This window comes from Rhinatrema bivittatum, chromosome 15, assembly GCF_901001135.1.
Source record: "Rhinatrema bivittatum chromosome 15, aRhiBiv1.1, whole genome shotgun sequence".
NCBI classification, from domain to species: Eukaryota; Metazoa; Chordata; class Amphibia; order Gymnophiona; family Rhinatrematidae; genus Rhinatrema; species Rhinatrema bivittatum.
The window spans coordinates 69,790,005-70,046,441 of NC_042629.1; the positions used below are offsets into that span (position 1 = coordinate 69,790,005).

The window sequence follows — 256,437 nt, forward strand, 5'->3', positions numbered from 1 at the left end:
AATATAAATATATTCCGGGGCTTGCTCAGAGGGTATTTAATTCTGTTACACAAAGATTTGCTCCTGTGCATAATCGCTTTGCTTTCCTTTGAATTTTATAGAATAAATGCCTTTCTTCCAGCCAATCAGATGACTTGAAATCAAGCTAGCCATCCTGTTTAACTTACACTGTAACAGCACACATTTTCAATTTTTCTTTTGATCTGTGTGTTCGTGCCGTTTCCTGAACATTCTCAAAATTACTTGGAGGGGGGAAAAAAAAAAGTCCATATTTTTTAAGGGAACATTTACTGCTCTGGGTGGATTATACCCAATGAAGCAGAAACAGCAATAATATTTGTTGTATAATATTTCAAAGCAGTAATTGCAGAGCAAAATAATGTAAATAATGCAGATGCATAGTATATGCAGATTAAATGCTGATAGTCACGCAAAGCAATAATTTACAGTAAAATACTGCAGACAGCTCATGCTCATCATGTAATTATGGTCTGTGCAACTTACGGTATTTGTTTTTAAGAGACTGCAGCTATCACAAGCACATTTCTATTATCAAGGGTGAAAACACAATATATGCAGCTTACTAATTACAAACCTTTTTTTTGACAACAGTTCTAAGAATTCCATTTTCGCTTCAAGCAATTGGTGGCACCCGAGCCAGGAAAAGAGACACGAAGAGACATTCAATAAAAGGCGTTCCCAGATCATTTCTCGGAGAAATAATAGTTGAAATTAAGTAAATTCCAGCCGCTTATCATCAAATTAAATTGTATTATTATAAAGAAAGAGCTGCAGATTGCACTGGGGGGGGGGGGGGGGGGGGGAAGGAAGCAGCCATGGCACCATCCCAAAACCCTTCCCCTCTGCTCTTCCTGTTTGGTCTACTGAACGAAGGCCAGTGAAGGAAACAACTGGAGGGAGAGGAGAGAGCAAACGCAGCAACCACTTCAAAGAGTCCCTCCCCTCCCATGGTGGATGATGGGGACAAAGTTGGGTTGGTGGATGGGGGATGGAGGGGGGGAGGGATAAGCTTGTAACGTGTCATACATATGAGGGACTTGGTATAGTGATTGTGGTTATGTGTTTTAAGGCCAGAGATTTTTATTACAAAGTGTACTTGTGAGTATTTGTGTGTGCGGGGAAGGGAGGGGCTATGTAGAGGTGCACGCTTCCTAGGAAAACCCCAGGCACTCAATGGCTGAGGGGTACTGGAGTTCTCTGTACAGGTCAGGACTTACCTCTGGTTTCCAGCTCAGTGTGCTAACCGATAAGCCAGCTTTCCGCTGTCCTGCTCCCAGTCACACGTTACACAACGTAACTATGCACTGTTTCCTTCCTTACAAATACAAGTTAATACAATAGTTTCAATGCAGGAAACTTGTTGAGAAGCGTGCATTTGCTGCTCGATAGCTCATGATGATACCTTATGTCACAATAAACGTAACATAGCAAATGATGCAGATGAAAGACCAAAATGGTCCATCTAGTCTGCCCAGCAAGATGTTAAGAGACGTAACTTCTGCTCCTTGCGGGTTACCCCCTTGCCTTCTGTTTAGGACTATAATAGTCATTATGTGCATTTTAACCCCATGCAGAAATGTTATACCAAAGTTACTACAGGTTACCTTAGTTCTTCCTTTCTCTAGCCACTAGGGAACCTTTGAATTTATTTGATGCCCTTTTGAGTTGTGACCATACTGGCCTTCACCAGCTCTTCTTGGAAGGTATTCCAAGCATCCACCATCCCTTCTGTGAAAGGTATTTCCTGATTTTGCTCCTCCCCCTTGTCGCTTCATATCGTGAGTCCTAGTCCTACAATTCCTTCCTACTGGAAGAGGTTTGATTCACCTACATCATTAGTACCTTTCAGGTATTTAAAAGTCTGTATCATATCCCCAGCCCCACCTCTCCTCTCCGGTAATATATTTAGGTCTTCAAGACTAATAATGTCTTTCGGTGCAGACCCTGCACCATTTTGGTGGCCTCTCTCAGGACTTCTTCTATCCTATTTCTATTCTTTTTGAGATAAGGCCTCTAGAACTACGGCACTCTAGGTGAGGCCTCACCAATGACCTATACAGTGGCTGTGGCACTGTGTCTGCCACTTCTAAAGCTTTTTCCAAATCGAGCCCAGGGTGCTGACAGACCGATTCCACAGTGGCCTGTTGGGCCCATCCAGGAACTGTTCCAGAAGCACCTGGTTGGCTACATCGAGACCGGTCTTTGCCTTGGTTTGCAGCCATTTCCTACTGGCATCTTTCAGTCAGTGGAATGGGGTTCAGGGACTTTCCCCAGGTTGTATCTTGCCCCACCGGAACAGTTGTCAGAAGGTTTCCTGCCCTTTCTAGGATGGCGGTCTTCACTTCTGCATAGGTGGCCCTCCCTTTCGGATTGTCCACTTGAAAGGCTGCTTGTTTTTTTGCCAGCAAGCAAACTTGCCAGGTATATGTGCTGGCCACCCGTCATGTGGGCAGTCTTTTCAGAGTCAGAGAAGAGGTCAAGGGAGAGACAAGACTAGGAGAAGGACTGGAACAGAGAGCAACACGCACTCCAGGCAGCAAGGCATGGCAGGAGGACCTATTGTTGCGGCACCGGCTGGGATCGCGGCTGGGGTTTAAATGTACGTGCATGCACCTAAGGGTGGCATGCAGGAACATAATGGCGGCGTCCCTGCTGCAGGTGAGGCTCGCAGCATCCAAGGTGAGGGAGGCCGGTTGTGGGGGGCCATTCCGCAACCGGACCAATTTTTATAGGCAGCTGCTGTCTCTGGGCCTCAGGAAACAGGCAAAAAAAGTGTTTTCTTCTATTTGGCGTGGGTTTCTGGCTGTACAAGCTTAGCCCAGAGATCCTCGAACTGACACCATACGTGGTACTGTGCACAGTCAGAATGGCCAGAGAATAGACGCAAGCTGGGCTCTGGCTGGATATTCACTAATTCACAACAGACAAACAACACTGCGTGTCTGTGCAGCTTATAAACAAAGAAGTAGTAACATAAATTACAGCCTCTCGCTACGGGCCTTTCCTAAGGTTCCTCCTGTTCCCTCCTAGATATGCACCTTCCCAGGGGCCTCTGCCCAGACCAGGATTCCCTGTTGTCTGGGGCTTAAGGTGGACCAGGCCAGATCTCTGGATCCGGTCCTTTAAGGTACTCTGGGGTTTTCTTGTGCAGACCCCTTCATGGTGGCATTACCACTTCCTTTTCCTTGCTGATGATGCCTCTTTCTATGCAGCCCAGCATCCTCTGGCCCTTAACTCCCAATAACTCAAACTTGCATCACTTTTGCAGATATCTGTGGATCGCTGTATGTCTGTTTTTCCATACATTGCTGCTTCTGGCATGTTATTTACTTAATAACATAACAGTAATTTTAGGATAATTGTACTGCAATGAAGTAACAGTAGGGGTCTGTGCAGTTAGTTGAGAATTAAAAAAAAGCATTTAGAGATTCAGCTTCTGCAAAGATTTATCATCTTAATATTGAGTATTTACAATTAAAGAAGCTCATCAATTTATGCTCTGGGATAAGTTAATAACAGTTGTTAATATCCAGCAAAATTAAAATAGTGCTATCGTCTTGTGCACCGAATTCATTAGTGGTGAGCAGTGAACCATGTGCGCAAATGGTAAGCATGAGCTGGAGAAGTTATTCTAATGTGACAGTAACTGATTGCCTCTCCGTGTATGGTACCTCAAAGGTGTCCTGCTTACTGTGGAGTCTCGTGCATTTTTCAAGAAAATGTGTTCACTTTCCAGGATCTCACAACAACAGCCCGCTTTAGAGGTAGTAAACAACATTAATTATACCTTAAAGCAACAGGATATGGACAGAATCTTCTGGAGCAAATAAGAGACTTTAAGGGCTTCATTTTCAAAGTGACTTACGCACATAAAACCCCATTTTATTCAGGCAAGTGGTGATTTGAAAATTACTTGGTTGTGAGCGTGCGTGTAAAAGTGTGCGTGTAAAAGTGTGCATGAAACCCCATTTCACATGTGCTTTTACCCCGGAGGGTGGAGTCAGGTCAGGGAAAAGCATTTACGTGCAGACTTCCTATTTTCAAAAGTGTGCGCATAAATGTACACACCATTAAGTGTGGGGAGCAGGCGCAACTTTCTGCGCGTACGTGGACACGCACACTGAACAACCCATAGATTTTGAAAGCACTCACACACAGTACCTGCAGACCTTAGCTCTATGAGGGCTGTTACAAAATTATCCTCTAAAAATGTGTCCCCTCCCAGAGCGTTTTGTACTGATTATACAACAGTCTAAGTCTCTAGTCTTTAAAACACAAAGAAGTGTAACGATAACCAACTCGTGTGACATCTAAATCGCATTGCAATTAAAACTGGAAGGAGATACTGAAGGAGGCGGGCGTGGAACTGCAGGTTAAGACGTCGAGGGTAAGATTTAAGGCAAAAAGAATGCAAAACGCCTGCAGGTTCCTTTGCTTGCACCGTATCTAAATAGCAACTGCTCTTTTGCCCCAAAGTCTAATTTCCTGCAGCTTCTAGACGAGATGAAATTCCACAGAGAGAGCGAGAGGGAAAAAAAATACATAATTGTGATGGCTAACACTTTCACAAAAAGCCCTGCATCAGTAACCCAGAAGATGCGCAGATAGTGGAGTTTACTTGACTAATGTAAGTTTAATAACTAGCAGATAAACAATTTGAATTTATGTCAGTCGTATAAGAAAGTAACTAATCTAACATTCGTGTTTTAATCCATCTGCATTTCTTTGCTTAAATTACGCTCCTTGGAGAGAGCTAATTGCTGGATTCTCCTGCATCATTTCTCTTCTCTCCTACCGAGGGCTTCTAGACGTGAAGCTGACTTTACAGAGGCTGCATTAAACCTTCCTGAGTTTAACATCTGGGATCACATCTCGCATCAAACGTTAAAGAATTGATTAGCATGCACTTGTATCCTATCAACCCATTAACATGGATGTTAATATTCATGCTAATACCAATATAATGCATATCCACTGCATTTTCCACGCATTAATGCCTTGAATTAGAGCTGCATGGTTTAGTACCTAGCCCCTAATTATTAAAAAGGGCATCAAAAACCATGACCCCTAAACAAGCAGTTTGCCAGTAAAATAGCATGAAAACCGTTTTCCATAGCTGTTGGGCAATCCATATGGAACTCAAAAGCAAGACAATGGATGATGGCTCATTCGTTCATCTTGGCAGAAAGGGTAAGCCATGTCGCCAACATGTCTTGCTGTTGGACATGAGATGATTACACCCAGGAGCTGAGGAAGACAATTTTCATGCTAGCTTACTGGCAAATAACTTTTTAGGCATTCTTTACCATATATATTATGGTAAAGAATGCCTTTTTAGGCATATGAATGTGTGCATATATAAATGTATATATTACACAAACACACATATACATTTATATATGCACACATACATATACATACTCATTACAGAACTGCCTATGTGCCTTGTCTTTTTTTCAGTTTGTTTTATTTTTCAACAATGCATGCACAGAAACTTACACACCTAACTTTGAAAGCTTGGCTCTTTACTTTGATAGCTACAAACACAAGCTGAAAGTTATGCACACACCTTGAAAAAGGACATGGCACTGACATACAAAAAACCTTCAGAAACCGGCCCTTGAGGTAAAGAACACCTTTTAAAACATTGAGTACTCTGCAGACTCAACCTTCCTTGCGCTTTGCAACCGGCATCCAGTGATGGAGACTCTCGCTCCTGACTGGACACTAGAGTTGCCCGTTGAACCAATTAGACAATAGTACTGCCCACTAAAAAGACAGGACCGCTGCTCTTTAAGAACAAGTACTTAAAAATAATCAGCAGTAATTCATGAAACCTTTAAATGAAAATATCTATTTCCCATCAGCATAGCTTTAGTGTCTTCCTAGCTTTCATTTTGAAATACCATGAAAATGACATTAAAAAGACCCTCTGGGTATATGCAGGTCCTAACATTTCCTGTTATTCCAAATGAATTTGAAATGCATTCCAGTCTAGTAAACACGTTTTTAAATTAAAATGGCCCCAGAACATCCCTATCCTGCCTTCTTAGCCAGCCAAATTTAGGTCGGGTAATGACCAAGTGAAAGGGGTGGAAAACTCAAATATCAGGATTTGTGCAGTTAACTATTAAAGTTACCTAGATAGACCCTTTTGTAATATATTTTCTCTGTATTTGCACAAACAGCAGGTACAAAGCTTGCAGACACTGTTGGCACACGTACTCTCTGTTAGCCAGTCTTCAAATGGAAAATACCTGGGTAACTATGGGTACTACAGACTCTGCAACTTCATGAGTTGGTTAAAAATTGCCACCACCCGCACCTCCCCCCCCCCCCCCTTAAGTGATTTGCCCAAGGTTGCACAGGACAATCGGTGGCAGAGGTGAGTTGAGAATGCATTTTTCAAGAAAGGAACTGAACCACACTGCGGGGGTCCAACTACTAAGTAACCTTTTCCTTCTAGAGCTAGAGATGTCTTCAGTTCACACGTAACAGTACGTAAAAGTTGCAGAAAAGTTACTGACCGAGTAGAATTGTAGGTACATAAGAACATAAGAAATTGCCATACTGGGTCAGACCAAGGGTCCATCAAGCCCAGCATCCTGTGTCCAACAGCGGCCAAACCAGGCCATAACAACCTGGCAATTACCCAACACTAAGAAGGTCCCATTCTACTGATGCAATTAATAGCAGTGGCTATTCCCTAAGTAAACTTGATTAATAGCCGTTAATGAACTTCTCCTCCAAGAACTTATCCAAACCTTTTCTAAACCCAGCTATACTAACTGCACCAACCACATCCTTTGGTAACATTGTCAAAAAGACAGAGAAGAGCAAATAGAGCCTGTCTAAGGGAGGGCAGCTACTAAACTGATAAATGGTCATCATAAAGCACGTGGGTACAGACTAAAAGATCTAAACATACACTCTCTAGAAAAGAGGAGAGATAGGACCGACACACTTAAATACCCCTAAGGAATAAATGCAGAGGAGGCAGTCACTTTCAACAGACAGAAGAAAGCTCTGGGGTGAGCGTGAAAGACGGCAGACCCAGGAGCAATCTAAGAAAATATTTCTTTAGGGAGACGGTAGTGGGTGCATGGAAGAGCCTCTTGGTGGAGATAACGAGACAAAGACTGAATTCAAGAAATCATGGGAGAAATACAGGAGTTCGCTGATGGACTGGAAGGGCTTATAGAGCTGAGCAATTGGTGTGGATGAGCAGTCTAGATAGACTGCATGGCCTCCTTCTGCTGGCGTGTTCTGGAATGCCTCTCCCTACTGTGGGTAAAAGTATGCGCGAAAGGGTTTAATGCTCATAAAAGTGCTCTAAAAATCAAGTCCAAAATGAAATTATTTCCTTAAGAGAGTCACTGGATTTCAAGAGTCCTTCTGAGATCAGACCAAAGCCGACTGACCTCTGTGACATTTTCAGAACGACGAGGTAAAGAAAATTAGCGGCAGGGCATAAAGGCAGGAATGGTCCTCTTCCTGGCAATACTAACGAAGGGTCAGGCCTGCTGTCCTGGCAGGAACCAGAAAGCAAAGAGGGGTTTTAAAATACTCCTGTCTGATTCAACAAGTTGCACTTGACCTAGGGACTGCCATATGGTGCCAAATGCTTCTTCTGAGGGATTTATCACCAGACCCAGATTTGTATCCACTGTCACCTACCACCTCGTTGATTGGGCGAGCAGAAACCCGACAGGGCTGGCTGCCGTATTTAGCAGCTTCTTTGCTTCCTGGTTCCTGGAAATATGCATTACCTGCCTCCTGTTTCCTCCTCCCCCCCCCCCCCCATTTCCTGCATGGACATATATTGATCCTGTCGCCTAGGAAGGACCTCTCAGACTTTGCTTTTTGACTCGGTTGGATATAGGGACCGTGTGTAGTCCACCTTCGCTTCGGCCTTTGTGTAACAGGGAAGAGATCCTTCAGCTCGCTTGTGACAAGTTCATAGGGTGGTACAGGAGGCCTTTAGGCACTGCAGAATACTTCACTGAACATAAGCTTTCCAGGATTGCAGGGAAAATCCAAAGTGTATCTCCCTTTTGAAAAAAAACAAACAAACAACAAAACCCTCAGGATGCTGATTTCGTTCTTCCTTTGCAAGAAAACACAACTTTCTGCATTGTTTATGCTTTGTGAAAGTAGAACTTGAATACTTTTTCTACATAAAAATCCTTTGCACAGAAAGCATAATGGGAAGATGGCAGTCATTTTACATCATTTTCCCATTATGCTAATGCACATCTGTTGAATGTCTCATTTTCATTATAAATTCAAGCAAGTCCTTTGCAGGAAATGTGAATTACTTCAGTCCCCCTTTTCCTTACAAAAGATTTAGAGAAATAAATTATGTGGGGTTTTTGGCTCAGTCCTAGTATTTGTAGATGTTTTATGGAAAAAAAACAACTGTCCTTACTAAGCTTGAACAAAATGAACAAACAGAGAATAAACAAATATGGAACTAAATTGCATTGATTTGCCATATTTTTTTTTCTAAAAACAAACAAATAAGAAACACTTCTAAAAAGATCTATGCAGATACTTCTCTTCCTCTTTTTTTTTTTTTTAGCAAGCCATATGTCTAGTTTGTTGCTTGTTTGTTTTTTTTGTTACAAGGAGCAGCTATGGTTTAGTGAGAAGCTGGTGGATACCTGGTAATTGCCTCCTAGCAGAGGTGATAGCAACCAAAACAGAAACATACCCAGGCCGGATCCAGAGGGCAGTGAGAAACGCGAGGCAGGCAGATAGCAAGAGATCAACTAGGGTGTGCGATGGCACGCTGGAGAAGAGCAACGGGGCAGATTAGGTGGACCAAGAGGTCCTTATTATTTGGCAACAATTAAGATATATACATGTAGTGGTTAAAAAGAAAAAGGGCAAGTCATGATTCAGGAAATCTCTTGCAACTATCAAGCTCTTTCCCATTTCTTTATAGACAAGTCAGTGTATTTTGCTGTTCCCTGAATGTAATCGAATGGTAGTAATGACAGCTATTAAATTTTTTTTTTTTTTTTAAATCACTGAGCTTGATATTAGAATTCTGCGTCGGTAACAGACAGAGAGACAGGACAACGTTAAATTTTCAACCTTTAAAACACTTTCCCTCCAGGAAAATATGAAGTTACCTGCCCAGGCTGTCCATATGCACACAATGTGCATGCAGAATTTCACTGTTTGCAATTTGGTATGCCCGGAAAAGAGGCATTCTGAAGGGAGGGGAGGCGTGCGAAAGAGTTATGCATGCAACAGAAGCTTTTAAAACTGTTATTTCTTAAAATCCAAGCACAATGATGAAAAGGAAAAGAGCAGTCGCTGGGTCATCTGGCAGGCTGCAAGTTAAGGGCTTGACCCGGTGTATTAATCAACTAGACTTGGTCTGTGTAGAATCAACAATGGCAAACCACAACACACAGAAATGTAATCTGACGTCTGCTCCTTATTGATCACGGTTACATTTGCCACAAGTCCCCAGAGACTGTCCGGGTTGGTGGCAATGGGGCTTTGTTCATGCAGGCAATGAGGATCTAGGAGGCCAGATGTTTGGCCACAGCCGCACTATTACTGGTGGCCGGTTAGATTGTTAAAGTGGTTAGACCTGGGAAGGAAGGAAGGGACGCTGCAGGGGGATCTTAGATACATGACGGCAGAAAAAGACCACACGGCCTATCTAGTCTACCCAGCCACCCACATCAACTATTCAACTTTAAAATTCCTGACACTCCCCGAGATCCTCTGGGTTTATCTCAGAATCTGTCCTCATTTCCATTACCTCTCTGTAAAGAAATATTTCCATAGACTACTCCTGAGTCTACCCCCTTTCATCCTCATTACACGGCCCCCCTCGTTCTAGATCCTCTTTTCTGTTCAAAGTGGCCCCCCTTCTGTGCATGAAAACCTTGGAGGTTTTAAATGACTCTATCCTATCTCCCCCATCCCTCTTTTCTTCTAAGGCGTACATGTTTACATCTCTAAGTCTGTACCCATATGCTTTACAATGAAGATCACTGATCATTTTAGTAGCCGCCCTCTGGAAGAACCCCCTGCTTGGATACCAAATGATGGATTTCTTTGCTTCGGTGTTTACTGAAGAGGATGTTGGGGAGGTACCCGTAATGGAGAAGGTTTTCATGGGTAATGATTCAGATGGACTGAATCAAATCACGGTGAACCTAGAAGATGTGGTAGGCCTGATTGACAAACTGAAGAGTAGTAAATCACCTGGACCGGATGGTATACACCCCAGAGTTCTGAAGGAACTAAAAAATGAAATTTCAGACCTATTAGTAAAAATTTGTAACTTATCATTAAAATCATCCATTGTACCTGAAGACTGGAGGATAGCAAATGTAACCCCAATATTTAAAAAGGGCTCCAGGGGCGATCCGGGAAACTACAGACCGGTTAGCCTGACTTCAGTGCCAGGAAAAATAGTGGAAAGTGTTCTAAACATCAAAATCACAGAACATATAGAAAGACATGGTTTAATGGAACAAAGTCAGCATGGCTTTACCCAGGGCAAGTCTTGCCTCACAAATCTGCTTCACTTTTTTGAAGGAGTTAATAAACATGTGGATAAAGGTGAACTGGTAGATATAGTATACTTGGATTTTCAGAAGGCGTTTGACAAAGTTCCTCATGAGAGGCTTCTAGGAAAAGTAAAAAGTCATGGGATAGGTGGCGATGTCCTTTCGTGGATTGCAAACTGGCTAAAAGACAGGAAACAGAGAGTAGGATTAAATGGGCAATTTTCTCAGTGGAAGGGAGTGGACAGTGGAGTGCCTCAGGGATCTGTATTGGGACCCTTACTGTTCAATATATTTATAAATGATCTGGAAAGAAATACGACGAGTAAGATAATCAAATTTGCAGATGACACAAAATTGTTCAGAGTAGTTAAATCACAAGCAGATTGTGATAAATTGCAGGAAGACCTTGTGAGACTGGAAAATTGGGCATCCAAATGGGAGATGAAATTTAATGTGGATAAGTGCAAGGTGATGCATATAGGGAAAAATAACCCATGCTATAATTACACGATGTTGGGTTCCATATTAGGTGCTACAACCCAAGAAAGAGATCTAGGTGTCATAGTGGATAACACATTGAAATCGTCGGTTCAGTGTGCTGCGGCAGTCAAAAAAGCAAACAGAATGTTGGGAATTATTAGAAAAGGAATGATGAATAAAACGGAAAATGTCATAATGCCTCTGTATCGCTCCATGGTGAGACCGCACCTTGAATACTGTGTACAATTCTGGTCGCCGCATCTCAAAAAGATAGAATTGCGATGGAGAAGGTACAGAGAAGGGCTACCAAAATGATAAGGGGAATGGAACAACTCCCCTATGAGGAAAGACTAAAGAGGTTAGGACTTTTCAGCTTGGAGAAGAGACGACTGAGGGGGGATATGATAGAGGTGTTTAAAATCATGAGAGGTCTAGAACGGGTAGATGTGAATCGGTTATTTACTCTTTCGGATAGTAGAAAGACTAGGGGGCACTCCATGAAGTTAGCATGTGGCACATTTAAAACTAATCGGAGAAAGTTCTTTTTCACTCAACGCACAATTAAACTCTGGAATTTGTTGCCAGAGAATGTGGTTCGTGCAGTTAGTTATAACTGTGTTTAAAAAAGGATTGGATAAGCTCTTGGAGGAGAAGTCCATTACCTGCTATTAAGTTCACTTAGAGAATAGCCACTGCCATTAGCAATGGTTACATGGAATAGACTTAGTTTTGGGTACTTGCCAGGTTCTTATGGCCTGGATTGGCCACTGTTGGAAACAGGATGCTGGGCTTGATGGACCCTTGGTCTGACCCAGTATGGCATTTTCTTATGTTCTTAGATATGAGAGAGATCAAACTCCTTCTACCTGGTGCTGATACGCCGCAGTAGCGCAGAGATGAATTTTGAAGAGTGGCTGAGGCCTGAGGCTGAGAGGAAAAATATAGACTAAAGCAAGCCCCATCCATACGGCTGGCCCCACGGCAAAGCTGACGACCACTTCCACCCGAAACTACAGGATCTTCTGCTGGATCACGGTTTTGACCTTGCGCTTGGAAATCAAGGGGCTTCTGTGCATGCTTCAAAGTGCACGCATAAATCTGTGGCTGCCCATGTTCCTGAAAATTCGAGCTTAATTGTAGAGCATGCACAAGCTTTATTACTTACAATGAAGCAAATTACTGAGACACTAATACTAATTAAGAGTCTAAAGACATTCAATAATTTAAGGTACAATGCCTATCACAGTAATATATCTCTCTGTGGTCAGTAATGTGTGCCCATTTTGTGAATAATTAGTAGATTTAATTAATTTACAGCATGACAGACAGGAGCGGAATGCAGAGAAATGGATTTTTTTTTTATCAAATCATACGCTCTTTTTGTTAAGTCCCCAGAACGTCGTATTTTATGTTTTGTTTTTGTAAAAGCATTTTCCTTTCCAATGGCCTCTTTTACTAGTGAGAGAAGGAAACGTTACTTCTTCTTTTCATCGGCAAAATGAAATGGCATTTACAATTTTATGAATTTTGAGTGCGGCATGGCTGGTCCCCTGCTGTTTATGTCAGTTTTCTACTTGCGTGTCAGAACATAAAGATTTTCCCATGGCAAGTGATCAATTTACTGTGGAGAACCCTGTATTTTTATTAGAGAAGGAAGGGCAGATGGGGGTCTGGGGGATATGAGAAGAACAAATATTTAATAGGTTTCTATTAATTGCAGAAAAGGTGAAATATTCCATAAGCAAAGGACATTCAAGGATGGAGGGAGGGGGGGGGTCATGATATGAACTTGAAAGGATGAAAGTGAAGGAAGGAAACGATGAGAAAATTCTTCTTTAATGAGAGGGCGGTAGATGCCTTGTGTAACCTACTAGCAGAGGCGGAAGCCAAAGCACGGCCGGGAGAGACATGGACAGTGGTAGAACAGGGTTCAGGAGATGGCGGAATTGTAAACAACCCACCCTTTGCAATTTTCAGAGCAAATGGAAGAGGTGATAAGAAAGCAAAGGTCAAGTTAAAGAAGCACAACCTAGCAAACGTTACAGGCCACGGGGGTAACCTGGTTGGAATTTGCTGGCTACAACCGACCAGAAATCAACTGGCTCAATGCCAGTAGGTTGGTGGCAGCCGAATACCATTCAACAAGGTCACGGGACATAGGGGGCCAGATGTTCTGGCAACAGCCTCACTAGTTTTGTTAGATGTTTAGATTATTACAAGATATTAGGAGGCGGAAGAGGCGGCGTTGGATCTGGTATGGGAACTTGCATGCTTATCTATCCATCTAGGTAGCAAATCAGAGGAATAAAACAAAAATGGCTCTGGATAAGGACTGATATCCTACAAGCAGTCAAACTTCTTTGGCTGGCACCTGAGATATATCTTTAGCACTGTAGACCAGAATAAATGGAGAAACGGAATAGGCCAAAGATCTTTTACTACCATCATCTACTAATATACCTGGTAGAAGGAAATTTTCAAGCAAGGACAAGTGCTCTAACTTTTAGCACTGGACTAATGGGGTAGGCGAAGGCCTGGATCAAGACTCACCTTTGACACTGACTGGGTGACCTTGGGTAAGTCACTGTTTCTTTTTCTTTCAGGATCCAGTTACAGACATAAGTTCCTATTAAAGCATGGTATCATATACAAGCCATCAGGTTAAACCATTATTAAAGTGGACTTGGAGAAATCCACTGCTTATCCTTGGGACAAGCAGCTTGGAAACTATCAACCTTTTGGAATCCTGCCAGGTATCTGTGGCCTGCATTGGCCTCTGCTGGAAATAGGATACTGGGCTTGATGGGTCTGTAATCTGACCTAGTATGGCCAATCTTATGTTCACTTTTCAGTATTAGTTTCAACTTTCAACATTCTGTAGTCTTCAAAAACAAATCCTCCCTTAGGTGAGAATGCACCTGCGAAGAAATGTATATAACGCTTTAACCATACACCTTCTGGAATTTGTTGCCAGAGGATGTGGTTAGTGCAGTTAGTGTAGCTGGGTTCAAAAAAGGTTTGGATAAGTTCTTGGAAGAGAAGTCCATTAACTGCTATTAATCAAGTTTACTTAGGGAATAGTCACTGCTATTAATTGCATCAGTAGCATGGGATCTTCTAGGTGTTTGGGTAATTGCCAGGTTCTTGTGGCCTGGTTTGGCCTCTGTTGGAAACAGGATGCTGGGCTTGATGGACCCTTGGTCTGACCCAGCATGGCAATTTCTTATGTTCTTATGTTCTTATGTTCTTCCAAGCAGTTGTGAGACCTTTCTCCGGGAATGAGACCTGCTGCTTGCTACAGGGAAAATATTGCACACAAACCGGTCAACAAGCATGAGTTACACCAATTTTCAAAGAGGACTTGTGCACATAAGTCTGCTATGAAAATTATCTCACACAACTATAGCTCTCAATTTTGCCTGATATTTGGTGTGCAAAGTTCTGCTGACAGAATTTGTGTGCATACTTCGTCAAATCAGAAAATATGCGCATAAATCCCAACCCACCTCTCTGAAATGCTTCTCTCCATGTGTGTAAAGGTGCATGCACACCAGGGTGAATTTTCCAAAGGTTTGCATGCGTAAAATTGGACGCTACGCACTAGGATGCTCATGCATGGCTAGTATTTTGAAAATGCCCGATGCACACACGTACTAGCAGCGTCGAGTGCAAATGTGAAAGGCGAAAAAAAGAGAGGAGCTTCAGGGGTGTTCTCGGGCAGGGTTCCGAGGTTCGCGCACAAGTTGCTGTCTTGTAAGTGGGATACGCACACGCATTACTGAACTTGCCCCTAGGTTTTCACGCCTGCTACTTGACTCGCACTTGTCCATCTATGGTCTGGAGTTTTTGGATGGAAGGTGTGGGTGAAATGGCTGGAGCTCAGGGTGAAGTGCTGGAGGGTCTAGGGCAAGCATGGCGAACTCCAGTCCCCAAGTGCCACAAACAGGCCATTTTTTCAGGATATCCACAATGAATATGCATGAGAAAGATTTGCATCCAATGGAGGAGGTGCATGCGGATCTTTCTCATGCATATTCATTGTGGATATCCTGAAAACCTGGCCTGTTTGTGGCCCTCGAAGACTGGAGTTCCTCATCCCTGGTCTAGGGGAACTGATGGGCTGGATAATCTTTATCTGCCATGTCATGTTCTGTTTCTACAAAAAAAAAAAAAAAAAATCTGGCCTTACTTTCCCCCCCCCAGTCACTAATTAGCTACCAGCAAGAGAAAATGCTCTTACCGTAAATACCATCTTTTCAGAGTCCTTTTGAAATGATTATCCGAACCCATGGCCAGGCTGAAAATTGGTTAAGTTTGAAGTCAGCACGGAAATCTTCAAACCATTGGGTACTGAACCCAAATCTCCAAGCTTGCATATGAATTTCTATTGTTCTGTTAGATTGTAAACCGATATGATTTGTCAATTGTACAAGAATGTCGGTAAGAATTCTAAATAAATAAATAAATAAATAAATAAATAAATAAATAAATTTCTTTTGGGTGTTATAGATTTCCCTAAACCAGAGAACTTTACTACAAATGATATACAGCTACAATAAGTCACTACTCCCAGAGAACACACTCTAAAGGGCCTATTTACTAAAGCACATACGGGCCGATTCAGTAAAAGTTGTGGGAGAGCGGGCGAGCACCCACTCTCCTGTGTACGCAATTCAGGGGGGGAAGAAGATGCAAATTAGGGCCCATGGTAAAAAGAGGCACTAGGGACACTAGCGCGTCCCTAGTGCCTCCTTTTTGACAGGAGCGGCGGCTGTCAGTGGGTTTGACAGCCAACGCTCAATTTTTCTGGTGTTAGTTCTCGAGCCCGCTGACAGCCACAAGTTCGGAAAACGGACACCGGCAAAATTGAGTGTCTGTCTTCCGACCCGTGGGCCACTGGCCGATTTAAATTTTTTTTTTTTTTTTTAATTTTTATTTACTTTTGGGGCCTCCGACTTAATATTGCTATGATATTAAGTCGGAGGGTGTACAGAAAAGCAGTTTTTTCTGCTTTTCTGTACACTGTGCTGGCCGAAATTAATGCCTGCCTTTGGGCAGGTGTTAATTTTTGAAAGTAAAACGTGCAGCTTGGTTGCACGTTTTACTTACTGAATCATGTGGGAATAACTAATAGGGCCATCAACATGCATTTGCATGTTGTGGGCGCTATTAGTTTCAGGGGGGTTGGCTGCGCATTTTTGACGCGCTATTACCCCTTACTGTATAAGGCAAGTGATTAGTGGAGCGCCAGGCTATTTTCCATACACCACAATGTAACCTTAGGTCAGCTAATAAAGCATTATTAAGTGTACCATTGATAAAAAAAAGCGCTCATCTCAGTGAAGTGAGAGATAAGGCCTTTTCCACTGTGGGACCCAAATTATGGAATGCAGTGCCAAACAAATTACGAGTACAAAGTGATTTTAAACATTTAAGAAAAAGACTTAAAAACGTGATCATTTAAGTTAGCTTTTGATCAATAGTTCTGCGAGAGATAATTAAAAGTCAAACTTTTGAAATTCTCAAATTGGATTAGGGATATGGATGCACTATTATTGTATTGTAGTTTTTGTGTTTATAAGACTGTTCTAAATTTGTGTAAGTTTGTTAGCACAGATATATTAATGTATTTTAACTTGTCAACCACCACGACTGTACGCCAGAACAACGGTATATAAATAAAGTAAAATAAAATAAATAAATACACGTTAGTAGAGCACCTTTCCCAAGGGGCGGAAAGCCATTAGTCAATACTGTATCAAGATGGGTTTGTCATGGCAGGCAGGGCAGATAATTTCGCAGGCTGCACCATTGCATGCCAATCCCTCTGATGACTGTGGCCCAGTGTCCCCCACGAGCTGATGCAAGGTTCTCTCAGTCCCGAAGGCCCCTCTTCCACTCAAAAGGTGAAGAAGGAGCTCGCCACCCCGAAGAACCGCTCTCTCCTCCCACATCGAGTGGCGAAAAGGAAGCTCCATGAGTGGTGAAAGAGTCCCCATGCCCTAACCCCCCCCCCCCCCCTTCGACGAAGGAAAGGCACGTTTAGGGAAGGAAGGATCGCCGCTCTCTCCTGTCCTATCAATTCCGCAGATGAAAATGGCTCCGGTGGACCCAGCGCTCTTCTCCTGCACCACGCGTGCATACGGTTTTGAAACTTTAAAACGTGCGAGGTTTTCAGCTCTACCTCTCAAACCCTTCCCAGCCTTCCGCCACCTGGAGCGCCTCTCTTTAATGCGGTCGAAAGTCTGCTGTTGTGAAAGTAGGTAAGGACTTTTAGAGAGCGGAAAATCCACTTATTCAACAAGTCTACTTGCAAAAATCCCCGATTTTACCCACGGAGAACCTGGCTACGGGTTCTAGGTACGAAACATTCTTTCTACCGAGGCAAAATGAAAGCAAACCCTTAGTACATGGGTCTCTAAGCCTTTGAAAATTTACTCATACCCAATGTACAAAGATTCACACACACACACACAGTTCTCATCAGCATTTTCTCTTATTCCTTCACAAGGATAGTTATATTTTTTTTCCCAACTAAGAGTAAACCGGCATAAATCGGGGGGGGGGGGGGGGGGGGGGGGGGAAAGGCTGGCATATTTTGCCCCTACCTAAGTGCTTAGGAAATCTGGAAGCAAAACAGAAAGCAATCAGGCCCTAACTAAAGTGTGACCGCTCCCGAGCTCCTCAAGTTAGCTTTCCAGTTGTTGTTATTTATGAGGTTACAGGTTCATTACTCTACCTTTCAATATTTTGCAATCCCTGGTGGTTTTTCAAATTGGCTGAAACTGATGACTGCCACAGGGGCAGCCGGCTGAGCATGTGAAAAATGGACTTAAAGTGCCGCGGTCCACGGGAGCACGCCCTCGCCTGGCATTCACAGAGGGACCAGAGTGCATGACCTCCATTAGACTGGAGGGCGCTCTTCTGGGTAACGCAGAAAACCTTTACCGGATGTTTGCTTCCTCTGCACTTTCAGCCCTTGGTCAGGCTACATGAAGCTGTATTTTTGGAGTTTATAATTAATTAGCAACAAACAGAGACATGCATAAAGTCTAATCAAACCGCTAGCTTCTCGTTTACGTTTGACTGTATGAAAAGTAAAAAAAAAATGTAAGAAAGTCATTGATGGAAGCATAGTCTGCAAAGGCAGATAAGGACGTATAGGCCCATCTAGAGTGCTCAATTTACTTCATTACTAATAAAACATTTTTATAGAGCTAATGGGGGTAATATTCAGTCATTGGCCAGATTGCAAAGTTCGCCGGCTAAGCTTATGCAGCGAACTTTGGAGGAATATTCAGTGGTGCAGCCACACCAGGGGGCGGATTCCCGATGATGACCGGCCCGGGGATTCGCCGCCCAGGCCGGCCCAGGAGATACCACGTGGTCTGCCGAGCGCGGCTCTGTCACAGCCGCACTCGGCAGACCACGTGACTAGAGCGACCGGTTCACCGGGGGATGCCCAATCCCCCGATAGGGCAATCCGCCCCTGATCTGCACTACTGAATCTGGCCAGCTGTCTTAAAAATAGGAGGATAAGTTTATCTGGCTATCTTTAGGACTATTCTATGGCACTTCTACATTTAGCTGGAGAAGTTATTTGACTAGCTTAAGTCTGCCCCCAGAATGCCCTAAGTTATCCAGCTGAACTTTAGCCAGATAAGCAGGGGAGATATTGAAAAATCAGCATCTGGCCGGATATCTTGTGAGTTATCCGGCCAAATACCACAGAATACTGACCCTCTAAAGTGCTAAGACCTTTCCCTAAAGAGCTTACAATCAAAGTAGGTGTCTGAGATGATGGGATATAAGGTAATTTAGCAAAGGTCAGCAGGAGTATCGATGGGTTGCCCTGGTTCCCAGCCTACAAACCATTAGGCCACGCTCTCTCTTAAAATGCCATAGGTTCCTGTCAATCCCTGGCTTCTCCTTCAGTTTTTCTCAAATAAGGATCCTCTGTGCTTACTCCACCCAGAAGGAAATCCAGCATATTTAATGAAAGCATAGGCTACCAGAAAGAATCAAATGCCCTGTCGTGTGTAACTTCTGGGGGGCCTGTTCCTCTGGGCTCCCAGCTCAGTTGGAAATGGTGTCTATCTAATGGGCTTAGGGTTATCTGAACCTGGGAATTTTTCATGCAAAGTGCGACCGGGATGTTTGAGTAACTCAAGAATATGTTGAATTAAAGTAAGCATGGAAAGTAGTGAAGCGAGTGCATAGAAGCGGTGACTGGGTCCCTGAAACGTGTGGCAGAACCTGTGAGCAGGAAATGGAAGAGAGCCCACGCCCTCCTGCTCTGAAAGTACCTGGAAGTGTACTGGAAGGTGACCGCCCGCTGGGTGGGGCGAGAAGGATAAAAGAGCCAAGTCGAGGGCAGGATGAGATCCCTGGAAGACGAGCTCTTCAGAGGAGGGACAAAGGTGTTCCAAAGAGTCAAACAAGAGCCCGAAACGGAGGAGACCTAGGAGAAAGCCTGCGTGGGAATTTGGCAGGGTGAAAGGGAACTAGGAGAAGCTTGCAGAAAAGCTCCAGGAATATTCTGGGACGGGCAAAGAGTGGATCCTCCAGTGCATGCTGCAGTACGGTAGCTTTTCTGACTGCTCAAGCAGGAGGTTGGCTTTTTCTCCTTTGTTTTTTTATTAAAGCTTCACTGTGTTTAAAGAATCGCTGGCCAGGTTTAGAAAGAAGAATAAACTGCTAATTTTTTGTGAGGTTACCAGTTGTGGGTTCCAGAACGGGATAAATAAACGTGAAGAGGAAGGTGCATACACATACATGTTTCATACTAGTTTTCTTTCTATCCCCGCGACCTCCTGAGTCCGAAAGCTCTTATCAGCTTCGCCGCATTATATGCAAAGTGAGAGAACAAAGGGGAATCCGCAGCGCATAGGCTATCTTTCAGCAAATCCCTTCAGCCGTCATCAGCATGACGACGCGTTTCTTTAACGAGCGGTCACCCTCATTGCGGTGTTAGGAAAACGTATCCGTCCTTCTGATCACACACACTTGTACAAGCCAAGGGACACAAAAGAAACAAATTTAAGCAACTCTTTCTTGCTTTAACCTATTTTTATCTCACAAGGCCCCCTGACAGTATCTGTGTCTTTCACGCTGACAGGGCTAGGATACCAAATCAACTTCACTGAGCGCTGAGGGGCAACTAGTAGGCACGGCGCATCACATAACATAAAATACAGGCATTTGTTGATTGGGAAAGTCAATGCCTTGGTTTTCTCCTGGGTCCTGGAAGAAATACAGCGAGTGAGGGGGGTAGACAAAGACTCCCTCAAACCACCCTAAAAACACGGGCTAGAGCCATCTGCCCCAGTCCCCCTTAAGGTGGGGGGCCACAAAGGATTCTGGGACCCGGGAGGATCCCTACCTAACAGTAATAAAGGATCAGGGACCAGAAGGGTTAAGGAGGCCCCGAGGAGCTGCTTCAAGCCCATGGAATGCCAGTGCCGAGTGCGTCTGAACTGTTTTGAAATTTTTAAGTGAGGGTGACCTACTGTTTGAAACTCCTGTAAATAAACCTTTTGTTCCTGTCCTGAACAGTCAAGTCTTGCTGTGTTTCTTGGCTGTTCTAAGCACTGTGGCCGGCCAGCCCAGTGCTACCTAGTGACTTAAGACATAGGTCAAGAGAGGCGGAGGAAGATGGGAGACCCAGGACCCCTCCTCACAGACTGACCCACTAGATCCTTTGCAAGGCAATAATAGTAGAACCACTCTTCTCATTATGTTGAAACTGGCAAGAAAAAAACCACTCCTGTCTGTGACAGGCCAGACCTGTGAGGGCACCTCGCTCGGAGACATCACACCCCCTCACTACACCAACGCTTCTTTACTGCAGGTCGGCGAATCCCGCTGTATTTTTTGCGGCGGTAAAATACCACCAGGAAAAAAGTACAAGTTAGTTGATCCCGTGAAATGCTACGTGATGACAGCCCCACATCCCTGGATTCCCTCCCTTACAGAGCATCAAAATCAACAGGGGGATCTCAAGACCCCCCCCCCTCTACCACTCCCTCTGCTGCAAGACTTACGTGAATAAAATGTTAATTTGTTTTTAAGTGCTTGTGCAGTAGGTCCTCTCTCCTCAAGCCCCTCTCTTTGTTCTTAAAAAATTGATCCTGCCGTCCCCCACCCCCTGGTATCCCAAATCCACTTGCAGCCCTAGTGGTGATGGATATAGGATCACTGAGGCACAAGGGGCCGGTAACCTTATTTTTTTAAATGGCGCCAGACTCAGGGACCCCGTTGTCCCTTTGTTTCATTTTATCTGTACAAGCAAAATTGGTTTTAGTATGCACTACAATGCAGAAATGAAACAAAATGAAAATATATATATATATATATAACGAAAACAGAAAGCAAAAAAAAAAAAAGGAAACGTTTTTTCCATGCACTACAATAATAAAAGTTATCCAGAGTCGATGCTGCATGCATGCTTCGGAGACCACCTCTGAGGGAGAGACCAGTTTTTCTTTAAAGTTCATGAACATCATCACCTGGGCGATCATAACGTAGAGCCCTAACATCTATTACAGCAAAAAAATGTATTTCTTTTGCATATTAATTTTTTAAAAATACTAGGTAAAATATGAAATGTACCATCATACACTGTCAACGAATTCTTCTGCTGGCAATCTCATAGCTCCGTTTTCTGACATGTGTATCACTAACCCACCAGACAGACAGGGCATAAGAACATAAGAACATAAGAAAATGCCATACTGGGTCAGACCAAGGGTCCATCAAGTCCAGCATCCTGTTTCCAACAGTGGCCAATCCAGGCCATAAGAACCTGGCACGTACCCAAAAACTAAGTCTATTCCATGTAACCATTGCTAATGGCAGTGGCTATTCTCTAAGTGAACTTAATAGCAGGTAATGGATTTCTCCTCCAAGAACTTATCCAATCTTTTTTTAAACACAGCTATACTAACTGCACTAACCACATTCTCTGGCAACAAATTCCAGAGTTTAATTGTGCATTGAGTAAAAAAGAACTTTCTCCGATTAGTTTTAAATGTGCCCCATGCTAACTTCATGGAGTGCCCCCTAGTCTTTCTACTATCCGAAAGAGTAAATAACTGATTCACATCTACCCGTTCTAGACCTCTCATGATTTTAAACACCTCTATCATATCCCCCCTCAGTCGTCTCTTCTCCAAGTTGAAAAGTCCTAACCTCTTTAGTCTTTCCTCATAGGGGAGTTGTTCCATTCCCCTTATTTTGGTAGCCCTTCTCTGTACCTTCTCCATCGCAATTATATCTTTTTTGAGATGCGGCGACCAGAATTGTACATGAGGGAGAGAAAGGCAACGCGCTATCTTTGCTTTCCTACATCGCTTCCTGCGTAATTCTTCTTACCGGTAGACTACGCAAGGCCAAATCATAACTGCCGAGTCAACAAGTCTACTTCTTTTCAACTGAAGATGTGGCTTTTTTTTTTAACACAGAATTTTTCATTGATTAAGGGTTATTTCACTGATACTCACCTCTGCATTCAGCTGGTTTACAGGGGATATACAAAGATTTACAGAGGATGTACGCTGAGGTTTATATAAACAGCCGTAAGAAGTATAATTTCATCTTGCTGTCAGTAACACTTTGCCCCAGTTCTTAACATGCTTTCCAGCCATTACACTTTGCATTATTTTAAGCAGAGTATTGTACTAGAGGAGTCCGTCCTGGTTAAACCTGTTGTATGCAATTGTTGGCCATGCTAATGCATTGCTATGTGTTATTTTCCAAATGAGCAAGCCACTGGATGCTGGATTATTGGGTCCACTAATGCATATACCTTCTCTAAAATCATCATCACTTGTCCTGATATAGCCCGGACATGGAGTCCTGAAGTTGGTAATGCAGCACCTGAGTGTCTAGCAGGTGGTTTTTCTGCTTGTCCGACTGGAAAATTATTAATTCAGCTACTCTAGCGAGCAACAGATCTAAACTGAAAACCGCTGGGCAAATAAACTGTGGCACACCAAGAGATACGCAGAGAACCTACAGACTGACGGGTGCACTGAATAATTCAAACAGCCAAATCAGATAACCCCAGTTTAATTCAAGCCATTCGGCACATCCCTCACTCCCTGCAGCCTGGATGTCTTATACGCTCTTATCATCTCGCTCTTTTGATGTATTCCACAGCAGAGAGAGTAGGCAGCATACACAGTAATAACGTTACAGCAAGAAGGATAGTTGCTAGTCACTGGTACAGACCTACTGAATTCTCCTGCAGAAGCTCGGATACAATTGCTATGGAATACATATTCACTGAAACAGCTGGCTGAAACATACTGCAGCGTTCGTGAATTTAAAAAAATGAATTAGTTCTGTTCTTTTCTTCATAAACAATCTGAATATAGCATCCCTATCTGTTGCAAAAACAAAACTAACATGTAGGGTAGTTCTATCCTCAATTTTTGATTCTAATGTCATTTCTAACACTTCTGATAAATTTAATGACAATCCCTCCTCTTTCTTTCCCTCAGCTGTATTACTCTTAATATCCACATAGTATATTTTAGATATAGTAGGCATTGATTTCTCAGGCCATTTCAATATGCATGATAAATATTCCTTAAACATGTCCAAGGGTGAGACTAGATTGAGCTTAGGGAAATTGAGTACTCTTAAGTTTAAGTACTTTTGTTGATTCTCAATCATCTCTAATCTCTTGTTGTGTAATATCTCTGTTTTTGTAAACCTTTGATGGCAGGTTTCAAGCGCATTCAATCTTAGTTCCACTCCTTGTTTTTCCTTGTTCATTTTTTCTAATGAAGATTCCAAATTTTTTGTTTGCAGATTTGCATCTGTAGTTTGTTGTGTTAGTTTTATTATTGCAGTTTCAAGAGAGACAATAGCAGACCATAGGGAATCAAGTGTTATTTCGTTTGGTTTAGGTGGTAAAACTTTCAAATCTATTCCTGTTCCTGATTCTTCTTTCCCTTTATTAGCCAGGACCTCTCCATTGCCTTCAGTTAAAGATAAGGAAACTTTTGATACTTCTAAAGAATTTACTTGTGGCTGTGGAGGGGTACACGGAGCTCCGGGGCTCAAAGATGTTTCGGTCGGTAGATTAAGCGCCCGCTCAGTGCTTTGATCTACAATGACCACTTCCTCCGGCTCTATTCTAGGGGTGGATGAAAAGAATGCTGGTATCTGAGATTGATGTGGCTCAGATAGAGAGGGTGTTGTTGCCTCTCTTATCTTTGCCTTTCTTTTTGTATGCGGCATTTTATTAAGAATTGTATATAGTGATACCAGATATTACTTTTCTCCAAGTCTTCTCCAATTTAAAACTCTAACCTGGGCGGGTTGGGAGCAGGGAGAAAATATAAAGTGATTACTCACTTTACTTGTGTCCAATGAAGCCCAAAAATTCCCTGGTAGCGACACGCGCCGGGACGGCGACAAGCGCCGAGGGAGACTGGCTTTTAAACTCCAGCCCAGCTGTTAACGTCGACGTGCTGTTCAGTGGGCGTCACCCTTCAGGAACCAGGAAGCAAACAAACAGTCTTTACCTTCTCCAGGAAAGTTCAGGCTCAGACGAGAGGTAATTGTTACAAAGAAACTCTTCCACGGTGGAAAGATCTGGGTTTACCCAGATCTTTCCAGAACAACTCAATTAAGGAGAACAACTCAACAACAACTCAACAACAACTCAATTAAGGAGAAAAAATTCCTAGAATTAAGAACAGACGTGGAAAGTAAAGGTGGGAAAATGATTGTAAAATATCCATGTAGGTGTGAAGTTTGGAGAAATGGTCAAAAATATGTTTATTTTGAGATAACACAGTTAAAAAAGTTTCTTGAATCTTCCCCCCCGTGAAAATTAGCAACAGGAACGAAGCAGAAAAAAAAATATATCTAGGTTTGTCTTTTCCTTTTTCAATTGTAAAAGGTATTCCTGTTTTCCTTAAACCGCTCAGATTTCCTTCTCAATCCTGGAGCATTACCTCTTACATTTCTTACTGCAGATTAGAGATGTATACCTCAGTTATTATTGATAACAGTATGGAAAATCTGTAACCAATTGTTTATTTTCTTCTATGTAAGATTGTTAAAATCAGCATAAATAAAAAATTAAAAAAAAAAAAAAAATGAATTAGGAAATTATTTTTGGAATGGAAGAAGATGCTGGGAGTTTCTGTCCAGCCTGATTTGAGTACGGTTCCTCCGGATCAAGGTTTTCAGAATAAGTGTACAGTCATTTCAGGAATTTTAATTTGTCATTAATTTTATTTAATGTATTTATTATTTGATACGGATTTCTCTTCCAGCTTATTGCTGAGGAGGGTGGGAGAGGGTGATCGTGTCATATTTTGATTTATTGGTTAACTGTTCTGCTGACATGTTCTGTTCTTTGCTATTATAAATTGAAATTCAATAAACATTCTTTCAAAAATTACGAATAAAAAATGGAGGCCAACATGAAATTCTCAATATTTCTTTTAATTAGCACTTTTTTTTTTTTTTTTTTAGATTCCTCTCTCTCTACATATTTTTTTGCACTGTGCATCCCTTACCTCGGACGCATGCCTGGGCAGCAAGGGTGCACACAGGAAAAAGTTCCATTTTTTGTTAGTGATTTCATTTAGCTTAATTTATTTAAAATGAAATAAATGAAGAGAAAATGACAAAGAGAAAAGAAAAACAAAATGATGCGGAGGGCAATACTGAAAAGTGTTTGTCCAGGTAACTTCTCTGGACAAACCCCTTGATTTAAATTCCCTGCCCTACTGACAGATACAATTTTACTCAGGTAAAATGTAGCCATATAAAAAGAGGGGTGGTATGGGATGCAGCCTATATTTATCTGGGTAGTGCTAATATTCAGTGCTATCCAGATAAATTTAGCAAGATAAGTCAGGTTGAGGAAATCACTGTCCTAATGTTACCCAAGTAACTTTAGGAGGGTATAAGTCACTGGCAGACTTAACTGAGTAAGTCCTGATGAATATCCCAGTTACAAGTTACCCAGTTAATTTCCTTCTCACTACACCATACTGTATGGTCCCCTCCTCTCCCCCTGCTCCCCTACTGCCAGCCCAACATGTACAAATAAACTGTCCCCTCAGCCCATTGGGTTCCAGGTCTCCCTCTTACCCCATCCGTGGGTTTAAACTGGTTAGGAGCGAGCACCAGTTGCTCCTGCCCCACTGGTGTCCTATTCCAAAATGGCACTGGTTGATCTGGGGCCCAGGTCATTTTGGAGTATGTCAGTCTTGGGTCAGCTGCTTTACCTCAGAATACAGCACAAGGTCAGTCAATGGAAGACGCACGAATTGAACCCTGGCTTCCCTGGTTCTCAGCCCCTTGCTCCAAGCATTAGGCTACTCATCCTCCCATGCCATTGTTGGTCCTGCTTTGGCACTCTTGGTGCCTTGGGATGTTCACGTCATGATTGGTGCTGCTTTGCCCCTTCATGTTACCATAAGTTGTTCATGCCACTGTTGGTACCATTTTGCTCCTCTCAAGGTGCCTTAGGCTATTCATGACACTGTTGGTGTCACCTTTCCTCTCTTACAGGCCAATGCCACGTGGTTGGATGAGCGTTTTGGACGAGCTAAAATAACTCCTCATGCAAGAATGGGATTAGTGCGTCCAAAACGCATGTCGAAACCAGTGTGTAGCTAATAGCGCTCATCACATCACCTCATCAAGGTGCCATTAGATGAGGCTATTGGCTATTACCCCTGTGCAAAACATTACCGTGTGCTGGAGCAAAAAATGACCAAGTACCCTGGAGCTGGTGTAAGACTTGAGGCACACCAAGCCTTCACAAAAAAGAAAAATATACTGCTTTTCTGTGGTTCCTCCTACTTAATACTGTCACAATACTAAATAGAAGGAACCACAGAAAGCAGCATCAGGAAAAAAAAAGACTTGATGGTGGTCAGGTTAGGAAAACAGATACTCAATTTACAGGCGTCCGTTTTCCTATCCCATGGCTGTGCGCAGGTTAGGAAAACAGATGCTCGTAAATTGAGCATCTGATCCCTAGCGTGTCCTTTTTAGCGCAGCACCTCATTAACATATTGAATTGTGCGTCCAGGAAAGGTGGATGGGTGCACGTTCGGAAAACGGGCGCTCAATCCGGATGCCCGTTTTCTACGCGCTTGTGTTGCACCGGCCCCTGTGTGTATTGGAGTGCTGTTTCCTTTGCTGCTGATGCCTGCCTGCAAATCTCATTAAGTCTGCATGGAAAACCCTAATATTAGAGGCCAAAATAGGATGCATTGTTCTGAAATAGAAACCACAATGAGCAAAAGAAACAAAATATGGCAATCGAATCGAAATAAACTAAGTCAAAAGTTTTCCTGTGCAAATGCCTAATGATTATAGAAAACTAAAATTTAAGACTAATACAAAAGTAATTTTCTCCTACATGCAACCCACGATTACAATGCTAATTATCTTGCAAATTACTGTCTTTCATAAATATTGCTTTGTGAAGATGTGACAAAAAAAGCAACAGGGAGCATAATGAAGTTAATAAAATTCATCTTCAGAGTTTTGCAAATGTGAAAAACAAGCTTGTTTTCAAGGTAGCAATATTTTTGATACTTCAACTCCTCATGGAAACAAACAAACCCCCCCCCCCCCCCCAAAACAAAATGATTTGGAAATAATATTTTAATCCTGTGGGCCATCAATACATTTTTCTCCTATGGAAGAATTTTCAAGTTGTTGTACTTCTTGTTATTGAGGTTGGTTTACAACTGCAGTATAATTGAAAAAAACAGTTGTAGCAAGGGAACAAGATGGTTCTGTGGATTTCACAGTGTGATAGAAAGGCTGGCCTGGAAGCATCTGAACTTATTAGATCTCGGAAGCTGAGCAGGGTCAGGGCTTGCTAGTACCTGAATAAGGAATCACCAAGGAAGACCAAATAATGCAAATGGCAATGGCAAACATCTGTGGCATTTTACATAGAAGTGACGGCAGAAAGGGACCTTATGACCCATCCAGTCTGTCCAGCAAGCTCCCAGAGTTATCAGTTTCCCATACTTATCAGTTACTCAGACCGCCAAGGTCAAGGCTCTTGTTGGTTACTGTTTGAAAAAAAAACGTCAGAGGCGCCATGGTGGGAATGCAATTGTCTAATGTTTGACACCCGGAAATGGGTAGGAAGAGGGTAGGAAAAACAAGCAAGTAAACTAAGTCTTTCATCTCTGTCTCACCAGTTCAAATCCAATTTAGGCTGGAAGTAAATAGGGACCAAAAGTCATTACTGCCCAAAAGTGAAGTGGTTTCAGTCCAAGTTTCCAGCGTAGACAAGTCTTCGCATCATTAAAAGCTACAATCGTAATTCAGCGCTGTTAACAGTTTCAACAGCACCCAAACCGAATGGGCGCAGAAATTGAACTGCTTTCTCATCCTTAGAAGTGGTCTCTCCAGAGTGGGGTTGAAGTATGTTAGAATGGTGTACGGGAGAAGTCTGCATTGCCTCTGCCTAGATTGTACCCATTGTGTGGGTAAATGGAGAGTGTCTGTTTACCATTGCTTTCACTCTGGTGTCCTTCCCAAGAAATTTGTTCACCAGGAAAATTCAACTTTTAATTCAAAAAGTTTAGTTGCTAATCAATGCTCCTTGGCTTTATGAAGCAGAAAGAGTGGTTTTAAGAAACGCTATCATTTCCTAGCTTTGCTCTATATTGAAGTATTTAAGAAAAGCCTCACTGAGTATGTTTCCCGCAACTGGAGACATTTCCATTTAAATAGGCCACAGCATCGATCAGGCAAAACAACTATCATAAAATGTTTTAGAATTTTTTTTCAATCTTTCCTCTAGAGTATCCCACATCTCATTTTGTGAACCTTGGTGCACATTGGAGAATTTTCACTTGTCCCTCAAAGTGTTTACAAGTATAATGCATTCCTTGCTGAAATGTGAGTCATAAAGGACAATCTGGGGAAAATGCTTCTAAGCTTTCAGGAGAGACTAATAAAATTTACTGCTGCATTTTCCATTTGAAATAACATACATAAAAAAAATAAATAAAAGATATTTCATTTTGTTGGTGCACATCAAATGGTTTTAGCGTGTCGTACAATGCAGAAATGAAATTAGAAAAAAAAAAAAACAACCCATAAACCTTAAATGTTTCTTGCCCACATTATAACACATGCTGCAAAGTGCATACAAAATATTTTTGTTTTCCCTAGCACCACTATAGCTACCAACATCTACAAAAACTCAAAGCAATGGCTGTTAAAAGTCAAAACTGACCTAAAGTCTTAAGTCATGGATCTCAAGTAGTTAAATCTCAAGCGGATTGTGATAAACTACAGGAGGACCTTGTGAGACTGGAAGATTGGGCTTCCAAATGGCAGATGAAATTTAATGTGGATAAGTGCAAGGTGATGCATATAGGGAAAAATAACCCTTGCTGTAGTTACTCAATGTTAGGTTCCATATTAGGAGCTACCACCCAGGAAAGAGATCTAGGTGTCATAGTGGATAATACTTTAAAATCGTCGGCTCAGTGTGCTGTGGCGATCAAAACCGAGGCAGGCTGCAAACGGTTCCCAGGTCTTATTTGAGACTTTTTCCAAATATAGTAGGCAGAATCCTCCCCCCCCCACCCCCGACGCATGCAAAGTCTGGGAATAAGTACTGGTTATAACGGGCTGCTCCAATTCTGCCTTCTCTCTACAGACCTCTTTGTCTTCACAATAGGCCTTTTCATGTCTCCACCGGTAGGTCATCGGGAAGGATCCCTATAATCACTTTAAAAGCTCTTTCAAAGGCTCTCTGCATTTTACATGAACTGCATATATTTTGCTATGCTGAACAGATAATGCTAAGTAATGCCTTGCATTTCTCTGTATTTTATGGCATGAAAAACAAAATAGGGCAATTTCGGCCTTAATAGTGGATAAAATACATTTTCTGAAACATCATGAAGCATAAAAAAAAAAGAATACTCCACACAAAATGTACTGGAAATTGTCTGCACTTTTAAGAAGTCAAATTCCTTAAGCATCTTTTTTCATTTAGTCTCCCTTTCCTTTTTTAGTGATGATCCCAAAAAAGCACGAGTCTTGTATAACGAAGCAAGACAACAGGTGCTGTGCAAAATCTAGGTTATTTTGCAGTTAAACACATTTAGCAAGAGGACCATGAGATGAGTTAAAACAAAAAAACCCCTTACAAATATATTACTCTTAATATTAGGATATGCACAGACATTTTTGTGTTTCATTTTGTGCTTTTTTGCTTTTCTCATTCTGTTTCCTGTTTTTTGTTTTATTTGAAATTTAAAAAAAATTTGAAAAAATTACCAAAACAAAAAATGGTCCAAAACCTGTCAGGCTACTTCTGCAGAAACATTTCCCATGCCTCTCATCTGCCCCTGAACCCAACTGTGTCCATATTTCAGTTTAAATGTTCATGGGGAAGAGGCGATCCCCAAACATGTCTATTACGATTCAGCCATCACTGCTAATGATGCTGGTAAAGGCTGGTGCAAGTTTTCATTTTTTTCTGTATAAAAATCAGTGAATCGGTTATTTACTCTTTTGGATAATACAAAGACTAGGCGTCACTCCATGAAGTTAGCGGGTAGCACATTTAAAACAAATAGGAGAAAATTAAGCTCTGGAATTCATTGCCAGAGGATGTGGTTAAGGCAGTTAGTGTAGTTGGGTTTAAAAAAGGTTTGGATAAGTTCCTGGAGGAGAAGTCCATTACCGGCTATTAATCAATAGGGAAAAGCCACTGCTTGCTGCCAGCATTAGTAACATGGGATCAGTTCAATGTCTGGGTACTTGCCAGGTACTTTCTGACTTTGATCCTGGTGGAAACAGGATACTGGGCTTGATGGACCTCTAGTATGGCACATCTTATGTTCCTAAATGTTACTGGCTTTATTCTACTGGCATGATTTGTAAATGTGACTGTGGTGAGGCAGCAGTGACTGGGGATTGCTCCTGAAATCATCTCTGGGGACGAACATCTGGGGACAGCTGGCAGGGAGGAACAGGAGAAGGGTGCAGGGACTGAGATTTTTTTTTTTGTAGCAGCAGTAGCAGGGCTCAGCCTTTAATTTTATAATTAAAAGGAAAACAAAATCTCATCTGTTTATCTTTGGTTTCAAAAGTGAAAGTGTTAAAATTCCCCATTTAATGTGGGACTCGGCTTATTATAAGGAAGTAAGGAGCCTGCATTAGCCCCTTTGAAAGCTGATGTGTCAGTTCTTCTCCAGGCGCCTAAGGTTAACTTCTTAAAAAATGATCGGCTATGGGGGCAGAATTAGAGCAGGGAAAAAATATTGGGGACCTAGCGCTGGTTTTCAGCGCTAGGCAGCTAATGCCCTAATTCCAGGCAAATGAATAGCAGGCCAAAAATATAGGCCCATAAGCTCCCGTGCCATTGAATCGCTCATCCAGGTTACCCAGATAGCTTATCTTGACTGCCCACAGCTGAACGTGGACCTCAGACTTTTAGCGCTGCTATACTCTTGTATGCATTCCACGACACTGCTGTTTTTTTTCCTAATTATTTGTCTTGTGGGGTAAGTCATCCCCCTTGGGTCATTTCAGCTTTAAAAGTCTCTTGATCAATGCTAGTCTGTTCTCCCAATTTTATCTTACCTCCTTATCTCTCTCTCTCAGCCTCCTCCGGCATTTCCTCTTTAATAGAAATGAGCAAAGAACTTGAAAAAAAAAACAGAATTTCTCCATTTGCTGTCTTAAACACATCAGTATTGGCTGCTCCGTTCCTAATATTAAATCTTGGCTTATACATAGCTCTGAAAAATAAACTGTGGCATGATGGATGGCAGGGCTCTGGGTTCCTGTCATGTTGTGCTGCATTTTCCCATACTTCAACCGGTGGCAGATGGCTGAGCCCTTAAACTGCGGGGAAACTCTTAAAAATATTGCAGCCTCTTAGATAAGGGATCTTTCATTATACTGGTTCTGTATGCAGCGCATCCTACTGCAGTCTTCAACGGTACTGAATCTCATATAAAAACTATTTTCAATGCCATGTTCCAAAATCCTAATCGACGTGGTGTTAAATCACGGCCAGATCCTGTAGTTTGAATTCTGAATCTGATTTTTATCCAGCATTTCCTTCTGTTCTGTGCCTCTGTTGGGGGGAGAGCCTTTGATAAACCTAGCAATGCACATCTGCTTCTTCCTTTCTGTGGATCCCTAAAGGCTGCAGGATGGAAATGAGGAAAAGAGTGCATGGGGGTAACTTGTTGGTGCGGCGGTTACTACCCTTAACCAATAAGCCTTCATACTTCTGATGCAACTTCATCATTTCTCTCTGCTTTCACAGCAGGGGGAAGAGAGGAAAAGTGGACTTGAATTCAGACAGCAGCCAATGAGGACCCTGGCTTTTACGGTCTGGGGAAACAGATAAACATGGGGGTAACTTGCCTATGTGGCTGTTATTACCCTTAACCAATAAGCCTGAGACTTTTGATGCAGCTCCAGCATTGCTCTCTCTTCAGTGGCAGGGGTAACGGGGAATTGGACTCAGACAGCGACCAAAAAGGGCCCTGACCTTTACGATCTGGGAAACTGTGATAAGTATGAGGGTGACCTGTACAGCGCGTCAGATACTACCATAAGCTTGCTGGGAAGACTGGATGGACCGTTTGGTCCTTCTCTGCTGTCATTTCTATGTTTCTATGTTTAATCGATGACAAAATCAGCAGGTAAGCTTATTTGGACAACATCCTAGCCCCGACCCATAACCATTAGGCTATGTTTGGTTTTTACACAACTTACAAGATTGTGCCAGTTACTTACCAAATGGACAGGGGTTTTGCCTGTTCATAACAACTGGCAATTACCCTTTTATTTTTTTTAACCCATCAGAAATTTTGAAGACTTTGAGCTCATGCCATAAGCATTAACATTTAGATATAAGACTTCTGAGACTCTGTGTTATTGAATATAAATGGCCTTGACAGTCTTTTCATTTTTTTTTTTGGTGAATAAAGGCAATGAGGTTGAGCTTACCTCTTCTCCCTGCTGAACAGAATAATGAGCAAAGGTTTTACACAATGCATTCTGATATACGAGAACTCAGGAGTTTTGTAAGCAAGAGCTTATAGAGCACAGGGGGTGCAGCACCTTGGTACTTCAGAGCCAATTAACTTGGTTCTCCAGTCAAATGCACATTGCATGCATGCACGCCTGTTGAATATACACTGTGGAAATCCTGAAAACTATGTTCGGCCTTTAAGACCAGGGTTGTGCATCTCTGCATGGAGTTTTCTTAAATTCAAATTTAAATAAAAAATTTAAACCAAGAGAGCCCAACTTTCAGCCTATCCACAGTACATTTGCATGCTTCAGTGGATGTAGGAAGGTTTATGCTAGCATTTTATAACCTTTGCAGCTGGAGCGGTATATTTCATTTTATTTTATTTATTTGTTTTTTTTTTATACCGACATTCGATTGAGATATCACATCGGTTCACATATAACTGAACATAAATAAGACATTGGCTGCTTATTTTCACATTGTAACTTATAGAATAAATTAGATAGGTTAACTTACATAATAACTTTGAAATGTTAACATTTTAGCATGTGACTTGGTGAAAAATAAAATAAAAATGACATAGAGATGTAACTATTTATAGTGACTTTTTACAATTGGATCATCTAGGGAAGTTGACTGGGGACTGGGTGTTATCGGGATGTCAGGGAAACATGTGTTTTTTGGATGAAGGTAAAAGAGTGACAGGGTGATGTGCATTTTACAATATGGTATGGATTTACAGGGAAATTTGGGGCAAAGAGTGGGGTTAGCGGGGAAATGGTTGATATATTTGTGCTGGTAGTGTTCAATGTTTGGTGGGAGATGCATTTATCGGGGTGCAATCATGGCGGGAAAAGATGATTCACTTCACTTTATACTACTGCATATTTTTGCTTCAAAAGCATGCACATATGTTTCTGTGCACCCGTATATTTCCAATGCAAGAAGAATCGCGCACTCTCGCTACTCATTTTATAAAAATACACACATACATTTTACATATGAAATAATTATGATACTGTGTGAATGAACGCCAAGAACTAAATGTGGAGGTGGGAATTTAAAAAAAGCGGGTACATCTACCATTTTGAAAACCCTTGGAATAACCAGATCCCAGATACGTCCACCATTTCAAGCAGATCCTCTACCACTTCACCCTGAACCCTTATCGGGTTAGCTGCAGTTTTTGGGTTGGCACTCTGGGTAACACACAAGTCTGATTTCAGTTGCGCAAATCACTCAGCAGGTGTAAAAGCGTACAAATGTTCGGTGATGTATACATGTCGCTCTCTTTTACAAAATAGCAACTACTGTGCGTACTTCTGAACTCAACTCCGCAATGCCCCTAGGACTGGCCCTTTATTTCCCCTGTAAAATGTACTCTCGACATTCATAAAATTGCATATATGTACGTGCATGCTATTTTTATGGTAGAACTCCTCTGAAAATTCACTACAAAATGTCTCCAATTTAGTAACTGCAGAGAAGTGGCTCATTCCTGAGGGATCATTTTAGTGTCGATTAACCCTTTGTGCAAAGAATATTTATACAGGCTAGATATTCTGTTGGTGACAGTCTCCTTCTTTGCAACGAATTTTACTTTACAGATTACAAAATATAAGCAAGCAGAATGAGGTTAAATAAAAATTAGGAGATGGGATAAAGTATAGGAAAAAAAAAACCCACAGGAACGGCAAGAGCCATAAGCAGGCAGGCTAGAAGAGTGTCTCTTAGGTAGGCACTCAAGGACCTCATGAGCAGTCTGGTCTTCAGGACACCCACCATTGCATACGCATGAGATACATTTACATACAGTAGAGGCAGTGCATATGAATACATCTCATTCGTAGTCATTATAGACATCCTGAAAACTCAACTGACCAGGTGGTCCTTGAGGACTGGGTCGCTCGACATCAGAAACAGCGAAACACATTTTAAGTTTTGAGCAAGTGACGAATGGCTTAGGCTATTTCAAGCTGGAAGTTGCAGAAGTGCTACCATTTCAGAAAACGAGTCAGAGAAGCGCTCCTGAATGAGAAGTGCCGGGTAAGCCCCTTAGGATAAGGTGTGTGCGTGCGCATTGGGGGAGGGAGGGGAGCCATGGTCTGCAATGCATGGCAAACCTTATTCCTCCAAGCTCACCCAGGCACCCACCTCCCGCATTCCCACTGCTGGGCTTGCAGCTATTGCCTCAAATTTTGAACCGTGCTGGGCAGGCTGTTGCCATCCGAGTCACACGGTACCCGCACCTGCCTCATGCAATTCAAACCACGGCTGAACATGGGCAGCGTAGAGAGCACTGGGGGCAGGGGCATGACATCCCTCATGCTATCACGGTCCGGTTGGTGGGGGAGTGGTAACGTGCAGCATGCACACTCAATAGTTAACATCCCGTCCAAGGCAGGTATGAACTCTCAGACCTTGCTGGGCATGCACAAAACTGCATATGAAGAAAAGGAACCATATTATTTTGCATGCATCTACTAAAGTCACATTTGCATATGAAGTTCCCTAATGTAAATGGAAATATGCCTTAATTTTGGTGTGTACCTGCGAGGGGTGGACAGGACCCATTTGGCTTGCATAGGAAACCATGAATAGCCTTAGCGGACAAGGTTAAAGTTTTAGGCTTGGATTTTCCAAACTTTTCACATGCAAAAATTAGCATAAACGCACATAAGTAACCTCTACTTGTGTATTCCACATTTAATACAAGTTGAAATTCGTGTATATTTTCACTTTCATGTGCACACATACAAACATAACAAAGGGCAGTCAAGGAGGGTTCCAGGGTGGAACTCATGCATAAGCTGCTATTTTACAAGACATTTGCAGGCAAACATTTGCCAAGCTACTTGCATATTTTTACTCTTGCTAATTATCTGATGGAAGTTATATCAAACATGCTTATTGTGTTGCACTGACTGGGAAGGAGGGCTGGGTGAACTGGGAAGAGTTCAGGCTGAAGAACCAGGAAGGTCTCGATGACCTGGAGAAGGACTGGGCAAATCTGTGGACTAACTGTTAAATTCGTTAATTTCATTTACACAAGCATATTTTGAAATCATCTGACTTATGCAAGTCCTCCTTTACTTTTGCGTATAAAATAGATAGAAAACGTACGCCTGTTCATTGCATTGCATGTAGCTGTGCATAAGCCTAGATTCAGGCGCATGCTGCAGGGTATAAAATGCACGTTTATGTGGGATCTAAAATACTTGGGTATATTTGATTGCGGCCATATACGTGTCTATGCGTCGCCGTGTGCATGTTCGAAACTTATCCTCAGTGCAGAAACCCCTAAATGTACTGCTCATTTGACAAGCTTTCCTACTGCCAGAATGATTAACTATTCTTTTAGTAATGCTATAGATAAAAAAAAAAAAAATCAAGTTTTAAATTGTGCATAAAACATTTAAAAAAAACATTAATTTTAACAAGCTGATCCAGAATTATTTAACGATTAACATTATGGTTCATATAAAAAAGTGGGTACTAAACTATTAATGGCAAGTAAGAAATGTTTAAAACATGCTTAATTAACTTTAAAATTTCACCTACCTTTGCCATCAGGTGAAGATTTTGCTTCATTACATTTCTGAAGACGTTCCAACCTCGCCATTAATAGCTGTGGTGGTATATTATTACCCTGTAAAACTGCCGTGTGGATTTCTATCCTTTTCATATTGTTTCCAAAACGGCGACATTGGGCAAGGTGTCAGTTTACTGAACAATGTCTGTATGACCTGAAAATCAGTTGTTTGAAAACAAGAAGATATCAGTGTATGTTGTACTATTTCAAGTTGTTTCAAATGAACAAAAGAAATGCTTGTTTCTTGTCGTTTTTGTTTAGTGTAAATAATTTAATGTGCACCAAGTTGTTTTGGCTTTGACCAAATGGCTTTAGCACAAACTAAAACCCTCAATCTACATGAAATTAAAATATAAAGCAAAACAAGCAAAATAAAACCAAATGCAAAATGAATGTTTTTGCCATGCACAACCCTATCCGAACAGTTTAATTCAGAAAGGACAATTTCTAAATTTAAAAAAGCACCCAAAATTTTTTGTAACTTTTGTTTGTTTTTTTTTAAGCTGACTCAGCAGTCTCATCCTGTTTACGGAATAGATGACCCTGCAGCATTTTGGGGCAATATGCCCCATAGGATCCCTTATCGACGCTTCCTGTGTCCCATTCCATTTTTCCTTTTAATATTAAATGATTCGGAGAAGGGTATCCACTAAGGATACCATTTAAAAAGGAAAGCTGTTAGACAAGGCACCGACCGGAGAAAGGGACCACCCAACACTGACAAGCCGAAAAACAGGGGAAAAAAAAGTTTGAGAAAAAAGTCCAGATATTACATCTTCAAAAGAGACTTTTGCTATCTGAGTCTCCCCCTGTATTTGCCAGAGGTGTCTGCTGCGTGTTAGGACACCTTCATCACACCGACCAGAAGGGCTGGCCTGCTGTTAGGGTTAGAGTGGGTGGTCCCTGAGTGGGTTGCTCCCGAAGGGGCAAATCCAAAGAGGATCATCCCTTTGGGCGTGACAGGGAGCAGTTTTGTTAGATTGGTGGGATGGGAATGTGGCTTTTAGTTGTCTCCGTCCCTTGTGAGAGTGGGTGGCTTTGCTTGTATTTTGTTTGCTTAAATCTGCTATTGTATTATTTTTTTTAATTGCTTGAACGTACTTATTTCTGCAATGTTGCAAGCTGCTCTGGACCCGTTTTGAAGTAGGGCAGCACATAAATCCAAACTATAATGTAATGGCCTACGTGGTCTTCAATGTTCATGTAGAAAGTGCAAGCGAGTCTAATTCTGGTACGGTAACAGACATCACAAGCAGCAAAAAAATCTGGTTATCAGAAATAACCAATGTGGCCAACAGCATTTTGCATTACAGAACAATGCAACATATGCACACACGGCTGATATGCTGCAATTCTGTAAGTCTATGAAATCTCATATATCAGTGTATTCAGAACTTGTAGAAGGCAGCAAAACATTATGACCGCTTTCTAGACTAAACGCTATGTTGTTATGAATATCACAGCTGTGCCTGCCATATCTCGCCTCTCACTCGGAAAAACAATGAGTTTGAAAAGACATCGCATGATTTATGGTTTTAAATGACAAACAAATGTGAGGCTCAAAGAATTTTTGGTCTTTTCAATAAAACATTCTAGGATAAAACTCCACCTTTACATTTATGGCTTTGACCAGAGATAAATACTGCTTTCTGCAATGGTGCAATGAATAATTTTTCAACCAAATCATATATACAAGGCTTCATTATCAATAGCAAGCTTTGAGATATAAGACATCGAAGCAAGAGATGCAGCAAACGTGTGGTAGATGTTTGAATATTTTTTCTTAATAATGCAAGCAAATCCTAAAATGAAATCCCAGCTTCAGATTCGGCTGCAAAATTTCAACCATGAAAAATGTCTTTAAAAAGATAATTCAGTACAAAGATTCTTCTAACCCTCCCCACTATCTCAATAGCACCAAAATATCCACAGAACACCCAGCATGATCAAGTTTCAATCCAGGCTGGATCTGCATCAAGAACAAATGTTGCAAACCAACTGGAGAAAGACCATTTCCAAATTTAGGGATCTATTTATTAAAAGTGAGTTAATATTCTTACGCACATTAAAAGCCTGTGTTGATGTCTAATATATATTATCAGTAATGACAAAAAAAAAAGTTACATTTCAGTGATTAGTTAAATGAGATGAGTCATGCAAATAAATTAAAATCAGCTCATTAATATTCAAATAGGTTATCACAAATCATGTTATGCCACAATGAAGACCTCAAGAATAGCAGTTAAGTTTTCGGAGCTGGCACTGGCGGGCTAATGTGCCTGTGAAAGTGTGGACCCTCTCCTAACCCCCAAGTGTGAAGAAAAGGCCCTCCGAGGTGAAATTCTGTCCCTCCTCCATTGGTGAACCAAATGTCGACTGTGGGCCAAGCAACAACCACCCTCCCATTGACCCTTCCACCCCAACATCTGACAAGGTGCTCACTGTCCTTCTCCGGCCGGTCCTCCCATCACCATGACTCCCCCAACCAACGATGCTCAAAACATCTTTGAGGCAGAAACGATCCCCACTTGCTCCTACCAAAAATAAAGATAGTACTGGCTGACCCAGAGTTCCCCTTTGATCTGACTGTTCCAGCAAAGCTGGGATAGAGAGGAAGAAGTGGGAGAAAGGTTAAAAAATACGGGGAATATTCTTCACATGCAGATTCATGGCACAGTAGCCTTAATAGTAGTAATAATCTATTTCTTCTTTCATGCTTTCCTGTAGACAAAGTCACAGCATATAACAATAAAGTAACAATCAAAATAATATATAGTAAAAAAAAACTATAATTAAAATCTCAAAATACAAAACAGGAAAAGGCCTATCTGATCATAAGCAGAATAAATGAAATAATTAAAATCTAGAAGACGCTGGTTATGAGTTGACTGAGATAACCATCCAAAGAGGAGGCATCTGCCTGGTCAAAATAAATAAAAAAACAAATATCTTTACTATACATCTTCTGTGAAAGTCACGATACAAAGGCTGAGATTTATCTTGCTGAGTTTATCCTACAGATGACGGAATAATTTTTGTGACTTCTTGGTGGGATGACCGAACAATCTTTGTGAAGCACATTTACTGATTACTTATGTCTAGAACATGTGCGTTTGGTGTCCCCTCAATTCTGGATGATATTTTAAAGTATCACAAAATAGAGACATTGAAAATTATAAAAGACATGTATTGACTTGATCTGATTAATTCAATTGATTTGCAGAGGATGCTGTGGCCATATCTGTTCTTTGTCATGTGATCTATTAGGGAATGTGATTTATTGCTTCATGGGCCTCCTTGCATACAAGGACAGAATAATAAGGTAATTATATATTTGTCATTTATCAATAATAATGATGTGATTATAATTGCGGACATTGCAGAAAAGGAAAGAAATTAGAAACTATATTGAGTTTGTGTTTGATTGTTATTTTCTTGTTGGACTATCAAGAGACAATTTTCGTGATGGCAAGAAAGCAAATGAGCCCATACACTGAAGGACAAATGTAATTTATTACACTTGCACAACTGTCCATATTTTATTCATTTTAAAGCTCTTATTACTCACTATAAACACAGAAGTAATCGCTGATCATTATCTCTACTATGACCGTGGATGCAATAATCTCACTTCAGTTTAGCTGTGGCCTATCTATAACCCCATTTTGTATCCTGCCTCCGATAAGCTGTTGCTGCCAGCTCACATTGCACAGGTCCTCGTCTGCAGAAGTGGCTTTCCATCAGCAGCCACCATGGCCCTCCCTACTGTGCACCGCATCTCTTTGAGGAGGAGGAGGAGGAGGAGGAGGTGCACATTCCACTTTGTGTACCACTGTATGGTAACCAAGCATCACCTCAGTAATTCACCCTTCCACCCCCCCCCCCCCCCCCCCACCATGTCCCATGATCAATAACTCAGCCCATGTTGATGCTGATCAGTATGGAATATTCAGGGGCACACTCATCTTACAACTGCAATAAAAGAAAGATCAGATGCATCATCATGGACTGAGCAAGTCATTACCTATTTTTACAACAAGCCATCTTGCTTCTGTTTGTCCGAGCGGTAATCCCAATTGAACAAGGCCATTTCTAAGCAGTTTTGCAGCAGCCAAGGAGTACAATATTACATGATGGAGCAGTACTTGAAAAAGGACTGCATCCCTCCAGTGCCTTCCCTGCATCACCTCAGAGCATTTTAAAGGGTTAACACTTCCTCCTCCCCGACAGCAGCAGAGTCATTGAATAATTCTTTTTTTTCTTTCGTTTTCTCTCTGCAATAATATATCATTTCTCCACCTAAATCACTCTGAAACTTGTCCCTAATCAAATATGCTCCCCCCTTCCATCCAGCCCAGTCAACTTCAGTCAGGAGGACAGAGATTGCGTCTCCCTCTCGAACCCGGTTCATGTGCACCTTGGAGCTGGCCAGCAGGCCTGGCCATCGTTGCAAGGGTCAGGATTCTCTCCCTCCTAGGGAGCCTGTGGATAGCAAGGTTTGCAGTGTTTCTCCATATTAGCGGATCAATGAGCAGGAATCAGGCTCAGCAGCTCAACTTGGTGTCTTGCCAGGTAGCGTGTGGTGCTGCTGTTGAGTCATCAGGCAAGCCTCAGGTCTGAAGTACCTTTTAATGACTCGGATGACAAAGAAACCAGCACGGGAGAGTGCATGTGTGTGCACACGGATACAGGGATTTTCTGTAGTTCAATATCAGTAAAACAGCAAGGACATTAGATGGAAATCAAAAGATCACATGCTTCTAAGTAAAAAAAAAAAACCAAAAAAGAAAAGGGCATTTTGTTCAAAACTAATAATAAAATAGAATCTCTTCTATTTATTTAAGTTCTCATCCCTTTAGTACATTTTGACATTTCATCTTTGTATTTTTCTATCTTGGGAACCTCAGTTAGTACAGGACATGATGGGCCCCTCCTACACACTCTTACACTAAAACCTCCGATTTTCTCTGAAAAGCCTTCCAAATGATTGCGGCAGACATTAAACACCCACACGGAGGTGATGCAGTTCACTCTCTTCCATGATTACGGAACATTTTTAAAGTACCCTTGGCTAGGTCTCTTCTGACACTGGAAGAGTATGGTGTGCGAGGCACTAAAGCAAAATCAGAGCACGTCCATTAATCAGAATCCAGGTAGCACCCTGGAAAATATTTATTACCTTACTGATAAGTTGTGGGGCTAACATTCACATGTCAGAGAAATAAATACCTGCAATGTAAGAAGAATCTTGTTTTATTTGCCAGAAAGCTGACAACTATCTTGGCTGCCCCATCCTGGACCAAGCTCTTGCTGTCCACCCTTACCCTGCGGGCATGACATGATCTGATTTCAGGGTCATGGCATTCTTTTATCTTTCACCCCTTTCTCGGTTAGGGTCAATATGTCAGTGCAGGGGTTCCCAGAAATTCAGGCAAACGCGACGGCAGAAGGCACAGCCCAGGGACCTTCTGTTTTCTCTCTTAGGACGCCAGACAGATTTTCTTTCAGTACTCAGGCTGGGTGATTTGTAGAGGTCCACTTTGATTAAGTGACCGGAGGTGCATTATATATTCAGGGCCCTTCACTTTAAATCAATTTTTAGCCATAAATTCCTGGATTTTTCCAAAGCTGACATTCGGTTTAAACCGATATTCACCCTAACTTTAGGCTGATTAAAAAGCTGTTCCAGTGCTGCAGCTGTGCTTCAAGTCCTCCAGCCACAGCTGGAAGCCAGTATGGGTCAAAGCAAGAAGTTTCATCCTCCAGTGCTGCCCATGCCGTATTTCAGGCCCCGCCTCCTCACCCCCCCCCCCCCCCCCTCGAGTAGCTAAGTGCCTGCTGTCTGGTGCCGTGAATGCGTTCCAAGCAGGCCCTGTCCATCAGCAGCACTTCCCGGCAGGCTCTCTGGCCCTGCACAAAAGCAGAAGTGCAGTGCTGCAGAGCGAGGGAGCCTAAGTTACAAAAGGAGAAGTACCCAGGTAGTTATCCATGCATTAAATATGGCTGTCTACATCTGCACCTGCTATTTGGGCTGGTGGCTAAGCAGGTGCAAACCCATAGGGTTGAGAACAGGAAAAAAAAGAATGATTTTTTAAAAATATGTCTTTCATTTAATTTAATTTTCACCAAAGTGAACACCCCCCCCTTCCCAATCCCCACCAATACCTGTCCCAAGAGTCACCTAAATAAAACAAAACAAACAAACAAACAAAAAGATTAAACCCCAAGACTTTCCCCTATCCTCCCCCCTAGAGCCATCTTACCCAATTGGAGGGTTGCATGAGGTCGAAAAAAGGCAGGACCGGTACCATTTTAAGAATGGGAACTGGCAGGGCAAGAGAGACTGCTCCATTTTGACTTCTTGCAAGATGGGACTGGGGAAGTTGGGAGAATAGGGGAACATCCGGGAGGGGCAATATGTTTTTTTATTTTGGCAGTTCTGGATTGTGGTGGGGGGGGAGGAGGAGGGAGCCTTTTGTTCCGCCAGTGGCAGGAGAATTTGTCACATCTGCATTCTTAAATGAAAAGAAAAACCCAATGAATATCCTTGGGTATTTCTTCTTGTTTTGATCTGAAATGAAATGAAAATTATCATTTCGTTGCATTTTTCATAGTGGTTCAAAATGCACACCCATTGCTAAAAGAACAGTGCATGTACAATTGAAAATGACAGTATGTGCCATTTACTCCCCTGATCAAAATCACCCTGCCCCGGGAATGTCTCTTTTTAACCAACTAAAACTGTGCTCTATGTAGAAGCCCATGCCAACTTTTAGCCATGGTCAGAGGAAAACGTTTTAACCAGGGTCCTCTCTTCAGGTAAATTAATTTTCACTCAACGCACAATTAAGCTCTGGAATTTGTTGCCAGAGGATGTGGTTAGTGCAGTTAATGTAGCTGGGTTTAAAAAAGGTTTGGATAAGTTCCTGGAGGAGAAGTCCATTAACTGCTATTAATCAAGTGTACTTAGGGAATAGCCACTGCTATTAATTGCATCAGTAGCATGGGATCTTCTTAGTGTTTGGGTAATTGCCAGGTTCTTGTGGCCTGGTTTGGCCTCTGTTGGAAACAGGATGCTGGGCTTGCTGGACCCTTGGTCTGACCCAGTAGGGTAACTTCTTATGTTCTCATGTTCTAAATGCCCATTTACCTGGGCAATTCACTCTGGAAATTGCCTTCGTTTGGACTAATCAAAAGGTTCAGTGCCGTATTCTCATGGTTCCAGAGAAATTCTTTACCCTCAAAGGCACAGCAGTAGATGGAAGGTTCCTTCTATTTATTAAGTCTTTTTTCCTTTAGAAAAGCAAACAAACAAAATGTAATGCAGTGCTTTCTAAAGGATAAGGGAATAAACGTGAAAAATCTATGCTGTCAACCAAAGCCAAAAAGAAAGAAAACCTCCTAAGCTTCTTGACTGAGCGCTCTGGGACGCAGATCATTTTTTGTAGTAGGCCCTGGCGTCTTAAACTGTCATGCCAGAATAGCTCGAGGGGCTCTGTTCTACCATGGCCCAGCCTTGCTGTCAGATTTGTATCTGAGGGAGTCATGGAGAGAAGATCTCTCTCTGAAATATAGAACAGACTGTTCTATGTCAGCTCTTCTCTTATAATTCTGGTGTCCGCTGCATAAAAATATTTTGTTGTGACTTTTCTTTTCAACTTGTTTGATAAAGCAGAGTTGCTTACCTGTAACAGGTGTTCTCCTAGGTCAGCAGGATGTTAGTCCTCACATGTGGGTGACATCATCAGATGGAGCCCGGCACAGAAAACCTTTGTCAAAGTTTCTGGAGCTTTGACTGGCACAATGAGCATGCCCAGCATGCCACTATCCGCAGGGTCCCTCTTCAGTCGCGTAACAGAATTCCCGAGCAAAAGAAATAAAACAAAACACATGAGAACCTACCTCCGCGGGGTGGCGAGCGGGTTTCCTGAGGGCTAAAATCCTGTTGTCCTAGGAGAACACCAGTTACAGATAAGCCACTCTGCTTTCTCCTAGGACAAACAGGATGGTAGTCCTCAAAGATGGGTGAATACCAAGCTACAGACTGCTCCCAGTAAGGCTTATGACCAACAGGTACTGAATCAGGTGCCAACGGGCACAAAAATAACCTCAGTGTTGTTGGTAACACAGGGAGATAGCAAGAATCCAAAGATGGGCCCTAGGCAGGGAGAGTTGAGTTTTTAAGCCTGGAAGAGGTTACAAAGGACAGATTGGCCGAAGTTACTGTCATGTCGACCATCCTTGTCCATGCAGTAGTGAGCAGCAAACGTGTATAGGGAACTTCACGTTGCGGCTCTACAGATTTCAGCAATGGGAACCGCTTGTAAGTGGCTCTCACAGAGTGGACCTTAATTCAGCCTCCAAGCTGAAGGTCCACCTGCGTATAGCAGAAGGAAATGCAATCTGCCAGCCAGCTGGACAGAGTTTGTTTGCCCACTGCATCGCCCATTCTGTTCTTGTCAAAGGACATGAAGAGTTGTGTGGACTGCTCGTGGTCTGCAATGCGTTCGAGATAGATGGCCAAACTGTGTAGAGCCCATTCGCCTTGATGAGAATGAGGTCTTGGGAAAAAGGTGGGCAAAATAATAAACTGATTAAAATGAAAATCAGTCACCACCTTAGGCAGAAACTTAGGGTGAGTACACAGGACCACCCTACCACGAAAGAACTTTGTGTAGGGAGGATACTTCACCAACGCCTGACGTTCACTAACTCTGCGAGCCAAAGTGACCACTACGAGCTGTTATTTATGTGGATAGGACTCAACAACATGCAGACACTTGAAAATTGCTCTTTTTTTTCCCCTCTCCCCAACCTAAACACCCCTACAAGAACATCTCTTTAGCAGGGGGTGTGTGCATTCAATTCCCAATACGCAAAACCACAATGAAACGCCATTGCATGCCAATGGAAAATGAAATGAAAAGATAACACATTTGAGTTTTTCCCTTTCATTTTGTAATGCAGCCACTGGGTCCCTGGCTAAGGTTTCTCAACCCCACTGACAAATCTTCTTCTCTCCCCTCATCACCTTCCCCCCCCCCCCAGTGCTGCAGAAATAAGACCATTAACCCCATCCCAGGGCCTCCCCCTATCCCTCATGCCCCTTCCATGAGGTTCCAGTAGTTCCAATGGGGTGGGTAAGATCCCTAGTTGCCCCTGGCCGGGTCTTGATATGATGATGGTAACTGGGGATTGCTTCTGCCCCATTTAGGCTACCAGAAACCACAGATGGGGTAAGCTATATTGGAGGAGGGAACAGAACAGGAGAAGGCTAATTGTTTTATTCTGGTGGCACTAGATGAGACAAGCTCCCTTCTTTACCCCCCTTTTTTTTTTTTGCTTTGGTGTTTATTTTAGTTTAATGAAATAAAAAAAAAAAACTAATTAAAAGCAAAACAAAAATCAAAATGAAATAAAAAAAAGATTTATATACACACCTCTTCTCTTTAATACTGCTAAAAGTCGGCCCGATTTTAAAAAGTGCTATGCGCGTAAATAACGGGGGTTAGGCGCGTGGCCGGGACTTGCGAGTGCCACGCACATTTTCGGAAGGGCCCGGCCACGCGCACAGCCTCCCCCCCCCCCGCCCCATTACATACCGAAGGGGCAGGCCAGGACAGCGCCATCGGCCGCTGTCCCGGGGAAGCGTGCGCCTGCAGCTGGCCGGCGTGAGGAAGATCCTGCTCCTCCAGAGCAGAAGTATGGAAAAAAAAAAAGGGGGGTGCGCAAATGTGCGGGGATATTGCATTTTATAACATGCGTGCGCACCGACGTACACATATTATAAAATAGCCGCGTCCATGTGTGTCGGGAACTGCGTGCCTCTGGACGCCCACAAGTTTTTTGTTTATTTTTAAAAACAAACCCCAGTGTGCACACTGCTTTAGTAAGGCAGCTTTTATTCAGACCGGTTTACCTTGATAAATTACTACTACTGTCATGGATAAATGCCATTAAATAGACCTTCTCATTATGAAATTACAAGGAATAAAAATCTTGAAATATTGTAGACTTCCCTTTCCCCACTTCCAGCTGTGGGCAAAAAGTGAAGTTAAACTCTGCCATCTTCCCAAGCTTAATGTTTGCGTAATGTTCTTTCTAGCACCTTTCCTTGTACGGTGGCGCGCTCCATAAACAATCGCCTTAAACTGTGAAGAACAAAACCTGTGTTGGCAATTTTCAAAAGGTTTTGCGTGCGTAAACGCGCTTTTGAAAACTGCTACTTTTACGCGTGCAACTCCTTTGAAAATTATGTCCTTACGTTAGGGCAAGAGATGATATGCAAAATAATAATAATCTGAACTCAAGCCAGGCAAAAGTTTTAGATTTTCCATCGGATTTACCGGAGGACATCCATTGAAGTTTTTCTCAGTGAATCTTCGTGTGTGGGTGTTGGGGCAAAAATCTAGCGGATCTGGCACGGATCTGTGGGAATCTACACTGATTCGGACGGCCGCAGCTACAGCTAATTTTGCACATCTCCCTCCAGCTCAGAGGCAGATTTTCCCTTTGAAGAATACATACTGGCTTCTTTTTTGGAATGAGGAGGAGAGAGACTCCACAAACCTTAAGAATTGCCTTGCAGGTTCACAAATTTATCTATTTATTTATTTATTTATTAAATCTGCACACATCCCTGCCTATAATTTACATCTCACTTTAAAGGGCTGTTTTGGTTTTGATCCATACCAGCAGGACACCACAAGGGAGTGATCAGTTTTAGAATATACCACACTTGATGACCAGTGCGCTAGTTTTTCTAATAAAAGCTTGCATTTTATAATTAATTCACGGTTTGTATGGTAGCAACTCTTAACATGAATGAGGTCATTGTATACTGGTTCTTTAGCTTCTTAAATGACAGTAATTATTCAAGATTGTCTACTGAAGGATCTCATTAAAACTTACTTTTGATATGTTTCAAAGTGCCCAGTCCAATAAGTCTTCTCCACAATAAACCAAATCATGTATAATGCATCAAAATTATATCTAATATAGTTTTAAAATTTCCATGTCATTATTATGCATTGTTAAAATACAGTGCTTATGTTAATCTCCTTGCTCTCCATTTCTTCACACACTAAGGGTGTGCACATTTGTCACACTCTAGGGGTGTGCATAGAAACATTTTTGTTTCTATTTTTCATTTCATTTTCTAATCATTTCGTTTCATTTTTCTTTTGTCATTTTAGCATGCGCTAAATATATTTCAGCACATGCTAAAATGTTTTGAAGCACGCTAAACCCATTTAGCATGCTAAAATACAAAAACCTTTTTTTTAGCTTTCCATGTCACTTTGGATTGAAAATGAGTCATCAAATGTTATTTTGTTGCACTTAGTTAGTTAGACATATCTCTATCACAGCCCAGTCTCTAAAACAGCACAAGCCCTTCTCTTGAAAAAAAAACAAACCTACAATTCTTCAGAGACAATGGTCTCCAACACAAAATTAAATGAACAAAACAATAAAGAGAAGGGTGAAGGAACAAAAGACCACATTTAGAAACCACACAGAGCATTAATGACAAAGGCAGGCAATACTGAAACAAGGCTTGGTATATCCTAGTGAATAATGTATTGGTAAAATATCAAATGTTATAACAAGAAACTAAGTTATTTTCGTCCACAGTAGCTGCCATATGAATTATTATTATATTCATAACATGTAGCATGACTCAGAAAGTTAGCCTAGTGCGACATGGCCATATGTGCATTTCTACAATGTTGCTTAAAAATCTGCAGTACTTGATTCTAATTTCTGACCTACATCATAAACTATGAAAAAAAACAAACCTGCTATTGCAGTGGGCAGGATGACTAATGCAGTAAACTATTTGGATGGATCAGAAGTGGTCCACAAGGGCCTTGGCAGGGTGGCAAAGTCTGTATCAGAAGCCCTAAGTGAGTGCTGACTTTCTTTCTAGAAGCTTCTAATAAAGAATTTGATTGGATAAATAAACATGCACAAATGGCTATCAATTAGATGTTGTAATGCTTTCTGCGAATAGTAAAACTGACTGGTTACCATTTTGGAACTGGCTTGACTTTTCACTTTTTTTTGTGCCTGTTTTGCTGCAACTTCTACTCAGAAGAACTTAAGGGCCATTGGTGAACCAATAGGACTTTCAGATTTTGTATGAGAATGTACACTGGGGTTTTTTGTTGACAGAAAAGCAGTTGTGACATCTGACCTGGTTATCATGAGTAAAGTTATTTAATATCCGAGACAGATGCCCAGTAAAAAAGTTTAAACTCCTAAATACTTTGCTTAATTAGCAATTTCGTATTGGTTGTTTTACTTTGATCTCCCCCTATTATAGGGAATATGTGACATGTAATAAATAATTATTGATGCATTGTTGTTTTATGGAAAATATGATTGCATTACATTGTATTTCATATTTTCTTGTTTTTCATGATGTATATCATTGATGAAAATTAATAACAATTTAAATTAAAGTTATTTCACTCTGATGCGTGTATAATGCGCACTTTCAGTCGGCACGGAATGAGAGCTCTGGCATGCACACTGGAATGGCAAGAACAGAAAAAATATTCAGCTTTCTACTAATTGATTTGTGCAGATATTGGACAGATTCACCTGTTAAAATAGAAGCGTGAGAGGACAAAAAAAATAATAATTTTGCATAAGGCACAGAGTACAGAGTAGGGTTAGTGTGACTGTAATGTTCCGTGCCAACAGCAAAGGGCTATGGAATAATGAGTTTAGGGGAAGCAGGATTGATTTGAGAAAGGCTCAATTATGTTCATTCAGCGGCATGAGGTGCAAAAACCAATAATAGATTCGCTACATGGATTAGATTTGCATTTTGGCTATACAGAAACATAGCTCCTCCAGGGAGCAAAGTCGCAGCAGCCACCCATTATATCATGAAAATCATTAAATTAAACCAAAAACCAATAAACAAATCTGTGCGCCCAAAAGTAACATTATTAAAATTAATTCTTTATATACCGTGCCATCTTATTATCCGTTTCCTTCCTCTAGGTGAGGGACCTTCATTAGGGCACCGATGAAGTTCCCCCAAAGGGGAGCAGAATGTTGGACTCTTACATGGAACACGTGCAATTCTCTTTTATAATATTAATATGAAACTAGAAGCTGTGAAGTAGCTAATCTTGCATACAGCCACCTGTAGAATTCCCACAACCAACTCGTTTCATAGCTTTGTGCTCTCAGCATTAACATACTCCAATTAAAGGGGCTAAAATGCACTCTTTTTTTTCTTTAATAGAAGGAGTTTTGTTCTAGGCTATCAGCAGTAAATACAAAGTTTCCGGGTGCATCTTTCTGCCTTCCTTTGCTACCCTTTGTGTTGGTATAGCCCATGAAGCCCCACTGATAAAACTCCTGGTGGTTGGGTCCAGGGGTAACTGCAACTGTTTTTGTTTATGGCTTTTCCCAGAAATAAGGAGCCTATTCCCAGGAGAGTGAAATCCAGGCCACCAGCAGTAGATGGACTTCTGCCAGCCACCTTCCCTTCGGGTTGAGCCCTCCAGTGCTGGTGGCCAGCAAGGCATGAAAACCGGGTCGGGGATGGGGATGGGACACCCCCCCCCCCCCCAACACGGACAGGGGAACGAGAGCCCTAAAACATGGAAAGTAGCAGGAACAAAACCAAAATCCATGAACACAGGAAGGAGAACAAAGTAGAAGATGAAGGATAATGAAGTCTTCTGGATACAGGAGTAGAGCCAGAGTACAAGGATCGTGAAGGTACGAGCAAGCTCCGGCAACTGACTGCTAAGACTGCCTCAGTATAAGTACAAGTCAATATAAGAAACAAGATGGCTGCTGGAGGGAAGCGAGGAGTACAGAACTTGGAGGACCAGACAAAAACCTTAAGTGGCTCAAAGCACTACCTGTAGGCCGGAGAAGCACTTGGCAATGGATCCTTATAGTAGCGAGGCGTGTGTGAAAATCCTGTAGACTTTTAGAGGTCAATTTTAAAAGCATTGGTTGTGTACGTTGGCCTCACATGAGCAATGTGGATTTTAAAAGCTATGCTTTTCACACATATATGCACGTGCCAAATCTAAGGGGGCAAAAAAAGGAGTGAGGCATTGGCATTCCATGGCGGGGCCAACACTTATACGTGTAACTCCATATTTAAAACGGAAGGCCGCATTTGCGTGGTGGCTTCTTATCCGCATAACTTTACTGCTGCTCGTGATGAGGAGCAAGTCTGCAGATATCACATTTTAGGACTTACAAGACACGATAGGGATCAGGGTCAACTGGGGGGGGCATGCAGGATGAAGAACCAGAAGGGTCTGGAAGACCCTTATATTGACTGGGCAAACTAATGGATTAATTAGAAAAACTGGGAATGTCCCTCACATGAGCATGTTCTAAAATCCGAACACATACGCGCGTTAAAGCCCACAAAGTCCTATGGGAGATACACGAAGTAAGTTTGCGCGAGTAACCTCTTAAAATGAAGACCCTACTTAGGTAGACGTATTTAAAAACATACATGGACAAACGTGCACGTGATTTAAAACTCTAGTGTATCTCCGCTCGTGCACAGAATCGTGCATGTATGGGCACACGTGCGCTCGTTTTAAAATTAGTCTGCTAGTGTAGACTTTTCTAGGAGAGAGAGGGAAAGTAAAAAGACAGGTGGTACAGACTCTCTTCAGAGAAAGAAAAATAAATCTAGGATTTGCTAAATAATGTATAAAGCAGAGCACACCACATTATTTCTTGTATAACTGTGATAGCATCTGACATTACATAATTTACCTTTTCTTTATTGCATATGCACTAAATGTCATTTGCATACATAAGAACATAAGAACATAAGAAAATGCTGTACTGGGTCAAACCAAGGGTCCATCAAGCCCAGCATCCTATTTCCAACAGTGGCCAATCCAGGCCATAAGAACCTGGCAAGTGCCCAAAAACTAAGTCTATTCCATGTTACTGTTGCTAGTAATAGCAGTGGCTATTTTCTAACAGGCGGATTTTAAATGCCCTGCTCGCGTAAATCCGGCCGGATTTACGCGAGCAGGGCCCTCGCGCGCCTATTTTGCATAGGCCACCGGCGTGCACAGAGTCCCGGGATGCGCCTAAGTCCCGGGGCTCTTTTAAGGGGGCGTGTCGGGGGGCGTTGCCAAATGACGTGGCGTTTCAGGGGCGTGATGCGGCATTTGGGGGCGGGCCCGGGGGCATGGTTTCGGCCCGGGGGCGTTCCGGGGGCATGACCGTGCCCTCCGGAACAGCCGCCGGGTCGGGTCTTGGCGCGCCAGCAGCCCGCTGGTGCACGCGGATTTACATCTACCTCTGGCAGGCATAAATCCATGGATAAAGGTAGGGGGGGTGGGTTAGATAGGGGAAGGGAGGGGAAGGTGAGGGGAGGGTGAAAGAAAGTTCCCTCCGAGGCCGCTCCGATTTCGGAGCAAGTACTCCGTTCCCTCCGGAGCGGCCTCGGAGGGAACGGAGGCAGGCTGCGTGGCTCGGTGTGAGCAGGCTGCCCAAAATCGGCAGCCTTGCACGCGCCAATCCCGGATTTTATAAGATACGTGCGGCTACGTGTGTATCTTATAAAATCCAGCGTACTTTTGTTTGCGCCTGGTGCACCAACAAAAATACGCGATCGTGCTATTTTTTAAAATCTACCCCTATGTGAACTTAATAGCAGGTAATGGACTTCTCCTCCAAGAACTTATCCAATCCTTTTTTAAACGCAGCTATACTAACTGCACTAACCACATACATATTAGGGTCTTCGTGCACACTATGCTATTTTATATGCATGCTAAGCATTAATGCATAGGCCTCTAAAAGAACCATGGAGGGTTGATATTCAGCAGCTACAATTTGTGTGGGTAATTTTTTTATTTAAAAGTTAAACATACAACAAAATATAGACTTCGGACTGTCTTTACAGAACATGAAGCTTCTCAACTTCCATTCCAACATCTTATATAAAATGTAAAAAAAAAAAAGTTATCCCTGCTGTTAAACTAAGCACATCCACAGGCATTAACCTACCACTGAACGATTCTCCCCTTCTCCAAATAAGCCCAATAGGGGCCACATACATTATCATAAATATTTTTCTTTTTCAGTGCATATGTGAGTTTCTCTAGTACCGCAGTGCTATGAATCTGTGCAAACCACTGGGCCATCGACGGAACTGACTTCCACTTAGTCGCATCAACTAAACGTGCCATGTGTATAAGATGATCACATAACTTACAGAGATGCTTCCCCAATGTTAAATCTGACCAATAGTGTTTTTAACCACAGAAATGTAGCTAGATGGGCCATCTTTTCAATGAGGAAAATTTAAACTCCATAAAACTCAACTTTAGCCAAGTAGGTTGTTGGATATCAATCATTGTTATTATTTAAGATAATGTGAAATTGTCTTAAGTGAAATTCAAGAATATGAAACTCCTTGTTGATATGAAGTGCATCTTATCTTGAATTTTACCAGGAAATAAATCAAACTGGTTTGGAATAACTAGGGATTGGAAAGACTGCTTAAGAACATAAGAAATTGCCATACTGGGTCAGACCAAGGGTCCATCAAGCCCAGCATCCTGTTTCCAGCAGTGGCCAATCCAGGCCACAAGAACCTGGCAATTACCCAAACACTAAGAAGATCCCATGCTACTGATACAATTAATAGCAGTGGCTATTCCCTAAGTCAACTTGATTAATAGCCATTAATGGATATTCCTAAAGTGGAGAACCACACAAGAATTATTACAAGAATAATTTCAATTTTCAACAACCACCAAAGGAGTAAGTCAAGATCTCTTGGCCTAAAATTGATGTACTCAGCCATTCATCCCCCCTCTTCACCAACCATACACTGTGCTACATATACAAAGATGCCGCATAAGAACATAAGATATGCTATACTGGGTCAGACCAAGGATCCATCAAGCCCAGCATCCTTTCTCCAACAGTAGCCAATCCAAGTCATAAGTACAGGCAAGTACTCATGTTATTAATGCCAGCAACAAGCAGTGGCTATTCCCTATTGAATAATAGCAAACCTTTTTTTTAACCCGGCTAAACTAACTGCCTTAACTATATACTCCAGCAATGAATTCTAGAGCTTAATTGTGTGTTGAGTGAAAAAGAATTTTCTCCAATTCATTTTAAATGTGTTACGTGCTAACTTCATGGAGTGCCCCTAGTCCTTGTATTATCTGAAAGAGTCATTAACTGTTTCACATTTACCCATTCAAGACCTTTCATGATTTTATATTCCCCCTCAGGTGGGGGGAATATAGATGACAACACTCACAATAATGGTCTCAGAGAGGCTCAGCAGCTGGAAAGGGTAGGCCCTTGAGGAGCGAGTACCTGGTTCCAAGGAAAGCTCTGAGAGAGCAATGGCAGCTCACAATGATGTAGGCAGTGATAGCTTCCGGGCAGAAGAGAATCAGCAGAAAGTCAGGAACGAGGGCCCTCGAGGAGCCTGAAAGGCAAAGAGGGAGTGAGGCCCCTGAGGAATCCTATTCCATTCCAACTCAGGGGGTCATTTTTCAAAGAGGTACCGCAGGAGATAATTCCGCAAATCGCGCTAACATGATTTGCAAATTTTAAATTCAGGGGGCAGAGCATATGTAAAGTAGGAAAGAGTTATGTGCCACAGTGTTAGCTACAACTCTTTCATTTGTGGCTGAGAGAGAGAGAGAGAGAGAGAGAGAGAGAGAGAGAGAGAGAGAGAGAGAGAGAGAGAGAGAGAGAATGAGAGAATGAGAGAGAGAGAGAGAGAGAGAGAATGAGAGAGAGAATGACTTGCTATAGTGTCTCTTCCCTAGACAGGTATTTGTATCCCTATGAGAGGCCCACCTAGTAACTCGAGGTGAGGGTTAAGTATTAGTGTAGGGGGTTGGGGGCCACTTTCACATTCAACATGAGACGTACGAACAGAACAGTGGTCTCTTGTGAAGATTTGATGGCCTTCGGAGTGAGGAAACTCACTCCAAGATGAGATTTGGGCAATGTTCTCTCCACCTAGCTTGATGGACACTCTACCTGGGCAACAACAAGCTAGGTGGAGAGAACATTGTCCAAATCTCATCTTGGAGTGAGTTTCCTCACTCGGAAGGCCATCAAATCTTCACAAGAGACCACTGTTCTGTTCGTACGTCTCATGTTGAATGTGAAAGTGGCCCCCAACCCCCTACACTAATACCTAATCCCCACCTCGAGTTACTAGGTGGGCCTCTCATAGGGATACAAATACCTGTCTAGGGAAGAGACACTATTAGCAAGTCTCTCTCTCTCTCCCCCCCCCCCATGGGATACTGAAACAGGCTGTCCAGAAACACTGTGATATAAAGTTGCAATGTAGCCCAAGTGTGTTGCATAGCTGTTATCACAATACAAATGCTTATTAGCATAAGGTAACGCCCCTTTTTGGTATTGCATGCAATATTAGAAAATGAGGCCCTCAGTTTGTTAGTGATAACAGAGACCTTTAAATATTGGAACGGATGACGTCATCTCAGGGGGATGCCCCTGAGGTTCGCGCCCTTGCTGGTACTTCAATCGGAACGCGTACACGCCCTAGGCTTCAGGCAACATGGCGGATTTGCAGCGTCGAGCCGGTTCGGGGACGCCTGAGGAAGTCAGCAGGAAGACGCTGCAGCAGCCAGCTGTCCTTCAACCCCGGAGGGAGTCGCCACAGAGGTAAAGAGGGCGGAGTGAAGATGTCGGGCAGCGATGATAGCAACACTGACATACACTCTAGCTCTCTCATCTTACTTCTTAGACTTCTGGCATTGGCATACAGACATTTCAAAGTGTGTTTTTTGTTTGTATTAGCAGCCTGCTTTTCAGTTGACAGGGATAATTTGGAATGTTTTAACTCAGGTGATTCTTTACTTATAAGCACATGCACTACTTTTCCTTTTATTGGAACATCTCTGTTAGGATGCCTTAACTCTCCTGCTTCATTAGTATCCTTCGAAGATACCTCACTCCAAACCAAGCGCAGCTGTCGGCTTTCCCCTTTGTTCTATTTTAAAAGCTGCTCTAACTCCTTTTTATTTATTTATTTATTTGTTTATTTAAAATCTTTTCTATACCATCGCTAAGTTATATACCATCGCAACGGTTTACATGTAGGCACATATTTAATGTAAGTAAAAGTGTACTATAGTACATTCTAACACGTGCCGTCAAAGGTTCGGTTACAATATATCATTAGACAAAATAATTTTTAGAGAATGGCAACATGGCGGATTTGCAGCGTCGAGCCGGTCCGGGGACGCCTGAGGGTTTTAAATTTTAGCGCCAGCAGCCTGGTTACACCCTGGTTAAGGTGGAGCCCATCCCTTCGGAAAGAACCCCCCCCTTCCCCAAAAGGTTCCCCAGTTCCTTACAAAACTGAATCCCTCTTCCTTGCACCATCATCTCATTCATGCAATGAGACTCTGGAGCTCTGCTTGCCTCTGGGGACCGGCACGTGGAACAGGAAGAATTTCAGAGAATGCTACCCTGGCGGGTTTGGATTTCAGCTTTCTATTTAAGAGCCTAAATTTGGCTTCCAGAACCTCCTGCCCACATTTTCCTATGTCGTTGGTGCCCACATGTACCATGACAGCTGGCTCCTTCCCAGCACTGTCTAAAATCTTATCTAGGTGATGTGTGAGGTCTGCCACCTTCGCATCAGACAGGCATGTTACCAGGCCATCTTCACATACACCAGCTACCTACATCCCTAATAATCGAATCACCAACTATGACTGCTGACCTAACCCTTTCTTCCTAAGCAGTAGCCCTGGAAGACATTCTTGGTGTGAGAACACAATGCATCACCTGGAGAACAGGTCCTTGCTGCAGAATCACTTCTTGCTGTACCAGGTTGATGCTTGCTGACCAGGAGACCCTTCCTCCTTCAAGGCAGCACCAGGGTTGCCAGACTAGAGGTGGGATTTGGCTACTATTTTTCTGAAGGTCTCATCTATATACCTCTCTGTCTACCTCTACTCCTTCAGGTCTGCCACTCTAGCCTCCACAGATTGGACTCATTCTCTGAGAACCAGGAGCTCTTTGCACCAGGTGCACAAATACAACCTCCCACCAGCAAGGAAAAAATCATACATGTGACACTTGATGCAAAAGACTGGAAGGCCCCACTTTTGCTGCTCGACTGCTGTCTTCATCTTAATTTTGTTGAGCTTACTAATTAAGTTTAGGTTGCTAAGGGAGTAGGCATGCATACAATTAGAGTCCTGTGTTTTAGATAAAAGGCTGCTTGATTTTTAATGTGAAAGTGTCTCTTGCCTATAAATCAAAGGATAAGTGATGGGTGGATGGGAGGGAAAGAAACACACAAACTCTTAAGCTATTTCCTGTCTTTTGGTTTTCTTTTTATAACAAATATAAGCACACACACTAAAGAATATACCCCAATAGTTCACCTACCCCCAAAACATTTTAAGTTCTAAGATTTCCCAAAGCAATACCTCCCAAACCTCTTCAGCCACCAGCAAAATGATCCTCTCCTCTCAAATCTCCTACACGATTGTGCCTCTTTAGTAGAAATGTCCAAAAAGCTGGCAATCAAACTTGAACTTGGCATATTTCATTTAGGTTGGAGTTTGGTGGAACTTTCAAAAACTAACCTCAGATTCAGTGGGGAAGATCGTCAAATGTTTGGACAGTGAATCTAACTGCTATACACCCCATGAATTAAGTAGATGTGATCAAGTCTTGGTTCCAATTTGAGACATATGCACTGGATTTTCCTTTCCTTTCCTTTTTTTTTTTTTTTTTAAGTTTGCTAAACTATTTGGATGACCCACCAAGTCTTTTCTTGCAAGTTATATGAGCTTGTTTGCAACCATTTTTCTTGAGAAGCTTTCATATCCCTTACCCTGGGACTACCACCATTACATTGAACAAAAAAAAAGTCCACTTTTTCATTTGATTTGGTAAGTATAATTAACTTGTGCTTTTAAAGTTTGCAGACACCTCCTCATCTCCCCATGATGTCTAAGTCTTCTTGAGGCACAAATGAATAGACAGACCAATTTAAAAAAAAAACCAAAACGTGAAAAGATTCCAAGATATTTTGTGCCTTTTCTAATTAGATTACCTGAGGGTGCAATTTTTCTTAAAAGGGTTATTATACCTATGTATATATCTATATAAATCATTTTAAAGTTAGTGCAAGGTAATTGAGTGGCATGAAGGTTTTCTTTTACCGAGCAAGCTGGGTGTACTAAATGGATGCATTGTATATCATCATAAAATAAGGGCTTTAATCTGAATTTAAGTTCCTGCCCTGAACACTGCTGTTACAGATCTCTGCAAATATTTGCATAATGCAGAACACGTGGCTGCTTAAATTCTTACCATGTAGTAAGTGCTTGGGTACATTTTCCAGAATATCATATTCTGGCCTTCCACAGCAGCAAATATATCATTGCTACAGTGCAAATAAATCACAATTTTTTACATTTTTTCAATAGTTGTAACAGGTTTTATCTAATTCACCCAGCATGGAAACAGGCAGTTTGTTTACCAGTGGCAACATCCACTATTCCGCTTGACAGTATGAGCCTGCTACTGAGCTGGATTGTATATTAAAATCAAGAAAAATGGATATTTCACTGTGATTTGAATGCCTTTCAGTGTAAATAAGATTATGGTCTCGGCAGAAGGCAATTCTCTTTTGATGGAAGCACGCAGGACCAAAGATCAAATTCTGGGTCGGGACTGCCCTACTCACACCCCTCTTCTCCCCTCCCTCCACCATGCTGAGAAAGGTTATCCCACTGCTCCTTGTATATTACATTGTCCCTGTTTTGGGGAAAGAATCCTGGGTCCGTGCATCTCCTTTCCCTTCCATACGCGCCAGTGCCCTTAATTATAACCTCAAACACCATGTTCAAAATGGTAAGTTTTGGGGGGCAGGAAGGGATTCAAGTTTGGTGTATAAATAACTGAAGATCTTACAGTTATAGGGAATGCTACTTGCTTTTTTTTTTTTTTTCAATTAAATCACGAACCCTGTCATTTAACTCAATTTTTTTTTTTTTTTTTACCTTAAAAGATATTTTATTGTAAACTCTCGGGGGCAATCTGTAGATCTGCAGGTACTTTGAACTCCCCTAGACGTGCAAGCTAATCTTCAAAAGGAAAACTCCTTGTGGAGTTTTGGCCGGCATAGACGGCAGTGCGTGGGTATGGAAGTGCAGGGGGAGAGACTGCAGCTGCAAAGTTCACTTAGAAAAGTGCTTGCAAGGATTTCAAAATGAAATTTCCATACATATCGCGCCCCCCTCACTCCTTTATGCTGCTTCTAAAAGCAAGCACACTGTATTTTATGCCTGCTGAGGGAAGGGAAAAATCAGAGCCCAGGCGAAATTACCTGCTTAGCTTACCTGAGCAAATCCCTTTGAAAATTCTGCTCCTACAGGAGAAATACAAAAGGGGTCCTGTTCTCAGATTCATGCTAGAGGTACAGATCTGGGAGATACCCATCTGAGGACATGATGGATGGTACAGTGCAATCCATCTCTCTCATGTCTACCTCGGCAGACTGGAGACAAAGGCAAAACCAATTTAGTGCCAGCACATCTTACCTTGAAAATATTAGCGTGTTCAGAGCAACCTGGTCACGTGAATACTTCAGCTAGGAATAACTGAATAGGACTCCGGTTCTATTTTGTCGGCTCTTCAGAAGCCGCGACTGGTGCATTCGTATTTTGTCACTAGGAGGTGAGATTCTCGGACTAGAGCAAGACGAGCCAAAGTGAAAGCATTTGCCACAAATGTTTTCATTAAACAATAAAGACAATTTGAGGTTCTAAGATGATCAGATGCCACCGTATAGGATTGGTCTCTTTGCATATTGTACACCCCTAGCAGCTTCCAAATTTTAAGAGTTCCCTAATTCAGGTTGCACACATACCAACAGCAAACTCAATATGGACATTCTCTCACTTCCTTTGCCTGAACTGTAAATATAAGGGACATGGTTGGCTTTTCATGAATTGAGTGGGCATTGCTTTATTTCACCAGACCGAGGGGCAAGGCTTTCGTGTTTTGTTTTTCTTAATCGACATTAGCAGATGGTACTATTAGTAACGGCAGGAAGTATGCATCATAAATGAGGAAGTTGGTTGAGAACCTCCCTCTCTCAACTAAACTTCATTTTGAAAGCCCTTTCAAGGATAAAAGTGTGCCGAATATTTAATCAAAAGCAATCAAAGCAAATGGAAGCCATCCAAATGACATTTCCTAAGAGAAAAACAAAATCATTGAAGTTATTGCTCCTCTGTTTCTAGAATACTTTCTTTATGTGCCGTATTTATATTACAACATATTAGGTTACTGTCATCCAATAACATGCTCGTAGTCCAATGGTTTAATCAGCCTACCATGAGATATAGTATCTCAAAGCTATTACACTACAAAGTTGGTTTTGGAGAAGAGGGACTATTAATAACTTTATTTAAGGAATCAGCAGACTGGAAGAGCAATGCATTTGATGGAGGATGCCGCTGATGCCTGCAGATGAAAGTCAGAGCTTGGACAAATGCCAGATGGCACAGGGCTCAGACTCAAAGCCACACTGCTAGAGGTGGGTTATCCTTTGCATGTGCCCTCTAATAATCACAATGCACTTGCCACACAACATGCACATTTTGAAAAATATTCCTGAAGGTTTTGTCAATGCTAAGGTTCTGTTTATATTCACAGGTCTTCATTTCCCTTTGGATTTGGGAAGGAAACCCTGGCGATGCCAATACTCCAGTTCTGTCTACCACTCTCAGAGCTGTAAGGTACCTTGAATATCCAGGCCTGACGAAATGACAAATAATTTCACCGGACCCCATACCCTGATGAAAAGTAACGTAGAACGTCTAATGGCTGCAACACCAACAGCAGCAGTACGCACCTATAGGTAGCATGTTTAACCCAGGCAGCATCCCAGAATTCTGTCTGCTGTAACACCAATTCAGAAAGTTGGCGAAGGAAAGTTGAGTCATTTACCCTGAACCCAAACCCTCAATAGCAGTCCAGCTGTAAAGAACCCTGGAGAGCTTTTGATATACATTATAAAAAAAAAACATTTGAGGTTTACTTTTACTAATAATTTCTAATGAACTTCCTACTGATTTATAACATAGAATTCCATTGCAGGAGGCACTCTTTAGGCAGAATTGTCAAGAATACAATGTGCTCTCGGCTTTAACACGTGATTGACTAAACAGCATTCCATGCTTTATCATCATTGTTACAGAAAGGCAGCTACATGTAGAGTTAATTTTGGTTTCCTTGTTAAGGCAGCCTACACAAGAATGAAAATCCCAACAGAGCACAAATGATTTCTAAGAAGAGAGCATTTCTAAGTAGGAAAATCTTTTTGTAAAAGACAAAAAAAAAAAAAAAAAAAAGAATTTTTTTTAGTCTATCAAGAATCAGAATTCAAAGTTGCTTTAGTAAGTGAAGTCAATTCAGGATAGTTTCTCCTTCATTTAAAAGGGTACAGTATATTATGCAAGCAGTACATAAATGTATATTGTAATATTGCAGGGACTGCATATTTCCTAGAGCAAGATATGGGTATTTAAAATATCAGAGGACTGCAAGAAAAGGTTTGAGAAAAGATAGCAACAAGTGTCAGATACAAATGAATTAAAAACTATACCACAGAGGGGCATTTAGGTAAAGAAGTATAAGAGTTTAGTTGGTCGGAACTCAGAACAGGGCACTAAGTCCACCTGAAATATGTTTTGGTAATACACGATGAGATGTGCAATATCTCGCCAAAACACCTGACCTGGGATACAGGATAGAGCAGGGCCCAGGTAACTGGCAATTGCTTAATTATCTCAGTTATTTTTCCCAGGCATTTCCTGCACTGTCAAGGTGAACCCATAAATCTCCCAGGTGGCTCTAGCCTCATTGTAATGCTGAGCACGCCACAGCTATCACAGGAATGGGAGGAAAGAGGCATCAGAATTGGCAAAAACCAAGCCACACAGAACATTATAGATAGAAAGCTGAGCTACGGAAACCAACACAGAAACGTAAGAACGTGCTTTTTGTCTGTATGTTTACCAGACATGAAAACTGGGGGGGGGGGGGGGGGGGAGATAAAACCACTCTGAAACTTTTCATTATTTGTTTTATTAAAGTACTGCAAAAGAGTATATAGAAATGACATTGCACAATCTGGGAAGTGCATTTTGTGACTGTAATGTATTTATAATAGTTGCCGTAATTGCAAATCTTAAGCCCACAAACAATGAGAACCAAAAATGTCATCACATCAGACAAACTTATATATAAACATAAAAAATGTTTATTAAGAATAATACATCCTAACTAGACACATAATACTAATTAACCATTCATCATTCAATGAATGGGGTTCAATGATGAATGGTTAGTTAGTATTATGTGTCTAGTTAGGATGTATTATTCTTAATAAACATTTTTTATGTTTATATATAAGTTTGTCTGATGTGATGACATTTTTGGTTTTCATTGTTTGTGGGGTTAATATTATTGGATATTAGAGAACCTATTTATATCATTGCCCTCTGTGTTTGTAATTGCAAATCTGGCATATTACGTGTGTGGTCTTCTCGCCCAGAAGAAATGCTTCCAGGTGAGGACACCGGCCTCTTCTGAATTAATTTTAGTGCATTTTTCTTTTTTTTTTTGGTCGCTGGATACTACGGAGCAAAGCAAGATGGAATCTTGCCACCGTCACATGTAAATTCAGACAGACCTCGCAGAGCAGGCCGTGCCCTGACAATTCCGGAACGCCGGCACCAGAAACTGGGCTGCGATCACTGTAAAGCCATGACAGGCATTTCACGCCCCCAGCCTGCTTCCCCCTTCCCTTGACTGCGTGCCTCGTGGTTTTCAGCCTACATCTCTCAAAAGGTATAAATAATGCACAAGGAGCAAAGCTTTTTCAGAGGAAAGAATGCCCTAGAACAAGAGGTCACGGTACGAGGCTCCAAGGGAGGAAGAGGAAAAGGAGCACTATCAGAAAATAGTTTTTCCACAAAAAGGGTGCGGGGGGATGCATGGAACGGCTCCCAGTGGAGGTGGTGCTGACAAAATGTTTAACCAAATTCAGCAGAGGCGAAGGCAAGCACAGAGGATCCTCAGTTTCGAAGAAAAAGCCAGAGCACAATTGGGGTCTATGGTAATGCACCAGGAATGACTAGATCGGCCTTACAATCCTTATCTACTGTCATATTTTACATTTCTAGGTTTCTGGAAGGAAGGCGGCTTATGAGATTGCCCGTCTCATTTTCATTTCGTTTCCCCTCCCTTCCTTTCGTCTCCCATCTGTTCCCTAGCTTTCGGACTCATTTTGTCACTTCTCTACCCTCTTCCCTTCCTCCCATATTATTAGTAAAGTTCCACGGCAACAGTTTTATTTTTATTTACTTTAGTAAACACGTGTTTATTTCTAGCTGGAATTCGTTCCAGCTATTAAGTAATTTTATGTACTTTTAATTTTATTTATTTATTACCTTTTTCTTTTTATTCTTTTATTTTAGTATTTTCTCCAATGTAAACCACTTTGACAAAAAACTAATTTATAAAGTGGTATATAAATTCTTTTAAATAAAATAAATAAATAAATAAATGTGTGGGTTCCTTCAAGTGCCCAGAACTGGCCACTGTCAGAGACTGGATGCTCTGTCTTAGCAATGCACATCTCATGTTCTGTTATTGTTTTAATATTCTTTTTATTGGCAATCAAGAGGAATAATATTAATACTAAAAGCAAAAACAGCACAAAAAAGGTCAATATTCTTCCTCTTAAGCTCTTGTGTGTGTGTGTAACCCCCCTAATTACTTACGTCTGCTGTCCCATCTGCACCAAATTTTCAGGACATCACAACAACCATGACAGTAGCATTATTTTGGGAATCCATGTATATAGGCACACATATGCACATTCGTGTCTCCATTAGTTCTGAATGGAGCTTCTTCCTGTGTCAGGATACTTGCATCTGACTTCAAAGCCAAAGTTTATTAAGAAAATAACGGAAACATTTTTCTCAACCAAAACTTCAGGTAACAGATGTAAAGATAATAGCTGGCTGTTCAGTGATGAAAGCCCTGTAAAACCTGAGCTGGATGATACTTTACAAATCTACAGCCACGAAACACCGTTCAGTAAGCGACATCAGGACATGGGATAAATTGGGAAGATTCATAGGATACAGCTTTTTTTTTTTAATCGCACTTTTGAGATAACCGGAAATTCCTAACTCTGATATTTGAACTCTTGGGCCACGTCATTAGCATTTAGTGAAACCAGCACAAGTTAACATTCTAACCATTAAATGGGGAAGGAGGCAGGACAACTGTTAGGCTCTACTAATCGCATGTAACCCTACCCAGGCTATAAGTCCTGCCATACAGCCTGAGCTCTGAAATTCCTGGGACATAAAACTGGTATTGCACAGAGTCCTTATTTAACTGAGTACTTACTGGAAGAGTAGGGTCAGCTTGTTTTCCTGCCTCAAGCTGGCACCCCACCCTGTACTGAATGTTATAACCACCAAGATATACATTATTTGAGGTGCTTGTCCTGTTAAAACCTAGCAATCTCCCTGCTGTAACAAAGGCTTATACTACTTTAGAAAGGGTGGGAGGGAGCCCTGCCATCACCCTAGCTTTTTAAAACTGCTGACTCCATATCTTGTCTGTTTCCTAGAAATGAAAACTGCAAGCTAGCCAACTGGGAGATCTGCAAATTACAAGTCTGCTATACAAGCCTACGCAAGATACGTAGGCTCCCTACCTGAGTTCATCACTGATCTCTCATCCTGTCTACAGTCCCTCCCCTTCTCCAATTTACTTGCTGTATGAGGTGTGATGGGTCATCAGCTACTAAGTCAAAGCTTAAAATAGCCCCAAAAGCTTACAGTTAAAGAGCATACCTGAGATAATGGGAGATAAAGCAACATGCCCAAAATCACAGCTGGAAATACGGATTCAAACGCTGGTCAGCTGGCTCCTAACCAGTTACTCTAACCACTTGTAAATGCCTGTTGGAGAAGTGGAACCCTAGTGCTGAGGGGTGACTGACGCTGCCTAGAGAACAAACCCACTAGGCCCACCCCGTCGGCTAGCAGAGAAACCCTGTGGTGGGACCGACTGGAGCTTCGCCTATTCCAGCCCCGTTCCCCGCAAATTAAGCCCTTGGGTTCCAGCAGGATTTAGGTGGGTCCTCAGGGCAATCCAAGAGAAGAGTTCAGTTAAGCGTGGGTCGAGAAAGGTGGCAAACAGCAGAACTGGTAACAAGCCAGAGGTCAAGGCAGGCAACAGGACAGAATCCAGGCCGGGATCAGGATCCAGAAAGTAAGTCCGAGACAACAGAACAGACAAGACATTTGAGAGAATGAAAAGTGATTTAAGAAAGCTTGAAGAGTGGTTGAAGACATGGCAGCTGGGATTCAATGCCAAGAAGTGCAGAGTCATGCATATAGGGTGCGGCAATCCAAAAGAGGTGTATGTGATGGGGGACTGATGTGCATGGATCAAGAGAGGGATCTTGGGGTAATAGTGTCTGGAGATCTAAAGATGGAGAAGCAATGCGATAAGATGATAGCTAAAGCCAGAAGAATGCTGGGCTGCACACAGAGAGGAATACCCAGTAAGAAAAAGGAGGTGACAATGGCCTTTTATAGATCCTTGGTGAGGCCTCAGTTGGAGTTCTGGAGTCTATATTTCAATAGGGACAAAGACAAGATGGAGGCGGTGCAGAGAAGAGCAACCAAAATGGTATGGGGTCTGCATGAGAAGATCTATAAGGAGAGGCTGAAGGATCTGAATAAGTATACACTTGAAAAGAGGAGATGCAGGGATGATACATTACAGACCTTCAGATACCTGAAAAGTTTTAATGATGCACAATAGACAAACCTTTTCCAATGGAAAGAAATCAGTAGAACTAGGGGTCATGAATTGAAACTCCAGGGAGGGCGACTCAGAACAGTCGGAAAATATTTTTCTACAGCAAGGGTAGTAGATACCTAGAATATCCTTCCAGAGGAGGTGATGAAGATGAAAACAGTGAAAGAATTCAAAGGAGCATGGGATAAATATTGTGGATCTCTAAATACTAAAGGCTAGAAATGAAGAAAACAATGCATGGGAGTAACTTTCTGATGCAGTAGTTACTATCCTTAACCAAAAAGCTTGATACTTTTGATGCAACTCAACAGTGCTCTCTGCTTCAACGGCAAACGGTAATGGGGAATTATATTCAAACAACAACCAACAAGGGCCTGACTTTTACGGTCTGGGAATCTGTTAAGCATGGGGGTAACCTGCCCAGTGCAGCAGATACTACCATAAGGTTGCTGGGCAGACTGGATGGACCATTTGGTCCTTTTCTGCAGTCATTTCTATGTGTACATGTAAGACAGACAGAACCAACAGAACAAGCAAGGAAGGAACAAGCAGGAACTGGAACAGGACTGGACGGGCAAGAAACTGGACAACAAACAGAGCACAGAGGAGCAAGGAACCATGACAAGGAACACAGGACAAGGAACAAGACAAGGATAGCAACATGCACTGGAGCACAAGGGTACCAGGAAACTTGTTGCTGAGGTACTGGCTGGTTGCAAGATACTTCTTTATATTATACTGGAGGATGTGACATCATCAGCCAGCACCATAGGAAATCCTGGCTAGGGGACCTATAAAGGCAGTGCAGAACTGGAGGAAGTTCTATCCTAGGTCCTTGTAACAGCATGCTGCCAGAGGCTATGCCAGAGTAGCTTTGGATCAGAGGTGAGGGGTGCAACACCACTAGGCCACACCTTCTCCATATATTCATGGCACTATAGGCAAGACAGTCAAAACCAAAATTAGCGCACTGTCCAAAAGATTCACAGATGAGCTGTACTGTCCAAAAGATTCACAAAGCAAAACTTTCAGTAATCCAAAGGCATAAATTTACTGAAGGCTCCAACAAATGGTGCAGTTAACATCAATGTCGGTCCCCGACATGCGCCGTGGTTCACTGGAGTTGCTGCGTCAGGAAGGAGAAAATCGGTGATGAGCACCTTAAACCTTTCTATTAAACAATCAACATCTAGGAAACAGCTACTTGTCCCTCTCGATGCAGTCCCTCCGGTGAAACACGCACCGTGTCGGGGGACTGACCTTGATGATAGCCGCACCACTTGTTGAAGCCTTAAATAAATGTATGCCTTTTGATTAATGAAAGCTTTGCTGTGTGAATTTTCTGGACAGTACACCCACCCTTGAGCACACATTTTGGTTTTGACTGTTTATCAATGGATATGTGCTGGTTCACTCCTATTCTTGGATTTAGCATTTGCCATAGACGAGGTACAAGATCATTTCAGTGACAGAAAATGGCAGCTGATAAAGAACTCCATACTGTTTTTGCCCCACCACTTCCACTATAATGACGCCCCATGTAACTACTGCCCTTTCTGTGAGAAAAAAAGCAAACGATTTCATTGCTCCATCCCTTTAATTATGGATGGAGATTCTTGACTCTCGGGTCCAGGTGATACGCAGAATGGCTGAATTGTAAAATAACAGCACAGTGCCTTTGTTTTCCTTACCGGTGACCTCTGAAAGGATAATTAGCCAACACCTTCATTATACTGCCAAGAACAGCCAACAGATTCAAGATGTGTTCCTCCTTCAGTAGATGTAAGTATGGCTATCAATTATTGTTAATTTTCCAACAGATGTAGAAGAGGAAAGGGCTAGGAAAGCTCTTAACTTAATCAGTTTATCAGCTTTGACTCAACAGATTAAAGCATATCCAACATCAACGCCTTTCTGATAAATATGGAAAGCAACAAAGCAGAGGCTTTTTTTGTTGGCGAGGGTAATAAAGTCAACCATTTCGCTTCCCCCCAATCACATGGCTTTTATGATGTTCATGAAAATGCCTCAACAAAAATGGCATAAGATTTATAATGCTCTGCACAGAATATCATATTTTTGTTAATCCAAGCACGGTTATTATTTTAAGAAACACTGCTGAATGTTTTCCAGCGCAAGATGTTATTCAAAGCAGAATATGCAAGGGTTCATTTAGCATCTCATAAATGTCCAATGCAATGTTTACAAACCAGTGCTTTCAATTTTAGGGGCATAATTCAAATTATACTGCAGCTGTTTACCAGCCTATTTTTATTTTTGTTAAACATTTTGGTTCAGACATCATTTAATACCAACACAACTGTCTCATATATCATGAGGTCTCCTCAGACAAGGAATACAAGGGAACAGAAAGTAGCATTTTTTTCTCTCGTTATTCACTGCAGCTCACCAGTGGCTTTCCTTCTGACACTGGTAGAGAACTGGAGATACTTCCTGAATAGGGCACCGTGTGAGAAGCAGCGCTGTCCAAAGACTGTCGTATCGCGGGAACGCAGTCAACTTTTAACCAGGTCTCTGCAGCTCAAGACAACTGGTATTGGTGCCTTTGGTCACCGGGATATAGATGCATCCCAAATTCATTCAACCAGTGCTCCTGTTACTATTCTACTTAAATGTCAACCGAAGTACTAAAACTGAATATACAAATCTGAAGTACAAAATATGGAGCACCCCTGTTACAAAGTTTCAGATTTCAATAAATAACTATGAGTTTCATAGAAACACAATATGATAATACAAAGGTCCCCAAATTTGATTCTCTGAGGGCCACAAGCCAGAAGAGTTTTCAGACTGGCCATAATGAATATGTATGCAAATGGATATTGTGGAAATACTGAAAACCCAAATGTGTTGCAGCCCTCAAGGGCCAAGTTTACAGACCCCTCTAATAGTAAATTAACATATTAGCATACTGGAGGATGGCAAATTAAGAACAATTGGTCCATCCTCCATTGGAAAGCTGTCCTATGCATCCGTTACTTCTGGATAATCTTCCTCCAGTCACACATCAAGAATCATGCTCTATAATCTGTTTTCCACCCAAAAAATTTGCATCCAACTCTAATTTTGAGATATTCGGATTTCTCTCTCGTATGCTCCCCCTCTCCATCTTTCTCCCCCACAAAAGCACAGGCAGTTATTTTCTTAAGACTTAGCTCGTACAGTAGGGATACACATCTCCAGGCCTTGAGTGCCACAAACTGGTCTGGTTTTCAGGATATCGCAATGCATATGCACAAGAGATATTTGCATACTGTGGAGACAGTGCATGCAAATCTCTCTCATAAAATCAGTTTATAGACAGAACACACATTTTGAAAAATAAAATATTTTAAAAGAGATACAAGGGAGCACTGACACAAACTGTTTTAAGACCATTTTGAAATGTATTTAAGGGGCAGTTTTACTTGACGGGAATTTAGTATTTAAGATTAAATGTCTATCCACAGATATTAATACACTGCCATAGAACATGACAGATGATCAGAACAAGATGTGCTACCTGGCACAACTGAGTTCTATACTAAGAACTAGAGTAATCATCTATCACACCCCCCAAGACTCAACTTAGTGCAAGGTAACAGTTTTACTCCATTAACTGAATTGAAACTGCTCTCTAATAAGCATTAATGTCCCATAGATGTATTCAGTTGTGTGTAATAAAAAGGTATCATCCACTGTTTGTTGACCTTATTTTTTCATATAAAAATGAAATTTATAGAGTTCTAGTAGTTTTCATGAAAAAGTTAAGTAAAGCCCCAGCACCAAGGAGTTTCTGGATTTCAAGGGCAATCTACAGTTAAGTCACTGACTGCTGTGAGAAGTCGACAGCACCTCAGCTACCGTAAACTGCACCATCTGCAGGCTTCTCCCCTGGGAGGTTTAATGGTGACCAGCATTCTGCCTGTACTCGGGGTGGATTTCCCATTAGGCAGAGTAGGCACCTGTCTAGGGTTGCCTTGCGTTCAGACGGTGCCATGCATCCTTAAGGGGGCAGGCCCAAGATGAGAGAGGTCACCCATCTCTTAGGAAGGCAACCCTCTTTTTCCCTGGATGCTCCAGCTTCCAAGGACATTCCCACCCCAGTCCCACTACCAGGCTGCAGCAGAAGTAAACCCGGACCCGTTTGTGCTCTGTACCAGTCAAGTTCTGAAAGAGAGGAACAATTTTATCAGGATAGAGAGTAATTGAGATCACTGATTGCCCTACTTCAACCTTTCTGCAAGATTAGCATTTAATGTCATACTGGAGCAAAAGAAACCAACGGGACAAGTTGTATACGGATGTTTTGCCACATACGCAGCGATATTATGATAGGCGCCCCATTTCAGTTTAGAAATTGCACACCCAACAAAAACCGCAAACAGACAAATAAATGAGAAGTTTACAAATCTAGCAACTATGTTGCTCTTTTCTGTGTGTAAGGCACATATTGTACATTTCAAGGAAGCCAAAAGAAATTTTAAAAGCAACCTTTCATGAACTGGTCAATGGGAAAGTAATTACTAGTAATATGTTAAAACTCAAAGGCGGATTCCAGGAATATCAAACATATTGTTTGACTGATCAGAGGATATTTATAGTAAACAACAAGGAGAAAAATCCCAGAATTATCGAGGAAAGGAACCCTTCTGACTAGATGCAACTGGAAACCTATCAATGGGAACTTATAATACATAGCACAGTGCGATTATAAAACAGATTTTGTTAAAATTTTGGATGGGGACTGAAGGAGTCGTAGGTATTGCACAATGGCAACTCTTAGCGCTTAGATTTAGGGTCCGTGTTTACAGGTCTCTGGAAGCCCTCCATGGTGGGCTGTTGCTATGATATCTGCACATTGGCGAAGAAAGAGAGGGTCATGATGCTAGATCCCAGCCTTGATTCTGATTCATCTGGAAGCCAGGAGGAGGAAACGGCCATTTCCCCCCACATTTTTTTTTTTTTTTTACCAAACCCCATACAAAATTTAAGTGTGATAAATACTGTACCTGCGTGGTCTAAAAATCAGTGAGCTATATCTGCGGCAGTCTAAGATAACTGCCTTCCACGATTATCCTATCTGAGGATATGAAGACGGCCATCATCAGTGAACCGTACGCGGAGAATAGAGATATGGCAAAATATGATTTTTAGAACAAATCTAATAAAATACTATCATACCCCATCACAGTCAGCTTTCTGTGAGTAAACCTCTTTTGTGCAGAGTAAAGAACCAATTTAGTTATTTTTCAACTGTAATCTGTTATGGTTACCACATGGGTAATCCTATATGGAAATAATTAAACAGCAATTAATAGTGTGTCCTGTGTCTTCAAAGTATGTTCAGACGAGTACGTGTGCGCGCGCGCGCACGAATGCTAAGTTTTCTTGGATATTCCTTAGCTGTGAACCATTTTTCATGCCGCACAGAGTTCCAGTCGCTGCACTGTTTCTGGAGAAAACTGTGATTTTAGTAGGTAGTCATACCTTTTACTCAACCGATCTAAAAAAGATTTTGTAGTACATGAACTTTTGAGACCACACCAGTCTCTAAAGCAAGGACCCGTGTGGCCTCAACAGCCCGTGTACTGAAGCATCATTATCTCTGGTGACCCAGTTACAGATATCAAAACTTACTAAGCTCCTAGCAACTGCTTTTCAGCGAGGGGCGAGTGTGTTCTGAGTCTGAAAGGGCTCATACAAAATCATAACGATGATATGCTGCAATCAATCATAAGTCACATTGTCTGAGTGAATGGTTTCCTGTTAACTATCAATAACTATGCAGAGGTACATTTTCTGGGGTCATGTTCTTCGATACCAGGGCTTCACTTCTTTTTGTGAGCAATGGATACCTTTATTTTATATATGAGCCTAAAACATACACATGGCCAAGATGCTACACACAAATATTGTTAAACGTTATGCAGCATAATCCTTCAATAAAATTGCAGGACATTGGTAGCTAAGAGGTTTATCTTCAAACGGTGAGAAAAAGAGGATGATGTTTTATTAATGTCTCATGGCCGGCAGATGGATCAGATAGACAGTATGCCCATACTTAGGAAAATGGACAAAAAATAGTCATAGTTTGAGGCTAGGAAGAGAAACATAATTAGATTAAATGGACATTATTTACTGTGGGTATGATTAGGTTATGGAGTTTATTGCCTTGTATATGTACCAACACTGGACATTTTTAATAATTGCATGAGCCTGTGGCGTGTTAACTGATGTGGTAATATAATATATTACTGATGGGGGATGGTTCTGTTACAAACCTGCTGAAGGCAAATCCTGATGCACACAAGTATCTCCTCCTTCTCAAGCCTACAGTTTATTCTCTAATCGGGGCTTAGTCTGCAGACAAAAAGGAAGTGGAACTGTGAAGGGGAGAGCGCCAGGGCTGAAGCCAGGTGTGACCAGTGCAAGGGGGTGGGGCCAGAATTGAGTGTGCCTTTCTCTCTTCCTGCTCCTTACGCCAGTGATCCTCTATCCCCAGCCCCCACCAACGCTCAACCTCCAGCTTCGCCCACAGAACTGACTTACACCATCAGCTCTGCCCCACTTCCTGGAAAAATGGTGGAAGGACACTGCTCTAGGCTGTTCCTTCAAAAATTCAGCCCCGGGTAACAGGCACTGAATTAGCACAAATTTGAAACTATTGAGCAGTAGCATACTAGCCAGGGTTGAAGCTTCGATGATTGGTACCACTGCTCAGAAATCTCAAACTTGTGCTGGTTCGACCCCCCTTGCATCTGTTCTTTGAACTGCAGTATCTGCTTCAGGATCTCACCCCTTCCCCTCCTTTTCTGAGAACATAAGTTAGAGATTTGGGAATAATGATAGACAGTGAGCTGAATTTTAAGACTCACATTGCAAAAAAAAATCAAAGAAGGTTACTACAAGTTATTAACCTTAAGGAGGCTAAAGCCTTTCCTTAATCCTACCAACTTTAGAATGGTATTACAGTTACTCATCTTTTCCAATATTGACTACTGTAACTCTCTTTTACTTGGATTACCATCATCGACGATTCGAACTCTTCAAATACTACAAAACGCAGCAGCCAGAATCTTAACCGGTACAAAGAAACAAGAACATATTACCCCAGTTCTGATTTCACTTCATTGGCTACCAATACAATGTAGAATAGAGTATAAAATTTATCCATATAATCATGTACGGAAAGCACACAGATTGGCTTAACACGGCAATTAAAATACATGTACCTCAAAGAAACCTGCTAGTCCAAAAATCTGGAACTCGTTACCCACAGATTTACGCCTATTTCAAAACTTAAAAACATTTAAGAAAGAGATTAAAACCTGGCTCTTTACGAAGGCATTTAATGAAACTAATCAACTTTATCAAACACACTAACCTCCATGTTTTCTCATATATATCTATATTTTAAGTTTTATTTTTTAGGCACTAAAAATGACACTGCAGTTTTATGTTATTTCATATTATTTTAATGTAATGTCCATCTTTCTATGTGGTTTTTTTTTCTGCTAAGATAATTCTTAATGTATTTTGTTTTATTGCGATTTTACTTTATTATATTTTTATTACTGTTGTAAACCATTGTGATGGCTACACCGAATGACAGTATATAAAATCAGTAAATAAATACAAATAAATAAGTGAAGTGGAGAGAACGACAGGAGGGGAAGGGCTGAATTAAGGAGCAGAGTGGCTCTTCTTTGCTCTGTCTAGCCCAGGCTCATCTCCCCTGCAGGCTGCCTGGAGGGGGAGGGGCTGGAGCAGAGCACCCTTGCTACTTTGCCTCTTAAGAAGTTGGTGGAACTGCTTTCCAGGCAGTTCCCCCACAAACTGAGTGCATAAACGTAGAGCACGTGAGTGTATCTCCATGCAAGCAATGAAGCAAAACTGGGACTGGATCTGCCTCTGCTGGCTGACAGGGAGGCAGGTGGTGAGCAAAACGTTAGGAAGAATGTTCTCAAAGCTATTTATATGGTTAAAAAAAAAAAACAAAATCTCTGTGCACTTTACCGCTTGGTATGTTGTACCCTCAGCAGGATGCAAGGGCAAGTACTTATATACCTCTCTTTTGAAGGCCAGTGTAAAAATCCCGCAGGTAAGACACAAGCACAGTCATTGCCCCAATTGCAGGCTATTTGCAAATCTCTCTCAGAGAGGGCAGTTCTCAAAGCCCTGCTCGCAATGAGCAGAAGCATCCCTGGGCACACGATGGGGGAGGGTTTGCACTCACCTGCACACCCCTGAACATTCACACGCAAACCTCTTTTTCCTCTGGAAAAGAATTTTTGCATGCAAAGTAGCAGTTGTAAAATGTGCACAGGTATTTTTTTTTTTCTGGGATACTTTTCTATGGGAAGATAAATGGGTGTTTCCCCCTTTTAAAATCAGCATAAAAAAAAGTCTGTGGGTAAAAAAGTACCCAGAGACTTTACACAAATGGGGGCAGCTATAGAATGACCCCCAAAACGAAACGAAAAAGTAATCCTGGTAAATCATAGTGGGCTCAAGGATCTGTCTCAGGGCTGTTGCAACTCCACTAGCTTCAAAAGGCACAAATAACTGGTAACCTTCACAGTATCTTATCGTCATCGTATTCCATGATATTATCAGATATGATGTGGACAATTCTGACACTTTACAGCTTCTTTTTAATAAAATTTTTGAAGGTGCAGCTGTAATTCTCATGACTGCACCGTAGCAGACGGGACAGATCGTAGCGTGAAGGCGCCGATGTTGGTGCTGTGATGCATACAAAGCCCTGAATGCAGTTACCGGTGGAAACCTTTTCCCATTCAGTCTGATCGTGGGATTACCCAGGGCTTCCCAAACCTGTCCACAGCCAGCTGGGTCTGCAGGATATGCACAATAAATATGCATGAGATAGATTAGCATATGTTGGAAACCCAGCCTATGCATTTTGCCTCATGCATTTTCATTGTGGTTATCCTGAAAACCTGATTGGCCATAGGGTCCCCGGGACAGGTTTGGTAAGCAGAGCCCTATACTGGGTAATTCTGTATATTGGTTCCAATGTGGCATGTTTATCACAGGTAATGTTTCCTGATACCGTGACACTGTACATCACTAATAAAGATGCAGCGTTAGAAACTTACAGAAAGCCAAAAATCAGCTCCTGACTTCTGTGTACAGAGGTAACTAAAATCTACTTCTTTGAGGCTGATTTTTCTTGGTTTAGTTGGTCTTCTGCAGCTCCTGTAGAGCTGTCCCCATTCTGTTTTGCGGTTTCTAATTTTAATTATCTGTGACTCATTTTTCAGAGTGCTTCTTTTCAATTATGCAAATGTTCTCATAAGGGATTATTTCACGCTGGCTTGTGGACAAAGCCTACTAAAAATAATTTAAATTAAAAAAAAAGAGTGAGAAAATTTCATAAATCCTATGGCTAGCTGAGTTTGTGGATTTCTTTTAATCACCCAAGTGAAATATTTGTTCCTGTTCAGTAAGACCCAAAAGGTAACAGCGTGTTTGCTATTTAGCTCATACAAACTGAAATGAAAAAGATTTGAAACTTTAAAAATAGCTGAGGGGAGTGGCGGATGGAAGCTGATCGATTCATGCTGTCACCTGTAATGAACAACTGAAGACTGTGGCATAAAACAAAAACGCGAGAAGATCACCTTTGAGCAACAGGGTAGCATAAAGAAGCAGGTCTAAGGACACACAGAATACATACAAGGCAAGGAGAAAGAGCTGGAAGGTTATGAGCACAAATGTTCCCACTTGAGGCAATGAAATTGAAGATCTGCAAGCCCGAATGGCGGAGGCAGAACTACACATCATTGCTATCACAGAGAGGTTATTCAATGAGTTTCATGAATGAGAGACGGCCTTAATGGGCTGTAATCTGTCCAATTAGGATTGGGATGGTAGAAAGTGGGAGAAGCAGTTCTTTATCTCATCACTAATATCAAAGCAACTGAAATGCGGCAGAAAGGAGGAGATGCTGTAGGAAATCTTGAAAAGGGGAGATAGCATGTCCATTTACACTGGTGAGGTCTACGGACCTTTGATTCATTCAGAAGAACTGGACAGAGATCTGGTTGAAGATCTCCAAACGCTGGGAATGAAGGAGGATGGGATATTTTAGCCTGACAGATGTGGACTGGAGTAACCCTTCATGGAATTGGTTAGAAGTTGAGGGATCCTAGATTCCCTTCTTGAGGCTCTCAGACAAATGGAGCCCATGAGGGAAGGGGCAATAATGGGCCTGGTTCTTAAGAATGGAGAAAAAACATAAGAACTTGCCATATTGGGTCAGACCAAGGGTCCATCAAGTCCAGCACCCTGTTTCCAACGGTGGCCAATCCAGGCTACAAGTACTTGGCAAGTACCCAAACACTAAGAAGATCCCAAGCTACTGATACTGGTAATAAGCAGTGGCTATTCCCTAAGTCAACTTGATTAATAGCAGGTAATGGACTTCTCCTCCAAGAACTTATCCAAACCTTTTTTAAACCTGGCTACACTAACTGCACTAACCACATCCTCTGCTAACAAATTCCAGAGCTTAATTGCACATTGAGCGAAAAAGAATTTTCTCCGGTTAGTTTTAAATGTGCCCCATGCTAACTTCATGGTGTTTCCTGCCCAGTGAACATCAATGATCACCCCACTGAACTAATGCTCATCCCTTTTGTCCTCCACACCCTGCTGTGTTGTTATCTTGCTGCTGTTGCTGCCCTGCCAGCCTTGGTTCCAGTGGGATGCTTGGGCCCCAAAAACCAAAAGGAAAGAAAAAAAAAATACAAAAAAACACTTCTCCCCTGCCCCTCTTTGGATGGCTTGGGAACTTTATTGCTACCAATGCTGTTTCCGCCCAGCCTGCAAAAGCGGCCTTAGCGCTGTCTTGGATTATCATCTTGCTGTGTTGATGCCACTCTTCTTCCTTCCTCTCTTCCTCACTCAATGCCTTGGGAGTGCTAATGCTACAGCGTTTGTGCCGCTTTGACCCTTTCACAGTGCCTTGAAGTGTTCAGGGCACTTTTCTTCCACTTTGCCATAGGGCACTCATAATACTGTCCTTCCAATTTAACCTCTTTCGGTTCCTTGAGGCGTTCTTGACACTCTTTGCGCCCCTCTGCCCCACTCTTGATGGCTTGAGGTGCCTGCAAGTTTCATAAAACTTGAGTGGAAAGAAAAAAAAAGGGATGCATTGCTTCCCCTCTTAACTTTAATGGAAACAAAATAAATAATCAATAGAAACATTGGGAGAGGAGTTGGTTTCTGTGTTTGTGAACAGAATAAATAAAACATAATTTGTGAAACACAAAATGGTAAACAAAATGAAAGCTCTCTCTGTGCACATCACTAATAAATGGTGAAAAAAATAACATGAATTATGGCTGTCTCTTCGGAAGATATGGTGTGGCTTGATTACTACAAATCCAAAGGAAAGAATCCAAAAACAGATAATGTGATCTATTAAAGGTGGTATCGGATACTTTTATGCCAAAAGCTTGAATCTAAAGCCTTGCGCGCCTTTGTTATAAGAAACAGCACTGATGCGTGCAATCTCCATCTTTAAAGTAAGTTCTTTTTAGAGATTTATTTTGGGACTTTTTGAGTCATTTTTATAACCACTTTTGAATAAAGGTAGACAGGTGCTAGATGACTGATGTATAATGTCTTATACGATCAAGCTTATAGCCCATTACAAGGCACAAGACTTTAGATTAAATCTTTTGGCATAAAATTGATACCACCTTTGATAGGTCATATTTGCTTTTGGAGTCCTTCCTTTGGATTTGTTTGGGCTCATTTTGTGGAGGGGTGGGTATTTTACAAATGGCTTGATGTTTACCAGTGAATAACCTCACTGCCAGCCAGCAAGTCACTTGACCCTCAAAAAACTGTTGAGCAATGACAGCCACGTTTTCTGGAGCATATCCATCGAATGAACGAAGGGGATACTACCTATAACATATCCATCGAATGAACGAAGGGGATACTACCTATAACATATCATTTGACCATTGATATTCAGCCTTAATTTGCTGGAGATTGGTTAACCCAAGCTAGAGATGAAGGTGACATTTTAGGCCAACTTTCAGGGTTAAGAGCATCATTTTTCGAAAAAAGTAATTTAGGGAGCTGACAAAATTTAACTTGGAATTTTATCTTTGTTCTCAGCTGCCTCTGCTCCGATGGAGACTAATGAAACTTAGAGAGGTATTAGTTCTCAAATTCATTATCTTGGGTATTTAATGTCCACACATAGAGGATACTGCAACTGGTACAATTTTATTATTAAAAAAAAAAGCTAGAGCATACTGTCAAAGAGATATCCTTTATATTGCATCCTGTCTGTGCAGTTGAGGGGAAAAGATTGCTAAGCCATTTTCAAATGTCTGTTGACAGAATGCATGAGACGTCTATCAATGATACCACTGAGGCTTTATGTTACTCTTCTCCCAGTGCGCATATGAGGCATGTTAAAAACATTAGCTATAAGAATCTCGGAGAGGTTACAAGCGGTTTCCATTTGCTTTACTTCTCCCAGAAAAAAAAAAATCAAACAATCTTTATTTTATCTCTCTTTTGTATACCATCCAAATATATCAACTGCTCCTTGCAGACCTGGATTTAGGCATGGGCAATATAGGCAATAACCTAGGGCAGCAAACATCCAAGCCAAACAGGAGCCTGTGCTGCTTGCTTTAGGACCTTCATTGCCGGAGGATGTGGTGAAAGTTATTAGTATAGCTGGGTTTAAAGGAGGTTTGGACATGTTTCTGGAGGATAAGTCCAATAAACCAATATTAACATGGAGTTGGGGAAATCCACTGCTTATCCCTGGGATAGGCAGCATGGAATCTATCAACCTTTTGGGATCCTGTCAGGTACTTGTGACCTGGATTGGCCACAGTTGCAAACAGGATGCTGGGCTTGATGGACCTTTGGTCTGACCCAGTATGGCAAGTCTTACGCTCTTATGTGTGCTACTGCCTATGAGCACCAAAATCTTAAACCTGGCCCTGATCCCATGGTGGATTATATTCCTAGCTTCTCTCTTTTCCCATTAACTTTCTGCTCTGTGTCCCTGTTCTAAACAGAAAAACAGGCTGCTTTGGTCTGGTGTGAATTCATGATTGAAATCGGCTCTAAAACGTTTGGATGTGTGCCAAGGCAAGATCTGAAGCTAAGATACATTATAAAAGTAGCACACTGCAGATATAATGACCTATATATGCTTTAGCATGAATAGCGAGAATACAAAAGGGGCAGTTTAACCTCCTTGCTGCTCTTCTGCCCATTATCTGCATCCAATCAACTTCTGGTGGTGGAACAGAAGAAAAGGAAAGAGTCAGTAGAAAGAGGGCAGTTTTGATAGACCGTACATTGCTACATCGTGCTACTGGGGCCCTATGGGGGATCAAACACGACACGAAATGACGACTCTTGGGAGAGCAGAGGCAAAGAAGAGCGGGCTTATGTTGTAGTAATTGATCCCTGCTGGTAGGAGGGTTCAGCCTTGCTGGAAACATCCATTTAGCTATTACGGAAAACCTGTTAAATGCCAGGTTTGACACTCACAAGAAATGAGAAAGGGAGAGAAGGAAAATGAGAGGGTGTTCATGGCCAAAATCCATGTAAATATGCTGCTTTTTTAGACTCAACTTATTTCCAGGCGTTAACGTAAAATCTGTTCTAGTCAAAAGAAAATGCTTAATATATCACAGGACAGTGATACAGGCAGCCCACCTCAGGGCCTCTTGTACACTTCAGTGATCTCCTATGGTGTACGAGAAAACCACATGATAAAATTACATTCCCTACCCACTTGTATGCTCCCTTATGTTAGATCTCCTTAGGCGGCATTAAGGGTAATTTTCAAAAGGGTCACCTGCTGGTAAAATGACGCTTCATCCACAGAAATGACCCTTTAGAAAACTGCATTCCCCAAATGCGCATAGTTTTACAGACATGGAGAGAGAGGTATTCCATGGGGTGGAGTCTGGGCAGGGATTGGTCCTATGCAGGCACTTTTTCACTTTAAAAAAAAAACAAACAGCATGAGTAAATTCTGCCAGGCAAAGTACGGATATAAGGCACAAACTGGTAATTTCCCCCGGGGATGATTTTCTAATTGAAAGGAGGCGGAAACTTTCACTTTCAAAATGTCTGCAACTTCTGCAGGTAAAAAAAAAAAAAAAAAAAAAGTGTCGGCTTTACACATAGTAACATAGCAATGACAACAGATAAAGATCAAATGGTCCATCTAAACTGCCCAGCAATTTGCTTATAGTAGTAACTGCCCCTTTAGTGCAAATTACCCCATGTATTCTGTTAAGGGTAGAAACTGCCACTCTGTACAAACCAACCCCATGCATCCTTTAAGGGTAGTAACTGCCGCTCCATGCAGGTTACCCCCATGTGTTCCTTTAAGGGTAATAACTGCTGCTCCATGCAGGTTACCCCCATGCAGAAATTTTACAACACCCCTTCCTTCATTCCAACATCAAGCTTTTAGGGCCCATACCCTTTTGAATTAATTTACTGTTCTCATCTTCACCATCTCTTCTGGGAGAGCATTCCAGGAATCCACAACCCTCTCCATAAAGAAATATTTCCAAACATTGGTTTTGTGTCATCCCCCTTAGAGTTTCATATCATGACCCCTACTTCTACTGTTCTCTTTCCAATGGAAAAGTTTGGAGGTTTGTGCATCATTAATATCTGTCAGATATACGAAGGTCTGTATCATATCTCTCCAGCACCTCCTCTTCTCCAGAGTATATATATTTAGATTCTTCCGCCTCTCCTCGTAAGCGTTCTGAAACAGAACCCACACCATTTTGGTCACCTTCCTCTCAACTGTTTCCATTTTGTCTCTATCCTTTTTGAGATACGGTCTTCAGAACTGAACACAGTACTCCATGTGAGGCCTCACCAAGAACTTATACAAGGGCATTATCACTTCACTTTTCCTGCTACTTATTCCACTCTCTCTATACAGCCCAGCAACTTTCTGGCTTTAGCTACTGTCTTGTGACATTGCTTTCCTGCCTTCAGATCACCAGATGCAATCACCCCCTCTCCCAGTCAGTGTACATCAGACTTTCATCCCCATCACATACAGCTCTTTGGATTACTGCACCCCAAATGCAGTAATCTTCATCCACTCTTCAAGTTTTCTTAAATTACTTTTCATTTTCTCTACTCCTTCAGGCATGCCCACTCTGTTGCAGATCTTGGTATCATCCGCATCAAGGCAAACTTTTCTTTCCAATGCCTCCGCAATGTCCCTATGAGATACTGAACAGAACCAGTTCCAAAACCAATCCTTGTGGCACTCTACTTAACACTGGTCTCTTCAGAGGAGGTTCCATTTACCATTACACACTGACGCCTGTCACTTAACCAGTTAGTAATCCATTTCACCACCTTGGTGCCCAATCCCAAGCTTCTCATTTCATTCACGAGCCTCCTATTCGGGACCGCATCAAAAGCTTTGCTGAAATCCAAATAAACCACATTGAGTGATCTTCTTTGATCCAATTCTCTAGCTAACCAATCAAAAAAAAAAAAATCAGATTTGTCTGGTGAATCCATGCTGCTTTTGGTCCAGAAAGATATTGAAGATAGTTCACTATTCCTCTCCTTCAGCGGAGTCTCCATTCACTTTCCCACAACTGAGGTGAGGCTCTAACCAGCCTGTAGCTTGCAGCCTCCTCTCCGATGCCAACTTTTGTCATGGAAACTGTGGCACGGTTGATGCAGCCTCACAAGAGAACTTGACAGGCCCATGTCAGCAGCAGGCAGACACATGCTCAGGCTGCGACCACGTCAAACTTCACCTATACAAGCCCGTTCCCCACGGGTTGAGCCTTTGGGTTCAGGAGCCGGCAGCACTTAGGCATGGGTCCAAGTAAGGAGTGGTCAGATGAAGTCACGAAGTAGGACAAGATCAGGGCCCGTGCTGTAACTACTGAGGTGGTAGGGGGCGGGAATCAGAGAGCAAGATATTGGGTGGGGTTGGGGGGGGGGGGAAGGAGAGGCAGGGGTTGCGCTGATAGGTCATTCCAGGCTTAAAGGCTGAACGCCAGGAAGCATTCCCACTAACCGTGGCGCCCTGTGGTTTTGGTCAATCCTCCGCTCCACTCGCTGCAGTCCTCTTATTCACTGCCTCCTCCTCATGTATCCTGAACCTCTCTCTAAAAGCAATGTGATAAATATAAATGTGAAACAATAAAGAAGTGTCATGAAAGGGAAACCAGCCAAGAATCTTCCCTACGCGCTGATTAGCTTTGTTGACAGCAGGCTTTGTAAGCCTATCTGTGCAGTCTTAAGATGATCATTCACAGTTCACTTACCGTGTGATTTTCGTGATATTTTTGAACAGAACATGGAGAGTGGGTTGACTCGCGTAGCAAATGAGCAATTAATATCTTGTAATGCCCCGCTTAACAAAGAAAAGTACTTGCTTTATTTTTTTTTCACGGCTCACAAGACAAAAGAGAATGTGTGCGGCTTTTTTTTTTTTTTTTAATAATTAACCTATTTAAAGCAGTCTGATTTTGTGTGCAAAATTTTTATATCTTGAATTATGATATTGTTTTGTTTTTTTTTAATTAACAAAGCAACAAAATGCTTTTCTAGGATTATCCTGCATTAATTTACAAAATCAGCTGCTTAAGTAATGTGTTGAAATAGTTCACTAATCCATCAGAAGTAGACCGATAAGACACTCGCACAATCTGTTGAGCTTCGTTTGTCCTGAAATTCAGTTTGGGAACAGACTGTTTCTTCTCTAGGGAGGATTCTGACAGTTGCAGTTATGTTTTGAACAAGTCCTTTTATTGTGCTAGTAATCTGGCAAACAAGCATACAGTGGCTTCAAGTCACAAACTTGCTCAAGCACTTTTGTCATATTCTAACTGATGGGAACAGTCAGCTGGGAGTTAGAGTAGGATGGCAGAGCAAAATATACCCTAAAAATCAGTGGTTCTCCACCTAGTCCTTGAAGACTCGCTCAGCCGCTGCCCTCGCCCAGGATATCCACAGTGGCTGTACACATGAGAAAAGATTACATACAATGAAGGCAGTGCAAATCTCTCTTGTGAATATTCCTTGTGGGTATCTTGTACAGCAGGCTGAGTGGGTGGTCCCCTCAGGAGGGGTCTGAGATCCACCGTCTTAGGGAATCGAATCCAAAAATTACAAATACTGACACCTGAAAATCTAACCACCGTCTGAACAAAACCTACATCAATACAACTTTTTAAAACAGTATAAAGCCAAGAGAGATCTTAATCCAAGGACTTTAATAGGCTCACAAACCAGATCATTCGATAAACAGAACAATATACTCTCATTCCTCCAGGTGAAAAAATAATCCAGTGCATTGAAAGTTAAATTATGTATTAAAACTACTGCAATTTATAACAGGATAGAATAAAAAAAAAAAAAATCCCCACCTAGCTTGTCGAGTTTCGACATAGCAAGGTCTGTTTCAAGGACAATATTTTCAAATTTATCAACCACCTCTCCCACCAAGGCTGCAAGACGGCACACACATAAAAGCGCAAGCAAGAGAGGACAAACCATAATAGACAGACAACTTACAAAATAGAAAACTTAAAAGTTCTTCCCTGATTACAAGACAGGAAACTCATCCACAAACTTAAGAGCCTGTGCTCCTAAGCAAACAGGAAAAGGCTTTCTCTGTTAGGTGACCACCACCTCGGTCCCATTAGCAATCTGAAGAAGGGTTTAACTCATCGTTAGAAAATATATTTATGGCGGGACGAGACCTGTGCCCCCTGTTCAGGACCGGAACACCAGCCTACCCGGAAGCTCCAACGAGGTGGGAGGAGTCCAGACGCGCCAGAAAAGTGGCGCGAGAGCAGAGAGGAACCGCAGGACGAGACCTGTGCCCCCTGTTCAGCACCGGAACACCAGCCTACCCGGAAGCTCCAACGAGGTGGGAGGAGTCCAGACGCGCCAGAAAAGCAGCGCGAGAGCGGCGCGCCACTGCCGCCGGCGCGCGGCTTGGTCCGGACTAGACGGACTGACGGGGAACTTTTGGTCTTTGTCCCAAATTCTGAGCTACACACGGGGTAAACAGACTTGAAACGTTCATATTTCTTTTTAGAATATTGTTTTCAATTTAATGCCTGCAAAGAGGAAAGGGAAGGTAAGGACTTTCCCTTCAGAGTCCTTGCCTCCCCTATTACAATTAGAAATAGACCGTTTCATGACACAGCTGGCAATTGAGGGACCCAGTGAATCCGTTAAGATCCCTCCGGGGGGAGAACGGGAGGAACTTTTGGACGAGGCATCCCTCAGTCCAGAACAACATTCGCCTCCGGTACAGCGAGGAGCAGACGGAGATGCAGCTGAGTCAACCACCAAAGCAGTGGCTTGTACTACAGCGGAAGAAGGTGCTGAATCCATGCCCGGAAAAGAGGGAGGAGGCCCAGAAGGGGTTTTTCCTTTGGAGGAGGCCCTCCCACTGGAAGGGACTTCTGCAAAAATTGCAAGTACACATCAGGAATCCTCTCAAGAGAGACAACCTGGGGATTCTCAGCTCCCGCTAGTTAAATCAGAGACGATAATATTGCGAGCCATATGGGATTTGGTTAGTGGCCTTAATGTAACTGTGAATAGGCTTGAAAGTAAAATTGATACTGTTTCTAATAATTTTCAACAACAGTTTCAGGCTATGCAACAACAAGTAGATGATGTTACTGTTAGAGTTCAGACAGTGGAAGAAAATGTCAAAACTATCCAGTCTTTTAATTTGGCTATTGTAAAAGACCAGTTAATGAATTCAAGAAGATTAGAAATCTTAGAAAATAATGCGAGACACCTAAATGTCAGAATCTTAAATTTCCCCAAAATAGCTGGTGAAATACCGTTTATTACAGTGAAGAGATTTCTACAAGAGGAGCTCGGTTTTTCCGAAAATAATATGTTATCCATTAACTCTTGTTTCTTTATAAAAAAAAAAAGAGCTCCTCAAATGGCAGTTTCAATTCCAACTAATCTCACCAGCTTTTTAGAAAACTCGGCCTTAGAAGTCATGGAAAGAGAAACCTTAATTGTATCTTTTATTACCACCATAGATATAGGAAAATTGATGAAAAATTATTTTCAAAGATATCCGATTTCCTATATGGGTCAAAATGTAAAAATCTTCCCAGACCTTGCACCTATTACTCGTACCAAAAGACGAGAATTTTTGGCATTTAAACAGAGAGTTATTTCTATGGGATTTTCCTTTCTCTTGAAATATCCCTGTCAGTGCATTATGAAAAAGGGAAATGATTTTTCAGTTTTACTCAAATAGATCAGTTACGCCAATTCATAGAGACACGGGAGCCATTAACCTCCTCTCCGGTGTCGCAATCCAATGTGACATGAAAATAAATTAGAACCAGCAGTGGTTTATGTATTTATTTTATTTGGTATAATATTGTACTTAATTTCCAATGAATCTCCTAATTACTGTGTAGTCTCAGTTATATCTATTATTGCTTGTTGGTTAAGTTTCTTATTTACAAATTAAATATATATCAGCTATAGTATTGTATGTTAGCAGTGTACCTAACAGTTGGACTTAGATATATTAATTATTATAGCTGAATTTATTGATATTCAAAATTTCAATGCAAGGAATTGAATGAATAATTTCTTATTTGTAAAACTGAAAAATGATAAATAAATAATTAAAAAAAAAAATATATATATTTATCTTATCAATTTTCAAAATATATTTTCTAGAGAGGGACAGCGTCTCATCCATGAATGTCAGCTCCAGCCTGAAGACGAAGAAAGACGAAAGTTCCAGGCTAAAAGTTGAAAGATAAATTATTTGGTTAACTATTGGTGTTTTCCCCTCTCTCTCTCTCTCCCCCCCCCCCCCCCCCAAGATGAATTACTATATAGGCAATCTGTGTATTGAGAAAGCACATCTTGTCTATATTGAAACCTGTACATATGATATCTCTTGTTTTTGCACACTTTAAGAAGATGCATCAAAGTTGTTTGGATACAGAGTGTGGTTATAATACTGAGGTAGAATTTAAAAGCAGCAACCTCTAAATATGAGATTGACACTTGGACACCTTTGTAAGACTTCTCATGTAAATGAAATGTTTTGCAGAGCCTCTGTTATTTATTTATTTATTTAACATTTTTATATACCGACCTTCATGAAAGAAATTCATATCAGATCGGTTTACAAATAACATGAGGGCTGTTATGTAGTAAACTAATTCCAGTGCACTCAGCATTGTGTGAAGTAACTCACCAGGCCAGAGTACCTTCCCCAAATGGCAGCTACTGTCTAGCACTTAAGAGAGCAAGGGACTTGCTCAATGAGTGATGGCTAGGAGGATACAACCCCAGAAACCATCTTTTGAAGACCTTTGCTTTCACCGAAGAAGGAATTAGAGCATTAGGATAAAAAAAAAAAAATGTAAAAAGATGCAGACTCTTATTTTATGCCCAATGAATTAAGAAGCAGCATACTTTTGAAAACATAATAGTTCCATATTTGAAAGTGGCCTATCAGTTCATGTTCCCACTGAAACCCACAGGGCAGCCTGCCATTCACCAGCATTTCAGCAGAGGGGGATACCGTCACTGTTTAAAAAAGGCCTTGCGAACCCCACAAGTACGTTTCAGTGCTGTAGAGAGCAATCTTCAAACAGGCCAATTTACCCACGTAAATGAGTTTGAGAATTTTCCTCCCCATATGTGAATTGTGAGCTTCTTAGGGGAAGGGCATTGTAATCATTCTATTGTGCATTGGTTTTCTTGCATTAAAAACAGCATTTTTGATGCAGAGTGCTATCATGTTATTGTGTTAACTTGAGTAAAGAGATTTTTTGTATATTTTATATAGTGTTACGCATGCTGATGCTATAACAACAACAATCAGTCGATCAAAACAATGTATAAGGGGGTCGCGACTCTCGACCTCGGCGGCTTCATTTTTTTTAGTACATTCTGTTCCAAAGCCTTGCAACAAACTTTTGTGAGAGCGGCGGCATTAAGGAGAGTGGAAGAACAGCAATCCAGGCATCCCACGCAGCGCCCGAAAACCGTACGAAGAGTGCCTATCTGAGAACACAGTGAGTTCCTTCGCACGGCACAGCAGACAACAGGAGCCACACAGACAGCTGTCACAAAGGAAAAGGCAGGATATGAAAAAGCCATCAGACAAGAAATGAGACCCTGTCTGACAGTCGATAGTCAGGGGCGGTAGTTACTCTAGCGCCGGTGGCTGCTTGCATAACGAAGCGTAAATGGGATAAATAAGCCAAGGAATCTTAGAAACAAATGTGCTCTCTGCGTCTCCGAGCGACCCCCGCTTTACAAGGACTTGACCTGGCTGGCAGGTTGGCGACTTCTCTGCGCCGAGTCTCGGGGTTTCCGATGAGCAATTAGCAGTTCCCGGGGAGCTGGGGACCAGCTGTTACTTCAGCAGACAGTCCCGGGACTCGGCTTGCCCTGCAATAAGGTTGCTGTGGACTGATAAAAAATCGATGGTTATGCCACAGAGGCCAGTCATATTAGGGTCTGATGGCGAAGAGGATGCTGAGAGGGTAACTGTTTGTTGTCTGGCACTGGAATAATAATGCGCATCACTGTTTCGGTTGCTCCAGTCAAATTATTAAAAAGCATGATGTGATTTTACCTTGCATGGCTTTTTCTCTTTCATACGTATGTACCTCAAGAGAGAGAACAAGATTAGCACTCAAACATGCAACTTAACCCTGCTTTATTTACTTAAGAGGGCAATGTTCAAAGCCTTTTAAGCAGGTAAAAAAATATTGGTTTAAAATAACCTGCCTTTCCTAATTAAAATCAAAAGGTGAATACCGCATACAGATTGACAATAATACATAACACGCACACACATACATATATATACTAGAGGTGTGCAAAGCCCGAACCTTTTGGTTTGGACTTCGTTTTCGGCCCGCAGCAGGAAATTTCGTATTTCCTGCAGTTCGGGCCTTTGAAATTGGGGGGGACCTGAATTTCGTGTTATTGTGCACTAATGGGAATTAGCGCACGCTAACCCGAAAACCAAATTTTCCCAAAACTTTCCCAAACATTTTCCCAAAAATTTCCTAATTTGTCCTGGTTTGGGGAACCTGAAAACCGAACCAAATTTTCCCAAATTATCTTGCTATATACGCTAACAGCAGAAAGCAAATAATATTGTGTGTTTAGGCTGAACAAAAAAAGCTTCCCAAAGTTCAGTACAGCTTTTTAAGAGATGCTCACATTTACTTCAAGGGTAATTTAACCAAGATAAATAGCCCCTTTTGCCATGTGACCCACCAGAATCGACCTACCTCGTCTTTAATCGTAAACAGAACCCGTCCAGGGCCTCCTTATGTATTGGAGGGATAACGACCGCGTACGAGCTCCGAGAGAGACACTTTTCTTACCGCTCCCTCCGCTTCTGTGCCCGGGTGACGTCATCGGAAAGGGACCAGCCCCCGCGGCTCGCCCCGCCCTCCCTCCTCCGGACCTGCGCGGTGCGGTGGGTGACGAGGAGCCCGGCGCGCCCTGCGGCGCGGATTCATCAAACGCGGGTCAGCAGTGATTACGTACTTGAGGTTACAGGTAGAAGCAGAGCCTGAAGCGAAACGACTGTTGACTGGAATTAAATCTGGCCCGTGCAGGTACAAACGTGTGTGCTTACGCGCCTTTAAATGTTCCCTCTTAAATCTCCTTACTGGTGTGTCATCTCTATAGCAGTGGCGTAGCCACGGGTGGGCAGCTGCCCACCCAATTTAGACCCAGGCCCACCCAACTGACACCGGAACTGCAAGGCTGTCGCGGGATCCCATCCCCGCGACAGTGAAGAGGAGAACCCATACCGGGCGCGCCATCACGGCACGCGTGGGGAAGCGGTCCTGCAACCATACGGCCGACCGATCTTCCTGTTTGGGGGGGGGGGGGGAGGGAGGAAGGAGAGCGGAAGCGCTGCGCACAGCTTCCGCTTCCTCCCCCCCAGAGCAGGAAGATCAGCTGGCCTCTCCTGCTGCCACCGGCCTCCTGCGTACGGCCGACCGATTTTCCTGTTGGGGGCAGGAGGAGAGCGGAAGCGCCGCGCACAACTTCCGCTCCCCCCCCCCAGCAGGAAGATCGGTCGGCCGTATGGCTCGAAGGTAGCTGGAGGCCGGTGGCAGCAGGAGAGGCCAGCTGATCTTCCTGTCTGGGGGGAGGAAGGGGAAACTGTGTACAGGTTTGAATGTGTATGGGTGGATGAGAAAGGGAGGCTTGGTGTGTGTGTGGGTGAAAATCGGAGCCTGGGTGTGTATGGGAGTGAGAATGGAGTCTTGAATGTGTGTGGGTGAGAATGGAAGCTTGAATGTGTGTATATATGGGTGAGAATGAGAGCCTGGGTTTGTGTGTGTGGGTGAGAATGGGAGTCCTGGTTTGTATGTGTGGGTGAGAATGGAAGCTTGAATATGTGGGTAAGAATGGGTGCTTGAATGTGTGTATGTGTAGGTGAGAATGGGACCTTAAATGTGTGTATGTATGGGTGAGAATGGGAGCTTGAATATGTGTATGTGTGGGTGAGAATGGGAGTATGGGTTTGTGTGTGTGTGGATGAAAATGGGTGCCTGGATGTGCGTCTGTCTGTGCATAAAAATATAAGCCTGGGGAGGGGTGAGAAAGTGAGAGCTTGTATGTGTGTCTGCAGAGAATGTGAGCTGGGGGGGGGGAGAGAGAGCATACGAGAGTGAGAGCTTGAGTGTGTGAGGGAGTGTGTGGGAGAAAGCATGTATATATATATATATATGTGTGTGTGTGTGTGTGTGTGGAAGGGAAGAAGACAGTAGTAGAAAAGACACTGAAGAGGAATTAGGAAATGAGCGACAAGGGAAAAAATGGGAAAAAGAGACCAGGACCAACTGATTAAAAAAATACAAAGATCAGACAACAAAGGTAAAAAAAAAAATATATATCTTACTAGATAAACGAAGCTTGACCGACGTGCCGCAAATGCGCAGTAGAGACCAGCTCTACCGCGCATGTGCGGGCGAGCACGTCGGTCTGAGCCAGCGTCAGAATGAAAAAAAATGGCGGCGTCCAGTGGCGGTAGCGAGCGGCGGCGGTACCGGCAGCGGGCGGTAGCGAGCGGCGGCGGTACCGGCAGCGGGCGGTAGCGAGCGGCGGTAGCGGGCGGCGGTAGCGGGCGGCGGTAGCGGCCAGTAGCGAGGGAGGGAGAAGAGAGAGAGAGGGAGGGACGGACTGAGTGGGAGGGAGGGACGGAGAGAGAGAGTGGGAGGGAGTGACTGAGTGAGAGGGGGGGACTGAGTGGGAGGGAGGGATTGAGTGAGGGGGAGGGACTGAGGGGGAGGGACTGAGTGAGAGGGAGGGAGTGGGACTGAGTGAGAGGGAGAGGGGGACTGAGGGAGGGAGTGGGACTGGGAGAGAGAGGGAGGGAGTGGGACTGAGGGAGAGTGAGTGGGACTGAGTGAGAGGGAGTGAGAGGGGAGGGAGTGACTGAGTGAGAGGGAGGGACTGAGTGGGAGGGAGGGGGAGGGACTGAGTGAGAGGGAGTGAGTGGGACTGAGGGAGAGGACGGAGGGAGGGGGACTGAGTGAGAGTGAGTGGGACTGAGTGAGTGAGAGGGAAGGAGAGAGGGGGGAGGGAGTGATTGAGACTGAGTGGGAGGGAGGGACTGAGTGAGAGGAGAGGGAGGGTGGGGAGGAGTGGGTGAGGGAGGGAGGGAGGGAGGTAGCGGGTGGTGAAGAGTGAGGGGAGAGAGAATGAGGGGGCGGTGAAGAGTGAGGGGAGAGAGAATGAGGGGGCGGTGAGAGACAGAGGGATGTAGCCCGTTTTAACGGGCTTAACGGCTTGTATATATATATTGAGATGTTAGCAATTTAAATATGTAATCTTTGGGAATGTGCATTCTTATATTTTTGTATTTTGCTCTTTCTTAAGTATTCCACTGTTCAGACATTTTAATTTCTCAGGCTTTCTATTTTGGCTTTATCTGCATGTTTCTGTTTCTAATTTATAGTCTCTTATTTCTATATTAGGTAAGGGTCGATCTCAGTTTTGCCTGTGTGTGTGACGGAAATGCAGTATTTCTAGCATATAGTTTCTCTGTAGTAGTAGTCCAGCTTGTTCTGTTATTCCAGTAGGTGATGTATTAATGTTCTAGGGCCTGGTGTAGTATTTGCATTGCTGCTTTTTCATAAGGTTGCTGTTTGAATCCTGAGAGTCAGTGCTGTGACTGTATGGCAAGGTTCCAGATGCCTCTTTCTTTGCAAGAGTTTGTTACTTCACAAAATAGCAGTGGAGGGATATTTTTTGCTGAGATTACACCAGAATTTGAAATTTTTTTTTCATGTTACTTGTAATGTGAATTGCCCTAGCTCTGCGCTGCACCTGTTCTGATGATTAATTTTATTTTATTGTATTTATGAAGATTTCTGGGTTTCTGCAAAGATGGTTCATGAAAGAATAAATTAATTTTTGTTTTATTACATGATTGGATCTGATTGTTTTCTATACTTGAAATAATTGAAGTAAATTATTTTAAAGTTTCATATATGACACATAATGGCTGTTACAAACTACTTAGAAAGCCATTCTAGGGTGCAGTATATGGCATTATTTATCAGTAAGAAAACAACTAGTAGACCTGCATGCCTTGTGCCCACCCATGTTAACCTTGTGCCCACCCAAAAAATCAATTCTGGCTACGCCACTGCTCTATAAGCAGGTAGAAGCATGCAAGCAATTTGAAGCGCAACTCGCAGCAGGCGAAATTTCAGTCCGGTTTGAGCTTTTGAACATTTGCTTTTAAAGCTTCCACCAATTCGTTGGGAGGAAACGAATTGAAATTATAGGGGGGAGGGGATGCATATTGAATCTGCCTGCAGCAGATCCCCCACAATTGGGCCGATCATCGGCTTCATCGATCCTGCGGATTTGCCGAACTAATCGGAGGAAGCCGCAAATGTTTTGCGGACTTGTCAGGCGCGTTTGGGGGATTTTATTTTAAGCGTTCACTGATCTCGAGGTGCGTGCCGCACTGTAATCTGCAGCATCCGTGTCTTCCTCGCATATGGGTGGAGGACCAAAAAGCACTGGTAGGATAAAAGAAGAGTAAAAGATGCAGAGTGTGAAGCCACGCTCTTCGTCAGCCCTAGGCGTGATACTATTAATACTACTTATAAGATCGTGTTACAACAAGCACAGTACAACAGTGATGAAAAAAAAAAATAAACGCTCCATTAAAGATTATTTGACTTTCTGCTGTGTCTCAGATGATTTTTTTCCCCCCCTAATGGTTCCCAAGCCTTTTTAAAAGAGGGAAAGACGGGAGCCACTGTTATACCCTGTTAAAAAAAATGCAATATCCAGTCTTCCAGCCCTACAGAGTGGAATCATTGCTGGGAAAGGTTTCAGGGTCCCTTTGTTATGTAAATAGTTATACACACTCCTTTCCTGAAAACGAGGTTTAGCCCAAAATGGTTTACAAAATAATTAGTTTAAGATGAGTACCGATGCCCTTGTGATTAACCAAACTTTCTTTTTTTTTTCTTATTCAAAATTGCTTAAAAAAACAGATGCATGTAATTTTAATGCATGACTGTGCAAGCGATGCAAATATACAATTAGGACTCTATTGTATAAATATATTACGCATAATACCATCCAGGAAAAGTGTTTTTTTTCCCAATATGTAAATTTCAATCCTAGTGAGAAAAATGAAAAAGGCATGTATTTTTAATTTTAAAGCAGATTGAAATATTATCCAGACATCAAACGGCGTGACTCTATTTAGCCATTCAAAGGGGCCAGTGCAATAAATTGCGCGCAGCCTGGTGCACGGATTTACATGTGGTTGGCGCCTGTTTTGGAAGCAGTAAGGAGAGTAGCGCGTCCAGAACGCGCACACCCTAAAGTGCATGCTCGATGGGGCCAGTCAGATCTAAACTGCATGTAGACGAATGCATTACCTATTATCCCCCTCCCCATGTAGGAACGTGCTGGGCGCCCAATGCACAATTTTTAATGCGGCAGATTTAACTCCAGCCTCGGAGGTGCAGTAAAGTCAACTCGCAGTCAAGGGCTTACAAAAACAATTTAAAAAAATGGGGTTCTCTGTGTTGTGATGAGTGTGACCTCCTCCTCAGTATTGTTGTTGCACTTTTAATTCACTGTTTGCGGTGGTGAAAAATAAATCTATGTTTTGACTTGATCAAAAGAAACCGACTTCTGTTATGGCCATAGCAAGGGGCGCCTAATATTTTGCTGAGGTTGCTGAAGTGAATTAGAACCAAAAAAGCAAGATGAAAGCAGACACTTGTATTGAGCGCCCGTGGCAATAAGCAATTCTCCTTTCACGCGCCCTTTTTAAGGCTGTCTCTCTTTTAAGTATTGCATCCGGTGCCCAGGGGATGTGGCTGCGCGCACGTTAAGACAATAGGCGCTCAATGCTAGCGCCCGTTTTCAGCACACGTTTTACTTTGTTGGCCCCAAAATGTGTGTTCCAAGAGGCTTGGTGAGGTCGGGGGTGAAAGCTACGTCTGTCTTGAATTTTCCCCTGTAAGTCATCCTGCAGAAATGAAAGGTACAAGTATCCACATGCACTTTTACTCTTCCAACTTTAAAGAAAATCCACTAGTGTCTGGAAATCAGCATTAAGGTATGAGGTTGTATTCCTCTGTGTAGCCCACTGCGTGGGTTTTTGGAAATTCTCCCCTTTATTTTCAGGTTGCATGCTGCTGGTAGGTGTTTGAATGATATCTGAATTAGAGGTACCATGGAAAAAGCTTCTGCTTTTAAAGATGGAAATGAAATGGAAATTTTGCTGGGATTTTTTTTTTTTTTTTAATTGGCCTTTCGAATACGAAACGAAAAAAAAAAACAAAACCCATAGTGGTATGTGATTTTTAAATATAGTGTTACACGTGTAACTTTTTCATCCTTATTTAACCATAAGCAATAAGAACGATTACAAATAATGTGCCAAAGTGATAGTCATGCTTGCTTTAAATATTAGACTGTCTTACTTTGTGGTGTTATCTAAAAAAACATTGGAAGAGAATCTTAGATATAATTTTGCAAAGAAGAATGCTGCCGTTGAGTTTGATTATTTTTCCCTCTTGGGGGGTGGGGGAGAGAGAATTAAGGCCTTGCTTAAGAAACTCTGATTTATCAAAAGATCCTCCTGTTGGTGCAGAATAGGGGCTATCCCTCAATATTTATTTCCCAACAGTAAAGAGAGACGTAGGAGCAGGACTGCAGGTAAAGACCGCGTGGCCATCCAGGCTGTCTCTCCTCGTCTCCCTTTCGCTCCCTCAGAGATCCTCCGTGCACGTCCCAGACACTGCCCTTGCCTCCACCACCTCCACTGGATGGTTGTTCCGTGCATCCACCACTCTTTCTGTCAAAAAAAGAAATATTTCCTACTATCACTCTGGAGTCTACCCCCTTTCACTCTTTTCCCATGACCCCTGGTTCTAGAGCCTCCTTTCCATTTATTCTTTAAATGGATATAAATACTTCCATCATATTCCCCCTCTCCTGCTTCACCTCTATGCTATACGTGTTTGGATCTTTAAGTTTGTTCCCATATGTTTCATAACGAAGGCCACTGACCATTTTAGTAGTCTCCCTCTGGATTTGACTCTGGTTCATTTCAGTCTCCAGAATTGTACACAGTACCCCAAATGAGGTCTTGCCAGGGACTTCTACAGAGGCAATACCACCTCCTCCTTTTTTTCTGCTGATTATTCCTCTCCCTATGCATCCAAGCAACCTTCTGGGTTCTTGTCATGAGCATCATCAGATCCTGATCATGTTCACCCCCTGTACCAGGGAAACTCCAGCTTGGCCCTCTAGGGCCACAACCCGGTTGGGTTTTCAGGATTTCCAAACTGAATGTGCTTGAGCTCTGTTTGCATGCACCGCCTCCGTGTTATGCAAATAGGCCTCCTGCATAGTCACTGTGGATATCTGTTGAAAACCTGATCGATTTGCGGCACTTGAGGACTGAGATTGGGAACCCGGCCCTATGCTGTTCTCTTGGATTCTTGCAACCTAAACGCATGCCCCTGCATCTTTTAGTGCTAAATCGTAGCTCCTCCTCCCCACCTCATAAGCACAGCAGTTATGTTGCTTTAATATTTATTATATATCATGCCACCCTGTCCTTCCTGAATGGGTTATAAGCCGGAATAATTGTACCCCAGTCATGGTTTTCTATACACCGTGCTTCTGTGAGCGCTGCTATAACTAAGCTTCTTCCATGATTTCCTCTCCATGGGGGCCTTTGTTTCCCCCTACTATGAGCAATAGTACCCATACATGTCGGCCTTTTCTTCCCATGATTATTTCCTTTGCCAGGCCTCTTTCAGTGCTACCTCTGTCTCCAGATAAGAGAACCCATCTGCCACTATGATTATATAACGTTGCTACTTTACCCATGCAAAAGCAAGAATCAAGGCATATGCTCTTTTTTTTTTTTATTTTGTTCAAACAATTTTATTATTTTAAATAAAGAGCAATCAGACAAAGCTTAGGATGCAGGGTTTCTGACGCATCCATAAGTAGAAACACAGAATAACCGCGTAGATGCAAGCATAGTACTCAGCCCCTTCCCCTGCTCGTAATCTTTGTAAATCAGCATGCAAGGAGAGCCCTATATATCTATTATTAGATCCATCTAAATTCTTGGAATTCTTTTTCTTATTAATACCAGTTCCCAAATTCATTTCATCCCTCTTTATGGGTGTATTTTTTTTTTAATTTTTGGCAGAGCGCCTTGGGAGAGAGAATTAAAATGGCTGCGTAATTGGCAATTGGAGGAAACGTTGGGCTACTCTAATAATGAAACAGAAGGACTGCAGCTTCCAGCATTCTAGCAAGGTAATGAGCCCTTTGTTTCACTTTCATCAAAATTAAGTTCATAGAAATGTGCCAAAGTTTTGTGCATTAATTCATATGACTGGCAACAATGAGCTGACACTGGGAATGGGGGCTCATTTTCTCATCTATTCACGCCCCATCTATCATTTAGGGTTTGGCATTGTGGTACTGTGCCCTAAGCAACAAGGAAAGCTGTATGTGCAATACTTTGACGGTTTTTCATTTTTTATTGCGAGGTGTTCATTGTCCACCAGTTGGTAATTTAGTATTTGATACCATAACCTAACATATATACTTTGGATGTGTTTCTGAAATGTTTGTATTAGGTACTTCTCAGTGTGTTTCCCAATCTCCACTGCAAGTGTCAGGGCACCTAGAGATAACTCCCACTCTGATTTTACCTGTGTGCTCCATTGAGCTATACCTGCATCATCATTTTAAGTGAGCAGTTCCACATTCAGATGTGGGAGGGTCTGTGTCCCTCAGCTGAGCTCATCATTAAGCTTAAAGAATCGTGAATATGTAACCTCACACAATCAGCGTTTGTGAAAAGAGTATAGTTCATGGCTTTTATACAGCCAAAATGTACAAGAATTATCCCACTAACGAGTTTTGAGCGAGCTTCTCAGGAGGGTCTATCCACAATGTCCAAATTTCCTGTCGGTATCTTGTCACTGGGGGATCTACCTTTTTATCCTTACTTGAAGAGATGGTTTCCATGGTGCTTTTGAAGTCTACCATTCCCAGGGCGAATGTGGTGCTCCTTTGTGGAGAACGCATCCTCTACTGGATTGAGGACCCTACTTTCTAAGGTTCTACCTTATAGTGCCTCACAACTACCCCAAGGCCTTTCTTCAACTACTTTCCATTGGATTTCAGATCACTGGACTTTGATAACTATACAGTGAACCATACTATTGCACTAAGAGTTGTTCATGAAAGATCCATACTATTTTCCTACCCCTTTCCCTGGATGGTCTTAACACCTTCACTTGAGTTACCCCTGCCTTGATCCCCCATCTCCTTTCCACGAGGGACTGTGATTTTTACTTGTAGTTCTCTCTCTTTATAGTGCCAGGGCTCCTTTACAGCAGCCACTCAACTTCCTTCTTCTCAAGGTCCCTGCCTTCTCTTTACAGATCATGGTTATCTAACGTTAAGGTCCCAGGTGTGTTCTGTCTCAGATGTATCCCATGATTTCCATCCCTGGAGACTGCGCCTGTGCTGCTCACTAGCTCTCAAACATATCGCACATTCAGCTCTTCTCTGCATGCGCTGCTTCCAGTTGCCTGCATTCTTTGCATTCCCTCTGTGGGCAAACTAGAGTATTTCCATGATTACCGGCTGGTTTCAGCAGCTTGCACTCTACTGATTTACCAGGGAAAGAAAACTGCAGAAAGAGGTAAACAAGCACATTGTAGACACAAAATGAAAAGTGAAAAAGGCTAGAAAAATCCAGATATTGCACAGAAACCAGACAGAAGTTGTTAAAATTTTCACTTTCATTGCATCTGTATTTTTCTGCTGATGGTGCATGTCAGATGAAGAGATGGTTCCAACTATCTCCTAGTTGTCTTGGACATATCCTCTGCTTGTGACCCTTTAAATCATACCATTTTCATGAATCGTTTACAAGACATTGGAATCTATCTCTGGTGGCGTTTATCATTCATATCTTTCTGAGCATACCCAACACGTTTGTATTGGGTAGAATATATCTACGCAATGTGTTTCAACCACAGGAGTCCCTCAGGGATCAGCTCTGTCCACAAAGTTATTCAACGTTACCTAACCCCTGCTCTGGAAATTACTTGTGGGATTGGGAATCTGTTATAAAATCTATGCTGATGACATATAGCCTTTCTTACTGGTTCATTTTTTTCCCTTTCTTACCATGCTCAAGTTACTTACAATCTATTTGTCTGTAATTAAACAGTGGCTGATAATTTCAAGTACATCTTTTGTGGTCAATCTACCGTCCCAGTGGAGGTGATGGAGACAAAAACAATATTTGAATTCAAGAAAGCATGGGATAAATTCAGGGAATCTGTAAGGAAGAGATGGGAGTCACAATGCTAAATTAATTGGACAGAAGGGCAGACTGGATGGTATACAGTCTTCTCCTGCCGTCATGTTTCTTTGTTTCTAAGCTTTCCTTTAATGGTCTTGCCATACTCATTGAACAACATGTCTGTAATCTGGATGCCACATATAAGGCGATCTTTCAATGCAGATGAAAGGGGATCTTCCCTGCTCAAATTGAGTATGCTAAGATGTCTGAAAACTTTCTTGCCAGCCGATGATTTTTGTTCAGTCCTCCAGGCCCTCATGTTGTCCAGGCTGCATTAATTTAATGCTCTGTACCTTGGCTTACCAGCAAATGTGATGAGACCCTTGTAGATAGTTAAAAATTCGGCAGCACAAGTTCTAAGGGGCACTAAAATGTGGGCAAACGTTATCCAGTTTTAAAATCCCTCCATTTGTCACCTGTACAATGGAGTGTAATAAATAAAATTGCCACTTCAGTTCATGAAGCCATTGGTACTCATGCTGTATCCACCTTAAATCCTATATTTTGAATCTACCACCCTACTAAAATGCTGCAATCTGTGGATCGTGGACTGCTTGAGGTTCCTTCACTCCAACTTGCACATCTCGGGGAAGACCCAAGACAGTGCACTTTCTATATCAGGACCAATCCTCTTTGCCAGAACAACCTTCATCTAATCTCCTGTTCAAAGCAATTAAAAATGCAGCTCAGGACCTACCTTTTCAAGTTGGCATTTGAGAACCCTTAGCCTAGCGAGTATTGCTGGGATTTGTCAATATTATGGTCTTCTAAATGTTTTAATTTAAAAGTTCAGTCTGATTTGTTTTATATATTGTGTATTTTATGTTTTTATTTTGATATTGAGCATGTTATATTGTCATTCGCGATGAATGCCGGCATGTGCGGGCTATAAATGTTTTAAATAAAATAAATGTCGTCACTTACATGTGTTTTCAATAACATTCAAACTGATGGTTCTGTTCCAAGCCAGGGAAACAAGCAAGCTCAGCATATTCAATAGTAAATATTTGATAGAGCACGTATTGTATATAAAAGCAGTAAATTAATTCTAGGTTGGGGTTGGCAACACTCGACACACATTTGATTTCTCTCTCTCTATGTATGTATCTTGAAAGTGAATGCACATTTAAAAAATATCTATCTGGGAGCATGATTTGGATGGCTAATTGGAACTGTTTGAAAACCCTGCATTGAAGGTGGTTTGGGATTTTGCCCATCGCTGTCTACAGTAATAATATGCAAATAATACACAGTACTTGATATATCATGCTAGTAAGGGCTGATTATCAACCAACTGCATGACACTACAATTTGTAGAAACCATATTGCCAAAGGAAATCAACACTGTTATGTTACATCAAACCTGATGGAATTCTGTAATAATATACAGTTGATTTTTTGGAATGCTAAAGTTTCATTGGCTGACTTTGGTCACATTACAGATGTGGAGTGTAACTCTCAAGTTAGGATGTGCAAGGGCATAAAAGAACATTGGAAGCACCAACATTTGTTTTGTTTCCTGTTGCTTCTTATTCGAAATGAGACCAAAAAACCATATTCATTGAATTTCATAAGTTTTTAGCTAGTGCTAAAACCATTTAGTATGCAGTAAAATTATTGGGGCATGCTAAACCTCCCTCCCCTCCCCCCCCCAAAAAAAATCTTAGTGCAAAAACAAAAGCCAAATGAAAGCTTTTTCCTTACACACCCCGTACTCGTGAATCATGAGTCTTTGGGTTGACAAGCCTGAGGTGCCAAAGGAACACAACACCTACCTCGTGCACAATACATAAAAACATAATACCATGCAACCTCTCCCTTCTTTCCACCTCCATTCTTACACAGCCTTACTCCCTCACACTTTTAATAAGGCCCACTGTACTTTCGCCCTCACAGTGCTGAGAAATTTCAGTTCGCAAATTAATATTGCCTCTTGAACTACAAGTTATTTACTTCTGTGTCATGATTTATGACTTTGGATAAGTTTTCTAGTGCATGGATTACTAAAATAATGCATGAATCCTATTTTTTTTGAATGCTGCATGTTTTTGGCACATTTTTGTAAATGTAACTCTTGAAATTGTATCCATCTGATGAAATAGACTCTTGTCCTCGAAGCTCATGCCTCAATAAATTGGTTAATTTATAAGGTTCCACCAATCTCTTTGTTGTTTTTTTTATCCAACAAGTTACATTTGTTCTAGATTTCTTAGACAAGCTTGTCTCATATTGCCCGAGCTAAAAATCCAACTTTCATCCCTATCCCTGTTGGCTCCATTAAAATAATCATTTTTGCATGCTGAAACTGGTAGAGTGAATTACTTATTAAGGTAATAATGCAATTATGCAAATACACGCTTGCGTTTTGAGAGTTTGGTTCATGCTTCAGCTGCTCAAATGACAAGGGTATGAAGTTACAGGGAGTCATGAAAAGGAATGATCTGTTTAGAGGTGGGTAAACTGAGGTACAAGTTTAATAAAACAACCTGCTCTTGACCAGCTAATGTGTCATGCGTGGAAGGAATTTGATCTTGAATTTCAGGATTAGTTTCATTGACTGTTACGCTAAACACCAAATAATGTGTCCCTTCACCATAAAGTGTTAGTCAGAGGAGTTCTGTCTTTTCTTTAAGAATTATTATTTCTGTAAAGATTTTCTTAACTACCAGAAAACATGTCAGCCGGTATGTTGCCTTTTTCTGAGAAGTAAATGTCATAAAGTTGTTCTCTGTAAGACCAGAATTGATTCCCAAGGCTCATGACTGGAAAAATAATCAGTTTCAAATGTAGGATGTTAACTAGATCTACAGTGTAATTTGATCTTATTCCTTTAAAGTGATATATCCTTATTCACTTCTTTAAAATATATATTTTATAACAAATTATTGTTATATATTAAGTTAGTCCAATAAAAAGAGATCCCTTTATATTTTTTTATTGACCTTTATTTCTGTACATTCAAGTGGACTAACACAGCAAGCACACTGCTTATGGAATATTATTATCATCTAAATGTGTGTGGTATGTATAAATAAATGAGTCTTTGCCTCCAGAAAATTCATGAGAATGGATTATGCTTATACTGTGGCACTCTTCTCCATTCCCTACAACTCTAGTCCTTGCCATGGATGGAGCAGTACATGCAGTGCTACATTCTAACTGACTGGAAGGGCAAAAATGCTCCGACTAGCCTTGAACTGGCAGTTGGCTGGGAGGGGAGGATAGTCCTTTGCCTTCGAGGCACTGCAGAGTGAATGCAACTATAGGCAAGTAAGAAAAAACTGTATGTGGATCGGACAGGGAGCAAATGAAGAGATCTGAGAAGAGGGGAGTTACATGGAGGTAATGACACTGAAGAACGTTAAGTTCTGCAGCTGAATTTTGAATTGATTGTAGTGGAGAAAGATGGTTCAGTGGGAGGTCCGTGAAGAGCAAATTGCAGATTCTAACTGGGAGGCGATAAGAGAGAGTGGATGAGCATTTTGGTATCATGCTCAGAAAGGAACGGATTTTAGCGGGTACAGAGGAAGAAATAGCACGCTTTTACCAGACCCCCCCGAGGACACATCTGGGGACAGGGAAGTACCCAAATGTAATCTGCTTTGAAGTGGCTGACCAGTCACAGGTGAAAAATGTAAATTAAACATTAAAATCATGAGATTTCTCTGAAAGCAGGCAACCCTGCAGTATATGCTTTAGGTCTGAGAAGATTAGCTTGAGGACAACTTATTAGGTCCAAAGGCAAGCATGGAGTCCAGGAGAAGTACAGTATTCCTCATATTTCTAATGCAGGTCAACTTTAGCGTCAGTGTGCGGAACGACCTGTCCAACGGGACGTCGCTCAGCCTCCATGAAAGCGCTCTCCCAGTGATACCGCTCTCTCGTCAACTTCTTTTTTTTACACCCTGGTTTTCCTTATAGCTATTTGTTGACTGCTCCCCGGTTCCTTTAGATTAATGTTTATAATTATTTCTGATAGAATTATCTGCTTCTCTCCCTCCTTGTCTTGTTGCCAAGATACCAGTTCCTACTGCTGCTGTGCCTTATGAAAACTTATGACTTAATGTGCGTCTCAAATTTTTCTTTCCACCCACATGCTCACCGCGACCTCCTTTGTTCTGCCCAACGCATTCATCATCAGAAACGCTTTTATGGTTCTTTTTGTGTTTTTGTTTGCAGAGGTAGACTTGGTTATATTTCGAGGTTAAGTATCTTGGTGTAAATAGCATGTTATTAGTTTTGTCTTGCACATCAGCTTGTGAGAGAAGCCAAAGATTTTGCATGGCATACCCTAGAGATATTTGGCCCACGATCTTGATGTTTTGCTTTATCATGCCGTAAAAAAAAAAAAAGAAGATAATTGGATCCGTCCAGAGAATATCTGATTCCATACTATGGAGATTTGTACAGCTCTTGAGTTTTGCAAAAATAGGCTAGAAGAAATAATTAGACTTACAAAAAAAAAAAAAAGGTTTCTATGTGCTACTTGATTTCCAAACTTGTCACGATAACCAGCTTCCTACTGATCTGGTTCTCTGACTCACATTATACAGTGCAAGGTAACATTTTTAATGGCATCCTGGATAGAAATTCAGTTTCTCTATAGGGGCCACAATGGGTATAACAGTTCAGGTTGCCATGGCTTCGTGCTGAACTTGTATTTTTATGCATTGTCAATATCTGTCAGAGATAGTAAGGGGAGGGCTAAGCTTTAGAAATGTGCCAAAAAAAACCCCCAAAACCCCAGAGCTGCCAAAAAATTAAAATTCATACCCCTCTCTCCTCCAGGCTTTCCCTTGACACCTCCCCCGAGAGGGCTCAAGGGGGTTCTGTCCATTCACCAAGTAGAAAAGGGGAAGGAGCGATCCCCAGTTGCTCCAGCCCTGCCAGACCCTGTTTGGAAAATGGCACTGGTTGGCGCCATTTTGTTGATACCTCCATAAAACAAAATGGCGCTGGCCTTGGGACTGACTGGTGCCATTTTCCAATCAGAACCTGGCAGGGCAGGAGGTAAAAGAGAGGCAGGCTGCTGGCTGGCTAACATGCAGGCCCCAGTGTAGGCCTGTAGGCAAGCCTGGGAAGGTTAAAAGGGAGAGGTGGAAAAGGACAGAGACTTAAGAGACCTCATTCCTGCCACTTTTGTAGATTTGTGGTGCGAAGGAAATAATCGGCTTCTTTAATCACAGGGCATATAAGCTGATAGTAAAAATAACAGTTATATCCTAATGAGGAAAATGGACTGCATGCTTTCATAGGATACCTTAAGCAAGAGTATTTACATGAAGATGCAGTCTTAGCCAAGCTTTATATTGAGTCTAAAAGTAAAAACATGCAATGATTTATCAAGGTGGCAAAAGTGTAATTAAAAGCTTTATCCCCCGTGGAATACAAATTGGATGGCAAAGGAACAATATTTCTTAGATGAAGAAAAGAAATTGCCTTGTGACCTGGAAGGTTTCACAGCCTATTATTTTGAGGCACTAACTATTTTAATGGAGTTGGTCGAGCAGTTAGTAGGAATGTGTGAGCCGAGGACCGGGGCACGAGTGCTGCATGACCTCGTTTATTAGCAAGTGCTACAAAACAGTCTCCCTCTGCTATTGATTTCTAACTAGAAATTACAAAACAAAAAAAAAAAAAGAAAAAAATCCATTCCAGAGACCAAAAGTGATTCTCTGACTTGAGAATTATGAAAATGAAATTAAGCTCTTGGAGGGTGATTTTGAAAAACCATTTCCGATGCTAAAACAGCCTTTTACCTGTGTTAAATGAGCTTTTAGATAATTGCTCTCCTTATGTGTGAGCAAATGTAGGCGCATAGGGGGATAATTATCTAACAGGTGGCATGCGTTTTCAGACTGTTATACGCCCAAATCGCACACATTTTCAAAGCAAACTTAGGTGCAGAAGTTCACTTGGAAAATTATGCCGGCATAACTACGCATGCATAGATTTGCCGAGAGACTATATATGCAAAAACTTTTTTAAAAAAAATTCAAAATGTATACGCACGAAGTCCCAAACACGCCCCGACTCCACTCCAAAACTGCCTCTAAAATTGGGATGGGATGGGACGTAGAAAGAAAAGATCAGATTAAGCCATCTTTACAGAGTTCCAGATTGATTGGAAGAGGATTATATATAATGGACTGTATTGAATAAGGATATGTACATTGTCACTCCAATTTTAAATCAGTTATCAATAAAGTTATGTTGGAACCACACCCAGAGTCCAGTGTGCTTATTACTGTGGATAGCAGACTGCTATAACAACGCTCAGGGCCTTGGAGAGTAGTTTCCCTGGACAGGGCATCCTGGAAAGAGCGTGGGTTTATGGGAGGTGGGGACATCTTAAGCTTTTGAAATTAAGGAGTGCCCTTGGAGTCAACTTGAGAACCTTAGCCCAAAGTATATTTAAAAAACTTATAACCAGGTCATATTTAACTTCATGAGAGGTCCACTTGATTGTTTACATGGAAATAATTGCGCTAAAAATAATTCAACAATATGATGGATATATACACAATGAGTAAAGTGTGCTTCACATCAATTTTTATTTTAGGCTGGAGGACTTTAGAAATCAGTTCATTAATTGAGTTGAGTTGCCCACTTCTCAGTTTACTGTCAATGCAAGAATGAAGCCCTCATGGAAGGCTAGTCACTCCTCTAACCACATCATTTACCTCCTGCAGTTTCCATGACATTGCCCTGTTAAATAGCAAAACAAGTCCACTGTGACTATAGAAAGTGATCAGAATCGGAGATGTCAATGTCTCTTTCAGTTTAGAGGTAAGCAGGCAAACTTCGAGCCACAATGCGCTCTCTTTTCAAAAGCGAGCAAAGGAAATGCTTGTCTGCCATATTTATATTTATTTTTTGATCGGTGCATAATTTTTAACTAAAACAGGCCTGCAAACACTAAATTAAAGTTTGTTCTTAGCAAAGAATTAAGTGCACAAATAATCGAGATGACTGAGAAATATTCTCAGCTTCTTGTGCATTCCTTTCAGAAAGCGAGCCATCGATGATGTTTCTGTGTTCTCAATGCAGCAACTTGGAAAATAACATTATTTCTCTTTGAAAACCTTAATACCAACTGCTGTTAAGTCCCAATGGACTGTCCAAAGAAAGTGAAGGTTAGAAAGGGTGCTTGAAGTCAGAAAGGTATCGCTGGCACGAGAACAATAGAAGACAAAAAAAAAAAAAATCGATGAAAAGCAGCAGCAATAAAATAAATGCAGCCTACTGCTGTAAAAAGCAAAGTAATCAGATTTATCAGATGAATACAGAACCTGATGCAAAAATCATCTCCCCCACCGACCTGTCGTCTGACAGAGGGAATCCAATTCCTACAGCTTTCCACTGCAAGACCTCTGTCCAGAGGAGGCCAGAAACCAGATTTTACCAACTCTGCTCCAGTCACAATGGATTTCCTCTCTACTTGAAAGACCAAAGGCATTTCTGCAGGAAAAGAATGAAAACAGGAGCTTTGACTATCATCCACCCTCAGCGAGGACAGAATTAGCCACGTTGTCCACGAGTAATTCTGTCCATGTTGTTTGGAGGCATTCCTGGGAGCAGGGGGAGGGTGAGCCACGCAGCAACATGCATCATTTTGTATAATCAGAACTGCACACACTGTTTCTGATGGAAAATTACGCACAGGCGCTAATCTCAATAGGGTGATTTTTCCGGGGGCAATAACGCACAACCACCCCATGCAGTTTTGCTTTAGTGGGGTAAATCCAGTGGGTAAAAACTAAAAAGTACTTGTGGAGATTACAACAACTCGGGCAGTTTTGATTATTGCCCCTTAGAAGCTAATTTGCTAAGAGGCTGCATAAATTTGATGGCAAGCGAACTGTGTAGCGAGATGTGTCTGCGATAAAGCACCATTCTCCCTGCAAAAATACCTTTTAAAAATGTACCTTTTCCTGTGGGTGATTTTTATAACAGCCCTCAAAAGAAAGTCACCAAAATGCTTGCATAAGTCAGCACCGATCAAAAAGAGCTTAAGCTTGGAAAACGTTCAACCGAAAACCACCTGCATGGATGTGTGCAGAAATAGTCTGGGATGCTTTACACATGTAGTTTTAGAAAATGGAAAAGTAGGCGCATCAAGCGATAACCCTTCCCCGACCCTGCCGCTGGGAACGCCTCCGCTCACAAGTTTCCCCACATCGGGCAGACAGTTTTATCCCCACTGAGATGCCCTTGAAAAGTGCCCTGCCTATGTTTATTTTGGGAGGGAGTACAGCATCATCCTATTCACCTTTCGTAAATGATGCATGGATACTAGCTCATGCAGCTGGATTGCTTTTTTCAGTAGTAGATGTCTTCAATTTGTTTTGTAACTTGCATATCAATAATTTTAGTACTCCAGGTGGGTTAGTGCAATAGGTTGGCTTACATTCCCAAACTCCAAAGTCTTACACTAGACAGAAATGGGAGCGCTCACAACCCTTGGGTCAAAGGGCTGAGAAACGTATTGTTCATATGTTGACACCATAGAGTTTCTTCATGAGTTTTGCTATAGGCACGGGTGGGAGAAACCATTTGCAGCACAGAGCTCCTAGGAGTTGGTGGTGTAGCTCCAGGAGAACTCAGATGTTCTCATTGGTTTGTTGGGGTAAGAAAAAAATGAATAAATGTGATTGGATTTCCTTCCTTTCTGAAATGCAGACTTCCTGTAGCATAGTGCATGGAAAAAAATGTAATCTTGTCATGTTTCAGTTTTATGTTGCCTGTATTGTTTCAAGTTTAACATGTATATTGTTTGATTCTTTCTAGCGTGCCTTACATTTTTACGTGTATACGCTTTTTTTTTTTTTTTCAGCGATGCACTGAAACAACATAAACGATATTGCTTTAGTACTTTCTGTGTTGTTTTTTTGAAGGGAGATGACACAGAACATAAGGAATACCGCCGATGGTTTTTATGTTTCAAAACTACAGCCCCATTACTCGTTTCCTGCATTCGTGCCATGGACTTGACTTTTGCAAATATTGCAGGTGGCGCGCAGGCAACACAAAAAAAAACCCCACACGCTTTTGCAAGGGCAAATGAGCACAGGAGAGCGAGGCCTTGCCGTGAGGAAGAAACAAAAGCAAACAAAATATCGTAGTGAGGGTTGTATATTTGTAATAAATTATAATTACTTTTTGCAAAACAATCTCCACATTATCACATTCTCTGAGTACATCACTTATTAGAAGTGTTGCTAATTATCCTAGGCCTGTCTACTTATATTAAAAAACTGCCTAGTCAAAGCTGAGGAATTCATGTCCGGATCATTACTACTGTCACAGTCGTTCATTTTTTCCCTCACGAGGGACCTTCTGTTGCTTTTAATTGTTGCCGAGGGAAATAAATGTGACTTCTGCACAGAACATCAGAAACATTGTTCCAGTTCAGCAAAAGACTGGTTTATTTGGGCATCTACAGATTGCCTGCAGAAACCTGGGACATTTATTTTTTTCTTTTAATGGCCTGCTCTGAACCTTTTCCCTGTGCATTTGTATTGCACCTTTATTTGCGTTATGGTATAGTTTCGGTAAGGGATACGCACGGTCCACAAAGGCGCTGGGTACGTTTCAGCAGACCATGAAAAGGCATTCCACGCTAAGCATTGAGCTATAGCACTAAAATTGGCATGCTTCATGTTATTAAAAGTATTATATCATCTTTAATCTTCTAAGTGTCCTGAGGGTGTATATGTTCGCCTTCAGTTGCCACGGCTATGATCAGTGTGGCCACAGGGTCAATATATATACTGGTGGTCTGCCGGAGAACTGGCACAAAGCTATCAATAAGAACTGTTAAGGACACAAAGGGCGAGAAGAGGTCCAGGTTCAATGGCCTTATCTTGCTTGGGAGGGGAGAGAAGGGTATGATGAGAGAGAGACGGATTGGGCTGCTCAGTCGGTGGTGATTGTGGGAGTGTTGGAGGCCCCGGGTGAGAGAGTCATTTGGGACCCCACCAAGGCTTAAGTTCGATGACCTACAAACCAGTCCGACGTTTGCAATGTTGCTATTTTTACTTCGCCTTATCCATGAAACTGCATTGAAAGTTGTATCGTGGCTCTTTCCAAAATTCTTTTGCAGGAATTGAATAACTGAACGCTAACATGCAAATAGAAGCAGATTCTTGTTTAGGAAATCCCACTCCCACCCTCCCCACCGCCAAAAAACGGTTTGCTGCAAAATTTCGAGGCTCCCCAGGGGGTTGTCCTGTTTGCCAGCTCTTGGCTGCTACTGGCTCAGATGGGTGTCCTGCCACGAGCTGCATTTGCTGAAGCTAGACAGGCCAAGGGCTTTTGGAACGTGACGCCTGTTAGCTCCTCTTAGCTCTGAAAATAAACATGGCTAGTGGCTAGCTCCCGTGATCATGCAGCCTTCCCTTTATTCTTTATTCTTTATCCTTTTTTTTTTTTTTTTTAACTAGGCCTCAATTAAACGACTTTGTGCGTGAGTACAAGTGATAGTTTGTGACTTTCATAGATCAGTGTAGGAGGATGCAGTAGCTTGAAACATTTTGGGGCTTTTGAGACCAATTAAGGAGCTCCATCGTTGATAACCCAGCAAAGATCATTTTTTAATGCTGCTGATTCAGTTAAGAGCTGGGCCGAAATGGAATATTGCCAGCGTTTCTGCTTTGCAACCTGATCATTAGGAGAGGGTAGTCTGTCGTTTTGTCTGTCTCAAGAATTTATCTTGGCTTATATGTCCCCATTTCGGAAGGCAGGGGAAACTGGTGAAATATTCTAAGAGAGGAAAGGCTAGAGGGGACAAGATGCCCTACCTTTGCCTACCTAGCCCCTGCACTGTGTCGGGCTAACCCTCTGGATGGTAGACTGGAATTAAATTATGGGTTGGTCCATAAAATAATATAAACATGGATTTTTATTCAGGTTGGGTTTTTTTTTTACAGGTTAGACACAGCCCTTAAGTTAAAAACTTCAGAATGATCTGTAGTCCATTTTTCTCCTTTTCCCTTCAGTTTAATTTAAGAGCAGGTTCTTTTATTTTTGTTAAAATGAGGGGTTTATGTTGGTAATGTAATTATTTGGAATGATATGGTTTTACATGGTTGCCTGTTTCTATTTGCTGTTGATGAGTTTCTGTCTTGCAAAACACTTTGATATGATGAACTGCGGTATATCAAATTTGAATATACTTACACCCTTCCCGTTTTGCTATGGTCTGGGCCGGTAATGTCCTAGGGCAGGGGTTCATAATCTGGTTCTTGGGGGGGGGGGGGGGGGGGGTCACTGGTCAGCCTGGTGTCCTGAATGTTCTTCATGAATATGCATGACACATTTGCATGCACTGTCCCCATTGTCTGTAAATGTAATTTTTAATGTCGGTTGTATGTTTCATATTATCTTGATTTGTGTTTTTATAATTCGTATAAAGGAAGGGGGTGAGATGGGTGAGTGGAGGAGGAAAGGGGGAATGGAGAAGAGCCATGGGGAGGGAGAGGGAAGTGGGGGGGGGGGGCGCGATATGTTGTTTAAAAGGCTTATTTTGCCGCAGATGTTATGTGGGTTCCAGCGAATGCAATTATAAACTACCAGTAATCACCTTGAAAGGGGCCTAGTTGCTGTACCGAAAATCGAGAACTAACAGTATTTTCACAAACTGTTATTAGCAGCCTCTAAACATCGCTTGGCTCTCTCTTGCTTGGCAGAAAGCTTGTAGTCTTAAGGAAGCCAGCCTTGTCCTTTTCTGCATTTCCATGGCATATCACTTGTCACCGTGCATATCTTTCAGTTCCTCCTCTGCATGACACCTACAACGTGTAAAATAATGAAACTGCACGGAGGGCAAGATTGAAACGTACATCACGGTAATGATTTAAAATGAGATAAACAGGCTGGGGTTTAAAAGGAGGACATCCTGTCTGGTTATAGGTCCTTTTATGTTTCTGAGGAAGTTATAGGCAGAGCCGATAGCAGTGCTGCCTTTTCCCACTGTGATTTATTGGGAATTTCAGGAGGACATTGATTAGGTTTAGATGTCTGGTTTCTGCACAAGTTAAATATGGGAACAGGAAAAGAATATGTAGAAACATAGTAGAAGCCAGCACTTTGCAACAAGAATTTATTGAGGAAGGGAACACTGTGTGTTTTTTCATGGTCGATGGTCGGTGGGGGAGCCATAAGCGTTTGCCATATGTTTAACTTATGCTGAAAATATTGCTGCGATTTATGGGATATCCTGCTGAAGTAATGTTTATTGTACATTATTAAGACAGTTCATGACTAGTTCAGCAAAGAAAAGAAAAATCTTACTAGAAAAGACCAAACTGAGGTGGAACTTATTAAAAAGGCAAGCCATCTGCCTAGGAGCCAGTGAGAAATTAGTTGGCTTGGAGAGTTGTTGGGGGGGAGGGGGGAGCTTTGGTGTTCATGGGTTGGGAGAGGAGTCGCGCTCTGAATGTGAGATTTGGAGTCTGTAGGGATAAGGACAACATCAGGGACTTGTTTTATTATTGAAGTATGAAATAGTTGTAGCCAACATTTGCTAAAGTCAACTTGAACTCTTACGAATGAACAAGTTTGCAAATATTGTTTTTAAAGTTTTTAAGAATATAAGAGCATGCCATACTCGGTCAGACCATGGGTCCATCAAGCCCAGCATCCTGTTTCCAACAGTGGCCAATCCAGGCTACAAGTACCTGGCAAGTACCCAAACACTAAGTATATCCCATGCTTCTGATGCCAGTAATAGCAGTGGCTATTCCCTAAGTCAACTTGGTTAATAGCAGTTAATGGGCTTCTCCAAGAACTCATCCAAACCTTTTTTGAACCCAGCCACACTAACTGCACTAACCACATCCTCTGACAACAAATTCCAGAGCTTAATTGTGCGTTGAGTAAAAAAGAACTTTTCTTCCTGTCTTTTAACCAGTTTGTAATCCACGAAAGGACATCGCCTCCTATCCAATGACTTTTTAGTTTTCTTAGAAGCCTCTCATGAGGGATTTTGTCATACACCTTCTGAAAATCCAAATACACTACATCTACCGTTTCACCTTTATCCACATGTTTATTAACCCCTTAAAAAAAATGAAGCAGATTTGTGAGGCAAGACTTCCCTTTGGTAAATCCATGTTGACTATGTTCCATTAAACCATGTCTTTCTATACACTCTGTGATTTTGATCTTTAGAATATTTTATATTATTTTTCCAAGCACTGATGTCAGGGTCACCAGTCTATAGTTTCCCAGATCGCCCCGGAGCCCTTTTTAAATATTGGGGTTACATTGCCACCTTCTAGTCTTCAGGTACAATGGATGATTTTAATGATAGGTTGCAAATTTTAACTAATAGATCTGAAATTTCATTTTTTAGTTCCTTCATAGCTCTGGAATGCATACCATCCGGTCCAGGTGATTTGCTATGCTTTAGTTTGTCAATCTGGCCTACTACATCTTCCGGGTTCACAGTGATTTGGTTCAGTTCATCTGATTCCTCACCCTTGAAAACGTTCTCCGGAACCGGTATCTCCCCAACATCCTCATTAGTAAACACAGAATCAAAGAATTCATTTAGTTTTTCTGCAATGGCTTTATTGTCTCTAAGAGCAACTTTAACCTCTCGGTCATCTAACAGTCCAATCGACTCCCTCACAGGTTTCTTGCTTCGGATATATTTTAAAAAGATTTTATTATGAGTTTTTGCCTCTATGGCCAACTTCATTTCAAATTCTCTCTTATTCTGCCTTATTAATGTTTTACACTTAATTTGACAATGCTTATGCTTTTTCCTATTTCCTTCAGATGGATCCTTCTTCAAATTTTTGAAAGAATGTTTTTTTTGATAAAATAGCCTCTTTCACCTCACCTTTTAACCATGCCAGTAATCGTTTTGCCTTCCTTCCACCTTTCTTAATACGTGGAAGACATCTGGACTGCGCTTCCAAGATTGTATTTTTAAACAATGTCCACACGTGTTGTACAGTTTTTCACCTTTGCAGCTGCACCTTTCAGTTTCTTCTATTTTCCTCATTTTATCAAAGTTTCCCTTTTGAAAATTTAGTGTTAAAGCTGTAGATTTACATATTGTCCCCCTTCCATGTTATGATTACTATTGCCAAGTGGCCTCTTATTCACAAACTTCTTTTAGAGAAGTTCATGCATCCTGAATAGTAAATTGCTTTGCTAGGATAGAGATTTTATATTCCTACTGTATCATCCAGAAATTTATCATTGTAATCTGACAAACTGCAATGAAATCTTGCTTTAGTTAATCTTTTTATTGGGAATTATGATTTGATTATTCAAATTTGCATTTGTAATGCTTTTGATTAAAAGTAATTTAACTGAACGCTTTTGTGTGATGCTACTAAGGTATTTCAAATGAAACCTTATAGATTGTTCTTAAAAAGAATTTGCTTCAGAATATAATTTGGCCATTCATATTTTTTTGGGCACAATTCTTCAATAATTGAATGAATTCATTAATTTAGCAATTTGTGCAGTTGCTAAGAATTAAAATAGTTTTTAGGAGTGCTGTTCAGAAGAAAAAGAAAGTTTATTCTATGGAATAGGGGATTTTATGCAATTCAAAGATCTGTAATCAGAATATGCAAACAATATAGTCAAGGAGAGAGCCTGTCATCCTAGGGGTGTTAATTTTATAACTGTGCCTATTCGGGTAAAGTCTGCCCACACCTTGCCTCAGATATTTAAAGCAAACAAACACACACATTTATTAGGAAAATTTGCTGGTAATTGGCCTGTTATGTGCATAAATTAACTTGCTTAAATTTCCCCTTCGGAGGGGGGGGGGGGTGGTGTTTGTTAAATATTATGTATTCCATATATGTCATTTGCCAATATGCAGGCTTTTTAAAATCTAAAAAGCAGACACAAGTTCCTACTCCCCGCCCAAGAATGCCTCTCCCCAGTTGGTGTAAAAGTCTGCATGTAACCGTGTTATGTGTGTACTTTTTATGCACGTTGAACATGTTAGGGAACGCTAGGAGAGCAGTCCCATTTCTGAGGAGATTGTGTGCCCTTGGGCCACGGCACAACCCCAGAGGGCTCCAAGGCGGTACCAAGGCAGGCAAGACATGTCTGAGCCTGGGATGAGACCAGGAAGCCAGGCCCCTGCCGACCTGTACAGCGTGAGTGAGACCAAAATGCAAGGTTGGTCTCTGCGTGGCCCTCCGACTACTCCAAGCCCTTTCAGACCTGCCGCTGGGAACGGCAAAGGCAGCAGGCCGGACAGGAGACAAGGGTGGATGAAGGCTCTGGAACATGAAGACGGTGACAAGAAGCTTTGGATGTGAAGGCTCAGGCGAGAAGCTTGAGCACGAAGACTCAGGATCAAGATTCAGGAACAAAGTCTAGTACTGGGTTGAGACTGCAACGCAGCACGCCCTACACAGCCCACCCCAGGGTGAACCCATGGGACTGGTCGCGGACCACGCTTGAGTGTGAGGCAGACTCCAGGCGAATCCATAGAAGATGAAGCTGGTGAAGATTCAGTAGAAGCCTGCATTGAGATGCGCCCTACACAGCTGCCCATGGCTGGTCATGGACCATGCTGGAATGGAGCAGGTTCAGTCAGAGTCTTAGGCATGGACAGAGGAGCCACAAGAACATCCAAGGGCCGAGAATAGATTCAGGGTAAGGGACCAAGATGAGACTTGGCTTCAGGCGAAAATGACCCTCCGGAGGCTTGCGCTGCAGACGAGAAGAAAGGCTCATGCCACGAGGTGACGAGACACGACATGGCACACCAGAAGAGGTAACAATGAGGAACCACAGGTCCAGGAAGCAGAAGCGGAGCCGAGGCATCAGGAAGGAACATCAGGAACATCATACAACATCAGGAAGACCACAGAACGTCAGGAGAAGACTAGGGATATCCAGAAGAGACCAGTAACATGAAGTAACATTGAGGGATCCCACGAAGAACAGGAAATACCAGCAGGAGTAAAGACGAGAAGTCCTGGAAAGGAACTAACTACTTGCGAAGGCAAAGCTTGAATGAATCCGAGACCTTTTTATAGGCAGAAGAGGGAGTTTCCAGGAAGTGAGGTCATCAGTGGGCCACTCCTATGCTGGCCCTTTAAATCACCAAAAAAGACATGACCTGGCCCCCTAAGAAGGAAACAGGAAGCAGAACCATGGACAGCGACCATGCTGCTGCTAATGCTGAAGAGCAGGGCTGGGCCCAGGAACAGGCCCAACGTTGTCGGCAGCTCTCAAGCCGCAGAGGGCAGACTGAGGAGCGGCTCCAGCCGCAAGGAAGACCAGGGACTGCGGCCTCCAGGCCGCAGGGCAGGCAGAGAGAAGGTAAGAGGCTGCCCATGAGGGCAGAATCACAACAGAATACCCATCTATTTTTTTGTGCGCATATATGGCTTGGCAAATTCTGCCCTAAATTTCATGTATGTTAACCTGCACAAGCTGCAACTTTGGAAGAGGAGGTGGGACTTTGTGCCAGAGACATGACTAAGAACTCTTAAATCCACAAGGCATTATACTTTAACCTTAAGCTTCTCTAAATGAATTGCTGATTTTATTCAGCTCCACATAATAACCTGGTCCATATTATAAATCCATCAATAGTCAAGAAGACTTAGGTAGGAATACTTCTGAAAAACAGACAGTTCACGATATATATGTATGTGTGTGTGTGTGACGTGTTCCTGTATTTTGTAATCTGTTTAGATTGACTGGTCCATACAAATAGAATGTCTCTTAATTAAATTAATATACTTTTCTTTGATTTAATTTTTTTTTAGTCGAAAAAGCCTGGTTGATCAAAGCACTTTAGCTGTAAACTTTAAGCTCAGTTGTTCTCTCTGGCTACGATAATTGACTGAATGCTTTTGGCCATCTGCCTGTCCTTTCATATTTCTGCAGCAGTGGTCTCACCCCATCTTCCCCCTTACACATTTTCTATCAAAGATATACCAATGTAATATGTTTGTGGTTATCTGGATGGACAAACAAGCTTGACCTCTTCCCCTTAGTGTAGTTCAATACAGATCAGAAAGGGTTACTTAGAGGACTCCTGGTAAAGGTTGTTCTGAGCTTGTCCTTATTTGCAAGCCTTTTTTCTACCTGAATATATATGACTGGTAAATCTTTGGGATCTGGTTGGTAGTGAGGTGATGTATGGTTGCTGAGGTCATCATGGCCATCCCTCTGCTTCCAAGCAGGATCCATTGTGCCTTACACTACCTCAGAAAAACGTGTGTGTTTGTGACCAGCTCTTAAAAGGTATTGCTCTTATACAGGATATGCTAATAATATGGCAGCCAATCAAAATGGTTTCATTTACTTCCCAGAAAATATCCCAGCAGCAATAATCGCTCATCTGCAAGCTACTTAAGTGTCTTAAGCAAAACGTTGCAAATTTGGTTGAGACCATTCTGCAATACATATCAACAGTTTAGACTCGTAACTGAAACAGCCAGATTTCAGGCTGGTTCAAGTTTTGCAAATATCTGTAGATTTTACTGAGATCCACTGAAATCCCCTTGGATTGCTCATGGCCCACTGTGGATTTTGCACTGAAATGCTGACGTTTTAAAATTATGTTTGTTTATGAGTAAATAAGATGTGAAACAAATGTGAGGCTGGCAGACTTTGGGTGAGTTACTACAATGTGTTTGCAAGGCTATCTGCATGAAATCTGCAGTTTGTTGGTGAGAAAATGTCCTTCTCGTGCAGGGGACTCCAGCATCCATCTCTTAGGCAGCACACCTTAGCAAAGAAATTGGCAATTATGTATTATAATCCTCTACAGCATGTCCTTCTTCTCTTCCTCCCTCTGATACGGGATATGATATATCTCAATACTTACTGACCTGCAATCCAACCGAAACAGCAGCAACAAAACCAATAACTGTACTGCATTAAAATAGATGAAAATGGTGTTTTTGTTACTGGGGAGCGCTAGGAGAGCGGTCCCCCTTAGAGGGAGCGTGCCCTTGGGCCCCGGGCACGATCCCGCACCAAGGGTAGGTGTAGCATGGGCCCGACCCCCAGCCGGACCCGCAGGCCTCTGGAACCAACTTGTGGAGTGTTGGTGATGAACAGTTCTCCGACCGTTCCCGACCCTTTCGGACCTGCCACTGGGTGGCAAGAGGCAGCAGGCCGGACTCAGGGCGTGGGCAGATGAAGGATCAGGAAGAGATGACGAAGACTCGGGAACCACAGACTGTAGATGTAGACTCTAAAGCAAGGTACTGTAGACGTAGACTCTGGAACAAGCAGGGAGGTTCAGATGTTGGCACTGGCCCTCAGAGTGCCCTACACAGCCAGTACGACTGGTCTGGTCATGGACCACCCTGTTCCACAGCTGCAGGAGCGGAAGCAGCGCAGGAAGGTAGAATGCTGCACAAAGCAGTCCAGGGAAACGTACTGCACACCAGCAGTCTAAAGCAAAACTTCACACTGACAGTCTAAAGCAAGTTAAAACATCAGGGTCAGGAACAAACACCAAGGGACATCATGAAACATCAGGGTGTGCAAGACACAGACACCTAGCTGAAGCAAATACGGAGGCCTGATGGAGCGCTGGAAGAGGAGACATCCAGGGAGGAGTAACTCCAATGCAAGGCAAGGCATGAGTGCTGGAGCAAGGCTTTTATAGCCCAGAAGCAGGCAACTCCCTGGGAGGAGTCCAGATGGGCAATCCCTGGCTGGCTCTATAAGAGTGGAGAGGAGCCGTGGGCCCGTCCCTTAGGAGAAGGGCATGGTCCACACCAGAACATCCAGGCTGCAGTGGAACAGGCCTCGAGTAGGCCCCAAATACCGAAGGCCTCGCAGGCCGTGGAGCCAGATCCGGACAATTGCTCAGGCGAGGCCCTGGCTTCGAAGCGGCCTCCAGAAGAAGGTGAGATGTTTTTGCACACAGAATACTGATGAAGTGCAATTCCATTAGAATCTATTTATGTATTTTTGAGGATATTCCTAGCTGTCGTCCGCTTCTGTTTCCAGGAGCGTGTTAGACAGTCAGTTGACATGTTGCTTTTTGACGATGCTTCAGATGCTAGAGGCGATTGAATGGGTATGCCAGAGGAAGCCACCATCTCAGCCATTTATGCCACTTCTTTAGAAAAAGCAGTGCATAAAATGCAGGTTTTATCACTTATCTTTAGAGTTCAGAAGCTTCATTTTTTTTTGCACATTTTTGTGTGATTCTAGCTTCTGGCTGGTGCTAGGACTTGGTCTCCACAAGCTGTCATTTGTGGTTCTGGGATTTACCCTTTTTCTTAATCCTCCTCCAGCCTGCCCGGCCGCTGCTCCTTTTGTAACCCAGTAGGTGTCACTCAGGTGCAGTGGCTGAGACTCTCTCTCTCCCAGAGGCTATGAAGGTTGCCTCCAAAACTGTCATGCACAGTGTGAAATCTCACTGTTTGAGAGAGGCGATGAACCACAAACTTTGGATCCTCCCCTTCTCTCTTGTACCGCACAATTATGTTATCATCTGCATTGTGGGTTTATTTGTCCTCTCATCTCTGCTTTCACCCCTTCGGATTGCCTGCCCAGGCTACTAAAATTCCCCTGCTGGCCAAAGGACAAGGTCTTCTGCGTACATCAAACCCTACAAGAGTCACCACTGGAGCACCCCCAGAGCGTAAGTGCAGTCCCTTCACCATGCACCTGAGCTGCACAACCTCTGCCAGTCAGGACACTCAAACCCCATTCTCCCATACCATAATTTAATGGCCGAGCCACGGGGCCAGCCTCTGTGTGAAGACTTTTATCCACAGAATGGCAAATGTATTTGTAAGATCGATCGTTTTTTACAGAAACATAAAGTCCTATTAATGCTTCATTAGCTGGTGCCGTTATTGTGACATTTGAAGAATCACAACAAAAGTATAGCACCTCCCTTGTTTTCACTACTGAGATAGGTGGAAATATTTAGCACTACCAGTTCTGTAGTCTTGCCCACCTTAACAAATCACAGTATATTATATGACCATCATCATTAAGGCCTCATCAAGAAGTGTTTCCACACCATATATTCTCTGCCTTATATTTAATCATTGGTTGATCACATAAATGCTAATTTTTCATATAGATTTTTTGTGAAAATAAAAATGTCTCAGTTCAATTCCATTTATCTTATATCCCAAATATGGCTTATCTCGATTGTTGACCGCCGTTGTAATCTCATAGCCCGTGCACTTGAAAATCCATTGCTTATAAGCATACAATGGCGCTTCAAGTGCACGGGCTATGATATTGCAACCTATTTGGGGTATAAGATACATGGAGATGGCAAGGACATTGGCACATTTCAGGAAAGCCCGGGACAAGCACAGAGGATCCTCAATAGCAACACCGTGATTGGAAAGGCAGAAATCGGTTGGAGGATCTATGGCACCGCATTGGGCAACCAGATGGGCCTTGTGCTCCTGATCTGCCGTGATGTTCTATGTTACATTGTTAGGAATTATGCTTTATGAATTATTTTTGTAGCCTCATCTCCTTGTTCTGATCTCTGGTTTTACCCTTCTTCACAGAGGGAGTGAGCGTGACTAATAGTGGAGTCAGGCACAAGGATTAGCTAACTTACAAATTAACAGATATTTCACTGCGACAGCTGCTTCTCCTTACACCTGCAAAGCAGGCAGGAGTTCAAGAGCCTGCATTCCCTTCTGTAAATAACTGTGGTGGGATGCAGCATCCTCCTACAGTGCTAGCACAGTTTAAAATGTAATCAGGCCGTGGGCCTGAAATACTGCCTGGAAATGCAAGGAGCTCCCCCTGAAAGCTGAACATTGTAATTTCTGAAGGTGGTGAGCACAGTTCAGAAGAAAATATCCCGCTATCTTAAATATAATCTCTTGTAATTTAAGATTTGTTGGCTCAGATTCACTGTTGCCTTTGCAGGTTATGGAGATATGGTGTTATAAATTGCCTGAGATTGCGTTATTAGTGGTCGTTAGTAGATGGCAGGTACCTTTAGAAGATTTTTATTGTTGTTTTAATTAGTGGTTTTGGAGGTGGTTCTTCATTATGCCAAACCCTATTAATAGTTATGCCAGTGAAAGGCTTAAAAAAAAATTCTCTTGTTGCTAAACAGTTCATTGGTTGGGTTTATAAAGTTTAATCATCATCAAGCATCAAAGTGATTATTTTGCAACTGCCGGTCACTGCTCTGCTGTACAATGAGGGAGGAGAGTATTTTTCCATAGCTAATCAATGCGCTATTGCGCCACGCTGATTATGTTATTGCAGCCGGCACTGCAGAGGCATGGGGGTGTCATTGTGGCATCTTGGGGATTCATTTCTCCCTTCCACTTCCAGCCTCCCCCCAGTCATTCAAATAATGCAGAATGCAGTGGGCACTACTTTTGCGAGTTTCCACAAGGCTGTTACCATTAAGGGTCACATTTCTGTAACAGCCACACACTGCTGTCTGCTGGGGTGCATGTGACCATGGCACTTTTTATATTATTTTCAGTCTGTTAAGTCAGCATGCTAGTTTTGTGTGTGGGCTAAAGCAGCTTCATCTTAGCCGGCGCAGAGAAAACTTTGGTGCTTCGTCCGTTTTAAGTGCAGCATTGGCTGGCATACGCACTAAAAACTTTAGTGTTTGCACGCTAAAACATTTTTAGTGTGAGGTTTAGCGCACGGGACCCATAATCGCACGGTGTGGCCATGTACATAATACAAAAAAAAATAAAATACTGGAATGCATTTGCTTTTCACAGACTGGAAAAGCGGTAGAGATGATTCTTGGTTTGGGGAGCAGCTGTCAATGTGTTCCTCAAACAGAAGATGGATTTCTGGTCCCTGCATTGCTTTAGGTTGGAAGAGATGGATATTCTTTCCCGCTAATAAGCCACTGGAATATCTACTGAGTGCATTTCTCTCTCTTGTGCTGATTATCTTGTTTTATTGTTGCTGCTTGCTGCCAACACCACAGTGAGCTGTTTACACCCCTAGTACTCAATCAATCATTTATTCATACATTTGACGATTACGGCTTCTCACTCACTCTTTCCAGTCTTACTTGTCAAGGCAAAACTCCAGGGAGAAATTCACACAGATGTATTAAAGCTATCTAACATATTCTCCATGGTAACTGGGACGCCCGGAAATCCCATAAGCCCCTATTTGTACTTGTAGCAAGAACTCCTACAGAATCCTACCCGGCAACATGCTAGCAGCATGAGGCATAAGCATCTTCATTAACTTTAATATGCCTTCAAGCTGCAAAACATAATAACTTTTGATTAATCCTGAGCAATTTATCATTGCAAGGACAGATTTTTATGGTGTAAATTTCATGATAACGCCAACTTCCTCTTATTAAACCTCATATTTTATCTAGGAGCTGTACAGTGTATTAAAAACAAATTTATTTGAAACTCCCTTTCAGTCCATTTATAATTCTTAACTCCTCTTATTGACTTCGGTGTGTGAGAGGAGATGAAAACATTGACAGATCATTTTACTGGCCAAATAGAAAAAGAATTCTTGCTTGTTGACTTTTTTTTTTTTTGCAAGGGAATGTTGACCAAAGGCTGCTCTGAGTTAGAGGCATGTTCCACTAAAGTTTCCGTTAATGTTTGCAACTGAGGCGTCCGTTTCAAATAGGCAGGAACATTCTTTCCAAAAACATATTGTTGGTCTTGTATGCACACATCAGAAGCCCCAAGCCTCTACCAGTGGCTCCACAGCCAGTTTCTCGGAAGACCATCGGACATTTTGGTGATTTCTCCCAGAGATCCAATAGAAATGTGGTGCCAGAAAGAGACTCCAAGAGAAACTGCTGAAATAATGTTTCATGTAAATACTGCCTGGATATAATTAATGCAGGGAAAGGGGTGACGTCAGCATTTTCAAGACTGGTGCCAAGATGTCTCAGACTAAGGATTTTTTTCTTGATGTGCTAGTAGCATTTTGAGGAAAGTATGTTATTTGCATTGAAATGCTCTTCTTAATAAAAGAAAAGATAGCAAACCCAGGATGTATATGTAGAGGGGGTAAGTCTGAAAATCATTCATGGGCTTAAAACAAGTTTATGTACCTAACCAGGTTGGTATAAAATTGCCCGGGGTTTGTATGCATCAAAACTGTTTTTTTTTGTGCATGCTTTTATGCGTTCAGAAGAGAGGCATTCTGGGGGGAAGGGAACAACCTCGAGATTTACGCACGTTTAGAAAGTATGCACATAAATTAAAATGCCTTGCAAAGAGCAGGTATAGCTTTGTATAGGGGAGTTTGTGCGTGTTATTTCGGATAATTTTCAAAATGTATGTGCAGAAGTCCCCTTTGAAAATTGGTGCATCTTAGGTGAGTAGCTGCTGCATAAGTTACCTGTGATGTTACAAATTACCCTCCCTATGCGTCCGGAAATTAGCACAAATAACCCATTCCCTGTAGCAATAATGTGAAAATGTCACTGCCTGAGTTTAAAATAAATTATATTCTATACCATTCACTCTAGCCAGTAGAAAGTGAGCTATAAAGCAAGCTGTTTTCCTGAGTGAATAATCATTAACAAGTCTTGTGACTGCTTTTTCCAAAGTGTTTTCTGTATCGTTTTAATTTTTACAACTTAGAAAATATCTCCTAGTCAAATATCACAAATTTTTAGAAAGTCATGCACGTAAACAGTTTGCTCATGTTGTCCTAATTTAGGAGTTTATGCACTAAGGGGCAGATTTTCAAAGGGGTACTCACGTAAGATACACGCGTACCCCCCAAAAACCTGCCCCAAGCTCCCCCTGCGCACGCCAAGCCTATGTTGCATAGGCTGCCGGAGCGCGCAAAGCCCCGGGATGCACGTAAGTCCCGGGGATTTCCTGGGGGGGGTGTGTCGGGGGCGTGTCGCGGCTGGCGCTTCGTCTGGGGCGTTCCGGCCGGCGCATCTTTAAAAATGGCGCCGGCCGTCCAGTGCTCCTACCATGTGACAGGGGCTGGCCAATGGCTCGGTTACCCTGTCACATGGTAAGGGCAAAGGACCATTGGCGCCATTTTTATTAGTGGCAGCCGACGGCCTGAGAGTGGGAGATCGCTCCCGGGGCCCACTGGACAACCAGGTAATTTTAAAATGTTTTGGGGGGGGGGGGTCGGGAGGGTGGTGGAGGCTAAGGGAGCGGTTTTAAAGGGTCGGGGTGGGTTTTTTGTTTATCGGCCGACAGCCCGAGCGCGAGAGAATGCTCCCGGGACCCCCGCTGGACCTCCAGGTAATTTTAAAACGTTTTTTGGGGGGGGGGGGGTCGGGAGGGTGGTGGAGGCTAAGGGAGCTGTTTTAAAGGGTCGGGGTGGGTTTTTAGGTTGTGTCCTAACTCCCGTTAGTGTGCACTAACCCGATTAACGATTTTATCATGATAGATCGGTGGAATTTCTATTGTATCGCTCTCTTTAACGATGAATGACTATTTAAAAAATATTGGACGATATTTTAAATCGTCAAAAAACGATTCACAGCCCTACTATCAATGGCTCTACCCTTTTGGACTTTTATTCACCATCAGCAGTAAGACATCCAGAGTACACTCCTTGGAGGAAGCTGATAAAGTGTAGTGCGATGCAGAAATCACTATAAAGCCAGGTCCTTTGCATTGTAAGTCACAGTCATGCAGGGAGACATCTAGATGATAAAGGGTATCCAGAGGCAGAAAGAGGTTGCACAGGAACTCTGAAAGCTCAATGTGGCCTGACCTACTTAAGGTCTTCCATCATAAATGTTATGCCTGTTTGCTCTTCAACTGATGATGAGGTTAATCGGAAGACACAATGGTTCCTCTCTGTCACTGAATTACCGATTAAGGTATAATCTATTTGTTAGTGGTGTATACCATTTCTATAGAATTGTGCTGATGTTCTTACTAAAGTTTTACACTACTTATCAGGGGCATTATTCCCCTTTTGTGGTGGGTGTGCTGAAGGGAGTGCACACTTGTATTTGGGCTAGAGGGATGGGAGGGGGTTTGGGGAAGGGGTAGATGCGCATATGTGGTAGTGGGAATAGAGTGAGTGTGTTATGGCTTGTTGGGCTGTTCCTTATGGATAACTGTGAATGCTTTCCTGATTGGAAAGGATCACAGTTAAAGTGGGCTCTTTGAGTGTAAAAGCCCCGATGAAGCACTGGCAGTTGCTTAAAGGGGTTAGATCCTCAAGCTCTCTTATCATGAAACTAATATCATTACATAAACTATTCAAATTAAATTATTGTGTATTAATGGTGAGAGTAGGCTTTTATTTTCCTTTACATCTACAAGATTCCTTTATGGTTTTCCCAGAGCAAAAATCTTTGATGTCCAGCATGCCCAGTCAATTACTACTAATTGTAAATTCTGGAGTAATCCCTAAAACTATATTTTGTTCATCCCAGATGTTTTTGTACCAACTTCTACCTCTAAATCTCATGTGAAGCCAGCTATTGTCTTCTTACAAATTGTATTGGACACCTGAAATGTTGAGATAATTTACCAACTCAATTACAGCTTTACAAACCACATTATTTTTCTTATTTTAAAACATTTCTTTCACTAACTTTACATAATTGAGTTCACTTTATATAGATAGTCAAATAGACTAGCAGCATAAGATTTCAGAACTGAAAAGTATGATCTGATCTGGATTTCCGTGTTTCACTGAGACCGCGGAGGAGAATTCAGAGCAATATTAGGCAGTTTACTATGGAGCTGGTTCTTAAATAGCACAGAAATAGAGCGAGAAGAAATATATTTACAGAAGTTAATAATGGGCTGGGGATTTTTTTTTTCCCATTACATATTTTGTTTTTCTTCCAAGTTTTTCCTTTTGGGTTTGAAACCCATCTCAACATCTAAGGACCATTAGGAGCATTGGCAGGGTTTGAATGCTGCCTTCCCTGCTGCTGCTCTGATCACTAGGCTTCTCTTCCACTTCTCTGCTCCACTGTTCTAATGGAAAGTGTTCTTAAATATAGACAAGTAATGACTTGAGTTGTATGGCCCAGTGGTCTTGCTTTATTAAGAGTATCCCCCAAATGCTAACTTATAAGATGCATAAATCTATTGCCATAATGGTGCTAATTTTGATAACTTTAATTGGGTCAATATAAGAATGATGTCATAAATGAATTTTGGAGATTACATGGGTTTCTTCTTGAAGAAGTGACATTAATCTTATTGCCGCACGTATTTGATGTAAATAAGCCTGATTTAGAATTATCATATCGCTTATGTAAATAAACAAACGCTAATCTTGCTCACAAGTCATCATGAGGCCCCTGCCTCCCTCCCATACTCCATTGTATATAGTAATTTATTGTATATAGTAATTTATCTTTCGTTCTCCCCCTCTTTTTTTTCTCTTTTTTTCCTTCTCCCAGTTAAGGCAACCTTGTTATAATGTAACTTTTATGCTCCTTCAAAATGTCACTTGTTCAATTGTTGGTTATAATTCTGCTTAGTTCGATGTAAACCGAGTTGATTTGATCTGTATCAAGAAAGTCGGTATATAAAAGCCTTAAATAAATAAATAAATTTGATAAACCTTTGATAAAACAACAGGGCAATTTTTTAATTAAATGCAGGAATGCAAGGAAACTTTTCAAAGGCAAATCCCACACAAGGTTTGCCTTTTGAAAATCTGGTCAGTGGGGAGACAGCAGGTAATTAGTATCTACGTGCAGGCTGCAAAATGTTTTGCTAATCCCAAGTATAATAATGAGAATTACAAGTTCTTACCATGATACCCTTTCTTAATTGAAACCAGTCTTTTGTTATGCAGCAGAAAAGTATGACTTAAACAATTCTGTGTTTCCTGCGATATTAATATACCAAGTAGGTACAGTAGGGCTAATTCAGAATCAGTGTGTGTAAAATAGTAGGTAAACCCCAAGATTTATGGAATAACATTTATGAAACAGGCCAGGTTTTCAGGATATCCACACAATGACTATGCATGAGATAGATCTGCATACAGTGGAGAGCAGTGCGTGCAAATCTTTCTCTTGCATATTCATTGTGGATATCCTGAAAACCTGGCCTGCTTGTGGCACTCGAGGACTGGAGTTCGCCATCACTGCTCTAGAAAGAGGTTGAAAAGGGGGTAGACTCAGGAGTAATCTTGGGAAATATTTCTTTACAGAGAGGGTGGGGGATGTATGGAACAGCCTCCCAGTGGAAGTAATGGAGACAAAAACAGTATCTGAATTCAAGAAAGCCTGGGATAAATACAGGGGAGCTCTAAGGAAGTGATGAGAATCCATAATGCTAAATGAATTGATGGTTGGGCAGACTGGATGCGCCAGTCTTTTTCTGCCATCGTGTTTCTAAGGTCGAAGTGAGAGACTGATCAGCAGTTTAACAAAATGTTTCATTGTTGCTCAAGAATAAAGGTCTGATTTCCAAGATAGATGCCTGCCTAGTAAGCACAAAAGTAAGCCCAAAGCCAGGTTATGTGTGCTCAACCCCGCACTATTTTAGTTTGGCCGTTTATGCTCACAAAACTGTATCTTATGCACGTAAATTTTCATTTATTAAAATGTTATCGCTTAACACTAGCGGCTTAAGAGATGTACAGAATAAAACACTCATAATTTTAGTACAAAACATTTATTTATTTATTTATTTATTAGATTTTATATATCTGGGTTCCTGTGTGGGATACAGATCACCTCGGTTTACAGTAAACATTAACTTTGCTCATGGGCTGCACATAGAACAGTAGAAAACAAGAACAGTAGAAAACTTCGCTCGTAGGCGGTACCAATACAGAAGATAACAGGAATTGGCACAAACTGGTATAACGGGTACATTAACTTCGCTCATGGGCTGTACATAGAGCAATAGAAAATCAAAACAGTAGAAAACTTCGCTCGCAGGCGGAGCAAATAACAGAAGAAACAAGAATTGACACAAGCTGGTACAACGGGTAAAATTGGTGCAACTGCTAGGGAGGAATACAAGAACTGGTCCAGTTAGTATCTAAAAATGAGAGGAAATATAGCAGAGGGCAGGTAATAGCGTCGGGGCAGGTAGTAGAGTTGGATGTAAAGTACAGAAAACAAATGTGAGACCAGACTGGGGAATCGCAACGAGGAAATGGAGGAGGGGATACTACAAGAGAAAGGCAACAGAAGACAAATGAAGGTGAAGTAGAAAAGCTTCATGGACACTGATGGGGTAATCATCGCAGACACTCAGATGATGAGGGAAGAATGGGGAGGGGCACGTCTGTTAAAACAGTCCGAGGCATAAAAATATACAAGCAAAATACAGCATAAAAATATACAAGCAAAATACAAAATATACAAGCATAAAAATATACAAGCAAAATACAGAAACACCAACAACAATCTGCCTTAGTATCAACTTCTGCAATCATTCCAAACTTCTACCATCTCCTAAAACAGAGCACTCATTTAATCAGAAAAAACAATTGATCCTGGCCAGACGTATCAATATGCCTGCTTAAAGAGGAAACTCTTTAAAGAGGATCTAAACTTCCTAATACAATCACTTAGTCTTAATTTTACTGGTAAAGAATTCCAGTTCAGAAGGACATGGGAGTGGATCTGTTCTGCAACCTTTTCCATATTGCCTTAAAAATACGGTTTTCAGAGTCCGATGCAGCCTTGTTTTGTACTTTAAGTTGGGTGCTTTAGGAAATGAAGCTTTCTCTCTTTACTTACATTTAAATCCTCCTAGTAGCAGGCAAGCAAATACCTATCATTCCGTCTTCTAAAGCCAGCACTGCCTTTTAATGATAAATTAAAATTTTGGGCTTTAACGGTTGTTCTTGGCCAAGATTTGTAAGCACAGCATCTTCACCGACAGCAGCCGAGTTGTATTTACCATTAGAAAAGTTACTGATAAATTACCAGTAAAAATCAACCTTTAATTTGCTCTCAGTGTATTACATTTTTAAGTCTGTGTCATATACACTGAGAAGACTGGTTATGAAGAATGTCGCCAGAGTTCGGTGGTCTTGGGCTTTGGCAATATTCTGAACATCACATAGGTAAGACGATATGCACAATAAGGAAATGGCCACGACTGATTATGCTGTTTGCCAATCCATTATCTTATGGTGGTAGGGAACTGAGACAGTTCCCCTGTGAAGCCATCATTTGCAACATTTGAGTTTTGCTTTCCACATTTGAGAGTACATCCCTGCAGATGTCCAGGGATGTCAGCAACCTCCAGAAGAAGAAAGACCAGATAAACACCCGCTCTGCAGCATTTCTAGCCCTCTGCTAAAGTACAACTATGCCTGCTTAGTCTCTCCCCTTATCAGCTCCTCTCCACTATACTACATCACCTATTTGTACAAGGCTAGATAGGATAATTCTTAAACATTAGAGAGGGAGAACAATGTGAATATGGTAAATGTGTATGTAAATTAGTTAAAGCAAGCCCCCTCTTATCTACACATAACCCTGATTAGGCTCTTATCATGTGAAAGAGAAAAGTCCTTCATTGTAAGATTTGAAATTATGGTACCCATGATAATCCATGCAGGATGCACAAAGACAAAGCATGACTAAAATACCATTCTCAGTGTTTTAATTTAAATGGCACTGTTTACCTGGGATGTGCAGGGATCAGAACCACTGCTGTAACTGGGGACAAAGCCAAAATTATCGACATCCTTTTAACTGCAAGCCAAAGATGAATTTGCATGTGCAATCTCGTAGGACAAAAGGCTAGCATTAATGCACTATACCATCCAGCCCTGCAGGAAGGACAACTGCATTTTTATTTTAATTATATTTTGTTCTATTCTTACTGTATTAAGCAAGACATTGTTAACGTTAATGGAATGCAAACCTGTCCTCCTAGGGCTCTACCTAGGACAAGTCCTGCTCAATGTAGTAGCAACCTGATATGCATATACAATCCAGGTAAATTAATTTGGGCCAAGTTCAGTTCATTGTGGATTGATGCCTAGATGCACACCATAAAAACCACCATGATGTTTAGTATTGATTGAGGATATTTATTTCAGGTTTATTTCAGGTTTTTATATACCGGCATTCGAGAACGCAGTCCCATCATGCTGGTTCACATAAAACAGGGGTGTATCGTAAACATAAACTAAAACAATGGTGCGGAAAAGGCAGTTACATATAACAGGGTGATTAGAACTTGGCGGAGAAAGAAGAGAAAGGACAGGTTAAATAATTAATTTAAACATGTAAACAATAGAGGAGAAGGTTAATCATGGTGAGGTGGTGATAAGGATTGGCGTGGGAGAGATAGGTCAGTTTGAGTCCGGGAATGCTTGTATGAATATCCAAGTCTTTAGTCTTTTTTTGAAAGTTGAGATGCAAGTTTCCAGTCTGAGGTTTGAGGGGATGGAGTTCCATAACGGTGGAATGGCTGTAGAGAATGCCCGATCTCTTAGCGTGATGTGTCTGGTAGATTTGGGCGGTGGTACCTGTAGCGATCCTTTGTAAGCATCTCTTGTTGGTCTTGATGAATTATGTAGTTGGAGAGGGATCTGTAGGTCAATGGGAGCCAGTTGGTGGATATTTTTGTATGTGGTAAGAATGGCCTTGTATATTATTCTAAAGTGTATAGGTAACCAATGGAGGCTCTTTAGGATGGGGGTTATGTGATCCCTTCTCCTGGAATTTGTCAGTATTCGTGCAGCTGTATTTTGTACCATCTGAAGCGGTTTGGTGTAAGAGGCTGGAAGACCAAGTAGGATGATGTTACAATAGTCTAATTTAGAGAAAATGATTGCTTGAAGTATGGTTCTGAAATCTTGGGCATGGAAAAGAGGTCTAATTCTTTTCAGCACCTGTAATTGGTAGAAACAGTCTTTAGTTGTTTTGTTGATAGTAGCTTTGAAATTCAGGCGATTGTCAATTAGGACTCCTAGGTCTCTCACTTGTGTAATTGTTGGTGTGTCTAGCTGTGTCGAGGCGATGGTGCTGTTCTCAGAGGTGATGAGCAGGAGTTCGGTTTTGCTGGAATTTAGTACCAGGTTCAGTTTGGTGAGGAGTAGTTGAATTTTTTGAAGGCATGTATTCCAGTAAGTCAGCGTTTTTGCGAGGGAATCCTTAATGGGGATCAGTACCTGTATATCATCAGCGTACAGGAAATGTTTGAGGTTGAGGTCGGTGAGAAGTTGGCATAATGGTATGAGGTAAATATTAAATAAAGTAGGGGACAGGGAAGAGCCCTGTGGGACTCCTACTGAGGAAGGGTGTTGTGAGGATTCTTTGTTCTGAAGCTTGACCTTATATCCTCTATTGCTGAGAAATGATATGAACCAGGAGAGTGCTGTGCCTGAGATACCTAAAGAGGCTAGCTGGTTAATGAGTAGGGAATGGTTAACGGTGTCAAAGGCTGACGAAAGGTCTAGTAGGATCAGTAAGATCCTACTAGATATAGTTGGCATTCTCAGTAGAGGTTTAGTGACATGCCAATATCTGTGATTCTCTGATGGTAACCTCACTGCCTTGATGTCAACATGGCCCATTCTCAGCTTGGATATCCCATTTTAACCATTAATTTAATTTCTAACCTGTTATTTGTTTGTTCCTATGCATTATTCTTTTCCTTCAATGCTTAATTTGTTTTCATCCCTAAATTCCTTACAGTAGCTCAGAAAACTCATTCAGTCTTACAATCTTACATTGAGAACATATGTTAGTAGCTTAACCAAAGTTCCAGATCATATTATAAATGTACAACGGAAACGCTCATATTTCTGGTGGCAGAAATATAATTCCATGGACAATTACAGTTCACTGAATTTGACCCTGATTATTATCATCTCTGATGCACCTTTAAGAGAGTTGATTAAAGCTTTCCTCCAATATTAGTCTCCTGTATCATCCCATATTTGATCTACTAAACCATTCTCACCCAACCCTTGCCAATCCTATATTACAGCAGCTCCCCATAGGAAGTTGTTTGTACAGCAGTTTAAAAGTACTCTACCTTCTGAGATCAAAACAGTAACAGATGGAAATTAGCTAATAGTTGTTGGATATTTGAGGTCCTGAAGCACTGATGTATGAAATTTATAGTTGATGCTTTTCACATCCTTTCTCCACACTCAGAACCGTTTACCATTTTGAAATCACCACCACCATTATAATGCAACCTGTAACTTGTGTATTGCGGCAACAACATATGTTCTGTGCTTGCCTGATGAAATCTAGTCACAGATATGTTTAGTGCAATAGAAAGGCCTCATCTACACCTTGATAGTTGACCTTGATTTCTGTACACCCAGATGAACTAACACAGCAAGTACACAACTTTATTCAAATGAAAATATGCATCTCATGCCACATAAATTGAAAGCCAATGAGACCATTCTGCTGAATGGATTGCATGAACGAAAATCGTTGTTTTGCCTGGATACAAGGGCTGCTGGTTCCTTTGGTGTGATTTGTCTCCAGATTTCATGAAGAAAAAAAAAGTCAAGCAACAAAAGAAATACAAGTTGATACTTTTTTATGTGACAAACAGCACTTATCTCGACTAACCTTTGGGAATAGCCTCAAAGACAGGCAAATAACCAACTATAGAGCTAAAATCTGGAATACCAATTGGACTGGTAGTGTAGTGGAGATCCCCAACAGGATTAATGAAAATAGGATGTTGGGGAAATATGCAAAACAATGTATCAATGATGCACAACAAACAGCGTCCCAGCATGACCATGTATCAGCTTGTTGCCTGTATTAGGAGAATATTCAAAATGGCCTAAAAGAAAGAAATCATATATAACAAAACTAAATACCATACACATAAAGAGCCAAAGCTCTTAACCAACTTATTCCACAATATAACCCTCCCCCCTCCAAAAAAAAGAAAACATTCAGAAAAAAGAAATCCAGGGAAATAGCAAATGATTGAATTTAAAAAAAATGTAAAATTAGTTACAAATATTTATAACAAAATGTTATTATACAATGCTATTTGCTTGCTTTTTGAGGGTTAGGTTGTTTATAATGGAATAAGTTTTTTTAAGCCCTTTGATTTCCCTTGCTGATTATGAAGTCTTTATCTGTATTCAGGACCCACCATGACTGATTATTTCCTACCCTGGCATAATAAATCCACACTAAACTTTTCCCTCATTCTCCCTAAATGCGTATTTGTCTTATCCGTCTTGACTAAATTGTAAACTCTATGGAGCAGAAAGTGTCTCTTATGTCCATCTGTACAGCAGTGTGTACACCTTTTAACACTATCTAAATGTTTACTAATAGTAATATGAACAGTTGATCAGGCTCTAATAATGAAAACCATATCAGACAGCTTGTCTCCAGATAAGAGCAATTGATTTCAGTAAACAAAAGCTTCTGGGATGCTTTAATGTACAGTTTTGAAAAAATGTGTTTGGTTTTATGTTTTTTTGTTTCTGTGTGTGTCACATATACTCTTTTGAACTGATTTGAATATTTCCCAGGATACAGACAATAAGCGGAAAGATGGCCATTTTGGTACTACTGTTTTGTTGTGCATTATTAATAAAGAAATTTATTTATTTATTTATTTAACAGTTTTTTATACCGACCTTCATAGTAATAACCATATCGGATCGGTTTACATTTAACAGGGAATAACTGGAGTAACAATTCAAGTAAACGAGAGCTAAACAATAGGTGGGAATAAGTCAAAGTTACAATCAACAGGGAAAGAGAACTTGGAAGCTTGCGACAAGCTGGAAGGAAGATAAGGCAGGAGAAATATAAAATATTTCCCTGCTTTCTTATTTTCATTGATTCCCTTGTGCATCTCTGCTGTATCTCCACCACTCCAGTTGGTGCTCTTGCTTTCGGGAGTTAATCTCCCATCATGAAGTCGTTTTGTTTTAACTTGGTTTGACATTGTCTCAAATCTAATTTTATCTGTCAACATATATAACTCTGATTTTACTAAGTAATGACTCAGATCCTCAGACTTTTATTTTTACTAGCAGTTATATCTCTGTTCAGCTTTTTTTACTTTATTTTTACTTCATGCTCACAACTTATCATGTCTCCAGCTCATATTTACCACCCTGACCTTCAAACACATCAGTCAGCTCTGTATTATATTCACCTCCATTTAAAACTGACCTTAAAAATAGTATTTTTGCAGTTTGTTCCTGCACAAGATTTCATATACTGTGTTATAGGAAATTTCATCGAGAAGATTGTAGTCATAATCCTGCCGTAGACAGTGTGTTTTCCCCTCACTCTATGCCTTTCTTTCAAGGTTAAATGCTCTGCATTGTGAGTAAAATGCTACCCAATCGGGGAAGAAAACCGTGAGGTACTGTTTCTCTCAGCAGTTGGTTAAAGATGGAAGGCTTGAAAAATAGAAAGCAGACTGATTTGAAGCCTTGAGTCCCACCAAGTCCGTTGGGTTAAGGACGTGTATTGATAGTTTATTAAATTGAACTGTCTGAAACAGCTGAGATTTCTCTCTGCCTTTCATCAACAATTTCTAAATTTCTCATTTTACTCACCAGATTGCATTCTTGTCCACATTCAAAGGTCTAAATTGAACAAATAAATGAATGTATACCCAACAGGCCGTGCACAGGAGAAGAACAACAGTAGAATTGTTGTATGGTTGTCCCACTAGATAACTCTTTCTGATCTCAACTTGCTAGCATTGACACCCTTTTCTTGAGATTCTTCTCCTTTAAAATATGCAATATCACCTTCATGGCGTGCCACAGTCTGAGGTTATTTGTTCATAGGTAAAACTGTACTGCCATCCAAATCTAAAGAGATTCTGAGAAATTCCAGTTTGCCAAAGATTGGATTGATCTAAGACTTTGATAGTGTTTCAGATGACTTGTTTTCATAGACTCATAACATAAAGAATCATCTCTGAGCTTATTAAACAATATTATATCCTGGGTGAAGACCTCATGGGATATCAAGCCAGAGTTAGTAATAAGATAAAAATGAGGCGTACAAAAGATTGGAGTTTTATTGCGGCCAGGCAAAATATCGACAGTCTATACAGTTCTTTTATATCAAGTAACAAAATCATGCTCTTACAAACCCCAAAGGTCCACGTTAATGAAATGTAGATAGCTGCTGTCCTACATTTCTTCTGACAGGTTTCTCATGGACATAAAAGGAAAGCACAGAAGGAAGCTTAAATCCCATGAAAAATTGCTTGGGTCCTAATGAATCTGGACAGACAGGCTGATGTCAAAAAATGTAAATGGTACTTGACTTGTTTGCTTTACTCTTTTGCATTACCTTCTTTCTTCATTCCATTCTTATGTCCTTCTCTTTTTTCTTACATAATTGACCTTGACTACTGCAAAGCCCAATACAATAATATATTTGCTTTGGAGCAAATGAACAAAGCCAGCCTAATAGAAACAGTAAGTGATCACTTAAAGGATGTGCTTCTCTTTGTAGCATTAGCTTTAAGGCAATTGCAATTCGAGTTTAAAAAAAACATGAAAAGGAAATTTTGGACAGTTATTTCTAATGTGAAATAAAAGCACAATGTCAATTTAGCAAGTCAGATTTAACTAGAATTAACTATTTAACTAACAAGTCAATATGATTGCTTCTGTTTTTCAACAGCAAGCCAAAATAAAATTCCCCTACCGTTTATCCAGCTTGGGAACTTACCTTGGCCAGTTGTTCATTTTATATAAATGTTATCTGTGCACATTTTCTGGATTTAAACAGATACGTTCACAAATGCTTAGCAAAGTCCAAGTGTTAGGGATGTGCCGTTGATTTAGAACAACAGGTAAGTAGTGACACTTGTTTCATTTTATATCATTTTCCATCCGAAATTAGGCACAAACAACAAATGTTATTTACTTTCGTTTCTTTCAATTAATTGCATGCTAAAACTAGCATTCAATAAATGGCAAAAACAAAATTAAACACAAGCCAAGTACTTTATGCACGTTTTTCCCAAAAGAAGCTACATGTGTTGTTTCTCTTTGAAAATTTGCAAGTGAAAAAAACTACGCGTTGCGCATAAGTTAGAGGGCAAAAAATTTTCAAAGTATGGGTCTGTTTTTGAAAATTATCCCAGCAGAACTACACTTAGAATTACACTCGCTATTTGATGCACATAAGTTTTACCAAGAGATTTTACGTGTGCATGTGTCCCAACTCCACCCTCCACCCCCTGGAACGCCTTTCCCCTGTGTGCATAAAAGAGGCAACACAGGTTAGGGCTCTTCAGCCTGGAAAAATGACGGCTGAGAAGGGGACATGATAAACGTTTATAAAGTCACGAGTGAAGTGGGATGGGTAAATAATGGCTATGTATCCTTTCAAATAATACTAAAAGAAGGGGCACTCCATGAAACAATCAACAGATTAAAACACGAATCATAGAAAGTACTTTTTTCACTTAGCATATATAATCAAGGTGTACAATCTGATGCCAGAAGACATGGCAGAAGATGTTTGTATGGGGTGTTGCCACACAATTTGGTATCCCCAAGAGAAAAAGGAGGGCATGGTTTCTTTCCTGGTTTGTCTAGATATAGAATTGGATGTGCATGCTAGATTTTCTAGACTGATTTCCCAAAACAAGCTGGCTAGGTTAAGGGAGGCATTGCAGAGTACGAGACAGGCCTAAAAGCTGTTACTCATGGGGTTCCATAGATTTTCCTATAGAGTTATCCCAATGGCTAGGGTGTTCATTAGGTGTCTGGCATTGGCCATGGTGGCTACGTTGAAGTGGCATTTTTTTATAAGGGTAACTAGCACTTATTAAAGAGGATTTAGGCATTTGGGATATATTCCTGGGATACATTCAATGTCCTAGCACTATGACCTGACCTGGCCTGCCTGTCTATGCCAGCAGAATTTAATTCTTTACTGTGCTTTGGGTGTTTTGGGATCTATTTTTGAGGGGTCTGGTGCTCTGAAGCATGACCTGATGCATGGCACCAGTAGGGGATTGGCAGGGTCATTACAGTCCTTGAGTTGCTCCCGATTGTGATAGTACTGTAGATATGGGGAGGAAGCCTGCATGGCAGAAATGTAATCATGAGACCCAACAAAATGGCTGTGGTAGAAGCCATCAATATGAGATCTGCTAAAACTCCAGGTGTAGTATCTCTAATGCTGCAGTGCCTACGGTGCAATATCACCTTTCATGCTTCAGATATACTGGGGGAGAAGAACGCCGTAGCTGATCCACTTTCCCTTTTTAAATGGCCCTGTTTCAGATCACTGGTACCATTCACCAATGCGGAGGGATGTCCTCCTCCTCCTCCTCATCAAGCAGTATGGTGTTTTGGCCCACCAACATATGGCATCTGATGCTGAACTCCTTGTCTCTGAGTGCCAAGAGTAGAACCAACTTCCAAGCACTGGTTAGATAAGAGGGCATTAAATACCTGATGCTGATAAGGACTAGTTCAATTTTACAGTTTATCCTACAGAGCGGTTGTTGTCGCATCCAGGCTAGCCAGGACTGATTTCTTTGCCGGCACACTAGGCAGCAGCACCCCTGCTAACAGTTTTCTGGTTAAAGAGTTAATGGGTGGGTGGGCAAACGTCACTGGTTGAGATTGGACGAGGCTTGGCCGACAGCAAGCTGTTGAACATGGTTCTGTTGGTATCTTTTGGTGCTTACGAAGCAAGCCTTTTCTTTAGCATTCTTTGGAGCTGTCAGAGTCACCCTGTCGTCCCGGGAGGTGGGGGGGTTTCTCAGGACCCGACATGGGGGGGCTATCCTCCTAGAGTGTGAAAAAGCCACAATCCTCCTATGCAATTCAGAGGCCGACAGAAGCACTTGGGGTGCATGGCTGGTGTTAAGGTGTCTGAGGCCACCATACTTGACCTATGTGGCAATTCTGGGGATGTGTCCCTTTGGCCACAGGAGAGCCCCTTTCTGTTGGCGCATTGGGGGGGGGGGAGATGGCCTCCCACCGTCACGCTTTGAAGTCACAAGGGTTCCTGCATGCAATTTGTTGCTTGGGAGGGTGAATGTAGATTAAAATGTGCCTATGCTCTTAATTTGCCCTGCCTAACCCGCTCCCCCTGCCTCAAATCGGAAAGGAAAGGCAGAAAAGAGCACCGGGATCAGGTTAGCAGTTTTTATTTTGCTATTTAAAATAGATTTTATCTTTTAAATATGGTGGTGACTTTCACTTTTACCCATGGAATGTGTGGAAAAGTCAGTCCTGTAGCGGTGAAGAAATGATTTTTCTTGTAGAAGGCTAAAGATGATGGAATCAAGCAAGTGTTACTTTAAATTTAAAAAGATAGAAATTTATCATCCCCCCCAAAAATCCATTCAGCTGGGGAAGAGCTCCTGCTGTTAGCATCTTTGTAACTACTTCCTGCTAAGGGTTTTAAAAAGAAACCGAAAAATAATTGTCAGTTCTAATCTGCTTTGGCAAAATTATAAACTAATCTAATTTAGATGTCTGATTTTTTCTAATTAGCTTTCTCCCCCGAAGACAGATGAGGTGAGCAGTTGTATGCATGCATCTATAGCACTTCCATTCAGTTTAAAAAGTGGAAATATGAATTGCTGGAATTAACCCTTTTATGGTACATTTCTTGTAATTAAATGTGCTAGAAATGTTGCAATCCCTCCTGTTGCTGAGCCACAGGAGGCATCTTACCTTTTTCTTTTGGAGGCCGCTCCGAAGCCAGGGCCTCGCCTGTGTACTATCCATGATTTGCTCCAGGGCCTGGGAGGCCTTGATGTTCTGGGGCCTGCCTGTGGCTTGCTTGGCTCTGCTTGGACTTCCTGGTTTGACTATTTAAGGCTGGGGAGGAGGTGGGAGTGGCCTCAAGACCACTCCGCCCCCAAAAAAGAAAAACAACAAATGGAAGGGGAGTCACAAACAAAAAATGGAAAAACACAACTCCCAAGGACTTCCTAGTTTGGGCCACGCCCTCTCCCTAGGGGCCGGCCCACAGCACACTTCCTCAGTTGTAGGGCCAGGGAGGGGCGGTCCATGTGTACTCCTCCCAGGGAGTTGCCCGCATACAGCAGTATAAAAGAACCTTCACTCCAGATCCTCTTTGCCTTGCAACGGGGTTCCTTGTGGTTCCCAGTTGCTGTGAGTCCCGGAGTGTGCTATTGCGTTAGCAACTTTGTTCCTGCCTAAGACTTGCTATGCTTTTGTATCCAAGTCCTGTCTTTGTTTCTGCTTGGTTCCAGTAACCTATCCTGCTTCAGTTCTAGCTTGGTTCCAGTACCTGTCCTGCTTCAGTTCCAGCTTGGTTCCAGTACCTGTCCTGCTTCAGTGCTTTCCTGGTTCCAGTAACCTATCCTGCTTCAGTTCTAGCTTGGTTCCAGTACCTATCCTGCTTCAGTTCCAGCTTGGTTCCAGTACCTGTCCTGCTTCAGTTCCAGCTTGGTTCCAGTACCTGTCCTGCTTCAGTTCCAGCCTGATTCCGGATCCCTGCCTGCCTGCTTCAGCTCCAGCTTCCGTGATCTCCTAAGTCCCAGCGGCCGGGCTCCTCGCGGGGGAGCTCCGGCTTCCAGGGTGAAGAGCGTCGTCCATCGCCTGCCTGGTATCTGCCTCCCGGCCTGCTCTCAAGCAGAGACTATAGACCATCTCTCTCCAGTCTCCTGCAGGCCGGCCCAAGGGTCCACTAAAACAGCTTATTCACAACAAGAAATCTTTACAGAGTTAGAACCAGGCAGACTGAGTGGGCCAATTGCTCCTCATCTGCTGTCATGTAGTACTGTGGAGTGAATTTGCAAAGGAACTAAATGATACATTTTCAGAGCTTTTGGGTGCTTAACATTCAAAGCTATTTCCCTGGGTAAAAATAGCGTTTGCTCACCCCTGCGTGCTATTAAAATTCCACGCATTACGTTATAACTTGCATAATTTTACTCGCTCTGGAGGCATACATGAGGGGGCGGAGGGAAGGGAAATAAGGTGTGTAGGTGACAAAGAAAGGGGTAAACTTTAAAAAGTACGCGTGGGCGTCCATGTGCGTGTGCGGTTCCTGGCATGAGCACATGGGCGCGCTGATTTTATAACATGCAGATGTCGCTGCACGCATGTTATAAAATCCGATACCCATGCGCACCTGATTTTATATTGGCGTGGGGGGGGAGGAATTTTATTTAAAAGCGCATGGCGACGTGATCAGGCCTTTCCCAGTTCCCTCCCAGTCTGCTCCAATAAAGGCACGAGGTTCATAGAGACAGCACCTAATGGTGGTCCCCGGCCCCCACCCCCTTCCAGAAACCCAGCTCTTCCACGCATACCGGGAGATACGGCCCGTGGCCAGGCCGCTCTGAAAATGCGCTCAGCATGGGCGCACGGCCCGGGCACGTGCATATATGCTTCTGTATTCTTCCTCATTTTCTCTGTCTTTCTCTTTCTATTCCTGGAGGAAGATTTCAAAAACCATTAAGGTGGAGTTGCAGACATCCACTGCTTATTCTTGGGATAAGCAGCTTGCAATCTCTCTGTCCCTTGGGATCCTGCCAGGTACTTGTGACCTGGACTGGCCACTGTTGGAAACAGGATGCTGGGCTTGATGGACCCTTGGTCTGACCCAGCATGGCAAGTCTCATGTTCTTATGTCCTAGAAAGGAGTAGCTCCATTTCCCATTAAGTACCGTACTACCAAATTAAAAAAACAAAACGGAGTCGTTCTGATGCTGTCTGCTCCCTCGCTGTAACCATGGAGGAACAGCTATCTGTAACACCATCAAAAATTGTTTTAAAGAATGTGAAGTAGTACTCTGTCAATTCTTTTGTTTAAATTCCTCAGTTTGCATAATCTCGAGATTGTCATGCCATAAAACTCCTGATGTGTGACATTAAAAAGGGAATAAACATGTCATAAGTAGATGCCTACATTTGTTAAATCTCTCATTAAGGAGGGTATAGACACAGAGCACACTATTAAAACTGATTGCAACTGATAGTCTGGATACATTTCATTTTGCTTTTGCCACTTGTGTGTGTGCAGTGTGAGGAAGCTGTGCGGAATCTTGTAAACATTTTATTCTCTGTCGGTGGGAAACATTTTCCAAAGATTAGGCAGATATTCATGGGGGGGAAAAAAACGAGGTAGTAAATGCTTGCAAAGGTGAAATCTTTACAATATGTTGTCATATGCCATAATTCAGTCAACGTTCTGAAAATGGAATATATTTCTTCTACTAATATGTAGAATGGAAATCAATCAGCTGTTCACTCATTTTACTGTTCCTTGCAGAGCTGTTTCTGATGATTTGTAACCTATCATTTTAAACAGCCTCAGCACCAGAAGATTGGCGGGTGGCCAATGTGACACCAGTTTTTAAAAAGGGCTCCAGGGGTGATCCAGGAAACTGTAGTGGTGAGCCTGACATTTGGAGCCAGGCAAAATGGCAGAAGCTATTTTTAAAAACAAAATTATTAACCACATAGGTAGATATTTTATTTATTTTTATTTTATTTTAATAAGATATAAATTAATGGGGGAGACTCAACATGGTTTTTTGCAAAGAGAAGTCTCAGCTTATCAATTTACTAGACCTTTTTGAAGGTGTAAATAAACATGTGGATAAAGATAAGCCAGTTGATACAGTGTATTTGGATTTTTAGAAGGCATTTGACAAAGTCCCTCATGAGGATTCTTGAGGAAATTGGAAGGTCAGGGGATAGGGAGCAGTATCCTAGCGTGCATTGGTAGCTGTATAAAAGACAGGAAACAGAGGGTAGGACAAAATGGTCAGTTTTCCAAATGGAGAAAGGTCATTTCTGAGTGCCCTAGGGGTCTGTACTGGCACCTGTGCTATTTAGTATATTTATAAATGATTAGGAAAAAGGAAAGGTGAGTGAGGTGACCAAATTTGCAGATGACACAAAATTGTTTCGCGTCATTAAAAGAGCAAATTGTGAGGAACTGCAGAACGACCTTATGAGACTAGGAGACTGGGCATCTAAATGGCAGATGCAATTTAATGTAGATAAGTGCGAAGAAATGCACAAGGGGAAAAATAATCCCAATTTGCATGTACATGTTTTGGGGTTCAGTGTCAGGAGTCATCACCCGGAAAAGGACCTCTGAGCCCTTGCCGACAATACCTTGAATTCTTCGACAATGTGTGTGGCAGCAATCAAAAAGGCAAATAGAATGTTAGGAATTATTTGATAAAGAATAGAGAACAAGCTGAGAATATCATAATGCCTTTCTACAGATCCATAGTGCAACCGCACCTTGAATATTGCATGCAGTTCTGGTCGCTCTATCTCAAAAAAAGACATAGTGGACATAGAAAAAGCTCAGAGAAGGGTGACAAAAATGTAAAGGGGATGGAAGAGCTCCCCTATGGAGAAAGGCCAAACAGATTAGGACTCTTTAACATGGAAAAGAGATGATTGAGAGAGGATATGATTAAGATTTATAAAACCATGAGTGAGGAGGATGAGGAAAATAGGAAATATCTATCTATTTATTTATTTATTTAAAAACTCTTCTATACCGTTGTTAAGTTAATTCACCATCACAACGGTTTACATAAAGGCACAATAAGAAAAAAAAACTATAATTGGTATAGATTACAAATTAAATAATTGGTATAGATTACAAATTAAACATGTGCCAACATAGAACAGTAACACGTTTTAATAAGAGAAACTATGTGTTAATTAGAGCTTATATGTCGGTTAGGAAACTGTTAAGTGGTTCAAGTCTATGTTTAATATGCATTTGGAGATATAAATGAAAAAAAAATTGATTGCTTGGTGCGTCCTTATCTATCGATCGTTTTCCTCATTCTCCATTTACCCTCTAGTTACCCTTTCAAACAACATTAGGACTAGGGGCCACTCCATGAAACTAGAAAAATTAAAACAAATTGTATCAGAAAAGACATAGCAGAATTAGAAAAGGTACAGAGAAGGGCGACCAAAATGATAAAGGGGATGGAACGGCTCCCCTATGAGGAAAGACTAAAGAGGTTAGGGATGTTTAGTTTGGTGAACAGACGGCAGAGGGGGGATATGATAGAGGTCTATAAAATAATAAATGGAGTGGAATGAGTAAACATTAATCAGTTGTTTACTCTTTCAAAGCGTACAAAGACCAGGAGACACACAATGAAGTTAATAAGTAATACATTTAAAACTAATAAATATTTTCTCTTATTAAACACATAACTAAACTCTGGAATTCGTTGCCAGAGGATGTAGTGAAAGCTGTTAGTGTAGCTACATTTTAAAAAATGTTTGGACAAGTTTCTGAAGGAAAAGTCCATAAACAATTATTAAGGTAGACTTGGGGGAATCTACTGCTTATCCCTGGGATAAGTAGCATGGAATCTGTCTACCCCTTGAGAAACTGCCAGGTACTTGTGACCTGGCTTGGCCACTGTGGAAACAGGATACTGGGCATGATGGACCTTTGGTCTGACCATTATGGCAAGTCTTATGTTCTTATGAAGTAATTTTTCATTCAACATACAATCAAGCTATGGAATCTGTTGCCGGAGGATATAGTCAAGGCAACTTTTAATAGGTATTTACATGCTTAAAAATGGGTTTTACATGTGTAAATGCACTTTACTCATGTAAATGGGCTTTTGAAAATACTACAAAATATGCCATTGAATTGTTCATAGGATTTACCCACGTAAGTGTTCTTTATGCAAGTAAATGGCTTTTGAAAATTGCTACAATAGTAGCTATATTTACACATGTAAATCCTTTTGAAAATTACCCCCATAGTGGGGTTCAAAAGAGGATTAGACAACGTCCTGAAGGAAAGTCCATAAACAGTTATTTATTTGCCGGGTTGATTTGGGAAAGCCAGCGCTTATCCCTGGGAGTGAGATACAAGAAATAGATCAACTATTGGGTATCCACTTTTGACCTGGACTGGCCACTGTTGGAAGCAGGATGCTGGGCTCAATGGAGCTGGTCTGACCCAGTATGGCATTTCTTATGTTCCTGGGGCAGTCATTCAGAGGACAGTTGTCAAATAATTTTGTTACAGAGAATATAACATAATAAAAGAAACCACTTCTAACTTTGTATATAAAAATTGGGATTTATTCTGATTATGAAAATTTAGAAAAATTATCATTGTTTTGGACATTCCATAATATATTGTTAAATTTAATAACAGATGACAAGAAGTAAATAAACATCTTATTATTAATTACAGTTTACATAATGTATACTGTATAAGTAGCTTCTGTCATAATATTGTCTAGTGATCTCTAAGGGTGAAATAGTAGTAATGTGGTGGAATTCTCAATTCATGTCTTTCATCTCTGCATTGACACTTACTCCAAACCATCCTGATAGACGTAGTCAGGGTGAGCGGGGGGACAGGCTGCTGAGATGTCTTCTTCTTTTGACCTTCATCTTCTCCAAGGATTGCCATATTAATAGCATCCTTTTATAATTTCTCAACACATAGAAAATGTAGTTGAGAACGAGTGTATGTTTCTGATTGGATGTATGTTCCAGTCCTTTTTCTCATAAAATGACTTCGTGTACAAGTCCTATATGAATAGCTACGCCACATGATGCTGATAGCCAGAAATGGCCATGGCTATTTAGTGCCAAATAGCAATAGATGTCAATCTGCAGCATTTTTAAACAAGTCAATCACTGCATCTGAAAAGAGCATATTGCTTGGTGTTTCAGACGCTCAGGAATTCTTGTCAGTCTTCCAGCATATCAGTGTCCATTGTAGTGTATTTAAAGAAATGCAGAAACTTCAATAAAAGTCTTGAGCCCGTTTTGTTATTAAACTGTCATTTCCAAAATTTGTGTGCCAATGCAACAAACTAAAGAATCAATTACTCTACATTACACTACAGTTTTACCTGGGCAACTAAACAGTTTACCCAGGTAATGTCGTCCCCCGAAAATTACCCTTCTTGGTAATTTTACCCTCGTTACAAAGAGGCATGGGGGGGGGGGGGGGGTGAGGAGAGGGCAAGACCAGCAAGCGACAGGTAGAGATTTCACATTGAATTTCCTGTGTATGCTTTATTGTGCTGACTTTTCATCTGCTGAAAGTGCTTGGATATGGAAGCACCCGTGGTGCGGGCTGACATCCCCCCAAAGTTTTCAAAGAGAAACTGCAGGGAAAATTCACGTTCAAGTCCAAGGGTACAAAACCCCTCACAGACCCAAAAATTCACTTGCAGGTCCATGGGTACAAAACTCCCATGGGCCTGCAAGCAACACAGGAACTTAAAAAATTGCCCCCACAATGTGCACTTGATCTGTAATAGTGAAAACATACTTGAAGGAATATAGGAAATTTAAAATAAATAATAAAAGAAACCCCATGACTACAGTTAGCCACTATTTTTTGGTGTATAGAGGTCCCTATATAGCCATCCTTTTCAGATTCATGCTTGTATAGTAATGGAATGTGATAAAATCCTTGTACAGTGGCATCACATGGATAATGCAAAGAAAAAGAAAGATGGCTACCAACAGTGTTTTGCTAAATGTTTTCATTCACCCACCATGCTTCAGTAGTCATTATGTCCCACTGCAATGTACATCCATTTTGACAAGGTTATGAAGTGGAGTATAGTGTGATCTCACCATAGGATCCAACTTTTCAAAACAATTGGAGGTGCTGAACTCAACAGAAATTACCTCTGGGGATGCGCAAGCACCCACTGCATCCACACCAAAAGTAGTGGCACATCACTACTTTTGGAGTATCCTGGGAGGGGAAAAAGTGAGCAAATAGGCAGTCATCTTTTTTTATTTTGCCTTTTGGCCTCCTTTGACTTTTGAGTGTCTCTCCTTCAATGGCTGCAGTCCAGTTAGACCCTGCTTGCTATCATTTATGACGCATGAGTCCTGAGGGTGAGATGTAACAAGCCTTTATGTCTCTGAAATGGCCTTGATCGGACTTCGCTTTGCAATGACATTGTGTCTGGGGATGTGCAATCATTTTTCCCGAATTAGGCAATGTCAACGAAATTGCCTAATTTGGAATGGTTCGGGAGAACCAAAAAATGATTGAATCTTTTCCGAAATTTTGGAAAAAATTCATTTTTGAGTTAGTGCGCACTAACTCCTAATAGTACGCACTAACCCGAAAATCAGGACTCCCCCCCCCCCCCCCCCCCAAAAAAAACCCGAACTGTGGGAAAAATGAAATTCCACGAGGGGGGCCCCGAAACGAAGCCCGACTCGAAATTTTTACCTGAAGCACATCTCTAAGTATCTGTTGAGGAAATACAACTCTGTTTGCTTCCCAGACCTGGCTCATACCAGTCCTTGGGCTAGCTAGGCAATGTCCCTGCTTGTTATGACCAGAGCTCTCTCCTGTCCAGAGATTGTGTGTGCTACCTGTCCAGTACTTTCACTGGGTTACTGGTCCAACCCCCAGGCAGTCCTATATATACAGGAGAAGAAACGGAACAAAGTGCACACATGAAAACAAAACTAAAACTTGATTCTACATATTATTGGGTTAAATTAGCAGAAACCCTTTTTTCAAAAAAATATCCATTATACTAATGCTTTAATTAAAAAAAAATAAAGACATTGATCAATGGACAGCCATAAGATAGTTGCTAAATAAATGTTTCCCAAGAACTGCTATTAATAGTTTGAAAATATGTGGTGTGAGCCCCTTTTTAGCAAATGGAAAGACAGTTAACAGATGAATGAAAATATTTTGGGGGGTAACTTTCAGTTATTGCAGTTATTGTATTAGAGTCCCAGTGGATTACTATGGATTTTTCCCATAGACACATGGTACAAGAAGAGCTTTAGTGAATCAAGCCCGAAATGTTATCACCAAAGCTTCTTGTTAAAAAGAAAAATAATGCGCATAATACAGGGGTGATATTTAAAGCCATTTAAGCAAATGATACGCAAGCTCATGCACGTGGCTTGTTATAGAATTGCCTGGGGTTTGTCCTTACGAAAGTGTGCGCATAACCCGATTTCGTGCATACATTTATGCCCACAAAAAAATAGAATGTGGGGTCATGGGCTGATGGGTGAAAGGGGGATAGACTCGGGAGTAGTCGAAAGAAATATTTCTTTGCAGGCAGGGCAGAGGATGCATGGACTGGCCTCCCCGCAGAGGTGGTGGAGAAGAGGGCAGTATATGAATTCAAGAAAGCCTGGGATAAACAACACAGGAGATCTCTAAGGGGTCGTAAGGATGATGAATAGTTGGTGTGGGTGGGCAGACTTGAAAGGCCTTATCGTCTCCCTCTGTTATAATGTTTCTGCTTTATTGTGTATGCAGACTGTCTGCTGGTTCCTTCTTCTTCTGTTATTAGATTAATGCATGCTCGTCTTTCCTAGTCTCTTCCAGATGGAACAGTATACCATTAGTGATCAGGAAAAGAACTATTTAGCATTTCGCAAGCATTTATAAAAGCCTGGTTCTTTTTATAATCTTATGAATTATAATCTGTTTAGGCTAACCAGTTTTGATATTCTTGAAGTCTTATGTAATAGTTCCAAAGTTGTCTGCTTTAATTGCGTTTTGTTTTAATGTATTGTACTTTCAGTTTTGTTTTAATGTGTTTATTGTGCATTGGATTTTATTATAAACCCCTTTGACACTGTATCAAAGGGTGGTGATCCAAATTGAATCAATAATGCTAAATAAGCTATCAGTTTCTGTGAATGACCAAAAATTTATAGGAATGATTATAAGTTTCACTGGAGATTCACACAAGTTGAGTGACTAAAGTTGCATGTATTTAAGTACATATATGCAGCATATGCTGCTTCTACTATTTATCAAGCTAGTAAGAAGCACAGTAAGAGTGATGCAACCCTTTTCTCTGGTTTATCACTATATTCCTAAGGGCACACAAAATAATTTCTTTGGGGTTAGCTCCTCTGCCCTTTCGCCAACTCTTCTGTCTCCAAGGGGTGGATTCATTTCTGTGGGGGGAAGGCTAACCTTCTGGGCCCAGACACTGGAAGCCACCTCCATGTGTGTGTTACCATAGCTCTTTGGGGAAGGTACCTCGACAAAACAGGCAGGACTCACTGGATGGGTGTTCAAATTAAAGTTTACTGTGATTGATTTGCAAAAAATCAATAGGAACAAATAATAAACTGTCCAGTCACATCCAGATTCATTTGCCATGCGGAAGTAGTGGTTTAATAGGTATCTCCCTCTGTGGAAGTATCCCTTGGTACTGGAGCTTGAGACGTATCATCCTTGGGATGGAGTGACTATAAGTCCCAAGGTGCCAGGGGTAAATGTCCCCTTTACCCTGACTGAGTGGAGATGTTCCTGGGGGAATAGTTGAGAGGATTTCCTTGCATACTTTATAGAATTTGGCAGCATGCATGTAACATTTCAGAAAAATTTGGATGCACCAAATAGCAGATGTAACTTGTGTGAGGAATTTTTGTTGTGGTAATTAGGTAAGTCCATTGTGAAAATTGGTGCAACTTAGCACATTTTTTCCTACTATCTATGCAGGCTCCCTGAGGGTAATTTTCTAAGCCATTAACCCAAATAAATTGGGTGATTGTAAACTTCCATCCCTCGGTTGAGCTAAAAGTATGCTTGGAATTCTACAGCATGCCTACTTTTAGCTGGATTGAGGGGAGATGGACATCTTTTGGATGGCTTCGGAAAATAACGCATGTAGGTTGAAGCTTCACATCCGTGTGGGCTATTTTCCAGCAATGCTTTGGCAGCACTAAAAGTGGGGGTACTTGCGGCAATTTTTAACCAGAAAATACATGCATGTTGTTCCAATGTGAAAGAGCTCATTTAGCAGGGGGATTTCATCCCTTGGGCAGATTTCCATCTCCCCCATCCCCTCAGACACTAAATCGAGAGTCACCATTGTTCTGCCTGTCCTCCCACACACATCCTGGACACAAAAACAAGAAGCCTCCATGCTCTGATTGAATCCCCTAGACATCTTAACTGTCCCCAAGCAGGTTCCACCCCTTGCCTACTCCCTTCCAACAAAGTACTATAGAAGATTGGTTAAGGAGACAACTTGGCATGTCTTATGTAATCTAAGCTACCTCTGTGTAAAGACAGAAGCAATTGGAGATAAAGGGTCCGATTTACTAGGGCTTTTCTCCTGTTCTCTGTCTATGGGGCAAAAAAAGCTTAGTAAATCAGAGTCAGAGAGACCCTGTCCTAGACAAGTAACTTACCAAAGTGTTGAGCTCGTTCCATGAAAATAGGAGAAGAGGCTCAAAAAATGGAATAACATTGCTGAATTGCTGGGACAATTCCAAGGAGAAGGCATCCTAAGACCAAGAGAAGACCATCATTGCAGAGACTGATCATTTTAGAGTTTGCAAACAGAGACTTGTAGAATAAGCTTTGCCATCCGCTGGCTTTGTCATCCTCTTACACTGAGAGTAACGCCCATAGGGAAAGCTATACGCCCTGTCAACTCATTCTTGCATTAATCAGGGAGTCAGGTGTTTGGCCAAAAGTATTCAGTGGTTGTTAGAAGCGAACATCCTTAAGGAAACTGCTCCATGGGTGACAAGTAATTGTATTTTATGGTGGACAAAAAGAAGGGCAGTGCTGCAAAACGGCTAATACATTATTCCAGGTACAGCTGAGCAGTGAAAGGAGATCGGTTTGCCTTTTGTGCATATTTTCCTGAGCTTTAAGAAGATAAGACATGCCCCACTGGGTCGGACCGAGGGTCCATCAAGCCCAGCATCCTGTTTCCAACAGTGGCCAATCCAGGCCACAAGAACCTGGCAATTACCCAAACACTAAGAAGATCCCATGCTACTGATGCAATTAATAGCAGTGGCTATTCCCTAGGTAGACTTGATTAATAGCCGTTAATGGACTTCTCCTCCAAGAACTTATCCAAACCTTTTTTAAACTCAGCTTCACTGATTGCATCATGTAAAGAGATTTTGTTGAGAACCATGAAGCTGGTGTCCAGTGTGTTAATTTGCCAAGTGAATTGAAGTGGCATAAAAGAACCTGTTTTTTCAGGCTTTTTGAGTTTCTCTCCCTGACACTTCCCCCCCTCCCCCCCCCCCCCCAAAAAGAAGAACCTCTTGTTTTGGGGTAACTAAGTGAACTGGGGTTCACAATATTAAGACAATGACTTTTAGAATGATTTACTGTAAGTTAGAGAAAACCTTGGCCAGTTCTTTTCGGGACCTGCCGATTATGTAGTAAAAGACTGGCACCTCTATGTGACTCAGACACCTGACCATTCTAATGCAAAAACTTCATTAATTAATGTTTGAAAAGTTGTTTTTCTGAAACTGCAATAGTTTGTAAAGGGAATGAGAACAGGGCGACGTTGTGGTCTCTTATTTTGTAGCACATCTTTGTCTCCAGGCACAAAATGTGATTATTTTTCTTTAGACTTTTACGAGGGAACATTTTAGTACAGCAGTTCGATCAGGTGGCACTCTGAGGCGCACTAAGGAAAGATGGCTCCCGGGGCGGAAGGGAGGAGGCAGCGTTAGTAAGCCCGTGCGGTTACAAAGCGCGGCAGAGATTGGCCAGCTTGAGAGCACTGACGGGGAGACGGGCGGGCTGCAGCACGGCGGGAGTGAGCGCGCTGCAGCAGCCGCCCGCAGCCGCCAGCCTGCCACCGTCGCCGGCCTCGGTCCTTTGGCTCCCATGCCAGCAGGGGGCCTCCACGAGCTCACTCCCCTTGGCTGGCCAAGCTTCTCTTGCCTGCCTGCACCACGCCCAGACCTCACTCCTGTTTAACTCTATCTAGCCTCTGCCTCAGTGCTTCGGCATCAGGTCTTTTCAGCTCCTTGCTCCAGCCGCCTCCGTCTTGCAGCCTTTACAGGCCTTCTTGCTTCACTGTGTGGCCTTCCAGGCCGACTGATTTCTGGGCCTCTTGGCCTCCGGGCCCTTACTTGTTTGGGCCATTCCTGACCTCTGGCCTAGCCCTGAGGTCTCTCTCTCTCTGTCTCCTTGACCCCTGGCCTACCCAGGCCCAGCCTAGCCCTGAGGCTTTCCTTAGCCTCTTTTAGACTCTAGGCCTCTCTCTGTCTTGCCTCCTGGGGCTTTCTTGTTCCATGTTCTGTGTTGTCCTTATCCTGTCAGGTCCTTTCCTGTCTGTCTGTCTGTCTCTGTTCCAGTATTCCTGAGTTCCCCGCTTACCTGCACTCTCTCTTCCTGTGTTCCAGTTGATGCTTACCTCCACGCAGCTCCAGTCTCTTCCTCTGTTCCAGGTCACTCTTACCTCCACACAGATCCACTCCGTTCCTGAGCTCCAGCCCACCCTGCACTCCTTTCCTGAGCTCTAACCGAGCTTGCACATTGCCTCTTGCTGCAGCCTCACTGGAGAGCCCAAATCTAGCCCTAGCTCATCGTGCCGTCCTGTGCCACTCTGCAGATGGTATCCACCACTCTCCCCCACACTGAACCCACAGCAGCACTTGCTCACCCTGCGCGCTGATAGGCTGCTCTGTGGCCAGACCTCGCTCGGAACTGGTTGCTCTGTTATTCCTCTTGGCTTTGTTCTTGGAGCGTTGGAGCTGCTCCTTCTGCTCGCTGATAGCTGGGACACTGGGTCCGCGGCGTGAGAGCCATGTGTATGTTTTCCTGTGCCTTTTCCAATACTTTCCACGGTTTCTGGTTTAAGAATTAGTCTTCCACTGGTTCCCTGCTTGAGGCAAACTGGGCTTTAATACTTCTGACTACCTGTCGTAATTTATAATGTGGTTTATGATTGGGGAAAAAAAAAAAAGCCGTTTGCGGCCAATTGGTGCGCCTGTGGCAGTCCGCCCCGCTCTTGCACTTAATATTTTTGTGTATGGAAATTTCCACTGCATGCACAAGTTGTAAAAAATGATTGCTTCCCATCATCCTTTGGTACATTTCATGAAGATGACTAGAAGGACTGATATCGTGCAGAAAGTCACACGCTGTGGCAGCTGGGATAGCTCCTTGACAGCCTGGAAAGAAACAATGGGGAAGACTGGACGATCCAGTTGGCCTTTCTCTGCCATCATTTCGTGTATTAACTTTGCACACAATTATTTTAGCTATAAGCACAAAGTATGCATATTGGTGATCTGGCACAATCAGTTAAAATCACAAAGTAGCTGGTGAGTTCCAAAAATCTTCTTTAAAATGTGAAAAATAAATTACTTTCTATCTGAGATATGTCAAAATAAACATGATTACAGAGATCTTCTCTTCTGGATGTTTGAGTAGATATTTTGTTACTAGAAGGCGTTTTCTCCATTTCTCAGCTATGAATAGTTTGTTTTTTGGTTTTTTTTTTGCACAGATTCTTTTTAATGCGCAGATCCTAGAGTACTGTACACCCAACATCCCTTACTGCCACCAATCCTATGCAGGGCCATTTGTTTAATTTGGCTAATGCTTGCTATAGAGATTTTACAGAATACATGGATAAACTGGCTGCAAGTACATCAGCTGGAGATTAAAACTTCAGGCCTGTTAAAGCAAACCCTTTATCTTCTCGAAATTGTTATTTTCTGGCTTCCAGATAATTTGTTTTTATTGTAGGCACTAGAAATCCATCAATCCAGATAAAGCGAAGTACTTTCCATTCAGTGGACGTGCAGTAACGATAATAAAACCCTGCCAGCATATACATTTGTAAAGCGTAATTTAATTGAAGTAAAACAATATGTTCATATAGTGAATGGTGGGCCAATATTCACAGCCTCTGGCTTATTGGAAAACCATGTTTGCGAAAGATCTAGGCACGTGCATTTGCACTATCTAGTATGTTTCAGATTGTGATTGCAAACAAGTTCAATCTCTGCTAGAACAAAAATCAAGGGAAATTTGAAACCACAGTGTCTGCCTGCTCGGTCTCTGCTGGAACCACCAAACATTTTTGCATCGTTCCATGTGTCTTGAGATGTGACCCCATAATGTAACGCTTGACTTGATCGCTCTTTGAAGGTGTCTAATGTTATGTGGTGGTGATAGTTATTGATGGCTAGCTGTTTTTGGAGTGGTTAATTATCAGTGGGTTCTTAACATCTGTAGCCAATGTTAATGTTTTATATCTGAGAAGTTTGATGTTCCCTGTCAAGATGATGCTTTGACCTGAGGAGTTTGTTGATGGTCTCTGAGAAGGTGATACTTTGACCTGAAAAAGACTGAAGAAGGATTAGATCAGTAGCTGGCAGGAGGAAAGAAAGCCTACGCTCTAATGAATTCTTAATGAAAAGTTAGCTGCACTCATTATGGTGGATCAAGAGTTATTACATATAACAATTGCCTTAGAAGGTGCTAAGGAAGCAAATGGAGTGCCTGAGCAAGTGGGTTTAATTATAGCATGTACCTGTACACATCATTTGCACACCCCTTTTTGTGTGTGCAAATTGGCAAGCCAAATTTTCAAAAGTCTGCCTAAGTCTCCAAATGCACATGTAAATGGACCTTTGGTAATTTATGCTAATATTTTATAAACTGTGTGGCAGGAGCTGCATGGTTTACAAAATGATACATAGTTTTGCCCTGGAAGTATGTGAAAGTATGTTTCAGTATGCACATATACTTTCAATACAGTAAAACACATACATTACTCATTTTGTAAAGTTACATATATTTTGCCTTCATAATAAAATTACATGTATTTTATGCACAAAATAATAATAATATCTGCTTGCAATAACCCAGAGATGTACACACATGTATTTTACAAAGCATGTGCATATTTGCTTCTGAAAATACTTGTGTGCATGCTTGCAATCACCAGTTTGCCAACACCTTTTCCAGTTCACCCAACTCTCTCGCACTTCACCCTAAACCACCACTGCTTAACCCTGACCTCCTACTCAGAACCCGCAGACAAAAGCTAGGTTCATATTCACTTGAGTGACTTAATTAGCAGATATAGAAAGGACATGGAGAGGTCTGGTAATGTATGCATGTACACCAGTTATAAAATAGCTTCTTGTGCATGCTCTTCTGAACCACACTCCAGAATGTCCCTAAATCACCCCTTTTTTTCCCCCTGTTAACATTTACACCTGATGTTTCCAAAACGGCATATATGCATGCACACACCAATATATGCAGATTTTACATATGGAAATCTTTTGAGTAGTAATCCCATAAATTGCATTTGTTATCCAAAACAGTGAATGCACAAGTAGCCAAGGTAAGTATGCAACCTCTTCAACTGCTTGAGGGCTTGCTTTGCAAATTTTTGCAAAACCATTTGTTTGCAAATGGCAAATCAAGGTGAATATCAGCTTAAGTGTCGATGAAATGAAACTCTAAAGGGCAAGGTATGAGTTTAGGCACAAATTAGTTATGGCCATGTGCTTTTCTAGCTTGCTAATTTTGCATAGCTAACTTTTATTACATAGTGTAAGGAATAAGGATACTCAAGATTTAAGGCTAGACGGGTTTAGCCATGTGAACGCTATAGTTGGAAAAAACCCCCCAACATATTTCCCTTTCATACCTCAGCTCCTAAGAGCCACATATAGAGGAAATATAAATAAAAATATCTAATTAAAAAAAACTAACCCAAGTCATCTTTCATACTTCATTCACTGATCTTTTATTTACCATACACGATGCTAAACTGTTTTGGTGGATAATATGTAGAGGTGTGCAGGCCAAAAAATGTTGTTGGCATTTCCTGTCTTTGGACGTAAAGTTCCATGTTGTCTAGAGTTTTACACAATTTTCTGTCGAGATTATAGGTTTTGGAAATAGTGCGCACTAAAAACGAGAGAAGGAAAAACAGAAAATTTAATTTTTTTTTCAATGTTGTTTTGAAAATATGAAATGACACGGAGAATGTTGTTGACATTGTGTCATTTCAAACAAATGCACATCCCTGATAATTTGCAAGTAATCTGTTGCATAAAGTCAAATCCGATTCACTTTTTTCTTTTTCATTCTTTCTACCTTGGTTGCTGGCAAAAACTCAGATGATTAAACGTGGTTGCTGTCAGCATTTCCATCACGTATTTGACTCCGAGTTTAACTTTAAACTGCAAGTCAGTGCGTTAGTTAAAAAAATCTTTCTGGAAACTACAGATGTTGTGCAAGCTAAAACCTTATTTATCTGCTGGTGACTTCCTGACTGTATAATTGCTGGTTATATCTGCATTAGATTATCGTAATTCCATGTTATTTGAGCCTAACTATAAGTGCTATAGGTCATTCCGAATTCTGCAGTGTGAATCCTAACTGGTTCTACCCATCATGAGCTCACTCACCAGTGTACTCCCTTCGTTGGCTGCCTGTAGAATGGAGGGTGAAATTTAAAATCTTACATATGGTTCACAAAGTGATGCACCTGCTTGCATTTCTTTGCTTTTAAAAACATACTGCCCTACTGGATATTTGCTATCGTCGGAGCAATGTCTGTTAGATGTACCCAGCCAGAAAATGATCAAGTTTGTGGAAGCCAGCGAGAGAGAGAGAGAGGCTCTGTGGGGGCAGTCCCAAACCTGTGGAGCCAGATTCTTGATTTATTGCAAAAGGAGCCTTGTTCTAAAACTTTTCAAAAGCAGCTGAAGGCTTTATTATTCAGGCAGGCCTTTTGATGTATATCCAAGAAATGGGCAAGAATATAGCATCCATAATAGTCTGAGGCCATCTGATTTAATTATATTTGTGATTACTGTTGATGGAGGCAGTTAGTTATCAGATGTTTTAAGTTGTCTTTGTCAGTTTCTGTAACACACAATTTTAACTATGAACGTATGATTTTGAAAGCTGCTTAGGGTTGAGATAAATGCGACTTATACATTTTTAAAAATAAAATAAGCCACATTTAATAATATCCACTAATGTGCTGATTTTAACGTGAGATTTGTCAGAGGATTCACTGCCTGCTGTGGAAAAGGACATATAGGTTAATACTCTGAGCAGGTGTAGGTATAAAATCGATTTTTTTCAGCAACTACAATTAATTGCAATTTGTGGTAGCTACTGTGATTCCAGAGAAGAGGCCAGTAGGCCCATAACTCCCCTCTTGCAGATGGGACCCCACCCTGAAGGAGGATGCCCCCAGCATAATATCCTCCAGAAAGCAACTGTCCCTGGCAGAATCAACATGGCACTACCTACCCCTCCTCCCAGCAACACTTGATACCCCTTGCAGGATCCCAAGCCCCTCCATTCTGGCAAGACACAGCGCCTCTAGCAGGACCATGATTTCCCCCCCCCCCACACACACACACACACACTCTCTCCTGGCAACACACTCTCCAGCAGAACCGACAGGCCCAAAATGATACCCCCGTGTCTGGCAAGACCTGTGACCCCTCCAGCTGAACCTTGATTTACTTGCAAGACTCAACTCTTAGCAAGACCTGAACACCAGAGAGGACTCCCCTGTCCAACCCCCAGCTATATCCCTCACCCCAGAAGAATACTCATCCCAAGAAGGACAACCTCTGGCAGAACTCACAAGACCTAATCTCTTATCACAAGCTGCCTCCCCTACCTCCCCCCCCCCCCGCCCCCCCCCAGGAAGACCAGACTTGTCCGATAAAGCCCAATCTCACTCATCAGGACCTTGATCTCTCCTGGCATAGCACGTCCTAGGTAGACTCCAGTTCTAGCAGAACCTCCCACCAAGAACCAAGCCTCAAAAGAACCTTGTTTTCCTCCCTCCCTATCCCCAGCAAGATCTGACCATTACGTTGTAGTCACAGGCCTTGTAGGCAATTTCAGAAGGACAGTACCCATGTGGTTTCTCTTTCAAAGTTTCCTACAAGGTCCACAGGAAAAAGTACCACTGGTCTTTGTAGCAAAGCGGTCTAATGCAGATTGCCCCTGTTATGTACATAAGTTGGAACAAAATAGATAAGCAGATGTTGTCATATGATTTATTACATTAGAGCAGTTGTATTAATTATAGTGTTCCATAAAACTAAATTATGAATTGCAGACTATGTAAAAACACCCCTTCAAGTACTGTAGTAATCAAATCACTAATGAATTTTTGGAAACAATCTGGGATAAGAATGCAGTCGACCTTAGCATACCTTTAGAATAAATACAGCCCGTGGTCTACGTGGAGTTGATGTAACACTTTAGGAATCCAACCAATTACAGTAAAAGCCTTTACATATAGCACATGACCCATCAGAAAGTTCAACTAGCCAGCAACTACTAGCATAGCTCTTTTTTTTTTTTTTTTTTACTGCTTCTGCAGGGCAGGTAGCGCACACGCACATGCTCTCTTGTGGCCCCATGGTAGCACAATGAACACTAGGTGAAGGAAGCTCTTCACGACTGCTGCCAAGGAGCGTTTAAAAGGAATGCTAATCGATATTTAAAGGGTAAGGGAGGAAAAGCACAGAGGGGAAGGGTGAGTACTCTCATAACTGGTGTATTCACTTAACCATCTGGCAAGGATTATTCCCCATGCATGCCTGATAATGGGGCTTTGCTTTGTTTGCTATTCTGGGTTTCTTAATTGTTTTTTTTTTTTTGTTTTAATTTGGGAACTAGAAACCAGGTCAGATTAAATACAGCATCTCATCAAGATAATGTAAGGGGGAATTATGACGTTTGGCCGGCCATGGAATGTTACCGCGATCGGCCTCACTCACTCACCTCACCTAATTTCTGCAATTCTTTACCTCTAGAAATTCAGAAGTGCGAATCTGTTAAAACACTTAGGTCTTTTTTGTTTCGATCAAGCTATTTTAAATTATTTTACGTGACTTTTTGTATTCAGTTTTATATTTTTTATTTGTTTTTAATGATATATTTTAGTTAATATGTTCCTTGTTCTTTTATTGTGTATGTCATTATTGTTCATCGCCTAGACCTTTTTTTGTGATTAGGCGATTCATAAATTTAAATAAATCTGACATGCGACCTGCCTCCAGCATGGCTCAGATGCCACCAGTCCTGTCTTCAGTAGCAAGGGGGCCACCTAGGCATGGGCGCTCATGGTGCAGCACCCTTTGAAGTCCCTGTGATGGGAAACAGACCCGCAGGTGTGCCTTGTTGATGACATCATCATGGGTCTCCAGCATGCAGATCTATCTTGTGCACGTTCATGGAAATCCTGAAAATCCAACTGGCTAGGCGATGTTCCTCCAGGACAGGGTTGGGAAATGCTGCAGTAACCTAATATGAATGTGCTTTTGTTTAAAGTGATGTAGGAAATGTCAACGATTCGCACGGCAGACTTTTTTTTTTTTTTTTTTTTCAAAAATTCCCAATTCCCTGATCTTCCCTATCAGCTGACAACATTTAGGAGTACGGCACTGGCAAGGCAGGAGAGATAGGGGGTGCTCTTGCCTCATTTGGATCCCAGGGATCGGGTAGGAAGGAGGGGGTAGGCGGGAGGGATGGAGGGAAACCCTAGGGTTTTGGGGTGTTTTTTTTTTAATTTGGTAGATGGGGGATTGCGGCAGTGAACGAGGCAGCCTGCCTGCTTTTAGTGCGTGCCAATAGCCTGTACAGATAACCAATAAAGAACAAAAACGACACACAAAATGAACAAAATAAAACAAAAAAATGTTTGTCTGCACACCCCGATAACCCGATCATTTCCCCGGAATGGGCCATTTCATAGGCTTGGGGGAAACTGGGGGAGCTTATTTACCTGCTGTGGGGGGGAGATTTTTAATCAGGGGAATTTAGCTGGGTAAGTACTTATTTACCTGTCTAGAAGCTTTGAAGGCTGTCCTCAATATGAATTTGAATAGCCTGTAATTTCAGTGCAAGACAAGTCTCTGCATTTTTTAAAAACACACCCAGCTTTCCCTTAAATAAATACTTATGTGGAGAGTTCGAGCGTGATTGAAATGTAAAGTGCATTGGAGTCAGTGTGGGAAAGTTTGAGCTTTGCTCCCATTTTTAAAATACTTCACTTGAATATCTATTGAAATTGCCAAAAGCTGTCATTAAAACTGAACCAGTGTGGTCATTCAATATTTTATCTGTTTTCAAAACTAACACAACCTGTTAGTATTCCAGTTTTTTCTAGCAGCACTGTGGCTTGAATGTCATATTTTCAAAACAAATAGAAGTAGAGTTTATTGGACTATCCCCCTGCTTCACTGAAGTAATACTTACTAATAGCCATTCAGATTTCAGAGCACTTTTCTTTGCATTAATGGCTCCAGTTTATAGTCTTCAAGATCCCCCAACCACCTAGTCTGGTTTTCGGGATCTCCGAAGCAAACATTCATTAATTAAGTTGCTCTAATAACCAGCTAAATATGCATATATTAGTTAACCCTAGAAGCCAGACCTGTTGTCTTCTTCTTGAAGGCTGGAGTTGAGAGCCGTAACATAGTAAATGGTGGCGGATAAAGACCAAATTGGGCCATCCAGTCTGTCCAGCAAGGTGTTAGGGACGTAACTGCTGCTCTGTGCAGTTCATCACCTCATCTTCTGTTTAAGGTTGTAACTGCTGCTCCGTGCAGGGTTACCTCCATGCAAAAAAAGTTACGATAGGTTACCCCAGTACTTCATTTCTATCCTCTAGCCATTAGGTCCCTTCCTCTATGTCTATCCATTGCCCTTTTGAATTCTGTTATTGTTTTTGCCCAGGAGGGCATTCCAAGCATCCACCATTCTTTCCATGAAAAAATATTTACTGATGTTGCTCAAGTCTGTCTACCGGGAGCTTCATATCATATCATGATCCCCTAATTGTACAACTTCCTTTCCACTGGAAAAGATAATCTTAGGGAAAATGATAAGAGGTGTCATTTATATTAGATACATTCTTCCGCTTTTTCCCTGATAAGCATAAAGCAAAAAAACCCAAACAAACAACCCCCCCCCCCACACAAACACACAATATTCCCCCAATTTTGAACATCCTTTTCTCTAGTTTATGGGTCCTTGATTTTCAAGCTGGCTTAATGGAGAGGAAGATCTTGCATGGAAAAACTAAAAATATTAGGAACAAACAGGGGTCTTTACTTCAAAAGAATGTCTGCTGTTACAGTGTGTGCCACATATTTGAAAATAGTACTCAAACTGGTTCTTCTCCTTGCAATGGGAAAACAGTAGGGTATTCTTTGTGTGCTCGCATGTATAGGAATTTGGGTTTTTTATTTCACAGTTTGTACTTTGCTGTAAGTCAATGTACCCTTTCCTTTGTGTTCAGCTCTGTATTTACCATGTATTCCATTTGATTTGGCCTATAAATCATTCAGCCTCTCCATTTCGGCACAAACTCATTCTAAGAAAGGAAATGTAGTGGGCTGACATTCATTTTTACACATTTCAGCCCTGCTGGGTTTTTGTTTTACAGCACTGTGTGTTTGCACTTTGCAGGGACTCGGGATTGCTACAGTGATGAGATCAACATTTCATGAGGCACCATTGGCGAAGTCAATGAGTAAAATTACAAATTATTGGCACAGTTTTCAACTAAAAAATATTTAAAGTCACCCAATGTGAAGGTTAAAGTGATACATTGCAGTTAAGCAGCAACATTAGCATGCATCTTTCAGGAAGCATGATTAGCAATGTTGAGAAAAGAAGAGCACTAGCCATCTGCAGCTGTGAAATTAAAACCCTCGATAGACTGTGTAAAGACATTTTATTCCATGTCCAGGAAACCAGATGACTACCCACACTCCTGACTGAAATGTTCTAAATAAAATCCACCTTCTGAAGTGAATTCACTACTCAGAAAACAAAGAACTAGAGAGAGAGAGATATCTAGATATATAGAGAGACTTTTAAAACGAAAATTTTATTTAACCTCAATAAAATATATGAATTTGTTAAGACTTTGGAGATGTCCTTTTAACAGTTGTATAAGCAGTTTTCCCTTAAAAGGTGTCAAGTCTTGCCTCAGAGTCATCCTGAAGGCAGAAGTAGATCATAATGTTGGTTGGAGTAGCGTAAGTGACATAAACAGGCAGCCGTGGCATGCCTTGTTCATTAAATAATGAATAACATTCATACAATTTAATCCACCTCTTTGGCATGCTTCTCTCTATTTGCTGGAAATGGCGCACATCGACAACCCGATTGGCAGTCTGGACTTGTTTCATGCAAAAAAAAAAAGAAGAATTTTTTTTTGTTTGTTTGTTTTGTTTTAATTTAGTTTTGTTTTTCTTTTAGTCTCTGAAAATAGTGTACGCAAAAAGATAGACATTTTGTTTGTTTTTTTCTATTTTGTTTCAAAGCGACATGAAACATGGGAAATCTCGTTGACATTTCTCATGTTGCTTCAAATGACTGCACCTCCCTACTTGCTTCTGGTGAACTTTTCCATGCATGCAGTTGTGCAAGCAATTATGATTTCACGTCTATGAATTTGGGTGATTTTTACCTCTTTGCAAGAAATTCCTAAAGTTAAGGGCTTAGACTACACAGTAATGGTGAACTTTCTGGTCATTTTCCAAAGGTTTTGCAAATTAATCATATGTTCAGGAGATTCCTGGAAGAACCCCCCCCCCCCCACACACACACACTCTTGTAAAGTAACTATTTGCAAATATTCCCAGACTTTAGAATCTGATCTGAAGTGTTCATTTAAGCCCCACTTCAAATCTTTGGGCTGATAGTTACCTCCTGCATAGAGAGGATTTGCACACTAGAAAAAACTGAATTGGACTGATTTAGCCTCTTGTGTGTCATCATTAAAGGGATTTATTTATGTTCCAGCTTTAGGGTTGAATCAGGCCCACATTGTTGATTTAATGTATGTTGATTTTCCACTGTAAGTTTATATATTTATCATGCACTGCAGTGGCTCTGTACTAAATCAGAGGGCTGCAACTGCTGAAGCCTGGTTTGGTACTTATTTAAGATCTCCTTCAGTGCTTTTGGGGTTTTTTGTCTTTTCCTTTCTTCTCCTTTTGAGTTCATTCTCGCTTCCCCCCCAATCCCAGATGGCATATCTGGGTAGCAGTAGGAGGACCCACTGCACCGCTCTGTGGTTGATGGGGGCCACCATCCTAGAATGAAGTGTCTTCTTGCCTTCCCCAGGCCTGATCCTTTTTATAAGGTTGGCCCATGCCCGACTGGTCCTGATGAATGGGGGAGCTGTCCAGAGGGTCCGAGCCGTAGCACTACAGCCTGAATTTTTTCTACCCATAATTTGAAAAAAAAAATTACTGTAGTTTTCATAAACCTTGAATGTTTACTGAAACAAATGTTAGATTTTACCATTCTGCTGCAAACATTTCTAACTGTTGCAAACTTTAATGGCAGCAGCACTGTATGAGAGATGTGACATATATACAAAGTTCTTGATTCTCACACAACTCTTACACAGTTTGAAGGATATTTTCTGTAATCTTGAAAAGCAAGAACAGCTGACTTTTCCAGCTGCAGTTTACATAGGATTGAGATTTTAATTTCAGAAGAGCACAAATGCTTTTTTTTTTTACCTGATAGTCTGCATCCACTCTGTTGGTAAGAGAGAAAAACTGCAAATAAGGTACAGTAAGATGAGTCTCTACTTACTCCTTGGTCAGGAGTAGCAATCAGCAGAGTTGGTGACAAACTAAAAGGTTGCTGGTTTTTACTGGACACGCCCTAAAACATAAGAGTGCGCAGCTCTAAAGTCTGCATGGTCATTGTTCATACCAACTTTACCGAGTATTTTCAAAGTGAATTTATGCACGCAAGTTGGCGTTGAAAATCCTTGTGCAATTGCCCAGCACACACACACACACACACATTACCTGGCACAAATGTATGCTCCTTCCAAGTAGGGTGTATCTTGTGCGAGTACTTTTTACAAATCAAAACAGCTTATGTGTGTAAGTCACACCAGTGCCCCCCTCCCCCACTGGAACACCCCTGCTCAGCAAGCGTTAAGGTACACCTGAAACCCAGTCACGTTTACCGAACCTGGGTCCATTTCAGAATAGCAATTTCTATGCATAAAACGGGTTTTGTGCATGTAAATGACTTGGAAAGTTACCCTCACAGTGGACTTTTGGTTTTTGCTTCCGAGGTTAGGTTTACAGATGCTTCCATAACAACTGTTCAGTCCGAAAAACTTTAACATCAAAAACAAAGCAAACAAACAAAAAAAAAAAGGCAAGAAAACCAAGCATTCGCCACTTGCAGATTTTCACAAGAAATAGCCGCGACCACTAGACGTGGCCGTGAAAGAAGCAAAATCAGAAACTGCTTTAACCCAAGCATTAGTATGGCTATGTGCACGACCTCCTCTGTCCCTCAAAGGTGTGTTAGTGGTTTCATTAGCGTGACTTTGTATTTGAACCTATAAGGCAATTTCACGTTGACGGTGACGAATGATTTTTCATCAACTGCCTTCCCCTAAGTTTATTTGGGTGTCCGTTGATATGATATGAGGGCCATATCTTGCCTGTGTTTCTAGCAAATGACTTTTACATGTTGGCTGCCTGGGTGCAGGCTTGAGGTTGGAGATTGCTGACAGAAAACTTGGCCTGCCACCATCATTACTTGTCTGCCTCTAGAGAGCTTGAAAGACGTCATAACTATAGGAGTCCCCTCCCATGGCTGAATGGCTTGCATATGAGTGCATTAGAGTGAGCAAGGTTTGTTCATTCCTGTTCAGATTCTCTCATCCACAGATACCATGTGCTGACTGGTGCAAAAGCCGTCACAAGTTCAGCGGTGTCCATTCTTAAGACTTGATTGTTTGTTTGAGGTTATATAGTGCTATTAAGCAGCTATTTGCGAAATGCTGGCCAATGTTGCTTTAGTTTCAGGGGTTTCCGCTCCTGCTACTTTGAAGAAGCATGTGTATATAGATATCTGCATATCTATACATACACACATATTTGAGGGTGACAAGTGTTACAACATGAATTATTCTCTTTATGCAAGACAGTGCTGATTACTGGACTCGGTGTTTTTATTATATGATGAAACTGAGTTACTGTACAAAGGAGGTTTTACTCTAATGCAGGTCTCAGACAACATTTGTAGTAACCTGGGTTTGCAGTATCTTTAAGTACCATCTTGTTTCCATGCTCTGGAAACCACAGTTAATGGTCTGTCAGAATCATTTACATTTTCTCCCACTGTGCTTGGAGCTCTGGAGCTGTAACTCTCATCTCAAAACTTTTTTCTTTTTTTTTTTTTCAGCTACAGTATTTAAAATTTAAAAAATGCAGATGAAGTCTATATGGAAGTGAATTGCTTCTTTGAATCATTTGCATTTGAATCATTAGACTCGGGAAAGCCTCTGCTTATTCATTTTTATGAGCAAGGATTGGACATATTCTCTGGGATCCTACCAGGTACTTGTGACCTGGATCGGCCATTGTTGTAGACAGGATGAACCTTTAGGTTTGACCCAGTATGGAATGTCTTATGTTTTTACAAAGGGCAAATTTGCGAATCCAATATTGGAGTGCTACATTTCAGTGGCCATACTGGTCCTAGAGAAAACTGGAATCTTAGTAGGTCATGTTTACCATTTTGCTAGTGCTAATTCTGCAATAGCTTATGTAGTATGGCATCTTTTTATGTTGGCTTAATTAAAAGCATCATAAGTTAGATTACAGTCAAAGCCAACAGTGTTTCACAGAACTAAACAACTTCTACTTGAGAGTGTGTGTGTGTGAATTCCAAAAACAGGCAAATTTCATTTTTTCACTTATTTTTCCCCAAAAATTTCATGTGAAACATGTGTGAGTGGATTTTTCTACTCTGTTCTCCTTATAGGTGAAAACTGTTAGTGTTTTTTTGTTTGTTATTCATTTTGAATATGCTCTTAGAACTGTATTATAGCAAGGCTGTTGGTTTCTCAGATGTATTATCCTGTTTCATTTGTTATTTTATGTAGAGTGTGATACCATACTGTTGTACTCTCATTGGCTTGAGAAGGCAAAACTGATTATAAATCTGAATAAATTGAAATGAAGTAGAAAATATGTTTTCACATGTATACTGATAAAGCCTTTCCCAACTTCCTTCACACTGAAAATGTATTCAAGGTACGATTTTATTTTTCTTTCCCTAAGCTGTGCTATTTGGTTTTCTGGAAAGCAACCAGTTTTAGTCCAACGGCTGTCTAAACCAGAGCCTGTGTATTAAAAATATCCCTTTATAATGAGTGCTGTTGTACTGATACTGCCTTTTTCATGGATTCTTGACACCTGATAGGGACAAATCTATAATGAAAAAACACTATCTGCTCCCTTTGCTCTTCCACACTGTGTATGTAGGTCATACCATACAGAGTACTCAGATATAAAGGTAAACAGGAGTCCCTATACTTCTTAAAACAGAAGTCTCATTAGTACTCTTTGAAAGTTTATTTTAATTGGGATCCAGTATAATAATTTTACTGTTCCCAACGCCAAGAATTCTGAGGTGAACATAACGTGATTTCTGCAAGGGATTAATAATCCCCAAAATGTGGAGATCACAGCAGTGCTTTAAATGTCAGAGGAAAGGGTACTAAAATATGTGTGTCGATGTCAGATAATTATTTCTAGCATGCATTGGGATTAGCATGAATTTTGAAAAGCTAATATTCTTCTATGTCGCCCACACTGGTGAAAAATTGGCTTTTTTTCCTCCCTCATTTCTGGCAGTTGGGGAAAAAAAATGGATAATTTACAACAAGAAGATTAAGTGCATGGCTTAGCTGCATTTTTTAAAACACTTATTCATAGTACCACCAAGTGCTGCAGTGAAAGAAGTAGGACATTGATTGCAATCACTATGGGGTTTTCTGCATATTGTACTCTGCATAATTGGTGACACGCCTACACTGGCCCCATTTTAAGTGACCCCTGAGTTTAATCATTAAGGCAAAGGGATATTTCTTAGCAACACTTAAAGTGGCAAAAGTAAAAAAAATGATTTACTCCTTATGGAGCATTGATTGAAAAACACTGCTTCGGGGCAAAGAATCTCTCCAGGAGAATTAACGGGTTCCTGCAAACTCCCTTGTAAAAACCCTGCAGCCCACCAGCAATTTTATTTCTCGTTGCTGCTTTCTTCAAGCCCAAAGTCTATTTCTCAGGAGCAGCGTAGGAAAGCGTCCTATTTGAATCGCAAAGGGGAAAAAAAAAAAAAAGCTTGAGATTGGAGTAGCAGCAACCAATAAACGTTACAGTTGAGCTGATGCGTCTTTCCATGCTATGGTCAAAATTAATGCTCATGGGTAAATCCTTTTTTTTTTTTTTTTGTAAAGGTAAGGAAGCAAGATGGATTTTTAAAACACCACTCATAGATGATATTCTGCATAGCAATGAATTACCTTTTTTTTTTTTTTTTAGCAATTCATGTTTTTTTGTAAGAATTCAAAATCTTACCCTACGGTATTTCTTCGTATCAGTGATTTGCAATGAGCCCTGTTAGTGCCAAAAATGGGCCTTTGCGATCTACCTTTAATGCAGGATGTGCGTCTCTCTTTAAGATATGTAGAGAGAGACAGACAGACAGATGAACCTCTGTATTGGAGCAGGCCAATACCCCCTTCCTCTTAACTATTTAAAAAAATGTATTTCAGTTCCTCCTACAAATTATTTTAGTGCAGGCTCCCCTGAAGGGCATGCATCTCTGATTCGCTCATTTCCTTTTTCCCTAACCTTAAGCTCCAGCGTGCAGCCCTGCTGTGCCATGCCTCACTCCTGTTCAGGCTGCGTAAGACTGGGAGAACTTTTAGTAAGCAAACACGCTAGGGTTTATTTCCTTCCTGAACTGAGCAGCTTATTGAAAGATAATAAGGGAATAAAAAACATATAAAAGAAAACAATACCTTTCAGAAGCAAAACATTCATATATAATACCTTGTTTGTCAGACTTTCTCTCAAATAAAACTTAAAATGCATTTCCTTTGAAGTTGAAACACAAAATTCTTTTCAAGTGCAAATGAAAAGTGCCTAAATTCGTTTGGGAGAAAGTTGGAAGAGGATTGTGTGGTAGGAATTATACAAATAGTAGATCTTTTAAATCAGTCCAAGTCTGTTGCCATTATTAAAGATGCAAAGAATAAAATATGTGAAAAATATGGCACATTTTCGATGAGGCATTTTGGACCTTCCTACCCTTTCTCTGTAGTGTTTTAAATATTCATTACAGAAGGCAGGTTTATATTTAGTCACTTGCCAGTGGCGTCCCAAGCTCCCTGTGAACCTGGTTATCTGTACGCCTGTCTTTCTGTAGTTTCTAGGGACAGAGTTCCAACTGAATAAGGATGATGCGGCCTTGAAATCTCATGTATGCCAGCATTTTTCAGGAATTCCTTCCCTGCTCCATAGAAATGTAGGGCATGGTGGCAGATTAAGGACCTCAAGGGCCTTATAATCTGTTCACTTCACTTTTTGTTCCAATCACATGGGCCCAAAATTGATTTGTGCTTTCCCCTCATTTCTTCGTAACTAAGGATGTGTTATATACATTTTCTGATTTTCCTGGATCTATCACTGACAATTTGCGGGTACCACCACCTCTGGAACCGGCCAATCCATCCATTCACCATCTCTTCTGCAAAGAAAAGTGTTCTCGTGTTATTCCTGAGTCAGCCCCCCTCCCCCCGAGCTGCGTATCGTGACCCCTTGTTCTGCCAGCTCTTTCAACTGGAAAAGGATTTGCTTCTTGTGAATTATTTACACTTTTGAATTACCTGAATGTCCAATAAAAGGCATCACAACCTTCCAAGAGACCTGTTTTCAGTAATCGAGACATAATTAAAAATGATTCCCTGATGGACAGGGTCAATGGAAAAGTGCTGATAGATTCAGAAGAATTACCAGTTTTTCAACTTCTCTATAGCTTTTAGATTTTAATACATTTTCTACATTTTATTCCCCTTTAATTTGCCTTGTAGTTTGTTTCTTTACCTTTTTCACTGCAGTTTTCCCTTCTCTGGCAGATCATAAATATGTGTACTGACTAAACTCCTAGATATTTGTCTTCCTGAAGGTGACTGAAGGCGACAGATGCACATAAGAACATAAGATTTGCCATACAGGGGCAGACCAAAGGTCCATCAAGCCCAGTGTCCTGTTTCCAACAGTGGCCAATGCAGGTCACAAATACCTGGCAGGATCCCAAGGGGTACTTGGATCCCAAGCTGCTTATTCCAGGCATAAGCAGTGGATTTCCCCAAGTCCACCTTAATAATTGTTTCCTTCAGAAATTTGTCCAAACATTTTCTTAAATGCAGCTACACTAACAGCTTTCAACACATCCTCTGACAATGAATTCCAGAGCTTAATTATGCGTTGAGTAAAAAAAATTTTCTCTTTTTCATTTTAAATGTATTACCTTGTTGTCTATTTCCTGATTTGTATACTTTTTGAAAGAGTAAACAACTGATTAACCTTTACTCATTCCACTCATCATTTTATAGACCTCTATCCTATCTCCCCGCAGCCAAACTCTTCTCCAAGCTGAAGTGTGCTAACCTCTTCAGCCTTTCCTCATAGGGGAGCTGTTCCATCCCCTTTATCATTTTGGTCACCCTTCTCTGTATGTCTTTTAAATCTCCTATATCTTTTTTGAGATGCGGTGACCAGAGTTGCACACAGTACTCAAGATGAGGTTGCACCATGAAGTGATAGAGGCATTATGATATTCTCTGTTTTATTGTTCATTCCTTTCCTAATAATCCCTAGCATTCTGTTTGCTTTCTTGGCTGCTGCTGCACACTGAGCAGAAGATTTCAACGTATTTTCAATTATGACACCTAGATCCTTTTCCTGAGTGGTGACTCCTAAGTGCATCACTTTGCACTTATTCACATTAAATTTCATTTGCCATTTGCATGCCCAGTGTCCCAGTTTTGCAATATCCTCTGGCAATTTCTCACAATCCTCTTGCGATTTAACAACTTTGAATAATTTTGTATCATCAGCAAATTTGATCACCTCACTCATTGTTCCCTTTGCCATATATTAAACAGCAGCAGTCCCAGAACAGATCCCTGGGGCACTCCACTATTCACCTTTTTCCATTGGGAAAATGTAACATTTAGCCCTACTCTCTGTTTTCTATTGGATTGCCAACTTCCTTTACTTAATGAACCCCTTTAAGTAAAGCCCTAGTTTAAATCCTGTGTCCTGCAGGACACAGATCTAAATAAACCACCACAAAATTCATAACTTTCGAGAAAAGAATTTAACATTTTTGCGACTTGGCTGGTAGATGAGCTAGACCTGCTGAAGACAGGTTAACTCTTGAAAGCTTGTATTAAGTTAGTCCAATAAAAAGGTACTACCTACAACTTGTTTGCTGACTCTTCATTCCATAGATACCATAGTTAATGCTTCGGATAGAGATCTTGAAAACCTGAGGTAAAGCAAAAGACCTTTAACCCAGCTGGAGCATTAACTGACAGTAAATATGGATTATTGAAAACAAGATAGACTAATTCTGTTTCTATAACATTGATTTGGGGAAGCATCACCCAATATGCCAAGTTTATTGCTTGCTTGATACCTTTATATATTGTAATTAATGATTTATATGTTCCATAAAAGATAAATGTAGCCTGCTGTTTAAGAAAGCTATTATCCATCAAATTGGAAAGAAGGACTGGTAGAGTAATATGATGTCTCATTTTGGCATACTAATTATGATTAGTATGCCAAAGTATTATGAGGAAGATGGTTACATACATACTACATCTTCCTCATGATAGCAGCCTGCCTGTTTCTTGACTGAGTCCTATCCTGGTCTTCTTCCTACACTGCCTTCATTTTTTTTTTTGTCCTAATATTTTTTTCTCATTTTTAAAGTGTGTGTTCACAGTATAAAACGTTTGCACATTTTATTTTGACGGCACGCCTTGCTTTGAAAAGTGGTTGACTCTCTTAAGTTATTTGTGTAATGTTCACAGTCTGAAGCTCTGGGAAGGATCAGTCCTGCAGCCATTAGATTTATTTTCAGGCGGTGTCAAACTCTGGTGTTCAGGGACCACAAATCCAGTCTGGTTTTCAGGATAAGCAAGTGAATATTTGTTTGCAGTCCGTGGTCCTAGCTTGATTAATTTTCTGTATATGTTTGGTTTATCCTGAAAACCAGACCAGTTTATGGCTCTTGAGACCTGGGTTTCATATTGGTAGGAGGAACTTAAGTAAGAGACTAAGCCGGTAACTTTAAAACATCCGCGCGGGCGTACATGAATGCACGTATGCCGGCTCACGCCCATATAGCCCATATGCGTGCATATAGCTGCTTCTACATCATAAGTGGGAGGATTTTAATATACACGTGCGCCAACGCAATTACCAGTTAAACCAGTTCATTCCCACTTTGCCCAGTTACAGGATAGGACTTCCTAATCCCCCTAGCTCACTAACCTCTCTTTTACCCTACCTGCCCCAACTTTTAAAACCCCAATGACTAGCCTAGTTGTTTTTGTTTTATAACTTACGTGCCGTCCATACGCGGTAGGGGCCCCCGGCGTGCTTGTGTTCTGGTTTCCATTTACATGCCTGGAATGCCCATGCCCTGCCCAGACCATGCCCACGCCCTTTTTTGGATTTTTTCTTTTGTGTGCGTAGCAGGAGATTCACGCATCCATGGACGCGTCTTAAAATACGTGCACACCAGCCCAAGAGATGCACATATCTCCCTGATTTGGCGCGCATAGGGCTTTAAAAATCTACCCCCAAGGGTTAACATTTCTTAGGAATGAGCACAAATTAGCAAGCGCAAAACTGAATTAGCTAAAAATATTTAATAAAGGTCTTTTTGCCTTTTTATAGCAGCTACTCATTAAAGAATGTTAGACCTGGTTTTTCACTCAATCACGTCCAAGACCAGAGAAGCAGTCACTAAATGTTGCTACCAGGTCTCCTCTACTAATTACCTGAAAAACGAGAGGCTGAGATTAGTCCGAATGGCGTCTCATCTATAATCAGCAATGCAACAATACCACATAGGAAAAAAATAAAAGAATGGAGAGAACATGGGAGATAAAGAGAGCGGTAAAGAGGTGCAAAATGCTTCCTAATTGTGTTGCGGATTTTATCTGTCTAATGAATTTCCCTCCTAAACCAGCAAATGGCATCTGGTGTTCTGTGTAGGTTTATCAGCAATGGTACACACACAGCTGTTCACAGGCTGCACAGCAGAAGTCAGAATTAATTTCTTCTAAACTACACCAGTTTTATTAGGCACAATTGTATCCTTGGCCATTTGATTCTGTGCCATGTTGGGCAGCGGAAGGAGGATGCAATGTGGACGATATCTTCACACGTTGGCAACTTCGTTAAAAATGGGAGTTTTCGTGGTTCCATCTCCAGCCAGTGAAAGATTTCAAGACAGGCAGATCCATCAACATTTCATGGAAACTTTTTGATTTTAAATATATTTTTGTCAAGAGGTGGATTTTGGGAGTTAGCTGGCTAAACTTCTGATTTTCAAAACTTTCTCCACACTGACTGGCTAAACTTAAATTTATAAGGCGGCCATATCACTAGTTGTCATATCACTAGTTGTTATATCACTAGTTGGCCATATCACTAGTTGTCCTTCACGCTTACCCGTTATGATGATTATACTCACGAATGGACTCTGACTCTCCCAGGTTAAAGCACCATTAAGCTTTAACCCGTACGCCCTATGGCATCACTTCATATTTATTTCCTGCCTTATCTTCTTTCCAGCTTGTTGCAAGCTTCCAAGTTCTCTTCCCTGTTGATTGTAATTTTGACTCATTCCTACTTACTGTTTATCTTTCGTTTACTTGAATAGTTACCCCAGTTTTTTATTCTTGTTAATTGTAAACCGATCCGATATGGTTATTTACTATGAAGGTCGGTATATAAAACTGTTAAATAAAATAAATAAATAAATATTGATTTGCTAAAAAAAAAAAAAAAAAAAGGGGGGGGAGTGGCTTTATGGCTGTTTTTAGGGAAGGCTTATGATTTAACTGGTTAATGCTGATTTTCAGTACCAAGTATCTTAGTTTAGGTGGGCAACTCTACCTGCAAAAAAAATGAAAGCTGTCCTAAATCTAGCTGGTTAGACACAGAGAATTTTCATCTGAAAACCTAGCCAATTAATGTTGGACTGAAAATTCTCCTATATCTAACAGGCTCAAATTAGCTGCTTCTCATGTCCACTCGGCTTCTCTTGGAAAATTGATCCCCTTTATTTATGTGAGCATGGAGAGCTAAATTTTAACACGCCACACCTTCTTAGTGGCATTTCACCTTCAACAGCTTTTTAGTTCAGCTTAGGTATAATGTCCTCTTGAAGGAAAATAGGTTTCCTTTTCTGAGGCTCGCAGAAGGGTTTATTTCAGATTTATTAGGTGGCTGACGGTCAGCCACGTTTTATAACGTTATTAACTGAGAGAGCTGGGATTGGTTTTTTTTTTTCTTTGGTGCTAATTTGCCAGTTTTTGCCACATTTTTACAATTTTGGCAAAAGTTTGGGTCAGATTGAAAGCTCTCCTAATTGTGTACCTAAATCACGCTCTGTGCACTGAAAATAATCGTTTTGTTTCCTAATTTTGGCGGGGGGGGGGGGGGGAGAGGAGGGAGTTTTCAGGGTTTCTTTTTGTTTTGTTCATTGGCTGCTTTTGGTTCCTTCCGTTTATGTAAACATAAAATAAAACAAAATGAAGAAGTGACTTTGGGTCCGAGTTCCTCCTAACCCCACCTGCGCGCCCCCACCCCAGGACTTCTGAATTTCCCACGCATCCTCTTACCGCCCACGGAGAGGAGCAATGCCCGGTCGCTCCCGCCCCATCGGCGCAATATTTCAAACCACAACGAGGCTGGCTACAATGAAACAAAAGGAACATCAACCAAAAAAAAAACCAAAACCAAACCTAAATTTCGTTCATTTTTCTTTAGTTTCCATGATGAAATGAAATAGGAAATGTCAATGATAGAGCGTTCGTTTTAAATGAAAGCACATCCCTAGCTAATACCTCTTTCTTTACTTTTCAGTGCCAAGACTCAAATGTTTATTTTTTGACTCTAAAAAGAAATTGCTGTTCTGCGAGGCATGCAGCAGCCAATCCATTCATGTTTTTTTTGTTTTTTTTTTCCCAGTGGGTATTTAGTTTATTTGCAATGTTCCATTTCCTGTGAGTCAGACAGTATTTTTACAAATGACAAATATGAAAGCAGTTATATGTGTTTTCTCCTTGAATAATGTTGGGGCAGGGGGTTTACAAAAGATTGTTGTTTGGTACGTGTGGGCAAGTGGAAGTCACGTTGAATCACTGCGGTTCAGTCAGGACCATAGAAAAGAATTAAAGGGAAAAACAAAACTAGCTTCTGTAGGAAAATTTATATTTGAGTTCACTCCAACTGGAAAGCGGTCAAAATTCATAATTGGAAAGAGCAAACTGCTGGGTGGTTTGGTTTTATTGTAAGAAGTAAAGTTTAAGAATAAAGAAGATTATCAATGGATAAAGACAACGCCTCACCATGCTTCTGAGAGCTACTAATTGAGTGTTGTTCACTGTATTTCTGTGAATGAGAAAGCACAGTGCACATCCCGTCCTCTTATTTCACATGGGGGCAATTTTGAGCAGCCTGCATTGGTCTAGAAAGAGAGGGAGGGCACTTTCAGCCGGGGGGGTAGATTAGAGACAGTTTTCAAAGAGAAACCACTCGCCTTGTTTCCCTGTTTGGAAAAAAGTACCTGCACATGTTGCACCTCTTAATTTGGGCAGATGAAAAACAGCGCCACGCACATTTCAAAAAAACAGGGGCAAATGGGCCATCACACTCTCTTGACCTAAGCGTGCCCACAGGTGGACGCATGGTGTGGATGCCTGTGTGCACTTCTCAGCCGAGCCGTGGTGGTCAATTTTCTGGCAGATGAATATACCCAGGAAAACAGATTTGACAGTCGCCCCTCTTGAAAACATTGGGAAAGAAGCACATATCATACTAATATTCAAAAGCCCCATTTATGCACGTAAATGCTTTTGAAAATTATCTCCTTGGTGTCTTATATTGTAGGGTTTCAAAGATGAAGACATTTCATGCCTGTAAGGTGAAATGCCCATGAAAGAAAGCAAGGGTGTCGTCTATCAACCAAGATATCTCCAACCAAGAGATGCATCACTTGTTGTGCAATCTCTCTCTCTCAGTAAATATGCATGCACGCACACACAAATATACAGGGCCTCCATGCATGTAGATGCAATGCTTCTTAAAAAGTGTTTTCATATATTGAAAAGTAAAGAAAGAGATATTAGCTAGTGATGTGCTTTCATTTAAAATGAACACTCTATTGTTTTTATATATATATATATATATATATATATGAAAAAAATTTTAAGACTTGCTATTAAAGCATAATTTTCTTCCATACCAAGTACTCGTGGGGCTTTTGAAGGGTTGTATCACATCTATGTTCATGATGGCCCTGCCTATTTTGGCTTGAAATCTGGTAGAAAATTGAATTAGAAATATCTAAAACCATCCATGTTAGCTTTTGACTCCCTCTGAAGCTTACTTAGACCATTGAGCAGGAGTCGAGTTGGAAAGCATACTGTACTTTCTTACTGCAAATGAGAGCTACAGTACCAGAGCAACAAAATTAAAGATATTCCATTCTTTGAACAGTTAACTTTTTCTTGATGTTACATAGTAATGATGTCAGAAAAAGACCAATTCTTGGTTATATTGGATCTGTTCTTTGGGATCTTGTATTCTCTCATCAAGTCTTGCCTTGCCAGCCTGCCTCATCCAGCCTTATTCTGCTAGTCTCGTCCAGTGTTTGTCTGTCCATTCTTGCCCTCTCTTTGTCTGTTATCCTGGACCTGATTATAGTTTTGAACCTGACCACATTTGCCTGCCTCTTGCCTTTACATGACTATTTACATTCCAGTCACAAGTGGGCACTTGTGACTGGAATGGCCACTGTTGGAGATAGGATGCTGGGCTTTATGGACCTTTGCTCTGAACCAGTAGAGAATTTCTTATATTCTTACGTAGTCTGGGACTCATTTTGAAATTTATGGGAATTATAATGATCTCTGTTTCTTGTCCGTAATCTATGCCTAGATACGACCGTGATTCATGGCATGCGACATGTGTGTCTGTGGTTAAATGTGGTATTCCTAAAATAGATTTTAGATTACAGAAAATCAGTCATCAGCAGAACCTAATAAAACATTCACGATAGCCATAGTGGCATGTGATAATTGATAATGTTAATGTGATAAGGTGCTATGTTGTGCAGTGGGTCAATCTGAGCTCTCATTTATTTATTTATGTATTTTTATATACCGGTGTTCGATTTACATATCACATCGGTTTACAAATAAATTGAGAGGTGCGGGAAGGAAGTCCTTTCCTTTTGACAGGTACAGTAAATGATTAGAGAAATGTCATAAGATGTTATAGCAGCAATATGGGTAAACAGTGCCGAAATAGATAGCATAAATAATAATAGTGTAACAAAAAGGAATAGATAGCATAAATAGTGTTATAATAGCAGTAATTAGCATTGGAATAACAGGGTAACAATAATTATCATTAGGTATATTTTGTATCAAAGACAGTAATAGGAATAAATAGCATAGGTAAATAGCATAAATAGAAATATAATGGCAGTAATTAGCATTCGAGTAACAGGGGTGAATTTATTGGTGTGGTGGGGAGGGGGGGGTTGCTCTGAGTGCAGGGTTAGGGTCTGGTTTAGGGTTGGTTCATGTGTGATGTTGGAAAGGCTTTGCGGGATAACCATGTTATAGGGAACGTTGACTTCTTACCATGTTTTACTGAGTTATAGTGCAGCAGCCCTGCGTCATAATATAATTTCTTGAAAAAATGTAAAAGAAAAAGAAAAACAGCACTGTTGCAGATTCCATGAAAGTAAATCTGCCCATCTGATCATTAGTTTTCATCCTTCAGAGCCAGTCTCTTCTTCCAGAGCTCTCGAATAATTTCCTGATTAGTGATCTTGAAGCCATTCTTCACATAGTTAGAAAATTAGGGCTCCAGTTTTGGAAGAGAACCCTCCTTTTCACAGTTGACTGAATCTTTGCTTTAATCTCCTGCATTGACAGAGATTGTTTTGGTGTGTTGGGAGCATGTGGCTTCTCTTGTCTTTTTATTTTTCTGTCCTGGGTGTTTGCTTAAGTGCTGGTGTGGCCTATGCTCTCCCTTACCTTTCGCATAATCTGTTTTACAATCTTTTTTTTTTTTGTCCATTGGAGTTGCTCCATTTTCATTGTCTCCCACCACCACCTCCACCTCGATCTTCATCACCCTTTTCATCAAACTCTTCATCCTCGTCCTCAACTCCCTCCAGCTTCACTGCGCCACTGTATCGCCTACAAAATATTAGATGGCCCCCAAGATTTAGTGGGAGAGGTGAATCAATGGTTAAACAAGAAATTAAAACATCCTACTCTTTTCCTCAAACCTCTTATCGTGGGCCAGGAAAGGATATCACACCCTGCACAGAGTACACCAAAACGCTCTTAGAGTCCCGTAATGTAGGGCTGTATAAGAAAATAAAGTGTTATAAAAGTTGTTTCTTTTTTTTATTGTAAATTCCAGGATGAATATTCCACCTCCCCTCTCCTCCTACTCTACAGATTTTCTGATGCACAACACAAAAGGTCACTGACTTCCTGCTATCGGATTGTTTTCTTTCTGGACTAATGTTTGCTAGACGGATGGTGCAAGTTTGATGTTATTGAGTTGGAATAAAAGGCGGGTGGGGGGGGGGGCATTGCCTGCTGGCAACTTCTGTGGATGCTGAGTCAAAATAAGCTGGCGTTTCAGTTTGATTTCTGCAATCAGCGTGTATCCAGCTGGCTCTTGGCATCTCTTGAAATAAAAGGAAAATACTACATTGCAAAGTGTGCACATGGTATTGCTAATCTGCCTCTCCTAGCTAAATATCCCAATTTATTTAAGAAGGAGGATATTAATGCTGCCATACCACCATAAACATTCCCTACTATTTTTGCTTCAAATACTCCAGCTGGGATGACAAATTTATTGTAATGGGACTCCTGTATAGAGGCGAAATGTTCAATGCGTTGAGTCCTCAGTTCTTTTAAATCATAGCCCCACCATTTTGTGAAGTTTTATAAAATGTTTAACTTATATATAGGCACACAGATTTAGTTCCTTTCACCAAAATCCTTCAAAGCGCCCAACATGGTGCTATGTTTCGGAGTCTGCTTCAGGGGTGCTCTGCGTGCTAACAATGTGTGCCATGCCATGTTATCTTTCAGATTGGTAAATACGTGTTGAAGATATAGAAAAGTTTAGAGAGAAATGTATAGATTGACCCTGTTAAAATGGAGGCATGTATGACTGTTCATCTCCATTCCTCAAGATCTGGTTTCAGAGTATGAGTTTCATACCCATGGTAGCTAAAGACCCAAGTTCATCTACATTTTCTGTAGATTTATAAACCACATATACCATGAAACCTCGGCACAGTGAACAAAAAATATACAGTAAATAAAATTCAGATTAACAAAAATAATATAACTAATTCACAAAAGTCATGCAATAAAAAACTAAATATAAACATCAAATGCAATAAATATATTTATTTACATATTTGTTTGCATATACTTATATTCCGATACTTCCATGATGTGTTTAGTGCAGATTACAATAAATCATAAGCATTCATAAAATATGAAACATCACAAAATGAATTAAAACTATTAAAACAATAATAAAACAGTGTCTTAAAATTATACATAAGGCTTCACAACCCCCCCCCCCCCCAAAAAATAAAATACAGGCTTTCAATCCTTTCCTGAAAAGTTTAATATCTCTCTCCTCTCCGAGGGGCAATGGCAGATCATTCCACAGCTTAGGGCCTACGTAAGAGAATGTCCTACCTCGAGTTCTCTGAAATCTAAAATTACCAGCAGATGGAAAAGCCAATAACTTTACTCCTGAAGCCCAGAGTTTACAGGATGGCTCATATCAATTGAGAATCTTTGCCACCGTACAATTAGTACCTAAATCTAAAAGTTTGTAAACCACTACTGAAGTTCTAAATTGAAATCTCCATTTAACTGGAAGCCAGTGGAGTGATTTTATAATTGGTAAAATATATTCAAACTGCTTTACTCCAGTACTGTCTGGCGGTGGCATGTTGTATTAATTGCAAGGCCTGTAATAACGTGCCTGGAGAGCCAACCAATAATGTATTACAATAGTCTAAATGACTTAAAAGCAGGGCTTGGGCAACAGACTTAAATAAATCTGCTTTTAAAATGTATCGAAAAGGACGTAACCTTTTTAACTTGTACCAAATGCTGATATGCACTCTAAATGTTAACTGCGAATCTACATCGATCCCCGAATTAAGTATCTGGAATAGTAAAGGTAACACCATACCATCGTGCTGCACATTTAAAATATTTAATGGGGCATGGTTTTTGCAATATTTAAAAACAAACCATGTCTTAAAAGCCAGTCCCTAATCTTATTCAACAAATCCTGAACCTTTACTGTAGGAGCCATTCCATCCTCTGTACCCAGAAGAAAAACCTTGTATGTAACATGATACTCCTAGTGATTTAATCACGGCCCCCATCAGAGCCAAAAGGAAATCAAAAAGAAAAACAATCACTATCCTTGTGGAACCCCTAGGAACAATTTTCTCCACGTAGAAAAAGAAGCCGATCTGTACTCACTGCGTCCTGTTGTGTAAAAAAAAAAGAAAGAAACCATCTCAAAACCACTCCACCCAAACCAAATTCATGCAACCGTGAAATCAGTGTATCATGCAAATTTGTCTCACATGCCAAAGCAGTATCAAGGTGTAATAAAACACCTGTAAGGTTCTGATCCAAAGTTTGATATAACTTGCCGGGGAATGACAACAGTAAAATTTTGGTATTATGGTTCTTCTGAAACCCAAACTGTCCTTCAACCAAAACAGGAACCACCACCTCCAAAACAAATCCTGTAATAGAGCCAAGACACATTTCTCTACCATTGTTATCAATGTCGGGAGACTGGATACTGGTCTAAAATAGGACAGGATCCTTAAAGGACAATTTTTCCAGATTGGTCTTATTGTTGCCGCTTTTAATGGAGAAGGTAAGTTTCCCTCCATTAATGAAGGGTTTACTTTCATTCTTATTAATTCATAAGCATCCTGCTTCATAACCCTAATCATAGGAAAAGGACAAGGCTCCAATTGCAACGAGGTGGATTTCAATTGGCTAATTATACTGGAGTAACTAATATGCTAAAATGCAACAGAATCCCAACATTCTACCCAAGCGCATTCCAGAAAAATCATGCTGTAAGCCAGGGGTCGGGAACCCATGGCTCGCGAGCCAGATATGGCTCTTTTGAGGGCTGCATCTGGCTCGCAGACAAGTGTCGCCATACTTCGCGGTTCCCCGCTGACCCAGCTGCTCCCCGGTCCTCCGCCGCCCGGGCTTAAAATGCTGTCAGCCCGGGCGGAACGCGGCAGGACAGCTGGAGTCAGCGGGGAACCGGCGTGCTCTCTTCTCCTCCCCCCCCCCCCCCCCCCCCCCGCGGCCCGGAAGAGGAAGTGGAGAGCATCGGGTGCCTGCGTGGGAAGAAGAGACCACACTAGCGTGGTCTCTTCTTCTGCGCAGGCACCCGATGCTCACCACTTCCTCTTCCGGGCCGCGGGGGGGAGGAGAAGAGAGCACGCCGACTGGAGTCATCCGGGTGCCTGCGCGGGAGTCATCGGGTGTCAGCCGGGTGCCAACGCTGGAGTCATCGGGTGCCTGCGCGGGTCTTCCCGCGCAGGCACCCGATGCTCTCCACTTCCTCTTCCGGGCCGCGGGAAGAAGAGAGCACGCCGGGTGCTCTCTTCTTCCCGCGGCCCGGAAGAGGAAGTGGAGAGCATCGGGTGCCTGCGCGGAAGACCCGCGCAGGCACGCTAGTGTCCGACGGGAAGAAGACTGTAGCGCGGCTCGGAGGAAAATGAAAATCTTCAACCGCGGCCGATGGGACTCCGCCTTCGCCTCCGCGAGGGCTGAAAATGAAGGAGGTTAGCGTTGGGAGGTGGCTGCTGCTGCCGCGAGTTCCCGGGGGGGGGGGGGGGGAGAGAGAGAGTGAATGAGCGAGCAAGCATGTGTGTTTGGGATCCTGTGTGTGTGAGTGAGAGATTGCATGTATGTGAATGATTGAGAGCCTGTATATGTGAAAGAGAGTATGTCTGTGATTGAGATCCTGCCTGTGAGAGAGAGAGCATGAATGTAAGTTTACCATTGGGAACCTGTATGTGTAAGTTTGTAATTGAAAACCTGTTTGTTTGAAAGAGTATGTGTGTATGATTGAGATCCTTTGTGTGTGAGAGAGATCATGTGTATGTATGATTAAGAGCCTGTGTGTGTAAGTAAGAGAGAGATCATGTGTGTCTGTGTCTGATTGACAGCTGGTTTAGGTGATGGAGCATGTGAGTATGTGATTGAGAGCCTGTGTTTAAATGAGAGAGAGAGACCATGTGTGTCTGTGTGATTGAGAGCTGATTTAGGTGAGGGAGCATGTGAGTATGTGATTGAGAGCCTGTGTTTAAATGAGAGAGAGAGACCATGTGTGTCTGTGTGTGATTGAGAGCTGATTTAGGTGAGGGAGCATGTGAGTATGTGATTGAGAGCCTGTGTGTAAATGAGAGAAAGAGAGGACATGTTTGTAAGCATGTGAATGAGAGTCTGTGTGTGAGAGAAAAAGACAGCTTGTATTTATGTGATTGAAAGCCTGTGTGTGTGTAAGCGTGAAAAGATAGACAGCATGTGTGTAAATGTGTAATTAAGAGCCTATATAAGTGAGAGAGAAAAAACATTTGTATATGTGAGTGACTGAGAGCATGTGTGTATAGGTGTGTCATTGAGAGCCAGTGTGAGAGAGAGCGCTGGTATGTGACTGAGAGAGGAGAAAGTTCCAAGCAAACCACCCCACCTCCTGCTAATTCAGAACAATCTCAGGACACCTGGATATCAAACGTTCCCAGGTATGCAGAGCAAAAAAATTTTTGTATCCTTATTATTTTTCATTACTGGATCTTTGTGTCTGCTATTTTGAAATATTTTGTTGGTATCTGGAAATGTTTTATATGAGTTTTTAATTATTGGATATTCCACTCATCAGCTGTTTCAAAATATGTTCTTTTTGTTAGTACAGTTTTACTGCTGATGATTTTATATTTCTTGATTTGTTTTATAAGGATGTGTGATGTTTCTTTTTTCCTTTGTTACACTGCATACAGAGACTCTGGCTTGTTGCAGTTTCCAATTCAGTTTTTGTCTGCATGCTTCTTGTTATGCGTTTTTGGTCTCTTTATTCTATGTTAGGTGAGGGACAGCACGTGATTCAGGTGAGGTTTTCTGCTGGCGTGTAGTTTCTGTGTAGGACTCTATAGCAGCCTGACTTGGTCCGTTTTCCTAATAGGAGATGTATTGGTGTCTTTAGGCCTGGTGTAATATTTTCAGAGACTTATTGTACTTTAAAAGTGTGATCTTACATAAAATGCACACATTTACTTGTATTTAGTTTTAAACATATTGTATGGCTCTCATGGAATTACATTTTAAAATATGTGGCGTTTATGGCTCTCTCAGCCAAAAAGGTTCCTGACCCCTGCTGTAAGCTGTGCCAGAAGGGAGGCCTAAAATTCATAGCTCCTTGTGTTACTCGAGCTCTCTGATTTGAATGTCTTGGTCTGTCTTGTCTGAATTAACTGGGTCCAGTTCTGTTCTGTTCTGCTTGTTCTGAGCTATTTTCTTTTGGTCTTGTAGCACTAAGGTTTTCTGTCCATTATGTTGGTCCTTTCCCGTCTCCTGGTGTATCTACGCTGTTGGTCTGTGTCCTGCGTTCTTGTCTGGGTGTTCCCATGATGAGGTTCACGCCTGCAGGACTCGTTTTCTGTGGCTTTACTTGTGAATATTCTTTCGCCAAAGTTGCTTTCTCTCAGCCCATAAGAAATTAAGTGCCAGTAACCAGTGCAACAGCAAGAGGAGTGTATATCTAGGAAGGAGCGCGTTCCTAGCCCTGGTCCCTGGTTACCTAGCAGCATGATGCTCAATTTCTACCTCTGGCATCTGGGAGCAGACCCTGCTTTCACAGTTTGGGCATTGACAGGAATTAAATATTTGCATGAAAAGGACGGCATTTTCTGATAGACATATTTTATTGTAAATGCTAGTTGAGTTAGTAAAGTGTTCTCCCCCTAATCTTTCCGCTTTCAGTGCTATTGTAGGATAGTAAGTGCTTTACAAGTGAAAAGAACTCTTCCCCAGGTTACTGCTTTATGTTATGGGTCTGTGAGGATGATGGAGACAACGTTGTCATGTCAGTGTTTAAATGGTCCCCCCCCCCACCCCCCCCCCCCCCGTATCCTGTCCCTAATCCCCAGCATTTTCCCTGACCCTGTGAGCCTTGACGGGTTTCCAGCCCCACTGGGGCTTGAATTTTGGTCTCTGCTTGGATGCCGGGAGCGGGACAGAGCAGGGAGGTGGCTCTTGCACCTTGCCGTGTTATGGCATGGCTCCATACAATTAGGAATGGCTGTTAGTGTAATTTAGCCAGGTCCCGACTCTGTACACTGCTAGTGATAATCCTTGCAAAATAAAATACCACGAATTAGAGGAAACACCTGTTTACATCTTCAAAAGCACTAAGCTCATGACGAGCATTGAATTGACTAAATCTCCTCATTTATAAAGAAACAAAATTGGAAAACACAGAATACATTCTTATAAATACAATATTTTAAACAAACATACTTGAGAAATCATTGAATTCATTATTTGATAAACCAATTAGAATCCAATTTTGTTCACCTGGATTGAATAATTACAAAAATTGATAAACCATCTCAAGAGTTTTCAAACTTCAGTGGATCATTAATTCAGTCTCTGAACCATAAAACAGCCTTTAATTGTAGAGAACTTATAATGAAAGAGGTGGTGTGAGATGCTCAACTCAAAAAATTGTATTGTCTGGAAAGCATCCAGAGGAAGCGTAATCAAGCGTAACGTTTTCCCCTAAGTGGGCAAAGATCAGCGTCTTAACCAGCTTTTGAGAAGAACATGCTAGCCTGCAAAAAAAGAAAGAAAGAGAGTGAGACCACAACTCATCATCTTTCTTATTTTCTTGTATTTTGGTTAAGTATGCGTAATAAAGTGCAAATGAAAAGACGCATGCAAGAGATTATTTAGGCTGTCAAGAAACACGAGGGCAGTTTTTATCCTCCCCATGCTCCTGTGGGAGCAGCCTTCTCTTTATTCTGCACACTTTGTAAATGCAGCGTAAGCAGGGTTAAAACGGGCAGAGCTTTCAAAATGAAATCCCTGTGCCTGCTTCACCAGTTCTAGCCCAGAGCACTGCCACTTATCTCTGCAGGAGGGGAGAGAATTTTCAAAGAAGGATTTGGGGTTTGTTTGTTTGTTTGGTTTTTTTTTTGCAGGTAAATGCCCAGGGAAATTCGTTTGAAAATTGCCTCACAAAAGTCATAGCCTTTTCTTGTGGCCAAATTTGCAGGGATGGTAAACTTTTAACAGGCACGCCGGCACACCTGTGCACTCGTTCGCCAGCTCGCACCCACGGACACGGCTATTTTATAACACGCGTGCGTATATGTGCGCCTGGTATAAATTAGGATGAGCGCGCATCCATGTGCGCGCAATTTTAAGTGGAGACGTGCCTATGTGTGCAAACGCTGCTTCTACCGCGTAAGTGGGGGGATTTTAAAAGCCACCCACTCCAACACAAATGGCCATTTTCCCAGATTGCCCAGGTAGGGAATAGGGCTTCTTAACCCCCCTAAAATAGCCTCCCCGACCCTTAAAACTCTGCTGATCTTTTATTTATTTTTTTGCTTTATGACTTACATTGCCATCCATAGCAGAGGTAATGTTACTCGGCAGGGGACCCTCGTGCGCGCTCGTGCTCCTAAGTATTTACGCGCTGGTTTCAATGTGAAATCCAGGAATGCCCATGTCCTGCCCAGACCATGCCCACGTTCAACCCTTTTTTTTGGAAAAATATTTTTCTGCGCACAGCGGGAGATAGGGACATATCCGGGCGGCTTTTAAAAATCCACTCAGCGCATGCCGGCCCAACATATTTACGTATCTCCGGGTTTTGGCATGCGTCAGGCTTTTAAAATTCACATTTTAGGCTTTTTACCCACTCTGTTTATATTGGGGGGGCGAGGTAATCTTAGCAAATCGATCCTTTTGAGATTAATAGAACAGACTAAATCTGCTGGTTAGAATAAGTCAATACTTTTTTGAACTTCATATATGATACTAATAGAGGTAATTATGAGTGAACAAGTTTTTGACTAATTATATATGATAGCATGTCAGAATAGGTTAAATACCTTGAGGCTGATGTACTTAAAGTGCGAGCAACTTTGTAAACATGATTATGTAAGGAAAAACAGCATGTGTAATCACATTTGTAAATTTTTCTGCATGCTGTTTGCTTTTTTCCATATGTAATTTTGTGTTTGCAAAACTGTTGTAAAAAATTATGCAAATCGCTAGTGAGTTGAAGAATTATGCAGATCAGCTCATTAGCAATTTTGTAGTAGAGCAAAACTGTACGCGGAAAATCATGCGAAGCGCTGATTTTCCATGACGCTTGCCTTCACCATGATTTATCTCACAGTACTCAAGTTATGATCATACTTAAGTATACACATCCGTATTTTGCTTCAGTCTTTGCCGAAGAAGGTGTTGGGGAGATACCTATGCTGGAAAAATTCTTTGAAGGTGACTATTCAGAGGACCTGAATCTTATCATGGTAAATCGTGAAGATATAATAGAGCAACTTAACAAATTAAGAGTAACAAATCACCGGGAATAGATGGTAGACACGCCAGAGTTCTAAAGGAACTAAAAAATGAAATTGCAGACTTATTATTAACTCTAACTTCTCATTCAAATCTGCTATGGTATCTGAGGATTGGAGGGTGCCCAATTTAACACCCATTTTTAAAAACGGCTCCAGGTATCATGCAGGAAATGATAGACCAGTTAGCTTAATGTCTGTGCCAATCAAAATGGTATAAACTATTACTGGCCGTCTGGATAGGCACAGACTAATAGGGCAGAGCCATCTTGTATTTAGCAAAGAGAAATCTTGCCTTTCAAATCTGTTAGAATTTTTTGAAGGGGTTAGCAAACGTTGATAAGGGCGAGTCAGTTGATATAGTGTGTCTGGATTTTCCAAAGGTGTTTGACAAAATCTCTCATGAGACTCATCAGGAAATTAAAAAGTCATAGGATAGGAGGCAATGTCCTATTATGGATTATTTAACTGATTAAAGGATAGAAGAAAGGTAAGTAGTGGGGTGCCCCATGGGTCTGTTGTGAAACTGGTGCTTCTTAATACAATTATAAATGGTCAGAAAAGGGAGTCAATTTTAAAATTCACAGGTGACACAAAAGAATTCCAAGTTGTGAATTCATGAGTCCATTGTGAGAAATTGCAAGAGGACCTTGCAAGAATGGGGGATTAAGTGTCTAAAAGGCAAATGAAATTTAATGTGGACAAACAAAAATGATATCTATAGGGAAGAATAATCCAAGCTATAGGGTACAGAATGCTGCATTCCAATTAGGCACCACCACCCAGGAATAGGATCTTGGAGTCGTAGATAATATTTTGAAATTCTTGGCCCAATGTGTAGCGGTGGACAAAAAGGCAAATAGAATGTTGGGTATTACTAGGAAATAAATAGATATCATAATGCTTCTATATCGATCCGTGATGCGACCACACCTTGGCTATTGAGTGCAGCCCTGGTCACCCTATCTTAACAATATTGCAGATCTAGTAAAGGTGTAGAGAATGATGACCAAAATGATAAAAGTGTGGAATGGCTTCCTCATGAGGAAAGGTTAGCTAAGGGCTCTTTAGCCTGAAGAAGAGATATCTGAGAAGACTATAAAAGTCTTGAGTGGGATGGAACGGTTATTTACCATTTCAACACGAATAGCACTAGAGGACAGTTTATGAAGCAATAATAGAAAGTACATTTAAAATACATTGGTGAACATGTTTTGTTCACTTGGCACACAATTAAACTGTGAAATTTGTTGCCAGAGAATGTGTTGAAAGTTAGTGTAGCTAGGTATAAAAAGGGTTTCTGGAGGAAAAGTCCATAAACCATTATTAGCCTCTTAGATGGGAAAGCCATGTTTATGAGGAAGAAGGATTTGATCTTTCCTTTGGGGTTGTGATCTGGATGGCCACTGTCATAGAGAGGATGCTGTTGTTGATGGGTTTGATGGACCTTTAGTCTGTCTCAGCTGGAATTTCTTGTGTTTCAAATACATCACTCAGCTAGAAAGATAAGCAAAACAGATGCAGTACCCTGGACCCCTTTGTGCCTCTTGCAAGCCTTCAAGGTACATAAGAAAAGAAAATATAAAAAAAACCCAAACCCCAAGCAGTATGTATCCTTTCGTGGATTACAAACTGGCTAAAAGACAGGAAACAGAGAGTAGAGATGTGCATCATTTTTTGTGTTCGTGTCATTCTTCGTTTTTCGGCTGCCATGGAAAATGTCGGTTTTTTTTTCGGTTCGGGTCTTTTTTTTCGCGAAAAATCGATTTTTAGTTAGTGCGTGCTAACTTCCCGTTAGTGCGCGTTAGCGCGCACTGACTCCCGTTAGTGCGCACTAATTTGAAAAACGAATTTTTGCGAAAAAATGGGAAAATCCTGATTTTTTTCGGGCTCCCTGAAACATGCCGAATTGGACAATTTCGTTGCAATTTTCCAATTCGGCAAAAACAAATGTGCATCTCTAACAGAGAGTAGGATTAAATGGACAATTTTTTCAGTGGAAGGGAGTGGGCAGTGGAGTGCCTCAGGGATCTGTATTGGGACCCTTACTTTTCAATATATTTATAAATGATCTGGAAAGAAATACAATGAGTGAGATAATCAAATTTGCAGATGATACAAAATTGTTCAGAGAAGTTAAATCACAAGCAGATTGTGATAAATTGCAGGAAGACCTTGTGAGACTGGAAAATTGGGCATCAAAATGGCAGATGAAATTTAATGTGGATAAGTGCAAGGTGATGCATATAGGGAAAAATAACCTATGCTATAGTTACACAATGTTAGGTTCCATATTAGGTGCTACAACCCAAGAAAGAGATCTAGGCATCATAGTGGATAACACATTGAAATCATCGTTCAGTGTGCTGCGGCAGTCAAAAAAGCAAACAGAATGTTGGGAATTATTAGAAAGGGAATGGTGAATAAAACGGAAAATGTCATAATGCCTCTGTATCGCTCCATGGTGAGACCGCACCTTGAATGCTATGCACAATTCTGGTCGCCACATCTCAAAAAAGATATAATTGCGATGGAGAAGGTACAGAGAAGGGCTACCAAAATGATAAGGGGAATGGAACAGCTCCCCTATGAGGAAAGACTAAAGAGGTTAGGACTTTTTAGCTTGGAGAAGAGAAAGCTGAGGGGGGATATGATAGAGGTGTTTAAAATCATGAGTGGTCTAGAACGGGTAGATGTGAATCGGTTATTTACTCTTTCAGATAATAGAAGGACTAGGGGGCACTCCATGAAGTTAGCATGTGGCACATTTAAAACTAATTGGAGAAAGTTTTTTTTCACTCAACGCACAATTAAACTCTGGAATTTGTTGCCAGAGGATGTGGTTAGAGTAGTTAGCATAGCTGTGTTTAAAAAGAATTGGATAACTTCTTGGAGTTGACTTAGAGAATAGCCACTGCCATTAGCAATGGTAACATGGAATAGACTTAGTTTTTGGGTACTTGCCAGGTTTTTATGGCCTGGATTGGCCACTGTTGGAAACAGGATGCTGGGCTTGATGGACCCTTGGTCTGACCCAGTAATGCATGTTCTTATGTTCTTATCATGGTCAAAAATTAATCATTGTTATGATCTACATTTGGACCTTCATTGGGTCCCAGTAGAGACTCAAGGATGGATTGAAATACTTCTTTATTGAATACATTATTTTTTCCCAGAAAAAAAACATGCTACTTAGGTGTCTATTTGACTGTTATAGTAGCAACATGCATGAACTGGCAGTTGGAAGCTCTATCCTAGAGAAGGTTTAGTGAGTTATCTCATTAAATTGCATGATGATGAATGGATCCTGGACAGCAAATATCAGGACAATACAGTGGCAAGGTTGCCGTCAATGTGTGCCACCACTCAAGTCTTTCATTTGCAAAACAAAATAAATTCAGTGGTGATCACGGATGAAAGAGAATGAATTAGAATGCAAGAACAGAAAGCCTTAATCCTTGATTTATAACCTAGCATACAGCAAACCTCTCCAAGATACTTTAAGTTAAAGATTACTGATTGATCTCGCTCGAGTAGCATTCTCAATCAAGAATGCTACAAATTTGGGCTGTGAATGAGGCTTTTCATTAATAACTTTGTTGCTGCTTCACTTACGATAGTTTCATTGCATTTTGCAGTATCACAAATTCTTGGGTATTCTGTTCCAAATAAATTAAAAAAAAAAAACAAAAAACCAACAAAAAGCCCAGTACGTAGTTCTATATATTTGGCTAAAAAAAAACCTAACCACTAAGCATTTCAGTATTGTTCTTATGATCCACATGCAAGGTGCTATGCAGAAACTCATAAGAAGCGATTCCTTCTCCGAGGTGCTGACAATCTAGTCGAGCCAGACAAGAAAATGAGTAACATATGTAATGTTTCAAGCCCATCTCAAAATATCATGAGGTGTATCCAGCTGTTAGTGGAATTGTTGAACAGTTTGATCTGCCTTGTGAATTTGCTGCTGTGTAACCCTGAGGGGGGGGGGGGGGGTGTCAATGTTTGAAAAGCTCGCAGAGTGCGGAAGGTAAACCCGTGCTCATTTGTCTGCATAGTCACTTCAGTGGCACATATCCAGTTTAATCCACCTGCACCGGTTTTGTGGGGATAAGTTTAGGGACAGGTAATTTGTGCGAGCAGAGTTATCCGCACAAATAATAATAATAATAATAATAATAAAAAAAAAACAGGCAGCGATGAATTTTGTGCTACATTTTAAACGACTGCCCTAGGAACAGCATTTCTTACCCTGCTGAATTGTTGTGGTGGTGATTGCACCTGCACAGATTTTGCTGGCTGGAAGGGGGAGGGGAGAAGGGCTTTTGTACGGGTAAATCTTTTGAATGTCGACCTCTGAGTGTGACCTCCTGTAATGTTCCTCTTTCTTAAACTTGTGGAAATGAGGGGCCGTGGACCTGCTGTGTCATTGCTACATTTTTAACTGTTTTAAGAACTTATGATGTTCTTGCTGCCTGTTTGAATGAAAATATTCAATTTCGGCTGTATGTATTGTGTATTTATGCGGTAAAGGGAAACAAATACATATCTCCAAGTTTACAGTAGCTAAATTCAAACGTACAGATATGTGGAAGTGAGAAACACCACTACTGGTACTTTGCGTAGCAGAAAATGGCACACGTAGAATGCCATTGTCTCGTTTAAAGGTGACTTTAAGTTGCGGTTTATTAAAGCAGTAATTTCTCAGCGAGGAAAGTACTGAAGAGATCAGAATTAATGAAAATGTAAAACAGCTGCTTGCTCTTTATCCAACTGCTAAGTCATATTACTTTCAGAAGAAAAAAATTTTGGTGGTGGTGGGGGGGCACGAGGATGGAAATAAATTATTCTTTGAAATTTAGCATTTTTCTTCAATGCTTATTACAGTAAATTAGATTTTAATAGTTTTACAATTGAGGTTCCATAGGTCAATAGGTAAGTACTTGAAGTAACATGACAAATCTATTAGAATAAAATCAGAACTGCTCAGCAGAGACAATCAGAGAAATGAATAATATGCCTACCATCTTCTGAGACACCATGTGCCATCATTTCTTTTCTCTTTTTTTATATTACTCTTCATTCCCAAAGACCCCTTTCCTCGTTCAATCTTGTGTCACACTGAAGGACATTTGGCAATGTCTTATGCCCCGTTAATAAATATTATCTAGCACTTTAATTGAAATAAAAAACTTTTTTGAGACTGTTTTCAACAAGAGACAATAAATGATTATAGGATAATTGCTTTAAAGGCTGAAAACTGCCTGCGGCCCATTGCGGGCGAGAGACAGCAGATAATAACAGTTGGAGCATGTGCTACATATAGATTACTCATCATTCCTCCAAACTCAGCTGGTTGAGGCTCATAATTCAGTGCAGATCTGACTTGACAAATGAGTGCTTTGCCTCTTGCCCACACAGTCTAACAGCAAAAACAGCTAGTTTTAAAGATACTAATTGGAGACTCTGATATTCAGCAGGCCGGTAAGCAGAAAAGTCACCTGAATATTTTTACTATGATATTCAGGTGAGCTCACCCAAGTAAATATTTTGCTGATGATACCCAGATAAAGTTGCCCTTATAAAGTGATCTAGTTAACTTTAGGCCAGGTATTTTTCCAACCAGGCTCACCAGAATAAGGCTATTTAGAGCTGAATTGCAGCACTCACAGGCCGATGCAATAAGATGTGTCTGTGTCCAACCTAGCTCATGGTTTTGTTTGTGGTTGGGGGTGCGTTTTGTGTGCACAAAAATAACCACCAATTCAGTAAGGAGGTTATCACGTCTATAGTGCGCTTCCTAACTTACATTTCTCCAGTGGCGCCCAATGCATGTAAATTCTATGGAAATGAAGACATTAGCTATTACTGCCCAACGCAGAAAAATGTGCTGCCAATGGCTGGGCGTCCAAGGAACATTTTTTTTAATGCGTGAAAGTTAACTCCAGCTTTGGAGGTGGAGTAAAGTTTAATCGAAATCAAGGGCTTATGAGAAAGTTTAAAAATGCGGTCTTTTGTGTTGCGATAAATGTGCCCCTTATAGGGTAGAGTTATTTAGAGAGATTAGTGTAAGGTGTGGTTATTTGGGGCAAGAACAAAAAATGTAAAAATGAATATAGGGAGTGATGGAGAGGCGCATGCTGATTAGCTAAAGGATGCCTTAAAAAAATTGTGGGTGATTACTTTCCTTTTGATAAACAGGCATTGAAGATTTCCATAGTTTCATGTAAACGATGCACTTTTGGTAAGAGCGCACAATTAAGATGTCAGTTCACCAGAAATGCACATTTCTCCCTCGCGCGCCCTTTTTGTACACCACTCTTTCGATCTCATTTGGATATTGCATCGGGTTCACATGGGAAGTCTGCGTGCATGTTATTGAGTGACCGCGCGCCTTATTGTATCAGCCTGTGAATGGATAAAATGTAACCAAGCCCTTGCAATTCCTCTCTTGTACCTTTTTTTTAATCTAGCTAAATTGTGTGGGTAATGAGGTACCTAGACAAAATATGGCTAGACTGCTGGGGGAAATATTCACATTTTGGGGTTTCTCTGGTAACTCAAAAGTTAATGGACAAACCTTTTGAACATCAAACTCAGGAACATTAAAATGATTTCCCAGGGCTTTCTCAGCTCTCATTCATAGGAACATCAGAAATTGCCCTCCTGGGTCAGACCAAGGGTCCATCAAGCCCAGCATCCTGTTTCCAACAGTGGTCAATCCAGGCCAGAAGAATCTGGCAAGTACCCAAAAACTATGGGCCGGATTTTAAAAGGGTTACGCTCATAAGTTATGCGCATAACTCTCTTAAAAGGCCCCTGTGCGTGCCGAGCCTATTTTGCATAGGCTCGGCGGCAAGCGCAAGCCCCGGGGCTTTGAAATGGGGGCGTGTCGGGGGCGTGTCGGGTGGGCTGCGCGAATTCGGGGCGGGAGGCTTGTCGGGGCATGTTGCCGGCCCGGGGGCGTGGTCGAGGCCTCCGGACCAGCCCCCGGGTTGGGTGATGGTGCGCAAGCAGCCCGCTGGCGCGCGCAGATTTACGCCTGCCTCAGGCAGGCGTAAATCTGCCGACAATGGTAGGGGGGGTTTAGGTAGGGAAAGGGAGGGGAAGGTGAGGGGAGGCGGAGGGAACAGGCAGCGCGCGCAGGTTGCACAAATGTGCACCCCCTTGTGCGCGCCGACCCTAGCCGCGCATATCTTATAAAATCCAGCGTTCATGTGTGGTGTGCGAACAAAAGTACATGCGCGCACTGTTTTTGAAAATGTACCCCCAAGTCTATTCCATGTTACTGTTGCTAGTAATAGCAGTGGCTATTCTCTAAGTCAACTTAATTAATAGCAGGTAATGGATTTCTCCTCCAAGAACTTATCCAATCCTTTTTTAAACCCAGCTACACTGACTGCACTAACCACATCCTCTGGCAACAAATTCCAGAGTTTAATTGTGCGTTGAGTGAAAAAGAACTTTCTCCGATTAGTTTTAAATGTGCCCCATGCTAACTTCATGGAGTGCCCCCTAGTCTTTCTACTATCCGAAAGAGTAAATAACCGATTCACATCTACCTGTTCTAGACCTCTCATGATTTTAAACACCTCTATCATATCCCCCCACAGTCGTCTCTTCTCCAGGCTGAAAAGTCCTAACCTCTTTAGCCTTTCCTCATAGGGGAGCTGTTCCATCCCCTTTATCATTTTGGTCGCCCTTCTCTGTACCTTCTCCATCGCAATTATATCTTTTTTGAGATGCGGCGACCAGAATTGTACACAGTATTCAAGGTGTGGTCTCACCATGGAGCGATACAGAGGCATTATGACATTTTCCGTTTTATTCACCATTCCCTTCCTAATAATTCCTAACATTCTTTGCTTTTTTCACTGCTGCAGCACACTGAGCCGACGATTTTAAAGTATTATCCACTATGATGCTAGATCTCTTTCTTGGGTTGTAGCTCCTAATATGGAACCCAACATTGTGTAATTATAGCATGGGTTATTTTTCCCTATATGCATCACCTTGCACTTATCCATATTAAATTTCATCTGCTATTTCGATGCCCAATTTTCCAGTCTCACTGCCCTGCCCATGTTCCCAGGAATATCAGCCACAGTTTGCAGATAAAAGGATGCAGGTTGCTGAAATATGTGCATGCGTTTACCTGCAAACAGGAAAAGGCAATAATCAAAGAGACCATTTCCACAATTGAAATATGGTTTTACTCAGAGAAATGCCTTTGATTATTTATTGCTCTCCCTAATTTTAAACTGCTTACAATATGAATGTTTTTTTCCTACATATAATGGATGCTTCCTTTTAATGCCACCTTCATGCAAACTACTAGGAAAATATATCTATCCTTTTTACATGTTGCATACCAGGTAGTTAATCAGTTTCATCTATACTCAATCACATTCTTAGCTCAGGTCTAAATGACTTTATGGTAGCATTTCTAATTAAAGCAGACAGTGTTACAAACGGCTGCAAAATGGCAGCAGGGTGAATAAATAGAGACATTTCGGAAGCTGTCGTTGTTGGGCCTCACACTTAATCACAGACAGAAAGGGTAGAGGCTCAAAAGAATCCCATCATGGAAGAAACTGAGTTTGTCTTTTCTCGTTCCAATTACAGTGCAACCACTAAAGCCAATTACAAACACAGCTCAGCCTGTCATTGCTTTCTGCTTACCCACATGCAATGGAAACGCTCAGCACAGGGCCTTGGCAATTCAAAGCCGAGCTGCAAGATTGTCTGGTGGTGAGTCACAGATGAAGCTAGGACAGAATCCCTTTGTGGCTATGATATGAATGGAAAGTCAATGAAAAATCAAATGGTGTCAACATTCTGTATCGTTCAGGAAAAAACATGCTCCATCAGTTTAACCATTCTTTATTTTCATAAAGGAAATATGCTGTAGACTTAAAGGCGCACTCAGTCCTTCTAAGAAAAATGTCCTTTAGGGCCTGATTTTCTAAGCTATTTACGTCCATCAAACACAGTTTTACAGGTGTAAAAAGCTGATAGAAATTCGCCCAATGCTTAGTACATTCAACATATGCACATAATCCAATTGTATGCATACTAATACGTGCACTGGGGATATTCCTGGCAGAACTGGGACTTAAGCACACACTTATTTTATTTATTTATTTACGTGTTTTTGTATACCGACATTCATTTAGAAAACATCACATCGGTTTCCATTTAACATAACTTAGCATCAGAGCTTTACAACTGTAAAATTAAAGAACAAGGTGATTGATAAGCATAACTAGTAGAAAACTAGGTTGTTAAATATAACACTTGTATAACGACTTGAAAAATAACATACCATTGGAAGAGAAATTGTATAAATACAGGATATTGCAAATTAGGTAGCTATAGCAAATAGGTACAAGGCGATTGCTAAATAAGGCTAGTTGAAAACTAGGTTGAAATACAAAATTGAAATAACACTTGGGTATCATACAATTGGGAATGTTTTTAGAAGTATGTATGTAAAACAACCCCACACAAGTTAAGGCCTATCTTTCTCCATCCGTTGGCTTCAAATGGGGGGAGTGATTCTCAGTTGTTACTCCCACACCATTGTTCTATTTCAAAATGGTGACCTGAGGCCATTTTGAAAAATAGATGCAGCAGGAGAAGGTGTTCACCCCTGCCCCATTTGAAGCTGATCGATGGGGTAAGATACCAGAGAGGTGGGGCTAGGGTGGTGGAGAAGAATGTGGGAATTTTTCAAAGATTTGTTGGTGGGGTAAGATGGCAAACTAAATGCCTTTTTTTACATTTTTCTTTTGTTTTTTCCTTTGTTTCTTTTATTTTAAATAAAAAGTAAATGAAAAAATGTGCATTGCATACTCCTATCTCAAAGCTGTCCTCGGGAACCGAGTCAAGTTTTCATGGTAGCCACAATGAATATGAATGAGATAAATTTGCATATATTGGATCCAATTTATACAACTTTATCTCATACATGTTAATTGTGGCTGTGCTGACAACCTGACTGGTTGAGGAAGAAGGTGAGGGAAGAAATCCTAGGTCAGTCTTCAAGTGCCACAAACAGGCCAGGTTCTCAGGCTATCTACACTGAATATGCATGATAGAGATCTGCATGCACTGCCTCCTGAAAACCTGGCCTGTTTGTGATACTCAAGGACTGGCATTGGCCATCCCTGCCCTAGGACATCAGTCGGGATGTGTTAACGTTGTTTCTAGACCTTCTTCTTTCTTCGTTATCATAGAAAAAAACATTTATTGCACCTGCGATCTGTTAATGTTGTTCAACCAGGTTATTTCAACATGTCTCTACAAAATTAATTCTGACAGTAGACTACTTTGCATCTTTATCACCCATTCTTCAGAACAGATTTCTTTCCTTAATTTTTATAAAACATTTATCATTGATCTGTCACCTATGAATAACCAGTACAGGCTCCATAAATCTTTTTAAGACCCTCTGAAATACTTGCACCTTGCTATAGCATTGCTGTGTTAAGGCAAATTTTAAATTTTGTAAGACCAATGTCCATTATTTTGTTTTTCTCATCTCCTGCCCTCCCTCAAGATTAAATACATCATTTGCAGCCCATACTGCACCTTGCAATACATCGATCATTTTAAATAGCCTGGCATTCATTTTAATCAACTTGGACATAATAAACACATTTAGTATTAATTTAGGTAGTAATATGCTATTCAATATTAAATTAAGATAAATTATCATCTAAACCCTTATTACAGAAAAACACATTAAAATCAATAAAACAACATCTTCATGAGCACTTTTCTTAAAAGGTTGTTAGTCTTGGAAAAATAAAATGGTCTAGTCTAATGGTGCTCTTTATTGGCACCATTTGTACACATTTTGGATCGGCTAAATAGAAAATAAATACGGAATTGTTTCATTAAAATTAAAGAGTAAAAGTGGCTGGCTCAACCTTCTTAGAACTGAAACAAGGGCACAAGACAAAGCCTTGGCATAGGCTGCTAGAAGGCTGAAGGGCTTGGCAGGTGTTTACAGAGCCTTTACCTTCTAGATTCAAATCCAGTTTATTTAAAAAATTTCTAGACTGCTCATGAACATTTCTAAGTGGTTTACAAAGAAGTTCATAAAAAATAAAAACAAATAAGCAATATTCTAAAATCCCAACATACATTACAAATAAATCATAAATGAACAAGGTAAAAGTACTAAAAAATTTAAAATATAACATGTAAACAAATGTAACAATTATCATGATAAGCTCTGCATAATTTAGGAAATTATTCACCCATCATGACTCAATTACCCTGCCATACAAATGCATATTCAAAACAAATTACAATTTACCAATCCCATACAATACATTCAAAAACTCTGTTAAAAAATAAACTAGACAAACATAATACAACTAACAGATTTCAGTGGAAGTCATCCAGAAGATGACAAACATAATACTAGACAAACATAATACAACTAAGAGATTTCAGTGGAAGTTATCCAGAAGATATAAAATAGGTGCGTCCAAGTGCACACGCATGGGTCTTAAAATCGACCCCTTGGTGAGGAAGTGAAAGATTGAACAGGCATGGGCAAATCGTATCCTTTGGGTCTCCTTTGACCTTGGAAGTGACCCCTTGGGAACAGGGCTGATGCTGCAGAGTGGCCCCACTGCTTTTGCAGTAATTGTTGAGTGGAGGAATGTGTTTTCAGGATAGTAAATCCAACAGCATCCATAAGCAGTAATTCACCAGAAATCTTTTTTTTTTTTTTTTTTTTTTAATTGCTGGGGTTGTTTTTTTTTACATTGAAGAATTACACCATTGTGGTCTGGAGGTTTAACCTGGCATCTTTAAATTACCCAGCAAGCAATGGTTTCAGTTAAATTCAGCTTATAATCACCTAGACTGAGTTTTTAAGCATATATCATTATTATGCCAAGCTGTTTAATGATTTCTAGATGTCATTAATATTTTTGCATAATCAGGGTTTCACTAAATAGATTTCACCTTTGTGAGTAACTGTATCCCCTTTATGGATTAGTAAAATATGTGTCCACACAGCACTCTGCAGTCAGTCATGGTCCCTAAGCTATAAGTCATTTTTGAACAGCTGCATATGACTTCTGAATTGATGATCACAGTAGACAGACCGAACTGAGAATTTCACAAAACATATCCAGAAAAGAAGGAAATGTGTTGAAACTAGATCAAAAGCCATCAAACAACTTCTGCGTAACTGTGAACTATTTTTTTTTTATAAATGATTCTTTGTTTTAGTTTTAACTGGAAATAATCTGTTTTAAATGTAGTTAGCTAATTATCATGAGCAAATATAATTAAATTGAGTCAGCCTGAATTGTCTTGGCCACATGCTTCATTTCTATAGAAAATTTCACCCTCTTGGGCAAGGCCAGCGGGTATTGGAGAGAGAGAGCTCCGTTTTACCACTGTCCTTTCTTGCCACCCAGTCACAGTCACTTTAGGAGCCACACCAAGGGCACTCAGTTCGTTTAGAAGTCGCTTATGTGGAACTAGCGGACTCCTTGATCCAACTCTCTGGTCATCCAATCAAAGAAATTGATCAGATGCTTTTTGATGACATCTACCTGTGCTAAAGCCATGCTTCCTCGGACTTCTAAACTGCGGTCACTGAAGTCATGCCAGGGGGGCCCAATAAGAGGGGAGATTTAGGTCCCCATGTAATTTGTTTTAAAACAATATCAGCTTATGTCTTTTCTATTAAGAAACACCAGCTCTCTTCTCCCATGACTGCTTTAGTTCCAGTTTCCCCTTTGGCACGAAGTAGTAGGGTTTTTTTTGACGAGCCATTTTTACCTCTGAATATTATTTTTTTTTTTTTTTGCCATGCAAAGGACACACATTTCAAACTGATTACTTTAGAACAAGGGATTAAAAAGGTACATTTACAAGGATACAGGAGGTACTGTCTGTGCAAAGTACATTAAATTTATTAAGGCTGGAGCTCACCGTTTCCTTGCAGATTTGCTATATATCACAGAAATGCGCAGGCTCCTTTGCCGGGTGATGGAGTAGAGTGAATCATTCTTTATAGGGCCGCACATGCCCTTACCATTTTCTCACGTTCACCTTAATGTGATGCATTCCTCCTCCTGCCTTCCTTTTTCTCTTGTTTCTTTTGGCCTGTTCCGTTCCCAACCTTTGTCTTTTTTTCAGCCGTGGCTTTCACTCGAAGGTGCACTTTTTTAATCCTTTTTTTTTTTTGCCACGCGCCCATAGATGCAAGTTACAAATAGAAACATTCCAGAATGCTCCAGGGGAAGCCAAGCATAGGCCACATTTCTAAAATAGTTTTTATGAATTTTTGTTTTTTTTAATTAAATCAAAGAAGCAAGAGGTTGATTTTCAGACCTTTATACTCGGGATAAATCCATGTAAAAATGCAGTTTGAAAAATCTCCTCTCCCCCTCCCCCCCCCCCAACTCCCGTGAAGCAGGTAAAAGGTGCAGTGTTAGGTCAAGGGAGGGAAAGCTTCTGCATTACCCCCACTGACTTCAAATTTTCAAATGCTGATTTGTGGTCTTGGAATACTGAAGAATGAAAATGTAATATCGTATTCATTTCTTGTTCTTGATGACTAATAAACCAACCTAATAATCTTTTCATGCTACTAAGATTCGTGGATTGTGAGCTAGGGTAGCAGAGCAAAACGTGTACAGTTTGAGACCATGGGTGGGTCTTGGGGCAACCCAGTTCCATGGATTCAATGTGTGTAACGGTCACAGTTGTACCACTGAGAAACCCAAGAGTGATCTGATCCCTGTGTACATAGTAATGTGAAGGCCAGCATTAAAAAGAAAACAGAGTGCTTAAATGTAGGAATCTAAGTAAGATCCCTAAGTTAGGGAGTTATTTTCAGCTGAAAATTCAGCTACACTTAGGCATGCTGCCTCCTAGGTTAGGTGCCTAGTGCTGAACACTGGGCAACAATGAAAGTGTTACTGACCTAAAAATATCCTACTCTGTAGTATCTTGATGTGCTGAACATGAATATGACCATGAAAAGTTTTTATTGGCTCTCATTTTGAAGATATTTAATATAGTTCACTTTCTATGTTTAGTCGTGTAAATTTATCCAGTAGGACTGTAACAACATCCTAAATAAGCCTAGAATGATGTAATATCGCATCATATTGCATAATACCATCATGCACATATCATCCAGAGTTTATTACATCATTTTCTGATGCAGTGCAGTTCTACTGCCATGCTGCAGCTGAGTAAGCTGACGTCAGCAGTGTACTATATGAAGCCCAGTCAGAAAGGGTGAGCATTTGAAATATTCATGCTGGCTGACTACTGCTGGACACTCTGCAGAGATGCTCCTGAACAGGTGTACAAGAGACAAGCATAGAAATCTAAGACGTAGTCTATGACTTCATTTTTCAAACGGTATTAACCATAGGTCTCCTACTATCGGCATACAGTTCAAGATGTAATTATATTATTGCATATTACAAAAAAACTAGAGCCAATTTTGCATTTTCACAGTCACATTCGTGTTTAGCACATGGAAATTTATAAGAATTGACTAATTTCATTTCCGTAACATGACTTTTGTGAAAATTTGTTGCCCAGTGAAGTCAGTGCTGAACACCTAAGATTTTTCTCTGCACTTAGAGCCACCAACTTCTTGGGACATTAATTATAGGCACTCAAGCCTAGTACATTTTCAAACGGGACAATTTAGTGCCCTCAATCCCAAACTGGCTTCATAGTATATGATTTTATTTATTTACTTAAAATATATATATATATACACCCCGCCTATATAAATCCTGAGTGGGTGGCAAATGATGGCAGCGAGAGAGCACTTTTAGCCCATCCAGTCTGCCCAGTGGGAGATTCTTCCTCTGCTTTTCTCCCACCCGGGATAGGTGTGCATGAATCTGAGTCACAAATTAAATTCAGCTTCTTTCTATGTCCAAGCTGTGCATATCATCTACCTTTCATGAACCTGTCCTTTCCATACACATCGCTCATATTTCCAAGCTGCATTTGACCCTTAAATAATAATACGTAAAAATAAAAAAAAGTAACAGTTTATTGGCATGCTGATAATTTAGACTATATTGCATTTTTAAAAAGAACGTATAATCCCTGCCATTCTTTCACCTGCCCAGCTGTCAGGATCTCTTCTTGCGTTCGCCCCAGTTGCCACAGAAAATCACTTCAGCTCCATTGGCTTGGGCGGGGGCGTGGCCTGAAGGATCTGCAGGATGCCTACAGATTGCCAGAATTTGGAAAATTAAGCAGCAGCGTTGAGACTGTGCACAGTATTTTGGAACAGGGAAAGTTTTTCTACTCTTAAAGGATGTCCTGAGAACCCCGGGGATTGAAAAGTCAGTAAGGACGAGAGGTGTGCAAAACTCTCTGAAAATTAAAAGGAGAAGCCGCCCGGACGGGAACGGCAGCAGTGTTAGTGGAGGCTGGCAACTGCGGCTGGGCCTTTTCTTCTTCCCGCGCCTGCCCCCCGTGGCCCGGAACAGGAAGTGATGTGCAGTGTGGGTGCACGGGAAGAAGAAAGTGCCATGCCGCATGGAAAAGTAGCGTGGGCCCGGAGCAAAATCCGAAGCAGCCGCCAATCGACAAAGGAGACAGCAGCATTAGCCTCCCGTGGCCGATGGGATTCTTCTTTCTTGTCCTGCAGGGGCTGGAGGAGGAGGCTGCTCGGGGGAGGGTGGGGGCAGGAAGAGAGAAAGAGACAGCCAGCCTGTGTGTGTAAGTGAAAGAATGTATGTGTGATTGAGAGTGTTTTATTTATTATTTTTATATACCAACATTTGATCTCAATTGAGATATCATACTGGTTTACATTCAGGTACTGCAGGTATTTCTCTATCCCCAGAGGGCTTACAATCTAAGTTTTTGTACCTGAGGGAATGGAGGGTAAAGTGACTTGCCCAAGGTCACAAGGAGCGACAGCTGGACTCAAACCCTGGTCTCCTGGTTCACAGTCCACTGCTCTAACCACTAGGCTATTCCTCCTCCCTATCTGTAACTGTGATTGAGAGCCTGTGTGTGAGAGCATTTGATTGCGATCTTCTATGTAAGTGTGTGATTGAGAGAAACCGGTCAGAGAGGTGATGTGTATATATATATGTGGAGAGAGCTAGCATAGGAGTGAGAAACCTGGGTGTGTGGGTCTGTGTGAGACTCAGTATGGGAGTGAGAAGCCTGTATATGTAAGATAGAACATGGAAGTGGGAAGCCTGTGTGTGTGTGTGTGTGTGTGTGTGTGTGTGTGCATGAGAGAGAGAGTCTGTTCGGGAAGGTGACTGGTGTGTGTGTAAGAGAAAGACTGGTCGGGAGATGATTGGTGTGTGAAAAACAGAAACTGGTCATAGGGGTGTGACTGGTATGTGTGTGTGTGTGTGTGAGAGAGAGACAGAGAGACTGGTCGTGTGCCCTAAGGAAGAGGCCCATGACTACAGAGCTTCAGCCACTGCTGCTGCTTCTGGTGTGTGCTAATGGCCTGCATGGAAGAGGAGTAGAAGAGCTGCTGGAGGGGGTTAGTAAAGGTGGCTTTAAGTTTATTTTTCTTGATTGACTGCCATTTTAATTACTGAATATTATGTGATGTGTCTGCTATTTTGAAATATTTTATTGGAGTTTGGAGAATTTTAAATAATTTTTATGAATTTTTAATTGTTGGATATTTTTCTGTTCACAGTTGTTTTGAAACATTTATTCTGCTTATTAGTATAGCTATACAATTATTTCTGTATTGGGATCTATAGCTGCTTGGCTAGTTCTGTTTTCCTAATAGGAGGTGTATTGGTGTTTAGGGCCTGATTTAATATTTGTAGTGTTGCCTTTTCATAGGTAGGGTTGTTACTGTTTGAGGGCATTCCATAATACAGGTGCACATTAGTTTATGTGCATTACTGTAGATCCTGGGAGTATGTTAGGTTGGTTCTGTGTATGTGACCGAGGTGAGGTATTTTACTAGCATGTAAGCGTTTGTATCAGTCTTATTTGTTGTATTTTCTCAAGAGGACATACATTGGTGATAAACTGCTGTCTTTTCATAAGTAGGGCTATTGAGCCTGGTAGTAGGAGCTTATGTTGCTGTTACTGAGAAGTCACCAGAACCAGAATATCTTTTTTGTAAGGTGAGTTGTACGGGGAATGTCATAATTCTGCTTTACAACCATAATTGTGGGTCAGGGGGGTTCTTGAGGATGCAAACTGTACTTTTCCATTTAGCCCCATGATGGTCACACATGTGAGAACCATCTGTCAGGTGTGTCCCGACAGAAAAAAGGTTGAGAACACTGAATTAGAGTAATGTTTAATATGTTTTTGTTATACCGCCCTTTCAGTAATCAGAGAGTAAAGATTTCTGTGAATTATTTCTCCAGTTCAAAGTGTATTGTAGTCAGGAGGCTTGCTGATCGTCATCACTTTTATATAAACCAGAAGATGTACACAATCCTAAAATGTATTGATGATGAAATTCACTAAGCATGACTCGATCTATACGCTGGAATAAGACAGCATCCTTTGCCGTCTACAGAAGTAAAGGTCTGATAAGTTGTTCCACATGAAGCTTCAGAAACCTATTAGAGGCTGAACCATGGGCTTTATTGCCTCCTGAAGAAAACGTTAAAGGTAGATTGGGCATGAGCCCATGGTTATTCAGAGATTAATAGATGCATTAGTGGGCCTGATAAAATAAAAAGAATGGAGTGTAATTTAACCATCTACTGCCAGATTTCATCTTAGACTTGATGTAAAGTCAGTGCAAATGGCCGTTGCATTTGGAAATTACGAATGAGCCCATTAGTAAGAATATAAGGCTATTCGTATTTACATTATTGCTTCAAAGATTTGGTCTCTGTGGGTTCTTGTTCTTGTTTCTAAGATTGTTTTTCAGTATTGTTCTTTAGTCACGGTCCAGTGAAACCACATCAGTATAAAATATAATGCATAAATGGCCGTAAATAATTTATATGGCTTCAATCAATGACTTCATCCTATTTAAGAATGTGTTAGTGCTTCTATTCATTTAAAAATAAATAAAACAGTAGAGTAATGTGTGCCTCTACCTTTCAACCTCATGAGAACAGAAAACACATAGCAGCTAAGGATCCATAATGTAATGCAGCATGAAAATAACTACAAAAAAAATAATTTAAAAATAAATATGTACAGCTTATAAGAAATAAACTTGGTTGGTATTAAAGAGATTCCTATTCCAAAACTCACTGAATAGCAAAGTTACCCAGATATTCAGCAGAACTTATTTTTTTAAATGTATTGTACTTGTACTTGATGTCTCGCCATTCAGTATTTATATATTTTATTTATTCCACTTTATATTCTGCCAAATCCGTATCTTCAAGGTGGATAACATCTTTTACATTCATAATCCCATACACATAAAATGTTAAAACAATAAAAACTTTTATCCCAGGACAAGCAGGATGCTAGTCCTCACATATGGGTGACATCGGTAATGGAGCCCTATGTACGGAAAACTTCTGTAAAAGTTTCTATGAAACTTTTGACTGGCACCAGAGTGCCTACTGAGCATGCCCAGCATGTCATGATATTCCCTGCCACAGGGGTCTCCCTTTAGTCTTCTTTTTTCCGCGAAGCAATTAGCCTCGCGGTTATCAGGAGTCCTGTGGGATTCTCCACATATTTTCCTTACGGAAAGCTTTAAAAAACTTCAACCGCAGAGGGTCTCCCTTAGTTTGATCATCGCGGTGAGTTTTTTCCCGTTCTCGCGGTTCCGTGCCGTTTTTTCGTTAAAAACAAAATTTACCTGAGCCTTAGGCCGTCGACGGCTGCCCGGCCACAAAATGGCTACAGGTTTTAAAAAATGTCCGAAATGCGCGAGAAATATGTCTATTACAGACCCTCACCAAGACTGTGTACTTTGCCTTGGTGAAGGTCATGATGTAAAAAATTGTCCCTTATGCGCTACGATGACCTCGAAAGGTCGACGTTTACGGATGGACAAGATGGAGCAATTATTCAAAATTCAACTGATTACTGCTCCGTCTACTTCCACACAATCGTCTCCGGCTGGGGCGATTAGGAAAGTGGTCTTGAAGAAACGTCACTCCGGTGACTCGGGAGACGCTCCTTTTTCCTCCCCCTCACCATCGTCCAGAGCGTCCACATCGAGTAGCGAAAAAGGGCGCGAAAAAGATAAACATCGCCATCGGCATCGCAGGCCGCAACCAGCAACCATCGCTCCGATACCCGGCGAGCCATCGGCGGAGGACGGGGCACCGAGTAAGAAAGCCCGGCTCCAAAGTAAGGCTTCCGAGCCACCGACAGACCAACCCTCGCCGATTCCGGCGGAAGGAATCGTACCTCCTCAGGGCCCTGAGGTTGTACTACTGTCGCCGCCACCGCCTCCCCCCATGGGTGCTCTGTTCACATCATCCATGCGGGCGGAACTTGACAATTACATACGTCAAGCGGTTAAGGATGCCTTTCTCGAGGCGATGCCACGGCCTGCCACTCCGGTTCTGCCATCGACACCGGTCATAGGAGGATCTCCGGTTCCATCACCGATTCCTTCACTACCGATGCCAAGGAAATCACCGCTCTCCTCGATGGCGCCGATTCCATTACCGGTTCTACCTAGGCCGCAGCCACCGGATTCAGCATTGCCGATTCCCCGGGTACCATCGATTCCACCACGGCCATCGATCCCGATGGCACCCTCGATGCCTTTTCAAGAGTCCATTTTTCAACCATTAATGGACAAGCTGGACTCACTAATACATTGCTTCTCATCTCCACCACAACCTATAGATGTAGATGACAGTCAAGAGCCAATACCAGGTCCTTCGGGTGTCCCACCACCCCTCAGACCTCAGACTCCACTTTCTGAAATGCCAACTAAGCCTACTAGGCCGTTGGAGCTCCCTCTGGATGATAGTGACGAAGATTTCTCCTCGGATGAAGACCTCCTCTCTGAGCCTTCTCCCCCAGAAGATAGAAGAAAGTCACCACCGGAGGATCTCTCTTTCTCCAACTTTATTAAGGAGATGTCTCAAACAATTCCCTTTTCTCTCATCTCTGAAGTGGACAGCAGGCAAAAAACCTTGGAGGTGCTTCAATTCGTGGACCCTCCCAAGGAAATTCTTGCTATTCCTGTTCATGAAGTTTTACAAGAACTTATGTACAGGATATGGGAACACCCTGGGTCGGTGGCAGCTGTTAATAAGCGGGCGGATGCCACTTACCTAGTACAACCCATCCCGGGGTTCCAAAAAACTCAACTACCGCACCAGTCAGTGGTGGTCGAGTCGGCCCAAAAGAAGGCCAAAAGATTAAAGCAACACGCCTCCATACCTCCTGGAAAGGATAATAGGTTCTTGGACAATCTTGGTCGGAAAATCTTCCAAGCTGCGATGCTGGTAGCTAGAATAAATTCATACCAGCTTTTTATGAACCAGTACCAGCGTGACCTATGGAAGCAAGTGGAATCCCTGTCTCAGCAGTTACCTGACCATCTTCAGGAAGGTTTTCAAAACCTAGTACATAAGGGCCTAGAGGCAGGGAAACACGAGGTTCGGGCCACGTATGATTCATTCGAGACAACCTCCAGATTATCTGCAGCTGGAATAACAGCGAGAAGATGGGCCTGGCTTAAATCTTCAGAGCTGAGACCAGAGGTACAGGAGCGCTTGGCGGACCTGCCCTGCTTAGGGGAGAACCTCTTTGGCGATAAGGTCAAGGAGGCAGTAGCCACCATCAAGGACCATACAGAAACCCTCAAACAGCTTTCTCAGCTGCCACAAGAGGTACATCAACCTTCAAGGAGGCCTCCAAGAAGGGAACAAAGAAAGCCATATTACCGCCCTAGGCGGTATTATCCACCAGTAGCCAGGCCCAGACAACAAAGACCTGCTCAACGGTCTCAGCCTCGCCAAAGACCTGCTAGGCCTCAACAACCTCCGCCTGCGGCGTCCACTTCCGGATTTTGAAGTTCAACCAGAGGGCATGAGTCATTATCAAAATCCCTATCCACAAGTACCGGTTGGAGGCCGAGTTGCTCACCATCTTCAAACTTGGACCTCCATCACTACGGACCAATGGGTACTCTCAATCATATCTCAGGGGTACCACTTGGACTTCCTCACTGTACCAAAAGACAATCCCCCTATGCCGTCTTGGACAGTGTCTCATCATTACACAATCCTGCAAGCAGAATTATCTACCCTCCTGACTGCCAGGGCCATCGAAAGAGTTCCCAGGCCTCAGTGGGGCACAGGATTCTACTCCCGATATTTCCTCATTCCAAAGAAAACCGGGGGTCTACGTCCTATCCTGGACCTAAGAAATCTCAACAAATTTTTAAGAAAGGAAAAATTCAGGATGGTGTCCTTAGGCACCATGCTACCTCTTCTTCAAAAAGGAGATTGGCTCTGCTCTCTGGATCTTCAAGACGCTTACGCTCACATTCCCATATTTCCACCTCATCGACAGTTCCTCCGATTTCTGGTACAAGGTCAACACTTCCAATACAGGGTGCTACCTTTCGGCCTTGCCTCAGCACCTCGAGTGTTCACAAAGTGTCTAGCAGTAGCGGTGGCACATCTTCACAAGCAACAAGTACATGTGTTCCCCTACTTGGACGATTGGCTCATCAAGAGTCATACACAGAGCGGAGCTGTCACTTCTCTCCATCTCACAATAAGATTGCTTCACTCCTTGGGATTTCTCATCAATTACGACAAATCCCAGCTCACACCATCTCACCAGTTGCAGTTCATAGGTGCAGATCTCAACACCATCACAGCAAAGGCTTTTCTTCCGAAAGACCGGGCTCAATCGCTCGTTCTCCTAGTACATTCTATTCGCAATCAATATACAGTCACAGCTCATCAGTGCCTCATCCTACTCGGACACATGGCCTCAACAGTTCACGTCACTCCCATGGCCAGACTGACCATGCGACTAATGCAATGGACACTCAAATCTCAATGGATTCAAGCCATTCAACCACTGTCCACTCACATCCAGATAACACCAGAGCTGAAGTATTCCCTTCTCTGGTGGACATCACCAATCAACTTGCTCAAAGGCCTACCTTTCCAACAACCAGTTTCACAAGTGACTTTAACTACAGATGCGTCCACCTTGGGATGGGGAGCGCACATTGCTCATCTGAAAACACAGGGCAAGTGGACAAAGCAAGAAGCCTCCTTTCAGATAAATTTCCTGGAGCTTCGAGCTATACGCTATGCTCTATATGCATTCAAGGACTGCCTTTCACACAAGACTGTTCTGATCCAAACGGACAATACAGTAGCCATGTGGTACATCAACAAACAGGGTGGTACGGGCTCGTACCTCCTTTGCCAGGAAGCGGCTCAAATATGGGACTGGGCCCTAGCACACTCAATCCTACTACGGGCCACCTACCTAGCAGGCATCCACAACACAGTAGCGGATCGCCTCAGCCGTCACTTTCAACCACACGAGTGGTCCCTCGACCCAGCGTTAGCAATCAAGATATTTCAACGCTGGGGTCAACCAACAATAGATCTCTTTGCGTCACATCTGAACTACAAGGTGAACAATTACTGCTCTCTCCTCTTCCGGCAGAACAGCTTACCAAAGGACGCGTTTGCCCGCCATTGGAACTCAGGCCTGTTATACGCGTATCCACCAATACCGCTCATAACCAAAACATTAGTAAAGCTACAACAGGACAAGGGGTCCATGATACTCATAGCCCCATATTGGCCTCGACAAGTATGGTTCCCCACACTGCTAGATCTCTCAGTCAGGGATCCAATTCGCCTGGGAGTAGCTCCCAATCTCATAACTCAGGAACAGGGTCAGTTGCGCCATCCCAACCTTCAATCCCTGTCCCTGACAGCATGGATGTTGAAAGCCTGATCTTACAACCATTCAACCTTTCAACTAGTATATCTCAGGTACTAATAGCTGCACGTAAACCCTCCACTAGAAAGAATTACTCCTACAAATGGAAAAGGTTTACTTTATGGTGCACTCAGAAAGATTTAGATCCTTTCACTTGCCCCACTACCTCGCTACTAGATTACCTTTACCATCTCTCAGACTCTGGTCTTAAGACGTCATCGGTAAGGGTACACTTAAGTGCAATCTCAGCTTATCATAACAAGCTAGGAGATGCATCGATCTCCACGCAGCCTCTCGTCAGTAAATTCATGAGAGGCCTAACTCACATTAAACCTCCAGTTCATTCCCCAAGCATTCAATGGGACCTGAACGTAGTTTTAACCAAGCTTATGCGTTCTCCATTTGAACCCATAAATACCTGTGACCTTAAATTCCTTACTTGGAAAACGGTATTTCTCATAGCCATTACATCAGCTAGAAGGGTCAGTGAACTACAAGCACTAGTAACTTACGAACCCTTCACGAAGTTCCTTCATGACAGAGTAGTCCTCCGTACACATCCAAAATTCCTTCCTAAGGTTGTCACGGAATTTCATTTGAACCAAACCATAGTTTTACCTACATTCTTTCCTAGGCCTCACTCTCACCAGGGAGAGAGAGCCTTACACACTTTGGACTGTAAACGTGCGTTATCTTTCTATTTAAACCGCACTACAGCCCAAAGAAAATCAAATCAACTGTTTGTGTCCTATGATCCAAACAAACCAGGTAAGGCAGTGGGTAAGCATACTCTGTCAAACTGGCTAGCAGATTGCATACAATTTTGTTATGAAAAAGCAGGCCTTACTCTCCAAGGGCGAGTAAAAGCACATTCAGTCAGAGCAATGTCAACTTCAGTAGCACACCTTCGCTCTGTACCTATTCTGGACATTTGTAAAGCAGCAACATGGAGTTCTCTTCACACCTTTGCAGCTCACTACTGTCTAGACAAAGAGGGAAGACAAGATTCAGCATATGGACAATCCGTCTTAAAGAACTTGTTTCCAGTTTAATCCCAACTCCTTCTACATCCAACCTGCTGTGATTTCGACTGATTCATTTCAATAACAATACCTTACGGTCATTTCAGCACAAAATGAATCAGCCTCTAGCTTGCTAATCACCCATATGTGAGGACTAGCATCCTGCTTGTCCTGGGATAAAGCAAAATTGCTTACCTTGTAATAGGTGTTATCCCAGGACAGCAGGATGTAGTCCTCACGAAACCCACCCGCCACCCCGCGGAGTTGGGTCCGATACGTTTTATTATTTTATTTTTGGGCTAACGCTATTTGCTACAAACAAAGACTAAAGGGAGACCCCTGTGGCAGGGAATATCATGACATGCTGGGCATGCTCAGTAGGCACTCTGGTGCCAGTCAAAAGTTTCATAGAAACTTTTACAGAAGTTTTCCGTACATAGGGCTCCATTACCGATGTCACCCATATGTGAGGACTACATCCTGCTGTCCTGGGATAACACCTATTACAAGGTAAGCAATTTTGCTTTACATATCAATGTATACAAAAACAAACATTTAAAACACACAAAATTATTGCGCATTTACAAAACCACACTAGATTTTCACAGACTTATGCATATGCTTTTGCAAAAATAAAGGCTTTAAATTGTTTTCAAAACTTTAAATAGTCTCTTTCCTGACATATTCTCCCAGGCAGTGAGTTCCATAGCAATGGAACTGCCAAAGAGAAAGCTCTTTTAACTGTTGATTTCAATCGGAAGGAAGCAACAGACGGAGTATCCAGTAAATGTTTTCCAATAGCACGTAGAGTACATGATGGAATATACCATTGCAAGTTTCCCAATAAACAGTGGTTCTCCAAAAACATTGATTTATGTGCCATGGTCAGATCTTTAAAATAAATTTGTTCATTTGAATTTTTTCGATATGGTGTGTCAATATAGACCCCCATGGTAAACCGAAAATGACACATATAGCAACATTTTGCACCAGTTCCAGTATCTTAATAAACCCATTTGGCAAACCTGAATATATAGTGTTACAGTAGTCTAACTGACTTAAAAAGACCGTCTGTACTACTATTCTAAAATCTTCAGCAGTTAACATATTTTTTAAAGGGCAAAATGTTCTTAACTTAAAAAAGGATACTTTAGCAACATTAGCCATTTGTGCTTTCAATAAAAGACTAGAATGCAGGACAATCTCTAAATTTCGTACCTCATGTTGTACCATAACAGGATGCCCAAACAACACACCGGGGGAACTGAGCGACCTCACCATGTAACAAGAGTTTTTCCATGACTTAAGATCATTTCATGGGATTCCATCCACATATTAACCTCTTTCATCCTTAGTTAAATCAACCATAGGAATTTCCCCAGTACACTTACTGAGGATGAAAAATTGGACATTGTCCACATAAAGTTTAAATAAAAAACCTAAAAAGACTAGCACATCCACCAAAGAGCAAATGTGTATATTAAATAATACAGATGGTAAACAAGACCCTTGGGGGACCCCCCGTATCAATGGGATACCATTCTGAAATCTCTGTATTATGACTAACTCGCTGTACGCGCTCAGTTAAATATGATTGAAACCACTTATACACTATACCCCCTCTCCCTTGTAATTTCATAAGCAATCTAGCATGTGAAACACAATCAAACGCAGTTTAGATATCTAGTTGCACACACATTCCAGAATGTTTCATATCCAGATCCTTATAAATGTCATCCATGAAGGAGACTAACAAAGAGTGTTCCACATCTCTTCCGGAAACCAAACCGTTCCTTATCTAGTATCTTATTATCTTCTAAAAAATCCTCCAATTGTATCAAAACCTATTTTCCATGACTTTACTTACAGTGCAGAGATTGATGTTATATCTATACCAGCTTTAGTTTTATTTTTTGGAACTGGTGTCACTATTGCTTGTTTTGAGAACCCTAGGTACCTCACCAGATTGTAAGGATTGATTAATAATAGAAATTAACACCAACCCTGCTGCTGGTAGCATTGATTTTAATATTATAGATGGGCATGGATCTAACCCACAGCTCTTTATCTTAATCACTCACACAACATCCTGTAGACTTCCATAAGTTAAGGGGACAAATGTATCAACTGCTTGAGATCCTTCATTGTTATCCCCTCTCTTCCTGAGATTCCTAAATTCTCAACCTTCTTTCTACAATAAACAGCTAATTTCTCACACGTAGGAGAATTTTCTTCTATGTATTTTGGATGTGCTGTTAAATTACTCACTATGGAGAATAATTGCAACTGTTTATTTATTGATTTACCTATTAAATCTGAGTAATATTTCTTTCTTTGAGCTGACGACTAAATTTTTTAATTTACCTTCTCTGAATCATAAGCTTGCTTATTCAAATCTGTTTTACTTCTTCTCAATTGCCTTTCTTTTTGACGTACCACCTTATGCTTCTCCACTAATTCTTTAGTATACCAAAGGGCATTATTTTTGCGTATATCCCTGCATACTTCAAACCTCTGTGCTGCATCACAGATGTTTTTCAATGTTTCATTCCAGCACTCTATCATGCTTTCATTTAAGTCACATAAATTCTTTTTTAGGCTCTTCTCATAATCTATTAAAAAGTTCCATATCTAACTTCCTGTCATATTCTGTGTCATTTCTCACCACATCTAGTTTAAAGAAAATATCAATAAGCAATGATCAGACCATGGCACTACAATACGCTTTACCAGCCAGTTCAATGAATAACTCAGGCACCGCAATGAAGTCTATAATATGACCCGTACCATGTGTGGGTTCCTTAACCACCTGCAAATATCCTAGTGTTAAAACATTTTAAAAAAATGTATTACCATATTAGACATATCCTCATCATAATGAAGGTTAAAATCTCCTAAAATAATCACTTTCTCATATCGAACGCTCAAGATCTAAAATCTCAGTAATCCTCACCAATATACATTGAGGAGGAATAAAAAATAAATAAAACCCCAATCCTCTCTTCACAACCCTCTACACATCGAAGAGGTATTTTCCTTAACCCCAACTCCTCCTTAATACCCTGACCCCTTTCCTCTTCCCCTTCATAATTAAAGCCATTAAGACATAAGTCTTTTAACAAAATCGTGTCCCTCTGTGTGCCATGAACTCGGTAATAAATAGCATGTCTATTTGAGTTTGCTGCACTATATCTATAATCTCCACACGTTTTTCCTTACCGAGCATGGGTTAATATATGCTGTTTTAAGATTAGACGCAAGACACCTATTCTGAATCAAATAAGAACCTTTCCTGGATTTTGAGAGGGCACCGTACCAACCCTGCCCAGTAATAACCGGAATAAAAAAACGCATTCATTTTCCCCACAATATTCAACCAAAACTCAAGCACTAACCATAAAAAGCCAACTATCAAAAAAATTAAACCTGGCCCCACACAGGATCCCCCTCACAGTCCCACGAAGGGGCAGGCCTGCCTACGGGCCTTCACCTTTATGCAGGACAGCCGGCGAGGCTGAGTGACGTCGCTGCAGGTGGGCAGGCTTATCTCCGCACCTTACTCCAGTAAGGCATCAAAGTGGGTTACAATTAAAAACACAAAACATATTTCAGAAATGCAAATAGTAAGAAGCATTATGCATGTGTCTCAGATCAACTAAAGCAATCTAACAGACCACTGGGTATAATAAGTACTTTAACAAAAGCCATCCTTGGAAGCAAAGCCAGCCACTGGCAGGGTCAAAGTGCCGCTGAATATACTCAAGCTAATATTGATGCTCACCAGGTTTTTAAATATCGAATAGGAAAGTGAACCTGCAACACTAAGTCCTCCTTCCCTCCTACTCCCCCACATCCCCACGGAAAATAATGTGGGGCCAAGAGGTACTGGATCCCCTATCCCTCCTCCCCCCCACAGAGATATAAATCATGTAGTGGGCCAATCAGCACTAGATCCCCCCCTTCCTGTCCTTCAAAAGAAGAAAAAACCTGGGGGGCCAACCTGCGCCAATCCTCTCCTGTATACCCTTTCCCCCCCAAAAAAAAGTGCCTGGAAGTCCAGTGGGAGGAGGAGCAGCTCTTCCCTCCTCTCGCTTGGCTGAATAGTAAATGCCAGTACAGCTGTCAGCTCCCAGCAATTAATATTCATTTGGTCTGTTCACTCTTGCGTGAAGTGAATAATCTCTATCCAGAACTGAGTTTTGAACAGGGATTGGTCCCTTGGCTAACAGAGAAGGAACCAACCCCTATTCAGAACTCGTTAACAAGGAAGTGACCAATCCCCATTCAAAGCTCCGTTCTGAATGGAAGGAGCTCCGTGGTGTCAGTAAATGAATTAGCGAACTGAAAGTGGCTACTGAAACTCTGACCAATGTAATAAAAATGACAAGAGGCGGGTGGCACCTTATAGACCAGGGGTGGCCAACTCCAGTCCTCAAAAACCACAAACAGGCCAGGTTTTCAGGATATCCACAATGAATATGCATGAGATAAATTTGCATGCACTGCCTCCCTTGTATGCAAATCTCTCTCCTGCATATTCATTATGGATATCCTGAAAATCTGGCCTGTTTGTGGCTCTTGAGGACTGGAGTTGGCCACCCCTGTTATAGACTAACCAATTTATTGAGGCTTGAGCTTTCGAGGATAGAGTCTGCTTTGTCAGATGCATCAACCTTATGAAGAAAGTTTCCCTTGCATCTGATGAAGTAGGCTCTGCCCCCGAAAACTCATGCCTCAATAAAATTAAATTGATTGGTCTACCTGCCTCTTGTCATTTTTGCTACACCAGACTAACATGGTTATCCCTCTGAAGGTCTGACCAATGTGATGTCTCAGTCCTTTGACCACTTGAAGGCTTCATAACCACTGCCATGACGGGATTTCAAGGTTCTTACTGCTCCAGTGGCCTTCCCCCTAAAATATCATCTCATCCATCCCATCCAACAGAAACCTACGAGGAATCAGTTTAAGCCCTATCATTAGTGCATATCTATGCTGTGTGCTACTTGCTTGCTCTCTCACTCTACAACAGGAATATTTTCGCAATCAATAGAAAACCTTCTGCCCACAGAAAAGTGCACCACCAGTCGGTGCAATCTGTGCAACGCCGCTAATGGGTTCTCACCAATCTGAAAGACGTCAGCAGCTCCAGTGACTGTACGGGGAAGTATGTTCCTTTTTGAAAATTGCCACAGGTGCAAAGTAGCCACAGACTTTAGGTACCCACTTTTGGTGCGGGTAAAATCGGTTTATAAAATAATGTGCCTAAGATTGGAAACTTAGTTTTGGAACCTGAGCAAAACACACACCGAGGACAGCTCCCCTAAATACGGCTGAAAGGATGTGTGCCATGAAATAGTGCGTGCACTTTTGGCCACATTTTTTGGGGGGTGAGGAGGGAGGGGAGCTAAAGGCAGACATTTTCAAAGCTTGTATTCTACCCAGGCGATTGGTTTTTATTTGCATGAAGACTTGAAAAAAAAATGGTTCTCATAATCTTTTCATCAAGGAATGTAAAGCGTAGGGTAAGTCTGCAAAAGCTGGAACAATTTGAGATCGCTGGGTCAGGAAGTTTGGGATCACAAAATGTCAGGAGGTTCCATCTCCTGCTGGTAGATCCTCTTTCCAAAGGGAGGAGATTTGAAGGCAGTTTTTTTATGCACCAGAGTTTCATGTCTCGACCATGTTTATTTGTCTGCAAACAACTTCTTTGGAATTGCAGGAAATATGTCTCTCTAATCTACATGTTCAGTCACAGCTTTGATAACTGTATCTTAATTCGCCATTCATGTACACATTGCAAAGACTATTAATGCTGTGAGATACATCAATGTCGAGCAGGAGTGCGACAGACCGCAGGGAAAAAGAAAGGTATTCTCTTGAGGATTTGCAGAAAGTCGAGATGAACAAGATCACATTAACTGCACCGGAACTCTTAGGTGCTGGCAAACATATTCCTGATGGGATTAATGGATGGGAGCTGGAGCAGTTCTTGCAGGGCTGAAGGAAAATGAAGGCAAATCCAGCTCTGACAACCAGACTCAATGCTTTTATAATAAATATACTCCAGAGTGAAAACAAGGCAAAAGCTTAGTAAATGTCAAACTGCAAATTTCCATTTACGGTTGCTTGAAAAATAAATTGTTTTTCTTAACTTTTTGTTAAATAAACCCATTAATCCATGATTGTGCATGCAGTTCTTTAACTTAAAATCATTTTAGAACAGGAGCAATACATAAAATCGTCTATAATATTGTAGCAAACAATCTTAGGTTATGTGTTGCTCTTTACTCTTCACTGTCTTTCCAATGCAGTGATATTCACTCCTAGTCCTTGAGGGCTGCCAACGGATCAGGTGTTCAGGATATCGCTAATGAATATGCATGAAATAGATTTGCATGCACTGCCTCCATTGTCTGATGCATATTCATTATGGTTATCCTGACCTGTTGCTGGCCCTCGAGGGCCAGGACTGAATACCACTGTTCCAACACCTTACCTTACTTCCCTTGATGGCCCAACCACACCCCTCTCCTTCCTTTTGCCATAACTAATAACCACAGTGCTCAGTTCATGTCCCTTGGCCCCAGAGGTTTGGTTTAAAGGCATCCACAATGAAGATCGATGAGGTACATCTGCATCAGTTTGCTCTATGAAGTGACTGAATGTGCATGCTTGAAAGCTACACCCTGATGGGGCAGGATCACAGCTGCCCGTTTTGGAAGCTCGTTCATGCATGGCTTCACTCCTCTCCCCCACCACATGCACACTAGACGTTGGCACCCCAGATGTCTTCAAAATGGTATATTTTGTTTCACTTTCTGTTAATTTTTTGTTGTCCCTCTTGTTATGATTAAACATGTCACTCATTCGGCAATAATGATTACGGGAAAGAAAAGAACATATTGTCGTTTACAGCAGTCATCTGATTCATCGGCTTCAAATGTGGCAGCGAACACATCCAGAAATGAGACAACAGAGGACTTGGGGGTAAAAAAAAAACAAAAAAAACCTTAAAGGGTACATCTAAAAATGCATGAAAAAAATAGCAGCGAGGGAGACAAGGCCAAGAGGGGAGAGAGACTGAGACTGCTAGGAAGGTTAAAATCTCTGGCATGAACATGTTGAAAAAAGAACTGATGGATAATTGTAATTAGCTTTCAGAATTTTTAATTATAGAAGTAGCATAAATAATCACAAAGCAAGGCTTCACTAATGAGGGCCCTTGTGCTGAGAAACGCGGGGAAGCATTTGTTAGGGAGCCTTTGAAAGCTCTGCTGTTAATTAGGTGTCTCACAGTCAGCGGGGTTTTGAAAAACAGGAGAAACATTTATAAATGTAAATCAGCAACATCCTGAGTGGGATCCGATATCAGTTACGTGACGGCGGCGTGCTAAACTGCATTTGTTTTGTAGCCGGTGGGGTCTGCTGGAAGGGAGGGAATTAGGTTTCAGGTCAACGTCTCGCTCTGGATTTTGCCGCCACATCCGACTTTTAAAAATGGGTGGTGATGGTGCTGGTGGTAGGGGGATGGGGGTTGCTTCTGACGATTTACAAAGCCGTTTACCTGGATAGAAAAGCTCAGCCGAAAAATGACCTCCTGTGCCTGACGTCCACAGTGCGCGTACATAAGAACATAAGAAATTGCCATGCTGGGTCAGACCAAGGGTCCATCAAGTCCAGCATCCTGTTTCCAACAGAGGCCAAAACCAGGCCACAAGAAGCTGGCAATTACCCAAACATTAAGAAGATCCCATACTACTGATGCAATTAATAGCAGTGGCTATTCCCTAAGTAAACTTGATTAATAGCCATAGAAACATAGAAATGACGGCAGAAGAAGACCAAATGGCCCATCCAGTCTGCCCAGCAAGCTTCACTCATTTTTTCTCTCATACTTATCTGTTTCTCTTAGCTCTTGGTTCTATTTCCCTTCCACCCCCACCATAAATGTGGAGAGCGGTGATGGAGCTGCATCCAAGTGAAATATCTAGCTTGATTAGTTAGAGGTAGTAGGGGTAGTAACCGCCGCAATAAGCAAGCTACACCCATGCTTATTTGTTTTTACCCAGATTATGTTATACAGCCCTTATTGGTTGTTTATCTTCTCCCCTGCCGTTGAAGCCGGGAGCTATGCTGGATATGCGTGAAGTATCAGTTTTTTTCTTCTCCCCTGCCGTTGAAGCAGAGAGCTATGCTGGATATGCATCGAAAGTGAAGTATCAGGCACATTTGGTTTGGGGTAGTAACCGCCGTAACAAGCCAGCTACTCCCCGCTTTGTGAGTGTGAATCCTTTTTTCTTCTCCCCTGCCGTTGAAGTTATGCTGGATATGCGTGAAGTATCAGTTTTTCTTTTCCCCTGCCGTTGAAGTAGAGAGCTATGCTGGAAATTCGTGATGTATCAGTCTTTCTCCCATGCCGTTGAAGCAGAGAGCCATGCTGGATATGCGTCGAGAGTGAAGTAGCAGGTACATTTGGTTTGGGGTAGTAACCGCCGTAACAAGCCAGCTACTCCCCGTTTTGTGAGTGCGAACCCTTTTTTCTTCTCCCCTGCCGTTGAAGCAGAGAGCTCTGCTGGATGTGTGAAGTAACAGTTTTTCTTCTCCCCTGCCGTTGAAGCAGAGAACTATGCTGGATATGCATTGAAAGTGAAGTATAAGAATGGAGTGATCAAGCTAGTTGAAAGGCATCAGGAATAGAGGAAGGTGGAGGTAGTAATTTGGTTATTTGGTTTGGGGTAGTAACCGCCGTAACAAGCCAGCTACTCCCGTCTTTGTGAGTGCAAATCCTTTTTTCCACATTTCCTCTTGCTGTTGAAGCTTAGAGTGATGTTGGAGTCACAGTAACCATGTGTATGTTTATTGAATAAGGGTATTGTCTCCAGGCAGTAGCCATCATTCTGGCGAGTCACCTACTCTTCATTGGCGGCCTCTTGACTTTATGGATCCACAGGGTTTTCCCTCGGGTGCACGTACTAGACATGATCAAAAATATGCACCCTTCTTCACTTCTTTCCACCCACCAGCTGCCCGTACATATAACAGGTAGAAAGTGTGCAGGTGCCTTTTACCCTCGCCACCTGCCCAGTTACCCTTTGAAAATTAGCTACAAACACACCTTGCTGAAAATACTGGCATATACTGGGCAACTGCTTAGTCTACTCAAAATTGCCCCTATTGTGGCCAGATGTAGGAAATGAAAGGTTCAAGTCCACCCAACGTTTCTTTCTCTTGCAGGTCCGAGAACGAAAACCCACGCTGAAAGCTGGTTTTGTAGCATATGCGCTAAAATAGCACTTTAAGGCCATTCCACTACATTTTTTTTAGCAAGCCCAGTAAAATGTAGCATCAATATTTATTTATTTAAAACATTTTAGATCCTGCCAATTTGTATATATATAACACTCCAGGCTGGGTTACAGAGTTTAACGCAGCTGTAAAATAATGCAAACAGGTCAGTCATTAAAAAAGACTCCGACTTAATGATGTTTGCAGCTGTTTTTACGTCTCATTCTTTCTTTTAAAACCTCCGGTAGTGCATTCCACATGATTGGGCCTGAAAAAGCAAAAAGCCCTTTTCCTAGTATTCTGCAATCAGGTAATGCACACATGCGGTTAGGACGCTGCTGAACGTATGCACCTGTCTCACCTTAACATTGAATAGCATTTGCACACTGCTCCACGCAGTGCATACAGGTAAAATGAAACCTGCTCAGATCTTTTCTTCATGGCTCCACCTCCTTGCTTGCAAGGTGTATAAGAGTAAGCCTGGCGCACGAGGCTGGTGGTCAGTGCTGAGGGGAGAAGTGGAAGAAGGGACTAGGCCACCAGGAGGAGGAGAGAACAGACCAGACGCACTTATGTGTGTTGAGGAGGAGGCGTGTGAGGAGGCGTTAGGGGTGTGCATTTTTCATTGGTGGGAGGTCTTTTCTTATGGGGCCTCCTCCTGCACAGCCCACAAAACATGCTGCCATTTAAAACATACTAAAGTGTCTGATTTGTAAAAACTTCCCTGGTTTTTCTCCTGCCTCTCCCTTCCACCGGGCTTCTTCGCTGGTTCCGGATTTCAAATTGACGCCGGCATCTTGCTAACCCGGTGCCACATTGAAACGGTAGGGCAGGAGAAACTGGGGATTTGCCACCTTCCCTCTTTGGGCTCTGAGCATTGTGGGTAAGCTGGGAGGAGTTAGGGAAGTAAGAGAGAGGTTTTTTTGGGGTTTTTTTAAATCAAGCAGCTTGGAGTTTTTAAAATGGCAGCCCATCTTGTTGGCTGAGGGGCAGGGTCCTAAAACAATGAAGACTTGCCACACTGGATTAGACCAAAAGTTCATCAAGCGCCCAGGTATCCTGTTTCCAGCAGAGGCCAATGCAGGTCACAAGTACCTGGCAGGATCCCAAAAGGTTGATAGTTTCCAAGCTGCTTATCCCAAAGGTAAGCAGTGGATTTCCACAAGTCACCTTAATAATGGATGTGTCCAAACCTTTTATTTACCCAGTTTTTACCACATCATCTGACAACAAATTCCAGAGTTTAATTATGCGTTATATTTTCTCCTATTTGCTTCAAATGTATTACTTAATAACTTCATGGCTTGTCCCCTGGTCTTTGTACATTTTGATTCACCTTTACCTGTTCCATTCCACTCATTGTTTTATGGACCTCTATCATATCCCCCCTCAGCCGTCTCTTCTCCAAACTAAAGAGCTCTAAACACTTTAGCCTTTCCTCATAGGGGAACCGTTCCATCCCCTTTATTATTTTGGTCTCCCTGTACCTTTTCTAATTCTGCTATGTCTTTCTTGAGATGTGGTGATCAGAACTGCCCATAGTACTCAAGATGAGGTCTCACCATGGAGCAATAGAGAGGCGTTGTGATATTCTCTGTTTTGTCTCCATTCCTTTCCTAACAATTACTACCATTCTATTTGCTTTTTGGCTGTCACCGCACATTGAGCAGAGGATTTCAACATATTATCCACAATGAAGTCTAGATCCTTTTCGTAGGTGGTAACGCCTAATGTGGAAACTTGCATTGTGTAGCTATAGTTTGAGCAAGGAACTCTGCTGTCATGGCTTTTTCACCTTGGACTTCAAAAGGATCATATTCTGACTGGCCCAACATTTTCATCGCCTACAATATTCCTGTCAGCAATCGTCTTTCTTCCGGTGGGTCCAGTCCAATGCCTCCCAACTGCAACATTACATGATACAGTCTTCCTTTCCAAAATGTACGTTTATAGAAAACTGTCATTGTTGTATTACAATTTCAAATCCTGGATCATGCACTAGCTGCACATCCCTTTCCAATCTATCAAGTTTATTTAATCCGAAATGATGTACCACAAGGCTTAGTAGATGTTCTAAATGTAGAGCTTTCATTTGTGTACAAAAGGTGGATATTTTTCTGCTTGCTAGGTCTTTTCTGCAGTTTGAGGGTGATAGCCCATCTAACTGCAAAGTCTATGTGTAAATTTCACCCTCGGATCTTGTAGTGAAATTACAAAGAAATACTGTGCCCTTTGGAAAATTCCTAAATGGTCCATGGCATTGACTTTGCACCTACCATTTATGTGGGAAGGAATTAACTAGAAAGCAACAGGCGGCATGTATTTGAAATTTCAATTTAAGCATATTTTCCAACCCCTACCTTACCACCCCTGGGAGTACCTCCCTCATTCTTGCTGTATTAATGTGCCTTGAGAAAGCTTGGGTGTGCTTTTAGTGGACAGTTTTCGAAAAGGGCACTCTACCTGGGTCAAAGCTGTATTTTATCTAGCTTAGATGCCTTTGAAAATTGCACCCAGAATGTATTTAGCACATAACGCTTGGTGCACATAGAAAGCTGTCAGCTTGAAATGCTAAACATTACATGGTTGGAGACCAGAAAAAGATATGATTATGACCTGCAAAAGTAGTGCAACCTAAGAAGTCTAAATGCTTTGCAGGGCTGTGTATTAAGGGCTTAGCTTATTTACTGCACATGTATCACTTTGCATGAATTGATAGCTATGCAAATAGGGGCCAACATTTTAAAAACAACAAGAGGTAAGTGGGAAATCTGTACAAGAGTTGACTGTTACATACGGAGTGATTCTTCATTATTCAGCTTACTGAAATGACTTTTTAATTTGTTCCTGTAATAAATGCGTGATGTGTGCATGAGAAGAAAAGTTGTGCGTTCCTTCATAATTAGATTGCTCGCATCAGACTATTAATCATGTTGGTGGGATATAATGATATTAGAATTAATGTGAGAACCTCATCTGAGCCATGGTAAAAAGGATTTTCCCCTGGCTCTAATGAGGTTTGTGGGTCACTCGGAGGGTAATATCAAACAGCCTGCCTAAAGAAGTTAGAAAAAGCACGCGCAAGTTAGGCTATTTTGCCCAGCGGACTTCCACGCTTTGAAAATTATCCCAGCAAAACTATACTGCACAAGTTACATGCGCTATTTAGTGTACACCGATTTTTCCAGGATAAATACTGCTGAGTTTTATAAAGTATGCAGGTACATTCTAACCCTCTTCTCTCCAGAAATTCTCTGCTCAATTCGAGTGCACTTACACACTAACATGACATATGACATACGAGCAATGTTTTACTAACATGACATACACTAACATGACATACGACATACGAGCAATGTTTTACGCAGAGCAATCCTGTCGATAATTTCCCCCAATGTTCAGGCAGAAATTTGAATCAGTCCACCAACAATGGTGCTCATTCCCTTTTCATGTCTAGGTGATTGTTTCGTTGGGAAAAGATTGGTCTTTCCTCCTGGAAATTAAACATGCACGCAAAACTGTAAAGCAGCAGCATCTTGGACCTTTTCTTTAAGAATTCACTGGAAGCCAATAAACCTCTCCTTACCCCTCTCCTTTTACGCCCCGTCTCTCTCTCTCTCTGCTGCCCACACCACTCCTGTGATTGCCCTGGAGGTCTCGCCACTGGGATTAGCAGCTCACCTGTCAGAGTGACTGAGCAGCTTCCTGCAGAATCAGGACCTAAATCACTTCCGGGACTCGAGTCAGCAGCTCAAGAGCCAACATGAGAAGGTGGAGCTACGCTAACGCCACCAGACCTGCGGCTGCGGTGACAGGTGCTCCGTGCAACACCTCTGGGCCTTACCCATTGCATCAGGACAGCGTGGGTCCTGAGAAGAAAACTGACCTAGGGTCCAATTCTCACATCTTTATAACCACTTGCAATAAATAAAAAAAAAAAGACATATTACTGTGTAACGTTGCAAATCTCTTAAGCTACAAAAGTAAGACACCTGGAAATAAATATATTTTGCAAGGCCTTTGGTAAAGTTTAAGAGAACAGCGCTGGGCAAGAAGAAAGGTATTTAATCAATCGTAATATTTATTTCATGCTTATCTGCTGTACACCAGGAGATATGATGTAAAGTATTTTTCCTAAGGGTATTCTTTTTTTCACCATAATTTTTAAACCCTATCACAGCAGTTTATGGGAATAATTAGGTTTTTCCTGTATTTGGCTAAAAATTAACGAACCAGTAATAAACAACTCAGCATTTTCTCACTTGCTGAATAATGAATATTAATTAGACTTAAAAAAAAAAAGCCTTCTCCTGTTACAAAATAATCTGATTTACTCCTGTGCATTCAGCGACGCAGGGGAATTGCTGCTCTTCCATGCACAGTTTGGGTTAAAGCCTTGGGTTACATTTTAACAGAATTTGTTAATATAAGGGTAGATAACGAGTACTGAAACAGAAATAGAAAAGATATTCAGACAGCTGAAAGGAATTAGCTTTTCAGCAGATGGCAACCTCCGGTTGGCTGTAGGAATCCCCAGGTTGGTTGCAGGACAGCATGTGGCAGCTTCGGCAAGGTCGCAGCCCCCGAGTCCACCGTCCTTCCAAAAAGAGAATGAAGATTTTAATGAAACTTTATTTTTTGATAATTTTGAAGAAATGAATCAGTCTTACAGTTCTAATAATATAAACCAAGAAGATAAACCGCACCAAGCTTAGGGGTCAATTTACTAACAGTGCAAATGAACATGTTTTGCTAAAGAGGCCCCTTGATTTGCAGGAAATGTTGGACTGTATAAAACACTGGACTGTACCTATTGGCTTGTCATTGGCGAAGCAGTCCACTTCCATGCTACTGGTATACATAAAATGGCCAGTGCAAGGGTGCTAGGCACCCTTACAGCCTCCCCCCGCACCCATTTAAAAATTATGTATTTTATAACGACAGACTTTACACGAAGAAGGACATTCAGAGTACAGTCTGCTGAGGAAAAATCATCACTTACAGCATGTGTATTATATTTACATGCAATGCTGTGGTGCCAACCAGAAAGCCCTACAAAAACGTAAAATAGACACTTGGAGCCCATATGGTATTGTCTATTGTAACGGGTGCTGGGTCTGCGCTTGGCTCTAAGAAAGCCATTAGTAAACCGAATAACAATTATAATATAGAAAATCTCCCATAACAAAAAAGTAGTAACTGCTAGCATTCAAACAACTTTCTTCTCTCACACGCACATACACACACACGGTTTTCCATTCTCTCACTTGTACATGGTCTCTCACTCACACATACTAACACACACACACACACATGCATTCTCTCTCTCATGCTGACTCACTCTTCTTCCCCTCTGGACAAAAACTGCCATAGCCTACTCGTTCAGCCCCGGTGGCAGAGGGGGACTCCTCCACTTTTATCTGAGCATTACTGCTCCATCTCTTGCTTTTTTTCCTCTCACTAGGCAAGGCTGACCTGCTATTCTTCCACTGCCTCCTTTCTTCTCGTTGTGCAGGATATATCTGCTGCATGTGTCTGCGCTTATCTGTTTCTGCTCCCCACTCTTGCTTTTTTCTGTTGGCCAACAGGCCGATGCCCTAATCTACTCCTGTCGCTTCAGGCTGCAACAATGACTTCCCCTTTTTTCCCACCCATGTGGGCCCAGTGTCATGACTTCTTCCGGGCCCATGCAGGTAGGAGGTCATCGCGGTGGCATTCCCAAAAATTGTGACGCTCTAGGCGCCTAGTGCTTCCTCCGGCCCTGGATATACAGATGTTGCAAAGTCCTTCTCCTTTGACGGATGTGAGTATCTTTGAAACCTATTGTCGAGAGATTTGATTATGCTCCGTCCTAGGGACCCCACAGCAAGTCGGGTTTTCAGGATCTCCACAATGAATATGCATGAGATAAATCTGCCTGTATTGGAGACCCAGTGGTTGCAAATGTATCTTTATTCGTTGTGGGAATCTTTGAAACCCGATTGGCTGTGAGGTCCCTACGACAGGTTTAGGAAACCCTAATTTAAGGATACAAAATGGATGCAGGGTGAAACTGAGACACTGCTGAGTTTTCCCCCATCATATATAAGAGCTTCTAATTTTGACATCTTAAAAAAAAAAAGGAGTTTGTGAACTAGTCTAATTAGTCATTGAGAAAACATTTCATCATCTTCCATAGCAAATCTCGGGAAAGTGAACTTGGCTGAAATTTGCCTGGTTCAGGTTTGACTTCAAATTGTTCACAGACCAAGCAGTACTTGCAAACCCATATAAATATAATGGAATTGGGAATTTAAAAGCCAGACTGGCTCACCTTGCCCCTGGTGACCTGGAACCATTGAGTAACATTAATACCAATCTCTTTCAGACTCCTCTGAGGGAAAATCAAATGGTAGCTGTAAAAGAAACAATTTGAAGGATGAAAGCCGAACACATTTTTTATTACCAGAGATGCTGAAGTGAAACCTATAGGTTAAACAGTACATTAAGAATAGGAGTTTCAGCAGAGCAACAGCAAATTTTAACTGTTAATAGATAATAGGTTCTTATTGTGAAACTCTTCAGTATAACATTCAGCAACCATTGGACCTTTTTTAATGATCTTATTTGGCCATGCAAATTTCCAGAACTCCTTTGCCTGAATGCAAATGAAAACCTTCTCAAGGCGTCTTGCTGCTGGGCTTGCATTGAGCATGGGAGTGACTGAGCAGCCTGATGCAGGGTCTATGGAGCACACGGAAGGTTCTCTATCTCACCCAGCAGTCAAGAGCCAACATGGCAAAATGGGGATACTCAACCAGACTCGAGACTTATAAATATAGGGAGAGGCGGACCATTGCTTGAGAGCAGCCCAGGCCCAACGCGGGACCTTGCTGAGGCCAACTCATGAGCACTGAAGTGTAGGGATTTGTAGAGGAAACATTTTCTTTTTTTTTTTTTCATTTGGGCAGTTTTGGTTTGTTTAATGTATTGTTTGGTTTATTTGCCAAACTGAAATAAACACATTTACAAAACAAAACAAAAAAAGAAGTGACCCCCATGCATCCCCTTTTATTCTTTCCATGGGGGTCTTCAGTAAAAAAAAAAAAAGCTGTTCAGAAGTGATTCCCAGTCACTGCTGCTGGCCAGCTCACGCCATTTGCCAAACCGAAAATATTCAGGTATTTTCTGAGGCGTCAATGTTGCAAGTGAACCAATGGAAAAATAAACTTGTTTATTGCTTTTTAACCATTTGAGTAGAATAATGTACAGCCCTACTGAAGTGTGGATATCAGCGGAATGAACTGTAACTTTGCTGGACAGGCACGAGAAGAAGTGGCAGCAGGGATAGGAATGCATTTTTTTTAAACGTCTACTTTGAGAACATCTCTGCAGATCAGGACGAATAAAAACAAATGTTTTTTAAACCACACAGGAAAATAAATTGTAACGTAGTTGATATCAGCAACTAAGCACCATTGGCCATCCTAGTCTGCTCATTTACTGTCTTGTTGCACTGCTGAAGCTAAGGACATTTCCCAGTTGTCAGCCATACAAGCTTGTCAATCTGTAGGAGGATCTCAGAGGGCAAACACTCAGGAACATCCAAAAAAAAGTTTATTTTTCCTCTACTGGTAAAATGCTCTGTAGGGTTGTATGCATTTAGTTTTGGCCTTCTCCTGTTGTAAACATAGCCATGATGTTCATCATTGGTCATGATACATTGACATAAGTACTGTGTTCCAATATACACCATAAGTGTCATAGTGGCCCATTCTGTTTTATAATATCAGTATTTATTTGACATTATACCCAATAATATATGGTAATGTATTATTTTCCAGAACTTTTCAGCAAAATCCTTTTGAAAACAGCTAGGAGGGAAAAAACTGTTAAATGATTAAATGTTCAGTGTACCAAGGCTACCTAATTGTTTTCCGTTGAGCCTGAAAATGATTTTTCTAATATGGTGTAGTTGTTTATGTTCCATTTTTTAACGTGGAACGACTCTGTGTTGTTCTCAAGATTTATGCATGAACACTTTTGCAGGCTAGCGGTATTCAGATTTACTTTTTTTACTGCATTAGAATATTCATACTCAGTGTTATCTTTAAGGTACACGAGGAGTTGGCCAACACCTTTTTCCCCAGCCCAAGGGGGCTTCGTAGTCTGCAGGAGTTGCTGGCCCCATGCAATTCAAACCATGAAATGGCTGGAGCATGCCTGATGGGGAAACATTTGAAATTGGAAGCCCTCTGCTGGTGTCTCATTGCTGGTTTTTTATTAGATATGGCAATAATGTAAACGTTCCTTGACTTATGATGCACAATGCCGATGCAAATCAAACAAGGTTGCAGACACTCATGGCTGAGGCAATGCTTAAATCCAGTCCAGGTCAGTTTTAACAGTAATTTCTCTTCATTGTCAAACTTAGTCAAGACTTGAAAGAGCTTCAATACTTTAACATCACATAACGTCAGTGTGCATAGGGAGAAGAGCTCAAAGGTCTTCCACTGGGGTCCTACATTGCCATTTGGCCTCCTAACCATAGGAGCACCTTCCAGGCGGCCTAGGATACCTTTTGAATCCGGATCCTCAGGGGCAAGGTCGTACACCAGGGTACTAGCAGTCTGAGTCTGGATTTCTCAGAGCCGTTCTGTAGCTCTATATAGAGCATACCAGCTCTAGTTTAAGGCCATCTCTTATACCTTTTGCCCTGACAAGAAAGCTGTTGGCACCTTAAGGGGAAAAACAATAATGAAAACAAGGGACTCGTTCACTTTATTTATTTATTTATTTATTTATTTATTTTTAATTTTTATATACCGATGTTCTTGTAAGAAATACAAATCACTCCGGTTTACATAAAACAATGAAATGCCCAAAAAAGGGGTAGGGGCTTTACGTGGAACAATAGAACAGAATGCCAATTGAACATAGTAATATTATAATATAGTGTAGATACAGTATAAATACAAGAAACGTTTGAACTCAAAATCATAGTACAGTTGAACAAATCATAATAGTAAAACTCAGTGAGGTATCCCAAAAGTTGGGTTTATCATCGCGTCTAGGCAGCATTAAGAGTCTGGGAAGGCTTGGCGGAAAAGCCAGGTTTTTAGCTTTTTTTTGAACTCCTGATGACTTTACTGTTACCTTACATTTTTCTTTTAGACAGTTGTGGCAAAAAATGGATTCTTTCCTGGTTATGTCATCTGAAGATGGTGCCTATGTGCTCATGACAGCTCAGGCACTTCATTACCTTTGCAGATTTCTTATTCTGGGCTAAGGTTAGGTATCACAACCTAAAATGAAGTCACTTAAATAGTTATGGAATTCTAACAATGTTATTATATTGAGAATACTTCCGTCAAATTTTTTCTCAAAGTCTGATTCACTTACTTTTTTGTACCTGCAGAGGGCGATATGATGATATCCATCACTTGGCCTCCAAAGAAATATTAAGTCTCATAGGCTGATGCTCATCTCCCATGTAGCTTCTCTCTAACTTGTGGGGTATTTACTTAGAGAGTTTGGGAGAAGATATCAGTCCATGGAGTTCATCATAGTCGCTTGTAGTTTCATTATTCTTTCTCAATAATAAAATTGGACCATAATCTGAGCATAGTAAGGGATTTTTTTTTTTTGACAACCTGGTAAAAATAAGAAGAGCCAGAATGGAAAGCTTTAGCTGACCAGGCAAGCTCAGCAAAGCTTTATAAGCTGATGAAAGATACCGGGCCTTTCCTTTAAAAGTTCAGGATTCATATAAAATAATCAGACATACTTGATCTAGATTCTGAAATGTCTTACCCTGGGCAGTAATGTGTATTTAACATAGTAAATAACGGCAGAAAAAAGATCAGACTGGTCCATCCTCTCTGCTGGTTGAGATTTTTCCACTTTGAGTACATGAGCTTGCGAATTCCGGTGCTTGCGCCAACACCAGCTCCTCACTCCCACCCAGTTTCAACCCTTTCCTTGCAGCTTTCCTCCATATCAATCCTGAGGATGCCCAGAATCTATTAAAGCACTGGCCTCTATCTCTTCATCTGGTAAGCAGTTTCAGGTTTGTCCTCTATCTTTCCACAAGGTGCCATAGTGGCAGAGTTAGATTATTTTGCAGGACTTAAAAAACTATTATCCAGTGCAGTTGGGAAAATCACAAATTTAATTTTTGCTTGTTGATGTGTGGCCAACATCTAGCTTTTCAGTGTGGACTGGTCTGTACAGAGCGATAGAAGAAATCATTCATTTTTTAGTTGTGTGCACATTGATTTCTCTATGCAAAGGTAAATGTTTACATATACCATGGCTATGTTTTAAAAAGTATAATTCTTTAGTGGGCATTCTGGAACGAGCCATAATGAATTTGCAATAAATCTATAGGTCTGCACAGAGAAGCATGTCAATTGATTTATGTTTTAAAAATGCATGGAGAGGGAGCAGATTTTGAATAGCCTGTGTTGTTTACAAAGCATGTTGCACTTTGAGCCCATGTACATGGCAGGCCATCTTCAAAGGGAAGCCACGTGTAGTGCAAAGAACATAAGAACATAAGAACATGCCATACTGGGTCAGACCAAAGGTCCATCAAGCCCAGCATCCTGTTTCCAACAGTGGCCAATCCAGGCCATAAGAACCTGGCAAGTACCCAAAAACTAAGTCTATTCCATGTTACCGTTGCTAATGGCAGTGGCTATTCTCTAAGTGAACTTAATAGCAGGTAATGGACTTCTCCTCCAAGAACTTATCCAATCCTTTTTTAAACACAGCTATACTAACTGCACTAACCATATCCTCTGGCAACAAATTCCAGTGTTTAATTGTGCGATTGAGTGAAAAGAACTTTCTCCAATTAGTTTTAAATGTGCCACATGCTAACTTCATGGAGTGCCCCCTAGTCTTTCTATTATCCGAAAGCGTAAATAACCGATTCACATCTACCCATTCTAGACCTCTATCATATCCCCCCTCAGCCGTCTCTTCTCCAAGCTGAAAAGTCCTAACCACTTTAGTCTTTCCTCATAGGACATCACCACCTATCCCATGTCCTTTCATGGATTACAAACTGGCTAAAAGACAGGAAACAGAGAATAGGATTAAATGGACAATTTTCTCAATGGAAGGGAGTGGGCAGTGGAGTGCCTCAGGGATCTGTATTGGGACCCTTACTTTTCAATATATTTATAAATGATCTGGAAAGAAATACGACGAGTGAGGTAATCAAATGACCACTAAAATCGCTCACGTATTTTTGCACCTTTTTCATTTTGTGCGGGCGGCCAAGAGAGGTGGTAAGAAATGTGCAGCATTTGAAAACGACCTAGTATGGATGCATGGTTTTGAAAAACCATCTTCAGGAAGCCTTGGAAGTTTACTGCATTTTCGAAGGATTTAGAAATAGTTTTCACAGTTCGGCTAGTTTCAGCCCGTCGTATTTCGATCCGTACTTGAAGAAGCATTTTTGGAAGCTGGACAGTAGAACACTTCCAAAATGCCACTTGGAAGAGTTATAATAAACAACTATGGATTAAATTCCCAAAGAAAACTTAGCAGTTATCTTTAGAAAGCTAGCTGCCATAATTGCAGTTCACCACTTAACTCTAATTGTTACCGATTTGCATGTCATTTGAGGCAGAAGAAGTAATTATCTTCATGCACTTGATGGTTTAACAATTTAGAAAAAACCCTGAAAATATGTGAAGACCATATCTAACTTTTTATAACTGTGTGTAAGAATCTTGGAGAAATAGATGTACAGGCGAGCCTTTGGTTCCCCCTGAAAGTTACCATGAGACTGCTGAAGTTAACGCCTACTTTAGCCCCGTGTTAACGTTTTAGCGTGCGTTCAGTACAGCACTGTAATAAGTCTGTAGAAATGACAAACAGTAGTGGCAGTGGTCTGAGATCCACCATGGAAAGTAAAGTCATGTTTTCTGTTGTGCTAGGACTTCTAATCTTGGATAGCAAGTTCCTGTTTTAAGTTCTTAGACATGGATCTTTAAATAGGTGAGTTTCCTGGTCAAGCAATGACAAAGTCAGACTCTGGGAAAATAATTGTTCACAGTATGACCACTACTGGATATCGGATATTCTTTCCCAGACAACTTTCTTAATAAGCAGAGAAGAGGTGGCTGAGGGGCAATATGATATTTATTTAAAATCACAAAAGATAGGGAGAAAGCAAATAGGCAGCTACTTTCTAATAGTTAAGGTAATCAAACTACTACAAGCGAAGGGGACAAACGGAGCCAGTCCTGGATTTATCCCATTTGCAAGCAGGGAGATGTGGTCCTGCTTGTACTTCATCATACAGCGCTCAGTTAATCTGGGCGACTCATTGCCCCTAAATGCAGAGGTAAATAGTATCAATTGGTTTCCAAAGGGAGTAGACAAATTTTATATGAGAGGGATTGTTCATAGTCCTTATATACAGCAAAGGTTAAGGACTCTGCCCTGTTTTCAGTGCCTTTCCAAACCGTGACTGCTGGAAACTGGAAGGGCGCGTCGGGGATGCAACGCTCCATCCGTCCATTCTCTGTTTCTAAGTCCTCTTGCTGCCGTCTCCGACCTACTTTCATGGCTCTTATGCTGCTATACAATAACCTTTGATCGGTCTGAGGTTGTCTGCAAAATCGGCGCGTTCTCGCAAGTGCTGTGCACCTACCTACCCTTTTTAAAATGAAACCCCAGACTTCTAATTTCAGTCGAAAACGTGATCTTAAAAATTGGAGAGGTGTGTAAAGTTTTAATCTAGCGCTCCAAATCCATGGGTAGCAAGCATCGCAGCGTATCAGCTGCTTGAAATGCCTCTTTAACACAGGCAAAGCTTTCCTCCAGGGCTTTTCTGCCCTTCCGCTTTCTTCCCTTATTAGCATAATAGACATGTTTAGGTGGCATTTCTTTTGATTATGGATTTCTTCCCTTGCAGCGAGGTGGGAGTAGCTTCTGTGTGCAAGCTACAATTTGCATTCAGATCTGGATGAAATTAGAGGAAATTGAATGTGCGCCGTTCGAGATGGAAATGGTAATGGGTCGTAATATTTCATTTTGCTTTTCTCTGCAGAAAGGAGGCTGAAGCGTCGGGGATCAGTTCATCCTTAGTTTGCAGATGAAAACAGTCGTGCGAGGCGGACCCCCGCTCCCCCCTCCCCTCCTCCCCTGTCACCCCTCTCCGCCTGTCGTGAGTGTCAGTACTACCCTATGACGTCAGTTGTCAATTTTGATTTAAAAAAATAATAATTTTAATGGAGAAGGAGATAAAACTAAGAAGCCTAACAATTTATTCAAATCAGCCCTGAGACCTGATTTATGGTAATACAATAGCTCTTTGTTACGGATAAGTATCGATGCATTATTCAGGTAGCTCCTGGGATGGCTCGCTGAGATGCTATTGGTCTGGAATGTGCACCGTTCACTTGTTTTCTGTTTTCCATTCCGCTCTGAACATATTTTGTTTGTGCTGCTCTGATGCTGAGCATCATTGGCTTAAAGTCAAACATGGATTGGTTAGGAGCCAAAAAAAATGAAAAAAAAAAAGAAAAAGAAATTCAAAAGCTCTTTTGGAAATCCTGTGCAGGTCTCAGAAGCCATGTTTACAAGGCTTGCTGTAGCCTTAGATGCCCTCCACCCTCCCTTTGTCTTGGAAATAAAAGGAGGGGGAGGTTGATGACAGGGGGGGGGAGGGACGCACCAGCATCCTTTTTAGCAGATTAAATTCATCTATTTCTCAGCAGCTTTCTGTAGTGCTATTCAAGTAGCTGTAAGACTTCTAGAAGAAACCCGAGCCTCCGCAGATTGTGATACTTGTCAAAGGGCCAAGAAAAAAAAAATGATGCAGTACAGGGGGTTTTCAGAATATCCCTAATGAATGTGCATGGGATTTATTTGCATGCACACTGCCTCCTGTATATGGGGAAAAAATTCTCATGCATATTCATTAGCAATGTCCTGAGAACCCGACTGGTGGGGGAGAGGGACCCAAGAATGGGTTTGAGTATCCCTGAGTTTTAGATGCCACGCAGGTCCCTAAAGGTGCCGGCTTCAGAAAGTTTAACTCACAGCAGAATTGGATGCATTTGAACAATACTGTATGTATATATGAATGCGTGGGTGTATATTTTTATAGGATGTCATGTGGTTTACTGAAAATATGATTTTCACAAAATCACCATACTTTTCTCAGGGTACGACTAACTTAAGGCCCCAAAAAGTGCTAGTGAAGTCATATAGCTGTTGAAAAAAACAGTTACTTTTTGTCAAACTGTGATATCTGATGTACAGTGGGGTTTTTTTTTCTCTAAACTTATTTCTGAAACACATCGATATGGAGAAATGAATATGTGCGGAAGTGAAATACGCTTTACGGTACCTGCAGTTAAGCTGTAGTTGGTAAGAGGTTAGGGTTTGGTTTTTTTTTTCCTCGTCTTGTGATGTCATGAGTCTTCGTGAAAGCTTTTCTAATGTTAGTGGCTTGAACCCGTTTGAGACTGCTCTGCCGTATCCAAGCAGTTGTTACACAAAATATATTTTCTCCTCGTGCTCTGGGTCATCGCATATGCGCATTACTGAAGCCAAAGTTGTACTCGCTCATGTTTTGAAATAATCCGCGAGGTAAAGATGGTTCCTTACTCTGCTCTTTATTGTTTTGGAGAGGACCACCTGGGGTACTAAAGTCACCGTCCATTTATAATCATTTCTGGATCACGTAGGACTCTCTCTTATGAAATGTTAGCAAGAAGCAGTTGCTTGGGTTGGCAGGGATGGGGGGGAGGGGCAGTTTTAAAACTGGGAGATCTTACTGCGTTAATTATTATTGGTGCCGCTGGATGCCTTTGAAAAGCATCCTCCCCAGAAACTGACTGGCACTAGTCACGTGGGGCCTGATTTTCACACGCGTTCACACACACACTTAAAACTGGGATTCATGCGCATAAGTGCACTTTGCCCGTGCAAGTGGGCTTCTAAAAATTGCTGCAATGTATGCCATTGAACTATCCGTAGGATTTTTCTCGCGTAAGTGCACTTTTTAAGGGTGGAAGTGGCTTTTGAAAGTTGCCGCGATAGTAAAGTTGCATGGACATGCATAACTCTTGAAAATTCACCTGCTAGTTTTGCAAATTATTCACGATTTTTTAAAAATCTTAGACAGGCACAGGCACTAATAACTTTGCACGTTTAAAACAAAAAAAAAAAAAAAAGTGTACACTTTGGCCAAGATAGGCACCCAACCTGGCCTGTTGTGTTATTTTGTTGATTTTTGAAAATGGAGTCCCCTAATTCAAGCAATTCTTGTTCCCCTTTCCAAAAACAAATGTGACACTAGGGCTCCCATCCTCCTCCGTGACGGGAGGACCTTATCTTTGTTCCCTTAATAGCAGATGCCTCATCCTCCAATGCATTTGATTTGGCTTTTCTTAAAGGATCTCTCCTCTCGGCTGACCTTTTGTTCCACATTAACCATACTTTAAAAAGTCTTATTATTTATCTTAATCTCTTCTGTAGTCTCATTTTGCACAAAAGGTTAAGATAAATAAGAAAAATCTGAAGTGCATACGAAACAAATGGTCATTAGGTTGTCTTACTAGTCTGAGATGAGATGATATTGAACAGATTTTTCAATGTATTGCTTTGTTCCAGTTTTTTACATTTTGAAAAACAGAGGCAGAAGTGTTTGATTCATGTCTACTTCCTAATGTCTCACCTACTGAAAAACCCAAGAGCAGTGTTTTATGCCTGTTTGTTTTTAGGTTACTTTTCGTATTATGCTTTCGAGTTAATAAAAACATAGACTTGATGGCAGGTAAGGGACCTAGTCTGCCCAATTTACTTCCTGGTACAATGTCATATACCCTCATTAAAACATAAGAATTTGCCATACTGAGTCAGACCAAGGGTCCAGAAAGCCCAGCATCCTGTTTCCAACAGTGGCCAATCCAGGACACAAGTACCTGGCAAGTACCCAAACTTTAAATAGATCCCATCCTACTAATGCCTGTAGTAAGCAGTGGCTATTCCCTAAGTCAGCTTGACTAATAGTTTATGGACTTCTCCTCCAGAAACTTGTCCAAACATTCTTTAAACCCAGTTAAGCAAACTTCCTTAACAACATCCTTTGGCAATGAATTCCAGAACTTAATTGTGCATTGACTGAAAATATTCTCCAATTTGTTTTAAATGTGCTACTTGATAACTTCATGGAGTGCCCCCTAGTCCTTCTATTAATTGAAAGAATAAATAACTGAGTCATATTTATCTGTTCTAGACCTTTCATGGTTTTGTAGACCTCTATCATATCCCCCCATAGCCATCTCTTTTCCATGCTGAACAGCCCTAACCTCTTCAGCCTTTCCTCATAGGGGAGCTGTTCCATCCCCTTTATCATATTATATATCTTTATATTATTGCATTATATTATATCTTTATATCATTATATCTTTATATCATTATCTTTATATATCTTTATATCATTATCTTTAATGATATATTTTATTTATGATATATATATCATAAATATATCATGATAAATATATCATTAAAGATAAATATATCTTTAATGATATATTTATCTTTAATGATATATTTTATAATATATATTTTATTATCATTATCATTATATCATTATCTTTATATCATTTTGAATTTGGACATGGCGTCTCAATGTCTCTTCGCTTTCAGGCGAAGAGACATTGAGACTCCATGTCCAAATTCAAAATGGTAAAGTGATGTGACTCGCCATATATTGGTATCATTGCATGCCCCTGAAGAAGCTTCACAGCGAAACACGGGCCGTGTTGGGTCTGGCTAAATAGAATGTGAAGAGTCTTTCACTAATATATACTAAAAGAAATTTTACAAAAAATCAAAAATACAAAAAAATTCATTTTTCATTAAAAAGGATTTTGAAGGTGGGTGATGTGTAGACCGGTTGGTCACTTTGTTAAGTGTTACAACGACAGGCTTGCTGACACCTTTTAGGCTATAATACGAAAATTATTTTGGTTCCCACTGTTTTTTTGTTGATTTTATTTACGTGGTATACCACTGACTCTCCTATTTGATTAGGTAATTGAAATCTCCCATTATTACGACATTGCCAAATTGGTTAGCTTCCCTTATTTCTCTTAGCATTTCATTGTCTGTCTTATCATTTTGGCCAGGTAGATGGTAGTATACTCCTATCACTATACTCTTACCTAAAATACATGTGATTTCTACCCATTTAGATTCTACTGAGCATTTAGTCTCTTGAGGGATCTTTATCCTGTTGGACTCTATGCTATCCCAAACTAAAGCACTATCCTACCCCCAAGTTGATCCAACCTATCACTGTGGTATAATTTGTTCCCTGGTATAGCACTGTCCCATTGGTTATCATCCTTCCACCATGTCTCTGAGATGCCAATTATGTCTATTTCTTTAAACTCTGCCATCTTACTTCTTAAACTTCTGGCATTGGCATACAGACCTTTCAAGGTGTGCTTTTTGTTTGTATTAACAACCTTCTTTTCAGGTGATGGGGATAATTTGGAGTGTTTTAACTCAGGTTGTTCTTTCAAAGTTAGATACAGAATGGAAAATAGTATGAATAGATGACACCCATATTCTGGTATTTTTAAAAATTCTGGATATTTTGTAAAGCCATCAAGGTTTCCAAAACAGTTTGTTATGAAAACTGTCAATATGAGGAAAGGCAACGTTACGTGTATACCAACTTTTACAACAAGGAGAATGGCAGGCGTAAGTGAAAATAATGCATTGTGCAGCACAAAATTATGAGTTTAGTTACCATAGAAAATGTGATGGCAAAGAAAAGCTATGATTCCATATACAGGCATCAAAGACTATCAGATTTTGCCCTTATGATTCAGGGAAAAGAATCATAACTTATTTGAGGTGGTGATACTAATGATAAAAGAATCTTCCCAAATAGGAGCATTTTTTTTGGATTTTGCTTTAATATTCATAAATTAGTTTCAGGTTTTTGTTTATTTAAAAATATTAACTTATTCATCATCCCATATAAGTGCCCAAGTTGATTTACAATAAAAAAAAAATATTCAAATAGTACAATCATAATAAACACATTAAATTGAACAGCAAAACAACAAAATACAGCAAGCAAAATGTACAAACATACAGTAAATCATCAAATCAGAATACCCAGTTAACATCACTAAATTAAAAAGGTTCTTAAGACCACAGTAAAGCAATCCTCCTCTAAAAACATAAACCTACAGAGCAATAACTGCAACAGTCAACTAAGATAACCAAATAAAAAGGAAGGACCACACCTCTACATCAATCAGTAAAGACCCAGCCACTAAATAATGCCCACCCCATTCCAAGAAATATCCTCCAGGATCCAGCACATCTAGGAAAAACATGATTTTCACATGGAAAATGATCTTCCTGGTTCAAGTTCAAACCCAAATTATTTATTCACATACCTCTAGATATTGAGTTAGACTATAGATTCTATAGTCTGGTCTTAGCCTGATACTGTCTTGGCCATGCATTATTCCATCACCTACCATGCCGGTCCTGTTGGGATGGGGAGATGCGCACAGCACTGCAGGCCTTGGTTGGAAGCGGTCATCTTCTGAATGACATAGATCAGCCATCTGACTTCTCACCTTTATGAAAAAAAATATATATTTTGACGCTGCCACAATAGTCAGAGTTTCAGTGGAGGAAACTAAAGCATCCTTAGGTGCCAACAAATATCACAAGATAAAAAAGACAATTGAGAAGAAAGTGTGCACTGCTTTTGTAGCATTTCTGCCATCCATTCCCTTCCGTCTCTCTCTGTCCGGTTAGTCTTTTGGGTCGTGATGATAGCCAGCAATTTCCATTGGCTGATCATAGTATTTGAAGAATGTCTTATCATCTACCAGTTCTATGTTGTGCATATACCATATGTATCTGTAATCAAGATTGTTACTGACTGGGGGAAACGATTGCTCCCAGTGCAGTTATACGCTGTCGTACTAGACTAACGAGCATTATCATTGTACACTTTTGCAATTATTTGCTGTAGTGAGATTGCCATGATGATCAGCCTGAAAGGCAAAATGATGGTTTCTATTGGATCCAGCTTTGATTTGCCAGTACTTATATAAAAATGCCAGGATGTGATCTCAGAAGGCATGAAAAGGAGTAGTTTCTTGCCCCACTAAATGTAAAATTAATGAAAATCCAAGAAAGTAACTGGCTGATGATGATGATACCAGTGTAAGGCTAATGAATGTTTAAAGATGCAGGCCTAGGGGACTGCAATACTGAGCAGTATGATTACATCCAGCTTCCAAGAAGAAAATTCAAGGTTAATTAACATGAAAGCTGCAGCCAGACTGTTATTCTAGTCAGGGAAACTAGGCCGAATAGGCAGGCCAAAAGACCCGTAACATCGACTCTTACTATATTCTTCAGGTAATGTTTTATACCTGCCCGTATTTGTGCAAATCCTATGGGTATGTTTAACATGCAGACTTTTTACTGATTTTCAAAGGGAAGGTGCGCACAACCACACCTGATACACAGTTTCACCTTAGGTTGTGAGGGTAGTTTTTTTTTTGTTTCCCCAAAGAATGACAAGAAGGCCTCTTCATGCTGCAGGTTAAAGCAGGTGCATACAGGCCCTGTGCATGCACTTTTACCCATTGCAGTTTTTAAAATGCCCATTTACCCTGGGAAATGGTGTGGAAATTATCCCCAAAATGGCACGGAAGCTTTCCCAAAACCTCACAATCTCTGTGGTTTTTTTTTCCTACTGGCACAGTTACTGCCATTTTTTCCTACTGCAGCAGTTACTGCCCTTGGAGGACACTTGGGGGTATCCTGCACAGAGCGGCGTGGCTTCCATGGAAAGCTTGCTGGGCAGACTGGATGGACCATTTGGTCTTTTTCTTCCGACGATACTACATTATTATGAAAGTGCCTTCGGTGAGCTCCGTGTCCTCAGTACAAATAAGATTTAATCCTGTTGGTTTCAATATAAACCATGAGTATACTGAGTTGCCGTCATTAATTCAACCCCTGTAGCATTTTATTTTTAGATGGGGGAGCAACCAGTCCTTCTCAACCCTGTGGAGAATCAGAGATGCAAATAAGTTAAAAATATCCTTTCATTTTTCTTTTACAACAATTCTTAAAGCAAGCAAGAAGCTGAAGTTAGGTACCTGCTTTTAATGCAAAGGTCCTGAAGATATTCTTGGATAATGATGTATATTTGCATCCTTAAGTCTTACTGTTAAAGAAAAAAAAATTATACAAAAGAGAGGAACTCTTCTACTGTATCATACTAATATGCAAAACAAGCAACTCATATCCTAATGCTTTCTAATGTTTAAAACAAAAAGGTCTTTGCAACCTTTTTGGAGCAACTGGAGCTTAATAATATAAGTGGCCTCCTGTAGTGTCTTGAAATTGAACTACATTTGAATTAATAGAGCCTTTGCTGTCTACATGTAAAGTGGAACTGGGCTTATTTTAAGGTAAACCCAATAAAACTGTAAGTGCCGTATGTATTAGCTCCCAAAATATGTGAAAATTAGAAGAATGCAACTACCAAAAATTAGCAAACAGTTCTTATTTTCGTGTCCAAAACTATAAGAAGCCTTCCAAGTATGGAAACGCAGAACATAGACTTTCTCTGAACCTCTAGCCACGTGCGAGAGGAAATAATATTGTACCATAGTAGATAATGGCATTTAAAGACCAACTGGTCTATCCATTCCGCCCATTTATTTGTTTCACACGCCTAAGGTTTTATCCAGCGGCTGGCCATAGAAGTTTGTCCAATTGTAGGATATCGCTCCTTCTCCAGCTCAGCTTATGGATCAGATTTGAAATGAGAAAGTAAGAGGATTCCTCGTTTACCCTGTTGTTGCGTGCATTTGCAATCAAATTTCAAACCAACTCAAAATGTATTCTATTTGATCAGGCCATTTTGAAGCCAGTTGTGGGAAATACTGCTTTTCTGTACACCCTCCATCTAGAATATTAAGACAGAGGAACCAAAACTGTTAAATAAAATAAATAAATAAGAAATACAAATAATTTAAACAAATGTGCCAGCCAGTCAGGTTAGGAAAACAGATGCTCAATTTTTCTGGCGTCCATTTTCCTAACCCATGACTGACAGAGGGTTCGGAAAACTGAAGCTCGTCAAATTGAGCGTCTGTTCTCCTAACCCGCTGACAGCCACGTCTCCTGGGTTTCCACTAATAAGGAGGTGCTAAGGATGCGATGTTGTACCTAGCGCCTCCTAGACGCTAGGTACAACATCGTGACCCCTCATTTAAATACTGTATCGCATGCCCAGGAGAGGTGGCTGGGTGTGCGTTGGGAGAGCGGGCGCTCAACATGGGCAGATGTTAATTTCTGAGTGTAAAATGTGTGGCGCATTTTTTTTTCGGTATCCCGGGTGCATAACTAATAGCCTCATCAACATGCATTTGCGCTGTTAGTTTTGGGGGCGGGGGGTGTATTTTCAATGTGCTAAACCCCTTACAGTATAAGGGGTAGTAGACGCACATCAAAAACGTGCATCCAACTGCATGTTAAACAGTGCACTTGGCCGAGCGCAATTTACTGTATTGGTCTGACTGCTACTTGTTACCTTTTTGTGTGTCTGTGTGGGGGGGGGGGAATGATATATGCTGAGTTTGGTAGCAAACATAACTTTAGCCACATGTAGGTGTGGGGAAATTTTCAAGAGTTTTTATACAGACAGACAGACATTTACTTGCTTAAAATCCTTTAAATATCACCCTTAAATTGTGGAATGTGCAAAAAAGTAAAGGGTGTCAGGAAGAAGGCAAAGGAGGAAGCAGTAGAGCTCAAAATAAGGAACAATTAAACTGTGGAGTTTGTAGCCAGAGAATGCGGTCATTGAGTAGTATAGCTGAGCTTAAAAAAGATTTGAATATTTGTTTTCTGGAGGTCGGTTCCACAAGCAATTATTAGGTATCAAAACAGGGAATAGCTCTTTCCATTATGGATCTGCTATGTATTTTCAAGAGACCTCAGCTGGACCCAGGATGCTGAGCTCGGTACCATTGGTCTGACCAGCATGGCACTTCTTATGATGTTCGAAGACTAGATGGTATTGTTTCTTTAGAGACTTTGTCATAATGTGTCCAAATAATGTGACACAGAACTCCAAGTGGTGCAAAATATGGCCACTAGAATCGTCATGGGCCGATTTATGTGGGAAACAGCTGCACCTCTTCTGCTGAAGTTTCACTGGTTGCCAGTGAGCCTGTAATGTAAATTTAAGCTTTGGGTCTTAGCATTTAAGATCTTGCAAAGCTTTGGTCCTTCTCACATGTCTGGTAAGATTAAGTGTAGATCTTCTTTTAGACACACACGGTCTCAGTATTATCATCAATTCCAGCTTCCCCTAGTCAAAGCTTGCTGACAGGTTAAATTGCAGAATCACTCATTTTCCATGTCAGTGCCCATAGTTTTGAATGATCTACCGTTATCTTTCAGAGAGGAGTGGGACCTGATGCATTTTATGTGTAAGGAGAAAACCTGGTTGATGGAGTTAGAAGCATCTTAACTTAAGTTGGAAACAATGATTGTCTCATTGTAGATTTTGTGCCAGTTTAGCCAAAGAAAGAATTACAATGGTTTGAGTTGTTTTATATTTTGATGTTTTATTTTTGTTTTTATGATTATATTGCTGTTTTTGTTTATAATTATGTACATTGCTTTGAAAGATTTCATTGTGAAAGCTAGAAAGTGATTCATAAATTTTTCTATGAATGAATAAATATCTGATGTCAAGACATATACTTGCTGAAGTTACACAACTTTGATGGGTGTGTGTTTGGAAGACCATGCATTCTCACTTTTCACATTTTGTAAGGTGAAACCTAAATCTTTTTCCAGTAGCTCATAGTGGTTATGCATTGCAAGTCTTGCAGTTAATGCTAAAATCAACAGGAACATAAACTAATAGACTGGTTTCTCAAATAGTTTCATGAATAATTAAGCCTTTGGTGTTCAAGCATGGTACTCAGTCATAGTTTTCTTAGTTAATACAAGTACAATGAGACTTTTTCCTTTAGAACTGTGGGAGTCTGTCATTTATGAATGGCTAATCCAACAATAAAATACTTTATAGATCCTTTCCCATGAGAGTCTATTGTTGCTTTACTTTCCATTTGCTTAAGATCTATAACCCGGGCAGCCGCGACCATCTGTTACTAAGGAAGGGGGGGGGGAGCGACACAGCACACTACATATACAGAGTACCACAGAGACCAAATGTGGAGTAAATTGGCCACAGCTTTATTACAAGAAAACAATATACAACCACAACTTTGTACCCGAGCCATAACAAAGATAAGCTATCAGAGCGCCCCCTTTTCAGTGCAAGCAAGCAGCGCATCACTTCTGGCCCGGGCCTGCCACAACCAAGCAAGGCTCTGCCTTCCAGGAAGGTAACCATTTCCAGGGCTGCCTGGTCACCCACCTCGTCCAAGCAGGGTGACCGCCCAATCACAGAATGCGGGCATCCGGTCTGTCGCCACACCGGGGGCCAACGGGCTCTGAAGTAGGGTGTACCACGTGCTGAATACTGCCTCCAACTGGTGGCCCCCACACCCGGCTCGGGTACCCTGCCCAGCTGCGACAAAGAGATGTACATAAACAACTCTCACTAACAATCAGTCTAACTAGCCAAATAACCCTCTCATTAAATTAAAAAAAACAAAAAGGGGGGGGGGGATGGGTGGGATTCACAGTGAAGGCAGCAGCGCGGGGAGCAGAAGCCAGGGCGTGCCGGCCAGGTCATTCCCTGCGCTACTGCCCCCGCCCTCGGGACGGCCCCCGGCTTCAAACGGCCGAATGACCCGTCCTGACCCGCCACCCCCCCCCCCAGGCCCCCGCTGTCACAGGAACAACCCCCCTTCTCCCCGCGGCTTCGCGGTATTGACCGTGCATGCCCGCGCCAGCGGGGGGCGATGTCGTCGTGTCGGCGGCATCGCGCCCCATTAATGCCGCTCTCGCCACCGACGCATCGCAGGTAAGAGTGGCAGCGTTACCCCCCCCTTCCCCCCCCCGCTCCAGGCGCGGCACCGGGTCATCGGCGGCGCTCGTGCACCGACCCGACGCCGCGCCTTTGTTTACGAATCATTTTCAGCAACAGTTAATCTCGATGTATAATATTAAATTTGAACTTAAGATCAAACCTCATCCTAACTTAACGAATATTCATGACCTGCGGTCTTATTTCAAGGAAAATTGGCACCATCCCAGAACCTATAGAGTACAACAGAAAGAGTAAATCAGGTTAAGAGTCTGTAAACATAGACGAGGATCTAAAAACACTGCGATGAAGCGGGCAAAATGTATACTATCCTTCAGTTTCTCCTTACAGAAAGTCAGCATTTTGGACACCCTTTAAATAATATTATTGTTGGAGAACGAGAAATTATGCCAGCCTTAATTAGAAAAAAAAACCTTGGCACTCGCACAGGGAAGCTAATTGGCACCATCAGAGCACTGAATGATTCCTAATTCTGTGAGTTAAAAGCACACCTGGTGCCTTTGCTTCTCCTTAATACCTAAGGACTTGAAGGGGGGAGGGTCTAAAAAGCCACAGCTGTTGCCAATGTAAACATTTCCGATGGTGTCGAGATGGGAAATTTGCATATGGAATACATCCTCCATCGTAAATTATAATATTGATACATAAACATGTCAATCGATAAGAAGGTTAGCGGTAAGTCCCTTTGCTAGGGAACGAGTCGGAAAATGCAAAAGCACCACTGAGCTATTTTATATTTTTCTGCAATCGCACAATGCTAAATAAAAGTAATAGATCATTAGCAAACTGAGTCCCAGCCCTTTATCTCTGCTGGGAACCACCGTCGGTGAATCCATTTTTTTTTTTTTTTTTTTGCATCACATGCAGATGTGAATTTAATGAGGGGTAGCGAGTCATCCGCCTGCTTTTCTTCTCTTTGATATTGCTATCCGGTGATGAAAAGAAAGATTTGTGGCGAGGAGTCCTTGTGCTTAGATCTGCAGTATCTTTCTGCATACTTATGCTAAGGGATTGCTTTCCAAAAAATGTCCCTTGTGGCGTTCCCTGATATTAACTGGTGGGTGATTTATGAAACATGGTGAAACTCCATCCTCAAAAGGAATGATTTAGTTTAATGGCACAGGGCCGAACTTGGCCAAGACAGTTAAATGACAGGCGATCGGAATTCATAATAATGCACGTGGCACGAGGTGCTTTTCGATTTTGTGCCTCTGTTCTATGGAACGCTGTTCCCTTTGAATTACGGCTGAGGCCCAATTATTTGGCCTTCCCGAAACCTATTAAGGCCTGGCTGTTTGCCCAGACGGTTACCTAGTAGGGAGCATGTATGATCCTCCGTCTCACTTCAGGAAGACTGTAAAAGCTTTTGGGTTTCCCGATGGAAGATGCACGGGTTGCTGTGTACGGCTGTTGCTGTTTGGTGCGCTGCTGTCATTGGCTCCTTTATAGATTTTGAATTTACTGCTATGTGCGATATGTCTATGATGGGTCATGGTCTCCCCTGCCTCCAGACGATACCTAGTGGCCCTTCTGCTTTTTCCCTGATGTACCAAAATCAAGGTTATCCCCAGCACCCTTCATGCATGCCAGCACCAAGCTTGAGGCCCTTCAGTCACACCAGCCCCCCTGACATTCCTGGGTGAAGAGCCTTGCCAGCCCGACTTCTCTCACCACCCACCGCCAGGTCCTCCCCCCACACCTCTGGGCCTGCCACATCTCTGAGGTGGAGCCACAGTCGATGGGGGCAGGAGGCAAAATGGCATTGACTGATCTTATGCTGTCCTTTGCTCCCTCAGGTGCAGGGACCTCTTTAAACAAGATTATTCAAAATTTGTGCCAAATTATGTTTATCCTTGCTATTACAAGATCAATGCAGGAACAGGTCCATTGCTTACTTAAAATGTGCATCATATGGACATAAATTTTTAAAATTAATTTTTTAATACATATTCTTTCTCCATTGTATTTAAAGCTGTAGTGCATGAATTCTGCAACCTTTTATTCTGACACAACTAGACCGGGGAAAGTTTGCTAGCATCACATTCCAAATTTACAATTAACATTTTAATTTACAGGACACCAAAACATTACTAACAGCTCGCATCTGGGGGCTGGCCTAGTTGCCCAGTGGCACTGCCGTGCACCACTGTGTGGCAGGATCTGGGTCTCATTCTTCCGATCCCCAGCAGTTCTTCTGCTCCCCAGAACTGCCGGGACCGGAGATGCCAGCGCCTTCACCTAGTGGTAGGGTTGGGAGTCAGTCATTTTAGGAGCCCCAAGTCATGAATCGGTGATTCCTGGTCCCGGCCAAGCTCCTTCACTGCACTGTCCAGACCGGGTGCATTAGTGGGTCGGTCATAAACTAGGAGAAAATAATCCCAGGTTAGTTGCAAAAGTGGACTCCCAGCCATGGTTCTGAGTGGGCCGCAAGCCCAAAAAGAGCAGGAGAAAATAAATTGCTACCTCCCCTCCCATCCAAAAAAAAAAAAATTAAAATCTGTTCATGGTTTCTGGAATTTAAAGGCCTAAGGTCATAGTTAAACCGCAGAAGCAAACGTGCACGAGTAGAAATCTTGAAACTTTCATGTACCACACTGAAATGGATTGGATGTTTAGATGGCTGTTAGCTGTCTCCACATTAAATAATTCATTCCCCCTTACACACCATTTGCATTCCCATTTCCTATTGTAAATTGCAGTGTACTGCGCTTGACCTTAAATCGTCCTAATTCTCCCTTCTCTCTCTCTCTCTCTCTCTCTCTCTCTCTCTCTTAAGCAGTGTTTGAATTCTGAAAGAAATTGCTGATGTTTTAAGAGAATGTGGTGATTAATATGTGCAGGAGGGGGCATGAACCTGTCGAGAGCCCTACCCCGGTGAACAGCATCGCCGAGCAGACTAAAGCGCTCTGCCCTAACACGTCTGACCTTCTGAGACTCACCTTTTTCTACTTCAGATGTGCGGTCCTGATCTACACGGGCTCAGGCTAAAACTGCAGTGATCAGCCAGCGTCCAGTACGGTCTCTCAGGGCTGCCCCAGGCCCGGGAAAAAAATTGTTTAAAAAAAACCCCAAATGGGCCAGTCTGATTGGCTGACCAGATTCCATGCAGACTGCCACCTGATTGGAGGGAATTCTCGCTCAACCTCCCCCATCCAAGCAAATGGAATGAATCTGCTGAAAAGCCAATGCAAATCCACCAATCTAAGCAATTTAGCATTGAATTTTATTTTATGAACCTGCAGCCTTTTACAGATTTTTCTTTTGAACTAGTTTGTGAACATTAAAAAAAAATAAAAAATTGCACACCGCCTAGCCTGTGATGTAAACGCGCATAGGAGTCCATACACAAAAAATGTATTGATGTGCACGTTGGTGATGTGACATTGGGAACTCCCTCTTAGAACTGCTCTGCCAAATGACTGATCACTCCTTACTTCAGGAAGTAAGTAAAAGCCTACGGCTTTCACCAGGATATTGCCATTCTCTCTCCCTCCCGCCCCCCAGCCTAGAAAAGTGGCATTGAAACTAAATTGACCGCGATAAACTGCCTGTGTACCTTCTTAATTTTGTATTTGTATTTTTTATTTTTGTAAGAGTCCCGAGCTTGCTGCTACAACCTAGTATTTGGTGGGTATTTAAGCTGGACTTGTTGTGCTTATAAGCACTGTCGCATTTATTTCAAGTTAGGCATTAATATCGATTTAAAGTTTTAGTCATCGCTGTGCACCTTGAGGTCTCATATTCAGCATCATTTCTCTCGCTAGGTTTGGACTTAGCAGGGCAAATGGTGGGATTTGAAAATCCTGCTGCGCTGGCTGAAACGTTATCCGGCTAGCACGGGGTAGGGAGAGGGCATTCCAAGGCAGAGCAGGCCATCCGGCTAAGATAACCGGATCAAGGCTGATTTTTCAGCATTATCCAGCTAACATGGCCGGAAAAACGTAGCCGGCTAACTTTAACGTAGCCGGCTTATCAGGCTGATTTTCCTAGCCGGCCAGTGGCTGAAGGTGGACCTTGCTGCTCCTTGTCAAGCTGCTATTAACCTTTGACCATGCACTGCCATTCTGCACTGTTGTACCTCACCTTGGGTGAATTTCTTATTCCACAAGGCGGGCAATAAAGCCGAATAAGAAATATAAATATCAATAAACGTGTGCTGAAATGCCATTTAATTAACTAGGCACCAAAGTTTTGCCTGTGAACAGAGCTCGAATATTATTTGCACGCATGCTGGCCCATATAATAGTGGCATATATGAGCTCATAGTGCCTGGGTGCTAAATTACGTGGCCATGCACAGTCCTGTCTTCCTCGCACCCCCTTGCTGGCTGTGTGTGTGTGTGTGTGTGTGCGTGTGTGTGCGTATAGAGAGAGGTATACTGTATATATACGCACGCACACACACATACATTCATAGTGAGAAAGTTTATCCAAAAAGCCCAAATATTGAGAATGAGAACAAAAGGTTTTGCATATAACAAGCAAAATCTTGATTTATAGCAATATTCAAAAAATTAAGTGTAGGTCTGAGGTCTTGGAAATTAAAAAACAAAACAAAACACAATGGCAACCACACATCTAGTGAATACCCAACTGCTTCTGCTTAAGAACGGGGTCCTCCTCCTCAGCTCCCTGCACTAAAGCAAATGGTCCTTTCCCTAAAACCCTCCCCTGAGGTGAAGCAGTCATCAACGTTTTGCACACCACTAGCAGATTTTTTCCTTCTGCATCTTGGGGCGAAAACAGCATCCTCTGCAGCTGGCATCTGAGGATGTTGCTGAGGAAATGAAGATATACAGTCATTGGTCTGCGGGCCCAATGATGGTAACCTCTGTTGACTCATTATTTCCTTAATAATATTTTTTGGCATGAAAAATGACCCTGCATTGCGAACAAAATTGTAAAGGAATATTGCCAAAGAACACACACAAAAAAAGTTTTGCTGTTATCAGATTTGGTCACCACCCAGTCTTTAATATATAAAGATATGTGAACTTGTTCCTTGCTATTCTAACTCTGGCGTGCCGGTTATTATTTGTGCACGTGCTTCCCAAGACAACAGGGATGCTCCAGACCAACATTTTTTTATTTTTTATTTTTTAGTGCAGTCTGGCTTAGAAAGGCAGTAACTATAAAACCAATTTGAGGAATGATTTATCACATTCCCAGTAAGGTAGTTTTTGATAATGGTAATCATGGCTGGCTCCTTCAAAATTGCTGGACTGCCTGAGGAAGCAATGGACGCACATATCTGATCTCTGTTTCAAAATAGACATTTATGGAAATTTAGTAAATTATTTCTCATTGGGATGGTCCAGTAGCCAGACTGTGGGGAATCTGAATATAGTTCAGTTGAGATCAGGTAAGGATGGTTCCTGGTTTGTTTGTTTTTTTGTTTGTTTTTTTTCTCAAAGTGACACCTATCGCATAGCTAAAGGGGAGTTGACTTTCCAACGGGTTACAAAGGAAGCAGGATTCTTTGCGCCTCGGGTGAAAGATGGTTGCAGAGAGAGGTGTAGGAGAGGATTAAACAGGACAAAATAGAAAATATGAAGATCCATCACCATTAACCTGTTAGAAAATGAGGAAGCGGCAGGTTTCCATTCGACAGGGATCCAAAGATGTTAACAAGCCAATCAATAAATAAATCCATTTGCTTTACAAACTTTCTGGATCAGATTTAATTCAGACATCCAAAACATACCTGATTTCATTTGAAAGAATATGGAAACCTCCACCCCCACCACACCTATACCAAGATGGCCAAGGTCATAGCCAACTCTCCTAAGGAATAATGAATGGCACGACAAAAACCCAATGGTTTTTCATCTGTTATACAACTCAGTGGAAGAAAAATACCCCTGTGTCTGCCCCCTTCTGGCCCATTCTGTCTCTCTTCCTTTTCTCAGTACTTACCCCCCCCCCCCCCCCCCCCCGGTCCATCCCTACCACTCTCTCAAACTCCCCCTTCTACCCCACCAGCTTGTCCTCCTGAGTCCCTCCCCACCATCTTACCTTGCACCAGTTCACTCATCCACACTCCCTCTCCCATTCCTGTTCCAGGCCCTAACCATTCTAAGGTACCATGGCAGCTTCTCTAGTCTGGCTCTGCGTAGCTCTTTGCAAGTCTGTGCACTTGAAGCTCATCCTCCCACCTGACTTTTGCGTGCCTGCAATTACGCCATGAATCTTTACAGAAATCAAATCTCTCTCAGAACTTCTACACCACAACGTGGCACTGGTACCCGACCGAGGCTGGCTCTGACTCATTCATCTGCACAGCAACCCTAATTGGTCTCCATCTCTCTCTCAGTAGCCATAAATTAATTGACAGTTGCCAAACGGGATTGCCATGCTGTCAAGAGGGTAATGCGCAGAGCCGCTTTCAGAAGGCCCGCTCTTATAATGCCGCTTTTCAGAAAGCTACTTCTCTCTGCTGCCTGCTCCCTGCTCTTGTCACCTCGTGAGGTTCAGAAGGCATTAAATAAAAGGAAGTGCGAACGCGAGTGACCACGATTGCTCGTAACTCAAAAGGGATTGAGTGCAATAGCCCAAGCATTGGTTCAGACTGCAGAAAATCGTGTACCTCATCCACAGTGCATCTCATTTTACCTCCCGCTAATAGAGCAGAGTAACTTTAAATGGAAAAAAAAAAAGGATACCGAGATGTATTTATTTATTTGCTCATTTATTTGTACTTAGATTTTGTAGATGCAGCAGTCATTTACTTGATGGATTGCATAGTTTAAAAAACATTAAATAATACATTAAATCGAAAGGCAAACCTTAAAAAAAAAAAACCCAAACAAACAGAAAAGCAGTTGGGCAGCATGTGAACCACTATCATCTTTTCTTGCCAGCAAGCAACTTCTTCCTCCTAACGCAAAGTTCTTGTAGTTACATTGATCCTAGATGCAAGTGGATCTTCTGTGGGCTGGGCAGATACCTTTCCTAGGTATCGACCTCTGCTGAGTTGTTCTTCATCTGTCATACCGAGTCAGATCAAGGGTCTATGAAGCCCAGGATCCTGTTTCCAATAGTGGCCAATCCAGGCCACAAGTACCTGGCAGGATCTCAAATAGAGTGAGTCCATGTTCTTACGCCCATTACATTAAACATTTCATAATGAGATTCTAGACGGTAATAATATTTTTATGGGATTGGCTCAATTTACCAGCATGACTTCTTGACCTGTGGAGAACAAATAGTGTAAATTATCAAATGTAACTGTAGTAAAAGCAGATATTTGGAAGAGTAAGAAAAAAAATTGTCATGGTCTCTCTATATATATAGTGTATACATGCATGGTAGAGAGCTCTTTATCCTGAATCACCTTGGTCCCAGGCATTCTGGGTAATGGATGTTTCCGGATAAGGGGAGTTCCCCTCTCTGTCAATGTCTTCATCTTTAACCTCCCCCACCCTTTACCCAAGGCCCAGGTGTTGACTCTGTTGCCTTTCTTACCAGGCAGCCCTGACTCCGCTCACTTTCCTGGAATCGCCAGGGTCCCAGGGCTGTCCGGACTGCATTTGAGGCCCTGCCACCATTTGCTTTCCTGCAGCCCGTACATGTGAGCATTGCCCCAACTCCATGCTCCCAAGGCTGCTACACGCTTGCCGCACCACCAAATTTGCCACTGCTCTCCTTCTACCAGGCACATCTAACTCTGCTTAACGCTTGCCAACCCCAGAGCCCGGGGGATCCCCAGGCACCATTTCTCCTCTTTGTGGCTGCTGCCGCTACACTCGCTGCCCTGTCGTGGCCTGCTTTCCTCCAGCCCAAGTCAGTCTCATCTTCTCTTTCGATACTGATAGCCACAAATGCCCCAGTCAGCTTTCTGTCTAAACTGCTTAAACTTTCACTAGCAACACAACCAGTTCCAAAGCATTTTTTTTACGGGCTGCAGTGGAGAGGATCAGGTTAGAGCCAAATCCATAGAGGGTTTTTCTGATAATCAAACTTGGCCTGGGGCTGTGATTTTTGTTTTTCTGAATGTTGGAAGTTTTTGGAAAATGAATCTATGGATAAAAGGTGCTGTAATGTATAAATAGCAAGCACGAGAAGAAATCACCATAATTGATCCATTACGTGTCCCCTCCATACCGACCTTGGACTTATTCACCTAATCAGATACGTGTCTTCCACTCTAGCAGCCTTGGAGGGTGGTTAGCGTAGCTCTTGATGCTTGAAGGGTGTGAGAATGCTGTACTTTCTCCAGTGCATCCGAGGGGGCTGAGCTACAGGAGTGGTTTGCAGAACATTTAAATGAGGGTAGCAGGAGTAAACCTCTTTATCCTTAGCTAAAGCTCACGTTACGGAGTGAGCACGCTTCACATATTTTCTGCATTCAATCCCAGGTTGCTTTCAGTTTTGAGAAAGAGATAACAGTCTTGCATAAAACTGTAGTATAGTTCATGGTGCATTGCAGAATTTTAGTGCAGTTGCCAACTCAGAATCCCATATTAAAAGGATCTTCACAATTTTCCTCCGAGACACAGGATCTCAGGGGCCATAATTGTATTTCTTTTTATTTACCAAAGCGAGTGGATATCTTTATGCTGGAAATTGGAAGTTGGACAGGCCACTGTCACAGGTCAGGCAGGCTGGGCTAGACCAGCCTCTGGGGCATGGCTGGACTGGGTCTTCTGCCTATACAGCCACCTCCCCCATAGGTTTAGTCCTTGGGTTCTGATGCCTGGCAGGACTTAGCTGGAACCGGATAGGCTGAGCCTAGGAACATGGCACATCATAGACTGGGAGCTGGAGCAAGATACGGGCTGGGACTGAGGGCAGGCCCAAACAGAGCATAAGCTGGCTAGGCAACCCTAGAAAGCCCGAAGGCCATATGGCAGGTCAGGGAGAACCAGGAGGCCACAGACAAAGGCAGGGAGGGCCAAAAGGCCACAGAACAAGGCAGGAAAGTACAACAGGAATGGCCAGGTCAAGGAGCCGAGGTGACTCAATGAAGAGGCAAGGAGGGAATGGTCAGGCTGGGTTATGTAGGGCTGGAACTGCCATGTCATGTGATCAGTGAGGAGATGGCTACAGCAGCTGTGAGCGAGGCTCGTTGATGACCTCTGCTGGCGGGAGGTTGTGTAGCAGGCAGAATCATGACACCCACTCAGTTGTAAACTATGTAAACGGTTTTAATGCATTTACTTTTCATGATTTTTCCAAAGAGAACCTGTCCACATAATTTCTGTTTTTGAAAATTTAAGAAGTGCAAAGTGTGCATGCTAAAACTGTCACAAACTTAGCATATGCTATTCGCGCAAGTGGTGGCGGAGGAAGGTGGTGCAGGGGCAATGCACGCGTGCTGTTTTTCTCCCCCGACGTAAGCATGTCCACAGGTACGCATCTTCTTCCAGCGACTAAAGGTATACGGGCTATGGAAGCCACGGGTACTTATAAGTTGCATTTCAGGAGGACACTAATCAGTCGAGTCATGTTACTCAGGAAAATGCCTATCTACCTGGGCAAATGCCTTTTGAGAATTGCCCTTGAAAAATAATTTGGTCTGCCATTAATAGATATGAGTTCTGTAATTTGTATCTAACTTGCCAGACCATGCTGCCAACCCCCCCCCCCCCAACCTCAACTCAGCCCCCATTTTAAGAACGCTGCAGTTCTTAAAACCTCAAATCTGGCTTTCATTCCCAGAGTTAATACTGTATTCAGCGGTACAGCGTGTTCTGTCTGCCGAATGTAATGAAACGGAACCGACGCATCACGCCGCATGATACATCGGCTGGGAGCTTGAAACTTGCAAAGCTTTGATTTCTTTTTCTTATGTTTTGAATGCAAAGAAATAAAACTAAATGCTTTAATGTCATCTCTGGGTACAAAAGAATAAGCCTTGGAGACGCATGGATTCCCTGAATATCTGCAGCGGAAATCACTTGATTGAACACCTTATCAATGTCAGCCTCTCTCCCAAGCGCGGAGAATTTCCTCCTGTTCAGATGTCTGTTCCAAGTATTTCAGCCCTGTTTTTCTGTATATTTTTCCTCCCACAGTCAGAATGTCGCTGCTGTAAAATTAACTGTGCACACAAGTCGCTTTTGTCAGGAGGCTTGGAAATTACAATTTTTAATAGACGGCGTCATCTGTGGTATTTTTATCCTGCCGTGCAGCTCTGGTAGAACCCAGCCTTGCCACATCTATTGCAATGTGCAGAACCCTCCAAATGTATACACATGAATATTTATGGTCTTGTTCCTCATTTAACAGAGAATCCCTGGGCATTTAGGGGTGGGAGCAAGTTTGCAACATCTGGGCACTAAAGCATTCCATGCCAGAGCAACTGTTTCGATGAATTTAGATGGAATTATACCACTCACAAGCTATTTAAAAGGGTCTACCTACGCTGTTGTAATGATTCTTTTCTATATTACAATATCAGCTTTCCAAATACACATTACTGCTTCATGGCCCAAATCACAGCTTTGAAGAAAAGTGACCCTGCTGTGTGCACTGTATGAGATTTCAAAAGTACTCAAGGCTGGGAGCAATACACTCATTGCACTGATCAAAGAGTTCACTTTTCCATATTTTTAAGGTGTAAAATCAATTTTTGTTGGCCCTGAAAAAGATTTAATGGGCATATAAGAAAGCTACTTAATGAGGGTTGCAAAAACATTTAGCATAAAGGTGGTTAAAAAAAATATGTAAAGAATATTCTGGTCAAACTGTTTTTGTGCACGGAAAACTGAAAATGTATTAGCTCAATTGCGTGAGCATGTTACTTACCAAGGGCAAACTAAGTAGAATGCACACACTAAACTGAGCATGCTTAGTTCTCTTGAGTTCCTACTGCTGGCTTCTAAGGGGTATACAACTAAGCTTGGTAGAAACCTAGAGGAAAAGAGATTCCAATTCCTTCATTTGCACAGATTTTCAGACTTCTTTTATGTGCACGTAAAGAACATTCCTGCACAGCAGGCTTTTTTTTTTTTTTTAACAAACGCAAAAGGGCCTCACCATGCACATTAAAATTCATCACATACGTCCCTAAATCTTTTAGCAGACACCTTGTAGGTCCTTTCAGATATCTGAGGGTAACCTTGTGTTGTGAGTGAGCTTATAAACACTGGCTCTGATTGGTCCATTGTGGGCAATATGTGACAAATTAACATTGCATGGAAAATGAATCAAATTTGATAGTGGGATACCATTCTATACCAGATACCAGGTTATTTATTATACATGTTACAAAATCCAAATCATGGTACAATGCACAATATAAAAGCAATATAAGATAAAATATTTTTTTAAAAATTATAAATATAAGGCAGAAAATAATACAATATTCAATAAACAGCATAATATACAGTTCTGTATTTTAAAGCAGTATAATAAAGATAATACAATAAAATGCATGCAATATAAATGCACAATCAAATAAACCGAACACAAGTAACAATTTTTAATAAAATAAAATATAAGGCAAGTTATAGAAAGAAAACCATAACAAACATTAGCAGTATCTCCAGCCATTCAAGGGCTCCCTAGTGACCAAAGAGATGATCATACCAAAATTTTAAGTGCAGAATAAAATAAATGTAATGGTTATAATAATAAGCAGAGTAAAACATTTTTGGCTATCATAAATAGAAGTTGTATCTAATCAAAAGCCCTGTACTCAGCACCCGGGATGAAGTGTAAAAATCATCCAAAATCACAGCTTGTTGGCAGTCCTGCAAAAGTGACTTGAATCATTTGAGGACAGCATGTCCAATGATGTAACTTATACTTTTGTTAGTGTAACTACTCCCAAGGTTTTGGGTTAATTGCAGAAGAGCTGATTATAGTATAAGCAAAAGTTTAATGAGCAGTGGATGGATGTTATTGCTTGCCATATGGACATTTTTAATCCAGCAGTTTCCTCCTGCTCATTTCAGCTCCAGCTTAATTGGAACTGAGTTGGAATCCAACACTACCCAGAGAGCCCTCCCCAGTTTTATATTCCAAACTCATCCAGCACGGTCCCTTGCAGCAGTGGGTCATCTGTGAGGAGCGGAAAGGGGTCCACACACCAGGGATTCTTCTGGGATGCTGCCATCGTGGATCCTAAGTCTGTCCACTAGGTTTTAGCATTGGGTTTTGATGGGGACTCACATTCCTTAGACGCTGAGAGCACTGCAGTATCCCAAGACGTGACCGGCCTGGGGAGCAGAGTCCGTCCCCGGCTTCAGAATTGAGCCCTGGATCTCCAAGTGGTACTGCTGTTCAGCCCGCTGGGCTAGCCCATATGGATTTTTAAACCATAATACATGGAAGACCCGGTTGTTTATTTCCTAAGAGGATTCATGTGTGTTTGGGTGGAAAGTGAACACAGAATGCATGTGGGGAAAATACCCATATAGTTGTGAATGAAGTCTCATGGTATCATAGCGTTGGCAGAGCCTGATTCGGCTTCAACTACAAGTCCAAAAGAAAAAAAAAAAGCACAGCTGATAAAAAAAAAAAATATATATATATATATAAAATTACAGTCTCAAGGGATTTTTGACACATGGACATTGCACTCAAGTCTACACTACCCCCTTCCAGTAACAATAAGGTTTCTCTGTTTGCCATGGACTTTTTTTTTCCCCTTTATTCCATAACATAGAAGAATACTCTGTACAGTCAGACCTGTCTTTCTAAGCTCTCATTATTCTTCACAATTTGTGGCATTTTCTGACAGATCTGCCAAATTCTTTTGCTACTCCTTACTGTTCTGTGCCTCGTGTGACTCACATGAGACCATCATTATTTAAGCCTCCAAAATGTCAAGGAAGGCTTTCCGATAACCCCTCTTCCAGAAATCTGCCTTATATATTTTTTTTATTATTATAGTGCACTTTTATGATTTGAAACCATTTTAATTATAGTCAAAATCTGCAGTGTTCTACTGCCAAGAATCCAGAAGTACAAATATATATATATATATATATATATATATATTTATTTTTACTGAGAGATTAATTACAATGGTTTACTGTAGCAAGCATCTCATAAATTATTGGTGTTCTTACTGCAGGTAGGGAAACGTCTGCACATTTTGATTCTAGTGAGTTTTTTTTTCTTTTCATGATATTATATTTCAGTACTTTGCATGGCCACTCCTGAAAGCCCAAACAGATGTTCTCATGTTCTTGAAACTGATGAAATCGCCTGAAATTTTCACTTTCAGCGAACCTTAAAAATAAACCGTCTGCAGTCTGCATTCAATGTGATTCCACGCGTTCCATTGAAGCCATCGGTTTGTGGTGCGCGTGTTGGGGCACAGGTCGCCGGGGGTCATGCCGACACGATGATGGGTTGTTAACATGATCGGGCATTCTTAAGCCCACCTGGCAAACCGTCTTCCCGTTTGCTAATCGCTTTATTGATGATTTTCACCACCACCGCCCCCTGGTAGAGTCTATTTCATTATTCATCTGATTGGTATTGCCATGTCTGGCAGCCTAGTTTTTTGGGGATGCGCTGCTGGTTGTCACAGCATGGCCATGCCGGCTCTCGTTGAGTGGCGCGGGCAGGTATGGTGATAGCTGCTTCCCTTGGTGTAAGGAAGGACTTGGCCCAGGACTTCCAAATTCTGCCGTGACATCACGTCATTGAACCCATTCAATTTGTAGTGTGGCTAATAGTACTGATAGCGAATACCCAGCCCTTTAGATTTCTGTATTATTCCTCAGGGAGCTGAATGTTCAAACTGAGAGAAAGCACTGAAGAAACTGTTTTACAGTAATAAGCTACATATCTATGTATGGTGCTCATTTTAAGTTATACAAATCAATCCACTTCATGTTTTGTAAAATAATATATATTTTGGATTGTTAATGCAAAATGTGTCCTTGGGTTTTTGTTTTTTGCCTAAATCCAAGTTCAAGGCCTCCAGAGGGCTTGCAATTGATGGATTTTTATTTACTGAGCTTTTTTTCCCCCCATAGACACAGAATCGGGAATAAGGAGGGGGAAGGGACTTGCTCAAGGTCACAGGGAATGTCGGTGGGATTTGAACCCTGGCTTCTTAACCCACTGCTCTAACCACTACACCAAGGGTTCTCAACCCAGCGCTTGGGCCGTACCCAGCCAGTCGTGTTTTCATGTATATGAGAGATCTGCATGCACTGCCTCCATTAGATGCAGATCTAGCACATGAATATTCACTGTGCGTGGCCTGAAACCCCAGCTGGCTGGCTGGATGTGTCCCTGAGAACCCCTGCACTAGCTGCCACTCCACTACAACGTCAACCGGGTGTAATTGGTTTCAGCCCAGCTCTCAATGGACAGACGTCTGCATTCCCAAAATGAAAATAGCAATGGACAGACACAAACTGGTTACCCTAGGGCACAGGGCGCTAACGTTTTTGAAGTGACCAGAAACACAAATGACCACCAAAACCAACTACTTTTTGTTGTTTCTGTGTTGTTTTTCAACCCAGCAGTACATCTCTATTGACCCATTATCCTGAACAGGATTATGACCAAGAGTAAAAAGGGTGGTGTTGTAATAAAGGATTAATTCCAGTCTGTGGGTCTGGCAAATGATCCTTCTCATGTTCAAAGGTACTGAATAATGTGCTTCTAACATGCTGCACGCTTATTGCCAACACATGTTTTATGCTCCTCCTGGGAAGGGAGATGGACAGCAAGGGAATAAGAGTCATCCATACGCCTGATATTCTGTGCATGTTTTTTGATTAAAGCAGTCATTCGGGGAATCTCTCGAGTTAGTAAATGAGCACCAGCAATCACTGGTAGAAAAGCCCCAGTCGGCCGTATCAAATCAGCCCAGAAAGTAGGAAAGTATCAACTAGAAACCTGTGGGAAAAAAGATTTCATCTTGATACTGCCTGCAAAGAAAGCCCCTGTGTTTCCCAACATCTTTGACGAATTTGTTTAGATTAGTGAAGAGCAGAAATATGTTGGTTGATGCCAGACTACTATAATGTTCTCCCACACTATAGAAGCTTTTTCGGGATCGGAGGTCTGGCTATGAATTTTTTGCATTGACCTGGAGGAAAAAAAACCGTAGGACCCGCCTTGAGAATTGAACTGAACTCCATGTGTACTGTGTGCACCGCATAAGATCCCTGTGATGATGCAATATTAGCCTCTAAGAGTCGATGTAGTAAAAGCACATGGAGGAAGGATGCACTACACAAATGGACATTTTGTTTTAGTCAGGTGCTCATTATTAGTTTCATGCCAGCACAGTAGACTAATGATATGAATAACGCATCAGTGATACATCAAAAGCACATCAAGGCAAACAGCTGGTGTGCTGTGCACCAGAATGAAGATTAGTACATAGGCCCCAGTAGTCCAAAAGAAATGTAAGCAAACCCCCTCCTCTCAGTCTACCTGGGTCTGATGCAAAAGACCCTCCCGACCCCTGCCCTCCTGATGCCCACCCCAGTGCAAATAAAAATGACCTCCCCCCTCTGATTCCCTCAACACCCATTAGATCAACAAAATGCACCCCCATTATCATATTCTACCTTGATGTGCCTGTCAAAGAACACCCCCCCCCCCACTCCAGTCCCCTCCTACCCTGATCACTTTGGCGTGTATCTGGCACGTGCCCAGACACGCGTCCATTTTATAACTCGTGCGCGCGGCCAGGCTGTTTTACAACGTGCGCGCACGTGTGCCCAATTTTAAGTGGGCACGCAAATCCCAATCCTACTGCGTAAGTCGGGGTATTTTGTAGCAGGTGCGCTCCACGCCATTGCCAGTTTCACCAGTTCATCCGCTTAACAGCTAGGTCTTCCAACCCCCACCCCCCTTCCCTCCCTAGTTTGATAGCCTGCACTGCCCCCAGTCACCCCAGACCCTCCAAACCTGGCAGAAATGGCTGGTTTTTATTTATTTTATTTTTATTTTATTTTTTTACAACTTATGCCTCCTCCCTAGCAGAAGTAAACTTACACAGCAGTGTCCTGGGCGCGTAAGTATCTACGCGCACGTCTCTTAGCCATGACCTGAAAGGCCCATGGCCGTGCCTTGCCCGGACCCCACCTCGCTCCTTTTATAAATCAAGTGAGACGGGCTCACAGCAGGAGATGCGCGCCCATCTGGACGGCTTTTAAAATTCAGTCAGCGCGCACCCCCTATAAATTATGCATTGTGCCAGGCTTTTAAAGTTCGCCTTACTTTCTGCATGCATATGGCACTTGCTTCGGAGCAGGATGCTAATTAACGTCGGTAATTAGTAATTTGCTATGCTGCACTAGCCGTATTTCCATGCAGGGTTATGGCAGTCCGGCACTTAAAGGGCATGGAGTTTGTCTGATGGGTTTTTAATTTTAATTTTTAATTGTTTTAAATTAGTTTTTTGTTTTTTTTTAATATATGTGGTTGTGTTTGTACACCGCCATGGGCAGATCTTGTGTCTGGTATGACAGTACGTGGAAATCTGCATGAAATAAAATTAATGAAACTAAATATTTGAGATGTGCATTCCTTGCAAACGAAATGGGAAATTTTAACAAAAGTTCCCATATTGTTTTATTTCATTTTAACTACAAACAATACCAATACCGACAATCCCTTGTCCAATAATAATTATTTTTCAAAAAAACAAGAGAACAATACTGTTCTGCTCACCAATTTATCAATCTATACACATTATCGTATTGATTAAATAATTTTATTTCAAAGATTCTACAATCTTTGAAATAAAATTATTTAATACTGGCAGGACAGAGCTTGGCGCCATTTGCAAATTGTTGCCATCCAACATGGCACCAGTCAAGGACCAGGCTGCTCTATTTTGTATGGCAAAAATTGACAACAGCACCAACTGCCATCTGCCGGCATCATTTGTGATGGGGATCCTTGAGCAGCAGGAATGGCTTTTGCGTTGAAGAATTTTCAACAGTGGGAAAAGAAGGCTTGCTTGAAGGGTTTGGCTGCAGACCTGACATATATGAGTATGTATATTTTTTTATTTTGTTTTCTTTTAATTTTTTGGGAGGTGTTTGAATAAAAGAAACAAACAACAAACATAGCAAAAAAAACAAAAGGTAAAATGAAATGAAAACACCCGGAGAAACCATGCTTGCAGCCCCCCCCTGGGTAAAACGCATCCATAGGAGCATAAGCCCCGCGTTCAATTTAAAAGAGGCTCCATGCGAAGGCAATTTTCAAAGCCATTTCCCTGGGTTGCTGCAAAAATGAACTTTTTGAAAATTGCTCTTCCCCATGTTGGAAAAGCATTTATTTATTT

General features: G+C 41.6%; 1 long non-coding RNA gene across 1 annotated transcript; it reads left to right on the forward strand.

Annotated features, from left to right (window-relative positions):
- The first annotated feature begins 88,128 nt into the window (after positions 1-88,128).
- LOC115077046 lies at positions 88,129-242,515 on the forward strand. Its single transcript, XR_003852941.1, has 3 exons — positions 88,129-88,242; positions 95,355-95,464; positions 241,997-242,515. It is a non-coding gene; the product is annotated as an uncharacterized LOC115077046 (long non-coding RNA).
- The last annotated feature ends 13,922 nt before the right edge of the window (positions 242,516-256,437 follow it).